Genomic DNA, 288,358 nt, shown 5'->3' on the forward strand with positions numbered 1-288,358 from the left:
AAGCCAGCTTTTCACACAGGGATTGGACTGGACAATGGGATGGAGAGGGACGCTGGTGAGGAGTGAGCTTCTTGGATCAGGTGGACACTTGAGACTATGTTGGTATCTCCTCCCTGGAGGGGAGATGAGAGCTTAGAGGGGGTTAGAGGCTGGCGAAATGGACATGAAAAGAGAGAGTGGAGGGAGGGAACGGGCTGTCTCATTAGGGGGAGAGCAATTGGGAGTACGCAGCAAGGTGTATATAAGTTTTTGTGTGAGAGACTGACTTGATTTGTAAACTTTCACTTAAAGCACAATAAAAAAAAAAAAAAAAAATAGGCCCGTAACTATCGGTCTCTACCATCGGAGCAAAAGAGAAAGAAAGAAACGAAAGACTCAGAGATGAAACTAGTCTACAAAACTAAGAGCCTACACAAGCCATGGCCTCATCTACCCTGAGGCCAGAAGAACTAGATGGTGCCTGTCTACCAATACAGACTGTTCTGATTAGGGACACAGTGGATGGACCCTGATAGAATTCGAAAAAAATGGAGAGCAAAGCTCAAATTCATAAAACCTCCAGACTTACTGGACCAATTGAGACTAGAGGAACCCCCTACACTATCATTCTGACCTACCATTTAAACTTTGAACTAAAAGTATTCCTGGAGGTCACATTTCAGCTACATAACAGATTGGCTCATAAAGTAAACAATATCATCTGTGAGTACTGTGCTCCTTTAAAAAATCATCTATATGAGACCACAGGGTCAATATTTACTCTAAAGCAAAGATGAGAAGGTAATGGGGGGCTGGGAAACTAGGTTAATGGAAACGGAACATCCAAGATGGAAATAATGAGAATGTTGAAACATTGTGGAGTATAACCTGTGTCACTGAACAATGTGTATAGAAATTGCTAAAGGGGAACTTAATTTGCTGTGTAAAATTTCACTGAAAACACAATAAAATATTAAAAAATAATATAGGGTCATGGTAAAAAATAACAACAACAAATGAAAAAACCAAAAGTTACAAAAAATGTAAAGTGGAAATAGATGTCTCCTTAGTCCTCTGTTCCATTATCCTCTAAGCTCTATGCTCCCCCACTTCCCAAAATTCTAGTTTCTATTTCCCAGGGAAAACTTTTTTAAAATTTACATACACTTAGGGATACGTTATATACATGAACTGCATCTGTTTCTCCCTGTATCAGTCTTTGTCTCTCTTTGCATGGATAAGACCATACTCCATATACTCTCCTTCAAATGCTTTTTTTTCCCACCTAAAAATATATCTTGTAGAGTTTTCTTTATTAGCCCATATGCACCTACTTTTTTTTTGTTTTAAACTGACTGCATGGTAGGTGATTATAGGATATATTACATCATCTATTCATAGAAATTTAAGATATTTCCAGCTTGTTGTTTTTGCAAAGCATGGTGCAGTGAGTATCCTTGCCCGTAAATCTGTGGGTACTTGTGAGTAAGCAAGTCTGTCAGATAAATTATAAAGGTGGAATTGTTGAGCCAAAAGGCATGTGTATTTTATATTTTGATAGATATTTCCAAATAGCCCTCCAAAGGTTGAATCAACTATTTCCTGATAAACTATATGGTATAGGAAAGTACCTGATTTCCCAATATCTTCAACACTATGAAATTATAAAATTTCTAATTATGGCTGTCTAGTGATTTTTTTTTTTAGTAAGTGAAAATCATAAAGATATTTTAATTTACATAATTCAATTTTGAGTGAGGTTAAGTATAGATTGTTATATGTCTAGCTACTATTTGTATTTATTTACAGTTCATGGATTGTTCATTTCCATGATCATTTTTAATGGTGTTAATTTCTGAGGAAAAAAGTACCCAATGCTGGAAAGCCCTGAATTATATGTAATTCTTGCCTTATCCACTTGTCCTAAATTTTCAAAATTACCTTTGATTCATTTCTCCATTGTTAGGGCTTTAATGTTATTTTAAAATGATATCAGTCTTCCTCCACATTGATTAGCCTTTTATCATACCCCCCATCCCAAAGAGAAAAACAAAAACCTTCCCTTACCTTTTACCTTGCTTTAGTTGGGAAGATTCTAGCATAGATGACATTAAAACAACCATGTAAACTAACACTTTCTCAGGGGATGTGGTCTGTCACAGCAAAGAAACTCACATCTTTGAACTTAGACATGAATTTGACTATCACCTAGTAGCTATGCAAACCTTAGCCAAGCAAGGTAATACCTCCAAGCCTTGATTTTCTCATCTGAGAAATGGACATGGTGATACATTAGGGTAAACACAGGTTATAAGAAGACTTAAAAAATGGTGTCTATTGTCATTGCTGTTAAGTAATTTGGGAGCTATAACATATTTTGTGTAATTTACCTAATTTGAAATAAGTAACATAATGTACCTAGTCTTTTTTTTAGGTTAAAGTGTCTGTTTCTTTTAAGATACTCATTTATCTTTCAAACTTTTGACCAGATTCTCCATATTAATCATTTGGATTAACAATACAAAGATTCCAGTTAGAGTGAGGAGGGTTAATAGTACTGCCAGAAGTCTCTGATGGTCTTTGTTCAGAGATAAATTTAATGTTGCTTAGCATATTTTATTCTATCATCTTACTGCCACCTTGTTTAATTTTTGAATAATTTCTTCACATGGTTTAAAAGTCAAAAAGTATAAAAGGTGTTATGGAAATCAACTCAATGGCAATGGGTTTGGTTTGGTATGCCCATGGATATAATCCCATTTGGGAGTGGGATGTCTTTGTTATGTTAATGAGGCAGGATTAGTGTAGGTTGTGTTTTAAATCAATCTTTTTTGGGACAAGAAAGAGATTAAAGAAGAAATTGAGCGAGCAGAGATGGGGTAAGATAGATGCCAAGATACATGGATATATCCAAGGAACCAGGAAGCAGAAGCTGGAGAGACAAGGACATTCCTCCAGAGCTGACAGAGACAAAAAGCCTTCCCCTAGAGCCGGCTCTCTGATTTTAGAATTCTAGCCTTCTAAACTGTGAGAAAATAAATTGTTTAAGCCACTCACTTGTGGTATGTCTGCTACAGCCCATTGAAACCTATTGCCATCAAGTTGATTCTGACTCATAGCAACCCTATAAGACAGACTAGAATTCCCCCATAGAGTTTCCAAGGAGTGCCCGGTGGATTTGAATTGCCAACCTTTTGGGGTTAGCACCTGTAGCTCTTAAGCACTACGCCACCAGGGTTTTCTTCTGTTATAGCAGCACTAGATAACCAAGCCAAAGGTAACAAACTGCAAAGAATTCCTTCTTGGTTATCTAGTGCTGCTATAACAGAAATACCACAAGTGGGCGCTTGGAGAAACAGATGTTTATTCTCTTACTGTCTAGTACACTAGAAGTCCGAATTCAGGGCGTCAGCTCCAGGGGAAGTTTTTCTCTCCCTGTCCTCTCTGGGGTAAGGTCCTTGTGATCAATCTTCTCCTGCTCTAGGAGCTTCTTATGCACAGGGATCCCAGGTGCAAAGGACCCGCTCTGCTTCCCCACCCGCGGCATTCTTGGTGGTATGAGGTCCCCCTGTCTCTCTGATCACTTGGCTTAAAACACAATCTCATTTTGTAGACTGAGTCCATCTCATTAACATAACTGCCACTAATCTCATCTCATTAACATCATAAAGGCAGGATTCACAACACATAGGAAAATTGCATCAGATGACAAAATGGTGGGTAATCACAATACTGGGAATCATGGCCTAGCCAAGTTGATACACACATTTTTGGGGGACACAATTCAATTCATAACATCTTCCTTTCACCACCATCCACCATCTTGGAGTTTTCCCCACCCCACCACCGCTGTCAGGGAGTTTACGGTGTAAAAAGGAGTTTACGGTGTATTGGAGAGAAATTCCAACCTGCTAGTGCACCCGGTCTTATGATCAGTTGTTCTCAGTGGGATTGCAGGGGGAAGGGAGTTTCAGAATCCTGGGCTGTGAAGTTTCAACCACGAGATTTTAATTTTTTTTTTTTTTTTAAAAAGAGGGAGGTTCAGAAGATTGAGAAAAATCCAGTTAAAAGAATAAACTGCCATAGATAAATGTTTCCTTGGCCTACTGCTTGGAATCTCTGTTGCAATGACCACGTGTGTGGCAACCTACCTAGAGGTTACTTACATACAAATGTATCTTGAAGTAGTTCAAATTTGGTATGCTCTGGCCACTCCTAATTACATTTTTTGAATTAAAACTAACAATAATACTTCCGTCTATGTACAGATTTCACTCCAGGATTATATCCTGGGGGAAGGAGGGAAACTTGGCATCAATTTATACATGCTTACTCTTTACTGAATCCAGCTAACTAGAAATTACCCATTTCCAAGTTGTAATATACTCATTCCCTATATGAATAAAACTTTTATTTGCATGATGGCATTCTTATGAATACTAACAGAATGAATAAATTCTTTTTTTTTGTAATAAGTATTCCACAGCCAATAAATACTTAAAGATTTGTACCTAAAGTTTCTCTTTAGTGCTTTAGATGTTTTTCCCTAGTTAAACAAAGAACTGTCTTTTTATTTTCACGAAATCATTTTTCTATTTTAGCATACATTCCCTTCCCATTTTAGAGCCTGCAATCTTCATTATATAACCTGCAGCCTATATGAGTGAGGTCATCCACTCCCTCTCTGCTGGAGGGGGGATGTTTCCCTGTGCCACCATGTAATTTGCTTTGCAACAATTATTGCTATTTGTAACCATATCTTGTGATCACAAGACACATGTAACTGAATTTAGAATCTGTTAAGAACACAGAAGGCAGCATTGCTGTTTCTAAATGTCATTGACTTAATGATTTTAACTCATAAATTTTTTAAAAGTTCAAATGCATCAATCCAGATCATTCATTTCTGAAATGTACTTTAGATAAATACCTCAGAGCGTTCTGTTGTTGGAAATGGTTGCCTTTGTGAGCTATTTTATTTCCCAAAGTCCATGCAGTTTTCTAATCTCTTTTCCGATGAGATAATTTATCAGATGACTTATCTCTAGATCCTATTTTTAAAAATTATAGAAGCCAGACTTCACGTACTCCAGATTGTTTAGGGAGTCATACCTAGAAGCATATGGTGCTTTATAATCCTTTCCAGCCCTTTGATTAAGGAATTGCAAATGTATCTGTAACTGGTGCTTTTTACCAATTATTTAAAATGAAATTTACAAATACATCTTGGCCTTTTATGGCCTATGTTCCTTTTTAAAAAGTACTAATTAAACAGGGAGGCATTATTTTTGTTTAAACCAGTTATTTTTGGGTTAGTTACTAAGTACATATATACTGATGATACATTTTCCTCGTAGTGCTTAAAATGCATTCTTAAATAGGTTTAGGCTATAAGATAAAAAAATAAAGGAAGAAAAGCCACATAGTGTGTATTTATCTTGGAATGTTATTTTTATTTTCCTTAAAAGGAGGTAAAGCACGATATTGGTGCTGATTTTAGCAGATGAGTGTTTCTGTGACAAATGACAGTCATCAATCAACTGTCCCATTCCACCTCCACTAGTAACTTGTGTTTACATTTGGGAAGGTCACTTTATATGAATTTATGATGAGAAAACAAGGAAAGGATAGAAGCTTTTGCAGCTGTCTTAAATTCTTAAATTTGTTTTTGGAAATAAGTGGAGGTAGAAATAAATAAATATCATACCTCTTCCTGAGTTATTTTCATGAGTTGATCAGACTGCTGAGAGTGAAGGAAATTGCCCAATGGGTCAATTCCTCTAGGTCACTGAGATCCAATAGAAAATGAAGTCTTCAAATTCCCCTAGTTTGGAAGTAGTGATTTCTAATTCCAGTTCCTCTCCAGGTCTGTCTGCAGTATGTTCATCTGGAAAACATTTAGTCATTTCTGAGGGGATTCCAAAATGAGGCAACCCTCGGTCCACTGTCTGCCTCTCATAAAAGGTCAAATACACGACCAACTAAAACATAACATTTTCTGAGTCCATGTGGAAGAAATAATTGACCAAATAGGACCCTGAGCTCTTAAAAGAAGAGACAAATCTCTTAAATTATGAAACCTTGGGCCTGATGAGATAATACACTTATTTATCTCATCAGGCCCAAGGTTTCATAATACTCAAAGATTTTCAAAAGCCAAAGGAGAGTATTAAAACTTTTAAGTAAAACATGGTTCTGTTTCTGGTTTCCTATTGGGTATGCTAAATAATTTGTTTGACTTTAAATGATCACTGCGTGTGTTAAGCAGAATTGAATTAATAAAAATAAATATTAAGGTCTAAATAATATTTGTTTCCTAAATAAATATTTGGTATAATAGTATTAAATTATCTAACTTCTAATTCAGAATTATTCAATAGAAGAATTTCCCCGTACTGGTTATCTTTCAAGATTCAGGGTGACAAGAGACAAAAATCTTTCAATGAAACTGTTCATTTAAACCAATTATTAAATAAACATTATTACCTTAATATGAAGACATTTCATGGTGAGAGATTCTCATTAATCAAAATAATTGGCTTATTTTCCTGGGTAATATTTCAATCTCCCGTGAGGAAAAAAAAAGTTCTTTGAAGAAGGGGTAAATTAAGTCACAGTATCATCATCTATGGTATTGCCCAAAATGATGACGCTGCTTGTGTGTGTATATGTATAGATATATATGTATGTGTATATATATATATTTTTTTCCTCTTCCAAGTAATGGCACTCACTGTTTTGAGAGCTGTTTTTGAATTTTCTGAGTTTTGGATCTTGACTGCTGCATTATATAAGGGCCACAAAGATTGTTGCTCTTTATCTGCCCACCTACACAAGTAATTATGTTGGAAAAGCATTTGTATATCCAAAACCCACTATATTTCAGTCCAAACCTTAAAAAAAGATGAGAAGATACAGAGAACATGGTGCCTGCTGACATTCTGTGATATGTCAAGAAGAAACAATGGCATGCGAAGAACAATTTTATCCTTGAAATCACGATGGATGTATTACACTATAAATTGTTCATAGACTACACCTCTGGTCTTGATTAGCCTTCTCAAAACCCCATGCTGTAGGTCAAATGGGGTCATAAGAAACATAAATGGCTTACCTCAAACCAAAATCACTATTAGAAAGTAACTTAAAACACATGCTTTATTAGCACTGTAGATTTAGCCTCATCTCATAGAAAAGATAATCTGTGCTACTAGGATTATTTATTTTCTTTCAGGAACAGGTCAGAATCAAATTCCATGTGACTTAAATAAAGGGAGAAACTAAACTGGAGTTTCAGTGAATAAAGCCCATAGAACTTGGCTATTCTTCATCACCCTTAAACCAGCTAAATATTAAAAAGTTAGCAAGATTTGAGAAATCTTTAGATTATGCTAAACTGTCATAGATTGAGATTTCAGAGTCTAGGGACTATGTTTATATGCACCTCTGAGAAATTAGCCAGGGACTTGACACAAAATGTTTGCTGAATGACTTAATGCATAATTAAATTAATACCTTAAAAAGACAATCTCTCCCTCAATGAAAGAATGGATAAACAAACTGGGGTTTATACATACAATGGAATATTATTCAGCCAAAAAAGGAATGAAATACTGATACATGCTAAACTTGGATGAACCTTGAACATATTATGCTAAGTGAAAGAAACCAGACTCAAAAGGTCACGTAGTGTATGATTCCTTTTATACGATGTATCATGCAGGCAAATCCATAGAGACAAAGCGGATTCACAGTCACTAGGGGGTGAAGGGAGTGGGGAATGGAGAATGATTACTTAATTGGTATGGGGTGTTTTTCTGGGGTCATGAAAAAGCTTTGAAAAGTTTAGAAAGGTGGCATTTGCACAACAGTGGGAATACATTAAGTGCCACTGGACTGTACACTTTAAAATGATTAATTATATGCTATGTGAATTCCACCTCTATTAAAAAAAAAGATAACCTCAAATTTCTATAAATTTAGTAATCATACTAGTTTATTACTCAGCATTTAACTAACCCTGTGAAGAAATGCTTTCAGAGTGTTTTAATTTTGTCTTTGTGAAATGAAAATAAAAATGATCACTTGAAGAACATATTACTGAACACAACCACACAGTTCATTATCCCCCATGTTAGTTTCTCTGGGTTATCCTTCTAGAATTTCACATCAGAAAAAAGTCTGATTGTCCTAATGGGTTTAAGGGTATTAATAGCTTGTTCCTTCCTTTTTCTAGCTTCTTAGGAAGGCCTGAAGCTAAATTTAGCACTTAACTTGGTGATTTGATAGTTTTCAGCTACTTTTTTTCAATAGATTTCTTTTTATCTTTGTAGCCCAATCCTTTTTATAATATGCAATAAATTATAGGTCAATGAGATCAGTGTGTTATCCCTAAGCTCATCTTCTTCAGTTCTTCAACCTTTCAACATTGTTGACTACTTCTTGAAACTTTTTCCTTGCTTTTCATGATATTCTTTCTGTAAACAAATATTTATTTAGCGCTTACTAGGTGCTAAGCACTTGTGATTCTTCTGACTCAGTGATTCGTCTTCCTCATCCCATTCACTTTCTCCTATTCCTCCCCATACAAACCAACCCCACCGAGGTTCTGTCATTGGTTCTATGGTTTTCTCACTCTGTATGCTCTCTCTTGATTCAGGAACACAATCTCTAACTTGAAACTGTTGGGGCCAGATATGATCCAGACTTTAGAATTTGGGGATTTTAGTAAAGTTATAGGGCATATCTAACATATATTATGTAACAACTCCCACCCTCAGAGAGAGGAGCAGCACCCTGTAATCAAATATTAATACTTCTGCGGTGAAACAAATACACTAATTGGAAAAATAAAGACTATGAATAACCTCATACCAGTTCTTATTAGGTTTTGCTGAAATAAGTTTTGCTGCAAATTTAGAAAAAAGCTTTTGATTTTCATCTTAGATTTTGAAATTGCAGAAAAATGATGGCAGATTTCTTAAACTCTAAATATCTCTTTTAAGTAGGTGGCTCTCTCAAATTTGTCTGGTCCTACATTTCCAAATGCATTCTGGACATCTTTATCAAAGAGCCTATCAACTACTTAAATTTGTATTGAAGCAATTTATTGCCTCCTAAATTTAACCATCAGTTGACCTTACCCTTGGTTCTTACTGTCTAGCTTCTAGCATCATTAATTACTCCTGTGGCACTCATTACAGTATGTCCTGAGCTCCTTGCCTCTTAAACATTGCCACTGTCCCCATTATGGTTCAGGTCTCCATTAGCTCTCTCCTTCCAGCTTTATGGGTTTTAAAAAAGGCTGGATGGACTACTTAATTCATGTACTATTCCAGGCACTGGGAATACCAGTGAGACAGATTTCTACAGATTGCTCCTGTTTAAGGATCTTCAGCTTAGTGGGGAAGACTAATCAGAGGACTGGTTAAATAAATTAGGGAACATTTGTACAATGGATTATTTTGGAACCTTTCGAAGGGATGAGATAGCTCTACATGTCAATTGTCAAGACATAACAAAGGACAATATATTAAATTATATTAAAGTCCTAGAGTTAGATAATCTATGTAGACAAAGTTCTAGAAACCACAGCAGTGTCTCTGGGGAGACATTGGGACCTTTACTTTCTGATTTTTGAAGTGTTTGAATTAAAAAAAAAATTTTTTTTTAAATCCAAAAGAAAAAGATTATCAGCAAGTGTGATGAGAGGTATGAAGAAAGAAATGTGAGAACATAAAGTGACTAAGTAACTTTGCCTGCCTAACTACGGGGAAGCTTTCCTTTGGCAGAGGCAGACATTCCAATCAGAGCAAACAGCAAGTTCAATGACACCCAGTTCTTAAATGGTATAGTGTGTTCTGGGAATGACAGATCAGATGGCTGGAGGGTAGCTTCAAGGGGAGGGCAAGATTTGAGACTGAGGTGAGACACTGTAAGGTTGTGAAGGGCTTCAAATACTGGTTAGAAATATGGACCCGATCTAGTCAGTGGGGAGCCTCTAGAAGTTGCTGGGTTTTTTTTTTAGATTGAAAAAAAAAATTGGAATAATTTTAAGTTTGCATAAAAGTTGCAAAGACAGTACAAATTCTTATACTTTTCACCCAGTTTCTGTCCCCACTAATACTATAATCTTACATTAAAACAAAAAACTCCAAAACTGTTGCCGTTGATTCCAACTCATAGTGACCCTGTAAGACAGAGTAGAGCTGCCTCATAGAGTTTCCAAGGAGTGCCTTGTGGATTCAAACTGCTGACCTTTTGGTTAGCAGCCATAGCACTTAACCACTACACCACCAGGCACATTTTTCAAAACTAAAAAGCCCACATTGGTACATTAGTATTAGCTAAACTCTAGACTTTTTCCAGATTTCACCAATTTTTTCATGAATGTCCTTTTTGTTCCAGGAGCCAACCCAGAATCCCACATCACATTGTCATGTCTCCTTCATCTGCTCTACAAATTTCTCTGCCTTTGTTTTTCATGACCTTGACAGTTTGAGGGGTGCTAGTCAGGTAGCTTACAGTATGTCCCTCAGTTTGGGTTTGTCCTATGTTTTCTCAAGATTAGACTGAAGCTAGGGGTTTGAATAAGAGGTGAAGTGCCCTTCCTATCATGTTATAGATGTGGCCTACTGGAGATGTTAACCTTGATCATTTGGTCATTTGGTTAAAGTGTTTGCCAGGTTTCTTCACTGTAAACATCTCAGGAAGTTTTTCCCTTTACATACCTCTCAGAGAGTTTTTAAACTTCACAGTATGATGATTACAATTGTTGAATGTGACTATTGGCTGGGAGATGGGTACAGGCTGGGAACAGGAAGGTATTAGATAGCTAGGGCTGTTGCAATAGTTCAAGTGAGAGATGGCAATGGCCTGAATTTAGGATGGCATTGGCAGTGAAAAGGACTGGAAGAATTCAAATGTTTCTAGGAAACTGGATGGATTAGGGTAGCTTTGAGGGAAACGTGTCAACTCAAAACTATAATGAGATACATTTTCACATCCAGTAAGATGGCTACAATCAAAAAGTCAGAAAATATGTGTTGGCAAGGAAGTGGAGAATTAGAATCCTCTGCTGATGGGAATGTAAAATGGTACAGCCACTTTGGAAAATAGCCTGGCAGTTCCTCAAAATGTTAAACCCAGAGCTACCAGTTGACCAAGCATTGCCACTCCTAGGTATATACCCAAGAGAAATGTCCACACAAAAAATTATATCTGAATGTTCATAGCAGAATTATTCATAATAGCCAAAAGGTAAAAACCCAAATGTTCATCAATGCATGAACGGGTAAACAAAATGTGATATATCTACACGATGAATTATTCAGCCACAAAAAGGAATGAAGTACTGATCCGTGCTACAACACTGACGAACCATGAAAACAAGCTAAGAAGCCAGTCACAGAAAAACACGTTACATACTTTCATTTATATGAAATGTTCAGAATAGGCAAATCTATAGGTTCCTAGGTGGTACAAATGGTTTGCACTTGACTGCTGACCAAAAGGTTGGCAGTTCAAACCTACCCAGCAGTGTCATGGAAGAAAAGGCCTGGCAATCTGCTTCCACTAAGATTACAGTCAGAATTCTACGGAGCAGTTCTGTAATACATGGCGTTACCATGAGTCAGAATTGACTGGGCAGCAACTGACAACAGGGCTAGGGGGATGGGGACATTGGGGTAGTGACAGCTGAAGGGAATGGGGTTTATCTTTGAGGTGATGAAAATGTTCTAAAATTGATTGTGGAGGTGGCTGCACAATTGTTTGTATTAAAATACACGGAACTGTAACACACTTTAAATAGGTAAACTGTATGATATGTAAATTATCTCAATAAAGCTGTTACAATAAAAAAGAGAAAACAACCCAGTGAATATATGGCAGGTGAGCTAACTACACTCCAGGTGCTGATGTCCAGTAGCACAGCAGTGAGATTGGGACTAGATATTGGCACTGTAAATCATAAGCATAAAAGATTCATTCAACAGAAAACAAGATACAATACTCATTTATTCCCAACTTGCTAAACATAGGTAGCTCAAGGAAAGGTTTCAGGCACGGCACTTACAATATTTAACCTCTATGTTAACACTGTGTTATTAGACTGGCTGGTGTTCCTCCTGTACTTACTTGCCTTCACTTTCTACCAGATGTTTTACCCTAAGTGGAGCCTTGGTGGCACAGTGCTTAATAAGAGTTCGGCTGCTAACTAAGAGGTCTGCAGTTCGCATCTAACAGCTGCTCCTTGGAAACCCTATGGGACAGTTCTACTCTGTCCCATAGGACTGCCATGAGTCAGCACTAACTTGACAGCAACTGGTTTTACCATAAGTGGCTACGGCAATGCTCCTTGAGTAAACTGCAGAGCATTTGGGGGGTAAAGGTTGCAAATTAAGATTTTACCAATTTAAAACATTTTCGGTAACTTACAATCGCAATTAATTTGGAATTAGCTTTTTATCCTTCCTGACCAGAATGGGAAACCCTGGTGGTGTAGTGGTTAAGTGCTACGGCTGCTAACCAAAGGGCTGGCAGTTCGAATCCGCCAGGAGCTCCTTGGAAACTCTATGGGGCAGTTCTACTCTGTCCTATAGGGTCGCTACGAGTTGGAATCGACTTGACGGCACTGGGTTTGGTTTTGGTTTTTTGACCAGAATGGGTCAAACCATAAAACCTAACAGGTCACATGGTTATTCTGCATCACCCTCTATCCTACTTGCCACATTCCTCCCTGTGCACCCCCAACATTATGGGTACTTGGTGGTGAACAAGAATTCCGTAAGGATATTGACAGCTGGAAAAAAAAAAAATTCTACCAACTCTTTTAATGATCATGTATCCCTTGTTTGGCATTAATTAAAGCTCAATTTTAAAATCCTGAAACAGATGTATTTCAAAATTACAGATGATGTAGGGTTCTGTTTGTTCTTTCTAACTGCCAAGGAAGTAGTTAACAAAGTACGGCATGTGAGGCAGGGAGTAAATCCTTAACGGAGTTGACCCAGCATTTCACATTGGTAGGTCTAAACCCTGACCTTCCAACTATGAAATTCTAGGTTTGTGCTTGAATACATGAATAAACAAAAAAGAATGAAATGTCCAACACCATATGTCATTTTAATATTTATTAATAAAACAGAAAACTAAATTCAAGACAACCACTACTTTGCTCTGGAGAAGAGAGCCTTTATATGAGGCCAATCCTCAGGTGAGAAACGTAAGCATGCCAGTTTTATTAAGAATTGCAGATTAAAATATCTGGTTAGGTAAATGAGATTAAAAAAAAAAAAGAGCAAATTTAATATTAGCAATCACAGGAATCTCTCCCTCAAACATCAGAGGCCGCCTTTAATAATCTTCAACACCACATTCATGATCATAAAAAGTTCATCAAAGTCAATCATACTGCACAACCCCCAGAGGAAAAAACTGAGGAAATTCCTGGATAATTTTTATAGCTTCATTGTAGAGTCCAAGATCTGAAAGAAACATTTTAGCAAATATTTAATCTACAGTGGCAAGCTATAATATCAATTATCATCTCAAAGAGTTCTACCTCTCTTTCCTCTCTCTTTTAGAGGTCAACTTGTTTTCAAGACCCAATTTCTAAAACTAAGATGTAGACAATCATATTCATTTAATTGTGGCTTTTTTTTTTTTTTTATAAAAAAGGAAAAGGTCTGGGGACAGGAGACCATCCATTTTGACATCCATTATGCCGGCACAGTTCCTGCCTGGTAATGTTTAGGTGTTGATGCACTACTTGATGACTTCAGTTGATACATTAAAAAAAAAAAAAAAAAAATTAACATTATTTTTGTTTGCCATTTTTTTAAAAATTCTCTTTCCAATATCAATGAATCTTTACTGAGTTTTCTACATATACAAGCAGTACTTAGATCAGAAAAGTGTATAGAAATTCAAAATGTGGCAGGACTGAGACTCAAGACTGACACATATCTAGTTAAGAATGAAACTGTTTTCCTCCTATTATATAAAACCACTAAATATTGGAATGCTTTATTTACCAAAAGGACGGTTATCTTCTCTAAACTGCACATAAGATGAGCACATGATGGTTGCCTTGGCTGTTACTCTTCCAACTACTTCCACAATTCCAGAGATTTCTTCCTCAAGCTAACACAGAGACCAAAATGTGTTATGACACTTTTCATTTGGCAATTAACTTGGAAAATTATTATACAGTTCATTAATCTTTCAGTTTACAAAACAAGAAAATTAAAAAATTTACCAATGCAAAAACTGAATTATAACTTGCTAAAAAATGTTTCTAATCTCATTACCTTCAGGAGTTGCTTCAAGTTCAAAGGTAAGGTTAAATGTTTTAATTTGAAGGCAAAATCACTCAAAGATAAAGATTCTAAGAATTTCCAGCATTTCTATGAGTAGCAATTTGTTTAAAAGGGACAACTGGGTGGAACCACTCTATTGTCTATGATATTTAACACAGTATGTTCTGTATACGTTAATCAAACAGTAAATGCACCTGTCTTGAAGAAAAAAAATTGAGACAAAGAAATGCTTTTAAACATATTTAAGATAAAACCTAAAAATAAATAAGTAGCAACTGAAAATATATACAAACAAACATAGAAAATGGAACTAAAAAACTTGAAACTCTGAAGGAAAGAGTGAGTAAACATGGAAGATTTTTCTCAGGCGATTTTATGATCTTTCATAAAGAATGAGAATTGTTACCCAGCATTAAAGGGATATACTCAAGAATCTGGGAGACCAAAGAATCACTGGATGGAAACTTAAAAAGAAATATAATGTGAAATAAACATATAAAGTGAAAGGGGACAAGAATTTCGAAGCCAGGTTTTACAAACTTGTCCTTTATACATCCACTCCAAGAATCAGTAACAAAGCAAACCAAGATGAAAAATGAAGTATAATATACACAGAATAAATACTTAAACATACAGGCTCCATCAACTCGATGGTTCCATTTTTTCCTTCTCCATCTGAAAGAACAAACATTTTTCCGGAGGGATGAATCTAAAACAGAAACACAATTTTAATAAAAAGTACATAAAAACAAAACCTTTAAAATCTCATTAATGTTAAAAGTTTCACAAAAGGTGAGCAGACTGACCCTAACTTAGTTGATTTGAACAAAACAACTGTTTTCTGATCAGGTTTATTTTGTTCAAATTATACTTTGTCTTTACCAGATCTGGCTGCAGGACACCCAGTTAAATTTGAATTTCAGATAAACAGTGAATACCCTGGTGGTGCAGCGGTTAAAGTGCTTGGCTACTAACCAAAAGGTTGGAGGTTGGAACCTACCAGCTGCTCCTTGGGAGAAAGATGTGGCAGTCCGCTCTCATAAAAGATTACACCCTTGGAAACTTTATGGGGCAGTACTACTCTGTCTATAGGGCCGCTATGAGTCAGAATTGACTGGAGGACAATGGGTATGTCCAGTATTCTTGTTAAACCTGGTAACTCTATACTAAGAACAAATCACAAAGCACTCACAGTATCAAAAAGTGAGATCTGTTTGCGCCTCTGAATTAGTATATATATTACAAGTGGGGTATGCTTTAAAAATTAGGTAGGATGAAGTAAAGAGAGAACTGGTTGCCAGATCTGGGTCCTACTCCTAGAGGCGGCTGGGAAAAGTGCAGACAGATCTAGTTTGAACCGCAGCTTTCCACTTGGTGTGGCCCCTAACAATTTAATTAAACAACCATCACTCTACAGTTTCCCTATTTGTGAAGTAAGAATAACACCTATTTCACTAAGTTCATTAAATGAGCTACTAAATAAACTTTTACATAATAGTTTTCTTTCCCTTAGCTTTCCTGGGTCACTGATCCTGAGATTTTGGGCCTGTTTCTCACCTGCTGGTAAAGAGAGCTGCACCCTCTGAACTCTTTCCAACCTTTAGGATTTTATGGATTACACGGTAACAATGGGGTGAGATAACAAGGCTGCTATGGGATCTGAAAAGGATAATCAAGAAACATTTTATGGAGAAGCAACTTCAATGAGAAAAAGAGATTTGTGAAAAAAAACTCCAGAAAGGAAACAAGCAACTCAGCCAAGTTGGAATCACAGTCAAGTTTGGCTAAAATAAAAATTCAGAAGGTAGGAGTGGTAGTCATGCCTACAGTTTCTTTATGTAAATACTCAGAGAAGGGGGGGTGGGGTGCTGGAATTTGGAACTGAGCGGATTCAAAAACACATCGTTTCCGCGCCATGAAAAAGGCGACCAAAAGAAAGAAAGAAAGAAAAAAAAAACAGGCTTCAAAGGCTAAAAACTTCCCTTCTGCAAAATAAAGCCAGAGGGCACGTGATGTCCTGAGCTTTCCGTCCTCCACCCTCTGTTACCCCCCCTTGACGGTCACAGGGCCTTTCCCTCTAGCTGCGGACCCGGTATCCCGAAGTGGCGAGCCCGCGCACCTTCTCCAGCTTCCCTACGAAGCAAACAGGCCGGTCGATGAACTGAGCCAGCATGCTGGCGTTGATGCGCGACTTCGGCAACTCCATCAAGTCCACCACGATTGCGACGCAAAACTTCCACCTGGCGGGAAACAGGCGGCAACTGAAACGGTGAGCCCGCGGGCGTCTATGGGGAAGATTTCCTCTGCACCAATCAGCGAAGACCAGCCCTCCAGGTCCACCAATCAAACGCGCGGAAACATCCACCGAACGCGTGCTGTCTCCTGAACGGGTGGGTAAAGAGAAGGATGCGTCCGGAAGTGGAGATCGGCTGCTTAGTGACGTGCGGCGTCCCGGAAGTTGGCCTGGTCTAGACAGTGGGGCGGAGCTTGGATGGGGCGGGGTTTGAGGCTTCCCTGCCGCGATTCCCTGGCTTCCCCGGTGCGACTTGACCCCGGAAGTGGGGTGTCGGGCAACGGTGCCAGTACGGCGGGGGACTGCGGCGAAAGCCACAGGTACCTCTTCTCGCGGGAGGCGCCGGTGCCTTCCCACATTTTCATCTCCCCGCGGGCACAGAGGCGGAAGAACGAGGCGGGGGTTCGGCGCCGGCTTCCGCCGCGGCGTTGTCGGTGCTGTGCACCGTCAATTCCAGTTACTCCGTCTCCCGTTTTCCCTATTACGTGTGGGTGTGCCGGATTCTTACTGAATAAAATTTGGAGATATCGGGGCTTTTTGACACTGTCCTCTTGAAAACGGGGAGCGGGAGTCGCCAGCGACCTTCGTCACCTTTAGGCTCTTCCTGCGCGGAGGCAGGCTTGGTGATTTACCTCCCCCCCCCCCGCCCGCCGCAGCTACGTCACTTTCAAGTCTCAGTTTTCCCCATCTGTAAGGAGACGGACTGATCTAATTACCTCTATAACCCTTTTTCCCAGTCCTGACATTCGGGCCACAGGTGTCGGTTGTCTCACCTCATCCGTGTTAGCAGCGAGTGGAACATTTTTTGGGGGAGACCAGTCAGTGGGCAAGGAGAGGGGAGAAAAGCCTAAATAGCTGTTTGTCCCTGAGCAAGTGTTTTTCTTTCTGAGGCGTAATTTCTGATCCGAAAAATGAGGGGGTTAGACCGAATGTTTTGCAAGGAAGGTCCCATCTGACTAATTTTTGCCTATATGGTTAACGAATTCTTATCTACCAGCACCCTTTTTACCATTATTCACCACACCCCTGGACTCTGGAGGTCTAGATCTGCAGGTCTAGGACACAGCTTATTCCGACAAGATGTGGGTGGTAATCGTGAATCTGTCGCTGGCTCACCGTGTGGCGCAAGAAGCCAGTGGCTACTTATTTGATCTACTGGGATTGGTACCAACCTTCCCAGGGATTTTCCACAATGAGTACCTATAAAAATACCTGCAAACGGTGCAGCAGAAATTGCGAAAATTTTTTAAAAATGTGAATTATTATTTGTGATTGGGGATACTGAGTCTGTGAATTTGCCAGAGTCTCAGGGGCGTCATCGTTCAAATTTGGGTTGCTAGCTGGAGTCTCCCAATTTCGTCCTGCAGTTTTTACCTTTAGCAAAGAAGTTTGTCTTTGAGGCCTAAAGTAGCAATTTAAGATTGAAATCTGATGTACTATAATTAAATTATACTTAACCTCCTTCAGTGTTTACTTAGCACTTAATATGTTTGTCTTTTGATTTTACTGTCACTAAAACAGGTTTATTAAAAAAAAAAAAAACAGGTTTATTAGGTTTCATTAAACAGCCTCTGAGTGAATTTCAGTTGATGTATAAAAACTGGTAGTTGTGTTGGTTCGATTGCTAACTGGTTCAAAAAAGTATCCGATGTAAATATTGTTTTATTAAAGTTAAAAGACTCACTTTTAAGCAAAGGCTTTTTTTTTTTTTTTTAACAGTTGAGCAAGAACAAAATTTTAAGACAGCTTTTTGGATATTTTTTGGGATCCTTAAAATGTGGTGTTATGAAATATAGCATACACAGAGAAGAGTATATATAGCTGATAATGTACAGTTTTGAGAGAAATGAACCCATGTGGCCTTCTCATTCAGTTTGGGAAATGGAACTTTATCAATTAGTAGTTTGCACATCCCAAATCAAATCTTCCTTCCTACCAGCTAGAGGAGTCCCTGGGTGGTGCAAACTGGAGTGCTTGGGTTTGCAAAGGGTTAAGACGCTCAGCTGCTAACTGAAAGGCTAGAGGTTTGAGTCCACCCAGAGGTGCCTAAGAAGAAAGGCCTGGAGATCTACTTCCAAAAAATTAGTTATTGAAAACCCTATGGAACACAATTCTACTTTGACACACATGGGGTCGCCATGAGTTAGAATCTACTCCACTGCAAAGTAACCCTATCTTGACTGTTTTGTTAAGCTTCCTAAGCTTTTCTATGTAGTATTTATTACACATGTTGGCATTTCTAAATGACATGTTGTTTAATTTTGCCAATTTCTGACCTTTATGTAAGTGGAACCACACCGTATGTATCTTGCTTCTTTTGCTTGTTTTTGAGATGAATTCCTGTTGACACATGTAGGTGGAGTTCATACTTTTCATTCTGCTGTTTCACTCTTGGTATCGACTGACATTTTGATTGCAGTTTTTTTCTATTGTGTACATGACTGCAAGAATATTCTTGTACTTACTTCCTGGTGCAAAGATTTATCAGTAGAATCATATATGTCCTGTAGCATAGAGTGTGCATTTTCAGCTTTACTAGTAAAACCAAATGTTTTCCCGAAAGGTGGTACCAGTTTACCCTCCTATCAGGAGTGCGAGGAGCCCTGATAGTGCAGCGGTTAACCTGGTAGCACAGCGGTTAAGTGCTCACTGCTAACCAAGAAGTTGTTGGTTCAAACCCACTCGAGGATCTGCAGAAGAAAAGACTTGGTGATCTGCTCCCATAAAAATTACAGCCTAGGAAACCCTGTGGGGCAGTTCTTCTCTTTCCTATAGGGTTGTTAAGCGTTGGAATCAACTCGACAGCACACAACACACACATCAGGGAGTGTAGGCAAGTTTCAGTTGATCTGCATTCTTGACAACCCTTGGAAGTTTTTCTTCCCCTCAATCTAGTGAATATGAAATAGCTTCTTGTGTGGTCTTAATTTGCATTTCCCTGAATACTACTAATTTTGAAATTCTTTTCAAATGTTTATTCGCTATTTGTGTACCTTTTTTTTGTTTTTGTTGATTTTTCTACGGAGTTGTCTTACTGATTTGTGAGAGCTTTATTTTTTTTTTTATGTTAGAGTGGATAGTAATACTACATAAGTGTTCTCAATTTTTTACTTATCTTTTCATTTTCTTAGTTTTAGTTTGCTTTATTAGAAAGAGCTGAATTCTAATAGTTAAAATGCAGTTTTTTCTTAATTTTGATGTACTTGAAAAAGTCAATTAAAAATCTCATTTAAGAATATTGTCTTACATCAAACCTTTAAAGTTATTCTATATTTTTCTAAAATTTTTATAGTTTTTCCTTTCATATTTAATATTCTATCATCTATAATTGATTTTTTATGTATATTATCTGATAGGTATCCAATTTCTTTGTTTTCATTTCAGTTGTCACAGCATCATTTGTTGACCAATTTTATATAATAATAAAAAAAATTATTGTATATGGTATATATATTCCTGAATTTGACTTGCTATTGTTTTGTTCAGGATTTTTGCACCTATGTTCATGAGTGAGAGTTGCCTGTGATTTTCCATTCTTGTATAGTTCTTGTTAGAGACTCCTATGAGGGTGTATTAGTCTCATTAAATGATTTGAGAAATGTTCTCCCTCTTAGATTTCCTTGGACTCAGTGTACAATTAGAATTATCTGGTCATTGACCATTAGATAGAATTCACCTGTAAAGCCTGGGTTCGGTATACCTGAAAAACCAAACTAACGGCTATCGAGTCAATTCCAACTCATAGCAATGCAATAAGGACAGAGTAGAACTGCCCTGTAAGGTTTCCAAGGTTGTAAATCTTTATGGAAGCAGACTGCCAGATCTCCCTCGTGGGGCAGTTGGTGGGTTCGATTTGCTGACCTTTCGGTTAGCAGCCAAGTGCTTTAACCACTGTGCCACCAAGACCCCCCTGGGTTTAGTATAAAAAACTAAAACCAAAGCCACTGCCATTGAGTCAGTTCCAACTCATAGCAACCTTATAGGACAGAGGGTTTCCAGAGAGCAGTGGGTAGATGCGAACTGTTGACTTTTTGGTTAGTAACCCAGCTCTTAACACTGTACCACCAGGACTTAACACGGTTACCTGCTAACTACTGCTTTAGAATGCATCTCACAAGTTTTTATGAGTAGGTGTTCATTATCATTCAGTTCTAAATATTTTATAGTTGCTCACATGTTTCTTCTTTGACTCATGGGTTTTTTTGTTTTTGTTTCCAAATGTATAGGTTTAATTGAAGTTATTTTTGTTACTCATTTCTAATGTAATTGCATTATGGTTAGAGGGTGTGGTCTGTCTTATACTAATTCTTTGAAAATATATGAGACTTGTTTTAAGGCATATCAAACACATGGAGAGGTTTTATAAATGTTTCATGTGTACTTGTAGAAAAATCTTATTTTCCAGTTGCTGGTTCAAGCTTGTTAATTGCAGTATTCAAATATTTCTATTTTTTCCCTTACCTTTTGTCTCAGTTATTGAGATATTTGTGTCAAAATAATCTATAGATGGTCACACTGGCAGTTTCTCTTTAAATTCTGATTTGTGCTATATATTTTACGATGCCTTGATATTGGGCATATGTAAAATGAGAATTGTGAAGTAAAATGGTGAAATGAAGTAATGACTATCTCTAATCATGGTTTTTGCCTTTAAGTTAATTTTGTCTGCTACTGTGGAAACCCTGGTGGCGTAGTGGTTAAGTGCCACGGCTGCTAACCAAGAGGTCAGCGGTTAGAATCCACCAGGAGCTCCTTGGAAACTCTGTGGGGCAGTTCTACTCTGTCCTATAGGGTCACTGTGAGTCGGAATTGACTCGACGGCAGTGGGTTTGGTTTTTGGTTTGGTATTAGAAATACATCAGCTTTCTTTTGATTAGAATTTGCTTATTGTATCTTTTTCCATCCTGCATTCACCCAGGAAGACAAGACCCATGGCCCTGGAGGCTCATTTTCCTTATGTGTTTGGTGGCTTAGCAGAGAACCAGTTTTACAGGTCTCAGCTCAAAGGAAGAACAGGCTGATGGGGGGAGGGGGGCGCTCCAGTGGCTCCCCTTTTCTTAACAAGGCCACTTCTTTAACCAGAAAGCTTCCATTGTGACATAATTGCCTAGATGCATGGAGACCAGGTTCTGCTTTATGAGAACACTGGTGCTTGGCAGATCATGAGTGTTCTGCTGCTACCCTGCTTGAAAGAGTAATAATAATACTAATAAATCTTACTTGATATTTATACTGTGTAGTCCTTGTGGTATTTGTGTCTTTGTTGATCTGACAGTTGTCAACATTTCAGTGTGCTTATGTTTTAGATGGAAGAGCCTTGGTGGTGCAGTGGTTAAGCACTCAGCTACCAAAAACCTCAGTGCCGTCGAGTCGATTCCGACTCATAGTGACCCTACAGGACAGAGTAGAACTGCCCCATAGAGTTTCCAAGGAGCACCTGGTGGATTTGAACTGCCGACCCTTTGGTTAGCAGCCGTAGCACTTGGCTACTAACCGAAAGTCTGAGTTTGAACCCACCAGCTGCCCAGCGGGAGAAAGATATGGCAGTCTGCTTCAGTAAAGACAGCCTTGGAAACTCTACAAGGCGGTTCTGCTCTGTCCTCTGCAGTCTCTATGAGTCTGAATCGACTTGATGGCAATGGCTTTTTTTTTTTTTTAAATGTGTTTTAGGTGTGTCCTTGTAAATAATGCATGTAGCTGGAGGTTTAGCTTTTCTGACTCTTTTGTCTTTTAATAAAGAAGACGTAGCTCGTGTACATCGATTGTGATTACTGGTGTTTTTGTATTCATTTTTACTGTCATTTTGTGCTTCCTTACCTTCTTTTTGTTGTTGTTGTTGCTGTTTGTTTTTTCCTCCTTTCTTGCCTTTTTTTTTGTATTGACTTTTTACTTTTTTCTTCCTTCGTTCCATTTTATTCCCTCTATTGGTTTGAGTGTCATATATTCTATTTGCAATTTTTTGTGGTTATCCTGTAAGTTTTAACATGCGTATTAAGCTTACAAAGCCCAAAGTTACTTTACTCTGGGTCAAGACAAGAACCTGTAATGCCATTTCCTTTTCCCAATTTGTATGCTCTTGTTCAGAAATTTAGTTCTATCTTGATTTCTGATAACTCCACAAATTAGGGTTTTGCGTAGTTACTGTTCGCTTACTGTGTTGTTGTTATTATTTGCCATCGAGTCGATTTTTGACTTATCACTTACATCACTACTCTGCGTTGCAGAGTAGAACTGCCCCATAGGGTTTCCTAGGCTGTAATCTTTACAGAAGCAGATTTCCAGGCCTTTATCCCACAGAGTGGCTGGGAGGGTTCGATGCCAAACTTTTGGTTAGTAGACGAATGCTTAACCACTGGGCCATCTGGGCTCCTTAATATTTGCTTAGAATTATCCAAATATTAATCATTTTCTTTGCTTATTATTCATTTTTATATCTCAACCTTCTTTCTGGAATTATTTTCCTTCTTTTCTAAGGTACCTTCTTTAGAACTTTAGAAGTTCCATTAGTGAGAATCTGTGGTAGTAGACTGTCTTGGTTTGTGTTTTTCTGAATATATTTCATTCTAGTTCTCAAAAGATAGTTTTGTAACCGAACGCTGCTCGGGTTCTTGTCCTGTCTTATTAGCCGATTGAAATAAGACGGACACTAATTGTAAGGGAAACAGAAAGTGTCAAGTTTATTAGAAAATGGCGCATACAAGGAGCGTGTGGGGTCTAGTAACCATAAGGCCACATGCTTACCATCTAAGGGGGCCGGGGAGCTTTTTGTTTCCAACGGCGTCGGGGGTTGGGTTTGGTACCGGGAACTTTCTGCCCTTAGCCCCCTCCTTGCCCATATTTGGGGGTCTGGATATTAAATCATCTTCTGTAGGATGTACATGTAGTGGGACCCTTCGCTTCTAAAATGAAATTGAGTAAAATCATGGGCTGGGAAATATCGTTCCTTCTGGTGACAATCAGGTCCGGGAGTCGGTTGAAGGATGTGATTTCTTCAATCTAAGCATGCTTCAAGGTGTAGCTTGGGCTAGCTCAGTGCATGGAGCCACTACCTGCTGCAACTTCCTGAAAAATGTTGCTTAAAACAGGCTTGTGGTTAGCAAGACAAAGAAAGGGGGGAAGGGGTGTTGATTGAGATTTTCAGTTTCACTATCTTTTTAGGTTTATCTTTCTGTGGTATACAGTTCTAAAGGGACAGTTGATTTATTGTAAAACTATTTTGATGATATTTACTCCTCTTGTGATGTTATTCCGTTGTAAACTTTTGTGTCTCATTGCTTGATTGTCAGTTTGTCTTTGGTGTTCTTCAGTTTTACTGTGTGTGTCCTGTTGTGGACCTCATTTATTTAGCTTGCTTGTGAATTTATGTGTGTAGTTACCTAGTGCTGTTGTAACAAAAAATGCCACAAGTAGGTGGCTTTAAAGAATGGAGATTTATTGTCTCACAGTTTGGGAGGCTAGGACTGTGAATTCAAAGCATTTAGCAGGGCTAGGCTTTCTCTCTCTGGGAACTCTAGGGAAAGATCCTTGTCTCTTTCAGCTTCGGTAGCTCTGTGTTTTTCTTGGCGTTCTTTGGCTGTTTGTAGATGAATCTTCACCTGGCGTCTGTCTTCACTAATGTGTGTCTATTCTGCTTTTTATAATACACCACTCAGAATGGGCCCCTGGGTGATACAAATGGTTAAACACTCGGCTGCTAACTGAAATGTTGGAGATTGCAGTCCACTCAGAGGTGCCTCAGAAGAAAGGCCTGGTAATCTACATCTGAAAAACCAGCCACTGAAAATCCTGTGGCGCACAGTTCTACTCTGACACACATGAGGTCACCATGAGATAGAATCCGCTCGACTGTAACTGTTTTTTTTTTTTTCCCCTACTCCGGTGTGGCTTTGTTTTTACCTGTGTTTTATTGACTATGAAAAGGCATTCAACTGTGTGGATCGTAACACATTATGGATAACATTGCAAAGAATGGGAATTGCAGAACACTTAATTGTGGTCATGAGGAACCTGTACATAGATCAAGAGGAAGCTGTTCAAACAGAACCAGGGGATACTGCATGATTTAAAGTCAGGGAAGATATGTGTTGGGGTTGTATCCCTTCATCTACTTTTTAATCTGTATGCTGAGCAAATAGTCTGAGAATCTGGACTATATGAAGAACGCGGCATCAGGATTGGAGAAAGACTCATTAACAACCTGCAATATGCAGAAGACACAACCTTGCTTGCTGAAAGTGAGGAGGACTTGACACACTTACTCATGGAGGTCAAAGACTATAGCCTTCAGTATGGATTAAACCTTAACATAAAACAAAAATCCTCACAACTGGACCAATAAGCAACATCATGATAAACGGAGAAAAGATTGAAGTTGTCAAAGATTTCATTTTACTTGGATGCACGATCAATGTCCATGGAAGCAGCAGTCAAGAAATCAAATGACGCATTGCATTGGGCAAATCTGCTGCAAAAGATCTCTTTAAAGTGCTAAAAAGCAAAGATTTAGGTGTTGATGACTAAGGGGCACCTGACCCAAACCTTGGTGTTTCAGTCTCCTCATATACATGTGAAAGGTGGACGATGAATAAGGAAGACTGAAGAAGAAGAATCGATGCCTTTGAATTGTCGTGTTGGTGAAGGATATTGAATATACCATGGACTGCCAGAAGAACGAGCAAGTCTGTCTTGGAAGAAGTACAGCCAGAATGCTCACTGGAGGCGAGGATGCTGAGATTTCATCTCACATGCTTTGGACATATTATCCATAATAATTTGGATATATTATCGTTCTCAGTCCCTGGAGAATGACATCATGCTTGGTAAAATAGAGGGTAAGTGAAAAAGAGGAAAATCCTCAACAAGATGGATTGACACAGTGGCTGTAAAAATGGGCTCAAGTGTAACAACCGTGGTGAGGATGGGGCAGTACCAGGTAGTGTTTCATTCTGTTGTACGTAGGGTTGCTATGAGTCGGAACCAACTCGAAGACATCTAACAACAGCAACAATAGGAAAAAAAAAAGTAGATAAAGGATTTAAGACTCCTAGAAGCACAAAGTGGAGATTTCCCTCAAAGAGACCTAAGTAGATGATATGGGCTGATTTCTAGGGAGGCAAACCTGGGTGGAATAAGATCTACATGGGGTCGCTATGAGTAGGTACTGACTCAATAGCACCTAACAACAAAAACATCCTAGGTGTAAGACTGCTTCTGAAGGCCTAATCCAGTTTGTAGACGATGTGTTCAGTCTGAACAGTGTTGTAAAAAATTTTGAATTTGTTACTAGGACATTTTTGAATAATAATTAGATTTCTAGTTTGTCTTGGAAAATCAGATTGGTTACACCGAGCCCATATTCCTGAATGGCAGAGTGGTTGGAGCTGCCTAGAGGAACCCTCTTTAAATGAGGCCTGCACTCTCCCATCCACTCCCTTTTTCTTATACTTGGCCTATTTCATTCACACAGTTTATCTGCCTGGCATTTGAATTGACTACCTTTGGATTACACTGAAGGAGTCAGTTGCTTCTGCAATTTTGAAATGTGAAACAATGTAGTAGAGTTAACATTTTAGTCCTGATGTGGCAGCCAAGTATCAAGTGTTTGTGCAATTTAGAAAAAATGGTGGCATTATACATCAATTTGGTGATAATTAAGAGACTGTATTTTCATAATATAATTTGAGATTTTATGATTGTAGTCTCTACCTCTGAACTTTTATATTTTCCATTTGATGTTCATGATTTCAGCTATCACTTGTGTGCTAACAACTCCTGAACTCCATCTTATTCCTTTCACTGGAGCACTAATCCTATTTTTCCAACTGCATTTTACTTATTTCCATTTAAACCAATCATTGTTTCCCCATACCCAACCTGTCTGAATTGGAATTCACTGTTTTTTTCTTCTTTTAAACAAACTTCCCATTCCCTCTTTACTGTCCTTATTCATAATATCATTTTCTCAGGCTTGAAATTTCAGTCACCTTTTAAAAATGCCTTTCCATCAATATTTTGTGCAGTTGAGAGTCACTATGTCCTATTACATGTTATTTTGGTATATCCCTTCTTTTCTATTCCAAATTTTCCCATCTTAATCCAATCCCTTATTGCTATAATTTTACTTTCTTTTCTTGATTCCATGCTCTCTTCAATCAGCGTCTCCAGCATATACTACTGTTTTAAATTTAATCTTAAACACTGTTGTTGTTAGGTGCTGTCCAGTCAGTTCCAACTCATAGTGACCCTATGTACAACAGTACAAAACACTGCCAGATCCTGTGCCATCCTCAAAATTGTTGCTATGTTTGCCTGTTTTTGCAGACACTGTGTCACTCCATCTCCTGAGGGTTGTCTTCTTTTTTGCTGATCCTCTAAACACTACTTTGCTCAAAATCTTAGACTATACAGTAATACTCAATAAATCCTGAGATGCCCCTCTGAATATTCTAACATTTTCCTGACTTTTCGAATCATTGACTAATTTGTCTCTACCTTCCTTGTAGTCTTAATTTCTGTTGCTTGTCTACGTGGCTCTAGTGAGGGTAATCCCCGGTGTTGTCCTTTGAGTACACTGTGCTCTTTGTTTGTATCCATCCTTCTTACAGCCTCCCTGGCTGGCTTCTTTCTCACCTCTGTTTATATCTACACCCTCCCCATTTGATGAAGCTAAACTCAAGGCTACCTAAGCCTGCCCAGGCTCTTAATTCTCATTGATTTTTCCAGAATGTTTTTTACTATTTAATGCTGTTTTATGCAGTATAATCTTATCATTCAAGATTAAAGCTACCAAAAACAAGGACCACTATCTTATATTTTTTTTAGTATCTCTCAGAAGACTTCAGTAAACTTGTTATCTAAATTTGTATCAATTTTGTAGAATCATGCAAGTCACAACTCAGCGTGTAGAAGAGGAGAAAAATTAAATGTTGTTCAGGATTTTAATCTTTTGACAGTGAAATTTACATATTTATTGGATTTTTGGTACAAATGTGGAAGGAAAAATGTGTGTATGGAGATATATATACATATATATACAAACATATAATTCTCATTGTAGTAACTTCTGCTTATCAATCATATAGAGGAATTTTAGTCTGATGTATTTACATTCAGTAGTAGTCTTTTAAAATTGAAAGATGATCAAATTGAGAACACTAGATTGCGTTAATCCTTTTGTCATGAATAATATTACTTAAAAGGTAAGTCTTAGAATAATAGAAAAAACTAAATATATCACTTATTCACCACCCCTTTCAGAGCAATAGAATCTGCCCATTCAGGCTAGCCCTTTGATATACAGTCTGTATATGCCATTAAAAGTAAATAAACTGTCTTTTTCTTTTTTCAGTTTCACGTGAATGCATAGAGAAAAAGAGCATTTTGTTTTTTACACAAAGACTAACACACACAAAGTGGTTTAGGAGATTTAAGACAATTTTTTGAATAATCGTGAACTAAAACTTTTATATGACTTCTAGAATATTATTCTAGTAATGAATTTTAATAGCTTTGTTGTATAATCAACGTACAGTTAATTGCACATATTGAAAATATAGTTTGGTGAGTTTTTTTTTTTTTTTTAATTTGGTGAGTTTTGCTATGTTTACATCCATAAAACTATCATCAAAATCAAGATAGTGAACATATCCATCACCTCCAAAAGTTTCCTCGTTTCCCTTTTTAATTCCTTTCTTCTGTCCTCCCTTTCCCGCCTCAGCTTTCTCCCTCCCCAGGTAACAATGTCTAATCTGCTTTATGTCACTATGCATTCGTTAGCTTTTTCTAGAAGTTTATATGTGTAACTGAAACTGTACAGTATAAGCTCTTTTGTCTGGCTTCTTTGACTCAATTTAATTTTTCTGAGATCCATCCACGTTGTAGCATATCACAGTACTTTGATCCTTTTTATTGCTGAGTAGTATTAAACCCTCGTGGCGTAGTGGATAAGTGCTACGGCTGCTAACCAAAGGGTCGGCAGTTCAGATCCTCCGGGTGCTCCTTGGAAACGCTATGGAGCAATTCCAGTCTGTCCTATAGGGTCGCTATGAGTCGGAATCGACTCGACAGCACTGGGTTTAGTATTACGATATGCCACAGTTTGTTTATTCTTTTTCCTGTTGTTGGACATTTGAGTTGTTTTCTAGTTTTTAACTATTGCAGGTAAAGCTGTTAAGAACATTTGTGTACAAGTTTGGCATATACTTTTTATATTACTTGAGTAAACATCTAGAAGTAAAAGGGTTGGGTCATATGGTAGCTATATGTTTATGCTTTAAAAAAAACTACCAATCTGTTGTCCAAAGTGTTTATACTAGTTTATACTCCTACTAGCAATATACAAGTGTTACAGTTGCTATACATCTTTGCCAACACTTGGTATGGTCAGTCTTTTTAACTTAAAAAATTCTAATACGTATGTAATGGTAACTTATTGAGGTTTTAATTTATTTCCCTATTGACTGATGATGTTGGGCATCTTTTCATATGGTTGTTTCCCACCCATATATGTTCTTTGGTGAAGGATCTGTTCAGATCTTTTGCCCAGTTTTTGAGTTGTTTCTTCATTATTGAGTTTTAAGAATTCTTTATGTATTCTGGTTACACATCCTGTCTTAGCTATATCTAGTGCTGCTATAACAGAAATACCACAAGTGGATGCCCTTAACAAAGAAAAGTTTATTCTCACAGCCTAGGAGGCTAGAAGTCTGAAATCAGGGCTTCAGCTCCAGGGGAAGGTTTTCTTGCTCTATAGGCTGTGGGGGAAGGTCCTTGTCATCAGTCTTCCCCTAGTCTAGGAGCTTCTCAAGTGCAGGGACCCTGGGTCCAAAGGGCACACTTCCCTCCTGGTTCTTCATTCTTGGTGACATGAGGTCCCTCTCCTCTATGTTTAATTCTTTTAAAAAGAATTGACTCAAGATACAACCTAATCCTGTTGATTGAGTCCTGCGTCTTTAACATAACTGCCTCTAACTCTGCTTCATTAACGTTATAAAGGTAGGATTTACAACTCATAGGAAGATCACATCAGATGACAAAATGGTGGACAACCACACAATACCGGGAATCATGGCCTAGCCAAGTTGACACACATTTTGGGAGAGGCATGATAATTTGCAAGTACTTTCTCCTAGCCTATGGCTTGGTCAGGTGAATTTTTCATCCCCCATCTATCTTGAGGCAGCTCTAGGATGCCTGTGTTTGAGAATTAAAAGTCATTCTGGTTTGGGTCCCAGCCTAGCCAAGCAAGAGTGATGCTGCTAGCTAATAATTTTTTAAGGGTAAATTTTGGTATTTTTTTCTCTTTGTAAATGTATGATTTGCTCATTGTAGACAATTTAAAAAACACTTGAAAAATTATAAAGGAAATGAGAGCGGAGTATTCTCAAGAACTCTAGGGAAATGCAGCCCAGTTATAACGGCAATGTATATCACAAGCATGAGGGTGCTTAGTGCTCACATATACTATGCTTAGGATAAAACCCAGTGCCGTCGAGTCCCACTTTGAAGATAGGGCTCTTAAATTACACTTAGGTTTGCTAAGGATTGCCTCAGAAATATGGTAGGTAGAGATTGTAATTTGTTTAGCACTGATGCAGTGGGTAAGAGTTTGGCTGCTAACCAAAAGGTTGGCAGTTTGAATCCACCGGCAACTCCTTGGAAACCCTAATGGGGCAGTTGTACTCTGTCCTTTAGGGTCACTGTCATGGATTGAATTGTGTCCACCCAAAGTACATGTCAACTTTGTTAGGCCATGGTTACGAGTACTGTGTGATTGTCCTCCGTTTTGTGATCGATGTAATTTTCCTTTGTGTTTTAAATCTTAATCTCTGCCCATGATTAATGAGGCAAGATTTCATTATGTTAAAGAGGGTTACGATGGGATGTAACACTCTTACTCAGGTCACATCCCTGATCCAATGTAAAGGGAATTTATCTTACAAGAGATAAAAGGAAATTGAAGTGAGCAGAGAGTTGGGAACCACATTCCACCAAGAATGTAGAGCCAGGGAGTGCACATCCTTTGGATTTGAGTTCTCTGCGCTGAGAAGCTCCTAGTTCAGGAAAAGACTGATGACAAGGACCTTCCTCCAGAGCTGACACAGAGAGAAAAACTTTCCCTGAAACTGACCTGATTTTGGACTTCTAGCCTACTAGACTGAGAAAATAAACTTCTGTTGTTAAAGCCATCCATTTGTGGTATTTCTGTTATAGCAGCACTGGATGACTAATACAGTTGCTGTGAGGTGGAATTGACTCGAGGGCAACAGATTTTGTCTTTTTTTGGTATCTGGCCTAAGCAGTTGTTTATAAAATATAAAGTAAGTTATCTTGAACATAGATGTTGTGAAATAAGTAAATGTCTTGAGAACATAGAGCTGAGCAAGGCTTGGCAAAGTAGGGATTAACAAAGGCAAAAATGGAATTAGTCAAATGGGTAGCTTTGAGAAGTATTATGTAAAACAATATCTGACACCCATGTCATAATAAGTGCTCAGGGCTCCTTGTCTCTGGTGCTTTATTGATGAAAAGTGTTTAGTGTTGGTGCTGAAAGAACTTGGTTTATGATGCCAGCTCTGCTACTTACTAGTCATATAACTTGAAAAGCATTCAGTTTTAGTGCTGAAAGACCTTGGTTTAAAATCCCAGCTCTGCTGTGCACTGGTCACATTATTTGGACCAGTACTTAACCTGTCCATTACCTGTTCTAGAATGTTGCTTGTCCCCGTGGCAAAGGAAAATAGAGTGCGGGGTAAATCATACACTGACTCTTAAAAGCTTCCACATGGAAGTATCACATGTCATATTTCATGGGCCAAAGCATGTACCTGTACCTAACTCCTTGGTGTTCACACATTCCTGGATGGTGGAAAAGGAAATATTTGGTGAACAGCACTGGTAACTACCACAGTAGCTATTCAGAAAGCAGATTATGTTTTCAAATATAATATTTAAAATAAATATAATAAAGTATAAATGTTGTTGTGTGCCGCCAAGTTGATTCCGACTCATAGCAACCCTGTGTTTTAAATTATAACGATTATATTTTCAAAATGGTAATTGGGGACATATAGGAAAGCTTTCGAATTTTTATTTCTTTCTGTTATAACCAGTAACCTTATCAAACTTTTTAATGAGGTTAGTCATTTTTCAGCTTTTTTTCTTGGAGTTTTTAGCTTAATGGCACATTATTTATAAAATTTTGTCTCCTTTGCATCATTTATGCCTCTTTTTTCTTGAATTTTCGCATTGGCTAGGACTGGGTTTCTTACCTAGGGCTCAATAGACTCTGTTCTGAGCATTGCAAATCCTTTGAAGTTGACAGCATATAATTGTGCTTTTTCTTAGGGAGTTGGTTTCTTGCTTTCATCCGTTTATCAAAGGTGCCTGTGCCCCAAAAAGGTTAAAAATGACTGAACTAGAACTTCCAGAATTTTGGCTATTTACAGCAATAGTAGTGGTCATCCTTGTCTTGCTCATTAAAAAAAAAATAATAATAATAATCCCTAGAGTTTTTCATTTCTAAGCCAAAAGTATACATCTTCTCTCAGGTAATCTGTCAGTTCTGTTTTTCTGCTCCCCACCTTTGAGCTAGCAGTAAGCCTTCTTTCCTCAGGCTCCAACCTGAACTGGTTGCTCTCTGGGGCTGTTGTACAACTATATTTCTTTCACCCATCATTTGAGAAATCCCCTTGTCTCTGTCCTTTGTTGGTTGGCTTTCCAGTTGTCTGTACCACATGTCTTCTGTCTTAGATTATCCGTAATTTTGGTGGTACACACATCCAGTACCTTTCTGAGAAATGGTACACAGGAAGTAAATATTTTGAGACTATATTTGAAAATTCCTTTATTAATACTAAATTGATAGTTTGGTTGGGAATAGAAATAATTCTTTCATAATTTTGAAGACGTTACTCCATTAGCTTCCAGTGTTGTAGTTGAGAAGTTCAGTATACTTCTTAGTCTTTTTGACTTTAGGATCTTCTCATTATTCCCAAGTGTTATACATTTTTGCCATGTACCCTGGAGTGTTTTGTGTTGTGTGATCCATTGTGCTGTATCTCCAGTGGACCTTTTCAATCTGGACATGCGTATACTTTAACGCTGAGATGTTTTCTTGACTTATTTTATTGATGGTTTTCTCCACTTAAATTTCCATTATTTCTCTTTCCGGAACATAGTTTTCAGAATCAGGCCGTTTGGAATGATCCTTTAATTCCCTTATCTTCTCCTATTTTTATTTGTTTCTTCTTTAGTTTATTCTGACCTTTTTTTTTTAATAATTTTTATTGTGCTTTAAGTGAAAGTTTACAAATCAAGTCAGTCTCTCACACAAAAACCCATATATACCTTGCTATACACTCCCAATTACTCTCCCCCTAATGAGACAACCCACTCTCCCCCTCCACTCTCTTTCGTGTCCATTTCGCCAGCTTCTAACCCCCTCCACTCTCTCATCTCCCCTCAAGGCAGGAGATGCCAACACAGTCTCAAGTGTCCACCTGATCCAAGAAGCTCACTCCTCGCCAGCATCCCTCTCCAACCCATTGTCCAGTCCAACCCATGTCTGAAGAGCTGGCTTCAGGAATGGTTCCTGTCCTGGGCCAGCAGAAGGTCTGAGGGCCATGACCACCGGAGTCCTTCTAGTCTCAGTCAGACCATTAAGTCTGGTCTTATGAGAATTTGGGGTCTGCATCCCCCGCTCTCCTGCTCGCTCAGGGGTTCTCTGTTGTGTTCCCTGTCAGGGCAGTCCTCGGTTGTAGCCGGGCACCATCTACTTCTTCTGGTCTCAGGATGATGCAGTCTTTGGTTCATGTGGCCCTTTCTGTCTCTTGGGGTCATAATTGCCTTGTGTCCTTGGTGTTCTTCATTCTCCTTTGATCCAGGTGGGTTGAGACCAATTGTTGGATCTTAGATGGCTGCTTGCTAGCATTTAAGACCCCAGACGCCACTCTTCAAAGTGGGATGCAGAATGTTTTGTTAATAGATTTTATTATGCCAGTTGACTTAGATGTCCCCTGAAACCATGGTCCCCAGACCCCTGCCCCTGCTATGCTGGCCTTGGAAGCATTCAGTTTATTCAGGAAACTTCTTTGCTTTTGGTTTAGTCCAGTTGTGCTGACCTCCCTGTATTGTGTGCTGTAATCTGACATTTTTTGGTTGATTAAAAATAATAATTCCCTTATGCTCAATTTCCAACCGTTTTTAAAACAACCTCTGAGGCTATTAATCATATAGTTATTAAAAATAATTTATTTTACTTTTTGTTGTTGAGAATATACACAGCAGAACATACACAAATTTAGCAATTTCTGCATGTACAATTCAGTGACATTGATTACATTCTTCAAGTTGTGTAACCATTCTCACCCTCCTTTTCTGAAGTGTTCCTCCCACATTAACACACATTCACTGCCCCCTAAGTTTCCTGTCTAATCTTTTGAGTTGCTGTTGTCATTTTGATCCTGTATGGATAGTTCTTAAAAGAACTCAAGGCAGACTCCTTTACTAGTCAAGCTAAACTGTTGTTTGGTTTAAAGAAGACTTCAGGGGCTATTTTTTGTTTAAGGTTTAAAGATTACCTCAGGGCAGGAGTTTCAGGGGTTCATCTAGCCTCCATGGTGCCAGAAAATATAGATTCCATGATAATTTGAAATTCTGGTCTGCGTTTTCTCCCTTTTGATCAAGATTCTTTTTATGAAATCTTTGATCAAAATGTTCGGTAATGGTATCTGGTCACCATGCAATTCTGGTCTCATGGCAAAGTTAATGATATAGTTTTGAGGTGTTCTAGGAGCGGGTTGGAGGAAAAGGCCAGGGAAGGGTTCATCACCATTCTTCATCTCCAGTAAACTTTCACTAAACCCAACCAAAACCAAACCCATTACTGTCGAGTCAATTCCGACTCATAGCAACCCTAAAGGACAGAGGAGAACTGCCCCATAGGGTTTCCAGGGAGTGCCTGATGGATTTGAACTGCTGACCTTTTGGTTGGCAGCTATAGCTCTTAATCACTACGCCACCAGGGTTTCCAAACTTTCACTACATCTCCTAATTTTTAGTATGGCATCTCTGCCCTTAGGTGTTCCTGGTTTCCTAAGTCTGGCATTCCTCTTGTTTGATATCTCCAGAAAGTACACATCTAGGCACCTCCTGAGTTGGGGAGGACCAGGCGACTGTGTAAACTGGGGAAAGAGAGTTGGGATCTTATTATTTCTTTTATATATTGTACATATTTTAAACCAATCTTCCTCTTTTTAGACTCACCTGTACTCTGACTTTGGACTAGAACATACCAGCGATCATAAAGATCATTGGTATGTTCTGTCATACATAAGATGGAACCAACTCTACAGCAACTAACAACAACAGTATATGCCCACTTTATGGGGTTCCTGGTACCTCCACCTCTTGACGGTTTCTGGCGTTCTCCCGTGTGATTCTGCCAGCTTTCTGTGCTCTCATAACTGTCAAAGATTCCCACCCTTTCTGAACTCTTTCGTCAGTTACAATTCATCTGTTTTCTAGTTACCATTTTTTTTCCTGGTCATTTTCTTCCTTATTTTCTTGTTCATGGGAACTTAGGTCTTCTGTTCTGTAATCCCTTTTCTGTCACTTGTGATGTTTTGAGAGGAATCAGAAGTAAATATATATTGCATGGGTTTCTCTTTAGTCACATCCAGTTACTTTTTTCACCTGGTGCCTTGTCTGCTCATCCTTCCCTTTTCCTTTTTAATCTAATCTTGTTTTGCACCAGTTTCGTGGAGACAAATCCTCTTGTGCGCTATTGTGAACGCCAAACTATGTTCAGCCTTTTCTTCTGGATCCATCACTATATTCAATTAGTCTTTTTCTGAGGCGTGGAAGGGCTGTTCCTTTTTCTTCACTGGAAAATTTTATTTTTCACATGACTTGTGGATGTGTTTTTTTTTTTTTCTCTCCATGTTTTATTCTTATTCAAAGTGAGATCTGCCAGGTTATTCTTATTCAAAGTGGTTACCTATCATCAAATAGGCTCCTTTTACCGTCCACTTATGTTGGGGGTTGATACCATTCTCATATCTATAGCCGAGGGCAGATTGACCTATACAAATCCTGAAGAATATTGAATATACCATGCCAGAAGAATGAACAAATCTGACTTGGAAGAAATACAGCCAGGATGCTGCTTAGAAGTCCAGACGGCAAGACTTTATCTTATGTACTTTGGACACCTTATCAGGAGGGACTAGTCCCTGGAGGAGGACGAAATGGTTGGTAAAGTAGAGGGTCAGCAAAAAGAGGGTCAGCAATGAGATGAATTGACACAGTAGCTGCAACAATGAGCTCAAACATAGCAACGATTGTGAGGCTGGCACAGGTCTGGGCAGTGTTTCGTTCTGTTGTACGTAGGATCGCTATGAGTTGGAACCAACTTGATGGCACCTGACAACAACAGCAGCAACCGAAGACTTTTGCTCAGCTTAAATCTTTACCTACCCTCTGTGCCTGATTTTTCTGGTACTGGTGGAACACATGAAAACTAAATTTGGAGAAACTGCTGCAACCACATTCTTCTTTTCTTTGTTGTCACTTTGATTGCATTGTTTCTAAGGGGCTATCGACCCAACGGCAGTGGGTGTTCTCAGAATGTACTAGTCAGTGTTCTTCTCACCTCTTTTCTAGGAGTTGTTGCCCTGCCTAAATGTACAATAAGAGGTGTGTTGGGTGGTGCAGGGCACCAGAATCTCACTAACACAGGATCTGCACTGATGGAACATTAAGGTTGGCTGCCATTTTATAATGGGTACAGTCTTTGAGTGTTTTGAATGAGGTGACCAACTGTAGAGGAGGTGTCTTCTCTTTTTTTTTTCAGGTGGCCTCGGTTTTTTGAGGCTTCAGCTAGTGATGTCATGGCAATAATGCTGGAGGGGTTTTTAAAAATTTCTTTCCTCAAACTAGTGTTTGATTTATGTTAGTGGATATCCTTTCAGTTTATAAGTTTCTATGTCAATTTTGGAAACCCTGGTGGTGTAGTGGTTAAGTTCTATGGCTGCTAACCAAGAGGTCAGCAGTTCGAATCTGCCAGGTGCTCCTTGGAAACTCTATGGGGCAGTTCTACCCTTAGGGTCGCTACGAGCCGGAATTGACTTGATGGCAGTGGGTGGGTTATGTCAATTTTAGTTTTATGTGTAGTGATTTCTTAGGTTATTTTTTAAATCTTCAGAAATTAAGAGGTTGTATTGTTGACTTCAAGGCCCAAATGATTTTAAACTGGAAGTTCATGCACCGTAACTTAAATCTCCAAGTTACCCTTGAAACAGATGGGACTGGTGGCCTAACAGGAGCTCTGGTGGTACGGTGGTTAAAGCGATTGACTGCTAACCAAAAAGTCGGTGGTTCTAAACCACCAGTGGTTCAGCAGTAGAAGAGATGTGGCAGTGTGCTTCCGTGGAGATTTACAGCCTTGGAAACCCTGTGGGGTCACTGTGTGTTGGAACCAACTGGACAGCAGTGGGAGGTGGTATAACAGGAGCCCTGGTGATGCAGTGGTTTAGCGCTCAGCTGCTAACTGAAAGGTTGATGGTTTGAACCCACCAGCTACTGCATGAGAGAAAGATGTAGCAGTCTGCTTCCAGAAAGATTACAGCCTTGGAAACCCTATGGGGCAGTTCTACTCAGTCCTATAGGGTTGCTATGAGTTGGAGTTAAGTTGATGGCAGCAAGATTGGTTCTTTGGTTTTGGTGGCATAACTCTAAATTTGAAGAAGCAGAAAATGAGGCTCCCAGTGCCATTCACCTAATACTTATGGGAACATTACCTTTTTTTTTTTTTTTTTTAATAACTTTTATTAAGCTTCAAGTGAACGTTTACAAATCCAATCAGTCTGTCACATATAAGTTTACATACATCTCACTCCCTACTCCCACTTGCTCTCCCCCTCTTGAGTCAGCCCTTTCAGTCTCTCCTTTCTTGACAATTTTGCCGGCTTCCCTCTCTCTCTACCCTCCCATCCCCCCTCCAGACAAGAGTTGCCAACACAATCTCAAGTGTCCACCTGATATAATTAGCTCACTCTTTATCAGCGTCTCTCTCCCACCCGCTGACCAGTCCCTTTCATGTCTGATGAGTTGTCTTCGGGGATGGTTCCTGTCCTGTGCCAACAGAAGGTCTGGGGAGCATGGCCGCCGGGATTCCTCTAGTCTCAGTCAGACCATTAAGTTTGGTCTTTTTATGAGAATTTGGGGTCTGTATCCCACTGATCTCCTGCTCCCTCAGGGGGAACATTACCTTTTTATTGGGAATTTCTGGGTTTGTTTTCTGATACTTAGAGAAGGCTCATGTTTTTAAGTTTGGTAGCAGAATTCCTAAAAGTTGTTGTTAATTGCTGCCAAGTGGATTCTGACTCGTGGTGACCCCATATGTGCAGAGTAGAACTGCACGCTATAGGGTTTTCAAGGCTGTAACCTTTTGGAAGGATTTTGCCAGGCCTTACTTCTGAGGTGCCTCTGGGTGGGTTCCACTTGCCAACCTTACTTACCAAGTTGTGCCACCTGGTGATATCATTATGTCTGAGTTTCTACTAGAAGAGTAAGATTGTTACAGTTTCATCTGAATTTGACATTATTTGGTGTTTCTATTTCAGATATAAACAGCGTCGGTAGCAGCAGTAGCAACAGCAGCAATGTTTCATTTCTTCAGAAAACCTCCAGAATCTAAAAAGTCCCCTGTATCAGAGAGAGAAGCAGATGGATTTGTCTTTTTAGGTGAGTCTTTTTAAGAAACAAAATCATAATTAGATGAATTATTTTTCCTTTAAAAAATTACTTGACAATTATATAATTGATTTTTAAATTATTTCTTGCCAATTTAAGAATTGATTTATATGTATAATTAGAAAAAGGAAAATCTATAAAGGTAAAGGTCATTGATCATGTAGAAGATTGTTGTCAAGTCAGGCTCTTCTTATATCTTAATGGTTTGGCTGTGTATTCCAAATTAAATTTGCAGAATCACCCTGTTTTTTCTAGCTGATAAAACTAATGATTCTTTTTAACTGTGGAAAAGCAAAAAAAACTAAAAAGAATTCTTGAAAAGTTCAAGTTCTGTTTATAAATAACACAGATCCTGCTTCTTAAATTAGCATTTGAAATTAAAGTAGGCATCTAGTAAATATTTGTTTAATTAAGTACACTTTTAAATCTAAATGTGTTAAATTATGTCTCCTAAATGTTTGACTAGTTTATTTTCTATTACAAAATCAATGCCTGTAAATTATAAAAAAAAAATTTAGTGACTTAGATTTTTTTTTTTTAGCTAAATACGGTCTTCTTCCCAAGGGGAATTCTGAAAAATAAAATTTCCTCCATGTCATTGTATCTTTTCCCTGAGGAAGATATTTGCAATCTTCGTATGGTTCATTCCAGAAGTTCTCTCCCTGCGTGTGGTGAGGAGAAACTAAAACCCAGTGTTCCCTGTGGCACTTATCCTTTCCCTGTGCCATCCCTTCTCCTCTGAGAGGATTTGAGGTAACTCATAGATTTACTCCCTGGGAATATTTCCCAGGTTTCTCCCTTTCCATGTAATTGTTTCCTACTTCTTATTTCCTTTATCTTGGCCCAGTCAGACTGGGGTCCCCCTGTGTCAACAAATGCTCCATGTGCTTTGGGAAGGAGGGGATGTCTCCGCTGGAATTTAAGGGTGATCCTGAATTTTGTCACTCTTTCTCGCCTCTGAGAGCCAGGGCTCACCCAGTGCCTCAGACGTCCACAAGTTGAGAAGTATGGTTCGGTGGGTCTCTACTTCTTCAACTTTTCTTTTTAGGATGTGATTTCTTAAAACTACTAGGGGTTTTACCTCTTTGGCCTTCTTCCATTTCTCTGGGAGACCAGAACAGAGTTTTTCTCATGGCTAACATGTACCATAGAATGTCCCGTCTTTTCTCTAAAAAAGATCTGGCAGTCCTGTGTTTTTTCTGAATTTGCCTTATAAGGCCTGGGACAGGAGCAGTAGGTGGGGTGGTCAGTTTTCTTTCTGACCAGGCTCCCTACGCAGTCTTCGACCAGGGCCAGTAGGTCTTCGGGGGTAAGGTGGGATGCTGCGGACACGACTGCTTATTTGACCCTTCTTACTGTGTCAGGAATTTGTGCCTTGGTTTCTATGTTAGAACTGGCTCTGGAAGCCCAAAATTTTGTTCCCTATGGGCTTTTTTTTTTTTTTTTTATGGGCTTAGAGTGTTGCTTCCCACTCACTTCCTGATTAGCCTTGCTAACAGAAATACTTTTGAGGTGCCTCAGGTCTCCTGTGAAGTTTCTGCTTCCTCAGGAGTTTCACTATAAATTTTTCTCTGAGAAATTCATTGCAATAAAGCCTGGGTTTTGAAACTTTGTTCTACATTCTTTATTTTAAAACACCTCTGTGGTCTTCACACATAAGCACCCGACTTTGTGCTCTCGTATTATTCCACGGTCGGAAATGGGCATTCTCCTTCTTGTTATCAAATAGCCACTTAATCTTGTGAGTTGGGTGCATGCACTGGCATCGTGAGAGCCCACATAATTTCTGATGGTCGACCTGGAAACTTTTTATCTTCTTCACCTCTCTACTTCTGCGGGCTGCCACCTTGCCGCATTTTAGAGACAGGGTTTAGCCACAAAGGAAATGGCCCCTGGTGCTGCTCCTTCTAACAAAAAAACTCACTGCCATCGAGTCGATTACCGACTCATAGCGACCCTATAGAACAGAGTAGAACTGCCCCATAGAGTTTCCAAGGAGCGCCTGGTGGATTTGAACTGCTGACCTTTTGGTTAACAGCTGTCGCTCTTAACCACTACGCCACCAGGGTTTCCTACATCTCCTCTAATATTTGTTAGCATGTAGCCGTGACAAGAGGTTCTAGTTCCTGTCTCATGGGTAGTCTAGTGGGGGCACAGTTTCTAGGGCATTCTGACTCAGCAGGTGAAGCTTATCTTCTGTGGACCCCCATTTTTCTTCCAGGGAAGACTCTAGTTTAGGAAGTAGTGTTTAACTTCACCTGAGAAGACACACAAACTTCTAAACTTGTTATTTCGTGAAGGAATTTCTAGGACTTAATTATTCTAATATGCTCTCATGCCCTAGCTGCTACATTTAATATACCTAAGTCCTAATGGTATATTTTCCTGAAGGCTGACATGCTGTATTTTGAAGTTTTCCCGGGACTGTTCTGGAATGAATGGGGTCAGTGCTGTCTCCTGCACCATATGTCCAGCAGTTGGGCAGTCATGGTGAGGAATCCCTTCCATCATATTCCAGGATGGTGATTTAATATGAAGTGCAGCTGGTGCTACACCCTTATTCAAATGATCCAAGACAGGCCCCCCAAATGTCAACTGAGGCCTCATTGTCTCTTAGCTCCTCCATCTGCTGATTCTTATTTCTGTTTAGCCCCATTTCTCTCCAGGTGCAAAACTCCACCCTTTCACCATTTTTTATGAAAAATCCATGCACACCTAGTGTTCTGTGTTTAGTAACTCAGCTGAAGTGTCGATGATGTCAGTCAGCATCATCTCCTGGCTCTCATTTCCTCTTTCCTCTGTGTCTTTTCATCCTGCCTGTTTCCCGTCTTCCTCAGAAGCACCTTCGCAGTCCCAGGGTGAAGTGCAGATAAGAAAAAGTGCTATCTCTGGAGCCAGACTGCTTCAGTTTGCTTCCTGGCTTCCCAACCTTCTAGCTTTTCCGCCTTGGACAAGTTACTTAACTTCCCTGGGTGTCAGTTAGCTCACCTATAAAGTGAGGATGACTAGAACAACCCTCTGAGTGAGGTAGTGGTATTGTATCCCCATTTACAGACATTTCTAAGTTCCTCTGATAACATATAGCTGATCAGGAATTAGCCTGGGCAACCTGATTTCAGAGCTTATCCTCTACACCATGAAGCTGTCCATCTTTTTTTTTTTTTTTTAATGTCATATCATTTTTAATTTTAAAATATTAGTGATAGTTCAGGCTGTTTTTATTTTATTTTTTTCTAATTTAAATTGTGTTTCTTATTGGTTAAAAAAGGAGCCCTGGTGGCCTAGTGGTTAAAGAGCTCGGCCACTGAGCTGCCAACCAAAAAGTTGTTGGTTCTAAGCTGCCAGCTGCTTCAAGGGAGAAGGATGTGGCAGTCTGTTTCTGTACAGATCACAGCCTTGGAAGCCCTATGGGGCATTTCTACTCTGCCCTACAGTGTTACTGTGCATTGGGATCCACTTGATGGCGATGGGTTTGGTTTTTTTGTTTTTTATTGTTTAAAAGAGAAGGTGCTGTGTAACTTGATAGAACAGTTGGTTGTTGCATTAATTTTAAGAAATCATGGGGACACTCCAAACTTTTCACCGTCTACTAAAATATTTAAAAATATTGCTGAAAACTGCAATCTCCTTGATGAAGTTAAGATTGGAAGATGGTATATACAGTGTTTAGTTAGTAAAAAAAAAAAAATGCTTAAACAGTTGAGGACTTAACTGACTTGACAAAGAAAGGTCATAACAGATTATTAGGGATGTAGTTAATTGTCTTTAAAAATAGGATAGCAACCCCCCCCTTTTTTTTTTTGCTGATTTGTTAAGAGTTCTTGTTATCATTTTATTCTGTACTTACTTATATATATATATACTTTAGTCCCAGAATTTAGATGTCATTTATCTACTTTAGTCTCATTTGGAAAATGTCAAATAGGTCAAATGGTAGATATGAAATGATTTTAATGCCTTTATTAGCATGACCTCATACTTGCCCATATGTATTTTGGTTAGCAGAGAACCCGCATAAATTTTTTTTATTTTGTCCCCATGTACAATAGGTATGTTAGAGGTATATATAATTTTTTTTTTTTTACTTGCCTAAGGAACCCTGATGGCTGCTAACCAAACTGTTAGCGGTTCAAACCCACCAGCTGCTCCACCAGCTGGCGATCTGCTTCCATAAAGATTTACGGCCTAGGAAACCCAATGATGCAGTTCTACTCTGTCCTATAGGGTTGCTATGATTCGGAATCCGTTTGACGGCACACAACAACAATATTGATTTCTTACTGATACAACTAAATAAAGGCTTAGAAACATGATTATATTTGTAATAACAACTTCTTATCAATACAGACTCTACAGAATTTGGTAGATTTTCACCCTATGTGGCCTTTATAACCTGTTTCTAAAAAAGTCAGAGTTAATTATGTTGTTCACAGTATAAATTACCTATTTTTTTTTCCACTTGAGAATACCTTTTCCCTAAGTCAAGCTTTCCTACTTAACACAAATAGGTTTTAGGTCAGAATTATGAGATGGCATGGCTGACTTGATGAAGTGAACCTACTAGTAGTTGGACTTCAGGGTCCAGGCAGAGCCTAGACACTTTTGTTGACAATAGGCATATCTGGACTGTTCGGATACAGTAAGCTAACATTTGGATGGAAAGCCTTTCCCCATTAAGGTTTCCAAAGCTTTTAGCCTTTGTAACATGTCAAGTGTTCTGAATAAGATTAAGGTTAAAAAAAAAAAAGACCTACTAGAAAAACATCCTTTTGCTTGTAACTAGTTCCTGTTCACGTAAGAAGGTAATAGCTATTCCTTCATTCAGTAATCAAGTTGAAGTAATCCTCCAGGGTACTCATTTTACACAAAAACAAATTGCAGTTTTCATTTGCATCACTGGGTGGCGATTTTTCTTAGTCTTAACGCTACTGTTTAAAAACTCAGCAAGCATGGTACTATTTGTAATTACCAGGGTTTTCTTCTGTTATGACATGTTTAATTGTACATTTAAGACATTATCCTTAAGTTGATTACAAATTTACTACTGTAGTGTGCAACCTCATAGTTATTTTAAATTAGGAAAAAGGGCCTCTATTGCCTACATGTTGGCTTATAATCCCTTCCAATACTAAAAGAAAGGCATGATTAGCTTATTATTTTATAGCAGAAGGAAGGAAAAAATAACAACAAAAAGGCCATAGGATGTAAAATGAAAAAGAATAATTTAGGTTACTGTTACTCTGTGTGCACTAATGCGGTTGACGAGATAGTGAGTATAAGTTTGGAGTTGACAGGATGAGATTGGGCAAGCACTATTACAGAGATTACGTAAAGGAGTTGGGTTACAGTACAACTGAAATTCATCATGTTTTTCAGAATATGCAGGTGCTGCTTAAAAGTAGGGCACAAGATTGTCGTTTCCATTAACTTAATTATTTTGTAAAACACACTGAATTTGGAATCAGAGTTTAGCAATTCACAGCAGCTTGGATTTCACCTTTTAAGTGTTGATGTTGAAATATTCAAAATATTCAATTTAGTCTCACCTATTTTCTACTGTCAATAATAAACCACATTTTGAAAAGTGGTTGGTTATTTTAAAGATAGTCACCTACTGAATTCCTCATTCTGGGAATCAATCAAACCATGACACTTCAGTTAAACTTTTGTATTTTTCTGTAGAACTTTTAGGTAATCTTTTCATCTCTGTATTCTTTACTGAGGAGTGGAAACTTAACTGTGTACAACAAAAATTCACATTTCAAGGAATGGGGAGCAATAAGTCACTTTGATTCTGTCTGAGGTTAAAGGCTTTAAAACAACAACCACAAGAACTAAATAGGTCTTCAGCATGAGCTTGCTATCTTTACTCCCCGTTCCTACAACAGAAGTGTACCAAATCTTTTAAAAAATAGAGTGCTTATGGATTAAAAAAGCAGTTTACCCTATTAATATCTTTTTGCCCATGTATTGTGAGATGCAGAAAAATTCAAATTACATTTACTTAGCATTTTTCTGTGCTTTTACTCTTGACCTTTCAAATTTAATGCAAGTGTGCCAGGATTTTTCAACTGGCTTCATTATGCAGTTGTTTATTTTCCCCTAAGAAATGTGGAGTTGTATGTTTAACAGAATTAACAGAATTTTCACATTCGTTGGTAGCTAATTCTGGTTTACCCATTAATGTAGCAGGGCTTTAGTTTCCTGGAAATGACTATCAGGTAAGACAGTTCTGTGTGGCATGTACCACCCTCCCTTATCCCCTTGAATGTGTGGAGTGAGAAGGATTTGTGTGGTGCTGGGGAGAGGGATTAAGGGGCAGAACCTGAGCCCTCTGTTGCACACTATTAATTGTGTGCTCAATTAATCTGGGGCTCAGTGGACCAGATGGACTTGTATTTAAATTAGGGGTTCTGTCTCCCTAACTCCAGGGTTCTAACTCTTTTGTTCATTAGAGGAAATTTCGACAAAATACTGGTGCTGGGGCTCCATCCTTAGATTCTGATTAAACTGGCATGAGGTTTGGCCGAGGCATTGGTATTTTTTCAGTGTTTCCAGATGATTCTAATGTGTGTCCAGGGCTGAGAACCACTGCATTCACTGTAATTTAACAATTGTACACCACCAGATAATGTGTTCAGATACTTTGAAGAAGACCTCATTAAAAATACAAAGTTACATTTTCTCTTCTACTTTAGTTAAGCCATAAACAAATAAACAAACAAATAAAACCACAAATTTCTGGGTAAACATGCTTTCACGAAAACACTAAGTTGATAAAAAGTAGAAAGCTTCAAAATTCTTAGAAATGAAATCTGTTTTTAAAAGTAACAGATTTGGAATCTTAAATGTTTTTTAAAATCAGGAGAACAATTGGGAAGCATTTTGTTAAATTTATTACACAAAAGTGAATTCCAAGTGGCCTGTGACTCTTTTTGTCTTGAGCCATAGTACATCCAGATTGACTTCAGGTAAAATTATCTGACAGTTTTACACTTGTAAACTTCTAAAAGTAACATCTGAGGTGTACTATTTTTTTTGGACTACAACCTTCAGGCAGTCATCTTGTTAGTGTAGTTATTTGGGGGTAGTAATCTGGTTTATTGTGGTACTCATTCCTTCAGGGCATTGGTTCTGTACAGTATCAGTAAGGAAAAAATTTTAGGTATGCCCACCATAATAAGTAGACAGAGGGTCCCCTTGTATTTTCTTAATAAAGGCTCTCATAACACTGTAACTTCCACATCTGAGACTATTTAGCTTCAAAATTGTGATGAGTAGCTTTTATATTATATATTTTACTTAAAGTTTAATTTTACTTGATTCTGTTGAGGAAGTAAATAAATGAGGATGAAAATCTAAGTAAAATAAACCCAAAACCAAACCAAACCAAACCCACTGCCATTGAATTGATTCTGACTCATAAGTAAAATATATTGTATAATTGTACTCTGTAACTGGGTAGCACAAGCGGTTTGCAGTGTACTATTAACCTAAAGGCTGACGGTTGGATCCTACCCAGTGGTGCGAAAGGCCTCATGGTCTGCTTCCATAAAGATTACAGCCAAGAAAACCCTATGGAGCAGTTCTACTCTGTAACACATGGGGTTGCCATGAGTCAGAATCAACCTGGCAGCAGCGGGTTGGTTTTTTTTTTTTTTGGTACTGCTAATTCAGATAGGCTTGGAAGATCTAAATATTGTCTTTCTGGTGATCTTCATAATACTACAATATTCTTTTATATTTAAGTATTATCTGATTCAATCTTTTTTTTTACTGAAAGGAGTCAAAGCATATTATGGAGGGAAGTATTGTTATTGAGGTTATATGCTAACCTCTACAAATGTGAATTCCTAAAAAAAATTGTGTTTGCTTCTTTTCATTATATCGTGATAGATTAATGGTGTTATACAATGACATTTTCCGATAAACTCATCCAGAAGAAAAACATCTTACATTAGTGTGATTTATCCTGTTCTTCTTGCAGTAAGCATTAAGTGAACATTCTTGAGCACCTTCACTGTCCCAGGTGTTCTGCTGCTTATTAAGGATGCAGCTCACATCTCATGAAACAGGCGTGGAGCACTAATCTGAGAATCGGCACGGTGAACAAGCAATACAGTGAATGTTATTAGACTCATTAGAATAATTATTTTATAAGAAGTTGTGGACAGACTATGTAAAGAAATGTAGAGTCAAAAGAATCGGGTGTGTTTAGGCCCCCTAAAAAGTTCTCCTTGGCTGATTAGAGAGGGTGTATCAAGGTCAGTGACCAGAAGTAAGTCTAGAAAGGTGGTTGGTGAAGAGCCTTCTGTGCCATTTTGAGATGTTAGAATTTTATCTCATTGGCAGCATGGAGCTATCAGACCCTTTAAAAGCAGTGAAATAGCAGTTTTTTTTTTTTTTAATCCAGAAATGTATTGGAGGTAATTTTTATAGTTCATCAAGATTGAAAATTATTTTTAATAAAAAAACTAATTGTAGCATCATGTCCTGAATGCATCATTCATAAAATATGCAAATATGCTTGTACCAGGTTGACATGATAAGCCAGAAAAACATCAACAGAAAACTGATAAACCTTACTAGACCATCAGGCGGCATATTGTTCTATCAAACATCTTAAGTTTAACCTTTTTCCAGATCCTTTAGCTTCAACATGATGTCAAAAAAAAAAAAACCAAAAAACTAAACCCAGTGCTGTCAAGTTGATTTTGACTCATGATATAAAAAAAAAAAAATTTTTTTTTTTTTTGAAATTGCCCTCGATATTCGCTTCTTCCTCCTTTTTCAGTAGTAGCATTTTGGTCTTGACACGTTGCCATTTTGCAGTTAGTAATAGCAATTTTATGGAATTTTGATGAAGTTTCTGGCCAGTGGGATAGAAGAGGAGACGTTGTGTTGCACCTCCTAGCAAACCTTGTAGAAACACAAATGGTGTGTGCCTTTCCCTCCTCTCTTCACCACCTCCCTCATCCTGGAATTTGAATGTGAGGATTTGGTAGAGTTCTAGCCACCATTTTAGACCATGAGAACGAGGGCACACTGTGTGAGCATAGCAGAGAAGTAAGCCGGGGAGAGCCTGGGCCCTTGAAGACTGCTGCTGCCATACCAGCCCTGTAATTCTTTCCTTTGAATTTCCTTTAGGTGATACTGGGATAAACTTCCATTCTGTTTCAGCCACTACTTTGTCACTTTCAGATGAATCAAACCCTTACTAATACAGGTACTGAACTGGAAATCATTCATTTCCTTGCTGTGCGATTTTGAGCAAGCACTTTTTATTTCAGCCTTGTTTTCCTCACATATGAAATGTTAATAGTATCATGGTTTCCTCATTACACGAGGAGATGAAGCAAGAGGGCGCTATACACAGACTTCTTCATTGAGAAAAGTGAGTACAAAGAAGTTTTAATTCACTTGCTAATTCTGATCAGTTTGGCAGAGGCCCTGTGAAATGCTTAGGAGAAGGATTCTGAGACAGCTTGTGGGCTCAGCTGGAAAGAATGTAGTCATCATTCTTGATACATACTGCAGGCAAGGAAATGGGGAAGGCGCCCTACTGATGCCACCTATAGGCCATCCCTGATCTAAGTCCGGAAGGCCGCCACATGCTTGTACTATGAGTCTGCCAGAAAGCCCGTTAGCACCCACTAAAAGCTGAAATGTTTAAATTGTGCACTAACTAGTGGAACATTACTAAAGAATTGAGAGTTGCCACCGCACCCTGCTTATCAGTTAAATTTGAAGCTGATTCATTTCCTACAACTGGTGTTTCCGTCAAAAATGGTATACTTTTCTGGCGTCATATGTATGCACTAGTAATATTCTTAATAAGTATTAAGTATATTATACTAAAACCTTGCATTATAATACCTTATATACTTATATATATTATATAGTACATTATATACTTAATTAAAGGAGTCATTGTTCTGAAACTTTTTAGTATTCTAAGTCAAATAGCTCAGCTTTAAACTTATGGAACAACTTATTTTTATTTCTGGCACCCCTCATTTCCTGATGCACCCGCCGAAAATATGCTTGGCAGTACCAAAGGAAAACTGCAACCCTTAAAATAGTTTGTTGATGGATTGCTTGAAGGAGTCGATAACTCCGATAACCAGCAATTGTCCCTGTTGCTATTGCCATATTAGGAGTTCTTAGCTCATGATGAGTTTAGGGGGCTGGGTGGAGTGGTCTGTAAACCTCCTGAAATTATATTGCACATGCATTTTTCTGGAGTGAAGGGCCTCTGCATTTCATCCGATTCTTAAAGGTCTGTGACCCTAGACAGGTTAAGATCCACTTTTCTAGATGTTGCATTGGTTTACTAGCTGCTTGGGCTGTGGTATCTTAGGAATTTTGTAATTTTAACGTAAAGGTGGAATTGTCATTTTTCAGAGGCAGGATAGATCTCATTGGCCACTATTACTGGTTTAGCTTCAGAAAATGGGATGACTTTTGAGCAACCAAATAAAAATTGTTGTTATTAGGTAGTTGAGTCGATTTTGGCTCATAGTGATTCCAAGTGACAGACTAGAACCGCTCCATAGGGGTTTTTTTTTTGGCTGTAATCTTTATGGAAGCAGGTCACCAGGACTTTCTCCCATGGAACTGCTGGGTGGGTTCGAATTGCCAACCTTTCAATTAGCAGTTAAGTGCTTAACTGCTTGCACCAAAATAGGCCAATGATAATGGAGACGCACATATCCCATACTGTGATTGGGGAACTTTTTAACTTGTTAATATACAAAAAAGTAACCCACTGCCATCAAGTCAATTCTGACTCATAGCGACTCTGTAAGTTATTGCCTCTGTACTGATCTCTCAGTGTACTAAGACAGAGTGTTTTTCTGCTCACAGGGCCTCAGCCCGGCAGATTGCTGGGCCAGTTTCTATCTTGTCTACGTTCTACTCAGTCTTCAGATCCTAGACGAAACTCTCTCTGCCTCTAGGCCTTTTTGGTTTCTACACAGCTCTCTCTTTGAACTCCTAGTGTACGTGTTCTCATATCATTTATTTGCCTTTTAATCACATATTACCTTGTAGAAACTTCTACATTATTTTGTAATATTATTTAAACTTTTATTTTCTATGTCTTGCCACTTATAGTGTAACCTCCTTAAGCGCATCTCATCTGCCATAATCATAAGCTCAATGACTTCTGTGAGGTAGATCCTTAATCCGTATCTCGTTAACCCGTGTTGCAATCACTTCTAAAATCTTTTCGTATTTGGTTAGAAAGCTTGTTAGTGTCTTCTGTTAAGGCATTTTTCCAGTGAAAATACTTGCCAGTGGAAATAAGTCTTTAACTATGTTATCTGTCCTTATTCTTATTTTAGTTATTATATTGATGCAGTTATTATATTAAGCATTCAGAGCAGGGATACCTACCCAAAATTTATTTCCCCTTCCTCCACACTTCAAACTATTCACCTTCCTCTGCGTGGCCATGTGTTTCAGGAGAGGCTGGCCTGAGTCCCAGCCCCAGGAGGTCAGTGCTGATTTGTCAGAACCGATTATGGTGGCCCAATCTACCTTGCCAGCAATCAGTTTAGGAATGGGCACCTGTCACAGTTCTCACTACTTGGATATGAAGGCTGGTTGGCTGAGGGGCTCATAGGCAGGTAGATAAGGAGATAGCCACATCTTCCCCTGGAAGCTGTTTTATTTATTTATTTATTTTGCTTGAAGATTTTGGGGCCCTTGTTGCCATCTTTGCTTAGGGGAGGTAGCCCGAGTCAGAGGTGAGATGCTGAAGATGGCAGAGTACAGTGAGGAAGCAACCTGGCCCAAGATGACAGTGTGAACTGATACATTAGCTAACCCAGGAGTTACCTACCTCTGGACTTCCTGTTAGGTGATTTCGTAAATTCCCTGATTGCTTACACCACTTTTAGTTAGGTTTCTTACTTGTAGCTCAAAATGTCTGGACTGGTGTTGGACAGGTATGTCTGTAATGCTACATCTCCCTGGATAATCTTTTCTTGGTAAAGCCCCTTTTAGTTTCTCATATCCAAACTTCATCGAATGTGTGCATATCTCAGTGAAGTTCTTCAGTGCTTATATAGGAAAAGTTTATATTTATACCCTCCCCCCACCGTAACTTAATTTTTAACAAAAGAGTGTGTGGAAATGGTCTCGAATTACATTTCCAGTAAAATTAATATTTTGTCAGAGTCCTGTGGAAACATGAAATGTATGCCAAGTGTCTCAAAAGGCATGCGGATCTTGGATGGGGATGTGGATCTGGGATGTGGCTGGTGCTATAAAGCAGCTGATCATGAACAACCATATTAATTGCTGATCAGGAAGCAAGTTTAAGATACTAATAGTTGGTTACTTATAAGCATTGTAATGTGTCTTGTGGAGCCTGGGTGGCACAATTGCTTTGCAGTTGTCTGCTAGTTGAAGGGTTGGCAGTTGAAACCCACCTAGCAGCTCTGTGGAAGAAAGGCCTGGTGATCTGCTTTGGTAAAGATTAAAAAAAAAAACAGCCAAGAAAACCCTATGGAAAGGTTCTACTCGCTAACACACGAGGCCACCATGAGTTGGGCCGACTCAATGGCAGCTAACAACCATAACAACAACACACTGTGTTCTAATTAAGAAATTGGTTGATGGCTTTGGATTGATGTGTAACACATTGTATTTTTTTCATTTAAAGTAATGGGAAATAGGCTCCTGGTTGCATTTTCCCAAGTAACATCTAATTTTCAGGAATAGATTACTGACTTTAAACAGTACTAATCTGGACCACCTATTTTATTAAGTCAGCAATTCTGCTCATGATAATGTAGTCTTAAACTAGCAAGATGTTAATCACCTACATGACTCGCATATTTTTATGTGTTGCATATTTTAAAACGTACTATTTCAAAAAATACTAAAATCAATAAATAAAACCATAATCCTCTATTTCAACATGGAAATTTGAGAGAAAAACTGAAACGTATGTGTTTCCTTTGATCATTTTAAATTACTTGAATTGTACATTAATCGTGTTCAATATGTCAACTTTTAAAGAATTTTTAAAGACAATGATAAGAATTTTATTAATATTTTTAAATGTTTAGTTTTGTATTATACATAGAGCTACAACTTACAGCGCTTTGTTACTAAAAGGCAGGACAGTTGCAGCATGTAATTTTTAGGGCTGGAAGGAGATTTTAGGAATAATTCTAAACAGCATCATATGTAAATACTTCTGTTTGATAGCTGTTTATTCAGAATACTTTATATAAATTCTTCTGTTTGCCGAAGAGAAAGTAAGGTAAATATTGGATGGCCAAAAACCAGACCTAATTCATTGCGTTGTTGATTTTGACTCATAGGGACCTCATGGGATAGGGTAGAACTGCCCCCGGTGTTTCCAAGGCTATGTTCTTTATGGAAGCAGACTGTTGCATCTGCCTGCCTCCAAGCAGCTGGTGGTTTCTAACTGCTGACCTCTTGATTAGCAGCCAAGTGCTTAAACCCCTGTGCCATCGGAGCTCCTAAATATCGGGTATAGGCTACCTTATAGAAAAATCTGAAATAAAGTGTGAACAAATCATAGCAAAATCATTTCCTTCACAGTAAAATATAAATGCCTTTCTAGCCTGTGGGCATCTTTTTATTGCTAAAGTTGAGTTAAATTTACCCCCACAGAAATTCAGTTATCATTTATACCTGTTATAAAAATACGCTAATGTATCCAAATATATTATCAATTCAGGTATATTTAAATGTTTCCATTCCCAAAAGGAGTGCAGTTTCTATCAGCTCCTTTTATGTCTCCAAGGTTACAGGACCTTGAAGCATGTAGCGCTCAGCGTGGTACAAACCTGTATTTCTCAAGTTGTGTTCCATGTGCCGCTTCCTGGAACTGGACAGAAGTGTTATGCTGCCAATATTGAGTAATAGGGGTCTTTTCACAGTCTGTAGGAAAAAGCAAGTTGAAGGAATTTCAGGTTTTTCTCACCAAAATTTTCCTTAAATCCTAGAGGGAGCTAACATTAACTTTACAAGCAAGTATGAAGTAGATAAAATGTGTAAATAAGGAGCAAACAGTTATTAAAGACTTGCAAACAGCCAATCGTATTTACTTCCATAGCTGTTTTGTTCTTTGGACATTTGTTGTCACAGTCCTGGTTTTGTATTCTGTATGGTAGCATGTAAATTAAAATAAATTGAACATTAATAGCAATTTAAACTTAGAATAACCACTAAATGTATAATTTTGTTATACAGTTTATATAACGAAAGTATAATCTAAACTATAGTTCGTGTGATAGAGTTTAAAATATCATTGTTTCATATTGTTTTGGAAACCCGGATGGTGTAGTGGTTAAGTGCTATGGCTGCTAACCAAAGGGTCGGCAGTTCGAATCCACCAGGCGCTCCTTGGAAACTCTATGGGGCAGTTGTACTCTGCCTATAGAGTTGCCGTGAGTCGGAATCGACTCGAAGGCACTGGGTCTGGGTCATATTGTTTTGCAAAGAGCATTTTGGCTTCTGGGCATTTCATGACATTCAATGTGTGGAGATTGCATTTAGAAGGAAAACATGGAAACTCTGTTTCTTATTTTCTTTCTCACCTTATGCAGTTCAGGTAATTTTATTGGGGCACAGATTCTTCATCTGGTGAATGAGGGAGTAAGTTAGATTTTTATCTCTAAAGATTTTTTTACTAGTTTAACATTTTAGTGCTACCTTTATTTGCTCTGTGTATTGAAAGAATCTGACAAATACCTCAATTTATCCTCATCGCTGCCGAGATAAATTGATGGTACTAAAGTGTTTTATGATATATAGTGTTCTTTTTCATAAGAATTGGTCTACTAGCTGTGAAAGTCATTATGAAGATTCTTCAGTTAAAGTTTTATCTGGGAGTAGTGCTCAATTTAGCCTTAAAACCCAACCAAACCCACTGCCATTGAGTCAATTGTGACGCATAGCGACTGCCTTCATTACCTAGTGCTTTTATAACAGAAATACCACAAATCGATGGCTTTAACAAAGAGAAATTTATTCTCTCACAGTCTAGGAGGCTAAAGGTCCAGATTTAGGGTGCCAGCTCCAGGGGAAGGCATTCTGTCTCTGTTGGCTCTGGAAGAAGGTCCTTGTCATCAATCTTCCCCTGGCCTAGGAGCTTCTCAGCACACGCTCCCCTCCTGGTTCTTCATTCTTGGTAGTATGAGGTCCACCCGTCTCTGCTCATTTCTCTCTTTTATATCTCAAAAGAGATTGACTCAAAATACAACCTAATCTTGTAGATTGAGTCCTGCCTCACTAACTAACTGCCTCTAATTCTGCCTCTTTAACATCATAGGGTTAGGATTTACAGCACATAGGGAAATCATATCAGATGACAAAATGGTAGATAATCACACAATACTGGGAATCATGGCCTACCCAAGTTGACACACATTTTTGGGGGACACAATTCAATCCATAACAGCGACTCTATAGGACAGAGTAGAACTGTGGCATAGGGTTTCGAAGGCTGTAATCTTTATGGAAGCAGACGGCCACATCTTCCTCCTGTGGAGTGGCTGGTGGTTTTGAACCACCGACCTTCTTGTTAGCAGCTGAGCACTTTAACCACTGTGCCACCAGGGCTCATTTTAATTTAGCCTTAACTAATCTTTTATTAAAATACCCATGAAAACATAGAGGCAAACATTTCATAAACATACCAAAATTTAAGCATGACTATGGTGGGTTGAATTGTGTGCCCCAGAAAGATACGTTGACATCCTGGTCCCCTGTACCTGTGAACGTGACCTAATTTGGAAGTAGGGTTTTTGCAGAGAGCCCCTGGTGGTGCAGTGGTTAAAAGCTCGGCTGCTGACCAAAAGGTTGGCAATTTGAATCCATCAGCTGCTCTTAGAAAACAAAATGGGACAGATCCACTCCAACCTATAGGGTCGCTATGAGTTGGAACCAACTCTATGGTAACAGGTGATCAATAAGCTGAGGTCAGACTGGATGGAGGGAGCCTTAATCCATTATGACTGGTGTTCTCATAAGAAGAAGGAGATACAGAGCAGACACTCAGGGAGAGTGCTTTGTGACGATGGAGGCAGAGATTGGAGTGATGTTTCTATAAGCCAAGGGATGCTAGGGATTGCTAGTAACCACCAGAAGCTAGAAGAGGCAAGGAAGGATCCTCTCCTAGAACCTTTAGAGAGTGCACGGTCCTGCCGACAGCTTGATTTCAGACTTCTAGCCTACTGAACTGTGGGAACACTGAGTATATTTCTGTTGTTTTAAGCCACCCAGTTTGTGGACCTTTGTTATGGCAGTGCTAGGAAACTAATACAGTGACAGACAGTCACGTGCCAGAATCTGGGATGGAGTTAGATTGAAAAAAAAAGCAGCTACACTTCTGCACGTGATGTATTGAGACCTACATTAAAAAAAAAAAAAGAACTTGGGAATTATCCTTCTCTGTCCTTGGGGTTTTAAAGAAAGCAGGGTTATTTGTTTCCCATTCATGTATTTCTTTACACACATCACCATCTTTCTTCATGCTGAAATACAGCTGGTCAGCAGGTAGAGGAGGGGCTGGTGGTGATGCAGACCCTTGGGGTGGTATAGTCCCCACTGGTAAAACAATAAAATTGGTACTGATAGCATTGATGATGGGAATTGTAATTTTTTCATGTACTTCTGAAGGCCAGGTGGTGGAAATAAGAGGAAAAGTCATCCCAAGAGAGCAGAGTTATACTGGGTGAAAGGCTAGGAAAATCAAGCAAATGAATTGAGTGCTACACGCACCAGCCTGCCTCCAGCTTGTGGGAATTTACGTTTGTACAATCTTTTTGGAAGACATTTTGGCAAAATGTACCAGAAACCTTAAAAGTGGATTCCCTTTGCATTAGCAATTCTGCTTTTAGTAATTTATCCTCAAAATGTAATAAAACAAATTCAGTTTATAAAATGGTAAGTTTAGCGTGAACCTTTTTGTTGTATTTTATGTGCCTACAGATCTCTGGAAGGAAGAACATTTATTTACCTCTGGACTTTATGATTACAAGTGATTTAGTTTTTTCCTTCCTCTTGATTACTTACATTTACCTAATTATTCTGTAATGAGCATCTATTACTTGTAGAACTCCAAAGGGAAAAGGAGCCCCAAAGACACATGTCCCTGAATGCTTGACTTTCCCTTGAGAATTAGAGTTCTCCCAAAAGCAGAAATACATTTTACTCTTACTTCTAAAATTGCATTGTGCTGGTGGTGATGGTTGTACAACGTTGTGAAATATTTACTACTTCAGAATAGTACATTTTAAAATGATTAAAATGATAAATTTTATATTATATATATTTAGCCACAATTTAAAGAAAATTACATTGTGTGTCATATTCCAAGGATGCAGTTCACCAAACATTTATTGAGTAAATATAAATATGTTAATTTCTCTGAAAACATTTCTACTGAGAATTATACTGTTATGGTAGAGTTAAGGCCAGATTATAACATAGGAAAATCTCATTTTAAACTTTTCATCCACCTTTCAATAATGTAATGATTTATAACATTTCCAAGAGGAAAACATGTCTGGAGGAAAGAAGTTAACCAGCTTTTTTTATCTGGGTTTCTCTTAACATGTTTTCCTAAAAAGATGTTGACAATTCTTTTATTCTCTAAATATATTTGTGGAACCAAAACTTCCGATGTATCAGAGTTGTAAAAAGCATCCTTTAAATGGTGAGATCATTTTTAAGGTGACATTTCACTGTGTTTTAAAAATTGTTTATGTAACCTGTATCATTTTTAATAGATTGTACAAACTTGTATCCTGTTCTGTTTATTCCATAATAGTCCACTTCTTGGTGAGTTTAGTAATATGAATGTGAAGTTTTGTATTCCTATGGTTTTTTATTGCTAAATTATTTTGCAAAATGTTTCTCTGAAATTTTAAGTTTAAACATTATATCCTAATCAGGCTAGCACAAGCTGCCATGAATACATATATAGTAATTTTTCCTCTGTTGTAGGTTTTTGTATTGTTTGTTTAGCTAATAAAATTAAAGTCACGGTTTATTTTTAAGTGGCGATTATAAAATGAAGATCTTCCTGTCTGAGGAATAAGATCTCTTGTTTTATTGCCATTATTGTTTGTTGATCTGGAATGTCTTGTTAGTGCTTTGTTGACTGAAGAAAGTTGCTTTTTTATTTCAGTTCTCATTAGACACCTGTAGCAAATACATCAGAAACTTCAATTAAAAAAAAAAAACTTACCCCACACCTGTAACTGGTAAATCAGTTGCGGCAGAGTCGACTCTGACTCATGGCAACCTCACGTGTTTCAGAGTAGAACTGTGCGTTCCATGGTGTTGTCAACGGCTGATTTTTTGAATGTAGATTGCCAGGCTTTTCTTCCAACTCACCTCAAGGTGGACTCAAATTGCCAACCTTTTGGTTAGCAGCTGAAATGTGTTAATGACTGATACCACCAAGGGACTCCATCCATATCTATAGCGGAGCATTATTATGTAGTTGAAAGTTTATCTGTACACATGATATTTGAATGTTCTGAGGTAGAAACTAGGCACGTTCTTTTCCAAGTAGAGGAAAGCAACCTTACTCCCCCGTCACATCGGCTTATAATAGTTTATTTACTTGCCATCAACATTTTCCTCACCACAGTTTGTCTCATTCCAAGTTCTCAAGCCAAGACAACTTTACGAGTTAATTAATAATACCAGATGATTATGCTTTGTCAGATAAGAAAGGATGTGGAGAGATAAAAGTCTGCTAACTTTGTCCCTTCCATCTTTTTCTAGACATGGTAAGTTAATTTTTACTCTGATTCTGACCACTTAATTTTTGTTACATGCTGCTTAACCGTGCTTGGGCTTTGCTCTTTCCTTCTTACTCTTAGGCATAGAACTTCCTAAATGTTTAGTTTCAGAGCGAGAACACTCAGGCTTTTCATGTTCTTTGGCATTAGTGGCTGTAACACATTGAATTTCTGGCAGTGGGATTTCTACTGACAGAATCTGACCCCTTGCGCCATGTCCCGGAATAAAGAAACCTTGCTTTCTGAGTATGTGCAACTCAGCAAGGGTCCTCAGCAACTCTCCTTTTAAGTAGACCCAGCATCTTTTGTATCTATTTGTGTTGGGAAATATGTCAAAGTGGCAGCTTTTTTGTTTTTCTATATCTGTCTTCTCTCATGATGATAAATGTTGATTATAAGTTAAGCAGCATTATTCTTACTAAATTTTATGTACATGGTTGGATTTAGTAGAGCAAGGGATTTAGTAGTGAAAGAGTAAGATGGATTGATGACCTTTATCTATTCGAGGCTTTCTTCAGGTCTACTGCATCTCCATGTGTTTCTGATAAACAGCTACCAGTATAATTTGTTTTCTGCTTGAGCTAATATGAAACTCACCCTTTCAGAGCTGAATTTGATAAGGATTATAAGGTAGAATTAAAAAACAAACAAACAAAAATGTCTCTTGTGTGAAGTAGAATGATGACGACAATTCGTGAGAACTACGTGGGATCTTATATGTCTTAGCATAAAATTCTAACTTTCTAGAAAAAATTCAGATAAAATACTTCTTAGAAGACCTGAGCGTAGTCACTGGAACTGGCATTGAGGCCTGATTTGGGAATGAATTTGTGGTATGAATTTGGTAAATGCAATTGTAGAAAGTCGGATTGTGGGGAAGCTTATTTCTCCAGCTATTAACCAATGTCAAGAGCCTGAAATTTATCGATCTCAGTGCTATTCTTCATTTGTTGCCAGTAACTCTCTCTCATACAGAACAAATGACTCACACGCTCAAGCTAAAGAAAGCACTCTGTAAAGATTTTCTGCCCCTACAACTGCTCAAAGGCAGCTCTGAATAGTGGGCACTGATCCTTGCCAACTGGCTTACCCTTATTAACTCTATTGGTTGGACCCTGTCAGACAGACTCAGATGTAGACGCTCTTTTTTTTTTTTTTCTTAAAGACTGCCCTTTTCAGACGTTCCATGTGAAATCTGTTAAGAACAACATAAGACTGGTCACAGATTTATTGATTTTTCCTGGGCATTTGACTGTGTGAAATGGAACCAGCTATGACCTCAGCTTTATGAGCTCAGTAAACACCCTCTTCTTGCTCTGAACAAGTGATACCTCTATAGAACTTCTATCTTAGTACACCTTCCAGGCACAGTCAGGAGGCATAGTCTTGTGGTAGATCAGATAGCTTTCAGGGAGGGTAATCAGATTGTTTTATTCTTTTCCTTATTTTTAAAAATTCTTTTTTTTTTTTTTACCCTTTAAGATCTTGATGAACAATACTACTTCTCAGTAAACTGTGTGACTGACTCTTTGCAGGAGTTAAGGGAGAGATTAATCTTCTACAACAATACTAATTATGTAGCTTTTTTGACAGATCCCTCACTACCCAGTACTTCTGTTATCTAGTTATTATCCAAAAGAACAGCTTAATATTTATTGCTAATACTGGAACTTGCCAGAGATGTTGCAGCATTTAATTTGCTTATTTCCAGAAGACCTAAGAGGGTAGCTTCTCTATTTCATCTTGAAGGGTTTTCCTTACAGTTATTTGCTTAAAGTAGATACGCTACCTTTTGGAGACTTTTTAAAAAATGGCTAATGTAAAATCCTATTTGAAAAGTTATTGGACCCTCTTTCTGTGGCAGTGCTGCTCAGACATTTCTTCCAAAGTCTCCCGATGAAAAAGAATGAATATGTACCCTCTGGCTCTTGAGATCTACCGGCTGCTCCTTGGAAGCCCTTGAGATCTACCGGCTGCTCCTTGGAAGCCCATTGGGTCAGTTCTACTCTGTCCTTTAGGATGGCTGTGAGTTGGAATCAGCTTGATGGCAATGGGTTTTAGGCCTTTGGAGCCCAGGTGGTGCAGTGATTAAGAGCTCAGGCTGGTAGCCAAAAGGTTGGCAGTTTGATTCCACCAGGTGCTCCTTGGAAACCCTGTGGGGCAGTTCTGCTCTGTCCTATAGGTTCGCTGTGAGTCAGAATCAACTCGACGGCAACGGATTTTTTTGTTTGTTTAAGGCCTTGAAAGGAGCCCTAGTAGTACAGTGGTTAAGTACTTAGCCACTAACCAAAACGTCAGTGGTTCGGACTCACCAGCTGCTCCACAGGAGGAAGATGTGGCAGACTGCTTTCATAAAGATTACATATTTGGAAATCCTATGGGGCAGCTCTCGTCTGTCCTACACGGTCACCATGATTTGGAATTGATTTCATGACTGCTGGGTTGGGGAAAGTCTTTGGAAGGAGCCCTGGTGACGCAGTGGCTAAGTGCTTGGCTGCTAACCAAAAGCTCCATATTTCGAACCCACCAGCCACTCCATGGGAGAAAAGACCTGGCAATTTACTCCCACAAAGATTACAGCTTAGGCAACCTTTTTGAGACTGTTCTGCTCTGTCCTATAGGGTTGCTATGAGTTGGAATTGACTGAATAACATACAACAGCAAGACCCTTGGGCACCTGATTTCAAGGAGATACATAGATTTCAAGGATATTTCAGTTTTACCTTGAATTTATGTAAATTTTTCACTTAGTGCATAACATAGCTGCAGTTTTTTTTTATGGCATAAAATTCTTTGAATTATGTGGCATCAAATAGTAAATTGGATGCTAGGAAGATTTGCTGTTTTACCTTCAATATCATGTATTTTATGTGCTGCTTTTTTGTACACTTGGGGACCTGTCCTCAATTTTGGAAAGTATAAATTAGAGTTCTTCAGTTGCTTATATGACTTTGTGTTGAATGAGACCAGATGTGTTTTCAGAGGAAAATTTTGGTATCCTTTCAGCCTGCTTTCATGGGGGCTGTTAAAGGGTCTTCTCTTTGAGCCTGATTGGATTTCTTATCAGGCTGACCCTCTGCTGATTTGGCTGTCAGAGTGTACAGTTCTGCTTGGAAATAGAAAATTTCTATTAGAAATAATAGAAAACACTTCAAGTTCTATATTATCTGGATATTTTTGTCATCGATATGTTATCAAAATCTCAGTAAAAAGCAATAACATAATAGTGGACTGCCTGAAAGACAAACAGTTCAGCCATTACTCAAAATAAATTTTATCCTTTTTTGGATATGGACTGTATGAGAATCTGATGAAAAATGCCACACACCCTTGGTCCCAGTATTTTGCTTACAATTTCAGGATATTCGTTAAATTCCTGTAAGCCACTCATGTATAGCCCGTAAATAAATGTTTATTCGATAAATGCTTATTGCATACCTACTCAGATACTTATTGAGTGCTCATTTATTAGGTACTGTGTTGGCAAGCACTAGGAATAAACAGATATAAATGATTTTATATATTTATGAATTGCTTGCAACTTCAGATCTTTTTTGGTGAAATGAATGAATTAGGTATAAATAGGTTAAATTTACTTTCGGTGGAATGTTACAAAACATAATAATTCTCATTTTTTGAGTAACTATAGGGAACTATTTCTTTAGTTTTTTTTTTTAAATGTAGCATGTGATAATGCATTTACGCCTCCATCTCTGCCATAAATTTTAACATAATTGGTAGAAATTTTGATAAATTCAGAAATGGCTACAAGTTGACTACCAGTGTCTTTAGAACTTAGCCTTTTCCTTAGAAATCACTTCTTAAGCGAGACCCACTTGACTCCTTAACAAAAAGTGTTTGAGATTGAATCATTGCAAGCCTTGTTTTGTTTGAATATTTGTCTTTTTTTGTATATTATATAACTGGAGATCCTGTTCGAGCAGTTCAGTACATGCTGTTGATGATCAAGTAGCCCAGTTTTGCTGTGGGTGCTGCCTCGGTGTCTGAAGTGTTGTTTGCAGTGATTATCTTTCAACTTTCTTCTGCTAGCTTTCTTTATTTTTACCTACCCCACTTTCTTAGTGATTATTTAATGTTATGGCAAACGGGAATCTTGTCTTAAAATGAACTCATCTCAAAGTGTTTTGGAGCTTGAAACTAGACCCTGATTTTTCTTACAGCATATAAATGATGAGTTTCATAGAAATGGATTTCCCCAACTCTAAAAAAACAAAAAAAACCTTTCTGTTGAGTCGATTCCGACTCATAGTGACCCTGTAGAGACCCTACAGATCCCTGATTATGGGAAACGTTAGACCTTTCTTAGAATAAATTTGTGTTTTTCTTTCCTATCAGAATTATTTTTTTAAAAGATAACAGAGTGAATTCTGTTTGGTGAAATTAATGAGTTAAGGTATAAATAGGTTCGATTTACTTCTGGAGGAAGGTTTTTATTTATTTATTTATTTATTTTTCAGTGTATCAAGTGATAATACATGTACTTCTTCACCTCTAAATTTCTTTTTCCAACTGATAATTTGAAAATTAAATATGTTTATGCTGTCATCAGTCATAAATTTGGGCCAAGTTAAAGTTCTGATTTCCTTAGAATTTTAAAAAAGAATTTATGAATTAGAAGTACAGATTTGTTCTGTTTTCACTTACATTAAAATAGAAAAATCATTAGACAGTTTAAAAATAGTGGCACCAGACTGATCTAAACAGTAGTGCTAGAAAGTTTCACTTTAGAAACTCTGCTAGAGAAGTGAATCCCCAGGGTGGCCCATGCATGTGATGTTCCAATCTGTAAGGTCATCTTGGAAATGGATTTAGTTCTAAGTTTAGGACCAGAAAAGACTACTTCCTTCCTCCAGGCTTTTCACATTTAGCCCCGAAGCTATATTGAGTCGGGGCAGATATATTTTTCAATTCCATGAGAGCCAAGGAACCACAACTTACAAAGCTCTGTAGTCTTAGTGTCTCACATAGTGCCTTACAAATATTAGATGTTCAGTAAATATTTGTTGAGTGAGAGTGAATGGGTGATTATGCATGGAAAGAACCAAACTGAGCTCTGGGTTATAAATAATACTATTTACATAAGTGGAAATAAGTGTTTGTACTCAGATTATATTCAGAAAATTACCTTTAAAAATAGTGAAAGCCCTCCTCGGTGTCCCAGACCTTGCCAGCCTCAGGCTCTGGCTGTGTCCCCAGCTTGGTTTCAGGAGCCTTTGTCACCTGCTACAAAGAGAAGGCCACCAATGAGATTGCCAGGGCTGTGATGGAGAAGCACCTAGTAGCCTGCATCAGTCTCATCCCTCAGGTTACATCCATCTGTGAGTGGAAGTGGACGATTCAGGAAGATAGTGAGGTGCCGATGATGATTAATGCCCAGAGTTCCTTGGTTTCATATATGACCTGATTTGTTCGTTCAGGCACCCTGATGGGTTTGAACCACTGACCTTTCAGATAGGAAATCAGAAACCCAAAACTGTTGCCATAGGGTCGATTCCGACTCCTAGTGACCCTATAGTACAGAGTAGAACTGCCCCATAGGGCTTGCAGGGAGCGCCTGGTGGATTCAAACTGCCGACCTTTTGGTTAGCAGCCATAGCTCTTAACCATTCCACCACACCAAATGCTTAATCATTGTGCCACCATGGCTCCTTTTGTGGGGCTTGAGGCCCTGAAAACTCATGCACAGATGAATTTGGGGCTGAGGAACTTAAGACCTTAAGAGGAAACCTAGGTTAAGGGGCCTTAAGTTGGAGGTGTATCCATGACAGGTTTTGCATTTGCTAAGATAATAAAACACACTAAAGACAATCTGCATGTCATTTTACACATCTAAAATGAATGCTACAATACTGGAAACTGCTTGATTCCATTTACCACCCCTCGTTTGCTGGAGACTTTCCCAGATCCTCTCTCTCCCATGCTTGTAAATTTGTGTTGCTTTGTTGAAGATAAAATGTTCATAAAAATAGCGTTTTTACTGAGCCTCCCCCTCTATTAAATGTTCCCTCTCTTTCTGCTTTTCTGATTCAGAGTTGACCTTGGTCTCCTGCCTTATAGGTCCTGCCTGGTCGTGGCCTTGGAGAAGTGTGATTAGGAGGCCGATTAGGATGATTTAAGATGAAACAAGCTTAGGTGCTTACCTCCCCATCTGTTTATCAGCTCCTTACCACTATAAACAGGTTTCTGCAGTTGTAGGTCTTCCTATGATTATTTCATGGCGAGCCCTGCTCATCTTTTACACGTCTTGGCTCCCTCCTGCTCACTGAGGGTACCTAGGTGTGTTTACTTTCTTCCATATCTCTTTATCTTTCCTAAGATTTCACTACAGACATTTCTGCTATTTCTTTGCCATCAGTTGTACTTCCTTTTCTATTTCTGTCTTCTCATAATTTTTTATGAATTTTACCCAATGAGAGGGGATCAGGATTTGTAAAAAAGTAGAATCGAAATTCAAGCAGAAAAGGTATACAGGAGTACGCATAGGGCTGAATTTTATGTAAGGGATCTCAAAGTAAGGATCCTTTCATTTGGATGCCTAGTGCTCTCCCTTTTCATTATTTCTGTGATTGAAAGCTCTGTTTTGTAGTACAAATTGTTCATAGTTTGGCTTTATAAATATGGCATTTGATACTAACAGCACAGTGATAGCAGGCTGTTTCACATTTTTTAGCTCTAAATCTCTATTAACTAGCTCTTTCACAAGTTAGTAGTAATTGATATTCTTTGGAGCCTGGCGTTCCTATGCTTCCTAAAAAAACTATACTCAGTACAGTTTCAATGTTACATATTTTGTTTTTTAAATTGATGTTTTATGTGGGAGACTATGGAATGTAATGGGGAGAGTTCTGGTCTGGAAGATAGGACACCTGGATTTCTGTCACACTCAACTGACTTTTTTTTTTTTTTAATTTTATTGTGCTTTAAGTGAAAGTTTACAAATCAAGTCAGCCTCTCACATATAAACTTATATACACCTTACTACATACTCTCACTTCCCCTCCCCCTAATGAGTCAGCCCGCTCCCTCCTTCCAGTCTCTCCTTTCATGACCGCTTTGCCAGTTTCTAACCCCCTGTACCCTCCCATCTCCGCTCCAGACAGGAGATGCCAACATAGTCTCAAGTGTCCACCTGATGCAAGTAGCTCACTCCTCATCAGCATCTCTCTCCAGCCCATTGTCCAGTCCAATCCACGTCTGATGAGTTGGCTTCGGGAATGGTTCCTGTCCTGGGCCAACAGAAGGTTTGGGGACCATGACCCCTAGGATTCTTCTAGTCTTAGTCAGACCATTAAGTCTGATCTTTTTATGAGAATTTGGGGTCTGCATCCCACTGCCCTCCTGCTCCCTCAGGGATTCTCTGTTGTGTTCCCTGTCAGGGCAGTCATCGGTTGTGGCCAAGCACCATCTAGTTCTTCTGGTCTCAGGATGATGTAGCCTCTAGTTCATGTAGTCCTTCCTGTCTCTTGGGCTCATAATTACCTTGTGATCTTGGTGTTCTTCATTCTCCTTTGATCCAAGTGGGTTGAGACTCATTGATGCATTCAACTGACTTTTATATAAAACTCAGGTGTTCTCGAATACCTTAAATAGGCATCCTGTTAAACCCTTATTCCCTGTAATTTGCCTGACGATTTTAAACCCTTTTTTTTTTTAATTTCTGAATGAATAGCCCTCAAGGATGAAAATAAAATACAAGTTTCTTAATTTATTAGACATCTACTTTTAAATAAATTAATTTTAAATGCTTTTCTTTAAATTTAAACTTACGTATCCAGTGACCTCAATTATAATCTCTGAGCTGTGTTCCCGTGAGTAAAATTTGATCTCAGTCACCTTATCTGCCCATAGGTACCCCTGTGTTCTTTTTAGTAAAGATGCTGAGAGACAAGCAGCCAATTTATATTTTGATGAACAGTTACTGACATATCCATCTGTACAACTTCATTGGCCTAGGTACAGGGGGAAAAGTGGTTGATTTTTACTTGTATCATTCTTCAATCTTAGCGTTTATTATTTATTACATGTTCTTTGAAGCCATAGGATTGGCCACAGCAGAATTTCAGGAGAAAGCCATTCGTCATTCTTCTAGCTACACCACTCTGAATTTACTGCCTGCTTTTTAAATTCCAGTTTGCCATACTTTAACTGAATGTAATCGAGTACAACTGTAGTTCCCTTGTTTCCCCAAAATAATTACTGTTGCCCACCAAAGTGGGGATTAAAATTCACTCCATGAGATGGTTGAAATGGCAAATGTTTTGTTATATTTACTTTACCATAATTAAAAAACTAATGATCTCTTCAATGTTTTGTAACTCTTTTTACTGAGATTTTGAAAATGTGCTCCTGACTTCTGCAGTAAGAATCATGTTAGTTCTTTGAATTATTGAATTTGTGTGATCTTGTTTAAGGTGCTATTTAAACCAACCTTTTATCAAAGTTTAGAATAAAAAATAATCAGCCCAACATGTTTGACCTGTTTTTGACTTTTTAATGGGAAGTACCATTTTATTATAATGCTCTAATCTCTCATGTATTAAAAAGAAAAATAAACTTTGTCCGTTGTGTGGCTGCAAAAGCACACATGGCAAAATATATTCTATTAATAAAAGAAACATCTTTTCTAACCTATGTTGAATCCCAACGGTCCTGACCCAGATTTTAAACAACCTCAGAATGCAGGTGCCTACAACAGAGGTGATGCCGGCAATGTGTGCTAATCGGGGCTGAGGTTCAATTCCTGAGTAGTTCATTAGTACTTCTTTCTTTGTTTGGCCAGTAAGATGGCTTAACTATGAAAGACAGACATATCATAGAGCGGCACTTCTCAAAGAGATACTTTTTGGGGTCCTCCGAGTCCCGCCTTTTCCAACTACAAATATGTGTGAGACTGGCTTTCTTCAATGTATCACAGCAGCCTGAATGGAGAAGCAGATGGGAGAATCCAGCCATCCTCTGCTAAGCCAGATATTAAAGGAGATTTGCAAAAGTGTAAAATAACACCACTCTTCACTACATTGGGTGCAGTTTGTGTAGAGCGTATGACCCAATTCAGTTATATTTACTTAATCCTACATATTGTCCTATGCTTACATCATCACTTGATTGGGTACCTTCTTATAACATGTGAAATTTAGAAACACTTCAAGGCACTGTGATAAGTGGCTGTTACGGTTATTAAAAACAGAATATTCTAATTTTTATAAGCCAGTTATTTTTCTAAAACACAATCTGAATAAAGACGAAAACTCTGTCATAGTGCATTATTTATATGAACAAGTATGTTCGGTGTCCTATCTGATGTTACTTTTGAGCAGACTATCTTGACTTACTTAAATTATAAAAAATATTAATTATAATATCAAAAACATTTGCAATGGTGCCTAAGATCCTAACAGCAGCCCCGGCAGATGACGGCGAATCTTTCTTAATGCCTTACTTATGTTCTTGTCTCCTTCTTTGAAATCAAAATATTTTCAGTCAGTCTGTAGAAATGGTAACAAGACTATGTCAGGATGTCAGTTAATATCAAGGAGGTGTTTTCTAATTATAAATACATAAATATTGCACCAGCATTCTTTGGTTAGGAGGATTGCTGTTTGTGCACAAATTTGAGCAGTGGGGACACCATAGGTGACATCAGTTTCTACAACGCTGTATGAATCCTGCTCTGGAGAGCAATGATTGTTTGAATTAATGGTAGTAAACTGCTTGGCTTGTCTAAATTATTAATATGGTGTGAATGTTACTGCCACATACAAATTATTGTAACATAGAAAACTTGAGAAAATAGCCTATGGGTACCAAATGAACTTTGTAACTACGGCACTTTTTCCTTGGCTTGAATAACTTCCTTGGAAGCCAGACTATTGTGTTCAGTTTCTAGCACCATCATCAATGTTACCTTGGGCAAATCATTTAAACATGTTAAACATATGTTCCATTTGGCAGTGGGAATGCCATCTGCTCTCAAATTGCCTCAGTGAGATTTTGCAGAAAGTGAAATTGATTTTAAAATACGGGTAAATAAAGTGATTCCATCATTTATTAGGTAGTATACATAGTATGCCTCATAAATCCAACCAAATTCTAAAATATTAGATACTATTTGGAATTAAAAAAAAATAGTTTTCTCTAATTCAGACTTTGTGAAGAATTTCATTTTACTTGAATTTACAATCACTGTCCATGGAACCAGCAGTCAAGAAATCAGATGATGTATTGCATCAGGCAAATCTGCTGCGAAAGACCTCTTTAACATGTTAAGAAGCAAAGATGTCACTTTGAGGACTAAGGTGCACCTGACCCAAGCCATGGTATTTTCAGTCACCTCATATACATGCGAAAGCTGGACAATGAATAAGGAAGACTGAAGAAGAATTGATGCCTTTTAATTATGGTGTTGGTGAAGAATATTGAATATACCATGGATTGCCAGAAGAATGAACAAACCTGTCTTGGAAGAAGTACAGCCAGAATGTGCCTTTGAAATGAGGATGGCAAGACTTTGTCTCACATACATTGGACATGTTATCAGGAGGACCAGTCCCTGGAGGAAGACATCATGCTTGGTAAAGTAGAAGGTTAGTGAAAAAGAGGTAGACCCTCAACGAGATGGATAGCCACAGTGGCTGCAACAGTGGGCTCAAACACAGCAGCGTTTGTGAGGATGGGGCAGGGCTGGGCGGTGTTTCATTCTGTTGTAGATAGGGTTGCTATGAGTTGGAACCGACTTGACAGCACCTAACAACAACAACAATTCAGAATCTATAATTTTAAAACTGTTCTTAGTGCTAACATCTTATGCTTTTTAAAAATCAGCCAAGATATCTTTGGGCATTTAAATTCCTTTCTGTTCAGAAATGTCATTAACTTGAAATCTAACGATGCTTTCTAAGGAAACTGGTTTGGAAAGCCAGATCTTTTAATGTAGTTATTTTGTGATGTGAGCTGTAAAACCCAAACATTGAGGCTGCTTTCCACAATGCCTTGTTGCCCAGACAGTGATGTCATGTTTTAAGCATGTTTAGTTTGCAAAGGTCCTGCTTTTGATCCTTTAGTTGTCACTTTTTTTATGCAGCTCCTCCTGAATTACAAAGGTACTGAAAGTAATTTGCTTCATTAAGGTCTGTTGCTGACACTGTTGTATTTCATTCGTCATTCTTCTGTTAGCCTCCTTCATTAAGACCTTATTCAAACTTGGATCATGGTTCTAACTGTGACATCCATGCCATTATCATCTAAATAGCAATTACATATTCAAAACAACAGCTTCTCCTTAACTGTCTGTAACTTAACATTTTACATAAATTCAAGTGGGAATTAAGAATAAAGTGAATCTTTGTGATTTACATCCCTTTTACCCTTGATTTACTAGTTGATGTTGAATAAGCTACTTGCACACGAAGATAAAATTGATTGCTCAGCTTTAGTTTTGTAGATATATCTATATATAAACACTTTAATATGTATATATATATATTAAACTATTTCTGTTTATGTGTTAAACAGTTACCCAAGTGACAGTGACCCTGATTCAATCACCCATATTTTTATTAGACAATGTTTACCCTTTTGGATATAATGAAACAGAACCAATTTAATAGTCTGTTAAGAAATTAACAGGCTCATTTACGAAAGCGGTAGTGCTTTATAACTTCAAATATTTAAAGGAGACTTTTTAAAATGAGTCTATATATTTGTCATTTGTAGAACAGACCTGAAAAATAGAAGCAAATTCTACTATTAAAGTAGTACTTTTGTTTCAGCAGTCTTAAAATTATATTTTATAATCTAAATACTAATCTGGTTTGGCTGGAATGAGTGACAACGGTTTCTGGAGACAGAGAGTTTCAAAAGATTACAATGGATGTAACTATTAGAACTTCTCTCCCCGTTAATATATGGTTTAAAGGAAAGTTAGTTCAAGATACCAAATACAAATGTATATGTACAAATATGAGTAGTTAAATGGAATGGATCTCTTCAGAATTTCTTAATCAGTAGTGTGTGTGAGAGAGAGAGAGAGACAGAGACAGAGAGAAAGACCCAACCTTCAAAAATGCTAATTAACTATTCAATACCCAGTCTTTCTGGTGCCTTGCATAATAGCTTCTTAACATATTTTACAAATTTCTGGTCATGGTCAAAGGATTTTATTTCCTCTTTGCTTGAAATGAATTTTCATTTTTTTGTTTTTCTACCTATGTTCTCAGAATTATCTGGATTATGTATGTGTGAATAATCATATAACACAGGGTAACTTCCAATATGGATTTGTTAAGTGTCATTTTATAAAACTATGTATACTCCATTTGCACAGTGAGATGGCAGACTATAGTATTTGTAGATATGAATGTTAGAAACATGTTCAATTGTGGATCTTCACCAACTAGAGGCAGGGAAGACTCAGCCTTTGTCATCTCACCATCCCTTACGAAGGTGAGTCCTGAGGTTGCTGGCACCCATTTCCAGCAATGCTACCTGAGGAGGGCAGAAGGAACTGTCTGGAGGCCAGGTGGACTTATTGGAGACTGGGAGTAGAAAGAAACGTCAGGTGCTGAGCCTGAAAGATAAAGAGAGGCTTGAGGATGAAGCAGGGTTTTCTCAGAAGAAATCTGTCCCAAACAAGAGTGTTTAATGTGTCCCCGTCTTACTAGTTGCTTTGAGACCATCTGGGCTAAGGACCTTAAAGTGGTAGATCTTACTGGGCATTATTTTTAGCTCTTGCTTATACAAATCTGAAATGTTAAAATCACCTTTAAAGTTGTTTTGATTAAATAACTAGAAGGTGTTCAGAATGATGATGTGGTACGTACCCGTGTACCCACCATTCAGTTTGAAAAATATAATTTATCGTTACTCATGAAGACCCCCAGTGCCACCCCCCTTACTCCCATCTCAGAGGTGCATTCTAGTCACTAAATGTTTTGTTCCTCCTTCTCTTTTTAAAAGTATTACCACATTTGTTTATATCCCTAGTTTAGTTTTATAGATTTTAAACCCATATATAGATAGAATCAATTTGTCTTTTTCATTCAGCGTCAGGTACCTGGGATTTGTCCATATTGCTGCATGTATCTGTAGCTTTTTCATTTTTATTGGGCATTCTAAGTAAAATATATACCACAATTTATGTATCTGTTCTGATGACGAGCATTTTCACTATTAAAAAGTTCTTGGATATCCATAGGCCAAAAAAAAAAAAAGTATATAAAAATTAATTCAAAACAGACCTTGGACTTAAACGTAAAACATAAAGCTAATTTATTCTAGCTTCTTAAGTTGAATGCTTACCCTTGGCTCATCAATTTTTAGTTTTTTAAAAAAAATATTCTAATGTATTTATTAACAACCTTTGAGTCCCTGGGTGGTGCAAATGATGTCGGCACTTGGCTACTAACCAAAAGGTTGGAGGTTTGAGTCCACCCTGTGATGCTTCGGAAGAAAGTCCTGATAATCTACTTCCAAAAAATAGCCATTGAAAACCTGTAGAGCACAGTTCTTCTCTGACACACATGAGGTTTCCATGAATTGAAATCAAATTATGATAACTAAAACTGGCGACAATTCCCTTTAAGTGCTGTTTTAGTTGCATCTAAGTTTGTAGTTGATTATTTCTGTTAGTTTGCAGTTTTATATAATTCCCAATTTTTTGGAAGATGCAGGTACTTTTTTTGCCTTTTTGTGGATGAATTATATCTCGATGGATACCTAATCCCACTTAGTGTATGAGCAGCTTGGTAGAAAATCCACTGCGACAGAAATGGAGTTTTCACCAGCTCCAGCTTTATAGTCCATTGCCGTAGCCTTGTTTGTGGCCTTTTATACTTCCAACTCAAGATTAGAGTTATTATTATTTTTTAAACAAGGCCTGGGTAGTTCTGTATTGTTCTGTCTCAGTTTCATAACCTTCTTAACATACATGATAGACCTTAAGTATTTATCGTTTTTTTAGGAAAACTGTTCTTTGCTTTATCGTTATGAAGTTCATTGATTGACATGCTTTATTTTTATTCTTTCATGCACTTGATGTTTGTCTTATTGTATTTATTTACTGGCTTTTAGATGACTCCAGTATGTCTTAATTCAGTTTTACTTAGAACTGGTAGTGAGAGTATGTTGCATGTGGCATAGTGGATAATAAAAGGTGGTGAACCAAAAAACCCAAACCCAGTGCCATTGAGTCGATTCTGACTCATTGCAACCCCATAGGACAGAGTAGAACTGCCCCATAGAGTTTCCAAGGAGCGCCTGGCGGATTCGAACTGCCGACCCTTTGGCTAGCAGCCGTAGCACTTAACCACTACGCCACCAGGGTTTCCATAAAAGGTAGTAGGTCAAAAAAATGTAAAGTTGATTTTAAATCTTTCACATTAGAACAGAATAAGAGAGGACTTGGTGACATTTGAGTTAAATTGGAAACATGAACATTTACTAGTTTCTTGGGGTGGTAGTAGGTGAAAAAGGAGAAACTTGTTTAAATAAGTTTGAGAAATGCTTGGTTTAAAATGACTAAAGACTTCAGAAGAATTTTTCAGAATCTTTAATATATTTTCTAAGTAGGTTTTCTAGTACTCAGCGTTTTTCAAGCTAGCTTAAAAACTTGTTTTTTCATGGAATATCTTGCAAAGCTATGTCTATTGAATCCGTTTTTATTAAAATACCACCTAGAATAACTTTGAGAAAATTATCATTAATTGTTAAAATTGTCAAAAAAATCTTTGATCTACTAACATTTTGAGATACCCAATTAAAAACTTTCATATTATTAAACATTAATATGTATTAGTTTAATAAGGATGCCTGGTATTTCCCCAGGACTTTAAAGATTTCGGAGCACTCTGACATACCTGATTTCATACCATCTTTGTAATAGTCCTTTAGCGTTGTGGTCTGGCTGCTTGAGTCTTTCTGGAATCATTAAAACTTCATGTTAAGTGTGTCTGCTCTGTAAATGCTGCTAGTAATCCTGTTCAGGAACTCTAATTTTTCTTGCTAAAATTCTTTCCACCTTCGTTGAAGTAATATATCAGATGAAGCGCTCCGTGCCTTTTTTGTCAAAGAAAGGACGGCAAAGCAATTAAATTGAAATGGAGAGATTTTACCAGTTTGTATTACCATTTTGAAGCTCTCTTATGCTGTTCATAGCTTTATGGATGGTCAACTTCAGTTATTTTGGTTTGATTGTTAGTGTTCTGTCAGAGTTCATTATTAATGAAAATGCAATCCGTATCAAGACAAAAAAATGTGTTCATAGTATCTTATTTGTAAGATGAGTTTCGTTTCATTAAATAAAAAATGTGAAACATAACATGTACATCAAATTTCTTTGGAAACAGTTACAAAGAAATATAATATTAGTATATTTTTGAAATAGCAAAGAAAAGTATATAAGAGAAGTCTTAACTGACCTCCACTTAAGTGACTTTGCAGATTGAGCGACATTGTCCAACTTTTCTGTAAAGCCCCGAATGTTGGCAGCATATAGGCCTTTCCCTGGTGAGCCTGCATGCTTCCTCTCCCTCCAGCCAAGAGGTGTCCTTTGCAAGAGTCACTCTGCTGTGAACATTTGTGCTTGTTACTATAATTGCACAATTTAATTAAAAAAATGTGAAGTGTGATAATTCTTCCTATGAAAGCTTAGTTAAATGCTTTGGAAATAATAGATACAGGTTAATTGCTATAAAAAAAAGCTGTCAACAGGCATGGGTGAGATGACGTATAAAACAGTCTAGGATTCTGCATCAGATTGATTTGCAAATGTCTTCAAGTTCTCATTCTGCTTAAAAACAATTGGAGATTGTGTACAATGTGTTATATGTTGGACTTACATAAGAAAGGCTCAGAACTCTAATCAGGCATCCCAACTTCAAAAAAAGGTCTTGACCCAGCATCTTCCCCATGTGGGAAGTAATCAATGAGTCGGAAGTTGGGGAAATGTCTGCGTTTGACTGTTAACCTAGAGGTTGGCAGTTTGAGCCCACCCAGCAGTGCCATGGAAGAAAGGTCTGGTGCTTCTGTAAACATTACAGGCAAGAAAACCTTTCGGGGCATTTCTACTCTGTAACACATGGGTCGCCGTAAGTCAGAATCGCCTTGACAGCAAAGGGTTTGGCTTTTTTGGTGGGGGCGTGAGGAGGGTAGCGGACATTTGTAGGGAGAAATCATCTCCTGATCAACCTGTTCAAAAATTTACAAATGACATAGAAAAGCAGCACATGTGGAAATATATATTTAAAAAATCTAAAGGAATTACAGTAGTCACAGGCAGCAGTGCAACTAGAACTAAAAAACTATAGCTTTTTGCTTTAGGCCAATTCACAAATCTTTGGACTTTAACAAATCTACATTATATATCTTTTAGTTTATTACCAGAACCCAAACCTATTGCTGTCAAGTTGATTCCCACCCGTAGTGACCCTAGAGGACAGAGTAGAACTTCCCCATAGGGTTTTCGAGGAGCAGCTGGTGGATTTGAACTGCTGGCCTTTTGGTTAGCAGCCATGTCATTGAACCACTATGCCACCAGGGCTCCTTATTACCAGATGGAGTCTGAATTATTTATGGAATTTTTTCCCATTTATGTATATACCTTAAGTATATAAACACTTGAAGAAAATAAACTACCTGAAATGTTTGTGGTCCCTGTAAGATCAGATTTTTTCACATCTTCTTGTGAGGACCTTAGCCAACTCTTCAGACAGGGATTGGACTGGACTATGGGATAGAAAATGATACTTGTGAAGAGTGAGCTTCTTGGATCACGTAGACACATGAGACTATGTGGGCAGATCCTGTCTGGAGGGGAGATGAGAGGGCAGACGGGGTCAGAAGCTGGCCAGATGGACACGAAAATAGAGAGTGGCAGGAAGGAGTGTGCTGTCTCATTAGGGGGAGAGCAACTAGGAGTATATAACAAGGTGTATATAATTTTTTTTTTTTATGAGAGACTGACTTGTAAACTTTCACTTAAAGCACAATAAAAATTAAAAAACAAAACAAAACATAGTTTTGCCATTGAACGTAATATCCTTGCTAAGACCTGCAAATTAGGAGATTCTGGAGTGTTTAAGGAGGCACTATGCATAAAGGGTTTTAAGTGTTATTTTGAAAAAAAAAAAAATGTATAAGATATAACTAGTAGTCGTATAAAATAGGTAACATTTATCAAGACTTTAAAAAATAATATGTCATTAGCCTAGAGCAAAATTCCAATTTCAGCCCTGGTGGCACAGTGGTTAAGAGCTCAGCTACTAACCAAATTGTCTGCAGTTCGAATTCATCAGCAGTGCTGCTCTGTTCTCTAGGGTTGCCATGAATCGAAATCAACTCAGTGGCAGTGAGTTTGGTGTTTGGTTTTAGTTTTGGAAGCTATAAAGTTAGAAGATTATGAATTACAAGGACATAAGAACATAGTTTATTTTTAACAGATCTAATTCAAGTTGAAAATTTTTACCAATTTATAAGGAACTAATGCATGATCGGAAACCCTGGTGGTGTAGTGGTTAAGAGCTACAGCTGCTAACCAAAAGGTTAGCAGTTCGATCCACCAGTGCTCCTTGGAAACCCTATGGGGCAGCTTTACTCTGTCCTTTAGGGTTGCTATGAGTTGGAATGGACACAGTTATTTTGGAAATGAGATTATGAATAATGGAGAAACCATGTAGGTCATAACAAAAAGGATGTATCTAAATTAGAAGAGGAGGAGGAAATAAGAGCAAGCCCATATGCAAAAATTATGCCATAATTTCAGATGCCCTAAAAATAATTTCATGTTGCAGTGAATAATAGTCTGACTCAACATAATAGCATATGAAAGAAAAATGGTCGGAAAAATTGAACTTCTTCTAAACGGCATGAAATTATTTACTTTATTAAACAAATATAATTTATTTTGAGTAAAATAAAGTGTTTAAGGTATGTATATATAATTTTTATGATTTCCTGCTTCAAGCTAATTTTTTTAATTAAATGAAGAGCTGGTTCCAATCACATTGGATAAGATGTCCTCTGCTGTATTTGATTAATCAACTTTTCCCACTTTAAGGTATGAACAACATGGAGTGTTTGTATTTAAAACAGATTATATTGTATTTTTAACAAATACATTTTAAATATGTAAATTAATTTGAAATTGTGCAGTTCAGGAACTGTGGCCTAGGTGAGAGAGTGTGAGTTTGAAATCTTGACTTCAGGATTTTATTTGAACCTCACCATTGCTGTTTCCCTTTAGGTTTAAAACTAACCAAAATTACCAGATTAAAATAGTCTGTCATAGGAAAGTTGCCTACTAATTAAACCTGATGTTTACTGGTTGTTCTAGAATATTTAGCAGAGTGACTGAAAGTACTGTAGATTCTATTTATCATAGTCATGTAGCTTTCAGTTTCTAGAACTGACACGAGTCTTTATTTTAGCAGTATGTTGAATAACCTGCTGTAGTAAAAAGGTTATTTATTAACTTCACATTTTTGTATAATAAGTAAATTAGGACATATACATCAGATAATAATATAAAACTGTTTTCACTCATTTGGGAAGGAGGAATATTGCAGAATTTGGAAGTGATTTTTCAAAATAATGTGTTAGCTATAACTTGAATGTGTTATGTCTGTCCTCAGAAATATTTTGAAATATGTTGATGTTAATTTCTTAGAAGAGTCTTTATTTTAATCATAGCTCTATTTAAAATTTTTTATGATGTCATACATGATACTGTATGCATGGTGAGCACATGTGTTGTCAGTTCTTGCATGCTACCATATTCCTAGCAGCTAAAAAAAAAAAATCCAGTCAATTCCAACTCAGCGACCCTACACGACAGAGTAGACCTGCCCCATAGAGTTTCCAAAGAGCACCTGGTAGATTCAAACTGTCCACCTTTTGGTTAGCAGCCGTAGCACTTAACCACTACGCCATCAGGGTGTCCACCTAGCAACTAGCATGGGATAAGTAAATTATTAAGAAACGGGAGTAGAAATGTATAGTCTGAATTTTAAAATATATGCTTTCAAAATCATACTTCTAACTTATTTCAGAGGAAAACTATATATATCCAACAAATTGAAACAGGAGCCTAAAAAATTGAAGATTGTGTTATAGGCTTTGTCGTTGTTAATGCCCAGAAATCTCCTCTAGAGCCTCTGTGGATATGTTAATGCTAAAATTTTATTTCCTCTTTTGTCTTAAAAGTTCTTCTGATTTACCTCATCTCTTCTCATAGACATCATTCTGGACACAAATCATTTATTAAATATAGATGATAACAATAGTCCAAAGACCTGCCTGAGGTAGGCGGAAATCTGTTTTTCCATCCTCTCTTTTTTTTCCTTATTTCTGACTTTTGGAAAAAATACTAGCATAAGCTTTATTTAATTTCTAGATTAATTTTAAAAGAAACTTGTTTAAATTATGACTGTAAAGCTGTGGGAATCTGTTTTTTTAAAGCCTCCCAGGTGATTTTGATGATCAGCAAAGTTTGGAAACCACTGATGAAGATTAATTTCGCTCGGATTTGCTAGTATGTTTAAGTCCAAAGAGGGAGAAAGTGGAAGATTTTTAAATATAAAACAGAATTTTGGGAGATGACATAACTTCTTTTATGTTTTGCTAATTTTTTTTTTAAAGAACAATTTTTTCTTTTTGTCAACAAGGTTAAATGAAGGCTTAGAGAGTAAAATTACTTTCAGTGTGGATCCACAAGATCCAAAAGATACAGTGGTGAAATATGATCAGCACACTGTACTGGAGGATCACAAATGTGTGATTTTGAAGTCTCTTCTATTTGAAACCAATCCAGGGTCTTGAATTTGATCCAGTATATAGTATGCTACAAATGGAAAGATTAAACTGGAGCAATATAATTAGGGTAAGCCATTGCATCTGCACTTGTATTGCAGCAACTGAATTTGAAGCCAGCTGCAAAATGGTGACTAATCTCTCTGGCAAGCCCACATGAGAGTGTAGTACAATAAGCCAGCTTCAGCCTCCTAAGCACATGCTTCTTCAACTCGCCTTTGAGCAGGTGATGGTGATGAGGCAATCTGATTATACTCCGAATGCATGCTAACCACAGTCAACAGTTGAACCTCGCAAGGAACTTCACAAAAGGCTTCAAAATTGACTGTATACTTTTTCAGATAGTTTCTACTACAGAAAGCCGTGAAAACTAGGATTTTATTATTCACCTTAGTAACTATAATGCTTTAGAGTGCATTATCATCTTAAATTGGAGGATGTTAAATTAGTTTCCATGTGTGAAGCAAAGGTAATAACGTGGAAAGAAGTACTTGTACTTGTGATCTCTTATTCACAGTTGTTCACAGCTGCTTAAACAGATTAATTTTTAAAAAGTTAAACTGTCTAGACTGTTTAATTCTGTACAAACAAGAGAGGGTGGATTGGTGTGCTGTGAAGTGTTTTCAGTAGCGCACTATCCTTTCACTATTCAGAGATGTGCCTCGTTGACATTTTACCTGTGATATTTAACAGTGTCTTGAACACTGATGGTGTTTAATAAATACTGTTTGACTTGGACTTGAGCCTTCATTTTTTTATCTTTGAAGGAAATAATTTCTTCTTCCAGTGTACCACAGTGAGATATGGTGAGGATGAATAAAGTCATATGTTTGGGAATGTATGTCACCTTTGGAGAAAAAGTACTACCAAACCAACCAAACCCATCGCTGACGAGTCAATTCTGACTCATAACGACCCTATTGGACAGAAAAGAACTGTCCCATAGAGTTTCCAAGGAGCTCCTGGTGGATTCGAACTGCCAACCTTTTGGTTAGCAGCCGTAGCCCTTAACCACTACTCCACCAGGGTTTCCAAAAATATAGGGCAAGTATTATTTCAGATGGGTAACTCTGAAGTAGAATACTTAGAAATTACTCGTTAACCTTAAATTTATACTTTGCTAGCTTCCAAAAAAAATATGGTGTAACTTTCATTAATGTACATGCACTCCACAAGACCATTAAAATATCAAATGCAAATCATAGACCACTGAGAAGAAAGGGGGAAAGGAAGTATAAACCAACTCATGCCTAGTGGAACTCAGGAAACCCTGGGGGCATAGTGGTTAAGTGCTATCGCTGCTAACCAAAAGGTCGGCAGCTCGAATCCACCAGGCGTTCCTTGGAAACTCTATGGGAGCGGTTCTACTCTGTCCTGTAGGGTCGCTATGAGTCAGAATCAACTCGATGGCAGCAGGTTTGGTTTGGCTAGTGGAATTCAAAGTTGGTGGGCATCAGGATCGCTTTGGATGCTTGTCAGAAGTATGCGTGCCTAGGCCTCATCCCCGCCAATTCTGATTCTGTAGGTTTGGAGTGGATCCCAGGCACCTGTGTTTTTAATAATCCTGCTCCTTACCCTGCCTTTGGTTGATTTGCATACACACCAAAATTGAAGAAACAGTGACCCAAACTACTGTAGTTTTTGTGGTTAACTCTAAGCTTCTTGGTTACTAAACCAAAAAGAAAATTTTTTTTCATCAGAAGAAATAAATTTTCTTGTGATAATTATAAAGACATGAAAAAGCATAATGGGTTAGTGTTTCCAGTAGTGATTTTGTAGAGGAAGCCAATATGATGTTTTCATTTATTTTTATTTAAGCCTTAAATAAAAATAAAGGGCATTTTACTTAAGAACTAAAAGCCTTCAGTGAGGCCTAAGTGAATTGAGTGCAGGTATACTGCCTTCGGAGCCGTGGTAGGGCAGTGGTTAAGAGCTTGGCTGCTAACCAAAAGGCTGGCAGTTTGAATCCACTAGCTGCTCCTCAGAAATCCTATGGGGCAGTTCTGCTGTGTCTTATAGGGTCGATATGAGTTAGAATCAACTGGACGGCAACAGGTTTGGTTTTCGGTTTTAGGTACTGCTTTCGGGTAATCTGAATTTATAGAAAAGTAGCATTTACAATACAAAACAAATGAATGGTTAGCATGTGAATGTCTCTTCTCTCATTTGGATTTTTGATCAAAACTAGATAGAAAATAAAATATAAAAGTTTCTTCTTTTCTCACGTACTCTGTAGCACATAGAGGTCCATGTGCTTTGGGCCTGTCATTGTGGGCAGGTTTGAATTGTTTCGAATGTCAAGGAGCCTCTTCATGATGGTGAATCATAGCTTTCCTGCCATTAGGACCCAGCTTTTCCTGAAACAGAAGCTCTTATATGTCCACAGGTACTAAATGGTGATGTCAGAGTTTTGCCTCATAGAATGTGGGAGAGACTTTTACCAGCAGCAAGAACTGGTCACTTCCCATGATCTCCCCCATGGAACAAGTGGATCTTTCTTCCACCTCAGGAAAGATCACTACAGAGTCAGTGAATTGACCTTTTGTACCACCTTCTCATCCTTCCAGATCTTTTGTGACTGCCCATGAGGATTTTGGCCACGTCTTTTTCCTTTGATTTTATTGAGCTCCCCATCCAAACCTGTTCCTCTCCACTGACTCAAATGGCTATTAATGGGGCCCACTCCCCCTTGGGTTCTCCATTCGGTTGTAAAATGTTTTAGTGAAAAGCATCAGTTTGAAGCCAGTCAAAATGCTACATGTTCAGATATGTATGCTTCTCTGGAGTTACTTTTTGAGGAAAAAATTTGGCTCTAACTGTAGGTATCCCCTGTGGCCAGCTTTACATAGAGTAGGGTAATCTCTACCTGGGCAAATCCTGGCTTCAGCACTTCTCAGGTGGGGCACAATAGGCATTTAGCTTTTTTGAGGGTCAGTTTCCTTATTTATAAAATTGGGATAAAACCTGTCTCAGAGGTTGATTTATGAATTAAATGAGATAGCCATGTATGGCACATAAGAAGCTCTTAAGAAATGATATCTATGGGTGCTATGAGAAAATCTAAGGCTTCCTCAGCCTTTCACTTTGCTTTTTCTCATCTGTTCTTGCATTCATTCATTCAGCAGCATTTATGGTGGGCCTAACCATATGCCAGTCACTTTGCTAGGCACTGGGAATAAGAGGTAAACACAATACAGTCTGTGCCTTCATGGAACTGCAGTCCAGTTTGAGAGATGGACATTAATTATGTGATCATCCAAATAAGTTTAAAACTACAACATTAATACGTGCTATTACATTTTTGGATAAGAGGACATTCCCAAGTATGGAAGAGCTGAAACCTTAAGAGTTAACTGGATGAAGAGAGGAGGGAGGGGAGACTGTTCCAGACTGAGCAACAACAATGTGTAATAGCCCTCTGGTGGAAGGCAACTTTTGGTGACTTGGAAATAGGTGAGTAGGCTGGTATGCAGCTAGCAAGGCTGTTACATGATCAGGCTGGGAATTAGGCAGACCCAGATCATGCTAGATTTTGTGGGCCGTGGTAACGTCTATAACTTAAGAGCAGTGGAAGCCACTGATGAACATTAAGCTGGGGGTAGAGGTGACCTGAACAAATATGGGTTTGTAAAGACGCTCCATTTTCTCCCTTTAATTTGGAGGACTCAGCTTTTTCAGACAGATGCTGCTCATTCTCTTCCATGTTTGGGACTTGGCGTTTGTGGTGAGGCTTGTCAGTCTGCCAGTTCAGTCCTTTGCTCTTTCACCTCGTTCATAAGGCCTCCATCTTTTGAGCTTCATACGCCTGACTTCGTCCACTGCTGTCCTCTGCTTTCTCCACATTGTGCCCCGGATTTCACAGGGCCCCTTGGCTCAGGCTTCCTCCCCTTCTACCTCTTATGATCAGCCTGAGCGACCCTAACATCCATGGCGATGTCCCAGCTAACATCCTAACTTCAATTCATTGTTTTCTGAAGACTTTCTGTGTCAGTGACTTTTGCCTTTTTACTCTAGCAATTCTTTTCTGTCGCCTTGCTCTAGATTATATAATCGTTCAGAATGGGGCCACCTCTGACATCATACATTCAGAAACCCTACTCTCTGATGCTAAGTTGTCACTGTTTCACCCTACTTGTTTACCCAACTCAGTGACAACTCTAGCAGAGGAATAACTAAGGTATGGCAGGTAGGGTGTGTGCCCTGGCTGCCCCTTGAGGAGGGTGCTAACGAGCAGTTTCTATTGGCCATCACAGTTTCCATCACCAGCTGTGAGAGAGATGGTTCAGCAATTTAAAACTAATTGCCATAGGCATCATTTTCCATGGATAGGCCCCTGATACTCTAGTCCCTGTTTGCCCAGTCTTATACCACTTGCAGGGATCAGTCCCTGGAGAAGGACATCACACTTGGTAAAGTAGAGGGTCAACGAAAAAGAGGAAGACCCTCAACGAGATAGATTGACACAGTGGCTGCAACCATGGCAACAATTGTGAGGATGGCACAGGCTCAGGCAGTGTTTCGTTCTGTTGTGCATAGGGTCGCTATGAGTCGGAACTGACTCAACAGCACCTAACAACAACAATATACCACTTTCTGATTTCTCATTCATCCTGGAGCCTGTGATCAATCATTGCAGTGCAGTGAGAATCAGGTCTGTCAGTTATTTTGATCTGTACCAGTTTACAACTCTGGATAAACCCTAACTTTCCCTTTATCTGCCTCTGCTCCTAAGCTACTAAACATTCTTGAAGAAAATCCTAACTGTGCTTATGGGCACTGTACAGAACTGTTGCTTTCCAGTTATCTGGGTTTTCAACACTCCTCTGTGGTCCCTTTTCTTCAGCCTTGTCTTACCAGGGTGGTTCTCACGTTGGAATCACCTGGGGGGAGCTCTGAAAAATACCAATGCCTGGATTCCACCCCTGGAGATTCTGAGGTAATTGGCCTGGAGTACAGCCTGCCAGGGACTTTCAGAAGCTCCCCAGGTGATTCTAATGTATTGCTAAGGTTGAGAACCACTGTGATAATGTGCCCTCAGGGCTGACTGATCCGGTCCTTTCTACTCAAGCTTTCTGATAGCTGTCATTGTAAGTAGATGATCTTAGCTCATCCAATTCTCTTTTCCTTTTACCTTTATAATTAACTTTAATTGCATTCATACTTGCCCAACCCTTTGCCATCGGAGAGTCAATTCCGACTCCTAGTGACCCCATAGGACAGAGTAGAAGAACTACGTCACAGAAGTTTCCAAGGAGTGCCTGGTGGATTCAAACTGCTGACCTTTTGGTTAGCAGCCGTAGCTCTTAACCACTACACCACTATACTTGCCTTGTTCATTCCTTTTTTCGAGAATAAAATTGCCTACATAAGTAGTATTAAGCAGAATATTGAAAGATGATAATGTTAAAGCAAATAATATTTTATGAAATATAGTGAGAGGTAATATCCAAAAGATGGTTGGATTGGATAGAGGTATCACTGGTAGTGGTGGTAGTGGGGGCTTCTCATACTATCCCTAAGGCCCTTGGACTTTAATTTTTTTTTTTTTATAATTAATTTTTATTAAGCTTCAAGTGAACATTTACAATTCCAATCAGTCTGTCACATGTAGGTTTACATACATCTTACTCCCTTCTCCCACTTGCTTTCCCCCTATTGAGTCAGCCCTTACAGTCTCTCGTTTCGTGCCAATTTTGCCATCTTCCCTCTCTCTCTATCTTCCTATCCCCCCTCCAGTCAAGAGTTGCCAACACACTCTCCAGTGTCCACCTGATTTAATTAGCTCACTCTTCATCAGCATCTCTCTCCCCCCCACTGACCAGTCCTTTCCATGCCTGATGATTTGTCTTCGGGGATGGTTCCTGTCCTGTGCCATCAGAAGTTCTGGGGAGCATTGTCTCTGGAATTCCTCTAGTCGCAATCATACCATTAGGTATGGTCTTTTCATGAGAATTTGGGGTCTGTATCTCATTTGGACTTTAATTTTTAAGTACTTAAAAGTTTTTTCCTTCCAGGTAGAGGTAAAAAAAAAAAAAAGAAAAAAAAAGATCAAACGTGTTTTAAGGAACAGAACTATGGTAGCAGTGTGGGTCCTGTCTGTAGAGGAAATAGAGATAGGAAGGATATTTGCAAGGGTAGAGGCAAGAAATGGTGAAGTTCTGGAGTAGTGAGTGGCAATGGGGAGTAAAAGGGGAAAACAGCTTTTAGAGATACTGTTAGGTAGAATCAAGAGGTTTGAATCATTTGCATTCTGGAGAATTATATAAAAGGCATATATGTTTAATTTGTTCACAGTCAAACCAGCAGACTCTTTACTAAATTGCTGGTTTATTTATAAGCTGGCCCAATAAGACTTTTCAGAAACTTTTTTTAAAGAATATAAATCTCTTCCTCAGAGTGTAATGTTAGAACTGAGTTTGAAATAGACTATTTGATTAATGATTCAAATGGCCTGTTAAAATGTATAAGAAGCCTTAAGTATAAAGTATACGTAAAAAAATTATATATACACATAAGATAAATTGTACATAAGAATCACTGGGGGAGCTTGTTATACATAAGAATCACCTGGGGATCTTGTTATTATACATAAGAATCATGATAATATGTAGATTGTGTTGCAGTGTATCTCAAGTAGAAAGGCAGATTTTCAGCTGGGGTTGAACTGGAATGAGCTGGTTCAAAGCCCTGTCTCTCAACTAACCTGGCGACCTTGGATAGTTGTTTAAGGTTACTAAGCCTCATTTTCCTTATGTGTAAAATAGCGATAGTATGTGGACCTCTCTCATAGGACTCAGTGACATCATTAGGGTGCTGTGGGGGGTGCGGACTGCACCAGTTGACACTGTCAGAGGGGGTGACACTGAAATAACTGTATAAAATTTTTGTGAACTGCTTCAGTATAGATTTATTATTTTTGATAAAAATATCCCTGTACAGGCGTTCCCTGGTTACAAGTGAGATCTGTTCCTGTCTTTAAGTTGAATTTGTAGGTAAGTTGAATAGGTGCATATGGTTCTTATTTAGCCTTACATTAGTGCAAGAAAAGCGTGGAAGTCTTTTCAATGATTTAAAAGCTGCACCTGCAGCAAGTGGAGGTGATTTTGATGAAGAATTTGTTGAGTAGGGGTTGGTTCAGTCATTTTAAAGCGAGGGCAGATTTACCTAACATTTTTTTTTTTTAAAGGGTAAGAGTTTTCTGTAAGGTGGGTGTTCATAACCTGGGGACTGCCTGTAGTTAGTTGTAACAATAACAACAAAAAAATTCGTAATTCATAAGCCCAACTTACATGTGTCAGTGTACTTACAAGGCCAAAACTCTATGTTAATTTACTTTTTGAATCTTCTAATGCACTCTGGTCAGAGTTATTACTACCCAATTACAATGACGCTTTGAATCACTTCTATTCATTTGCAGGTGCTACAAGCACGGGCTGTTGTTTTTGTTGCTGCCGGGGGGTTTTATAGTTGCTGATTGTGTCAGATTTTCTGATCTTTTAGCTACAATATTGTGGTAATGAACATGGTGGGGGCGGTGACACGATGAGTTATTGTACTTAGTGACACCTAGTGATAGGACTGTGAGGATTATCTGAGGCAAATACCAGCTATTATTATTTTGTATTATACAGTCAATTTTAGATAATATTCTTAGAGCTTCTTCTTGGGTTAATTTCTCTAGCCATTGTGAGTCACTAAAGTGTTCTTGTTATTTTGGGAAAGCAAATGCAATAAGTAATTCATGTCCCCTTTAAGAAAATATTTATTGCCTGAGCATTGTTTTTAGGTGCTGTGGAGTTGGTTCTGACTCACAGCAACCCTATAGGAAGAGTAGAGCTGCCCCATAGAGTTTCCAGGGAGGGGCTGGTGGATTTGAACTGCCAGCCTTTTGGTTAGCAGCTGAGCTCTTAACCACTACGCCACCAGAACTCCGGCCTGAGCATTAGTGAACTGGTGTGTTTCATTCTTGATAAACCTAAAAAAGTTAACCCTCCTATGAAGTTCGACTTAAGTCCTGAAATTTACTCATTGTCTCCAACTGCTACAGTTAATAAATTTTGTGATGAGAAATAAATAGGTAGAACATGAATGTTATTTTTTTCCAGATCTATTTTCTAGACCTCCTATTTCTATATCTTCTATGAATACATCTAGTCAGTAGCTTTTTATTGATTTCCAATGTTCCAGTTATCTTTTGTTCCAAACTTAGTGGCATAAAACAGTATTTTTTTTTTTATTTTCTCTCATGGTTCTGTAACGAGCTTAGCTGGGCATTTCTTGCTTAAGCTCTTTCATGTGGTTGCAGTCAGGTGTTGCCTGGGGTAAAGTTATCAGAAAACTCACATGACTGGCAGGTGATGCTGGCTGTTGGCTGGAAGCCCAAACTAAGGCTGTCAGTAAGCATATGTATACGTAAGACATAGGCTCTTCATACCGCTTGAGTTTCTCATAAAATGGCGGTTGCATTCCAAGAGGGAGCGTGTCAGGAATGAACATTTATAGAGGCAGGAAGTAGAAGCTGCCAGGTCATTTAAGACCTATATTCAGAACTGGCATAGCATCACTTCCACTATACTCTGTTGATCAGAGTTGTCACAGGGTGTGCCCAGATTCAAAGGTGTGGAGAAATAAATACCAGCTTTTAATGGAGAAAGTGAGAGTCCCTGGGTGGCGCAAACGGTTAACTGCTCAAGTAATAGACAAAAAGTCAGTGGTTCAAACCCACCCAGAGATACCTCAGAAAACAGCCTTGCAAACCCCATGGAACAGTTCTACTCTGCACATGTGGGGTCACCGTGAGTCAGAATCAACTCGACGACAGCTAACAGCAGCAACAGCAATGGAGGAAGTATTGGTAAAGAATATGTGGGATGGGAGATGTTGTGGCCAACTTTGGAAACTACAATCTGTCACAATCAGTGAGTATAGGAAAGGTAGAGAAGAAAATGATTAGAGAAGCTACCAATATTCTCATCCCATTAAAAAAATTTTGTAAGCTTTTTTATTTTGGAATTTGATTTGTGAAGTTTCAAAGATACTACAAAACTTTCTTTATACCCTTCAGCCAACTTCCTCTAACATTAACAGCTGTAGCCATTGTAGATTTATCAGAATTTAGAAATTAACATTGGTACAATACTATTAACTAAACCACAAACTTTATTTGGGTTTCACCAGTTTTTCCACCAATGTCCCTTTTCTGTCCCAGGATCCAGCATTGTATCTAGCCATGTTCTATTTTAACATGTAAACCAATCTCTTCTTTCTCATACTGGTAATTTCTCTCCTTCTTTCACAACCAATTGGGAAATCATTTGCTTTCAAATATGTGTCTTTATAAATAGTGAAATTAAAAAAAAAAAATGATCCAAGTCAATTGGGGAGCCAGTATCTCTAAAATGTATTTTAGCCTTTTTAGGATGCTATAAAACATTTTTCTTAGGAGTTGCTATTAGCCTTTTAACAAGAGAAAAATAGTAAAGTTTCTAATAGAAATATATAACATTATAGCCATTCTGGGTGTTTTTAAAAGTTTCCATGTTAACTTTAAACCTTAATCTTTGTTGTACTTGTGACAGAAAAAAAAAAATGACTTAAATCAGTGTGCATAAGACTTTAACATTGCGGTTTAAATTTATAGACTTCAACATAACCACCATTTTCTGGTGATTCAACATTCAGTCTGATTTTCCACCTCATTGAAAACATTCTCCAGCTGCTGCCGAGTGATTTCATAAATTGCATTCATGATCCTGGCTCGAAGTTCCTTTAAAGAATGTGGTCTGGATGAATACACAGCAGTTTTAACACAGTCCTATAAAATATAGTTCAGTGGGATAGGTCAAGTTTAAAGTTGCACAAGGATTTCATAAACACCCTGAGTAGATGGGCACTAAAACTTTGAATGTGTTATGTGGAAAAACCTTATAAAAGATGGCAACGTTCCAAAGGTAGATTAAGTTGGTCATCTATGAAACAATTCCTACTACTGATGGTTCTCAATAGTACCACCTGCTAGTTCTTTCATATTAAATTGTGTGAAATAACACATTCTGTAAACTGATGAACTACTTATTTATTTAATAAATCCATCAGTGAAAGAAACCTCTGTCATAAGAAATGGAGTTATTTATTAGGCTCAAAAGGTCTTAAGCCAGAAATGTCAGGCACTTTCTTTTGTGAACAAAGAATGTTGCAATCTGCCACAAAAACAGCAGCAAGTAGCACCCCATACCCAGTTGGGTTGTTTGTCCTTTATTTGGCAGGAAACTGCAGAATCTCTGGGTAGTCAGCTGAATGCCAAGTTAAACCTCAGAAAGACATCAAGGGCCTTGATGTATAGTTCAGAAGGTACTACTAGCTATGGGGTATGCACTGAAGGCCTGTATTTTGGATACTTTAATGGTACATTTCCTTCACTGATTTTATTTATTAGTTTAGTGGGAATATCTTTCATCCAGCCATGGCAATTGCTATCCTAAGAAACAAAGCAAACCAATATGAGCTTCACATTTCTAAATTAGGATTGTGGCTCCCTTGTTAGAATAGATATTGCACACGCTTTGAAATTAATAGGATCAGATGAAATGGATGATACACAGAAAACGTTAGTGGGATGTGGTAAATATGTCTACACAGACTGATTTATCACCAGGCATTGTGCAGAATTAATCCCAGGACAGTTTTTAATACTAGCAGGATAGTTAGATATTCTGCTAAAATACCATATGAATTTTGAACTGTCACTGAAACTTTCTTTAACTGTTTATAATAATATATGAGTTGTTTGTAATTATATGTTTTATATGTCTAACATACTCCATTTATATTAGTAGTTTGGAACTATCTTGAATCTAGATACCATATGCCAAGATGGATTTCCTACTTATTGATAAAATTTTTTTTTAATAGATTTGTATCATACAAGACTATCTTACTTTAGAGAAGAAAATATAAGTATAATTTTTGGTTCTTTTAGATAATTCTGAAGTTTTAATTTCCTTGGATTTTCAATGAAATGTAGTTTCTTTTTTCTTTTCTTATTTATTTATTTAAATTTAAATAGTTAAGAATTACCACTGTATGCTTTAATTTCAAGGCATGGGGTTATCCACCCCCATTTTTAAAAACTTTTGATAACTTTGATCAAAGTTATTATTCTAACGTTAATATAGGGTCTACAGTTTAGAGCGTTGCTTTTGAGGCCTAGTTGCTTGTTCTGTAGTTCTGAGAAGACTGTATTAGCTCATGGAGTCTCAGAGCGTTGAGTCCACTATAATGTGATTTGGGGAGTGTGAGATCAAATTAAATCTTTGGATTTGTCTTAGTGTGGATGTGACTTTTCTCTTAGTTCCTAGAAATTCTCTGGCTCCTGTACCTTGAGGTCATAGCTTGTTGTTGTTGTTAGTTACCATCAAGTCTCTTCTGACTCATGGTGACCCCATGTGTGCAGAGTGGAGCTGCTCCATAGGGTTTTTCATGGCTATAACCTTTTGGAAGGAGATCTCCAGGCCTGTCTTCTGAGGTACCTCTGGATGGGTTAGAACTGCCAACCTTTCGGCCAGTAGTCGCATGCTTAACCATTTTCATTACCCAGGGACTCCTGGAGGTTGTAGCTAACCTTTATTTATTATTAAGATTTAAAAAAATTAGGGCCTATTTATTTGAGCCCTTAAATTCATGAACACATGAAGCTTATGCTTTTGAAATTATTTTCTCTATTCAATTTAAGCTATATTTTGGTGCTTTTACTTTTCAAGGTTAAATATCTCTCCTTAATCAGCTTTCACCCGTATTTGAAGGATATGTTATACTTCATTATATGGGAGAATGTATTAACACTATTAGACATTTGAAGTTTCATCATAAATACTCAAGATCATGAGGGATATGGTTAAAATGAAGCCCTTCCCCATGGATTGCTGAAACCAAATGCCTAGCCTCTTGCTTTTCATTCTCCCCCTTAAAATATAGTTACCTATCATTTCCATTAATTTGCATGTTACCTTATTGTATATCTTTTGGTCTTTAAAGCAAAATTATATGTCATTATACTCTGAAAGCATGCTTAAGGACACAGGTGATAAGGTGTTGTTTTAATGGTTTCTATCATGGAACACTGGGTTTAACAAAACAATGATGTGAAAAAAACTTCCCAGGAACCCATCTAGTAAATTACTGTTAATAGATGATGATTTGTCTGTGAAGAGTGGTTATGCCTTAAATAATTGTTTTGAGGTCAAAGAGATAAGTTGACATTGGGTGATTGACAGCCCACCACTCTTGAGAACACAGATACCAGAGATGAAGGAAATACAGTATAATTTAAAGGTAATTTTTAAGGTATAGTATATGCTTTTTTTTACACACACAGTAAAGAACTCTACAAACTTTTAATCTAACTCCACTTTTAGTTTGTTACACACATTTCTTGGGGAACCACTGGGGGAGTCCCATGTCCTTATCTGCAGATATGAATCTTTTCCAAATTAATTCCTATAAAGGCAGTTTTGATTATGCTGATCCAAATAACGCAGAGACAAAAGCAAAGTTTTACTCCTAGTTTCCCCCCAGGCTACCTCACTTGGTTAGGAGGACTTGGGAACATTCACAGATTGTCTTCCATAGAATTTTTGCCATAGAAGTTGTGTTCCTGAAAGTGTGTGCCATCTTTAGGAATGGACCTCTCATTTGTCCATGATTGCAGAATTGCTTTCTATCATAAAGTGTTTATATTTCCTGGTAGAGGGGAAGCTGTGGTATTTATTACAAACAGGTTTGTATTTGGTGAGAGAGGAGGAATGTCTTGAATATTGCACGCAGTAAAATGCATCACGTGCCGTTTTGTACTGTCCTTCCCCAGGTCTTCAACGCATTCTGTTGGGGCAGAGGCTTTTTTGATTGCAGTTGGGGTTATTAGTGTTCTCATAGTTCAGCCTGCACTAAAGTTACATATGTAAATTAGTCATTTCTCTCTTCAGTTTCCTGTATGAATGTTGCATATTATCACTTGAAAAACTTGATCTTTGGAGATATCTGCCGTTCAGATCCTCTTCCTGAGACTGATGCCTTTGTTTGGATTTTTGTAGCTGTATTTTGAGATTGCTTCATTGCTTCCTCCTAAGTTCCAGCTCTTGTTCCAAACCACGTATCTTCAGATCACAGCGCGACTTTCCCACCTCCCAGTTTGATGAAGCTGGATTTAAATTCCTCTTCACCTGCTGAATTTCCACCTTTGTCCTTAAATGGAGCTCTGCTTATTTAGATTGCAGCTGTTCACTCCATACTTTCAAAGATTCAGAGTTGTCTTTATTCATCGTATTCCAATATGCTTTTCAGATGATCTCTATCAATGTAGACCTCCTGATGTGTGTGATAGCTTTTGTTGATTTGTTTTCATTTCACAGAACTTGTTTCTCCATCTAATTGAAATCCCATAAACATTTCTTCAAAACATCTTTTTCTTTTCTGTAAGAAAGTGTTCTCTCTCTGAATCCTACAGTTGTTTCTTGTTGTGTTCGTGAACAGTGACTAGAGCAAACTATAAACTGACAAGTCTCCTCAGTGTGTTTAGATGAGAGTCACCATATTGCCTCTGAGCCTTTTTCATGATACAGAAGCCAGATGTCATCCTCTGCCTGTGCATCCGTGATGGTCAGAGCCTGGCTACAAGTTCCCATTCCCCAGTGGTAGCAAACAAATGAGAAACAACCCAGGTCGCCAGAGGTCACCCAGGCCTCTGGTGTCCCCCACAGGCCCTACTGCCTCCCCAGTTACAGTAGCTGCCTGGCTCTGTGAGGGGTTTCCCTTTCTTGGCCTGGGCTGTGCCCCTGCCTAGAAAGTTCTCTAAAGCTAAATTTCCTGTGGTCTCTTTTTTTAAATTGTGGTAAAATACATGTATAACAAAACTTTTGCCAATTCAACAATTTTTGTGTTATAATTCAGTGACTGTGGTTATGTTCATCATATGCAACCTTTACCTTTCCTGTGGTCTTTTGAAGAGAAAGGAGTTAAGCTTAAAAAATTGTGTAATTTCATACATTAATTTAGGGGAAAACATGATGCCTAGGAAGTCAGACAAATCTGGATGGGTCTTAGCTCTGCTCCTTACTTAAGTGAGTTAATTAACCTCCCTGGGCTTCAGTTTCCTCAGCTACGGAAGGAAGGTGATGACATTGTCTAAGATAGGGCTGGTATGAAGTTTAGATCCAATAATGTATGCAAAATACCCAGCTCAGCGCTGGGCGTATAATAGGTGCTCAGGTGCAACTGCGGTTAAGTGCTTTATTGATAACCTAAAGGCTAATGGTTTGAACCCACCCAGTGGCTTCTTGGGAGAAAGACCTGACTGTCTGCTCCAGTAAAGACTATAGCCTAAGAAGCCCTACTGGGCAGTTCTCTTCTGTCACGTGAGGTCACTATGAGTGGAGATTGACTCGATGGCACCTAATAGCAACAGCAGTCAACAACAGTTTCTCCTCTTGGGCAGGAAGCTGAGGTTTCTGAACAAACCCATCACCAATTCTTAAATTTTGGATTTTGTTTTGTGTGTTATTTAACCTATGAAGTAAATACTGTTTAGTCATGTTGTTGGATCAAAAGCCTGGAGAAGCCAAACAACCACAACAGTGTGGTTGAAGAACAAATTGGTAGGAAAAACTCAATATTATTTGATTCATTCCACCTATGACAGTTTTGTTTATTTTTGTGACACAACAATGGCTGTGCTATTATTTTACTGTGTACACTGAGATTTATAAAGTTTTAATTACCCTTATATTTTCATCTATCAGAAAATGATTGTTTTTTCCTTTATTTACCAATAAGTTTTTGCTAAATTTGTCTCTTCGGAAGCTCGGTATTCTTTTTATAACTTAAAGACTGGAATGTAGGCAAGGTGGCATAATAAGTGCTCGACTGCTAAGTGAGAGGTCGGCAGTTCAAACCCACCAGCCACTCCGTGGGAGAAAAGACCTGGCAATCTGCTCCCATTTCAGCCTAGGAAACCCTACAGGGCAGAGTCAAGGTGGAGGCACACAACAACAAATTTTAAAATAAAATCTAGACATACCTCAATATAATGTTGGTACATTTGCTTGTTAATTAACCCTGAATATTTTGTTTTTCTTGAAATGAAGTCTGTTCCCTTGGCCATTTGATTATGGAATACATCTTGGAGTTTAATCTAGTGTTCCTTACCTATTCGTACTTCATGCTTGGAAGGGGGCTAGCCTGAGTAATCCTTGTGCCTATTTGGACCAAATCATTTCCTGCAAGTTATCTGCGTTGAATTGCAGTGGAAGAATGAAGTGAAAGCAGTTTACCCAAGTGGCCAGTGGTTTGACCTCTGAAGCCCATTAAACCTGAGTTCAAACATGGTTCCAATGATGTAATTAGCTGTGAGTCTTTGGTAAAATGGGGTAATAATAACGCCTAATTTCAGATTGTTGTAAAGATTAAGGGACATAATGCATGCCAAAGCTTTATTCCAGCATTTGCATACACTAAGTCCTCAGTACTTGTTAGCCGTTTTTATATAACGGGAAAATCCAATGTTAATAAGACTTTGTTTTAGTATTTGCCTTTCAACAAAGCAACAACGTAATTTTTCATGTTATCACTTGAGAAAATGGATTCTAAAACTGAGCTAATACAAAAATGTTATTTTGATACATATAGGGATAAAATTATTTTGAATTGATAAAAGGATCTTTAGACTATTAAACAGTAATATCTTAGTTTTTGAAAGAATTAATCCAGTTTCTTAAAGGTAGTTAATGTATGACTGAGGACTAGTGTAGATAATGGAAGAATTTAATGTGTTTTATGAAATTTTCCAGTATTAGATCTGACTCACTGAACCTGAAACGGAACAAACAATAGGGAGGCTTGTCCTCTCTGTGCCATTAGTGCCAAAAAGTAAATTCACCAAGTCATAACATTTAAATAATCTCTATTTGAGTTGAATTACCTCACTGTGATATTTGACGCTGACTACTGGAAACCTGGAAACCCTGGTTGCATAGTGAGTAAGAGCTATGGCTGCTAACCAGAAGGTTTGCAGTTTGAATCCACCAGGTGCTCCTTGGTAACTGTATGGGGCAGTTCTACTCCGTCTTTTGGGTCACTATGAGTTGGAATCTACTCGACAGCATCGAGTTTGTTTTTTGGTTTACTGGAAACACTGGTGGCATAGTGATTAAGTGCTACAGCTGCTAACCAAAAGGTTGACAGTTCAGATCCACCAGGCGCTCCTTGGAAATTCTATGGGGCAATTCTACTCTGTCTCATAGGATCACTATGGGTCAGAATCGATTCGATGGAAATGGTTTGGTGTTTTTTTTTTTTTTACTGGTTCAAGCAGGACCTGGTGATCTTTAATGGGCTCTTGTTCAAGGTCAGTTGATACTAGGTTGTTGCATCAATATTCAAGTATTACAAAAAATAATATGGATGTAGAAAAACATTGCCATTGAGCAATGAACGTAAATGAACTTTGTCTTTGTAACCAAATGCTATAAAAACTAATGCATCAAGAAAATTTCCTTGCTTTAGCTTTACTAGTAATTTGCTTTTTCTGACCTATTCTTAGGGCTGTAGCTACCTAGACAGGGTTGGATTATCCAATAAGCAAGGTAATCACTGTGCTTTTCACCACATTAAAGATTCTGCTTCTATGTATAGCTGCCATCTGTCTGTCTCCCAACCCCACAGCACCTTCCTATAGAATCAGAACCCCCTTTCAAATCACAATCCCTGAGAGGGACAGATGACCCAGCAAACAGGTAAACACAGGCTTACTTACTTATCTGTAGTGAAATTATTCACTGTAGATTATAACTAAGCCTGTGCTTACCTTGCTTATTGAATAAACCATCCCTGCCTAGCAGCATTACATGCAGGGGTGGCTTATCCAATAGGCAAGTTAAGGGTGGTACTTACCAGATCATCTTACCAGGTCTAATGTGGTGAAACCCATGTGAAATTGTTCACTGCAGATTAGTAAGTAAGCACAAATAAGCCCATACTTACCTTGCTAGCTGGGTCATCCACCAGTCAGGGGTTGTAAATTTTGGAAAGAGCTTTTGATTCTGTAGGAAGGTGCTGTGGGGTTGGGAGAGGGACAGGTGCCAGCCATACCTAGAAAGCAGACTCTTCGATATAGTGAAAAATTACAAAATTCTTCACTATAGATCATCTAGTAAGCAAGGTAAGCACTGTGCTTACCTTACCTATTGGCTAATCCACCCCTGATCACATTAATGTGTGTCATTGTGTGTTTCTCCTGCTTTCCTGTTTCCTGCAGGCTGGAACCTCCAGCCCTCATCCTCTCTGGGATGGTGCTAATGCGCAAAGATGGCACTGCCCCTACTGTCATCAGTAAAGTGTCAGTGTTTCTGCTGCAGCTGCCATGTGCAGATGCTAACTAGAGAAGGTCGAACCATTAGCTGAAAGATTGACATTATAAGTTCCCAAGTGAGACAGAGAATGGGGAAAAGGAAACTAAAACAAGGAGACAAGGTATAGGGAATGAATTTGCATTTGGACCCCTGAAAGAACAGGCAGAAATTATTTTTACTTCTAAGCAGCATTATTCAGGCATAATACTTTAACAAGTTATAAACATCTTTAAAATAAAGATGTTTCAGACGTTGTTTAACTGTTATATAAGTATACCTTAAATAGCTTAATTAATATACCTTAATACATATTTAAAGTAAGAAATTGGCACAGTTGGTTAAAGTATCAAATTTTTTTAATTTATCAGTCCATAGATGAGAACAACGTTCAGTAGTGAGCTGCGGCATCAGCAGGCATTTGCGTTTTAATTATACAGTCAATTTATATCTCACTGTCATTACCTTAGGGAGCCTTGATGGTGCAGTGGTTAAAGTGCTCAGCTACTAACCAAAAATGTCAGCAGTTCAAACACAGCAGCCACTCTTGGGGAGAAAGATGTGACAATCTGCTTCAATAAAGATTTACAGCCTTAGGAACACTATGGGGCAGTTCTGCTCTGTCCTTACAAGGGTCACTATGAGTTGGAATCGACTCGACGGGCAGTGGGTTTGGTTTTGGTTTTGTCATTATCTGGCTAGGTCCCTGTAAAATTTTGTCAGTAAGTCGCTGCAACCTGTAACCTCAGGTGTGATTTGGGACCCCCTTCCCTGTTTTTAACACCTGCCCTTTTCCTGTAGAGTTCAGCAAAAGTAGCATCAGTAGCTCAACCGATGTCTCTTTGAAGTAATTGTTTACTCTTGTGCAGTCTGATTTAACCTCAGCACCTTTGCTGTCTAAAACTGATCTGAAATATTTTCAAACCTTAGAATAGATTCTTCATGATCTACTCTTTCTCAGGAAAATTAATCGGTAATCCTGTGACATAGCAAGTCAAACAAGCAATAACTTTATTCGAGACACTTAGAAAACCTGAGTATTCGTTAGGGTCAAAGGTACTTAGTATTTCTTTAAATATATATATAAATAAAGAATTTTTAAACTTCCACATTGGAATGAAATGAATTTGTGAGGAGTAGAAGAAACTACCCAGCTTGCCACTTTAGAGAAGTTGTGAAGATGTTCAGATTCTGCTTATTTGTCTATACAAAAGAGAGCACAGAAAGCTTAACCAGGACACGCATGAAGAGAAATCTGCGTAAGCCTCACAGCTACCTGTGGCAGTGGGGAAAATAGAAAGGCAGGTTAAATAAGTCAAGACTCTTAAGTATCTAATTACTGTGCCCCCTCAAACAGAAGCATAATTGTTAAAAGCTCCCCAAACTTGGAAATTGCTACTACTTTAAGGACACAAGGCCGGTTTGAATTCTGAGCAGCAGACTCACTTTAATTTGAAAAGTAGACTGCCTCTCGGGCTCTCTTCTGCTGCTGCTGCAGCTGCTGCTTTTCTTTCTTTTTATTCTACTTCTTCTAACCAAAATCCTTTTTCTCAGCAGATTATAATGTGAGCTCTATATTTCCCATGTTAGGTTCAAACCTATGTTTTTAAACCACCTCAAAGAATGCTTCCTGAGAATTTATTACTATCCTTTGTAATACCTTAAAAAGTTTGCTGTTTTCTATCCCCTCCCAAAAATCACCAGATTACTTTTTTAAGTCCAAAAAAATCTGTAAAAATCATCCAGATTCTTCTTCAGGCTGTCATACTTTGAGTTTTGTACTGCTTTTTATAGTAAGATTGGCAAGTTTTCTACCTATTCCTTAAAATATTTTGTTTTTCCTAAATTACTTTATATTTAAGTTGGTGTTCTCTTTGTTCTAGAATTCTGAAATTTGGGGGACAAGTTCAAGTAGGATATACCTTTCATAATAAAATCTATCTTTTGTATTACCCTTTCTATACTGAAGAATTATAACCCTCAGTTATAGTTTACCACATACCGCAATCAATAGATTCCTTAATCATTTTAGTTTCTTAGGACTTTACCCATCCATCCATTTATGTCTTGACATGTGGCTATCAGAATTCAAGACAATTTGAGAGTAGGAATAAATTTATTGTCTTCCTCTGTTAATATCGAAATCAAGAATTCATCATTTCTTTAAATGCTGACTTTTAGTGTTTTTTTTTTTTTTTCTTCACTCCATTCATTTGGTGAAGCATTAATTAAGGTAATAGCATGGCAGAGTTTACCAGTGCCACTGTGAGTCTTTGAGCAATAGTGCATGTTGTATCAACTTCCTCAGGTTATACAGCCTGTGTTTTATACCATGAAGCAGTAATTTGGGGAATAGTTCTTAAGAGGTTTCCCCAGATGTTGACCTTACTAGGGGAACTTTAAATTTCTTTTAGGTGCATGGAAAAAATGAAGAAGTGGTTTTACTTGTATGTGTGTTTTAAAAAGTTTTTAATGCAGTGAATTAAAATATGATTAAAATAATAGTTGAGGTCCCGTATGTTTTATATTGAGCCAGCATTAACTTGAATAAACATGAAACTATCAGCTTGCTGAAAAAAAATTGCAGACTTTTCAGTTAACTACAATTAATATTATAAATACTGAGCAAAACCTGCATTTCTTCGTCATTTGAAAATGGGACTATTAAATTTTTAGTAAGATGATTTAAAACTTGTACTTAACACCTACGTAAATGACAAAGTACAGTTATTTTAGTACTTCTAAAGAAAATATTTCTATTTTTTGATGTAATAAAAATTAACCAATTTATAGTTATTTGAGAGACCCTGAAACTTGATTTTGAACACAGAATAGCTAAAGCAAAGGAGAGAAATGAAATAAAAGAGCTGAACAGAAGATTTCAAAGGGCAGCTTAAAAAAAAAGTATGATAATGACATGTGCAAAGACCTGGATTAGGAAACCAAAAGGGAAGACATTTCTCAAGCTGAAAGAACTGAAGAAAAAATTCAAGGCTTGAATTGCAATACTGAAGGATTGTATAGGCAAAAAATTGAACCACGCGGGAACCATCAAAAGAAGGTGGAAGGAATACACGGAGTCACTATACTAAAAAGAATTGGTCAATGTTCAACCATTTCAAGAGGTAGCATATGAGCAAGAACCAATGGTATTGAAGGAAGAAGTCCAAGCTGCACTAAAGGCACTGGTGAAAAACAAGGCTTCAGGAATTGATGGAACACCAGTTGAGATGTTTCAGTAAAGTGATGCAGTGCCGGAAGCATTTACTCATCTATGCCAAGAAATTTGGAAGACAGCTACTTGGCCAACCGACTGGAAGAGATCCATATTTGTGCCCATTCCAACGAAAGGCAATCCAATGGAATGTGGAAATTATTGAACAATATCTTTAATATCCCACGCAAGTACAATTATGCTGACGATAATTCAGAAATGGTTGCAGCAGAACATCAAGAGGGAACTGTCAGAAACTCCAGCTGGATTCAGAAGAGGACATGGAACCAGGGATATCATTGCTGATGTCAGATGGATTTTGGCCGAAAGTAGAGAATACAAGAAAAATGTTTACGTGTGTTTTATTGACTGTGCAAAGGCATTTGACTGTGTGGATCATAACAAATTATGGATAAAATTGTGAAGAATGGGTATTCAAGAACACTTAATTGTGCTCACGTGGAACCTGTTGATAGACCAAGAGGCAGTCATTCAAATGGTACAAGGGAATACTGCATGTTTTAAAATCAGGAAAGGTGTGCATCAGGGTTGTATGTTTTCACCATACCTACTCAATCTGTATACTGATCAGATACTCCAAGAAACTGGACTATATGAAGAAGAATGGGGCATCAGGATTGAAGAAAGACTCATTAACAGCCTGAGGTACGTATATGACACAACCTTGCTTGCTGAAAGTGAAAAGGACTTAGAGCACTTACTGATGAAGATCAAAGACCACAGCCTTCAGTATGGATTACACCTCAACCATAAAGAAAACAGAAATCCTCACAACTGGACCAATAAGCAATATCATGATAAATGGAGAGGAGGTTGAGGTTGTCAAGGATTTCATTTTACTGGGATCCACAGTCAACGCCCATGGAAACAGTAATCAAAAAATTTAACGATGTATTGCATTGGGCAGTTCTCCTGCATAAGACTTTTTTAAAGTGTTGAAAAGCAAAGTTGTCACCTTGAGAACTAAGGTGTGCCTGACCGAAGCCACGGTATTTTTAGTCACCTCCTATGCATGTGAAAGCTGGGCAATGAATAAGGAAGACCCAAGAAGAATTGATGCCTTTGAATTATGGTATTGGGGAAGGAAGAATATTCATTATACTGTGGACTGCCAGAAGAACGAACAAGTCTGTTTTGGAAGAAGTACAGCCAGAATGCTCCTTCAAAGCAAGGATAGGGAGACTTTGTCACGTGTACTTTGGACATGTTATCAGGAGGGACTGTTCCTGGAGAAGGACATTATGCTTGGTAAAGTAGAAGGTCAGTGAAATAGAGGAAGACCCACGACACGATAGATTGATATGATGGCTGCGACAATGGGCTCAAACACAGTAACATTTGTGAGAATGGCACAGGACCGGGCAGTGTTTCGTCCTGTTGTATGTAGAGTTACTATGAGTAGGAACCAACTCGGGGGCACCTAACAAGAAAAGCAACATAGTTACAGTGTTGTTGGAGAGATCTTTCCTATCAACTGCCTCTTAAACCTTATCATAAATTGTGAAAAAATGCTGTTGTTAAATCTGTACTGAAATGAGCCAACTCCATCATGAAGCACAGAAATCTGGTGCATAATAGATGCTCATTTGATGAAGTGTTGAAGGTTTTCGTATTAATGGCCTCATTCTGTAATATTTACTTTTCTAGTCAAATTCTCAACAATCTTCAGTATATTTTAATTATTAAGGCCCTTTTTCTGCTTCTGCTTTTTAAAACTATTTTTGATTTATTGAAATGTAACAATGTATAGTGGAAAAATATGCTAAAATATGTTCATGTCTGCACTCTTTTATCTGGAAAGATAAAAAAGAAACTGTTACAGTGGTTGCTTCCAGGGCCTGGGAATGTGGTCTTGGTGGTGAAGTGGACTATTTACTAATTAATTAATTCAGCAAATATTTATAGAGCATCTATTATGTGCTATAGGATCTCTGTAGTGTCACTATGAGTTGGAGTATTTATAGAGCACCTATTAAAAGGTGTAGGATTGCTGTAGGGTTACTGTGAGTCAGAATTGACTCGATGGCAATGGGTTTTGTTTTGTTTTGTTGGTATTATGTGCCAGATACTATGCAAAATGTTGGCTATGCTGTGGTGACAAAGACAGACATGGTCCCTCTCTTCGTGGATCTTACCGTTTAGTTAAAGAGCCAGACATTGATACACACACACAGAATTACTTACAAATAGTTGTTGTTGCTGTTAAGATGATTCCTACTCATGGTGACCCCATGTGTGCAGAATAGAACTGCTTTCCATAGGATTTTTAGGTCTGTAACCTTTCAGAATGACCTTTCAGAAGTAAACTGCCAGGCCTGTCCTCCAAGGCACTTCTGGGTGGGTTTGAACTGCCAACCTTTTGTTTAGTAGTTGAGCGCTTAACCATTTGCGCCATCCAGGGACTCCTATAAATAGTAATGAGTGATAGAAGAAAAGGAAAGGATGTTCTGGGAGACGATTATACGAGGGAACTATTTTAATTTGGGAAGTTAGGGGTGGCCTTTCTGAGGAAGAGATATTTGTACTGGGGCCTGAAGGATGGGTTAGGGTTAGTTAGGCAAGGAAAATGAGAGACTAGCATGTGCAAAAGCAGTGAAGATCTTGGTTTACTGGAAGAACTGAAGGCAGATCAGTATGGCCTAGTGCAGAAAGGAGAGCAAGTGACATGGGATGAAGATGGAGAGGCACAGATAGAACATACAAGGCTTAATAGTTTGAATTTTATTCTAAAGTACAATGGGAAATCATTGGTTTTTAATCAAAGTTGTGATAGGGCTTGGTTTTGTTTTAAATGACCTCACTGATTGTTGGAGAGGAGAATGGGAAGGATGTGCCCTATAGCAATAATAGTGCTGGTGAGACATGGTGGTGACATGGATCAAGAGATATCAGTAGCAAGAGAGAATTGGACATATTCAGTGCATAATTGGGGATTTAGTGATAGATTAAATATAGGAAGGAGGTACCCCAGGATTAATCTCAAATGTCTGGAATAAGTCACAGGGTGCAAGATGTAGAAGTCTAGAGAAAAGGTTTTATGTAGTGGTGGAGCTACAGAAAAGAAAGCAGAGGTTTGGGCTTGTAGTATAAATGTAGGTATTGTTAGAGTATAGATTGTGTTTACATCTTTGTGCATGGATAGGAACACCTTCAGAGGGAATAGTGAATGATAAGGCAAGATGGGAGATTATAATGTGAGCCATAAAGCGACCTATTGTTGTTGTTAGGTGCCTTTGAGTCAGTTCCAACTCTTAGTGACCCTGTGCACAACAGAACAAAACACTACCTGGTCCTGTGCCATCCTCACAATTGTTGCTATGCTTGAACCCATTGTTGTAGCCACTGTGCCAATCCATCTTGTTGAGAGTTTTCTTCTTTTTCACTGACCTTCTACTTTACCTTTTCCAGGGACTGATTCCTCCTGATAACATGTCCAAAGTATGTGAGACATAGTCCCAGCATCCCTGCCTCCAAGGAGCATTCTGGCTATGCTTCTTCCAAGACAGATTTGTTTGTTCTTTTGGCAGTCCATGGTATATTCGATAATCTTCGCCAACACCACAATTCAAAAGCGTCAATTTTTCTTCATTTTCCTTATTCATTGTCAGCTTTCGCATGCATATGAGGCGATTGAAAACACCATGGCTTGGGTCCGGCCCACCTTAGTTCTCAAGGTGAGATTCTTGCTTTTCAACACTTTAAAGAGATTTTTTGTAGCTGATTTGCCTAACGCAGTGCATCTGTTGATTTCTTGACTGCTGCTTCCTTGGGTGTTGATTGTGGATCCAAGTAAGATGAAATCCTCGACAACCTCTGTCCCCTCTCCATTCATCATGATGTTGCTTATTGGTCCAGTTGTGAGAATTTTTCTTTATCTTGAGGTGTAATCCATACCGAGGACTATGGTCTTTGATCTTAATCAGTAAGTACTTTAAGTCCTCTTCATTTTCAGCAAACAAGGTTGTGTAATCTGCATAATGCAAGTTGTTAGTGAGTCTTCCTCCAATCCTGATGCCGTGTTCTTCTTCATATAGTCCAGCTTCTTGGATTATTTGCTCAACATACAAATTGAATAGGTATGGTGAAAGGATACAATCCTGACATACACCTTTCCTAACTTTAAACTGTGCAGTATCCCCTTGTTCTGTTCAAACGACTGCCTCTTAATCCATGTAGAGATTCCTCATGAGCACGATTAAGTATTCTGGAATTCCCATACTTTGCAGTGTTATCCATAGTTATGATCCACACAGTTGAATGCCTTAGCATAGTCAATAAAACACAGGTAAACATCTTTCTGGTATTCTGTGCTTTCAGCCAGGGTCCATCTCACATGAGGAGTGATATCCCTGGTTCCACATCCTGTTCTAAATCTGGCTTGAATTTCTGTCAGTTCCCTGTTGATACACTGCTGCAGTCAGTTTTGAATGCTCTTCAGTAAAATTTTGCTTGCATATGATATTAATGATATTGTTTGATAATTTCCACATTCAATTGGATCACCTTTCTTGGGAATAGGCGTAAATATGGATCTCTTCCAGTCGGTTGGCCAGGTGTCTGTCTTCCAAATTTCTTGGCATAGATGAGTGAGCACTTCAGTGCTGCATCCATTTGTTGAAACATCTCAATTGGTATTCCATCAATTCCCAGAGCCTTGTTTTTTGCCAGTGTCTTCAGTGTAGCTTGGACTTCTTCCTTCAGTACCATCAGTTCCTGATCATATGTTACCTCCTGAAATGGTTGGGTATCAACCAATTCTTTTTGGTATACTGACTCTGTATTCCTTCCATCTTCTTTTGATGCTTCCTGTGTTGTTTAATATTTTCCCTATAGAATCCTCAGTATTGCAACTCGAGGCTTAATTTTTTTCTTAAGTTCTTTCAGCTTGAGAAATACTGACCATGTTCTTCCCTTTTGGTTTTCTATCTCCAGGTCTTTGCACATGTCATCATAATACTTTACTTTGTCTTCTTGAGCCACCCTTTGAAATCTTCTGTTCAGCTCTTTTACTTTATCATTTTTTCCTTTTGCTTTAGGTACTCCATGTTCAAGAGCAAGTTTCAGAGTCTCTTCTGACATCCATTTAGGTCTTTCTGTCTTGTCTTTTTAAAGACCTCTTGCTTCATGTATGGTGTCCTTGATGCCATTCCACAACTCGTCTGGTCTTTGGTCATTAGTGTTCAACATATCAAATCTGTTCTTGAGATGGTCTCTAAATACAGGTGGGATGGACTTGTTCTAATTTTCTTTAGTTTCAACTTGAACTTGCATATGAATAATTGATGGTCTGATCCGCATTTGGCTCCTGGCCTTGTTCTGACTGATGATATTGAGCTTTTCTAACGTCTCTTGCCACAGATGTAGTCTGTTTGATTCCTGTGTATACCATCTGGTGAGGTCCATGTGTATAGTTGCCGTTTATGTTGGTGACAAAAGGTATTTGCAATGAAGAAGTCTTTGGTCTTGCAAAATTCAGTCATGCCATCTCTGGTATTGTTTCTGTCAACAAGGACATATTTTCCAACTACTGATCCTCCTTCTTAGTTTCCAACTTCTGCATTCCAATCACCAGTAATTATCAGTGCATCCTGATTGCATGTTTGATTAATTTCAAACTGCAGAAGTTGGTGAAAATATTTAGTTTCTTCATCTTTGGCCTTAGTGATTGATGTGTAAATTTGAATGATAGTCATATTAATTGGTCTTCCTTATAGGTGTATGGATATTATCCTATCACTGCCAGTGTTGCATTTCAGGATAGATCTTGAAATGTTCTTTTTGATGATGAATGCAACGCCATTCCTCTTCAATTGTCATTCCTGGCATAGTAGACCATATGATTGTCCCACTGAAAATGACCAATACCAGTCCATTTCAGCTCACTAATGCCTAGCATATTGATATTTATACATTCCATTTGATTTTTGATGATTTCCAATTCCTAGATTCATACTTTGTACATTCCAGGTTCTGATTATTAATGGATGTTTGCAGCTGTGGCTTCTCATTTTGAGTCATGCCACATCAGCACATGAAGGCCCCAAAAGCTTGACTCCATCCACGTCATTAAGGTTGACCTGGAGAACTCCAGTTTTAAGAGCTTGAACAGAGTAGGAGAAACCCATAAAAGAGACTGAGAAAGAACAGCCGGAGAGTTATCAGGAAAATACTGAGGGAAGTAGGTGTTATGAAAGCTGAGGAAAAAGTGTTTCAGTAAGAATGGAGTTCATCCCTAAGGGATCCTCCAGAAAACTACTGAAACTAACAGAAGAGTTTGGCAGAGTCTCATGTTACAAGATAAACATACAAAAACCACTTGAATTCCTCTACATCAACAAAAAGAACATCGAAGAGGAAATCACAAATCAATACCATTCACAGTAGCCCTCAAGAAGATAAAATACTTAGGAATAAATCTTACCAAAGATGTAAAAGACCTATACAAAGAAAACTACAAAGTACTAGTGCAAGAAACTAAAAGGGACCTACATAAGTGGAAAAACATACCTTGCTCATGGATAGGAAGACTTAACATAGTAAAAATGTCTATTCTACCACAAGCCATCTATATATACAATGCACTTCCTATCCAAATTCCAATGACATTTTTTAATGTGATGGAGAAACAAATCACCAACTTCATATGGAAGGGAAAGAAGCCCCAGATAAGTAAAGCATTACTGAAAAAGAAGAAGAAAGTGGGAGGCCTCACTCTACCTGATTTTAGAACCTACTATACAGCCACAGTAGTCAAAACAGCCTGGTACTGGTACAACAACAGGCACATAGACCAGTGGAACAGAATTGAGAACCCAGATATAAATCCATCCACATATGAGCAGCTGATATTTGACAAAGGCCTGGCATCAGTTAATTGGGGAAAAGATAGTCTTTTTAACAAATGGTGCTGGCATAACTGGATATCCATTTGCAAAAAAATGAAACAGGACCCATACCTCATACCATGCACATAAACTAACTCCAAGTGGATCAAAAATCTAAACATGAAGACTAAAACAATAAAGATCATGGAAGAAAAAATAGGGACAACCTTAGGAGCCCTAATACAAGGCATAAACAGAATACAAAACATTACTAGAACTGACGAAAAGAAACCAGATAACTGGGAGCTCCTAAAAATCAAACACCTATGCCCATCTAAAGACTTCACCAAAAGAGTAAAAAGACCACCTACAGATTTGGAAAAAATTTTCGGCTATGACATCTCTGACCAGCGCTTGATCTCTAAAATCTATATAATTCTGTTAAAACTTAACCACAAAATGACAAGCAACCCAATCAAAAAGTGGGCAAAGGATATGAACATGCACTTCACTAAAGAAGATATTCAGGCAGCTAACAGACACATGAGAAAATGCTCTTGATCGTTAGCCATTACAGAAATGCAAATTAAAACTACGATGAGATTCCATCTCACTCCAACAAGGCTGGCATTAATCCAAAAAACACAAAATAATAAATGTTGCAGGGGCTGTGGAGAGATTGGAACCCTTATACACTGCTGGTGGGAATGTAAAATGGTACAACCACTTTGGAAATCCATCTGGCGTTTTCTTAAAAAGTTAGAAGTAGAACTACCATACAACCCAGAAATCCCACTCCTCAGAATATACCCTAGAGAAATAAGAGCCTTTACAGGAACAGATATATGCACACCCATGTTTACTGCAGCACTGTTTACAATAGCAAAAAGCTGGAAGCAACCAAGGTGTCCATCAACAGATGAATGGGTAAATAAATTATGGTATATTCACACAATGGAATACTACGCATAGATAAAGAACAGTGAGGAATCTGTGAAACATTTCATAACATGGAGGAACCTGGAAGGCATTATGCTGAGTGAAATTAGTCAGATGCAAAAGGACAAATACTGTATAAAACCCCTATTATAAGTTCTTGAGAAATAGTATAAACTGAGAACACATTCTTTTGTGGTTACGAGAGGGGGGAGGGAGGGAGGAGGGAAGGGTGGGAGAGGGTTATTTACTGATTAATTAGTAGATAAGAACTACTTTAGGTGAAGGGAAGGTCATCTCAACTGGACTGGACCAAAAGCAAAGAAGTTTCCGGGATAAACTGAATGCTTCGAAGTTCAGCGAAGCAAGGGCAGGGGTTTGGGACTATGGCTTAAGGGGACTTCTAACTCAATTGGCATAATAAATTCTATTTATGAAAACATTCTGCATCCCACTTTGAAATGTGGCGTCTGGGGTCTTAAATGCTAACAAGCAGCCATCTAAGATGCATCAATTGGTCTCAATCCACCTGGATCAAAGGAGAATGAGAAACAACAAGGTCACAGGATAACTATGAGCCCAAGAGACAGAAAGGGCCACATGAACTAGAGACATCATCCTGAGATCAGAAGAACTAGATGGTGCCCGCCCACAACTGATGACTGCCCTGACAGGGAACACAACCTGAGGGAGCAGGAGAACAGTGGGATGCAGACCCCAAATTCTCATAAAAAGACCAGACTTAATGGTCTGACTGAGACTAGAAGAATCCCAGTGGTCATGATCCCCAAACCTTCTGTTGGCCCAGGACAGGAACCATTCCTGAAGACAACTCATCAGATATGGAAGGGACTGGACAATGGGTTGGAGAGAGATGCTGATGAAGAGTGAGCTACTTGTATCAGGTGGACACTTGAGACTGTGTTGGCATCTTCTGTCTGGAGGGGAGATGGGAGGGTAGAGAGGGTTAGAAACTGGCAAAACAGTCACGAAAGGAGAGACTGGAAAGAGGGAGCAGGCTGACTCATTAGGGGGAGAGTAAATGGGAGTATGTAGTAAGGTGTATATAAGCTTATATGTGAGAGACTGACTTGATTTGTAAACTTTCACTTAAAGCACAATAAAAATTATTTAAAAAAAAAAGAATGGGGTTCATCCTTCTGTAGTTTGAGCATTGGCTTGTATTACCTTTATAACTATGTATTTTTTCCCAGCGTATACTTTTTTTTTGTTATTGGTATCCAAAAAACCACTGTAATTAATAAGTTAACTAGTAAGATGACTTTAGTTAAACTCTTTTATAATAATAATTTCTTACAACAATAAAAGACATGTTTAAACAGATATATACATAGTGTGAAAGATACAACACGCAGGATCCAAGTAGATATTTTTATGAAACCAGCAACCTGTATTTCCATGTATTAACATGCAGTTAGACAATTAACATTAAGTTACCTCTACTAAGTGATATTGTTGTTAGGTGCCGTCCAGTCGGTTCCGACTCATAGAGACCCTATAGGACAGAATAGAACTGCCCCGTAGAGTTTCCAAGGAGCGACTGGTGCATTTGACTAGCAGCCGAGCTCTTCACTATGATGCCACCAGGGTTCCAGTGATATTAGTGAAACTTGAGGGTTGAATTTAATTTAATTTTGAGTGCTTATTTGTTTTGGTATGCCAAAGTTTTGAAAAGCAGGGATTGATATATGTAAGTGTTTGGTTCCCCACTTTTCTAGCAGGATGATATAGCTGCTGAACCAATCAGATTTCAGGAATATGTCTGGTATCCCCTTGGCCTTTCTTACAGTTGCAATGGCTAATGCTACTGAAGTCTCTTGGCAGATGACAGAATGTTACTAAATAGTATTAATACAAAGCTCATGGTCTTTGGAGTCAGACTTATATTCAGACTTCTGCAGGTTTGAACAAACTACTTAATATCTTGATCCTCAGTTTTGTATCAGGTGGCCATAAATAACGAATACCTACCTCACAAAGTTTTTGCGAGCATTAAATGAAATTAAGTATATAAAATGCTTAAGAAAATGTCTTTTAAAAGCACAATCAATATTTTACCTTTCTTGTTTTATAATAAAATAATTTCTGATCTCTCCTACTTGCATCTAATGTTCATCAATCATTTTTCTCACCTAAGAAAGTTAACATTTTCTCTTTTCACCACAGAAACTGTGATTTTTTTTTTTAGTGTTGTGGTTTAGGTGAGAGTTTACAGGGTAAATTAGTTTCTTATTCAACAATTAATACACAAATTGTTTTGTGACACTGGTTGCCAGCCCTGGGATGTGTCAGTGCTCTCCCCTCCTCCACCCCGGTGCCCTATTCTCATTTGTCCAGTTTTCCTGACCCTCCCTGCCTTCTCATCTTTGCCTTTGGGCTGGTGTGCCCATTTAGTATACACGATTGATCTACAAAATGTATTTCTCGCATGTGTTATTGTTTGCCCTTTTAAAAAAAAACCAAACCCACTGCTGTCAAGTCGATTCCGACTCCTAGCGACCCTATAGCGACAAAGTAGAACTGCCCCATAGGGTTTCCAAGGAGCGCCTGGTGGATTCAAATTGCGATCCTTTGGTTAGCAGCCGTAGCACTTAACCACTACACCACCAGGGTTTCTGTTTGCTCTATAGACCTGTCTAACCTTTGACTGAAGGGTGAACTTCAGGAATGACTTCAGTATGGAGTTAAAAGGATGTCTGGGGGCCATACTTTTGGGGTTTTTCCAGTCTTTGTCACACTGGCAAGTCTGATCTTTTTTTAGTGTGTGTGAATTTGAATTTTGTTCTACATTTTTCTCCTGCTCATGTGTGTTGTTGTCCAGATACTCGGTTGTGATCCCTGTCAGAGCAATTGGTGGTGGTAGCCAGGTACCATCTAGTTGTTCTGGGCTCAGTGTGGTAGAGGTTGTGGTAGTTGTGGCCCATTAGTGCTTTGGACTAATTTTTCACTTGTGTCTTTGGTTTTCTTCATTCTCCTTTGCTCTATCTGGGATGTGACCAGTAGATGTATCTTAGATGGCTGCTCGCAGGCTTTTAAGACCCCAGATGCTACTCACCACAGCTGGATGTAGAATTTTTTGTTTATAAACTATGTCATGCCATTTGTGCTACATGTCCCCCGAGACCATGATTCCCAGTTCTCAGTACAGTAATTCGGTCCCCCTGGGAGTTTGAATGTGTCTGTGAAGCTTCCATGGCCTTGCCTTGTTCAAGTTGTACTGACTTCCCCAGTATTGTATACTCTTGCCCTTCGCCAAAGCTACCACTTATCTGTTGCCTGTTTAGCATTTTTCTTTCCCCAGTCCTCCCCTCACTTGTAACCATCAAAGGTTGTTTCTTTCTGTGTGTAAACCTTTTCATGAGTTTTTATAAGTGATCTCATACAGTATTTGTCCTTTGGTGATTGACTTATTTCACTTCCAGATTCATCCATGTTGTGAGATGTAGAAACTGGAATTTTTACCATATGTTAAGATGATATTGTTTATGTGTTTGTATTTTATGAAGGCATAGTTTATGCCATTATTTGTTGCTCTGTTTCTCATGGTGCTGTTCTCATCTTACAGCTTCTTAGAAGGATTATTTCTGTTTATTAATGAACACTTAGAACCAAATTTTCCAGGTAAAACAATTTTTCAGCATTGCAGTTGAAAGGAAAATAAATATAAATAATCACAGATTTGAAATTCTGTATTAGTCTGTCTCAAATAAGCTTGATTGATGAGAAGGTTACTGTTTTTCGACATTTTTATTTTCCTGACTTCTGATATTGATGTTTTATTTTGTAGAAAATAGCAGTATAGTAAAGCATTTACTCTTCTTTCTATCATAATAGTCTTGCTTTAAACTAAAACCACCAGGGTCTATACAGTCAGTATATAAGTTTTTTTTAAGGTAATGATTCTCATTGTATTTGAAAAGATTGGTAGGGAAATATTTATCGTAAAGCTCATGGGTTTTACACGACATGTGCTCAGTTGTTTTAGTTTTTATCCGTATGTTTATACGCATGTTTGCATTCCTGTTTAAACCTGAAAGAGGTAGTGTATCTTTAAATATCTTATTTTCAGTTCACTCACAGGCACATGCATTTCTGTTAAAGTATCTGTCTGGAATTGACTTAGGAACAATGCAATCAGATTTGGTCAGTTGGGTCAAGATGAAATGTAGATAAACTCAAATTCTAGGACATGTGTCCTTAGTTTGTACAACAGAATTTTCCAGATCTTTAAGTTCTGTTTTCATTTTACAAAGTTCATTTTTAAGTATTTCTCCTTCCTCTCATATTTTACTGAGCAGCAAGGAGAACCACATGGTCCCTTTAAGATCTAGCTGAGAACTCTCATCAGCCAGATAGCCAGGTTCATCATTTACAAGTTCTATCTTCCACCAAACATTTGAACGTAATTCAGACAAGTTCTCTGGTACTGCATAAAAAGCCTTGCCCTTCCTCCTTTGTCCAATCCCATGTTCATCATGTTCTTTTAAAACCTTACCAAAAGCACATTTAACGTCCACGTTTCTGGCAGCATTCTCTTTGCTGGCACCATATGAGTTCTCTAAGATGACAGAGGCTTTCTCTATAAATTTTTTCATTTCCTTCTGAACCCTGACCAGAATTGCCTTTGACATCCATAATTCTACCAAGAGTCTCTTCAAGGCAACCTAGGCTTTACCATTAGGCACCTAAAAACTCTTCCAGCCTCCACTGATTACCCAATTCCAAAACCACTTCCTCATTGTAGGTGCTTGTTAGAGCCACGCCCCACTCTTCTGGTACCAAATTCTTTCTTAGTTATCTAGTGCTGCTGTAACAGAGATTTCTTTTTTCACAGTTTAGGAGGCTCGCAGTCCAAATTCAGGGTCCCGTCTCAGCGGGGGAAGGTGTTTTCTCTCTTTGGACTCTGGAGGAAGGTCCCTGTCGCTTCTGAGCTTCTGCTTCTCAGTCTTCACGTGGCTTGGCATTTCTTTTTCCCCGTCTCCGCTTCTATTACTTGCTTGTTTAATCTCTTTTATATCTTGAAAAGAGATTGACTCAAGACAGCCCTATGCTAATCCTGCCTCATTACCATAACAAAGACAACCCATTCCCAAATGGGATTATAAACACAGCCATAGAGGTTAGGATTTATAACACATACTTCTGGGGGACACAATTTGATCCGTAACAAGATATGTGTGTGTGTGTAGTCTTTTAAAAAATTTTAGATGTGGGCAAGAAACCAAAAGAGACCTATGTAACTGGAAAAACATACCTTGCTCATGGGTAGGAAGACTTAACATTATAAAAATATCTATTCTACCAAAAGGAATCTATACATTTAATGCAATTCTGATCCAAATTCCAGTGACATTCTTTAATGAGATGGAGCAACAAATCACCAACTTCATACGGAAGGGAAAGAGGCCCCAGATAAATAAAGCATTACTGAAAAAGAACAACAAAGTTGGAGGCCTTACTCTACCTGATTTTAGAACCTATTATACCACCACAGTAGTCAAAACACCCTGGTACAACAACAGATACATAGACCAATGGAACAGAATTGAGAATCCAGACATAAACCCATCCACATATGAGCAGTTGATATTTAACAAAGGCCCCAAAACAGTTAAATGGGAAAAAGACAGTCTTTTTAACAAATGGTGCTGGCATAATTGGATATCTGTCTGCAAAAAAAATGAAACAAGACCCATACCTTACTCCATGCACGAAACGAGCTCAAAATGGATCAAAGACCTAAATATAAAATCTAAAATGATAAAGATCATGGAAGAAAAAATAGGGACAACGTTAGGAGCCGTAATACGTGGCATAAATGGTATACAAAACATAACTAACAATGCAGAAGAAAAACTAGATAACTGGGAGCTCCTAAAAATCAAACACCTATACTCATCCAAAGACTTCACCAAAAGAGTAAAACTATTACCTACAGACTGAAAAAATGTTTTTAGCTGTGACATTTCCCCACCTGATCTCTAAAATCTACATGATAACTGCAAAAACTCAACTACAAAAAGACAAATAACCGAATTTAAAAAAAGGGTGAAAGATATGAACAGACACTTCACTAAAGAAGACATTCAGGTAGCTAACAGATACATGAGGAAATGCTCATGATCATTAGCCATTAGAGAAATGCAAATCAAATCTACAATGAGATTTCATCTCATTCCAACAAGGCTGTCATTAATCCAAAAAACACAAAACAATAAATGTTGGAGAGGCTATGGAGAGATTGGAACACTTCTACACTGCTGGTGGGAATGTCAGATGGTACAACCACTTTGGAAATCGATTTGGCACTTCATTAAAAAGCTAGCAATAGAACTACCATACGATCCAGCAATCCCAATCCTTGGAATATATCCTAGAGAAATAAGAGCCTTCACACAAACAGATATATGCACACCCATGTTTATTGCAGCTCTGTTTACAATAGCAAAAAGATGGAAGCAACCAAGGTGCCCATCAATGGATGAATGGATAAATAAATTATGGTATATTCACACAATGGAATACTATGCATCGATGAGGAATCTGTGAAACATTTCATAACATGGAGGAATCTGGAAGGCATTATGCTGAGTGAAATTAGTCAGTTGCAAAAGGACAAATATTGAATCAGACCACTATTATAAGATCTCAAGAAATAGTTTAAACAGAGAAGAAAATATTCTTTGATGGGTACGAGAAGGGGAAGGGAGGGAGGGAGGGTGGGAGAGGGGTACTCACTAATTAGATAGTAGATAAGAACTACTTTAGGTGATGGGAAAGATAACACACAATACAGGCGAGGTTGCCACAACTGGACTAAACCAAAAGCAAAGAAGTTTCCTGAATAAACTGAATGCTTTGAAGGCCAGTGTAGCAGGGGCGGGGGTTTGGGGACCATGGTTTCAGGGGACATCTAAGTCAATTGGCATACTAAAACCTATTAAGAAAACATTCTGCGTCCCACCTTGGAGAGAGGCATCTGGGGTCTTAAATGCTAACAAGCAGCCATCTAAGATGCATCAATTGGTCTCAACTCACCTGGATCAAAGGAGAATGAAGAACACCAAGGACACAAGGTAATTACAAGCCCAAGAGACAGAAAGGGCCACATAAACCAGAGACTACATCATCCTGAGACCAGAAGAAGTAGATGGTGCCCAGCTACAACCGACTGCCCTGACAGGGAACACAACAGAGAACCCCTGAGAGAGCAGGAGAGCAGTGGGATGCAGACCCCAAATTCTCATAAAAAGACAAGACTTAATGGTCTTACTGAGACTAGAAGGACCCCAGTGGTCATGGCCCCCAGACCTTCTGTTGGCCCAGGACAGGAACCGTTCCCGAAGCCAACTCTTCAGACATGGATTGGACTCCAATGGGATGGAGAGGGATGCTGGTGAGGAGTGAGCTTCTTGGATCAGGTGGACACTTGAGACTATGTTGGCATCTCCTCCCAGGAGGGGTGATGAGAGGGTAGAGGGGGGTTAGAAGCTGGCAAAATGGACAGGAAAAGAGAGTGGAGGGAGGGAGTGGGCTGTCTGCTTAGGGAGAGAGCAATTGGGATTATGTAGCAAGGTGTATATAAGTTTTTGTGTGAGAGACTGACTTGATTTGTAAACTTTCACTTAAAGCACAATAAAATTAAAAAAAAAAATTTAGATGTGGGTTTTTCCTACTTTGGGCAAAGTGATTCTGTCTGAGAAAGAATCTACTCACAATTAAAGCTAGGGAAAGTAAACTAATACTCAAAAAAAATAACTTTACTCAGATGTAATTTATATACCATAAAATTAACATATTTGAAGCTTACCATTCAGTAATTTCAAAATATTCATCAAGTTGTGCAGTCATCACCACAATTAGTTTTAGAATGTTTATCACTCTAAAAAGAAATTCTGACCCATTAGTAGTAACTCCCAATTTTCCTCAGCCCTAGACAACAACTAACCTACTTTTTGCCACTGTAGATTTGCCTGTTCTGAACATTTCATATAAGTGGGATCATGCAATATGTGGTCTTTTTTTGATTGTCTTCTTTCACTTAACAATAATGTTTTCAAGTTTCATCCATCATGGATCAGTACTTCATTCTTTTCTACAGCTGAATAATATTCCATGTATGGACGTGCCACATTTTATTTATCTATTCATCAGTTGATGGACATTTAGGGTCGCTTCTACTTCGACTCGATGGCAGTGGGTCTGCTTTTGGGCTGTTTTGATTAATGCTGTTGTGATCATTTGTATACAAGTTTTTGTGTGGGCATATGTGTTCATTTCCATTAGGTGTATATCTAAGTATGGAATTTTTTTTTTTTTATGGTAAGTCTGTGTTTAACTGTTTAAAGAATTGCCTGTTTTCCAAAGCAGCCGAATCATTTTGTATTCCCACCAGCAATGTCTGAGGGTTCCAATTTCTCCATATTCTGGCCAACACTTGTTATTGACTGTCATTTTGAGTGTAGCCATCCTAGTGGGTGTAAAGTGGTATCTTGTGGTTTTAGTTTGCATTTCCTTGATGGCCAATGACATTTTGCATCTTCTCGTATGCCTATTGGCCATTTGTATATCTTCTTTAGATAGATGTCTATTCACATATTTTGCTCATTTTTTAGTTGAGTTATTTGTCTTATTATTGAGTTCTAAGAGGTTTTTTTAAAATATATTCTGGATAAAAGTCCCTTATCAGATATATGATTTACAAATATTTACTCCCATTTCATGAGTTGTTTTTTTGCTTTGTTTTTGAAATTCTGCTACTTCCTCTCTGATTGCTAATTACATCATGACTTTATTTCAGGATAGTCTGAATTCCCTATGGGGTGTGCATGCCAGTGACAAACTGAGAAAGGTTATACTTCCACTTCTCTGTGCCAGGAAAGTCCATATCCTACCCATTTGTTCTCTGCTTACTCAGCATTCGGGAAGCATTTGGAAGCATTTATTCAGGTGCCTTTGAGTGTGCCAGACACTATGAACAGCTTCTGGGAATAGATGATGAAACTCTTCTCAATAAGCTTATATTCTAGGGACAGGTCAGAAAAGGTTATGTTGTCAGGAAAAGCAGTGCCTCTTTACAAACCAGGGAACGTTTATTTTACTAGAATTACAATCTAAACTTGAGAGTAGTTGAATAAGCCTTGAGCATCACTGAGTATATTTCACTTCATGGTGTGTAACTACTACAGTGGCTTCCAACAAATAGCCTGTTTCCCTACATTTTCTACTGCACCTCAGTAGAACTTATTGCTCATTTGGCTTGCCTCTCTGGAAACTGGAAACTTACTATGTTGGCTCGTTATTCTTACTCCTCAGGTTGTTTTTTCTTTGCACTTAAGTCTTATCTGGCATCCAAGGCCCACTGTAAGCCACCTCATGATGATGCCTTTCTGATACTAAATGATCTTTTCTTTCTCCAATTAGTATAGTACTTTTGAACCTTTTTTTTTTTTTTTTTAATCGTGTCTTAATAGTCTCATATTTGAATGTGTAGTTGCCCTCATAACTTGCATGTACCATAGAGTTCAGACTAGTTACTTTTGACTGGGTAGTACATGTGGGATTGAACTGAAGAAGCATGGTAAAAGCAAGGCTTTCTGTTCTAACTTTACAGTCATTTGGAAAAAAAGGATAGGGAGAAAAATGTTAGCTGCAGCCAAGTCAATTCCTACTCATGGTGACCCCAGGTGTGCAGAGTAGAACTACTCCATAGCCTTTTCCAGGCTGGGACTTTTCAGAAGCAGATCACCAGGGCTGTCTTCTGAGATGCCTTTGGATAGGTTCAAACCTCCAGCCTTGCAACTAGTAGTGAGAGCTTAACCGTTTGCACCACTCAGGGACCTTAGAGAGAAAAATACCCTGGGCAAAATCAGAGAGCAATGGATTAACAGATGGCAGAGGTTGATAGTTAATTAAACAAGTTGATATGTTGGTTTGAAGGCAAAGAAAATAAAAATTCATAATTATATTTTAGGTACTTTAAAATGTTCCTCCCTCCTTCCCCCAGTTTATTCACGGGATATGCAATTTTGATGTGCCTACTAGGATCTCAAATATGTTTAAAGTTTTCCATTTCACACATGTTGCCTAAATATGTGCGTGTAGTTTTTGCCTTAGCTACCAGCCTAATAAAAGCCTCTTGTGAGTGCTTATCACCTTGTAAAGTAGTTACCAGAGCTACAGTAAAATTGGACTGCAAGTGAAAGGCTTTAGCTTCCCTAGAGGGAGAATAAAAAACATATGAGACAAACAGCAGCAGACAAAATTATCTGGTGTAGAAAGTGGCAGAACGCCAACAAAGTGCCCTGTCCCTAAAGTGTTTTACACCCTTATCTCAACTTGCTAAAAAGGCCACCTCATTTAAAGAACTTCCAACTCGAACTTGGAAATATCTCCTTATTTTTGTACAATTTATACAAGTAACACCCTGTTTTTATTGCTACCTTCAGGTATTGAGGTTCCACACATGTAAAATAATTAGTCTTTTAATCTTTATTTTTCTTTTAAGTGGGATACATGTTAAAGTGTTTGTGTGCACGCAAATTGTTGTCAAAAGTTGTTGTTCTGTTTATTTTTAGCACCTCATATATTTTTTTATGTATAATTATAAACAATGCTGATTGTTAAGGAGACAAAGTGGCCTTCAAGTGCATGATGAAAAATAGTAATGAAATTCTTTTATTAACTGTTAGGCCAGGAGGACTTGTTCCTAAATAATAAAAAAAAAAAAAAAATTTTTTTTAATAGAGATGGAAGGGGTTAAGTAAGTCCTCTTATTGTTTTAGGGTTGCTCTTGAGAACAGACCATATTATATGGTGATGTTTTCATTTCTGTCCTAGAGCGGGGGAAAACTTTAGCTCTGTTTAGCTCAGAATTTCATTGGTATTAAAAAAAAAATTTTTAACGTTAAATTACATTCTGGAAAACTTATGCACCACTTTTTCCTTTGTAATTCTTAAAATCCTGAAAACCAGAGAGTCCTAGAAGGCTCAATTACAGTTAAATATCTGGCTTTTGGTTTATTATTTCTGCTGCTGTTATTAACATTTCTCCATTTCTTTAGCACTTTCTATGTGTAGAGAGCATTTCATACACAATTCTTCATTTGGTCCTTTCAGAAATGTCTAGAACAAGGCACGGCAATTGTTTTTATCCTGACTTACATGTGAGGAAAACTAAGGCTCAAAGATGTTCAGGACTTCATAAGGTTATGTGGTAGCAAAACAGAGGATGGGTTTCCTTTCTTCTACTCTGCAGTGCCACTCAGAAAGCTTGAAATCTTAGGTTATTGTGACACGTAGCAATTTTGAAATATATTTTCACCAAGAAATGATTAAACCTTTTAAACAATAGAAACTGGCAGAAAAGCTGCCAGCATAGTAACTCAAAACAGAACAGAGATGGAGGTTTGGTTCTTTCATCTCTAGCACTGAGCCCACTAGGTAGAGGTTTTGGGAAATGGAAAATCTTCATTGTTGCTTACTGAGTTGCCCTTTTTCTCCATATAACGGGAAACTCTGCCTTCATTATTTTCAGTTTAACAAATAATTTTCCTTAATAATTAAAGGAAATGAAAAGTTTTCTTGTGTTTTTTTGGAAGAAAATACAAAAAGTAAATCTAAACTATGAAATTATTAGAGAATATGTTGTTTCTGGGCCAAAAAGATAGAAAAATAATGCATAATCATCTAATAAAGCATTCAGTCAAGTTACAAGACACTTAATTCTTTAAACCACTCTAGTCCATGGATTAGACCATATCCCATAGTTATCAATTTAGTACCCATTTGTAAAATAAAGATTTATAAATATAACAGACTAACAATGGCATTTTATAGCTATAGATCCAGACAACCAATCCCAGAATTAAAAATAAATTAATCAGACAATCTTATTGTTAGAGCGGAAACCCAGGTGGCATAGTAACTAAGCGCTACAGCTACTGACCAAAAGGTCGGCAGTTCGAATCCCCAGGCACTCCTTGGAAACTCTATGGGGCAGCTCCACTCTGTCCCGTAGGGTTGCTGTGAGTTGGAATCGACTCAACGGCAGTGGGTTTGGTGTCCTTTTTGGCTATTGTTAGAGCTGAAGTAATTTTTTGGTGGGAGGACATAAGGTAGGACTTACCTATGTCTTGCATTTGTATTTACAGCCAGGTAATTAACAATGTGCTATGGTGGTGCAGTAATAATATAATCATGCTGATTCACCAGCTATCAAATTGTATGAAATGTCTATTACCTGCACCCAACAACAACAATAACTATTACTTTTTTATACCTGTTAAAATACTATGTATATTATGTTATGATTTGGGGAATAGTCATACATTTTAATATATAAATGGAAAAATTTTACTTCTATTTTTAGAAGCAAAAAATGTGGGGAAAGAATGTAATACTTGTCCGAAGGATACTTTGGGATTTAGCTCTATCAGCCTAGAGCCAAGCATCGTCATTAGTACGTTCAGAAACGACCAAAACTTCCTACACTCATAATGCCCCTTTTATTGTGCCAGAGACATCGCATCACACGTGATCATCTCCTTTCCCTATAGCGGTGTGATTGCTTTGATTTTTATATTTGTTTTTTGTTTTGTTTTTTTCTTCAGAAATTTCCCTTCATACTTCCCTTTTAAAGTTCTAGCCTGTAACCTTTCCATACGTGGTGCTGGTATTTTACAGTAGACTTGAAGAAAAATTGTGTATGATTCCAAGACAAATTCAATTTAGAAGTTACTTATTTTTAAAGTTAAAATGAAAGCTGTAAAATTTCCACAATAAATAAAGTGAAATTTGATGTAGTATATTAATTTAGCCAATTCTGACACTTTTTCCTTGATGGAATCTTTTCTCGGTTTTTATAATGTCACTTAAGTGAGGATATAGAAAAAATGTGGTTTAATTACTTTACAGGGGTGCCCACTCTAACAGCCAGCATTCCAAATTAAAGCTTGTGTCTCCTTTGGGTTTGAACTGTTTTCCACTTACTTCAAGGAAGAATATTTGAGGGACATTAGTTAATGCATTTTCCAGGAATGGGAGTAGGTAAGCATCTTCCCCCCTACCCCCGCCCCGTGACATATAGAATATTTAGCAATGTGAGCTTCTAATATTTAATTTTATAGCCTTTTCAGTACTAATGGCAATGTTCTCCTCTAGAAACAGTGAGAAATTATGTGAATTTGTTCTTGGTATATTTAGGAGGGCAAGTCGTAATCTTCAGTCTCATTCTTCTAAAATAAAACTGGGCGTTGATGTTTGCTGTGATCGAAAATGCAGATATGATGAAAAGATTCATACCATAGTATATTTTCTAAAGTTCCCAGGAAAGGTGGTATAAAACTGAAACTTATTCTTCAGGAATCATCTAATGTAAAATTGTTCTTTTCTATGATAGTTTATATATATGTTCTTTAAAAAATGTAACAACATAAGTATTAGTGAAATGAGGTTAAGTGTCACATTTGCATTCACGAAGGATCTCTTTCACCAGTGTTATTCAGTCTTAGTCAAGGATGAGCTCAGGTATTGATTTTGTTTGACAGTCATAACAAAGGTGAATAGGGAAGATAGATTTTCTTAACTATACTGCTAGAATTGTGAGGGGCAGTGAACCATAGTATACAACAAATATATAGAGGGGAATATGAACCAAATAGTCAATTGCAATTATGATACAACTGTTATTTATTGAGCTAGATGCCAAGCCATATACTAACTCTTTATGCATGTTATATGATGTAATTTTAGCATCTATCTTAAGAAGTTTAGGTAGTATTATACCCATTTGCACATACTTGGAAACTGAAGTTCCAAGAAATTAAATGACTTGACTAGAGCTGCCTGGCTAGAGTCCATTTCATACCCACCCAACTCCTCTAGACCAAGCTGCTTGTTACTATTTGACTTCCTCATTATCAGAGACAAATATGGTATTGATAATATACAAATTGTTTATTTGACTAGGAAATGTGTTTGTGTTTTAAAATTTAGATTAACTGTCTTTGGCAGTTCGGAATTTACAGTACTTAACAGAAAATAGGAAGGCTCCACGCAAATTAGTGTGAATACCTGATTTCTCCATTTTAGTTTTTCTGTTAGCTTCTTGTTCCATATTGGACATGACTACATAGTTTTCTTATATTTAACAAACACATGGATAGTCCTAGTGTGTGTCACAGATTGTTTTAAGTAAATTAAGAACATAAATTCATTTAATCCTCACAGCATCCTATAATGTAGATATAATTTTAATCCCCATTTTACAGATACAGTAAATGAGGCACAGAGGTTAAGTGACTTGTTCAAGATCACTAGAAAGTGACGTAACTGGGATTTGAATCCAGTCTTTTTAACTGTAGAATCTGTGCCATTAATTGTATTTTTCAGGTTTTACAGAATTTGGTGAAAGCAGTAATTGTTTGAAACTTACTGCTGGACTTAAAAGTGTGAGAGGGTAAATGGAGATAGTAAATAATGTCAATAAAGTAATAAGAAATCATGACCTCTAGTAAGACCTTGAAATTCTCTATGTCAAAATAAAAGGTAAATTACCAAGAGAAACTGAAAACCAGCTGTAACTGTGTTAAAAGCCAGTTGAGACTCCCACTTTATAGACCTATTTGATGTTGTGCAGGCTTCCCTTTGTGTACATAGCGGAGCAATGTGAATATAATATTGTCGTTATTGTTTCCTACGTTGTACTACCAGAGTTACATTATTTCCACCATGAAATATTGAGCTCCTGATGAATATTTTCCTTGCCAATTATATCTATCATGGCTGTAACCCATATACTATAAATGAGAGATTTTTTTTATGGATGTGTGGAGCGAAGAAGGCTTTTAGAGTTGTTATACTGAAGTAAAAAAAAGTAGGGCTGAAGTTTTCAGAGCTTTAGAGAGAAAGAGAACAGTGGCTTGGTGAATGTGAAACTGAAGAAGTTTATAAAAAAAAGCCAGATTTTTTTGGTTAATCAAGATACCAACTGGTGTGACTCTCAATTTTGGCAACAACAGAGTTTAAGTGATTTTAGCTGTGCAATTTGGGAAAGTAACAAAGTTTGCACATAAGAGTTCCTGGAAATGTACTTCAGCCTAATATTGAATATCCAGTGGGGATGGGAGGACAGTGAGGAGAATCACCTATCTTCTCAGAGGGTGGTAGAGCTGCAGACTCTTGGCTTAAGTTAGATTTTTAACTGTTCTGTTTACCTTTTATCAGAGGAGAGTTTGTTGTTGTGTGCTGCCTAGTTGATTGCGACTCATAGTGACCCTGTAGGATACAGTAGAACTGCCTCGTAGGGTTTGCTAGGCTGTAATCTTTATGGGATCAGATTGCTAGGTGTTTTCTCCCGAGGAGCAGCTGCTGAGTTTGAACTGTCCACCGTTCTGTTAGCAGCTGAGTGTCTATCCATTGTGCCACCAGGGCACATTTACAGGGGAGGAGCCCTGGTGGCACAGTGGTTAAGTGCTCAGCTGCTAACCAAAAAGTTGGCAGTTGCAACCCATCTATCACTCTGCTCAAGAAAGATGTGGTAGTCTGTTTTCGTGAAGATTACAGCCTTGGAAACCCTTTGGGGCAGTTCTGTCGTATAGGTTTGCTATGATTTGGAATTGAGTCGGCAGCAATGGGTTTGGTTTTAATTTACTGGGACTTGGGTTTCAGAAAGGTGATCCAACTGAACGTGGAAATTATTGAACAGTATCATTAATACCGCACGCAAGTAAAATTTTGCTGAAAATCATTTAAAACGACTACAACAGTACCTCGACGGGGAACTGCCAGAAATTCAAGCTGGATTCAAAAGAGGATGTGGAACTAGGGATATCATTGCTGACCTCAAATGGATCTTGGCTGGAAGAAGAGAACACCAGAAAGATGTTTACCTGTGTTTATTGACTATGCAAAGGCATTTGACTGTGTGGATCATAACAAATTATGGATAACATTGAGAAGAATGGGAATTCCAGAACACTTAATTGTGCTCATGAGGACCCTGTACATAAATGATGAGGCAGTCAGTTCATACAGAACAAGGGGATACTGCGAAGTTTAAAGTCAGTAAAGGTGTGCATCAGAGTTGTATCCTTTCACCATACTTATTAAATATTCATGCTGAGCAAATAATCTGAGAAGCCAGACTATGTGAAGAAAGCGGCATGAGGATTGGAGGAAGACTCATTGACAACCTGCATTATGCAGTTGACACAACCTTGCTTGCTGAAAGTGAAGAGGACTTGAATCACTAACTGAGGAAGATCAAAGACCATAGCCTTCAGTATGGATCACACCTCAACATAGAGAAAACAAGAATCCTCACAACTGGACCAATAAGCAACATCATGATAAATGGAAAAAAAATTGAAGTTGTCAAGTATTTCATCTTACTTGGGTCCACGATCAACACCCATGGAAGCAGCAGTCAAGATATCAAAAGATGAATTGCATTGGGCAAATCTGCTGCAAAAGTCCCCTTTAAAGTGTTGAAAAACAAAGATGTCACCTTGAAGACTAGGGTGCATCTGACCCAAGCCATGGCATTTTCAGTTGTCTCATATGCATACAAAAGCTGGATGATGAATAAGAAAGACTGAAGAAGAATTGACACCTTTGGATTGTGGAGTTGGCGAAGAATGTTGAATATACCATGGGCTGCAAAAGAACAAACAAATCTGTCTTGGAATAAGTACAGACAGAATGTTCCTTAGAAGCAAGGATAGCGAGGCTATGTCTCACATACTTTGGACATGTTATCAGGACGGACCAGTCCCTGGAGAAGGACATCATGCTTGGTAAAGTAGAAGGTCAGTGAAAAGAGGAAGACCCTCAATGAGATGGACTGACACAGTGGCTGCAACAGTGGGCTCAAGTATAACAATGATTGTGAGGATGGCATAGGACTGGGCAGTGTTTCAGTCATTGTGCATAGGGTGGCTATGAGTCAGAACCGACTTGATGACACCTAACAATGACAACCTTGCACAGGCCCTTCCAAGGACCTGGGAGGAGCTCTGGCTATGTATTTACACATTTTTGCAAAATTTGAAAAATTTTAAGATATTTAAACCACAATTGGTTAAGACTGTGGTCTTTTTCTCCTCTGACCTTCCTTCTATCACATCTCCTCACATGTCGGATTGCTTTGGAGTGACTTTAAGCATTTTTGGGATCCAGCTAAGGGAAAACAGAGCTGGGATACACAACTTTAACTGCAGTTTGAAAGATCGTTTGCAGCATTTCAATAAGACATGTGAGAAATTATAGATTTCTAATTTAGATGTATATGATGGCTTCCTTCTTTTGTCACCTTTACATGTATTTGTTAAAGAATGACAAAATTTAGATAAAACATTAATGAAATAGAAAACTAAAGCAATAAAGATGAATGATGAAATAAATAGAAATTATTCTGATATCAAAAAGTATATATTGTAAAAAAATTTAAATTGTATCAAAAAGAGTAATTCATTAAAAAGAATAGATACTATTATTTTGAACAGAAATAATACATAGGCTTATAGATTGTTTGAAAATCTAGTTAGTGAAAAGGAGTAAAATCATATGAGTACACTAGGAAAAGACTTAAGTTTCTTGCTATCTTACCACAAAATACTAACACGGCAAAAAATAACGTAATAGTTATTTTTTTATAGTTAGTGAATATCTTCAATTCAAAATGTGTTTAAGGTAAGCCACTCTGATATTTTGCAGCTCATATATGAGAGAAACTGGATAGAAGTTTTCATGTCCTAAATATTGACAAAATGAGTTGTGAAGTCAAAATAAGCTTTTCTGATCATATATTTCTAAGCAATTATATTTCTGTACCATAATCAGAAGACACACTGAATTATCCTCCTATTTTGTATCTATAAAATGATACTATAAAACTGTGATTTGTTAAAATGTACGTAGTCAAAATTTTAGGAAAAAAAGTAAAGAGGCTTTCCAGGTGATTGATAAGAACAGGATGATATTTTTCTGGATTTTGTGGTATTTTTCAGCTGTTTAAAATTTGTAATTTTTGGCTGTTTTTCTTATTCTAAATATGTATTCACTTTCTTACCTAATTTTGTATTCACAGTTTTATATTCTTTTTCTTTAAAAGAGGTCTAAAGTTGCATAAGCTCCAGGTCCCAAATAACCTGGGTCCACTTCTGCTTGTAGTTAATAATTTGTAATGTAAAAAATACACATATCATATGGCACAAATATTCTAAAAGGCATACAATGAGAAGTAGAAAATCCCTGCCCTCATTTCTAATCCCCAGAAGAAAACAGGTTTAACCTTATTTGTGCATTTTCTACAGTTGTTTAGATCTGCTCTGCCCAATAAGGTAGGCATCAGCCGCGTGTGGCTATGGAGCACTTGAAATGTGAATAGTGTGACTAAGGAACTGAATTTTTAATTTCATTCAATTTTAAATTTAAAAACTGATACTTGATTCAGTTAGTTTTAAGTATGTGTAGAACAACTTGGGTATGTGAATTTACTCTTTCAACAGTAAATTTTGTGAAATCTGAAGTACAGCACCTGGTTCTGTGTGTGTGTGTGTGTACACGCACATTTTTTTTCCATAAAGAGGATCATACTTTGCATATACTGTTCTACATCTTAGCTCTCTAACTTACTGTATGTTTTGCACATCTTTCCACAGAAGCTTATCATTTTGTGAGCTGAGATTATTCCAGTCTCTTTCACTCAGCAGCTGATGTTTTCTGTTTGTTTGTTTATTAAATATAAGTGAGATCATGTCACTCATGTTGAAAGCCCTCCAGTGGCTTCAGCCTATCTCAGAGTAAAATCCAGAGCCTTTTGCATGCTTCTAAAATCCTGTGGACAGTTACCACCCTCTGTCACTTGAGGTTTGGGTGTTGCTATGCTGCTGACCAGGTTCCAGCAGAGCTTCCAGACTAAGATGGACTAGGATGAAAGGCCTAACAATTTACTTTCGAAAATCAGCCAGTGAAAACCCTATGGATTGCACCAGTCTGGGCCTGATCCATATACTCGCATGCAGATGGCGTAAGACTGGGCAGCGTTTTGTTTCATTGTGCACGGGTTACCAGGAGTTCGATGATCTGTACCCTCACTGCTGTTCCTGCTCAGTTCAGGGTTGTTGCTGTGTGCTGTTGAATCGATTACAACTCAAAGTGACCCTATAGGATAGAATAGAACTGCCCCTAGGATTTCCTAGGCTGAAATCTTTATGGGAGCAAATCGCTGGGTCTTTTCTCCCACAGAGTGGTGGGTGGTTCAAACCTGCAGCCTTTCAGTTAGACCCTGAGTGCTTAACCACTATGCTACCAGGGCTCTGTCAGTTCAGGCTAGGGTGAGCATTTATTAATGTATAATGTGGGGTCTAGTGGAGCATTAAACCGTAAGCACAGGTACTGTATGTTTTTTTTTAATCAGTCAGAAATATTACTAGTAAAACAAAGTCTCTCCATCTACAAAATTTAAAGTCTATTTTATTTCTCACCACTAGCTCCTTATAAAGCAAAAGGAGTCTTATTTTTCCCTACCATAGCGCTCACTGAAGTAATACAAACCTTGTTACCAAAGTAAAAATTGTTGAAGGCCCTCTCTAATCAAGTGCACATTTAAAGGAAGAAGTAGTATTATGGCAGATAGCTGAAGTTTACTAGATCTGAAGAATCCATGCTTCTTTAGTGCTGGATTAAATTTTACAATTTAAAGGCTACATTTTCCTTTCACATCTGGTGACCCTTTTTTTTTTTTTTGTCAGTGTGCAAAAAGGAGAAAAATCTGCCTACTCTGTGGCCCTTGCCACAGTCCAGCCTGTGCCAGGTTTAGGAAAAGCCTTTTGCACTGGCAAGGAAATCCTAAATGGTTTCCAAGCATGTTAAAAGCAAAGGAGAATTTTGCAGAAAAATTTTAAGAATCTTTTTAAAAAATTGGAGTGGTGTAAGATATAATTTTTAAAAACTAAACAATGAAAAGTAAAAACATATTGGCTAAATATGTGTGTAATTTTAGTGGCCCAGTGCCACAAGTATAAAGTAGACTCCTGTGATCTATTTAAACTTATACTTTAAGGATTTAGGATTTTGGAGGATTCGTGATTATTTGATAGCTAAAGGGATTATCTCCTACCCATCTGTCAGTTTGTCTTGCATGTTGCTATGATGCTGGAAGCTATGCCACCAGTGTTTCAAATACCAGCAGGGTTACCCATGGTGGACAGGTTTCAGTGGCACTTCTACATTAAGACAGACTGGGAAGAAAGGGCTGGCGATCTACTTCTGAAAATTTACTAAATGAAAACCCAGTGGATCACAGAATATTGAGACTTCCATTATCATACTTTGAACTTGTGATCAGGAGGGACTGATTATTGGAGAAGGACATCGTGTTTGTTAAAGTTGAGGGCCAGCGAAGGCTAGGGAGATCCTCAATGAGATGGCTTGGTACAATAGCCACAACAATGGACTCAGACGTACCAACAATTATGACGATAGCACAGCGTTTTGTTCTGCTGTACTTGAGGTTGCCGTGAAATGGCTCCAACTTGACTACACCTAACAACAACGGGAAGAAATGCCTGGCAACCATCTAAAAATTAACCAGTGAAATCCCTATGGATCACAACAAAAAATAATTTCCAATGTAGTACTGGAAGATGAGCTCCCTAGGTTGGAAAAAAAAAAAAAAAAATTTTTTTTTTTTTTTAAAGGCACTTAAAATACACAGTGGCTGCAACACTAGACTCGAGCATACAAGTGATGGTGAAGATGATATAGTACCATGCAATATTTCCTTCTTTTATGTGCCATGAGTAGGTGCCATCTCAATGGCAACTAACAACAAAGCGATTATGATGCAAGGGTGTGGTGATTGTTCTAAATACAGGACGGGCACACATTTCTCCCTGAAGGAATGTGTTGCATAAACAAATGAATAAACACAAGAATCATGTTGTTTTCAATAAGCAGTGTTTGTTAGAGCTTTGTGCCCTGGGGGCAGGGGGCTAAAGAAATCAGGGAGGAATTAAGCAGAAAGAAAGGAATATTACCTGATGGTGGGGAAGGTGGAAACTCAGAAACTGAAAATGGTGTGAATTAGGACCCCAAAGAGTGAGTCAATTATTGGAAAATGAAAAGACAGCCTTTGATGTATGAGACCAGGGTAGTAGCAACCCCAGTTTAGAGTTACTGGGATTTTAAAACGAGGTTTTAATGAAGTCAGGATTGAGGACATGTGGCGGACTTATACCTGCTTCTGTGGCTGTCCAGTCAATTTCGACTGAGAGCTACCCTGTGAGAAACAGTAGAACTGCCCCACAGGGTTTCCAAGGAGCAGCCGGTGGATTTGAACTGCCGACCTTTTGGTTAACAGCTGAACGCTTAACCACTGCACCAGCTAGACCTACCAAAAAAGAGCTTGCCAATGTGTTCAGAGAAGTTGAGAATTAAAGTGTAAGTGGGTTGAACTGGATATCATTTTAGATTATTTATGAAGAAAGTGACAGAAAATCCAATTAATCCTGGTTTAAATGAAAAGGAGCTCATATAACCAAACAGTCATGGGTTAGGTTGACTTTAGGTATGCCCTGAGGAAAGGGCCAGTTTGATAGAATACCTGCATGTTGATCTGTTTCGTCGCATATTAATATAATATAGACCTTTTTATTTTAAATGAACAGGATTTTGCCTTTCTTTGTGAAATGGGTTACTGGTAGTGTGGTAGTTAAGCGGTATGGCTGTTAACCAAAAGGTCAGCAGTTTGAATCCACTAGCTGCTCCTTGGAAACTCTATGGGACAGTTCTACTCTGTCCTATAGGGTCGCCATGGGTCCTGATCTACTTGACAGCAACAGGTTTTGGTAAGTGAGTTACTGTTTTTATTAAGAGATAAAGTCTTTAGCTATAAAGAATATACCCTGCGCTCAATTGCTAACCTAAAGATTGGTGTTTCAAACCCACCCAATGGTACCATGGAAGAAAAGACTGTCCATCCGCCTCCATTAAGATTATAGCCAAGAAAACCCTATGGAGCAGTTCTGCTCTGTAACACAAGGAGTCAGCGTGAGTCGGAATTGACGCAGTAGCAACGGGTTTTTTTAAGCTGGTTAAAAAAAAAAAAAGAGAGAGAGAGGAAGAGAGATGAGTGATATAAATGTATTGTTGTTGTTGTTGTTAGATGCCGTAGAGCCAGTTCTGATTCATAGCGACTCAGTGTACAAAAGAACGAAACGCTTCCTTCCTGGTCCTGTGCCATCCTCACAATCGTTGTTATGCTTGAGCCCATTTGTCAGTTCATTGCGTTGAGGGTCTTCCTCTTTTTCGCTAAGTGTATTAGTGGTTAGTAAAGGGAGAAAAGTCCAGAGAGGGTATCTCTCCATGAGCAACCACTAATTATATATTCACTGTGTCATCTTGGATTCTGACATCCTGAGGGTCTTCAGGTTCAGGACTCTCTGATCCTTATTTTTCACAGTATCGCAAAATGTGAGAAAACAAAATTATTCCAGATGTTCTACCTTTTTCATTTTTCAGAATGTTTTCATCCAATCCTCTCCCACAAAATAAAAATTCCCCTTGGAATTGCTTCTGTTATTATTTGTATTTGTTTTTCAACCTTGACAACCATGTGGACATAGTACAGGTGATTTTTAAGAGACTGGTCTATAATATAAAATTTTTTATGCTTCGTTGCAGAAGGAGAAGTACTTAAAAGCGAAGTAAAGCTGCTTTAAACTAATGAAACATGTTTTGGAGCCAGATATAAATGAGATAACTTTTATGAACATGAATTAATTCACAGATATGTGGTGATTGTAATTTGGATAGACAGAAAGGCAATAATAATAATGACAACATTGATTACATGTTGGGCTCCGGCTTTGGAATCCTGGCCTGGGCAAGTCTCTTGGTCTACTGCTGTCGAGTCGATTCATAATGACCCTGTAGGACAGAGTAGAACTGCCCCATAGGGTTTCCAAGGCTGTAAATCTTTTATAGAAGCAGACTGCCACGTCTTTCTGCCACGAAGCAGCTGGTGGGTTCTAATAGCTGACCTTTCCGTTCGCAGCCAAATGAACCACCAGGGCTGCTTTGACAAGTCCCTTAAACTGAAAGCCTATTGCTGTTGAGTTGACTCTGGCTCATAGCAACCCTATACAACAGAGTAGAACTGCCCCATTGGGTTCCCACGGAGCACCTGGTGGATTCAAACTGCTGACCTTTTGGTTAGTAGCTGAACTCTTAACCACTATACCACCAGGGCTCCTCTCTGAGATGAACATGATAGTAATTCCCACCTCCTGGAATCGACTCAACTGCAATGTGTTTTTTTGGTTTGGGGCATTGCGTGGGTTAAGTAAATAATTCAAAGCAGGCAAATAAAACCCAAGGCTGTCAATGCCTAGCCCATAGTATTTGCTCACTAAATCTTAGTGATGCTGTTGGTTCTCCTGCTACCCCCATTCCAGAAGCTGCAGCAGGGTTCAGTGTTGTGTTCGATCCTGTCTCCTCATGGTTCACCCAGAGTAAAGGCCGTGGGGGTGGGGAGGTGACTCTTAATATAGAAATGCAGAAGTTGAGGGAAGGATCTGGAGTGTGACGTATGTAATTTTTTAAAAATAAAATGTCGAGGTTGGTGGGTTTTTTTTTTTTTTGGTTTGTTTGTTTCCTTTTTGTTACCTTATTTTGAGAACCAGGGACTTCTTTGCTTTATTCGTCTGACATAGTGGTCTTTCCCAGTGGTCTTGAGCCTGTTTGCCTGGCAGACTGCTTTCCTTTTTTTTCCCTCCGTTTATGCTCCATTATTATTTTTGTAATAGTGAATATCTGAGAAGACAAAAGTGTTTCTATGGATCTTTTTTTTAACTTGTAATTTTATTATAGAATAATTAAGCTTTACAAAAGTTATATAATACAACAAGCGTTCATGTGCCTAGTAGCTTTAGGGAAAACAAAAAACTATGGATGTGTACTATGGAAGCCACCTGTGCACCCCATCTGCCCCATATAAATAACCACTCATTTCCATGCCATTTTAATACTTTTACAACACAGAGTATATAATTCTAAGACATACATGGTATTGTTTTGCTTGTTTTAAATTTTTATATAAATGTTGTCATTTTCTAGTATCCTGCAGTTTGCTTTCTGTATTCAACGTTGTTTGTCAGATTTATCCATGTCGATATTTGTAGTTCATGCCTTTTAACTGCTGTGTCGATTCCTTTGCATGAAAAACTCCGTTGCTGTTGATTCTGACTCATAGCGACCCTGCAGGACAGAGTGGAACTGCCCCATAGGGTTTCCAAGGAGTGGATGGATTTAAACCTCTGACCTTCTGTTTAGCAGCCGAGCTCTTTACCACTGTGCCACCAGGATTCCTTTTGAATGAAGATACCTGAATTTCTTTATCTCTTCTCCTGGTAGTGGTTATTTATGTTTTGTTTTTTATTATTGTAGACAACACTGCCGCAAACATTTCTGTACATGTCTTACTTCACACATCTTTGTAGCTTTGTTTTTGTTTTGTTTATTCTTATAAGAAAATTAATCCCTTTTGGTCTAGTCACATTCTGTGGGCCTCAATTTTCTCGTTGATAAAATTAAACTAGATCTTTTATAGCTTAACATTGAACTTCTTATATGGTTATTTAAACTGGATAGTTGGCATTATTGGATTTTGTTATTAACATAACTTCACAGACTCCTTAATATAGGTATTCAGCATATTATGTAGGATGTGTGTTTTAATTTTATAAGGGAAAGTTCGATTTCAAGAATTTTTGAGGAAAAAATATATGTAACATTAGAAATGACTAAACAATGACATAAGACAGTAACCCTTTTAAAAACTTTTTTAGATTCTGTAGTAATTACAAATTCTAATAATTTAGAATAAATCTCATTTTGTAAATATTTATAGTTTGATGTGCACATGAACTGGACCAACTTGGACATAGAACTCAGTTCCTCTGCTTGGTTCCATAAGAGTTCTAGTCACATCGAGCATTTCGTGTCTTCTTTAAGCCTTAATGACAATACCCAGGGTCACAGGAAGGAATGACCATGTGGCTCACAACATTCAACCGCTTTCTTTGTCCTTCTCTTTCTTTTGCTTCTTATGTAATGCAAATCTAATGTAAGATTATGACTAGGAAAATGCTGCAATGAAGAACAAAGTACTAGGGAATCTGAAGCAATTAGAGATTAAACCTGACTGGAAGGACCTGGAAAGAATTCTTGGAGGAAGGGGAATTTAAGCTCAGCCTTAAAGGATGAAGACCTTAAAGGTCTGTGACAATCAGATATGCTTGTGGGGAAGGAGGAGGAATGGGGAAACTTTACAGGCAGGGTGAACAAATTGAGCTAAGATATAGGAATAGGAAAAGTATGAGAGATTGACATATTCTGGAAACAGCGAATTGTAGAAGTGACTCAGACCTTTTTAGGTGAAAATCTCCCCTACTCTCCCCCTTCTACATTGTATCTTAACTGGGGAAGTTTTAAAACATGGATGCATGTTCTTTGGCACACGATCTTTGAAAAGTGGTGTCTATACTCTTTCCTTTGAGACTGGGCAGGCTTATGACTACTTCAGCCAATACAATATGGCAGAAGAGACACTGTGAAATTTACAAGGGTAGGCCATAAAAGGGCATGCACCTTCTGTTTTGTTTGCTGGAATATTCAGTGTTGGAGCCCTAAGTTGCCGTGTAAGAAGTCCAACCACCTTGAGGCCATCATGCTCTTAGAGGCCATGTGTGTAGGTAATCTAGTGGACAGTCCCAGATGAGCCCAAACTTCTAGTCATTCTGTCAAGGCACCAGATATACATGTGAGGTTGTCTTGGGCCCTCCAGACCAGCCACTCTGTCAGCTGAATACCAATACCACAGAGCGACCTCTAGCGACACCATGCAGAACAGAAGGAGCACCCAGCTGAGCTCTGCCCAAATTTCTAACCCACAAATATGTGGGATATAATAAAAATAGTCATGGTTTTAAGTAATAAGTTTGGGGTAATTTGTTATGCAGCAATAGATAACTGGAACACCAACCAAAGCTAAGGGGGTGGGATTTGTTTATTTATTTATTTTTGGATATTTACTGAAGATAGGATTCAGTCATCCAAAACCTCTCCCCCAAATATACTGCTGAACGTAAGACTTCCAGCGGGAAGACTCAGTTTGGAGAGCATTGCAGCCAGAAGGAATGATGTGAACAAAGTCAGCAAGGTAAGAAAGGACAGGGCATGTTTAAGGCAGAGAGCACTTAGGTTTGACTGGGGTAGGGCACCTACTGGGGAATAATGAAAAACCAGATTAGAAGAGAAGGTTAAGGACATGGTATGAAGGACCTTGAATGTGAGGCTGAAGAAACTACAACACAGAGCCCCTGATGACTTCTTAGAGAAGTTGTACTAATAGAACTCTTCTGAGGAAATTTGATCAGATGCTTGTGGGATGGACTGAAGTGTGGAGAAATTAAGGCATCAGTTAGAAGCTATTGCCAGATGCTATATGAGTCTGATTTGTGGATGCTGGATCCAGAAGGAAGACTAGGAAATAGATGGGAGGCACTGTGGATAAGGCCCCCACTAACCTCTTTAGTGCATTTTGTGAGTTGAAAAAGGTACCCTTCTTGAAAACGATTTACTTCCATCTGTTTGGAAGTTGTTGTGATATATTTATTTTATTACACTAGGACCCTTGACTGCCACCTGCTGGGAAATTGGTAAAATAAGTAATTAAGATGTATTATGTTAACGCTGGCCTTTCCTCCCCCTGTCCCTCTCGGCCCCCCATATGGCACCGTTGTGCAATACACAACCTGTACTACCACGCCTGTGACCCTAATTGTATGGGTATGACTAATGGAACTTGGTAACCCGTTACATTTGTCATCAGAGGAAAAAGGAAAAAATTTCAAGTCTGGGTGGATGGGAAATTGGTGCTAACATTAATAGAGCTGTAACCTATTCTTAGGGATTAGGTTCACAAAACATAATTATTCTAAACACGGAAAATTCAAGAAGGTCATCATTTTATTGATTGATCTTAGCACTTTGCATTTACTCAAATAATTTTGTTGTCTTTTCTTTTGGAGTCTCGCTTTCTACCCTCTGTGACACCTGAGACTATTGACCAATCCGTCTTCCCACTTGAATCCCTATTGTCCTCGTTCCTCTATCTTTTCCTTCTTCCCCCAATCCATCCTTGCTTCTTTTCAATCTCCTTTTCAGACTCTTCCTTCTCAGGTTTCCATTCTTGTGCCTTTGTATACAGTGGGTGCACAATAAATATTTGTTGAATTGGATTGCATTGCTTTTGAAAGATCAGTTTCAGATTTTCCAGGGGACTGACTCAGAGGCAGCCAAGGACTGAGGATGTGCCAGAATTCAGAAAGTAGAAACCTATTCTAAATACAGTTCCTTGTTGTAGGATATTATTTTCTACACAATGGGTCACTCTTTATTGGGGAATTCCTGTACTGTTCATCATTGTTCACAGTAGTGACAACACCAGGAGAACAAATTATTTACACTGGCTGTGTCACATGGGTGTGTCTCATCCAGAAAATACTTTCAAATAAAATAACAAAGCTTTGTAGCTTCTAACTTAGGGAGAATGAAAATTTACTTAAAAAAAAAAAAGTTTTGTTCAAGTACATTAGAGACTGGCTAAGTAAGATCATACTTAAACATTTTCATTTGAGATGACTTGATCACATTCTTACCAATTCCCCCTACCCCCACTCCCACCCCAGTTCACTTTGGTTGCTTTTCCTTTCATTTTTCATGGGGCATGGGTATTAAGGCAAATTCAAGAGTTCAGCTCTTATAATTTGGCAAGCATTTATTGTATTCCTGCTTTGTGCAAAGAGCTATGATAGGCCCATGGAACAGAGAAAAATGAGTCACATGGCTTCTTCTCTTCAGGAGAGAATTGCTTAGTGAGAGAAGTAGACACATATGTAACTGCTCCAGGGCAGGCGATGACAAGGATCATAATATAGTGCAGACAGAGCCAGGATTCCATGTGTAAACATCCCTCTAAGACTGAGGCACATACGTGGAATTGCCCGTATTTCTTTTCTAAACTGAAAGTGTTTAACTCTTAACTATCCTGGGTTGAATTAGAAAATGTTTTTTTCTTCAAAGACTTCTTGCGTCAAAAGCACACTATTATGTAATGCAAATCTAATGTAAATAAATTGAGATTTAACAGAATTTAATTAAAAATGCATTTAATAACAGTAATTTTGGCAGATTTAGTTTTTAAAATGCTTTTAAGCTGGCATTATCTAAAGAAGTTAGGAAAAACTAGAGTTATATTAAATGAATAAGGATATAAAACAGGATTTTTTTGTTTATGTAAGCCCGGTATGTAGAAAAATAAATATCCTGAAATTCCCTAGCGAAATTATATTTTAAAATATGTTTCGAACACAGGAAACAAAGTATATAAACAGCTTAATGGGAAAAAATATATATACATCTCAGGTACAATGAGGTAGTACTTAAAATATTGAATGTGGCTCAATTAAAATTTAATATTTTAATTAAAGCCTGTGATACTTTTACAGTCATTGGAGAACTAAAGACATTTGAATTTTTCAAAGTTTAAATGTTTTTAAGATTTGAAATTTAAATAAAAGTGCTACTTTTGCTTCTTTTTAGATAACTGTTAACTTTATATTAACTCATTCTCAATAAGTGAGTAGTAAGAGTGAAATTAAGCCAAGTATACAGATTATATAAAAATAAATGCTACCGAAAAACCATTCTAACTTTTGTTTAAAGCAGATCACAAAATTAACAGAGGGTATGATTTGTGTAATAAGTAAACAATTCAAGTTTAATAAGGTGATAATTCACAACTTTAAAATGAATTCTTACTAGGATCAAATAGAGCTTCTTGATAAAGGCATTTTACATGGTTTTCCTTTGAATTTTCATTAAAAATCTAAAATTGGAAATGAAAAGTGCATCAAGCAGTTTTACAAATGATAGTAAATTGGGAAGCATCTCAGATAGTGAAATAAGAGCAGTATCACAAAGACAGCTAAAAAGGTTTGAAAGTATCCACAGGAAATAATAAACGAGATTCAGCCTAAGAAAATGCAAGCTAATACATATAAGAGCAAATCATCTGAAATAGATATTCAATGGGAGAAAATGCTTAGTAATGCTGAAAGGGAGCCAAGGTGATATCAGACAGCAAAGTAGATACGAGGTTGCAATGGGATATGGCAGGCACAGAGCCTTTGCCATTTAGGGCATCGTCTTGCAAACTCATTACTATAAAGAAGGGAAGCTGAAATCTCTTACAGTTTGCCAGCTTTAAGACCACATTTGTCTTACACCAACCCAAGGACTTCCAAACGAGTAGCTATCAATATTTGGAGTAATTTGGAAAATAGAAATGATAATACTTAGAATAGGGAAAAATTGACCTAATAAAAAAGATTGTTAAAAATTCTTCTCTTTGGTTTAGTAATAAAACAATATGAAGGTATATGGCAGATATAAGCAAATTGTAGGATGACAGATTTGTTGAGAATGAAGCTGAGACCACGGAAGGTGGGAGTAGTGTAAGTTCTTTCACTGGCAATTCTCAGTATCTAGGCCAATTATGCAGATTGTGAAGTAACATCTCAAGGCAGTGATGGGGGCTGGATCACTTGAGTAAGTTTGAACTTAATGAAGAACTTTGTTAGGTCACAGTGCCAGAATTGATTGGAAACAGCATGTTTTAACAATGAGGTCATATTTCTACTGTTGTCTACACTGATTGGATTACTCTGCCTCATTGTTTACAATATGTGGTTCAGCATTTACACTCTAGGACCGTTCTTATGCCTTTGCTAGGGTGCCCTGCCCTTTCTCTTAACACTCTTTTTAATCTCAGCTTCAAGAATTTCTTTGACTGCTTTACCTCTTATCTCTGCAACTGACCTTCTGTTCCTTTGAAAGCGCTTCCTTCCCTGTACTTACCTGCCACCCTGTCTTAGCACCAGTTGTATGTGTCCTTCAGTTCTCACTGTCTATTACTGTTGACACCTGTGGCATTTGTTCTAATTCTTCATATACTTTTTTTTTTAAGAACAGATAAAATCAGATGATGTCTTGGCTTTGTCCACTTAATATATTGAAGCCCTCTTTCTAGTCTTTCCTTCCTAAATCCAACAAATATACAGCTTTCCACTTATAACAGTGAGGACAACATCTCACTCATCAAAAAGGCTGAATTCCTTTTAACTTTCATCTGTATCCTGTTTCTCACCACTTCACTCTTTATATATCTGTCCTATCTGTATCTATCCCTCTTTCTCCAGTAGCCAAATTCTAAATCTAGTCTTAAATCTCTCTCAAAATATTCCTTTTGTTTCTAGCACAGGACCCCAATGTTTAATACTACTACTGAATAAAATCATACCGTTGTCTCAGAAACCATTGGTGACTTACAAAAACTTAGATTGATTTTCTATTTTTTTAATGTAAAATCTTATGAAAAGGGAATTGATTATATTAAACAAATTTAATAATTTTATACCTTAGTATTAAAGCCCTAAAATTTGCTTTTTAAAAATGAAAATTGTCATTGAATTTGTTTTCTTTTCTTCATCCGTCAGTCATTTATTGAGTTCCATCTCTTTGTTAGGTATTGAGCTAGACGTGCACTGAAGATTATGAATGAGGTGCAGTCTTTGGTCTTAACAAGTTCACGTTCTTGTTATGGGGCAGTAATTTTGGCTGGTTGACTGAGAGAATCATTCATAAGTTCAGTAAATATTTAATGAGCCCTAAAAAAAAAAACAAAAAAAAAACTGTGCTAGGGCCTGGGGATACAACATGGTAAGTGAAACAGATAAGGTCCCTACCTACATGTCTTTCAGTCAGCTAAGTTAACAGGTTATTAAAAAGTTAATAAAATGGGAAGACGAGTGGTGCTATACACTCTGGGGCACTTCACCTAACAGATGAGTGAGCAAGACTGGGGGAAGTTGGGAGTCTGGGTGACATTTGGGATGAATGCTGCAGAGCACAACGTACTCATAGAACCAAAAAAAGCTTCCTGTGAATTCACTGTAGATTCGCTTGGGCAATGGTGTGTTTAGCTGTGAAAGAAAGGGGAGAGAGCTCGTAGGTAGAGGGGGGCGTGAGATTCTTACAGGCCCATTTAGCAAGTGTGTATGTACCTGAAGTTTTAGAAATAAAATTTTCTACCTAAAATTTTAGTAATAATTTTTTTCCTCTTATTTAATATCATAGCGATGTTTTCCTGAGTATTTATTAAATTCTTACCCAAGGAAGTAGTCCTCATATAAATATACTAAATGATAAAACAGTTCTCCTCTATTACATATCATTCTAACAATGAAATAATAATTTCAACTAGAATTTGCTTTCTCATTATTTGAGCCTTATGTCTTAGAATCCAAATATAGCGTTTAGAACTCAAAATATGGCAGTTTTTTAATTTAAAAGAATTTTTTTAATTGTAATTTAGGTGAAAGCTTACAACTCAAATTAGTTTCTCATAAAACACTTAATATACAAATTGTTTTGTGACATTGGTTGCCAACCCCATGATGATGTGTCAACACTCTCCCCTTCTCTACCTCAGGTTCCCTGTTTCTATTCATCCAGTTTTCCTGTCCCTTCCTGCCTTCTTGTCTTTGCTTTGGGGCTGGCGTGCCCATTTGTCTCATATACATGATTGAGCAGTGAAGCACATCCTGCATGTATGTTATTGTAGGCCCTAAAAAAAAAAAAAAAAAAAATTTTTTTTTTTTTTATAGACCTGTCTAATCTTTGGCTGAAGGGTGAACCTCAGGAATGACTTCAGTATTGAGTTAAAAGGGTATCCAGGGACCAAACTCTCAGGATTTCACTGGTCTCTGTCAGACCAGCAAGCCTGGTCTTTTTTTTTTTTGCGCGTTTGAATTTTGTTCTACACTTTTGCTCTGCCTGGGACCCTTTATTGTGATCCCTGCCAGAGCAGTTGATGGTGGTAACCAGGCACCATCTAGTTGTTCTGGGCTCAATTGGTGGAGGTTGTGGTAGTTGTGGTCCATTAGTCCTTTGGACTAACCTTTCCCCTGTGTCTTTGGTCTTCTTCGTTCTCCTTTGCTGCGATGGAGATCAGTCTTATATGGCTGCTTTCAGGCTTTTAAGACCCCAGTCACTACTCACCACAGTCAGATGTGGAACATTTTCTTTATGGACTGTGTTATTCCATTTGAGCTAGATGTCCCCAGAGACCATGATCCCCAGCCCTCAGCCCAGTAGCTCAGACTCTCAGGGCATTTAGATATGTGTGAAGCTTCTATAACTTTGCCCTGGTCAAGTTGTGCTGACTTCCCCAGTATTGTATACTGTCTTACCCTTCACCAGAGTTATCACTTATCTACTATCTAATTAGGGTTTTCCCCTAAAATTGTGACAGTGATTGTGCTAGGACATGAGATTATGATAGACCAACCTTGCCAATAAATAGTAAACTTTGTTTTCCTCCAGGGGTACATATACAGTTAAATTCAATCAGTTTTTTAAAAATGTTTTACTACAAGTTATTGCTTATTTCAGGCATGCTCAATGACATACTATTTATTACTTGTATCTGCAGTCCAACAATTTATATTAAGAAGTAAAACTTTTACTATTTAACATTAAAGTTCCTTTGATTAATAAATTGACATTGCCTTAGGTATTCTGTTTTGTCGTTTATAAAATAGGTCTTCGCATAGTTTAGAAATAGTGCACCAGCTGTGAGTCCAGAAAACATTTGGTGTTATTCACATAATAAAACCCCAAAGCCTTATAATTTATATATTCATAACTGCTTCTTGTTGAATTTATTCTTCTAAATGGTGCAGGTGCTGCTTTGGTTTAAAACATACAGTCCTCTGTAGACAACGTACAAGTACCCCAAGGTGCTCAATTTTCCCCCTTTTTATTTTGTTAGCTATGGATAAACTCAGCACTTTATGTAAAGCTCACAGGTTTGATTTTTTTAAAAATTTACTGAATATCGCTTTTTTCAGCATTTAAATGTATGTTTGATTTCCTAAAAATGTATAATAGATCTTTTATCTAAGATTTGGGCCCTTCATTTTAAGTCGTATTTTACATATATTCAAAAATATTGAAATCCTGCCATGTTCCAGCCACAGGTCTAGATGTTGGGGATACACTGGTGAACACAGCAAAAGTCCTTAGTCTCTGCAAGAACTTATATTCTAATGGATTTTATGGGCATTCTTGCCTATTCTTCCTTCACAGGACTTCCAATCTGGTGAAATCCAAGCAACCCTTGCAAGTCATGCCTTTTAAAATCCTTTGACACTAAAACAGTGGTATGACTGTGTTGCTTCAGAGATGGTAGTCACTATCTATTGCGAGTCGAGTAGTGAATATTGGAGTACATTAAGCTCTTAACCAAAAATAAGATTAAACAGCCTGAATTGTTAAGCATGAATGTTTTAGATTTCAACTCTAGAGTATTAGTAGATGGAATTGTTTCATTAATAAAGCAGCATTTTCACACAACTTAAGAAGAAGATAAACAATTGTCCAGGAAATCATCAGAGTCTAATATGAATTCTATTGGAAAATACCCAGCTCTCGATCATAATAACAGTAATAACCACCACTATCCATATATACCATGGACCAACAAACAAATCTGTCTTAGAAGAAGTCAACCAGAATGCTCCTTCAAAGCATCCAATGTCCTGGAGAAGGACACCATTCTTGGTAACACAGAGGGTCAGTGAAAAAGAGGAAGACACTTAACGAGATGAATTGACACAGTGGCTGCAACAATGGGCTCAAGCATAGCAACAATTGTGAGGATGGTGCAGGACTGGGCAGTGTTTAGTTCTGTTGTATATAGGGTTGCTATGAGTTGGAACAGACTCCATGACAACTAACAACATAATAGCAACATCCTGCAACAATAGAAATAGTTTATACTTAGGTGCCAAGTTCTATTTTTAGGAGCTTTACATATATTAACTAGTTCAAAATAATTACCTTTTCGTTAATAGCCATAGCACTTAACCACTATCCCACCAGGGTTTCCAATTCTATGAAGTAGATACTATTATTATACCTCTATATTGCATATGAAGAAACTGCGGCTGTGTAACTTGCCCAAAGTTACAAAGCTGGTAAGAGGCGAAACTGAGATGAGATCCCAGGACTCTGGCTCTCAGCTTGTATGCTCCACTGCCTTTCCTACTTAAATATATAATTTTTTTTAATATCCTCCTTGCCTTTTCATATTCTAGTAATTTCCTTTCTTCTACATATATAAATATTAATTTATGTAGCACACATTGTTTACTCAATGTGAATGTGAACATGCTGGCATTTTTATTATGGTTTTTTTTTCCCTGTTCATAACTATCCCATCTTATCGTTGTTGTTATTGTTAGGTGTTGTCGAATCGGTTCTGACTCATAGTGACCCTAGGTACAACAGAACGAAGCACTGCCCAGTCCTGTGCCATCCTGGTGGTCATTGTTATGCTTGAGCCCATTGTTGAAATCACTGTGTCAATCCAGCTTGTTGACAGTCTTCCTTTTTTTTTGCTGACCCTCTACTTTACCAAGCATGATCTCCTCCTACAGGGACTGATCCCTCCTGATAACATGTCCAAAGTATGTGAGACAAAGTCTCGTCATCCTTGCTTCTAAGGAGCATTTTGCCTGTACTTCCAAGACAGATTTGTTTTTTTTTTTTTGGTAGTCCATGGTATATTCAATATTCTTCGCCAACACAATAATTCAAGGGCGTCAGTTCTGCCTTGGTCTTCCTTATTCATTGCCCCGTTTTTGCATGTGTATGAGGTGATTGAAAACACCATGGCTTGGGCCAGACACACCTTAGCCTTTAAAGCGACATCTTCGCTTTTTAATACTTGAAAGAGGTCTTTTGCAGCATATTTGCCCAATATTCATCCTCTGATTTCTTGATTGCTGCTTCCATGGGCCTTGACTGTGGACCCAAGTAAAACGAAGTCCTTGACAACTTCAGTCTTTTCTCTGTTTATCATGATGGTGCTTATTGGTCCAGTTGTGATGTTTTTGTTTTCTTTATGTTGAGGTGTAATCCGTACTGAAGGCTATGATCTTTGATCTTCATCAGTTAGTGCTTCACTTCCTCCTCACTTTCAGCAAGCAACGTTGTGTCATCTGCATATTGCAGGTTGTTAATGAGCCTTCCTCCAGTCCTGAAGCTCCATTCTTCATACAGTCCAGTTTCTTGGATTATTTGCTCAGCATGTAGATTAATAAAAATAAGTATGATAAAAGGATACAGTCCTGACGCACACCTTTCTTGACTTTAAACCATGTAGTTCCCCTTGCTCTGTTCGAACGACTGCCTCTTGGTCTATGTACAGGTTCCTCATGAGCAGAATTAAATGTTCTGGATTTCCCATTGTTCACAATGTTAACCATAATTTGTTATGATCCACACAGTTGAATGCTTTTGCATAGTCAATAAAACACAGGTAAACACCTTTCTGGTATTCTCTGCTTTCAGCCAGGATCCATCTCATGTCAGCAATGATAGCCCTTGTTCCACATCCTCTTCTGAGTCTGGCTTGAATTTCTGGCAGCTCTTGTTGATGTACTGCTGCAGCCGCTTTTGAATAATCTTCAGCAAAATTTTATTGGCATGTGATATTAATGATATTGTTCAGTAATTTCTACATTCTGTTGGATCACCTTTCTTGGGAATAGGCATAAACATGGATCTCTTCCAGTTGGTTGGCCAGGTAGCTGTCTTACAAATTTCTTGGCATAGACGAGTGAGCACTTCCAGCATTGCATCTGTTTGTTGAAACATCTCAGTCGATAGTCCATCAGTTCCCGGAGCCTTGTTTTTTGGCACTGTGTTCAGTGCAGTTTGGACTTCTTCTTTCAGTACTATCGGTTCTTAATCATATACTACCTCCTGAAATGGTTGAATGATCCCATCTTAGAAAGATTTTTTCCTCCTCACTCGTGACCCTGGAAACCCTGGTGGCATCGTGGTTAAGTGCTATGGCAGCTAACCAAAAGGTCAGCAGTTCTAATCCACCAGGTGTTCCTTATGGGGCAGTTCTGCTCTGTCCTATAGGGTCGCTATGAGTCAGAATTGCCTCAACTGCAGTGGATTTGGCTTTGTATAGCAAGTAGTAACCTAGAAATCCATTTGCTTTGGTTCTTAATTTTGTTTTCTTACTTGTTTATGAATTAATTAGTACACTGGCAGATTTGTCAAATTTAAAATGAAAATTTAGTTAAATCATTGCTCGCAAAATTTTGTTATTTTTCTATGCCTCTGAAAAGCAATGGAAACAGAAAAGGAGCCTTCGGTTTTCCCATAAAGTGAAAAAGCACCCTTTTGCCAACCATGCATTTTGAGTGTGATTTCCTCAGCTCTCTCTGCAGCCTTAACAAGGAGGGCATTTCAGGTTGCTTCCTCTCTTCCCCTTGGGCTTCTTACTGGCAAGTGTTTCTGCCACTCAGAGCTCCATGCATGTTCTCTCACCTCTGGGCTGTTTACTTCCTGGGCCTGCGTTCCGGACTAACCTCGTCTTCTTACCCACGTGTTCCTGGTCATCCTCCAAGCTTCCACTGCAATATCAGCTTCTCTCACAAGGCTTGCTGACTCCTTCCAGTCTGGAGGAGTTGCTGCCTTTAGGCTGTCATCTTCATTTTGTTTATTTATTAATTAAACGACTTGAGGACAGGGTTTTGTTTCTGTTCTTTACTTTTTATTGTTCCCTATGTCTTTCACTGCTAAATCCTCAACACCTAAAACAGTGCCTGGTGTTTATTGTTGTTGCTTTCAGGTGGCTTCAAGTTGATTTCAACTCATAGTGACCCCATGTGACTTACAGTAGAACTGCCCCCATAGGGTTTTCTTGGCTGTAATCTTCACAGAAGCAAATTGCCAGATTTTTCTCCTGAGGAGCTCCTGGGTGGGTTTGAACTGCCAGCCTTTCAGTTAGCAGCAAAGTACTTAACCGTTGTACCACCAGGCCTCCTTATGGTGTTCAGTAGGCATTCAGTATTTGATGAATGAATGGATGAATGTACTTACTGTATTGTATTTAGTAATTTTATACATGTTTTCCCCCTTCCCCAGACTGGAAGCTTCTCATTTTATTCATCTTTGTATTTTTTCTAGTGTGTGTAACATATTAAGTACTCAGTAAATGTTTATTGAATTAAAGAATGAGTGACCATTTAGTACCTGTACATCTCTGGTACTGGGATGGGGATGTTTAGAAGGAGGAGGCAAGAATGATAGTGACTGTAAAGGACCAGTGCATTGTCAATCTCTGAACCAAAAAAGTGGAGCAGAAACACCAAGACCAGATGTCATCTTTTATTCATCTGCCCAGAACAGGGGCGGATTAACCAGTAAGCAAGGCATGCATGGGTTTAATTGTGCTTACTTATTAATCTGGAGTGAACAGTTTCACATGGGTTTCACCACATCTTTGATCCTGGAAAAATAAATTTATTTTGGAGTGATCTTTTTTGTTTCCATAAAGAGTGAAGGGAAGCTCACCTATGTCTAGGAAGCAGCATGTGCTAAGACAGCGTGGCGTGTTCTGGAAGTGGTACAGCATGTTCATTATGGTTGGAACATAGATTCTAGGGGAGCGAGAGGAACTAAATTGCATTGACCTGAGGAAACTGAGTTAAATGGATAAAGTTGGATGTTGAGAGCTGTTAGTGATTTAAAACCCATCAGCACCGTAATCATACTCTTCCCCCTCCTCCTGCCCACCACCTTTGCAACCAGCTCCTCTCACTGTGCTGATGGACGCTGTTACAGATTTATGATTTCCAGCCCTACCTCAGCACTCAGGATGGCTTTCATCTCCCCCCGCCCAACCCCAGCTTATTCCTAATCAGCTGCTTTTCTCATTACCCATAGTGAATGTTCCAAGTTGGAACCATTTTTCACAAGAGCTCAGCCTTCCTAACCCCCTCATTTTTAAGTAATGATCTACCTCCCTTGTCACTTTTCCAGGGAAGTAGTTAATATATGGCATATGCTCCCTCAGCTTGTCTCGTCTCCACATCCAAATTTACCTCCACTTCTACCCATCCTCATAGTCTTTCTGCCTCAGAAGCAAGTGTGTCTTCATCTTTATTTTTTTTTTCAGCACTCACTTCTCCAGGGCTCTTGGGCCTACCTTATGCTCTAGGATCTTGTTCTCTTTCTCATCTTTCTTATTTCTCCCTTCCCATAGGCTCTTTCCTTTCAGCTTATAAACCACCTCAAATCTCCTCCAACCTAAAAAAAAAATCCATTCTTTACCCTTTTTCCCCCTCAAGATAGCCCTCCTTCTTAATTAAGCAAGGCAAATGGTCAGAGTATTTTGAAAGATGACTCCAGCATGGTGTGGAGAAAGTCAAGGAAGGCAGAAATTAGAGGAAAAGACCTTAGAGCCAGGAGGTATTGAACTAAGGTGGTAGAAATGAAGAGGAGGTGACAAATCTGAGAGCTATCGACAAGGCAGAATTGAGCAGCCTTTGAAACTGAATGGAAATGAGAGTTGAGAGGGAGAAATCCTTGATGCCACACATGATTTGAGAGAATTAATATGGAAAAAGGAGCAAGGTTTGTGGAGAAGATAATGAGTTCACTTTTGGATGTGTTGAGGTGAACTGCTTTTGGTGGCCTCTGGTTGAGATACCTTATAAAAAAAAAAATAGGCATTTGAAAATATGGAAGGTATGGGACTGTAGTTAAAGGAAAGTACCTGTTCTTTAGAAATACGTTTGGCAGTCAAAGACATATTGGTGTATCTGAGTTATTGATTTACATAAGATCCCTAGACATGGAGTGAGAAGAGAATAACCTTGGATAGTAATAGGTAGGTAGAAGGAGAGGAACCTGTGACAGAGTCTGAGAACAAATGGCTAGATAGAAGGCAAGTTAGAGGGGTGTGTGTGTATGTGCATGTAAATTTTTGTGAGATTTTTAAAAAATTTTATTGAGCTGTAAGTGAAAGTTTACAAATCAAGTCAGTCTCACATATAAACTTATTATATACACCTTACTACATACTCCCAATTACTCTCCCCCTAATGAGACAGCCCGCTCCCTCCTTCCAGTCTCTCTTTTCATCACCATTTTGCCAGCTTCTAACCCCCTCTACCCTCCCACGTCCCCTCCAGACAGGAGATGCCAACATAGTCTCAAGTGTCCACCTGATGCAAGTAGCTCACTCTTCCTCAGCAGTGAGATGTTTTTTGAGCTCCATGAGAACAAGGATAATTGTATCTTCAGCTTCTAGCAAAACCTGGCAAAATTGTATATATACTAAATTAATATATATTAAGTTGCATTACTGATAACCAAAAACCGAACCCACTGCTGCTGTCGAGTCAATTCTGACTCATAGTGAGTGACCCCATAGGGTTTCCAAGGCTGTAAATCTCTACAGAAGCAAACTGCCACATCTTTCTCCCATGGAGCCCCTGGTGGTTTCAAACTGCTGACCTTTCTGTTAGCAGTCAATCACTTTAACCACTGTGCCACCAGGGCTCCTTATTGATAGGGCTGAATAAAAACAAGAGCCATCACTTGGTGATAACTTCCTTTGCCTGAGATCACATATAGCTAGGGTTTCTGGGAACAATGAATGGGTTTGTAAACGAAACAGTTTGGACAGGTAAAGTGTCAACAGATACCTGGGAGGCTGGGTGACCAGCATGGTTAGGGGATGTGGTCGTTGCAGCAGCCACAGGATGTTATTTTCAGTAGAAACCTGTTTGCTTTCTTGTGTTGAAGAGGAATCATTGCTAGCTTTGTGCCAGCAGTTTTGCCATTGAAGTGGAGATTCACAAATACGAACATTTTCCTATGTTTTATTTCCATAATGTTTGATCACATTTAAGTTTCATTGCAACGTTCCAGTTATGAGTCAGAATTAAAAGCTGTTCTAAACTAGATTATATCCTTATGTTTCTGCAAACAATCTTGGGGGCAGGAGAAGAAATTGAAAGCAACCAAAGAATTCATTCAAAGCCACTAATGACTTAGGCTGGCCTCTTGTTAGCTCTGGCTTACTTAGGTCAGTGTCTGCGTAGCTGGGGAGAGGGGGTGCCCCTGTAGGTGGGCAAGAGGATCCATTGGAGGTGTGCAAAGAAAATCTTAAAAGGCCTATTTATAAATTATTCTTAATCCCGTCCTTTACAGTTGCCTATTTTTGTGTATTTTTTTAGTGTGCATTGGATACTAGTACAGTACTAAAAAAAAAAGTTTATAAATAAGTAGTGTGTATATGATTTATATAAACATGGAAGGGGTATGTGCAGAAATTTTTTAATTGATAGCCATTTGTATGATTTAAAAAAAAAAAAAAAAAACTTCAGAGACCTTAAGTTTAAATCATAGTTACTATTTGAGCATTTCGAGTAAATTGGGAACATTTAGATGTTTTTTTTTGTTTAAACAAATCTGTTAATCATTTTCATTATTATCAAATTTCAAGTGTTTTAGTTGCAAAATGCAGATGTGTGACTTGACCTTAATTCCTTACTGTAGGTTTTAACCAAGAGGGTTAAAACAGTTTAAGACCGTTTGTTGCACTTTTTGTGAACATGCTGCAGTTTTCTCATGGACTAACTCATGCCTCTCCACATACGGTATGTCCTTTACAGTCATCCTTTAGTCACAGACAGTTTAAGCTGTTAAATAGTATCTTGCTTTAAACGGTAGGCTGATGGCATTTCTATCTTTTGGTGCATCTGCTAAGTTAATATATACGGTCTCTGTGAGTACCCTGCAGGGACCTGTTTTTACATGCATACAGGGACGTTTATGTAGAAATCAAAGGCCCTGAATCAGAAGAACACAACTCTTGTTTCCAGTGTACTGGAGGCTTTAAAAAAATGGCTTTGAAAAATTGAAAGTAGTGTGGTTTGTTTTTATTGTGGAGCCGATCAGGAAGAACAATTTACAGTCATCGCCATTCTCCACAGCTGAATGGAGTAGAGGTGTCTGTCTCTTGAAATGGAGCAGCTGCACCCGTTTTCTCTGGGCTCACAAAAACATTTGCTTTTTAATCGAGAACCTTAGATGGTGGGGTACAGTTTGTTTTCATGATGGAAGTGGTCAGTTGTGCCTTACCAGACAGCTGTAGTGTAATTAAGAGAAAGTGTGTGAAAGTGGATTAAATTTAACAGAAGCCTTTAAGAAAGAAAAAAAGAGTTTTTCACCTTAAATTTATTCATTTTTTCTTTAGTGCTTAAAAGAAGAAATATCACTGTAATTCTGCTCTGCAAGATTAGCCATTTCACATCAGTTTGCTGAGAAACATGGGAAGTTCTGCTACAGAATAACTGCTTGTTTTTGTAACAAGTGCAAACTGAAAAGTACGGATGTAAAGATGATTTAGCTTGGGAGAGATCTGCTTTCAAAATAACATTTAAAATAGAAATTGCACAACTACATTTATGTTAACTTTACTGTATGAAAAAAAGTTAGGTGATTTACTTTTGTGGATAAAAATTTTTTGAGGCTTAATTCAACCCATTTTGTACACATTTTGCAAGATTATGGGAACTTTTATGCATGCTTGGGTATTATCAGTTATTTAAGACCAGAAACTATGAAAATTACATTTTTCTTGATAAATTTTAAAATGAATTAGTCAAATGATAGTGAAATAAGCTGGGGAAGTGTTGATTTGTTGTAGTTAAATGTGGAAAATTAAGCTGTCAATTGACTTTGAAAAGCATATACTTATTTTAAGCAGCAGCCTTGGAAATAAGAATAGAAATGCGTTAATTTGCATCACAGACTACAGTAGCAAAATAACTGTTACAAGGTCAGAGGGAGCTGAATTTTTTTAAAAACCCTTTGTGTTCACAAAAACCAAAGTTTTCATTCTGGGCAAAATGAAAATGCCAGGCTCAGGTTTACTCTAGGACTCTGTAGTATACTGATGATTTTCTAGGGGAGATTCTTGGGCTTTATTTCTGTGAGGGGAATTGTGAAAGATGGAGGGAGTGGGGATTTACAGCCGAAATGCTCTGTTCCCAATCTTGCAGCCCTTGTTGTTGGTGGCCCTGAGTTGGCCCTGACTCCTGGCGACCCCATGTACAACAGAACAAAGTGCTACCCAGTTCTGTGCCATACTCACAATCCTTGGTATGCCTGAGTCCGTTGTTACAGCCACTGCATATTTTGAGTGCCTTCCAACCTAGGGGGTTCATTTTCAAGCACTATGCTTCTTGTGAGCCATAGGGTTTTTGTTGGCCATTTTTTGGAAGGTAGATCACCAGGCCTTTCTTCCTAGTCTTTCTTAGTCTGGAAACTCTGCTGACTCCTGTCCACCATGGGTGACCCTGCTGGTATTTGAAATACCAGTGGTATAGTTTTCAGCATTACAGCCACATGTAAACCAGTACAAAAAGCTGACAGACAGGTGGTTGTTGCAGCCCTTACCCTGGGTACTATCATAGGAAAAGTGACTCTACACTGGATGTTTTAGAGGAAAACCCTGGCTGCCATATCACTCTGGCTCTCTGGTGGCTCCTCTCTGTTGATTCCTTTTATGTCTTTCTTTACATGAAGCCTTAAAAAAGCAATAAAAAATCAGGCCTGAGCCCTTTATGAATGACAAACTATGGCTGCAACTTAATAGTTGGTTCTTTTTCAGTTTGCAAACTGAGTGTTCATGTGCACCAAATTCTTCTTCTGTTTTCTCTGATGAGCTCCACGGGTTTCAGCACCACTTCTGCGACTTCTCTGCAGAAGACTTCCATCTGTGGAACATCAGCAAAGGAAAGTGTTTTAGAAAAGTAAAATGTGGAAGAGTGTGGGTAGATTGCAAAGGTAGAATAACAGTTAAACCACCTAAGGCCAGGTTTTCAGGTAAGAATGACAGTGCTTTTGAAAGTAGCATGATGTAGTGGGGAAACTACTGGAAATTCTAATTATTGGAATTAGAATCAAAAGATCTGAGTTCAAGTTCCAGCTGGTCAAGCATTTTGGGAAAGTCCTCTCTCTGCTTCTGTTTCTTCATGTATAGAGTAGAACTGTAATACTCGTTCTGGTTCTGTATACCAAACAGGTTGTGAGGTTAAAAGAAAACAAAACAAAACAGAGTATTAAAGTGCTATGAGGTATCAGAGGTAGTAAAGTCCTGCCATGTAGTTATGGAACCACTTGACTCATTTGTCTTTAGGGAACTCTTGCAGCCAAGGAAAGGGAACGGAGCACGTATTAAATTTTACAAACATAAGACCTCTTTTCTACATGAGTGCCCTCAGAGCTTCTTGGTAATCCCATTATTTACCACTGTTTGGTTCCCTGTCTCTTTCATTACCACCACAATACCAAACCCATTCACCCTTCTCAAGCCCCATCCTAGTCTCTCACTCCTTTTTTAGTCTCAGTAGGAGATCTCCTCCCCACTTTGCCAGGAAGCTTGAGCAAGATCCCAGAGCTTCCTTGGCCACCATCTCAAAATTTCTCTGTCTTAACCCAATTTCCCTCTCATTTTCTGTCACCTCCTTAAAAAAGGTAAACAATGTCATTGACACCTTCTCATCCTACCTCATCTCAATCCTTGCTTTATCAACTATTTCATATTTTTATCTTGCTTCTTTAATCTCTGTCTACCTGGTCCTTCTCCCATCATCGGGAAATCCATTTTGAGTTCACTATCATATATGTTTCTTTCATTTTCATAGCTGAAATGATCAAAAGTGTGATTTGAGCTCTTATTTTTTAGAGCAATTTTAGGTTCATAGAAAAACTATGCAGAACGTATGGAGTTCCCATGTAGTGCCTCCTCCTGTACACTATTTCTTCTATTAACATTTCTGTGGTATATTTGTTACAATTGAGGAACCAATATGGATACGTTATTAACTAAAGTCCATGGTTTACAACTGGGGTTCACTCTTCTGTTGTAAAATCCTATGGGTTTTTTTTCAAATGCATAATGTCATGTGTTTGCCATTACAGTATCATACAGAAAATTTTCACTGCCCTAAAAATTCCATGTGCTCCACCTATTCATGCCTCCCCTGATCCCCCCTGGCCCCATGGCCACCACCAATCTTTTCACCGTCTCTACATATAGTTTTGCCTTTTTTAGAATGTCATATAGCTGGAATCATATAGTATATAGCTTTTTTGGACTAGCTTCGTTCACATAGAAGTATGCATTTAAGGTTTCTCCATGTCTTTTTCATGGCTTGATAGCTCATGTATTTTTATGAATGATACTCAGTTGTATAGCTATACCACACAGTTTGTTAATCTATTCACCTAATAAAGAACATCGTAGTTGCGTTAATTTTGGGCAGTTATGAGTAAAGCTACTATAAACATTCATGTGCAGGCTTTTATGTGGACATATGTTTTCATTGCATTTGGGTAAATACCTAGGAGCTTGATTGCTGGATCAAATGGTAAGCCTACGTTTAGCTTTTAAGAAACTGTCAGAACTGCCTTCCAAGGTACCTGTCCCATTTTGCATTCCTTCCAGCAAATGAGAGTTCTCGGTCCTCCACATCTTCACCAGCATTTGGTACGGTCAGTATTTTGGGTTTTAGTTATTCTAATAGGTGTATAGTAGTATCTCATTGTTGTTTTAGTTTGTAATTCCCTAATGGGATAAGGTGTTGACCATGTTTTAATATGCTCATTTGCCATCTGTGTACTTTGATGACGTTTCTGCTCAAATTTTGCTCATTGGTTGTTTGGTTTTGTTTGTTCGTTGATTGTTGAGCTATAAGAGGTCTTTATATACTTGGATACAAGTCCTTTATCAGATACATGTTTTGCAGATATTTTCTCCTGGTCTGTGGCTTCTCGTATTCTCTTAACAGTTTCTTTCACAGAGCACAAATTTTTAATTTTAGTTTTAATTAAATTAATTTTATTTTAACTAAGTCCAACTTATATATATTTTTATGGATCGTTCTGCTTTTGGTGTTGTACATTATTGTTTACATTAATTTAGATTTGAAAGTTTTTAATAGTGTATAGGGAAAGGGTTCCCGCTTGCTCTTATTAAAAAATTACCAGGTTGTTCTTTGTCTGCTTTTCCAGTAGAACTTTAAAATACTTTTCCAAGTTCAGAAAAACAGCACATTAGAGACTTTTTTTACTATTGCATTACTGGTATTTCTGTATGTTAATGCAGGAAGAAAATGACATATTTATAAGTTTAATCCTATCCAGGAATGATTCTCTATTTAAGTATTTTTATTAAATGCCCCTCAGTAAAGCTTTATAGTTTTATTCATAAAGGTCCTGTATGTTTCCTTTAATTTTTCTTTCTGGGTATTTCATATTTTGTGGCTATTGGGAATTGAATAATTTCATCCAATTATATTTTATAATAACTGGTTAGATGACAATTATTGATTTTTAGGTATTAATTTTGTATTCATCCTTCTTACTGAGCTCGTTTTAATACTAACAGTTTTTACCATAAAGCTTTTGGGTTTGGGACCATTTTATTTCTAATTTTAGAAAAGGCAAACTTGATATCCAGAATACAGAAATAGAAAAACGGTAACCTGGAAAAAATATATGTATAAAAAGGAACAGAGCCCTGATATGTGTGCAAAACTCCATTTTTTTCATGCACTGTTGTACTCAATCCTTGTCAAATCCTAACCACTTTCTCTGGCCTTATATTTTGAATGAAGAAGTACATCACAAAGTTAAGCATAAAATTACAGTAACAAAGAAATTTTAAAATGTGAAAATAATTGTTACATTAGGCAAATTGGTAGTTTTGCCATGCAACGCAAACATTTACCATTTGCATTACTCTAAATTAATTTTTTTTCCACTCTCATTTTTTTAAACTTCCTTTATCTGTTCTCCATTTGCTTCTCTATTTTTTAAAAAATATGATAGTTTGGGAAGAAAATTTTTTTTAAGATACCAGTGGGAAAATAAACTTCAGCATAAATAAGGAAAAAAATGAAAATTCTTCAGTTTTCCTTTCAGATCCCACCCCCCCCCCCGTATTTTTTATTCTCATATACCTTTCTAGTCTCTGATGGATCATTCTAATGTCTCTCAATCTCCCCTTACCCATCTGAATACTTTTACATGTGTATGCATGTGTCATATATTCTTTTATATATCCCTTTTCTTCTCAGAGATAAGAAAATATGTCTAAGTAGTGTATGTACATGCTACTGCTCTCAGTAAAACAGTTTAATTTTTTTGTATTTGTTTTTTGCTTTTTTACTTGTAGGGCTCCTTTAAAATCTTAAGGACAGTTTTAAGTACATGGAATGTGAACCACAAAAGTAATCAGAAAATAATACTTTAATCCTAGTTAATCCACATTATTGACCTTCTGTGCCTACAGCGGCAACAATAGCAACCTGCCTAGTGCTTAATCTCTTGTGTGGGCCCATCTACTCACTGCAAAGTCTGATCCAGAGATTATCTGTTTGGTTTTAGATGGTAGTTTTGCTGATCTTTAGGAAGAAGGCCTACTAGGGTCTCATTTAATCCTTATAAGAGACAGGCTGGATGTAGTCGTCTTGTCTAATTTGTAAAATGAAACTAGGTCAGATCAATTACAGATAGTTATAATTTGCTGTAAGTGATCTGGAAACCAAGGCTGGTGGTTATTAAAATACATTTTTCCTTGGTCAAATGAAAACATTCACTGTTTCTAAAATGACAGTAGAATTGAAGTGTGAGAACTTGGGAGCCTCATATTTTGTGGAACAGTAGTTTTATTAAACAACAGCAACAACAAAACAAAAAAGTCAGATGCTGTAGAATTTGTTTCTGCAGGTGTTTGGAAAGCTTTGGCCTGGGAGATGAGAATGAGAACAGATAAAAAAAAATTATGGTACCATGTTCTAAATCTCACTTATAAAATGGATTTGGAAGCGAGGACTGAGGACAGTGGCCAAAATAAGCTCAAAGATTGCTTCCATGTCTTAACTACCGAGATTTTTAGCTTAAAAATGAACTACTGGGAATTGTAGGGGTAAAGTAATGTGCTTTCATTTTAGAAATGTAAAACTGATTCCAAACTACTTACGAGTAAATAGAAAGAAATGAAACACCAGAGCCAGAAATAACTACATCAATGATGCTTAACAACAACAACAAAACTGCCTCAACAGGCACCCTGTTACATGTGGAATTTGATTTGTTTTGTCCAGTTTTATAAAACAATCAGTGTAGTTCTGGTTAAGAGAAATGAAACAAGAAATAGACGCTGTACTCTGTCTACTCTAATTCAGTACGTTCACAAATAAGAGGTGGAATAAAGAAGAAATTTAAGACCATAAATGGATCCAGTTTGCCTATGATGTATGCCATTCTGAAGGTGGATATTGTTCATGAAGAGAATTCTGAGTGAACTGTTTCCGTTTGTAATTATGTTGGAAAGAATGTGGATCTTAAACCCAGAGAGACTTTAGTTTGAATGCTGGTTCTACCGCTTAAGAGTTTGTGATGCTGGGAACATTTTTAAACATTTCTTGCATTATCCTGTTCACCTTTTAAATGAGTAAAATGATTTCTACTTCATAAAGAGCTCACTAATTGTTCCCTTTTACCAAGTTGTTAAAATTTTCTTGAAAAGTAGAAAAAAATGTGCTTAAAATTTTTTGAGGAAAAGTGTGTATAAGAAAATAAGACTAACCTGATTATACATCATCATGTCATCTGAATATATTTTTCAATCAGTTTCTATCCTTCTTTCTTAAATAAACAAAAACAAAACAAAAAACAAAATCCCCTTTGCTCTCCACTCGATTCTGACTTATAGCGACCCTATAGGACAGAGTAGAGCTGCCCCATAGGGATTCCAAGGAGTGGCTGGTGGATTTGAACTGCCGACCTTTTGGTTAGCAGCTGAGCTCTTAACCACTTACCCCAATAGGGCTTCTCCTTCTCAGAAGGCATTCCTAATTATTTGAATCGTGTTGGAATTTTTGTTGCATCTGAAACATCCCTGGATAATTGAACATGATGATTCCCTGTACAGAGCCATTTACCTATGTCTGAAGAATCTGATTTCAGTCTTCAAGTTTTAGTAATAAGTGAAGAGAAAAAGAAATGAAGAATAAAATAATCATAGGATTTTTTTTTTTTCCTACCCAAGTTACCACTCATCTATTGTCTATGTAGTGTTCAGGATATAAGAATTGAATCTGGGCGTGGTACAGAGTTGTGACAGAAAGAAACTTTGCAAACAATGATTTGGGTAATGCAGTAAAACACTTTCAAGCATTCATTCATTCACTTGTTAAATTGAATATTTCTTGGACGTTTATTATGTGCTCAGTGCAAAAGGAATTAGATAGAGTGGGGAAACGTCTTCAAGGCAAAGAGAACCAGCATACCTGAGAGGCAGCAAGTTTGAGGATTTGAAAGTAGTTGTTGCCTAGCTGGAGTGTAGAGTTGGAGGGCAAGGCGTGGGAAGGAATGACAGAGTTAATTAGGGGTCAGATCATCCTGGACTGGTAAAGGAGTTTGACTTTTATCCTGAGCACACCAGGTGGCCATAATATAGCTGCGAGTGGGGGAATGACATGACCAGATTTGTGCTTTAGAAAGATCAGGAGAACGGATTGAAGGAAAGAGCACAAGACAAAGGAAGGGAGAATGTTTGGGTGGCCTGTTGTGGAAATCACAATAAGAGATGGTGGTGGCCTAAACTCAAATAGAGCCAATGGCGATGAAAAGCTGAGAGTGGAGCCTCAGACACAGAATGACTCTCCAGGTGACTTATGGGCTGGGAAGGGGGGGGAGGTGAGGGAGCAAGACTACCAGTTGTTTGGTGGTACTTTTCCTTGAGATTATTGTTGTTGTTAGGTACCGTCGAGTCGATTCCAACTCACAGTGACCCTATGCACAACAGAACGAAACACTGCCCGGTCCTGCACCATCTTTACAATCATTATGCTTGAGCTCATTGTTGCAGCCACTGTGTCAATCCACCTCGTTGAGGGTCTTCCTCTTTTCCGCTGACCCTGACTCTGCCAAGCATGATATCCTTCTCCAGGGACTGATCCCTCCTGACAACATATCCAAAGTATGTAAGATGCAGTCTCGCCATCCTTGCCTCTAAGGAGCATCCTGGCCGCACTTCTTCCAAGACAGATTTGTTGGTTCTTTTGGCAGTCCATGGTATAGTCAATATTCTTCGCCAGCACCACAATTCAAAGGCGTCAACTTTTCTTTGGTCTTCCTTATTCATATTCATTGTCCAGCTTTCACACGCATATGATGCGATTGAAAATACCATGGCTTGGGTCAGGCACACCTTAGTCTTCAGGGTGACATCTTTGCTCTTCAACACTTTGAAGAGGTCCTTTGCAGCAGATTTGCCCAATACAGTGCATCTTTTGATTTCTTGACTGCTGCTTCCATGGCTGTTGATTGTGGATCCAAGTAAAATGAAATCCTTGACAACTTCAATCTTTTCTCCATTTATCATGATGTTGCTCATTGGTCCAGTTGTGAGGATTTTTGTTTTCCTTATGTTGAGGTGTAATCCATACTGAAGGCTGTGGTCTTTGATCTTCATTAGTAAGTGCTTCAAGCCCTCTTCACTTTCAGCAAGCAAGGTTGTGTCATCTGCATAACGCAGGTTGTTAATGAGTCTTCCTCCAATCCTGATGCGCCGTTCTTCTTCATATAGTCCAGCTTCTTGTATTATTTGTTCAGCATACAGATTAAATAGTTATGGTGAAAGAATACAACCCTGACACACACCTTTCCTGACTTTAAACCAATCAGTATCCCCTGTTCTGTCCAAACAATTGCCTCTTGATCTATGTAACGGTTCCTCGTGAGCATAATTAAGTGTTCTGGGATTCCCATACTTTGCAGTGTTATCCATAGTTATGATCCATGCAGCCGAATGCCTTTACATAGTCAATAAAACACAGGTAAACATCCTTCTGGTATTCTCTGCTTTCAGCCAGGATCCATCTGACATCAGCAGTGATATCCCTGGTTCCAAGTCCTCTTCTGAAACCAGCCTGAATTTCTGGCAGTTCCTTGTCGATACACTGCTGCAGCCGTTTTTGAATGATCTTCAGCAAAATTTTGCTTGCATATGATATTAATTATATTGTTCTATAATTTCCACATTCAGTTGGATCACCTCTCTTGGGAATAGGCATAAATATGGATCTCTTCAGTCAGTTGGCCAGGAAACTGTCTTCCATATTTCTTGGCATAGACGAGTGAGCACCTCCAGCGTTGTATCTGTTTGTTGAAACATCTCAATTGATATTCCATCAATTCTTGGAGCCTTGTTTTTCGCCAGTGCCTTCAGAGCAGCTTGGACTTCTTCCTTCAGTACCATCGGTTCCTGGTCATATGCCACCTCTTGAAATGGTTGAATATCGACTAATTCTTCTTGGTATAATGACTCTGTGTATTCCTTCCATCTTCGTTTGATGCTTCCTGCATCGTTTAATATTTTCCCCATGGAATCCTTCACTGTTGCAACTTGAGGTTTGAATTTTTTCTTTAGTTCTTTCAGCTTAAGAAACGCCAAGCGTGTTCTTCCCTTTTGGTTTTCCTTGAGATTAGGAGCACTAAAGGAGGAGCAGGTAAAGGGGATCAGAGATGAGTTCAGTTTTGATTAGTGAGTTGGACGAGCCTATGAGATATACCTGTATTTCCATGTATTTGTGTATGTATGTATTCTAACCATCCTACCTGTTCTTCTCTTATTTATTTTCTTTTTATTTAGAAGTAAGTTCACACAGAGTTGCAAAAATAATAAAGTACTTTTTGTTTTTTCTCAATCCGTGTAGAGTCATTTGGCAATATGACGTGTCATTACTTCTGAATACTTTAGTGTGTATTTCCTAAAAGCCAGAGCATTCTTCTGCATCAGCCATCAAACCATCAAAATCAGGAAGTTAACCAACAAAGCCATCGACCATTGTTTTGCCTCAGTAATGTCCTTTATAGCAAAAGGATCCAATTCAGAATCACGAATTGTATTTAGTTTTCATGTCTGTTAATCTCCTTTAATCTTGAACAATTCTTCAGTCTTTCCTTGACCTTCAAGATTTAGACACTTTTGAAGATTATAGACCAGTTATTTTGTTAAACGTCCCTCAATGTGGGTTTCTCTGACACATCCTTGCAGTTAGATTCAGGTTATGCATCTTTGTTAGGAAATTACAAAAGCAATGTGTTTTTATTGCATCCTACCAAGTTGTTCAGTTTCCAGAGATGTTAGTCATGAATACTTAAGGTGATGTCTGACAGTTTTCCACTGTAGAGTCACTCATTCGCTCTCTTTATTCAGTATTTTGTGGGATACTACTTTGAAACTATGTAATATCTGGTTGGTTCCTCATCAATTATTCACTCGTTATTTTTAGCATCCACTGATGTGTTTTGGCTAGATTAATTATTACTGCGATGGCTGCCAAATGGTCCTTCATGTACTCCCCATTCATTATTTGACATTCCACTGCAAGGAAAAGCTTCATTCTCTTCTCATGCATTTATTCATTTATGTAACTATGGGTGCACGGTTTCTTATTTTTTTAATGGCTTGTAGTCTGTAATCATCATTATTTATTTATTTATAGCCCAGCCTTGGCTAGTGGGAGCCCCCTCACATGGTCCCCATCATTCATTGAGCACTTTCGGGTACAATGAGATACTCCAGGCTCACATTTATCCCGGTTGGACTTCAAAAGCTGCCACTGCCTTCCTGTCATGACCTCCTCAACCCACTTGGTCTCCAACATCCTGTCACTGCGTACCTTTTTGGCACTGAATTGTTTAAGAGGAGAGGGAAGGAATAAGAAAGACATAGATGGCAGGTAGGTAGGTAGGTAGGTAGGCAGGCAGGCAGGCTGGCTGACTTTTTTAATGTTCTTCCCACAGAAATTGAGAAATAAAAAAGCCAGTCTTTTGAGGAAGCAGCTATTTGAATAATCATAAACAGTGAATAGACCCAAAATAATTCACTTATTTTAATATTTGGAATGTTTTTGTTTTCTACTGGTATTTGAATATGGATCCATTTATTGTTTGAGAACTCAGAACCCATTCATTCCAGTACTACTATTTACTGTGTCTGAATCTAAAACTTTTTTCTCTTCTTTTTTGCTAATCAGCACTATTTGCTATAATCTTAGAATCAAAAGCCTAACAAGGAATCTTATTCTTTTTCCTTTTCTCCTTAATTTTTTTTGCTATGCGATGGGTAGGTAGGTACGCGGTCTGCAGATCAGTTCACACTGTACAGAGAAGTAAACATTCAGTCTTTCCCTCTCTGGAACCCTTGTTGGGCGAGGTACATTTTGCTCTTTGTTTTGATGGAGAGGCTGTCCCATTTGCCTCTCTGTTTTACTGGTGCCTTGATCTCACCAGGGTTGATGTGTTTTCTCACAGAAGGAAGAGAGAGAACCTGACAGCTGTAGGCGGGAAATTTGCTTCATTTTTTAAGTCTGAATGTGGTTAAAGTGCACGAGTGGGAGAAGAGGAGGAATTTGATTGAGACAGGTTGCTTTGACTGACACAACTGTTCTAGGCAGCTCTGCATAAAAGAGTTTCTGGTTGGTAATGCTTTTCTTTTGCCATCCTAGTCCTCTAAGTCTTAAAAAAGTTATTGGAGATAGGAATTTTTCATGTGTTTTATAATTAGGCATGTGTCCAGATAATTATTTCACTGAACCTGCCCCCAGAAGACTATTGAATTTATTTTAAATCACTGAGCCATGATGATATAAACATCTAATGGTGATTTGATTGAACCCTAATTTCAAGAATACATAATTTATGAAACTGAGCAATACTGTGGAATTTGCCGGCAATGAGTTAGAAATACAGATAGATTTGAACTATTTAAACCATTTGTGGTTTTTATAACTTTAAAATGGCTAATGATTTTACTGTTCAACTGGCCTTCAACTTAGTGATACTTTTTTGATTGTTGTTGTTGTTGTTAGGTGCTGTCGAGTCGGTTCCGACTCATAGCAACCCTGTGCACAACAGAATGAAACACTGCCCGGTCCTGCGCCATCCTTACAGTCGTTGTTATGCTTGAGCTCATTGTTGCAGCCACTGTGTCAATCTACCTTGTTGAGGGTCTTTTTTGATAGACTGAAATAATTGCAGATTTCTTTTGAACAATACAACTATTTTTAAAACAATTTAAAAAATATTGCAGATTTGTTGGTGTGTTTTTTTTTTTTTTTTTTCTAATGTAGTACTATGGTTTTGTTTTACTGGATATTTTAAAATTAGTCAAATACGTATCAGTAGCAAACTAAAAAATAAAGCGTGGAACACAGTAAGATAAATTTAAACACTTTATCAGAATTCTCTTGGAGTGACAGCTACCACTTAATGTTTTATATAATTACACCAAACTCCTTATAGCTACATAGAACCTGGTAAAATCTCTCCTGTCCCATTTCTCCCACACATTTAGAGCCCTGTCATTTTCCTAATGCAGTTTCAAAGTCACTGTTGACTCTTTGCCCTTTTCCTCTACACCTAAAAACTGCTGGGAAGTGTTTCCACCTTCTCAAGTATCTTACAGCTGGTCTACCTTTTCTTTCCTTATTTTGCAGAAATCCTGTCCAAATGTTACATTAGAGCTGTGATTATTGATTTCTCTTTATGCTTTTTGTTCAGCCTCTGCCTTTCCCCCAGTTCAAAGTGCTATTAATAAACTTATTTCCTTTTACCCGTCATAGTGCATCCTCTTTGGCTTTCTTTATTTAACCCATAGTTTTGTCAGAAATTTATTTTTCAGAGATCATCTGCCACCCTTCTCTTGCCCGTGCCACGGTTTGCAATAGTGTGTCAGTCAGAAAACAGCCATTTTATAAGAATCTACCTGGTGCTTACTTGGTACCAGCCACTGTACCAGATGCTGGGAATATTGTGACAAATAAACAGGTCATTGCCCTTGTGATAGCGTAATAGACAAATTAAACAATGACTGCAAATGCATGAAGTGCTTTGAAGAAGAAAATATGGGAACATGTAAAGAAGGATGGTCTTTACATGGGGGAGCCTTAAGGAAGTGGTGTTGAGGCTGAGACCTGAAGATTGAGTATACATTAGCCACTGAGGTCTGGGTTGAGGAACATTTCAGGCAAGAAGTGGGCCTTCCTCTTTCCATCATCACTTTTTACTCTGTAATTAAGCAAATTCTCATACTTTTTAGCCATGTTCCCTGCTCACTTTCATCAGAGCACTTCTTACTTGTTTGTGGATTTTTGCCTATTTTATACCTTTCCATAATTCTGATTTTATAGTATCAACCTAGGTCAAGGTTCTCCTGAGGGCAGGGTTCCCCAGTCGTTAGATTAAGATCTACCATCTGCAGGCTAAGTCTTAATTTATCCATCGCCTCTTATTTGTTACTCTCCTTTTCTTTCCTCCTTCCTCACATATGCTGAGATTTCCGTGGGAAAGGATCACAAGCCGGCAGTGGGACCTTAGAATTTATTCGTTGATATTGCATCCCCCCAAACACCTGGATTTCATTGTCAACACCCCCAGCGCTAGTGAAATCAAGACATAAGAGGATCGAAAAATGGCCCTTCCTCAGAGGAAGGGTAGGCATTTAGATCATTAAAAGAGTCTTGTGTTTACTCTGAAGCTTTTCATAATCTATACTTGTGCTTTTTCTGTTTATTCAGTATCTTATGTTTTAGGTTTCTTGATTTATTTAACTGATTCAAAAATACCATTTTTTTTTTTTTTTAAAGAGCAGCATATTAATACTTAGTAGCACTAACACCATGTTTTCACCCGGTATTGTAAATGCAAGTAAGGTTGCAGATACAGGTCAAGAGAAACATTATTGTACTCACACAGAGTGATCCAAGTATGCTCTCCTGATATTAGGTATCATTTTTTTATTGCAATTCAAAATAACTGGGCAGGTAGTCAAGCTATTTGTTATAGCCATGTGGTAAGCCCCTTCATCAAGCCATAATCAATTTTGTAGCAGAGAAAAAGAAAACACACGTTTTTCCTCACATGATTTGTGCCTTTCTTTTTAAAAATACCCTTTAAGATAACAATGTGAATATAGATTAAAAACAAGTTGTAACATGTATATCTAAATAATTATTAGAAAAAAACTAAAATTGAAAATCGTAAGTGCTAACAGGTAGTAGACATATCTTTAACTTCGACCATTTTATTGTTTTAAATAGAGGAAAACATTTATCTTATTGAGCCCTAAAATTAGTACAAAGACAGGCACTCTCTACGTATTTGAACAATGAGGATGAGAGAAGGAATAATCCTTCTAAAAGTTAGGCCAGTGTTAATGTGTCTGGCATGCTAGGCCATCTCACCCTACTTAACTGTTTTTCACTGTGTTGCCCATGAACACCCTGCATTAGAATCTCCTGGAGTGCTAGCTAAAAATGCATATTCTTAGGCCCTTCACCAAACCTCTCAAATCAGAATCTCTATGGGACTCCAGAATCTGCACTCCAGGTGATTTTTCTGCACACTAAAGTTTGAGATGCTCTACCTCACTGGCAACTAGATATCTCAGGATTTACTTCTGTTTATAGCCAAGCAATCCCTGTGGAGCTGTTCTACTCTGTCACATGGGGTCACTAGGAGTCAGAAAGTACTGCAAGGCAGCCAACAACAACATGCATATGAAGGTCCTGATCCTCTGCTACCTTTAGCTTCCTGCTTTCCTTTGGGCCAAACTCATCCTCATTTTACTTTTTGACTCTTTCTCTGTATTCTAGCCTAACTGAAAGTTCTGTAAGTACAGCAAAAGGTGGCCAAGCCTAAGTGTGCAACCTTAAACATTGATTAGGGGCCGTTCAGTGTCTTTTCTCCCACAGGCTGCTAACTGGTGATTCATTTTTGCTGTCGAAGTGCTTTGGATCAACCGGCCTTTGAACAGTTTAGAGCTTCCTTTCTCAAGGTTCTTGGTTTTTAGGCTTACCAGAGCCCTGATGGCACAGTGGTTAGCAGCTATAGCAGCTAACCAGAAAGTTGGCAGTTCTAATCCACCAGCTGCTCCTTGGAAACCATGTAGGGCAGTTCTGCTCTGTCCTATAGGGTCATTATGAGTCAGAATCGACTTGATGGCAAAGGGTTGAATTCTTAAGGGACCAGATCTCATTTCTTGTATGAATATTTAAAATATGACCCTCAGAACAATACTCTCCCACATTCATATTTTGAAACAATAACAAGTATGACATCTTCAGTAAGATCAATTAGCTTCTCTTGCATTTTTAGATTGAAATCTTTGTCATCATAAAGTTATCACATCATGACATCTCATATCTTCCACGTGTGGCATTGCTTCTCTTTGTGATCAGTGATTTGCAAGTCTTTTTTTTTTTTTTTTAACGTCAGCTTTTCTTCAAAGAATATTGCTGTGTTTTTAGGAAATATCCTCTCTAAACTTTTGTGTAAGCTATGCAACAAGAACATGTTTAAGATCTGATTTCCTTTAAAAGTAATGATACTGACTAACAATATACATTCTTTCTCTTTTTTAAATGAAAGGAGCTCAAAAGAAGATGCCTAATAAGAAAAACATGTTTGTGTTATAGCTGACCACCTTTTTCCACAGTGTACTCCATACATATTTCCTTTTTTTTTTTTTTTCACCTATTTGGTGGTGGTTGTTGTTAAGTGTCATCAAGTCAATTCCAACTCAGGGACCCTGTGTACTACAGAATGAAACACTGCTCCATCCTGAGCCATCCTCACAGTCATTACTATGCTTGAGCCCATCATTGCAACCACTGTGTCAGTCCATCTTGTTGAGGGTCCTCATCTCTTTCGTTGACCCTCTACTTTACCAGGCATGATGTCCTTCTTCATGGACTTGTCCCTTCTGATAACATGTCCAAAGTACGTGAGACAGAGTCTCGCCATCTTTGCTTCTAAGAAGCATTTTGGATGTACTTCTTCCAAGACAGATTTGTTTGTTCTTCTGGCAGTCTATGGTATATTCAGTATTCTTCGCCAACACCATAATTCAAAAACATCAGTTCTTCTTTGGTCTTCCATATTCATTGTCCAGCTTTTGCATACAGATGAGGCGATTGAAAATACCATGGCTTCGATCAGACGCACCGTAGTTCTCAAGATGACATCTTTGCTTTTTAACACTTTAAAGAGATCTTTTGTAGCAGATTTGCCCAGTGCAGTAAGGCATTTGATTTCTTGACTGCAGCTTCCATGAGTGTTGATTGTGGATACAAGTAAAATTTGGTACTCCTATACTTTTCAGTATTTGGCTCACTTTTACGACCAGTTTCTGTGGTTTCCCATTTACTTGATTGAAATTCCCTCTCGAATACACAGTCTGTGAGGGCAGGGACAGTGTCCCTCTAGTTTACATGGTGCTAGCATGGTATATGGTGCATAGTAGATGTTCAGTATTCATTTGTTGAATGAATAAAACTTACAACATGATTGTAATACAGATCATATATTGCCTTTTGTTTTTTGCTTGAAATTTTCTTTGCGATTTCTGTTACACTACAACTCTTTATCAGTCTAAGAGGTCGGTTTTAAAAATATTGAGAAGTTTAGCTCAGTACAATCTCTGACTGGACCAATTGATGCCAAAGGTCAGAGCACACATTTGATCTCATGGGATCATTACTTTTTCTGTGATGGAAAACTCTGTCAGAGCAGAACTCCTGACACTTATTAGTCATTTCACCAGCTTATTCTGCTGGTTGGAAAGGAGAGTTGAACACTGTTGAGTGTGAGTAACTCGATGGCAACATATCTCTAACCTGAAATTTGCATTACTGGTGATGGATCAATGCTACATCTTCACCCCAACTGACCCCGTAGAGATGAATGAGTCTGTTTTTTTCTTTGAGGCTTCATATTATATACACTGTGAGAATCCTTTTTGTCTCAGTTTTCTTTGTTCTCAAGAGAGACTAATAGAACCTGTTCTCAGTAGACTGTTCAGAGCAGCCCTTTGAAGAACTTTCTTTCAGTAGCGTTTGGGTTCCAGAATCAGGCACAGTCAGCCCAATGTGCTCTCTCAGTATATAAATGGACTCTGATTTAGGAAAGATATTAACAAAAAACTTTTGAAGGTAGATTTATACAACATGATACAACTTGCATAAAAATATTAATTTGGCTCTTGAGTTTCTGGTCTTCCACCCTAAAAGCAAGAATGCCGAGGCTTAACTATTATAACATAGTGTTAAATGGCTGGATATTTTTGGATTGCTTCAGAATTTTCCTGGAGAATTATTACGCATGTCTACAAAGTAACAAGGCTCAGACCAAAAAACATCCATGGAGTCCCAGGCCGTGTTACTTAAGAGTAGGCTTCTGGGACCAGTTAATGAGTTTGACCTCAGTTGAATTTGCTGGTATTCTTCTATTCCTGAGTAAATGCCCTCAAGTATTCAGTGTGACTGTAAGCCTATAAGATAGTAAGCCAGATATTAGCTGTGTCTTTTGATAGCAGTTACAAGGTTAAAATCAACACACTGTCTAAAAATTGTATAGAAATATGTATCAAAATTAAGATTTACATGAATATCTTATAAAACTGGTTGCCTGCTCTGTTAGAACCTTAATTTAAAATTTTCTTCATATTTTAGCAAGCATTTATAACTCTTTTCATAAGCCCTTAGGGAGCGTGTGTGTCGAATTATCTGCCTTACTGCCGTCTGCCACATACAGTCAAATCAACAGATGTTTATTGAGCATTCACTTCGTTACCAGAGTGATGTCAGTGTGCTGGTTTTATTTCATCCTTAGCAACATTTGAGTGTAATAATATAAAAAAAAATATATAGATATGCATATATTATTGCAGCAGTTCAAATCTGCCAGGCGCTCCTCGGAAACTCTCTGGGGCAGTTCTACTATGTCCTATAGGGTCGCCATGAGTCGGAATCGACTCGACGGCACTGGTGGTTAATATAGATATGCTAATTTAATATGTTCTCAGTGCCATTTTAATTTTCTTTTCTTTAATTCCTAGACAACTTAAGCCTTTCCCATATTTGTTTGCTCCTTGCATGCCTCCCTGTATGGCTTAGCTGTTCCTATCCTTACCTCGTTTTCCTTTGGGGGTTATAACAGTTGTCAAGAAAATCTTGACCCTACAGCAGCAGGCTCCTAGGCAGGTCATATCTTCAGTTGTTGTATATTTACTATCTGTCCATTCCTCCTTTTTCTTCACTTTGGTGAATAATAGACAGGTAAAAATAGATGTAGTGGTTAAGAGTTTGGCTGCTAACCAAAAGGTTGGCAGTTCGAATCTACCAGATGCTCCTTGGAAGCCCTGTGGGGAAGTTCTGTTCTATCCTATAAGGTCGCTATGAGTTGGAATCGACTGACTGGCAATGGGTTTTGTTTTTTGTTTTATTTTGTTTTATTGGTTACTAAATAGGCAGAATTAGAAAAAGGAAAAGGAAAACTAAACTGAACTGGAGGAAACAAATATAATGTGTATTAAATTGAGCTGGATAACTTAACGCAAGCTTTGATAAGTAACGGGAGGCAACATGAAATTATGCAGTGGTTTCTCACTGTCGGAAGACTTGGTCCAGTGGCAGGCCTGCCTCTGTAAAATGAACATAGTAAAGCCTACCTCACAGCACTGTCATGGGCATTAAATGAGATGACGTGTATGGCCATCGCCTTCTCCCCTGCCGAATATATGGCAGCAGCTATGTAACAAAGGCATAACCACACTTGACACCAACACTTATGGCAAAGCATTTATCTTGCTCCAGCTCCTCTCCCCTTTCTTTGTAATTTTCTCATTTAATCTTTATAATGGCCTTATAACGTATCACTATCCCCGTTTTTCAGATGAAGGCATAGAGGTTCTTGAGAAGTTAAGTAACTTGCCCAAGGTTATAGATTTGGTAAAGGATTTGGGTGGAGCCCTGTCAGACTCCAAAACCAACCTCTTTCCACTATGCCAGGCTGCCTTGTGTAATGAGTGTGTGATTGAGAATGAAAAGGCATTAATGGTGTGGCCATTCCGCTGTTCTTTCCACTACTTCACTTGGTGAATGACTAATAGGCAAACACTCCCAGAGGGTATTTGCATTTTAAAAGAGTAGCTCATTAACCCTAATGAATCTCCAATTAGTAGAATTTGTGGGGGAGATATTTTTGAGCACTGGGGCTCTCTCCTGTGTCTTCAAGGTACCTGGCTATCGTTTCTACTCTGTAGATTATCAGCTATTCTGAAATTGGAATTACATAGTAGAATACAGTCACATACTGCTAAAAGACTGTTGCCGTCGAATTGATTCCGACTCGTAGGGATCCTATAGGACAGGGTAGAACTGCCCCACAAGGTTTCCAAGGCTGTAACCTTTATGGGAACAGACTGCCACATCTTTCTCCTGTAGAGCAGCTGACCTTTCAGTTAACAGCGAAGTGCATAACCACTGTACCACCAGGGCTCCCACATACTGCCAGTTAGCCCCAAATGCAATTGAATGAATTAACAGTGAGTTGTGAAAAGAATCATCAGTAGAAAAAGAGTGTGGATTAGCAGTGTGTAAAATGAATATTCAAAAGCTGAATAACAAGTACACTGCTGATGGTTGTCTGGAGATTCAAGTAAAAGCTATATATTTTATAAAATCAGTTTTAACTTGAGATGTTATATCAAAAAAAAAGGAAAGAAATGTTATGTCAGCACTTTCCATAATGTGTTCATGGACCACTGCAAGACATCTAGTAGATACCAGGTTAAAAAAAATGATTCCATCATAGTCAAATACATTATGAATAAACTAATAAGTTTCTTTACTACAGAATTTCTCACAAAGGGAATTGGGAGTCAACTCGAGGGGAATGCAGGTACCCTGTAGTTTTTCTCATACTTTTGACCTTAAAATATTTTTTCATTGTGAACCTCTTAGAACTAGTGTTTTGCAGGTCATATTATCAGAAATGGGGTTCTAGATAAATCTTCTCTAATTAAAGAAAAGAAAAAGAAAACTGTTGTGTCTGTGTTCACAGATTTTCTGTATGCAGGCAGGTCCTAACCCAGCCCACACCAGCCCATTCCCAATCCTCTTGGTCTCAAGGACATGGCAATAATAATACCTCTCTTTCCCAGATGAGAGCTGGCCAACTGAGGAAAAAATGAAAATTAGAAAGAACAGATGGAGATGAAATTCTCCCCTTTATTGCCCATAAAGCTGGTGTTGAGGAATGTGGCTTATATTAGGGAGCAAGTGGGCTTCCTAATCTGAACCCCAGAATTAGATTGAGCTCCATTCAGTCATGGGATCTTCTGGTCTAGGGCAGGTTTTCTCCAGTGGAAAGAGGTTCCTGTGGAGGATCAGAGCTGAATATGTGCTCCCGGTGGTCCTCTAGCTCCTAAGAGAAAGGGAAGAAGAAGGGGCAGAACCACGTGCTCCCAAGTCCTGGTCCCAAACCCACCAACCTATGGAAAGCAGTGTGGGAGAATGGAGAGAGGCCTGAATGTTAATAGAGCTTCTTCCACGTGGAAGGAGGCATAAGGAGTGGGAACAAATTGTCTTACCCTCTCCCTTGTCGCCCCTCATCACACCTCCTCTGGGTGACCCAAATAGACATTCAGATTCCTTTTGGGATTTCTCTGCTTTCCACCTTTCCTCATACATAGTGTTCTTTCTTCACTGCCATTTCTCTTCTCCTTAACCCACCTTTAGTATATCATCATAATCTCAGTAGAATGGGGTCATTATGATACACTGAAAATCACCCCTTTCACATCTCTTTATATAGCTCAGATACCATTCATCTTTTTATCCCAGAAAAGCTGGAGTATGTATATTCCTCTGCAATAGGGATCAGGAAACTAAGGCCTGCCACCTGTTTTTTCAAATAAAGTTTTATTGGAATACACTCATACTCATTAGTTTATACATTGTCTGTGGCTGCATTTGGCTACAATGACAGAATTAAGAAGTTTTGGCAGAGACCATATGGCCTGTAAAGCCTAAAATATTTACTGTCTAGCCCTTTGGAGAAAACCATTTGCTGACTCCTACTCTAAAATATATAAATGAACTTCAGTCTCAGTTCTAAAAGACCTTCATTGGTGTGTATACACAGCCTTACCATTTACTGACTCTAAATAGAAACCACATTTTTAACAAAGAAAATTGCGCGATTGTGGTATAGAGAGCTTTTTCCTCTTTTAAAATTGTTTCTAGCCTTATAGCCTTACAAACTCCTGGAAGAATATCAAGTGGACTCTGTATTTGCTTTACGGAGGAGAGAGGCTTGCTTTGATCTGAAGTACTTGGTGTCATGAGTGGAAAGAGAAGAAAGCAGATGATCCATGGGAACTGTGGAAGAAAAAAAGTGGATTGAAGTGTTTGGGGGCCTATGGAACTGGACTAGCACAAGGTCCTGCCTCTTCCATTCACACCCTGTTCCCTAACTCAGAGACTTGATTCTTCCTGCCTCAGCCCCGTGAGTCCCCAGAGGTGTTAGGAGACCATGTTCTCCTCCTGCTGCAACCACCTTCTACCTGTGGGACCTTGGGCAAGTCACTGAGTACCTCTGCCCTTCACGAGTCACTCACCTGGGGTAAAATATCTTACTGTGCCTTCGTGAGAATCAAATGTTATGTTGTAAAAATGTAGGTTGTTTTTGTTTGCTTTTTAAACAGTTGACTTGCAAGTGAAAGTTTTGAATATTTTCAGCCTATAAATTAGAGTTACATGCTGTTTGAAAACTAAAGTACACCTACTCATCACTTATTGACTGTCTTGTTATCTGACGTTTCACATATATGACAATAGTGAAAAATCTACTCTCCTTCTTTTTTGTGCATTAACGGCATACATCTGGCAGGAATGAACACCGAGGTGCGAGGCGAGAGTAATGTTGGCTGTGATTGTTAAGATTATGTGTCAACTTGTCTGGGCCGTGATTCTCAATGGTTTGGTAGTTATGTAATGATGTAGTTATTCACCATTTTGTGATCTGATGTGGTCATCCTCCATTTTCGCAGCAACACTGATTTTCACATAACATCCTGGCCTTTGAAACCTAACATGTCGGTGCGTGAGGAGCGGATGTACCTTAGTTCACATTCGTCACATCCATCTTTGTTCATTTGTTGTTAAAGTATGTAAGGTTTATGTGAATTTCGGAAAATGTAGAAAATAGCCAAATTCTCTCATGATAAAATCATTCTTCAGTGGAAAGAAAATAAACTTCAAAAATTATATTTCATTGTGACCTATTTTTTTTCTGTTTGTTATTTGTTTAATTTTCATTTTGTGCCTTTGTTTATAGAGAAATAATCTTACAGATGGCATTTTCCCTTGTAATCACTTATTGTTCTGAGTCATCACCAGACATGGCATTTCAGTAAATGGTGATTCTACAATTGCTTCCAGGCAGGTGTGTTATATGATGTTAAGAGCACTGGCTGATAACCTTTCTGGTTATTCAAGCAGGAAGGAGAAATGGAGAAAGTTTTGTATAGATAAACATCATGAAATCAGAAAATAGCAGAGAAAACAGACTTTGTGCTGGATGATTCCAGCAAAATATATAGTGTTTGTGTGGCTATGGTTAGGGCAGTAATCGTTTGAAAAGGTTAACAATGGTTCTTAGAATAAAAGACCCTTCGTATTGAGTTATGCATACTTTCTTTCTTTTTTTTTTTTATTAAAACAGCCTTGACCTAATTGTCTGGAGATTTGCATTAAGTTGATTACTCATGCTGTGTGGCGTCAGGCCTTTAGCCAAGGAAACTAAACCTTCTGTGTGTTTGCTTCTTCACCTGTAAACTGGGGTGGAAGAATGACTATCTTACCCCAGGCTTCTGAAAGAAGGGGAATTTGTTCTTGATGTACAAATAAATGGTCATTTTAAGCAATTACTTAAAAAAAAAAATCAATCAAAATAGGTAGTTGTTTGACATCCTAGGTCACAAAAGTAGATTGATTTAATTTTCCACTTCACAACAGTTTATTTTACAGACAACACTCAAAAGTTCTAATGCTTTTGGTTTCAATCTGATTTTTTAAACTATCACTAATCGTTAGCTATTTTTTAAATCTAATAAATTATGGTTCATTAGCAACAACGTGAATCGACTGGATGGCACTGGGTTTGGTTGATTTTTAGTAACAATACATCAAAGTGGTATTTAATAAATTTGCCTTTGAAGTTTCACAAATATGTTTTAGAAGAACAACTGTATGTTCAAATATAGGTTTCATTAAATGTTATTAAATATCATTTTTGTCACAGTTTTATAGAAGAGAAACTACGAAGAGAACTTCATTAAGTTATTCAACAAATATTTATTTTAACACCTAACCTGGTGGCATAGTGGTTAAGAGTTCGGCTGCTAACCAAAAGGTTAGCAGTTCAGATACACCAGGCACTCCTTGGAAACCCTATGGGGCAGTTCTGCTCTGACCTATAGGGTTGCTATGAGTCGGAATCAACTCGACAGCAATGGGTTTTTTTTTTTTTTTTTTTTATTATTACGTAGTAGGCCCTGCCCAACAATAACAATGTACACAGCTGAGAACAAAGCTGATGGGCTGGAATATGCATTGGTGTGCTTGGATTGTAAACATTTTGAGGAGTTAATTTATCTTAGGTAGATAACCTACTAATTTAATTCCTATGTCATTATTTTGGAATTTTAACAAGATTATATTTAATCCTTAAAATGTTCCTGGGGCTCTTCCTTGATTATTGGTATTAGTAAAATAAACTTTTGCATTTTGTATGGAGGAGTTAAGCTCAGCCAAGACTTTCATATTTTGCCATCTTCCTTATATTAACAAATTCCTCACCTTTAGTGTCAGCCAAGCCATCATCCATGAATTTGGTAATCATCCCTGTTGTGAACATTCCTGAGCTGGCTAAATTTTATGGGATTAGCAATTTACAAATTAATAAATTGGCCTCTCTGCACGCCTCAGAAAAGTAGGGTGATTGTTTCTCTACATAAAAAAAAAAAAACTAAACCTATTGCCATTGAGTCGATTCTGACTCATAGTGACCCTACAGGACAGAGTAGAACTGCCCCATAGAGTTTCCAAGAGCACCTGCTGGACTTGAACTGCCAACCTTTAGGTTAGCAGCTGCAGCATTTAACCTCTACGTCACCAGGGTTTCCTTTCTCTACATACCTACCACGTGTTAATTATAGACCACAGGTGACAATAAGTTAAAATAGACCATTAGTAAATTAAATTATGCTAGTACTTACCAAACTATGTTTGTGGCTGTCCTTTGTCCTTGATTATAAATCATACGGCCAAGCCTAGTCACCAGTTTCATTTACTAATATCACCCACCCACACCGCAACCTTAGGAATCAAAAATATTAACCAAGGCTAATTGATGAATTTGTTCGTTGTTCTTTCCTGTTGTAAAGATTGTCTAGCATTTGGTTTAGTTGTTATATACAAATGTGTCTACTCCAAGGGAAACCCACAGAAATACAAATAAACACTTATAAAGAGTTGACATTATTGGAAAAACTAATTAACAGAGCAGTTATTCATAATGTAAAGTTTTTACTTAAAAAGAATTTGCTTTATCTTTATTATGTCATAAGCTTTCCCAATTTATTTGAAGTAAGACTTGATTTACAAAATATGAATTTACTTGATTTTTCAAGATTAAACCTTTATGTAAAGCATGGTACATTTCTGGTTTAGGGTATGTGTGTATGTATTTTATGGATGATTTATGAGACCCCTGTAAAATTACAGTTCTTAAAACTTAACTTGTTAACTTTGTAACAAAGGAAATAGTGGTTGCTTCCACAATGTGAAACATATAATTTAATAACAAAAGTGTTTCAAACAAATAGGAGACAATTTCATGTCAATAGTATGGTTAAGTTTTTATTTTTTTGTTTATTTTTTCTTTTCCTTCATAGGAGATACAGCAGATGAGCAGACATCTGCAACAAGAGGTAAAAGTTCAGAAGTAGAAGGCAACCAGCCTTTGGAGGTAAGTGATATATGACAAGAGCCTCTTAAAAGTGAAACTGAACACATCAGTATGATTGCATATTCCTCTGAGGATAAAAGTAACGCCTACTCCTGCTATGGAGATAAGCGCCTAGATACCAGAGTTTCTTCTAAAGGAGTAGGCGATCTGCTGAAAGCCAAGGGATAGGCATATAGGCAGTGACTTCGCAAGGGCTAAGCATTTCCTAGCTGGAATGAAAGCTTTCTGTTGAAGTAGAAGGAATAGAGCACCTAAGTTAAATATTTGAACTATTTTTAATTGACAGAATATTTTATAATATATTTGAATAAATAGGTAATATTTCTAAAAAAAATAAGTAGAAGAATTGTAGAATTTATGTGAACCCATAGGGAAAGGTTTGAAAATAAGCTATTCAGAACTACATTGCCCTGCTGTTGCCAGCATCAGAGTGAATTCTCGGACAGCGCTCAGTACAACAACAAGCATTCCTTTGTTCTTTTCGACGTGGGGAAACTCTTTATTCTTTAAGGATGGCAGTCTCGCCATCCTTGCTTCTAAGGACCATTCTGGTTGTACATCTTCTAAGACATATTTGTTCCTTCTTTTGGCAGTCCACAGTATATCCAATATTCTTCGCCAACACCACAATTCAAAGGCTTCAGTTCTTCTTCGGTCTTCCTTATTCATTGTCCAGCTTTCACATGCATATGATGTGATTGAAGATACTATGGCTTGGGTCAGGTGCACCTTAGTCTTCAAGGTGACATCTTTGCTCTTCAACACTTTAAAGACATCTTTTGCAGCAGAGTTGCCCAGTGCAATGCGTCTTTTGATTTCTTGACTGCTGCTTCCATGGATGTTGATTTTGGATCCAAGTAAAATGAAATCCTTGACAACTTCAGTCTTTTCTGTTTATCGTGATGTTGCTCATTGGTCCAGTTGTGAGGATAGCACAGAGTAGGCAGTCAAAAAGATTTGTTGAATGAATGAATACAATCATAAGCTGTAAGCTGAGGGTAATATTTATTTTTAAGAAGGAAGATCATTTCTTTGTATTTCTTATATTCAGATTTTGCACAATGAGCACATATAATCAAGAAAAATATATTTAAATAAGTGAGATATGTAAATTATGAAGAGGAAGGAAAAAAAATCTTTGCCATAAAATTGTGCATTCATTCTTTCCTTCATGCATGCAGCAAATATTTATTAAGCACTGACTGCATTCGAGGTGTTGTACAAGAAGCTGAGAGTATAATGGGGAAAGAAAAATGCCCAGCCTGTATGCTTCAGCAACTTGACCTCTTTTATTTATTCACCAGACATTTAGTGAGTGCTGACCATGAGTAGTATCTTTGATAGGAAATAAAGGTTGGTGTATTTGGGGCTTGAGAAAGAACCATCAGCCTGGTTCAGAAATCATCCATGATTACTTGAGTTTAATGAGTTGTATGATTCATTGGACATGTCTTCAGAACTCAATTATTTTTCAAAGTTGATTCACTGATAGGAAGAATTCCAAGACTAGTTCTGAAGAAAGAAGCTTTTGAGACTATGATCCTCAGAAACTTGAAACTAGCTCATTATTGTGCTACTTTCTACCATCTCCAATAATCATTAAAGCTGGATTTATAAACTCATAATGAATATTTCAAAAGTGCCTTCTATATGAATAGCTGCTAGGCACTGGGAGGAGAGTGTTAGCTATCAGAGAGCTCACAGATGTAGTAAAACGAAATAATGAGATTATACGGTGAAATCATGATGCATGAGAATAATAATAAACTGCTTTTAGAGGCTATATATGATTCACCACAGCCAGGCCAAATAATCACTTACTTCAACCTTAAGTGTCTAAAATGGAATTCATTATTCTCCTCCTGTAAAAATACGAAAACAAAAAACATAGTTGAATGGTCCCCACCCCCAGTACTCTGTCTTGATGATCTTATCCAGTGTCATGGCTTTAAATTCCATGTACAGATTGATGACTCCCAAAGTGTATCTCCACTAAACCTCTCTCCTGAGCTTAATATCCAACTGCCTACATGCCATTTCACTTACAAGTTTCTAGACAGTTCAGCCTTCGCTTGGCCAAAGCAGAACTACTGATTCCTGGCCTCACCACCCTGAAGCTTCTCTCTCCCCAAGTTTTCACCATCTCTCTAAATATCACCACCTCTGTGTAGTGGTTTAAGGAGCCCTGATGGCTCAGTGGTTAAGTACTCGGCTGCTAACTGAAAGGTCAGTGGTTTGAACCCACCAGCTACTCCGTGGGAGAAAGATGTGACAGTCTGCTTCGGTAAAGATTACAGCTTTGGAAGCCCTTTGGGGCAGTTCTACTCTGCCCTAGAGGGTCACTATGAAATCAGAATCAGCTGGATGGCAACGGGAATGTAGTGGTTTAGAATCAAATCCCCTCAGGTGCCCTTGGGTTCTCTGTTTCCCTCATACTCCACGTTTAGTCTGTCACCAAGCCTTCACCTCTACCGCTGTATCCAGCATCTGACAGACCTCATGTTAGCACCGTAAGAACCCTAGTCTAAGCTACCACTTTTATTTTTTTTTATCTGGACTCTACCTCCATTCTCCTCCTTTAAGTCCATTTTCCATACAGGAGACAGAGGTATAAATCATATCACATCACTCCTTGTCTTAAAGTCTTCTGTTAGCTACCCACTATTACTAGAACAAACTCTAAGCTCCTTACAGCAGGCTGTAAGGAGCTCCATGCTGCCCTGATCTTGTTTCCCTCCATTGCCCACCTCCCCATCGCCACACAGAAGCCACCTTTCTGTCCCCTGATCACATTAAGCTCTTGCCTGTTTCAGCCTTTGCCTTTGCTACCCTGTTCTTACCAGATCTTCACTTGGCTGCCTCTTTATCATTTAAGTCTTAGTTCTAGTGTCACTTTTCCTTACTACTTCAGCTAAAGTGTTGCTGCCTCCATCCACTATCACACACCCTGTTTTATTTTCTTCATCACGTTTATCATTGTCTCAGTTGATTCCTTTGTTTACTGTTCCTCCCCTGACTAGAATGACAGCAGACTTTATCTGTCTGGTTTAATGCTGTGCGCCTAGAACAGTGTCTTGTGCACAGAAGATGCTCAGTTAGTACCTGTTTCCTGATAATCTAGATTTCATTTAATGTCATCATCCAGTTGGCCAAGCCTAAAGCCTAAATGTCATTCTGACTCATTTTTCTCAAACCCCATCAAATCTATCCTCAAGTCCCGTTGATTCTGTGTTACATATATCTTCCAAATCTGGTTCCTTATACTCCAGCCAGGCCCTCATTTTTTGGCTAGATTGTTGTTAGATGAGCAGGTTCTTTCCCCAGTCCCTTTCTAAAGACAAACAGCAGGTTTGGTTGCTTTCACACCCCCAAAATGCCTTGAAATCTGCAGAATAGAGCTTAAACCTAAAACCCTGTTCAAATGTTACCTCTGAGTTGTGAAACCTTTCCCTCCTCCTCCAGTCAATGATGACCCCAATGTCCTCTTACTACTTAGGTTGTCTTTCATGACTTTACTGTAGTATGAGCTCCTGGAAGACAGGAACTACATCTTATTTATCTTTATGGCTTCAGCAGCTAACATACTGTGAGGCATGTGGGTGCAGTGTAGATGTCCTGCTAATGTTTTATGGATAAATGCGTAAGTGGTCCTCTGCAAATAATGTGTTGAGAATAAATTTCTTACTAAATTCTGTTTTCCACCTTATATTGTAAACACAGAGTTATTTTTTTGTTACCGAAAAAAATATTCTTGCATTTCCTAGGAATTAAACCTGTACAAAATCTGTTAATTTACACTATATATGGGCTCTTATTGCTTTAGCAAGTAAAAGTTTAATGGTTTCAGGTAATTTAAAATATAATCATATATCTGAGTAAGAAGTTGCAACTATTGTACCTAGCAGCAGAGATTGTCATCATTTGAATTTTTGATGGATGTGCAAGAAATGTTGAAATATTATTTATAATGAGAAAATATTTGGTCAATTAGTATGATTTTCATAAAGTTTAAATATAACATTCTTAGGTGCCAAAACATAACTCGCTTCCTGAGGACCTTTTGGAGAAGGTGGCTTTTAGTATACCAAAATAGGTTTTTGGGTGAATTCAGATCAACATATACATTGCCTACTATTTTCAAGGAATTGGGTGGCACACTGAGGATGGGAATGATACAAAGATACATAAGACTCAGTAACTCTGACTTATAGAAACAGCAATTCTCAATGTATTCATGGAAAATCAGAAAGCTCTGTAAGTTATTATAAGGTGGAATAAAATAAGTTTGTTAAGCACCATAACGTCAACAGAAGCTATGGAGTTTCAGCAGAGGAAGAAAGACCATTAGGGGGGTCAAGAGAGGCATCATGTATCATGTGAGCTTGTTGTTATTGTTGAGTGCCGTCGAGTCATATCCTACTCCCAGTGAGCCCATGTGACAGAGTAGAGCTGCCCCGAGGATTTTCTTGCCTATAATCTTTACTGAAGCAAATCACCAGCCCTTTCTCCTGGGGAGCCAATGGGCAGATTCAAACAGCCAACCTTTCGGTTAGCAGCTAAGCACTTAGCCATTGCGCCACCAGGGCTCCTTAGGTGAGCTTAGAACCATGAATAATTTTTTTTCTTACTATTTATATAATTAATTGTTTTATGATTAAGGTAAATTCCTGAAAAATGAAATCCTTCATTAAGAATGTTTCAGAGATACAGAAGCATATCATGGTATGAAACTACTCTACACACCTGAATTTCATTGGCAGATAATGGTGGGTTATAAAGTGAATATCACTTGTCCTATACTACAATGTAATTTTAGTGGCCGTTAAAATATTTTGTTGTCTGTGATATTTTCCCTTACGTTGTGTAGCTCAAGTGTACTTTAAAGGCGTGTTTCTTCTCTAAGTATAGTTCATCTGCTGACATCATGGAAATTCTAATGTCTAGAGGGAATAGAATTTGAAGAAAGAGATCTTGTTTAGGCATCAATTTTTCCAGAGTTGGATTATGATATATTTTAATATGTTTACACAAAAGAATTGTCTGTGAACAACAGCATCTTTATTTGTATTAATTAACTAGTGGGACTTTTTATTTTGTGAAACTGAAAATAATATAATGTTTATTCTAGAAAATCTCACTTTCTTTGTACTTCCTGAAGTGTTAATTGTTTGTCCCTTCCTCAGTCTCCCTCCCTGAATATTTTAGGATTTCTCTCAATGATGACTTAAACTAGTTACTGCTGTTTCTACCTTATAGTTTCTTATGTGTGATCCTAAGGTATCACCATCTAAATTAGTGTGACTCAAGGTAGCATCCTTGAACTATCTAATTATGAAATGAGGTTTTTCTGAAGTTGTGCTTTAGTTCACATTTAGGAGCTATCAGTAACTTTTAACAGAATTCACATTGTTTTGGTGTGTAGAGTATGAATCCTAAAAATCCATGTTGGGGGCTTATGAAAATTAAAGTCTTTAGATTACAGAAAAACCCAGTGCCGTCGAGTCGATTCCAACTCATAGCGACCCTATAGGACAGAGCAGAACTGCCCCATAGAGTTTCCAAGGAGCACCTGGCGGATTTGAACTGCTCTCCTTTTGGTTAGCAGCCGTAGCACTTAACGACTAAGCCATCAGGGTTTCCCGTTAGATTATAGTACATGTGGAAAAAGTTATACTTTGGAACTTACTCAATTGGAGGATTATACTTATCTATCTGTTCCTTCTTTTCTTCTGGTTACCCTTTTGGATAAATTTTGATAGTGAGTTGAAATGATATTTCAATTGTTATTGCCTTCAGCTAGTCACTGAACCTGTGACTTACAGCTCAGGGGAGTAAACCCACAGATTTGTGAGGGACCTGGTGTTGAGATTTTGCCTTTATGACCCATCTCTTAAGGGACTAAACATTATAAACTAGTAAGTAATTAGTCATTATTTTCTAATCTTCAGTCTTGGAAAGTGTTTTATGCTGTGAAAACTGGGACCATATTAGCTACTAATTTATGAGTGGATGTGCTATTTTTAGTTTTGTAGGATTATTTTGGGATCTATAAACATGTAAGTTTGAGTTTTCAAATAATTATATCCAATTTTGATAACTATTAATTTTAACCTACTTTTAGCAGATATTTTTAGATTGTTTAAGTGATTATGGGACTTAAGTTTGTCTTATATTTGTAACTGCAAAAATTATTTTTAAAACTTTCATTTATTTTTGGTCTCCATGACAAAGGAATGTTTTTATTTGTTTAGTTCACTGTCCTAAAGATAACAAAATACAAGAACAAGCCAACAAAAAACTCCCCACAAAACCGTAATTCCAATTGTGTATTTGTCTTGAGTAACAACTATATGGAGATACATATAAAATATCTAACAGATGGTATAGCTGCAAAGTAGGATTTATAAAGATTATTGTCAGCTAGTGGTATTGAGATACTCCTATGACAGAAGACACAAAAATTACTTATAATAAACCGTGGCACTAATACTCTCCAGCTTCTGTTAACCAAACTCATTTATTGTATATTTAATATAAATTTTTCTTAATGAAGACCTAAAACAATCTCATGGCCAAGTTGTACTTTGAAATTTAATAGACAGCAGTTGCAAAAACAGTAACTAAGGTAGTGGCAACAACATAAAAAGCGCTTTACTAAAATTGTTCAGTGAATGTGAGGATCCCTGAAGCTAAAGTAAGGGTTCGGGGACTTTGCTTTGCTTATTCAGGTCATTTTAAGCATGCCTCTGAATCTCATATATATTGATACTTTTGAATACAGTTGTAAACAGAATCTTGAGTTGTTTTGAAGTAGGTATGAAAGCTGTGTTGTGTATTTGTGCATAGCTTGGTTATATGTGGAATCCATGGTTCAGTAATTTAGGGAACAAAGATTTTTGAAAATGGTCTGGAATGCATATGTTATGATGCATATTCACTGTCACTTTGTTTCTGATGTGTTTTTATATTTCCCTTACATCTTCTAACAGAATAACAGGAAAAATACTGGTTCTCCTTAGAACTAAATATAGCCATAGGAGCTTTCAGATTGTGCAGGAACTAATTTACTCGTTGCCTTTATTTCAGATAGTCATTACAACGAATGAAGATATCCTTGACCTTTGTGAATTCCATATGATGCAGACTTTAGTTACCACTCCTGAAAGAGGGGAGTAAGACTAGTCCATTAAAACTTGGGTTCTGTATGGAAAAGAATTGGGTTGGTTGGCCTGGGAAAAGGAATCTTAGGGGCTAGATTCACAGGAATAGTTTTAAGGATACCAGGCATTCATGGAACATCTACTGGGTGCCAGGATATTGGTTTAAATACAACAAGATATAACCCGTTGCCTTTTAGTCGATTCCGACTCATAGTGACCCTGTAAGACAGAGTAGAACTACCCCATAGGGTTTCCAAGGAGTGGCTGGTGGATTCGAACTGCCGATCCTTCAGTTAACAGACGAGTTCTTAACCACTACCACCAGAGCTCCTGAATAATATGATATATAAGTATATAAATTAAAAGTGTTGGGGGTACAAAGATCCCAAAATAGTTTGTTTTTACAAGATACTCATAGTCCAAATACAGGTATGTATCATGATTATTGATATTGAGGACAGTTTAAATTGGCGCAACTAATTTTGGAAAGCATTTTGGTAGTCAGTATCAAGGACCATAAAGATGTTAATATACTTTGACAATAATTCTCCTTAAAGATTCTATTCTAAGGAAATAATCTTTGTATAAAAGTTTTATGTGCAAAGAGATAGCATATATACTTAGTGGAATATTTTTCAGTTTCTATAAATGACATTTATGATTGAGTTTGAATAAAATATAAAGACACTTGGTTTTATAATTTCAGTTAAAAATATTAGATTCAAAATTGTAGATACAGTTTTGCTGCTAAATAAAAATGATCTGGGAAAAGATGATGTACAATACAAAAAAACATTGGGAGTGGTTGTGTTTGCTATGATAGATACATGGGCTAAATCATTCTTTCCAGTTTTCTGATTTTTCAATTTGGCTATGATGTCTTATATTTTAATATTTTAAATGATAGTAGGTGTTGTTGGTGGCGGAGAAATGATAAATTCACTCAATGACAGTTTTTACTTAATCAGAAAACTATTTTGTATGGTAAGAAAACAGAACAATCTATTGAGGATGACCTTTAGGAGATATGTTGGCACTTTCCTGCCTTGGCTCAATTAGATTTAAGATCTCTAATTCGTTGATCACAGAATACCACAGCTGATCATTATTTGTCAAAACATCTATTCCCTGTAACCCAAGGGCACTTCCAACAGAGAGAAGGGCAAGGTGCACTTACTTGCATTACCCACTGTATGTGAGGAGAGACCCTTATGTAATGACTCGAAGGTAATTTTTCATATCTGATTGGAAATTTAATGGCCCAAACCTTTATCATAGATCAACCTGACTGCCCATATCATTGTATCAGTTAAAAGTCCTATTCTCCCATGCCCCTAAAAAAGTTTGTGCGCTACTGGTTTGAACATGTATTTGTCTAAAAACCTTGCTTCTTCCTTTTTATCTGTGATGCTGACACTCTTAATTTCAAGATATTAATTTGTAACTTTATAAATAATTAGCTTCTGAGGTCTGATTTTATCAGAGAAGTGCCAGGAGCTTTGTTCCTTTTTTGTTTCTCCTAGTATAAAACCCTTTCAAATTTCTGAATTCACTGGGCAGTGAAGCATAGATTATTGCATTGTTTACGTCAGTCAATCAGTAATTAAAATTCGTTGATGAGCTTATTTTCTCATACAGGACACCTTTTGGGAAAAAGGTTTTGTACAAAGCATTTCTCCACTAACCTTTATTTTCATTTGAATTGCTGGGTCATATGATATAGTAATCAATAATATAATAATAATATAGCATAACAACAATTGTGAGGATGGTGCGGGACTGGGCAGTGTTTCTTTCTGTGATACATAGGGTCACTATGAGTTGGAACCAACTTGATGGCACCTAACAACAACAACATAATATAGTAAAAAAAAGTATACTTTTTTCCGACTCCTCTGCTCACTAAGCATATACCTAGGAGAAGTTGTTAAGCTTCTCCTCAGCTTTAATTCTTAGTCTATGAAATAGGTAGATTAGATGTCTGAGATCTTTTCCCATGCCAGAAGTCATGGCTCTTTACTTCTTTGGAAAGTGAATTGGGATTTTGCCACCAAATGTCAACCTTTATACTACTGCTTTGACGGGGAGGCGGGAGTCTGGTGCATAAAGAAGAGATTTTAGGCATTGATTAATCAAGTTTTCATGCTTGTTAGGAAGGACTAGTTCAACAGTCTTTGTAGGTAAATTGTCATACTTTACAAACCGCTTCAAAGATCCTTGCTTTGCTAACAAAGTTTGCCTTGGGAAATGATAAATTTGATCACTGGTAAAAAACATTTAAAACATTTTACTATTATTTCTTTAAATCTATAATTCTGATGTTTATATTTAACAGTCAGATTAGCATAGTTTTTTCCTAAATTTTATTTTGCTGTTGCTCTTGTTGAGAAAATGTGTTGTAGCCTTTTGCTTACAAAATCCGGTTTTCTAGCTCTGGTTTAGAAATTATTATTTGTTTTGGTAGTGGCCTTATTGTCATTGTTTCCATTTTCCACCGTTTCCAGTTTTCACACAGCGAAACATACACCAATCCCACAGTTCGTACATGCGGAATTCAGTGACATTGATCACATTCTTAGAGTTGTGCAAACATTCTACCCCTCCTTTTCTGAGCTGTTCCTCCCACGTTAACATAAAGTCAGCGCCCGCCTAAGATTCCTGTCTAATCTTTTGAGTTGCTGTTGTCAATTTGATCCTATAATATATATAGGTCTTAAAAGCACATAATGCTCAAGGCAGACCTTTTTTACTACTTAAGCTAAAGTATTGTTCAGTTTTAGAAGACTTCAGGGGATATTTTTGGTTTAAGGTTTAAAGATTATCTTAGGGCAGTAGTTTCTGGGATTCATCCACCCTCCGTAACTCCAGAAAGTCTGGAGTCCCTAACAATTTGAAATTCTGTTCTGCATTTTCCCACTTTTGATCAGGATTTTGATTGCCCTTAATATTGCCAAGATGAATGAACCTAAGGCCTGCTTCTCAAAGTTTGTAAAGATCTTTTCTGTAACTTCAGATTTGAATATTTTTGTTAACTACTACATTTGTGTCCTATTTTCAGTTTTGCTGGAAAAATTATAATTGAAAGGACCTAATTCTGGTACTTGTCTTCTGGCTCCCATTTCTGGTACTTTCTTCTGGCTCCCATTGGGGTTAACTAGCACAGTGAAACATAATATTCATTCATTCTAGCCAGTAAGGCCAAACCATGTATGAGAGGTGAATGAGAGCGGCCCGTATTTCCATCCAAAAACGCACATATGGTGTGGGTAAGCCAGTAATGTGAGTTTTACACAATGTTTCTGCTCATGTACACAATCTGTTGCCCAGCACCAATTATTCCCTGCCAGAAACCCAGCTAACCTGCTGCTTTTGTTGCTGTGCCTGGTGAAGCTAGGTAACTTGAAATGACCACAATAATATTTATTTAACTTTAGCCATCTTAGTTTTTTAAAGTTATATTGCAAGTAGAATCAAAGAACTGGAGCCTTATCCCTAAACTGCACGGAGCCACATTAGATCCAATAGATGTGTTTATTATATATGTTTAAAAGGAACCAAAATGTGGAAATACTAGCCTTTTGCTTACAAAATCTAGTTTTCTGTCTCCAATTTAGAAATTATTATTTTAAAAACTATATAAAATATTTTGCTTACATTTTGATAGTGCCCGTTGTCATTGTTTCTATTTTTTTTTACTTTCATAGGTTTTAAAACCACAAAATCAGCAGGGTGAGTGGTCCATGTTGGGAGAACAACTGTTCCCTATTTACCATAACCATTCTTTTTCTAATTCCCTATTTTTTTAATTAGTAGCAAATGGTCCTTATTTTTTCTCCTTTGGTTCATGTTACAGTCATATTTCTTGAGACTATATAAAGACTTAAAGCACAACCGTATCTAGTTGTCTTCACACAACTGGAGATTCTTGAAGGATAAATTTCACCTGAATCTTTAGGTAATGGAAAAGTACTGTGCAGGTATGTACTTGGTCTAATTAGCACAATCTGAATATTCCACTTTGTACTTTACTGAGGATTTGTGTGTGTGTGAATATGCTCATAAGAGTGCACCAGCATGAATACATAGAAAAAAAAAATTACACTTCAGCTAAGCTCAACGAAATTTACGTAGATTTTATGTTTCTTGGTAAAGCAAAGATGTCACCTTGAAGACTAAGGTGTGCCTGACCTAAACTATCGTGTTTTCAGTCGCCTCATATGCATGCGAAAGCTAGACAATGACTGAGGAAGACCAAAGAAGAACTGACGCCTTTGAATTGTGGTGTTGACGAAGAATATTGGATATACCATGGACTGCCAAAAGAAAGAACAAATCCGTCTTGGAAGAAGTACAACCAGAATACTCCTTAGAAGCAAGGATGGTGACACTGCATCTCATATACTTCGGACATGTTATCAGGAGGGATCAGTCCTGGAGAAAGACATCATGCTCAGTAGAGTAGAGGGTCAGCAAAAAAGAGGAAGACCCTCAAAAAGATGGATTGACACAATGGCTGCAACAGTGGGCTCAAGCATAGCAACAATTGTGAGGTGGTGCAGGACCAGGCAGTGTTTCATTCTGTTTGTTCTAGGGTCACCATGAATCAGAATCAACTCGATAGCACCTAACAACAACAATATTTTACATTGATTACATGTTGACATGATGATATTTTGACTGTATTGGGTTAAATAAAATATTAAACCTGTTAAGATTATTAAAACATTACATACAATTTATTAAATGATAAATTCACCGTTTTAACTTCATTAATGTGACTAGCAGAAAATTTTAAATTATGTATGTGGCTCACATTATAGTTTTATTGGACAGTGATAGTCTAATAGGTCAAGAAAATCCTGAATGTGCATAGTAAATTTTAGTTATTAACAGCATATTTGATTCAGTTTTTAGCAATCCATTTGGAAGTCTGAGAAGCCCAATTTTTCTTTTGCCCTCTTCAAGGGCTCCAAGTTGAAACAGCTGTGCTTTGAAATTGCCAACCCTGTTTCAGTTGTCTGGTAGGAATCATTGGATAGTTAGGAACGGCATAAGTGCTGCTTTGTTGTCATGCAATCCAAAGGTATGAGCTCTTTCTACTGCTGCTTTACTTCCCACCTCTCTCCCTGATGGCTTTTACATGGTTGTTAATAATTGGTTGATGTTTATGGTAACATAAATCTAAATTAATGCAGGTTTTCAAGGACCCAATTCATGTACTACTATATATCATAAGCGATGATATATCATAAATTATCATGGCTCACATGTCTTATTTACAACCCTTGCATAAAATTCTGTCACTTACTATATTATTATATAATATTACTACTAATAATATCAGCAACCAAAAATGAGGTTTTTTTTTTTTTCTTCTTTAATGTTACACTTCTGTAAGAAACCAGCCAAAGCAGAATCTACATGTTGTCAGTACCAGGACACGAGCTTTTATTAATAATCAGCTCCTCTTCCCAGTTGGGTTTAACTGTTTCCTTTTTAAAAATTAAAGTCAGAATACTTATGTGCTTCATTTTAAGTTCTTTTATTAACGAACTGTTTGACACGAGAGCACTGAGATTAGTAAAATGAAGTCATATTATGTGAGGCAATTGGACAGACGTTGATAATAATGAAATCTATAAAGGAAAATTGTAGTATTTGAATCAGTCATCTACTGTATTTTTACGCTAATAACGTGCATGTTATGCCAGAACTGTTTTACTTAATTTCATTATTTGTGCACATTATATGTGTGGGTATGTTATTTATGTGGGCAAGTTATTTGCAAAAAAATACTGTACTCTCTCTTAAAAAAGTAATATAATAAGTTAATCTTGTTCCAAAAAATGAGACTGGTAGTGCCTTTTTAATGCCTTTCATGTAAGGCAATCTTTTGTTTATCATGTAAAGGACCATACAATTAGCATGAAATGAGAGAGCGCCTTTTAAATTTGATGAATAAGGGCTCTTTTTTATTCAGCTGATATGCATGCAAGGTGGAGGTCTGTATCCCACCAGCAGCCAGACTGTTTGGTATCTACCCTAAAAGTAGCTCCCAGTTTATATTTGTGCTTTAATGAGGAAGGGGGCCTGGAAGTAATAAAAGTGAGAATAAAGTACAGAAAAAATAGCTACAATGCTTTAGTGTAACTGCTTCAAGATTTGGATAGTTGGGCTTACCACCTTGCCCTGGATTCCAAAGATGAGGACACTGCCCCTACCACCCTCTTTTTCTGGCAGCCAATTGAGGACATATTAGTAAGACCTCCGTGAACATGAAAAAAACATTTTTTGGTTGTCTTTTCTGTCATTTGTCATGAAAGTATGCTTTGTTAAAATAAAAAAAAAAGTTTTTAAACTGACCTCTTTTTAGAAACGTTTTTATTCCGCTGTATTCTTGTGGACTCTTTTCTTTTAAGAAACTCTTGTCTGTGAGGTTGTAGCACTTAAAATATGTCTGTGAACATTTATGCTTGCTAAATCCCATGTTTTCCATTAGGTATAATCCTTCTTTCCTCACTTTTTTAAATGGAACAGTTTTGAAGATAAGATCTCAGTATTGTTGGGAAAGTTTTTATAACTTACAAGTCATTTATGCGTACACTTTTGTATTTTGCTGTGCTTCATAATTCCCTTGTATATAGCAGATAACATTCCCTATTGCATAAAAGAAGCCAAAATAACCACAAACAAGATAAATAGGTCATTTATTTAGCCTACTTCCCTCCTCCCACCCCCCAAGGTACCACGATAACTAGTATTATCAGATTTTGCAACTAAAAATAGTGGGCACCAATTAAATTTGCATTTCAGATAAACAACAGGTAATTTGTTAGTATAGGTGTGTCTCATGCAACATATTTATACTAAAAAATAATCTATTTTATCTGGCAACTGTAACCATAATTCAGCTTTCTTACTAACTCAAAGAGTTTCTGAGACTGGTAAGTTCTACCATTGGTCCTTTCACACAGTGCTATTTGCTTATCCTATATAGCCCAGTATATATAGCCCAGTGGAAACCGTGATGGTGTAGTGGTTAAGTGCTATGGCTGCTAACCAAGAGGTCGGCAGTTCGAATCTGCCAGGCGCTCCTTGGAAACTCTATGGTACAATTCTGCTCTGTCTTGTAGGGTCGCTATGAGTTGGAATCGACTCGACGGCAGTGGGTTTTGGGTGGATATAGCCCAGTACTTAATGTCAGAGATGATGATATAATACACGTACAATTTTTTGAAGCCCAAAGTGCTTTAAATATGGGTTGTTGTGGGGTCTCTATGAATTGAAATTGACTCGATGGCAGTGGACTTTTTTTTTAACCAAGGAAAAAAGGAGCCCTTGTGATGCAGTGATCAAAGTGCTTGGCTGCTAACCAAAAGGTTGGGGGTTTGAACCCATCAGCCACTCTTTGGAAGAAAGATATGGCAATCTGCTTCCGAAAAGATTTACAGCCTTGGAAACTCTGTGGGGCACTTCTACTTTGTGTTTAGTGTCGCTATGAGATGGAATTGACTTGATGACAATAGATTTAGTTTTAGATCAGGGAAAAAGGTGTTTTTAAAAAAACTCAGAAGTTTAATCACCCATCAAATAGTATTACGTAGCTGCTGCTTGGGATACATGAATCTGGAGTTGCTTTTGACTGTCAGTAATGGACACCCCTAAACTGGTAGCTTAACAAATTAGGGATTTATGTTTCTTCATCAAAAAACATCCCAAGTTAGGCAATTGAGGGCTGGTGAAATGACTCCATGATATCATCAATGTCCCAGATCATCTGGGCCTTGAAGATCAAATTTAATTTTGAAATCTATTTTATATGTGACCAGGAGATCACTGACAATAATATCAGTAATATTTAAATTCAGATAGATAAAAATCAGTTTGCCTTTATAAATACAAAATTTTAAACACAAAGGTGAAGCACTATTATAAGGGGTACAGTTTCTAATTATGCAATGATGCAACACTGACCATAGAGTCATGTCACTTTCTAAGGAAATTTTGGAAGTGTGTTGCATTATCTTCTAGGCATTTTCTTGTCCATGTTCTTGCTGTAGCAGTTCTTGGCACTAGCACTGAAGAGGACTTGGCCTTTGATAGGGTATCTAGCAGTCTTTCATAACAATGAATTTGGTGATAAGGATAAATTATTTAGGAAATCTTCCCTAATGAAAATTTTTAAATCGTTGTTTAATGAATGACAGCAATCACTTACACACCTGAATTCAACAAATATTCTAATGCTGACAGCAGTAACTTTGTACAAGTTTGGTGAACAGGCGATTTCTGTTTGATTTAAATTTTTTTTTAATTGTGCTTTAAGTCAAAGTTTATAGCTCAAGTTAATTTCTCATGCAAAAATTTATACACATATTGTTATGTGACATTAGTTGAATCCCTGTAATGTGACACACACTCCCCCTTTCCACCCTGGTTTCCCATGTCCATTCAACCAGATACCCTTCTTACTTTCTCATCCTGCCTCTGGACAGGAACTGCCCATTTGGTCTTGTGTATCTGCTTGAACTAAGAAGCACGCTCTGCACGAATTTTTAATCCAGTCTAATCTTTGCCTCAGGAGTGGGCTTTGGGAATGGTTTTAGTTCTGGGTTAACAGAGTGACCGGTGGCCATGGCTTCAGGGGTTCCTCCAGTCTCAGTCAGACCATTAATTTTGGTCTTTTTACATGAATTTGAATTCTGCTCCACACTTTTCTCCCACTCTGTCAGGGACTTTCTGTTGTGTTCCCTCTCAGGGTAGTCATTGGTGGTAGCTGGCCACCATCTAGTATGAATCCCACTTGGTCGTGGTGTATTATGTTTTTGGTATGATGCTGAATTCTCTTGGCTAGAATTTTGTTGAGAATTTTTACATCTATATTCATGAGAGATACTGGTCTGTAATTTTCTTTTTTTGTGGTATCTTTGCTTGGTTTTGGTATCCAGGTTATGCTGGCTTTATACAATGAATTCGGAAGTATCCCTTCCTTTTCTGTGTTCTGGAATAGTTTGAGTAGTACTGGTGTAAGCTCTTCTCTGAATGTTTGGTAGAATTCTCCAGTGAAGCTATCTGGGCCAGGGCTTTTATTTTTTTGATTACCTTTTCCATCTCTTCTGTTGTTATGGGTCTGTTCAGATTTTCAGCATCATTTTGTGTTGATTTGGGTAGGTAGTGTGTTTCTAGTAATTTGTCCATTTCCTTTAGGTTTTCAAATTTGTTAGAGTATAGTTTTTCTTAGTACTCTGTTATGATACTTTTTATTTCAGTTGGGTCTGTTATAATGTCCCCCATTTCATTTCTTATTTGAGTTATTTGTGTTCTTTCCTGTTTTTCTTTTGTCAGTCTGGCCAGTGGTTTGTCAATTTTGTTGATCCTTTCAAAGAACCAACTTTTGGTTTTGTTGATTCTTTCTAGTGTTTTTCTATTCTCTGTTTCGTTTATTTCTGCTCTGATCTTTATTATTTCCTTTCTTCCAGTGGCTGTGGGCTTCTTTTGCTGTTCTCTTTCTATTTGTTCGAGTTGTGTAGCTAATGTTTTGATTTTGGCCCTTTTTTCATGTGTGCATCTATTGCTATAAATTGACCTCTGAGCACTACCTTTCCTGTGTCCCAAAGGTTTTGGATATGATGTATTTTCATTCTCGTTTGATTCTAGGAATTTTTTAATTCTACCTTTGATTTTTTCTATTACCCAGTGATTTTTAAGCAGGGTGTTATTCAGTTTCCATGTAATTGATTTTTTTCCTTGTCCTTCCTGCTGTTAATTTCTACTTTGATGGTGTTGTGATCAGAGAAGATACTTTGTATTATCTCAGTGTCTTGGATTTTGTTGACTGTTGCTTTTTGGCCTAAGATGTGGTCTATTCTGGAGAACGTTCCATGTGCATTGGAAAAGAATGTGTGCTTTGCAGCTGTTGGGTGGAGTGTTTTATGTATGTTTATAAGGTCAAATTGGATGATTGTGGCTTTTAGATCTTCTATATCTTTGTTGAGTTTCTTGCTAGATGTTTTGTCCTTTTCTGAAAGTGGTGTGTTAAAGTCTCTTACTGTTATCGTGGAAGTGTCAGTTCATTTTTCAGTGCAGTTAGAGTTTGTTTTGTGTATTTTAGGGCCCTGTCATTGGGTATGTAGATATTTATTATGGTTATGTGTTCATGACGGATTGTCCCTTTAATCATTATATAATGCCCTTCTATGTCTTTTATGGTGGGTTTTGTTTTAAAGTCTATTTTATCTGAGATTAGTATTGCCACTCCAGCTCTTTTTTGGTAGCTATTTCCTTGATATATTTTTTCCGTCCTTTGATTTTTAATAAATGTACGTCCTTGTTTCTAAGGTATTTCTCTTGTAGATTGCGTATTGATGGATCCTGTTTTTTAATCCATTCTGTCACTCTCTGTCTCTTTATGTGTGCATTTAGGCCATTTACGTTCAGTGTAATTATTGGTGGGTGTGAGTTTATCGCTGTCATGTTGTAGTACTTTTTTTTGCGGTGCAGACGTTTTTGTTCCTTTTACTCTCCTGTGCTGAATTCCTTTTGTTTGTGGATTATTTCTTCATTTCTTTTGTTTTTGCAGATTTTTTGTTTACTGCGACTTTATGTTTTTTATCTTTATTTTGGTGAATAGGTTTGTTAACTTTCTTTGTGGTTACCTTGAAATTTACCCTTATCTTCCTAAGTTTGAACCAGTCTTTTATTACTTGGTATCACCTTGCCTCCCCCTTCATTTGAAAGTTATATGCCTACACCATTTATTCCCTCTTTTATTGTTCTGACGTAGTTGTCATTTATAGATTAATCTTTCTGGTTCCCTGTTGTAAATTTTTTAGTTTTGATTAATCCTTGAGAGTTCGTTACTTAGCTTGGTATCTGGCTTATGTGGTCTTCCGTCCTAGATGCAGGCTGTTGTCTGATGTTGTTTATTCTCAAACAGAAGGACTCTGCTTAGTAATTCTTATAAGCTTGGTTTGGTTTTTACATATTCCCTTAATTTCTGTTTATCTGGAAATGTCCTAATTTCACCAACATGTTTTGAGTGAGAGTTTTGCAGGGTATATTATTATTGGTTGGCAATTTTTTTTCTTTCAAGGTTTTACATATGTTATCCCATTGCCTTCTTGCCTGCATGGTTTCTGCTGAGTAATCAGAGCTTAGTCTTTAGTCTTATTGTTTCCCCTCTGTATGTGATTTTTTTATTTTCTGGAGCTGCTCTCAGGATTCTTTCTTTGTCTTTGGGTTTAGTGAGTGTGATTATGATATACCTTGGTGATTTTCTTTTGGGATCTATCCTATATGGTGTTCATTGAGCTTCTTGGATGGTTAGCTTTTCATCTTTCATGATATTAGGGAGCTTTCTGTCAGTGATTCTTCAATGAGCCTCTCTGTGTTTTCTGTTTTCTCTCCCTGCTCTGAAACTCCTATCACTCACATATTTTTGCTATTGATTGTATTCCACATAATTCTCAGGGTTTCTTCATTCTTTTTTCTGATTTTTCCTCAAACAAGGTGGAATCCAAGTATTTGTCTTCAATTTTGCTGATCCCTGTCTTCTATTGTTTCACACGTGCTTCTCAGACTTTCTATGACACTGTCCATTTCTGAAATCTTTTTTATCTTTTGGATTTCTAATTGCCATTTTTGTGTGATAACTAGTTGTGAATTTATTTTGACATTTTGTACCCGTGTTATTTTTCTGAATTCTTCCATTGTTTCGTCTGTCTTTTCCATGATTTTGTCTATTTTTACCTCACTTTTGTCAGCTTTTTCCTTCAACTCTTGGATAGCTCTGAGTATTAGAGATTTGAATTCCCTATCAGGTAGTTCTGGTGCCTTTTCTTCTACTGGAAGGTCATCTGGTTTTTTATTTTGGATGCCTATTGGAACCATCCTGTCCTTTTTTTTTGTTTTGATATCATATGCTGTCTTTGGGACATTCAGTAGTTATTTTGTTTATTGACTGTAGATTTGTTTGTTTCATCTTTTTGTTTTATTTGGTTATGTCTGAGCAGAGGGGCTGTGTGTTCTTTGTTGTTCGCTTGTCTGTGGGCATCATACTTCTCACCACCTGGTCCAATGGGCAGAGCCAGTTGCTCAGCCATGGTGCAGCAGGGCAGGTCCAGCAGAAGGGGAGGGGCTGGGATGGGTTGTTTGTGGCACGTCCTGGGGCCAACAGGGCAGGGCCTGGGGTCAGTGCAGGGCAGGTTCCAATAGATCATGCCTGTGCTGCTCAGGGTTACAATGTTCAGTGCACAGTGCAGATAGGCAGGAGGAGGGGGGATGTTGTGATGTGTGGAGCTAAGTGGGTGTGGGAAAGAAGAAAAAGAGGAGAGAGAAACAGGAACCAATAAAAAAAAAAAGTGCTGAAGGAGCCTGCTGTTGAAGTGGTACTCTGAGGAAGCCATTTGCTGGTGGCTTTCTAGCCAGACAGTGAGGCACAGCCCGTCAAGAAGAGACAGCTAGCTGCACATGCAGCTAGATGGGTGGGAAAATGGAAAGGGAGGAAGGGAAAGAGAAATAAGAAATTAGATTTTTTTAAAAAAGGAGAGAGAAAGGCACACACAGCTAGGTGATCGGGAGAAAGGAGTGGAAGGAATGTAGAGACAGACAGGAAATTGAGAAAAAAAAAAAAAAAAGATGCCAGGTTGGGAGAAGGGAAGGGAGATAGAGACAAGAAAGCGAGAAATGAATAGTACAAAGAAGAAAGAAAAAAAATGCCCCAAGGGAGTACACCAGAAGTGGGTCCCCAGCCAAGCAGCACTGCATAGCCCGTCCAGGAGAGCAGAGATGGCACACAACACCAGGTGTTCAGGAGAAGGGTAAGGAAGGGAGGTAGAGAGAGACAAGAAACCGAGGGGAAAAAAAGAAGAAAAAGACAAAAGAAAAATGCCCCATGGGAGCCCACCGAGAGCAGGTCCCCAGCTGAGCAGCACTGCATGTCCTGTCAAGAACGTGCAGAGATGGCTTATGGCACCTGCTGTTCAGGAGAAGGGTATGGAAGGAAGGTAAAGAAAGACAAGAAACTGAGATAAAACAAGCAAATAAAGAAAAAAAAATTTCCCAAGGAAGCCCACTGGAAGTGGGTCCCCAGCTGAGTGGCACTGCATGGCCTGTCAAGAAAGAGCAGAGATGGTACACAGTGCCAGGTGTTCAGGAGAAGGGTGAGGAAGGAAGGAGAAGGAGACAAGAAATCAAGAAAAGAAGAGATAAAGAAAAAAAAATCCCTAAGGGAGCCCAGCTGGTTTGGTGGCATGGACCGGGGAAGTGACTCTCAAGTTGCCAGGCACTACACAGCCCATCTAGAAGGGGCAGAGATGGCACACAGTGCCAGGTATTTGGGAGACAGGAAAAGAAGGAAGATAGAGAGATACGAGAAACTGAGAAATGAAGAAAAAAAGGAAAAAGAAGAAAAAATCATCCCCAGGGATCCCACTAGCGTGGTGGCGCAGACAGGGGAATTGGTTCCCCAGCCAAGTGGCACTTTATAGCCTGTCAAGAAGAAGCAGAGATGGCACACAGAGCCAGGTGTTTGAGAGAAAGGAAGGGAAGGAGGTGTGAGAGAGAGAAGAAGCCGAAAGAAATGGAAAAAAGCAACACAGTAACAAACAAATGGCACTGAAGGAGCCAGCACCTCCCCAGCCAAGTGACCTCGGCGTGCTGGAAAGCAATGGAGGCTGAGCAGGGGGAAGAAGGGTGGGGAGTGGGAAAGTGTGTATCACTAGTTGATACACACTCTCCTGCCGGGAGCTCCTTGAAGCTGTCTCTCTGTACTCCCTGCCCATTAATCTCTGTGGCTGAGGAGTCCGTGCCATGTTGGCTGTTAGGGGACCTGCACTCTATATCTCTCCTCGTTCTCTGGCCTCTGTCAGTTTCTTATTCTGTTTGGTGCTTGGTTGAGTTCTTTATCTCTTCATTTGACACTTAGGGTTCCAGGATTGACGTTTGTCTCATTTTACTTAGTTTTTGGGGTCTTTGCTGTGGAGGGACAGCATGGTGCTTCTGTCTGTAGTGTCGTGTTGCCCCCACCTCTTGATTTCAATTTCGAATTAATTCATCACACAAATAATTTTTAAGCATCTACTTTGATCATAATTTTGTGTTATCCCTGGCAACAAGGGAGGGATACTAAGATACCTAGTGAGTACATGGTCCGTCCTTGCAAATAAATTAAGTTTCTGAAAATAAATAAATAAATAAAGCTCATTTTATTTTTTATAAATATAAATGAACATAAAAAGGAAAGTGCTGAAACCTGAGCTAGAAATATAACCAAGGTGCTTTAGAGCTTATATCTTGGGTCTGGTTGAAATAGCACATTGAATTTTTATTTTAAAGAAAGATACATCTCATATTCTGATATTTTAAATGCATAAGCATTTAAAAAAATAAATTTGTATTCTTCTCATTGATTAAAAATATTTATGCTGCAAAAGTATGTGTTAATTTTATTAACACCAGTCCTAGCTAAGCATCAGATACAACCTTTAGTATCAACCTTCTGGATCTCTTTGGTCACATAGGATTTAGAGGCAAGGCAACTTTGAGTCATGTGTGACTCCTCCTTTTCCTCAGATTTAATTATTCACTAAGTCCTGTCAGTTCTGCCTTTACAGAGTATCTTTTATTTGTGCTCTTCATTTACCTCTCCTCTGCCAGTACCAGAGGGCAGGCCCTTATCATCTCTCACCTGATTTACTACAGACTCCTGACTGATCTTTCTCCTACTGACTTTTGCCTTCCTAATCTATTCTTTATGTAGGTGCCAGAATTTTCTACATTAAAAAACAAAGTGAAAAAGTTGTAGTACTGACCCCCCCCCCATATCTACAGTTAACTATGAAGCGTCCCATTGCCTTTGCGTGACATTTGCAAGTGGGCCTTTGGTTCTTGCTAGGCCCTCGAGGACTGAATTCCACCTCGCACTCTGTGCTAATATCTACTTGCCGCTTCTTAGGCATGCCCCATACTTGCACAGCTCCTTGCCTTTGCTCCTGCTGCGTATTGAATCTGGAATGCCCTTTCTGCAGTAGCCCTTATCAGGTCAGCCCTGCCCTTCAAGCCCAGCCCATAATGTGCCTGTTTTCTCTGGAGCTTTACCAGGTTTCCCAAAATGGAAGCCAGTTCTTCATTTTAGGCACTTCTTTATTATATTGATTTTTACTCCTATTGAGCATTTAAAAAAAATTCAGTTATATGCTCTAGTGTCTTTTCATTTTATTCCTTTCTCTTTTTTGAACATGCATGCCTGTCTTTTTTGCCCTGAGTGCCTGGTAACTTAGAGCCAACTTCGAAGCATAAATACCACAGTCATAGTGATCATTATCTTCAGCATGTTTTGATTCTGTTTTTCTTGTCCCTGAATTTATTTCAATGTTTTCTTTATTCTTTCTTCTATCTTATATTGCCTCAAAACTTTTGTAAGAAGAGATATAGTAGGGTTTGAATGAATATGAGTAAGTACATAGACCATAAATTCCATGAAAACAGGAACTTTGTCTTGCTCATCATTGTATCTTCCAGTACAGAGTTTTTACCACCTAGGTGAACTGAACTGAATTGAACTGCATGATGTTTTAATCTCCACGTTTTCATAAGTATCTGCACGGAGAGTTTAGCTAGTTTTGATTAATAAGTTAATCATCGAAACATTTTTTATGTGATTACAAAAGTAGTTTTTTTTAATTATAAAATATAAATCAGTTCTTAAAGTGTATAGTTTGTGGTTAAAAATGAGCCTTCATGTCTTTCTGATTATTAAAGAAGATATTAAGGTTACAAGAAGTATTAATAATATATGTATGAATTTATAGGGAAATTTATTTTTATTAAATTAGATATTCTTGGCTAGTGTTACAGATTCGATGCCCCTGACTAGTAATTTGATTTAAATCCACACCAGTTAGAATTAAGGTAACATTTATTTTTTTTTTTTGAGTCCTTCACCTTGTGATTTATGTGGGACATGTCCTCACCTCATAACTTCTGCAGCCAGATGAAGTCCAAGAGAACATTATAAGCATCCATTGCTTGCAAAAAAAATGATTCTTCTTACATTTTTTTGAGAATACTATTCATTAGGGCTGTGTCATATGATCCTCTGTATTTTTTGGTGATTCAAAATATTCGATAATAAAATCAAAGCAAAGAACAAAAATGTTCTGCTTGTTAGCTCCATTTTTGATACATTGCTTTCAGGTTTATTTTCACTGATTATGTGAGCCAAGCCTCCCATTGAACCTCCCAGGGGATGGGGCCAGTGTTCAGTGCCAGGGCCTGGGAGCTTGGATTCTCTTTGTAGCTTTTTGACAATTACCTAAGTTTGCTCTGTTTCCTCATTGACACCGTTGGGATAATAGCCTTTCATACCTCATAGGAGTATTGTGAGATTAATTAATGTTTGTAAAGTGTTTTCAGGACCACGATGAAAGGTATTAATTTGTAAGCATGTGGTATTATTATAATTATTAGTAGTAATAGGGACGGTTGTGTTTAATGCAAATTTTCTTCTAAGTGTAGTGTCATATTTTCAAAGAACAACCTCTTTCTTTGTGGCCAGATGTGGATACAATTAACCCTTTACCCTTTATTTTGAAGATACAATTAGCCAATTGTGTGTGCAATTAGACATATATGCAGTTTTTGCCAGAACAACTAATTACAGCCTTGGTAAAAGTCCTTTTGAAAACGTTGGCCCTTTGAATCTTGACTGTCCCTATCTTTGTAATAAGCAATTTGTGCTAAGCATATTTCAGGGCTTCGAAGGCTCCTGAATATTGAAGAATGGCTTTCACGGTTACTTGAGAAAAGATTTTACTTTCTTGAATCCATAGTTTTGTATTTTGCCATCAAGCCTAAAAAGCCTTTCTCATGGTTCGGGTTTCAAAGATTTTATTGATTTTTCTTAATCTTGACATTCAGCTGAAAGGTTTTCCACAGACTGCATTTTGTGAAATAGCATTTTCTTTTGTAAATTTTTTTCTTGTGAAAACTCTGTTTCCTTTCTGTCTCTAATTCAGACATCTCATCTCATATTCCCCTTACTTACTAAGTACAGTAGTGAGTAAGGAACATATTTGCACTGATTCTCTCTTCCCAGATATGGCTCGTTGACGCTGTTTTTAGAGGAGCCTTTAAGTCACTATAATGTACGTTCTATTTATACAAAGGGTAGGAAAAATATTGAAAGTACAGGAGGATGTTGTTATATACATCTCTTTCCACTGATATCCTATTATTTAGTGAAAGGGGAAAGTTCATGGCTTTTTATGGTAAGTTTAGAGACAGCCTTCTTTTTGAAGACATTCACTCTTTTTAACAGATCTCGTTACTGATAATCATTGAGCTCTACTTTGTGTAAGGTGCTATGCGACCACCATGGGGGGTTCAGAGTTAAGCAAAGCACAGTCGTTACCATCTAGGAGCTTAGAATAAAGTATTGAAGTTCAGAAAGGCGGCCATGTCGGCAGATTGCAGTAGTACTGCACAAAGTGCTAGAGGGATTCAGTTGGAATCCCAGCTGGGAGTAGTGAGCATGCTGATTGGGCCATCAGGAGAAGCTTCTTAGAAGTTATATTTGAGATAAGACCTGAAGGGTGGGTCAATTTTTTGATAAACAAGACTGGAAGGTTTGATAGATGAGAAGAAATGTTTTTGTGTGAACAAAGGCATTTGATATGCCAAAACATAAGAAGGTGCTGAGAAGAGTAATTGGTTTTGCTAGAGTGCAGGGTGGATTATCCAATATGCAAGATAAGCACAGTGCTTACCTTGCTTACCAGATCATCTGTAGGGAGCAATTGCACATTTTTTCACCACATCAAAGATTCTGCTTCGAGGTATAGCTGGCATCTGTCTCTCTCCCAACCCTGCAGCACCTTCCTACAGAATCAAAGCCTCTTTTCAAATTTACAACCCCTCACAGGGGTGGATGACCCAGTTAGCAAGGTTAGCGTGGGTTTATTTGTGCTTACTTACTAATCTGTAGTGAACAATTTCACATGAGTTTCACCACATCAAAGAAATTGTTCACTACTGATGATCTGGTAAGTACTGTGGTTACTTTGCCTATTGGATAATGAGCCCCTGCTAGAGTATAAGTTACCTTGTAAAGGAAGTGGTAGGAGATAAGACTGGAAAGGCAGCTTGGAGCAACGTTGAGGAGGGCACTGAAAGTTAGGTGGAAAATTTTATACTAATTTAGCTGTTAACAAGAAGGCATTGTATGGTGTGTGGAGAGAGTGACGTGATCAGAATGATGTCGTAAAAGCAGACCACAGCGTGTCAGATGAACCACAGTGGACCGGACTAGAGGAGAGGAGATGCGTTCTGAGGTATTGTGGATTTCAGAACCAGCGTTGTCTCCTGACGTTAACATTGGGAGTGAAAAAGAGTTACTGTACACATGAGGCATACTGCAGAGTTAGTATTTCTTGATATTGGCAACTATTCTGACGTAGAAGTGAAGGACAGGAAGGAGGTGGGTCAAGATGACAGTGAAGAAAGAGAGAAGTACCTTTAAACTGAAGTGGGGCTGTCGGGGCAAGCGGGGAGAGAACTAACCTTGAGTATATACCACCTAAATTTAGAGACCATCTCTAGAACAGATTTGATGTGTTGAACACTAAAGACCAAAGACCAGACGAGTTGTGGAATGACATCAAGGACATCATACATGAAGAAAGCAAAAGGTCATTAAAAGACAGGAGAGAAAGAAAAGACCAAAGTGGACATCAGAAGAGACTTTGAAACTTGTTCTTGAACACAGAGTAGCTAAAGCACATGGAAGAAATGATGAGGTAAAAAGCTGAACAGAGTACTTCAAAGGGCATCTCGAGAAGACAAAGTATTATAATGAAATGTGCAAAGATCTGAAGACAGAAAACCAAAAGGGAAGAACATGTTCAGCATTTCTCAAGAGGAAAGAACTGAAGAAAAAAATTCAAACCACGAGTTGCAGTAGTGAAGGATTCTATGGGCAAAATATTAAATGATGCAGGATGCATCAAAAGAAGATGGAAGGAATACACAGAGCCCCGGTACCAAAAAGAATTGGTTGATGTTCAGCCATTTCAGGAGGTGGTAGCATATGATCAAGGTATTGAAGGAAGAAGTCCAAGCTGCACTGAAGCCTTTGGAGAAAAACAAGGCTCCAGGAATTGGTGGAATACCAACTGAAATATTTCAACAAATGGATGCAACACTGAAAACGCTCACTTGTCTATGCCAAGAAATTTGGAAGACAGCCTCCTGGCCAGCCGGCTGGAAGAGATCCATTATTTGTGCTCATTCCAAATAAAGATGTTTGCAGCAATTATTGAACAATATCATTAATATCACATGAAAGTAAAATTATCTGAGGATAATTCAAAAATAGTTGCAGCAGTATATCAACAGAGAACTGCTAGAAATTCAGGCTGGATTCAGAATAGGACATGGAACAAAGGATATCAAGCAGACTGCCACAAGTGCTTGGCTGCTAACCAAAAGGTCAGCAGTTTGAACCCACCAGCCACTCTGGGAGAAGAAGATGTGGCAGCCTGCTTCTGTAAAGATTACAGCCTTGGAAACCCTATAGGGTAGTTCTACTCTGTCCTATAGGGTCCCTATGAGTCAGAAATGACTCAATGGCAATGGGTATTTTTTGTTTTGTTTTGCTTATTCTGTTTTTACTTGGATAAATGGTTAGTTTTATGCTTACTAAAAACATTGTGTAGTCTAAAGTTCTAAGTATCAATTCCAAGAATTATCTTTTGCATTCCTCTTTGTAACATGTGAAATTTAATTATTCACATTCCTTATTTATAGTCTTTATTATTTATAATCTCAATTAATTATATTAAATTGTTTTTAATCTGGTTTTATATCTACAACAATTATACTTACCTCTGTATTTAACTCCTTTTAATGCTTACCATCAACAAATATAAATTTATCAAAGTGGTTTGTAAAATAAAAATCTTTTAAAGTTTACTATTATTTACTTTATGACCTGTTTTCATAAATGTTCCGTGCTTCCTTGAAGAAAATGTCTATTCTGTATGTCTGTAATCTGTTTCGAGCATGTTAGTTCTGTTGCTTAAATCATCTACATCCTTTCTGATTTTTATTGTCTACTTCGGGGTCAGCAAATTATAGCATATGGGCCAATTCTGGCCCACATCCTGTTGTTGTACAGCCCAGTGAGCTAAGAATGGTGCAAAGAAGAATATACAACAGAGACTATATGGCCCACAAAGCCTAAAGTATTTACAGTCTGGCCGTTTACAGTACAAGTTTACTGAACTCTAGAGTATTTGATAGTTACTAAAGGAAGTGTATTCAAATCTCCAACTCTGATGATAGATTTTTCCTTTTATCTTTGTATTTCTGTCAGTTTTTACTTTGTATAATTTCAGTCTAGGTTATTAGAGGCATAAAAGCTTAACTACTACAAAGTGATAAAATGTTTAATTTTCCAGGAAAATATAACAAGAATGATCTAGTGGACAGGGGGAAAATCATAATAAGAGAAAAAAAGAAGAGGTAGTTTCAAGAACAGTGTTCTTGAGAAGAGATGCAGTGTACAAATGAATGGCTTGGCCTTAGATGGGAGCAGGGATGGCTCATGGAATTTAATGGGGGTGGGGTGGAAAGGAAAAAGTATATGGTACTGTTGCAAGTAGGCTGGTAGATTTGATGGTGGGAAGATAAGGAAGATCTCTAGAGATTTGTGGCCATAAATGTAAAATGAAACTAATCAGCATGAGCTGTACTTTCCTCCGGCCCACATTCAGCTGCTCAAGTGCATGCAGGTTTGGATTTGGCAGAAGATTGGTTTTAACTGGGGATGAGGCTTTGCTAGGTGAAACAAGGTAGGAACAAACAAGGCAATGGAATTGAAGGGATGTGTGCGATGAAGTAATTACAGTGATGAAACAGAGTTCAAGCTGGATATAAATAAGAGAGTGAAGACATGAGATGTCTTGGGCAACACAAAAGTGAATCTGTGGTATCACAGAATTGCTGGAGTGCAGCTTCTAGAGTGTATGAGGTAGATTGTTAGGAGGTGATAGTCTGCGTTTGTGATCATGAAATCAAGTTATGGGAGTTAGTACAGTTATAATTAATGTCAGGGTCTGAGATGACCATGAAAGTACATAGCTGTTGTGGGTTGAAGGAAAAGAATTTTTGGTAAGTGAAGAGGACATAGAACTGTGAGGATGGAACGTTGGGTGGATTATGTGTACTTGTGGTTTTAACCCTGGGTGCACATCAGAGTAACCTGGGAGCTTTCAGAGAATATCGATGCCTAGGCCCCACCCCAGACTGATTAAATCAGAATCTCTGTGTATGGGGCCTGGGGAACTGCTATTTTTTAAGACCTCCCCATGTGATTATAATGTGCAGTCAGGGTTAAGAACTGCAAGTCTACATGAATATTGGCATTGCCAAGAATGCTAATAGGAGAAGTGGTGGAGAAAAGTACAGTGAGCTGGGAGAGCACGAGAGGAAGGAGGGGTGGGCCAGAGGATCAATGACTCCTTGAAAGGCACTTAGCATGATGCATTGCATATAGCATGTGCACTCAATAAATGGTAGCTGACATTATTTTTGCTGTTATTATTACTGACAGTGGCAACAGTAGCAGCAGCATTCTGGGAAAAGAGTCCAGACCTTTTATCAGATTTTCAAATGGTCTTCACAAAAGATTAAGAACAATTCATTTTAGATGATCATCAAGGATGGTTCCTAACAATTGGGCAAAAAACTAGAAGTTGGCAGTATTCATAATTGACCTTCCAGGGTAGTTCTAAAGCAGGGAGGAGGCCCATCCCATCATAGCCTGATGTAGCAGTCTGCAGCAGGGCTTCTAATTGATTTGTTCCAGTTCATACCTCTGCTGAGATTTTGTATTCCCAAGAAGCTCCCTGCTGAGAATTTGCATTTCCAACAAGTTCCCAGGAAGTTATACATAAGAATGATCTGGGGATCTTCTTAAAATGTAGATTCTGATTCAGTATATCTGAGGTGGCAATGCAAATTCTCAGCCAGGAACTTGTTAGAAATGTAACAAGTCTGCAGTCATCAGAAGCTACCTGGTCCAGAGTTGGATGCATCTCCTTGTCCTTGGGAGCCAAACAGGCACGTAACAGACCTTATTTTCTCTTGCCAGAGCCTAAAGGCTAAGACGGCTGATGAGTATTTTCTGACTAATGGGAGCCTAAAAGCCTTTTAGTTGTTCTTCAACTTTACTCTTTAGCAGTGGGTTTGGGGGTGGGGAGAGGAGACAAACATATAACATTCTAATATTTTGTTTTACATTCCCAAATTATTTTGTGTGCATCTTTTACACTCTTGCCCCTCCCCGACATCCCCTCCAAAAAGGTTTTAATCAAAGTAAACAGTTATATTTAAAGCTAATGTATAATTGTAGGTACTTTAGTGATTCCTCAAGATGTAGCCACAGTAAAGGAATGCAAGAGATTCAACTAGGTACAAACTGTTAACATAAAAAATCTTAATTTAGTGTACTTACATACAAAAGCACATTTTTATATAGGTTCACTAGATCACTATGAAGCTGGTAGGTAAGCAGCTTAGAAAAGACAATGTCAAATACAGAGTTGGGAAATGTTCTCATGTGGAACATTCCAGAATAGTTGTATTCTAGTTTGAAGAGGAATGAAATGCAGCTCTCTCTATCCAACCGGACTTTAGTTTGCTATAAAGAGACATGAACTCCTATGTTTTATTCCCAATTCTGTCCTCCATAATAGTTCTTGTCAGGTTGTATTATAAATGAAAAAAAGAGCTAATTTTAAAACCTACTATCTGATACCGGAAGGCATACACTTTTCTCCATGGACCTTTATAAAATAAAAAATAATGATGACAAAGCTGGATAATGGTACATTAAAGAGTGGAATTTCTGTTCAGTTTCTTCATTGGGTACACTGTAGGTAAGCAGAAACAATAAATTAAGCAAAAGTTTATGTTTTATGAACAGGTTGTTTTTGAAATACCTTCAGCTGTGTCTTTTTCCTCATTTTACACTTGAAACCCCCAACTATTCATTTACTAATTGCTGTGAAGGTTAAATTATCACTCTAGCACTCTAGCTGATAAGTTTTGATTTCTTTTGTTTATACTTCCTTTTGGGGGAGCCTAGGTGCATTTTAGAACAGCAACTGGTGGTGTTAGTGCCTTCTCCATCACTCTGTCAAACTGTCATTAGTTGACCTTCAGGTCAAAATGACAGACCTTCTTTTCGAGTGACTTGATCTAACATGTTACTGTCTTTCCTTTTTTTTTCTTTTCCCATGAACATTGTAGTTCAAAGTTACATTATAGTAATGTAAGGGTAAATCATGAAACAGGTAATTTTTTTTCCTTTGGTATCTACCTTCCACAGGATTCTGATCCCACCCCCAAATAAGATGCTAGTGATCAACAAATGTGATAAACTCAAATGCATTCACACCAATTATTAACCAACCCCCCGAAAAAAAACTAAGTCTATTGTCATTAATCCTGACTCATGATGACCCCATGTGTTTCAGAGTAAAACTGGTTCACAGGGTTTTCTTGGCTGTATCTTTACAGAAGCAGATCATCAGGTCTTTATTCTGCGGCACCACTGGGTGGGTTTGAACTGCTAAACATTTAGGCCAGTAGCCAAGCACAAACCATTTGTATCACCCAGAAACTTTCTCTAGTAGGAGCCCTTTAGTTTACTATTTATAGCCAATATGCTTTAAAAAAGATTTTCAGTTTGAGTAAGAAGTTAATTTGTCAATTTCTTGTCTTTCTATGATTTATATTTGAAAATACTGGTGACTAGCATTTAATACAAAGGAATGTCCATCAAAGGTGGAATTTCAGACTTACATAGTTGAGGTCCTTCACAGTGTTGCTGTTAAAACCACACTGGGGACAACTGGTTTATTAAGCCTAACTCCTGATGGTGTGCCTCAACTTCAGTAACAGAGTGTTCCTGAAACATTTCATATCAGTTGTTGGAGAACAGACTTCTAGATCCATGCTGTCCAGCATGGTAGCTACTAGACCCATGTGGCTGTGGAGCACTTGAAACGTGGCTAGTGTAAATTCAAATGTGCCGTAAGTGTAAAATACACACTGAATTTTGAAGACTTACTATGAAAAAGAAGAATGTAAAATATCTCAGTAATTATTTTTTTGTATTGATTACTTTTGAACTGACCTTTTAGATACATTGGGTTAAGTAAAATATATTAAAATTAATTTCAGCTATTTTCTTTTTTTTTTTACTGTGGCTACTGGAAAATTTAAAATTACATACGTGGCTCTCATTGATTTTTATCTAATAGGTCTGCTATATAGGGTTAAATATCCTCCAGTCCAACCCATTCATTTTAGAGATAAGGAAACCAAATAGAGTTGGGAGAGATTAAGTGACTTGCTTTAGGTCACACAGCATGTTAGCGTAGTAATAAATCTTGAGACTAATTCTCCTGAAGTCCTAAGACCAGAGCCCTTCTCAATGATACCAGCTTTTTGTGACTCTGACATTTTTTATTATACAAGGAAATGTCTGTCCTTCAGAATTCTTCCCTGAATCCTTTAGTTAAAGCAGAGAGTCTCTGGATAATGCAAGTAAACATTCCTTTTAGCTTGTTTTATAAATTTGAAGTTTCAGTTATTAGCTTTTCTTCAAAGATGTTTTTCCCTGTTTTCCCTCTTGTACATAGAACCCTTATGGCAGTGGAAATATTTTTAAAACAGATCCAATGACTACAGAACTAAAGTTTTCAATCTCATTGTACTCTTGTAAGACAGATATGTCATAAGCTACAAATCTTTATTGAGTATGTTCTAGTTGTAACAGTCATGCTATCATGTAACTAGGAAATGATACTAGGAAGAGTGAGATCTCTAGGGTATATATTTCCTTGGTACATTACTAGAAACTAGTCACATTCTCTTGCTAAGCTTTAACGCTCTTTGTGTTAGTATTGTGAGAACAGCATATATTGGAGCTAAAGAATTGCTCATGCATAGAAAAGTAATCCAGAGTTCAGTTCTTAAGAGCAGTACAGCAATGTTCTGTTCATGGAGCAGTGTTCTTTTCATGTGACAAACTGACTTTGACCAGTCGTTTAATGTCTCTGTGGCTTACTTTTCTTATGTAAAAATTGGGGATGACTTATCTCTAGGGTTTTTGTACAGATTAAGTGTAAAGCATATACGTATTACATGATATTCCGTGACATCTCATAGTACCTATTTCATTAGCATTCAAAGAAAAGGGAAAAGATCTAGCGATTGTCCTGTCTTTAAAATATTTTTAGCCTTCTCTTTAAATTCCCAGAAATCTTCCATCATTGAAGTAAAAGTTCTTGGTTAAATTTAGTATTAAATATATCTCATTTTTTATAGGTATATAAATATTCCTAATTATTATCTTGGAGATATACAACATCCATACAACACTCATAGCTGGAAATACTGTATTACAAATATAACATTCACAAAATATCACATTTATGAAATAAAATGTAAGCAAATAAGACGTGTTACAAAGCTCACCTGAGAGTGTATTTCAATTTGCTTTTTGAAATCACGGTGAAATTTTAATTTTACTTTGAGGGTTATACCAAATACTATTTTTATGACACTGAGCTGGATTTTAGAACTTGATATACATTAAGAGTTAGATAATTAAAAAATAATTTTTAATAATAACTGTTCTCAGGTTTCAAATATGGTAACATTTACGTATGGAAATTGAGTCACATAAGTTTATTTAAAAGATTTTTCATTTTGTTTTTTAAATATATTTGATCATAATAATTGCTTTAATGTGATGCAGCTTGGGATGACCAGCCATTCTGGTTTCTAGGGACTATCCCAGTTTTAGCACCAAAAGTCTTGCATCCTGGGAACCCTTAGTTCCAAGCAAACCAAAAGCGTTGTCAGTCCAGCTGATGCCTCACAGTTTATACAGCATTTTTTACATCTCTGCTGTCACTGGATCTCACAACATCTCTGAGATAAGAATGACAGTGTTGTCATCACTGTGTCATTGGCCACATGCTCAGGGAGCCAAGTGAGTGACTTACCCGGGTCACACAGTTAGTGTCAGGAACACAGGTTCCATTCTTTCCGACAGTGTCTCCTCCTTTCTTCCAGATCTGAGTTGAAACCTTACATCCCCAGTAAGGCCTTCTCTGAACATAAAGTCAAAATGACTTGTTTTTCTCCTCATTATCCCCATCACCCATCCCATTTCACCTCATTGTATGCTGCTCCTTCCTTGTAACACGATCCACAGTCAGTTTCCTTTTTTTTTTTGCCCTTTTTCCCCACTAGACCATAATCTTCAACAAAGCAGCACCATGACTATTTATTTTCCACTCTCTCTGGCACTAAGCATTGTGCCAGGCACATTGAAGGGACTCAAATGTTTTTTTAATAAATAAATGCAATGTGATTTCTAATGCATTTCTTCCTTCGCATTATACTGCCTTCTACATTTTATAATAAGATGCAGATTTTTTGATTGCCAAAAATTAACCCCATTGTTTATACCCATTTGATCTAATTGCAGAAAACCATTTGATCTCTTTGCATGTAGTTAGAAAATTCTTAAAATATTTTCAGTTGACATTTTATTGTGGTAAAAATATATATAACAAAGCATTTGCCATTTCAATGTTTTTTACATGTACAATTCAGTGACATTAATTACTTTCATCATGTTTTGCAACCTATTACCACAATTCATTTCCAAATTTTTCTGTCAGCTTTTACAGAAACTCAGTGACCCCTAAGCAGTGACTCCTGTTTTCCTTCTTCCTCCCACCACTAATAAACCTTGGTCTCCATACATTTGCCTACACTAGATATTTCATATAAGTGGAATCAGACAACAGTCATCTTGTGATGTACTTGGGCTAATATGAATTAGGCCAGTGAGGAATTTTTACACTTATTACTAAATAAAGGAACTCTTGGATGTTTCAGATACCACTGGAAGCTCTTTAGAACCAATGACATTGAATTAATTAATTGACCAAATTGAAGTCTCCTTGAACTTGACTAGTCTCTGTGTTAATTTTCCCCAATAACTTTAACTGATTTTAACAGAATATATTATGCTATTAATGTATCAGGTTACACATTATGATCAATCTATGCTTAAGTTTGTCATCTCAAAATAAAATGACATACGATTAAAGTTTTAAAAAACGGACTACATTTTAGCAATTTTTACTGCATTGCAGAAACATTTGGTAATTGGGTTGAAGTTCTACAAATGTGTGGTTTCACTGCAGGAAGTTTCTAGTTCCTATACCAACAGTTTGGTCTGGTATCTGAAATGTTCACAGTTTGGTTAAAATTATACTCCGTGCCAAATGTAGTAGTTCCATCAAGGAGTGTAGAGTCAAGTGATACTTCCGGTGCTCTCAAAAATGACAACAGAGGGTGTACTGAGTAAAGCTTATTGTTACTGAAATGCTTGTTAGAAGAAAATGATCTTTCTGAGCATTGTTAAAGGAAGAAAAAGATTGATGAAATACTAGCTGGAATGCTATCCTGAACCATGCCTCCTGAGTTTGGAAGCCAGGAAATCATTCCAAAAAGTGTGATTGGCTTTCTTATTACTCAGTCATCAAACTTAAGGAAAAGACAGCTAGAAAATGAAGACTACTTTTAGAATTATTATTAGGTTAATTATCAGTATTTCTAGAGAAAAAGTTTTTTGTTTTTTTTTAATTTATATGTACTTTGGCAATTCTGTCATGTTTTACTGCCAGCTTTATTTCAAACTGCTTTCTCTGTTTGCAAGAATAATAATAAAATAACTTCTCTTATTCTTTGAAAAGCTATATATGCCAAATTCTTTCGGTGATATCAATATATGTGTTATTTGAGTTATGATTAGATTTTATATTACTTGGAGTTCTTAAGATAAACTATTTCCTTTATGCTGAAATTTGGGATAATATTAAATGTGGTAGACTGGGCTGATATTTTTAAAGTTCATTATAGTGGGCAAAGAAATAATAAATAACATTTATGAGCTCTTACTGCGTTTTAGAAGCTGAATTAAGAAGGCTTACTAGCATTCTAAGGAGCCTGGTGAGCAGTGGTTAAAGTGATCAGCTGCTAATTGGAAGGTCAGTGGTTTGAGACCACCAGTGGCTCCAAGGGAGAAAGATGTGGCAACCTGCCTCCTTAGAGATTCACAGCCTTGGAAACCCTATGAGGTCACCATGAGTCGGAATTGACTCGATGGCAGTGGGTTTCAGGGTTTTTTTTTTTCTTCTTTTTTTTCCACCAGCATTATTCAATCCTCAAAACACCTTATGGAGTAGGTTTTCTCATTCTGATTTTACAGATGAGAAAACTGAGGCACGTGAGAATTAAGTAGCCAGTTTGAGAAATTTAGGTCACACAGTTGGGGAGCCCTTAACCGGTATATTTATATTGTCTTCCCTACAGTCTGATAGTATACTGCAAAAGTATTTGTGGGGAGTGTACACATAGAAATTTACCCAAAATAAAGGAGTATGGCCAAAAGTAAGACTATGAGCTGGGTGCTGTGGTCTGCAGTGGATTATGGGAAGTCTTCTGAAGGAAGAGTAGATAAGGATATTACTCCATTCCTCAACCCTGCAACATTCATTCAGTCAACAAGTGTTTGTTGAGTGTCTGCAGTGTGCCAGGTACTCTGCTACATATTATACATACAGTGCACTGGGAAGGGTCTCTGCTTCATGGTGCTTACATTTTAGTAAGAGAGACAGACCAAACATTTAAAAATAAAAAGAGACCAACAGATGAAATGACATCTGACTATGGTAAGTATTAAAAAAAAACAAACCTACTGCTGTCGAGTCGATTCTGACTCATAGTGACCCTATAGGACAGAGTAGAGCTGCCCCATAGAGTTTCGAAGGAGCATCTGGTGGATTTGAACTGCCAACTTCTTGGTTAGCAGCTGTAGCAGTTAACCACTACATAACCAGGGTTTCCAGTATAGTGAAGGAAATAACCTATGGAGTGAGATAGAGAACAGGGGGTAGGAGGTTATTTAAAATGGGATAGATGAGAAGGCCTTTCTGAGACAGTGGTTTAAGCTGAGACTTAAGGAGTTAGGACGATATGCTAAGAGTGAGGCAAGAGTTTTAGATAGACTTAGGAAGCAAAGGCAAATGAGAATATACCATTTCCCATTCACACGGGTGGAAATTAAAAAGCCTGAAAACACCAACTTTCAGTGATGTTGTGAGGAAAGGAAAACCCTCATATTCAGGTTAAATCTATACAACTACTATAGAGAGCAATTTGGCAAAATCTAGCAAATGTGGAAATACAATTGTGAGTACATGCATTTGAACAGTTATTCTTAGAAGTCTTAACTATGTATCCCCTCCCACATCTTTAAGATGTCATAAAAATTTTCCCTCGTAGCTTTAATAGTTGCAAAAGATGGAATTTCCTGCATATTGTAAATATTGACATTTTAAAATAAAACTATTACATCATTCTTTCAAAAATATCCAATGGAATTTAAATCCCATAGCAATTTGATGCATGCCATCATCCATTAAAAAAAAAAACATGAACAGACTATCAAATATTTATATCATACCTTTTTCTACTTGAACTCAGATTTCTGTCCACTTATTTCCCTCAAAGGATTTTATCCTTTATCTTGAAAGTCTTAGTTATTGATCACCCTATCGTATTCCTCAGCAACAAAGAAGTATTGGTATAAATTAATCTTTTAAACTATTATCATAACCATAAGGCCAAATGTTAGAAAGTTTCTTCTCAATTATCATTATAATTATTCTACCCCATTGTTGTCAAGTCAGTGCCAACTCATAGAGACCCAATAGGACAGAGTAGAACTGTCCCATTGGGTTTTCAAGGCTGTAAGTCTTTACAGAAGCAGACTGCCACATCTTTCTCTGGTGGGAGCAGCTGGTGCGTTCGAACCACCAATGTTTTACTTAGCAGTCAAGCACTTAACCACTGTGCCACCAGGGCTGCTTTATAATTATTAGTAGTATATAATTGATTAAAGACAATATAAATATACATTTTGATAATTATTAATCATGAAAAGTAAATTTTTTGAAGTGCATCTCAGTGAGATGGAAGAGCTTGACTTTTTTTTTTCCTTCAGATAGTTCATGTGTCTAAGGATGATTATTACTAGAATTAAGTTAACAGTAAAATGAAGAGAAGATATTGGGCCATTAAAAGTAAGGGGTGGAGGACAGCTTACAGAAGGTGTATTAATGACTTTTAAGTGCATCATATATAGTAGAATGTACAATGTTCTGTTTAAGTTCATCTAAATGTTACAGATGGGTAATAACAAATAGAGGCCCGTGGTGGTTCAGTGGTAAAGTACTCGCCTCCCACGCTCTGATTTGACCCCTGACTGGTACACCTCGTGCACAGCTGCTACCTGTCCCTTAGTGGAGGCTTGGGTGTTGCTGTGATACTGAGCAGGTTTTAGTGGAGCTTGCAGACTAAGATGAGCTAGGAAGAAAGGCCTGGTGATCTACTTCTGAAAATCATCCAGTGAAAACCCTGTGGTTCACAACTGGTTATGGAGCTGGTTCAGGACGGGGCAAAATTTTGTTCCATTGTGCTTGGGGTCACCGTGAGTCGGGGGTGTCTCAGCAGTAACAACAAAAACAAGAATGAATAAACAGAAGAGAGGAGTGGTTGGCTTGGCAAGTGAGATGCAGCACAGTAAAAAATGAAGGTGGATTTATGAGATTCAAAAATATTTTGGCAAGACCATGAAAATGTTTCTTTAATAGGTCTGATTAAGTGATGAGAAAGCATAAAACACTAGCTTACGATGAGTATGTGTTGTTTTTACTTGAAGATGTAGCTTTGACCTGTTGGAAGCAAAAGTGAACTTTTCACCCTCTCCTCCTCAAAAAAAAAAGCAAAATACATAACTGATAACTCAGATCAGTGCCTTGATCAAAGGAGACTTCATACACCTCAATATTTTAGGACCTGAGAGGTTTTATACGAGAATAAGATTTAACATGGGAGAGGAGTTATGCCTTTTTATGGTTATGTGGAAGGAGGGTAATTATGAAAAGGAAGTAGGGAAAGAGAAGGCCATCATGTTCTTTGACAGATACATTTATGGAAGTTGAGGCTCTGGAAATAAATTCCCTTAAAGTTGTCTTTGCTTATATATCCCTTGGGTACTGCCTTTAAAAATAATATGGTTCCCCAGTCTGAAGGTTATTGCCCTAGAAATACACATGGAGGCATGAGATTAGGATATTTATTGCAGCATAGATTATAATAGTAAAATATTGGAAATGATCTACTAAATGCCCATGAATACAGAAATGGGTAAATTTTGTATAGTCGTACGGTAGAATATGCTACAGCGCTACAGTTGTTACAGTGGATGAAATGAATACATATGATTCACTGTGGGATAAATCTTGTCAGTGTACTATTGAATGAAAAATGTAGGTTGCCAATTAATATTAGAAAACAAAATAATATCACATTTATATGAGTACATGCATTTGTAGTAAAATATTTTCAGGAGATATACACACCAGATTCAGGGGAGTGGTTACCTCTGAACTGGGAGGTAGGAGGGACTAGATGGGATATGGGTAGGATTTTTACTTTAACACTGCATTTTTTAAAAAGGAAAGGGAGGGGAGGAAAGGGGCCCAGAGAATTGATGGCAAAATGTTAACATTTGGTACATTTGATTAGTTCACCCATGAGTATTTGATGTAGTATTCTCTGTAATCTTCTGTATTGAAATAAATCATAGTTTGAAAAAAAAAAAAAGGCCCTGGCTAAGGGGAGGAGGAGGGAAGCAAGATACTTAATATGCTCAAGTACTGTAAGAATCCACTGTGGCTGGGAACATAGTGATAGGGATTGTGGGGTGGGGGTGAAGGAGAGGATGGGATGGAAAGTCAAGAAATCATGCTAGAGAGATGGCAGGAGCCAGGGTAAGGAGTTTGTGTTTATTCCAGATATTAACAAGAGGCCACACAAGGGTTTTGAGCAGGAGAGGGACCCGATACAATTTATACTATAATAAGATTGTTTTTATGACTATATGAGACTAGATTTGAGAAGACAAGACTGGAAGTGGGAATACCAGTTAGGAGGCTGTCGAAGAAATGCAGTTGAAAGAACATGGTAGCCAGGATTGGGGTGATGGCAGCTGAGATGGAGAAGTGGGCATATTGGGCATATATTTTGAAGTAGATACAGTCGTATCTGGTGATAAAATAGATATGATCGGTGAGCAAAAAAAAAACATGACTTCTGGGTTTCTGATTCGATCTACTAGGTAGATGTTGGTGCCGTGGATTTTTGGACTTGTTACAGAGGCCATTGGTATGTGAGTGTGCAGCTTAGAGGAGCAGTCTAGGCTCAGAAGGTACATTTGGGATTCATCAACATAAAGGTTCGTTTTAAATCCAAGGGAATGAGTTACCTAGGTTACCTAGAGAGAATGTGTAGAGAGAAAACAGAAGGGAACATAGGATGAGGCATGGAATTATAAAATAGAAGTTTAGTAGAAAAAAGGAGTTTGATAAGAATATGGAGGGAAAAACCAGTGAGATATAGGGAAATGCAGGAATGTAGGTGTCTCAAAAACCAAGAGAGAAGATTAAGGAAGAAGGAGGGTATATCAAGTACTGTTGAGAGGGAAAGTAAATTAAAGTCAGAAATATCCATTAGATTTGGCAATATAGTAGTTATTTGCAACCTAACCCATTGCTGTCCAGTCGATTCTGACTCATAGCAACCCAACAGGACAGGACAGAATAGACCTGCCCTGTAGGGCTTCCAAGGAGTGGCTAGTAGATTCTAACTGCCCATCTTTTGGTTAGCAGCCAAGCTCTTAACCACTGCACCACCTGGGCACCTAGATGAGCATTAGTGGTGGTGGAAGCTAGACTGGGATGGGTTGAAAAGTAGGCGAGAAATAAGAATCGGGATTTGAGACATCATGAATTTAGCTGACCTCACTCTTGCCAGGAGAATTAATTACGTAATCTACAGATAAACAAGGGAAAAACAGGCCTCCAGACTTAGTCTCTCTACTGTACCCTTACTAGTAGAAAGTTCACTGTGAATTTTTTCCATTCCTTTCTGTGTTCTGCATTTTCCAATCAATGTCCAGCTTTCTGTTCTGTTGCTTTTTCCTTGGTTTTCATCCCACTTCTCTCTTTTCATCCATTGTTTAATATATAGTGATTTTTCTGGAGCTGTCCCGTGTTTCCTTGTTCATCCTGTTAGCAAAAGCAATAACTGCACATTTAACTTGTGTTAATTCTCTTGCCCTGCTAAACTCATTTAAACCATACAAGGAGACAGTGGCAAAGCTCATTGTACAAAATAGCATATGTTTTACGTGGATCGTCCAGATAACTTTTCAAAAGCAAAGTAATTTTTGTGAAAAGAGTCAGTTGGGTAAATTTTTCCATAAGTGAAAAGAATTTTTGGTGTTTTCTCCTCAGTGATTGTCCACTCAGAATTTTAGAATTGTTTTTCAATTTGTGATTTGCTTTACTTTTTTAGTTAATGATTCCAGATATTTTTTCATAACTTCTTTCTTAACTTTTCTTGTACCTAAATGTTTATGTCTTTTCAAGCAATTACTGTGAAATTTCTGTTTTAACTATATTACTTTAACAAATTTTTTTTAGATTTTACTTCAAAGCACTTAAATGAGAAGTAAAATACACTCGTGGGTCTTCTAAAAATCCATTGCAATTGCACTCTTGGAGCATGAGAGCAGCACCCCTTTTATTTGTGCTACTTTGGGTGTAAATAGTAATGATGCACTTCTCCTTTTTTTCCACACTGAAGGCACCACCCAGAAGTTGGCAACTATATTGAGTTCTGGAAATGTTTTCATTCTTTTCTCTAGCCTGTGATATAACTTCTTACTTAGCATAATTAGCTCAAGAATGATGCTGAGTGGGCCCAGGTCATGTGTTTCAGCCTGTCAAAGGTAAGGTATCATCTCTGTTTCCTGAGAACAGATTGCAGCCTAGCTCCCAGCCATCTGGCACCTTCTTGCCATTGCTCACCGAGTGCTATGGGCTAGAGAACACGAGCAGTTGAAGGCAGCCAGTCCCTGTTACTGGACAATTGTCCACACAGGGCTTGTCTCAGGAAGAGTCTATAATGTCATTTTCATGAGCAAAGGACAGTCTATTTATTGTTACTTTAAGTTCAACTGGAATATATTCAGCTAAGCTAAAGCAGTTATTTCGAAAATATCTTTTTCAGGGACCACAACAGTGCTTTTAGGGATTAAAATAGTCTAAACAGTCTGTAATTTCAGGGTTTCTAAGATCCGCATAGAAAAACAGTATATCCAGCTGGATATAAAAATGACACGTAATACAACTCCCAATTTTCTTTTTTTTCTCTCCCAAAGAACTGGTATCCTTCATGTTCCATGTACTTTTGTTAGTTTGGTTTTTTTTTTTTTTGAGAGAAAAAGAAAATATGATCATTAGAAAAGTATTCTGCTACCCTTTCTGAAGGAGAAAATATTGTCTGGCTTTTGGAAAAATTGCAGAACGTTTTAAAAGGCATGAAGTCAACTTTCCTTAGGCTGTCCCAGATTTAGGAAGCAGCATAGAATAGTGGTTCATGTCTCAGTGCCTATGCCTAAGTATTCTCAATCTGTTAAATGGAGGCAAAAATATTACCTGCCTAATAGAGGAAGGGTTAAATAAGATAACAGAGGTAAAGAGCTAAGAACAGTGACGGCTGAATAAGTGATTGTAAGTGTGAACTGGTAGCTGTAGCAGTAGAAAGAGAGGTACTATTAGAACCTTAAAGGTTACACTTCAAAATGAAACTAGAATCAGTAATAGCTCGTATAATCTACATATGAGTGTTTATCAGGGTTCATGATCTAAACCACCTTGTCCCCACCCTGATTATTTAGTTTCTTCAGAGAATTCTCATCATTATCAACTCACCTGCAGATCCAGTGGCTGCAGAAGGTTATTAGCATGCTTGTCTTTTTTAAAGGAAATAAAACAAATGAACAACAGAAGCTCTCTTGGACTCTTAATTGTAGTTTTATACATTTCAGAACAGTAGAAATTAAAGATACTCATTTTTAGTCCACTTGGACAGTAGAAGACAAAGCAAAGGAAAAGCTGTGCTAGGTTCTAAAAATCAACTGCCTGGAAACTTCAGTGAAAGAGCAGACCTTTGAAAATTAGCACTCAGGTTACCAAGAACCACCATATAAGCACCTGGTCCTGGAGAGCTGCACAATGCCGCGTCTTCCTCCCACCCATCTTAAGACCTCTCTGTTCCCTGGTTCAGCCAACTTCAAAACCAAGCTGACCAATGATGAGGTCACCTGGTAGCCAGAAAGAAACTCTGAGTCTCTTCTTGCTCGCATCCTGTCTTTCATTTCTGTCAGTTAGCAGATGGGTGGTGCACACACTTTCATCTCTGGTAACTAGTCATTTCTGCCTCCAGTGATTTGCTTTCTCTTTTTTTTTCATACATATACATCTTTCTTGATCCCCTTCTCTTGTATTTTACCACTAACCTCTGGAAAATTCTCCCTTATCACCTACCTGTTTATGGGATTGAAAAAAAAAAAAAATCTTGACGACCATAACTGTCCAGACTCTCTAGAGATATTTTTAATGAAAATACCCTTGCAGAGAGTCTAGGCCAGCAATCTTGAAACTTGATCCAAAGTCCCTTTCAGAATTTTTACAGAAGTCCGGCTCTTCCAGCTAAGTCTGCTTTTCTCAAGCTCTAACATTCAAGATAATTTCAATATATTTGATCAATTTACTGTTATTCTTTTTTACTAATATTATTTAAAAAATTTGCATCTGTTTATTGCAAAGGTATAAGATTTCATCTATACAGTGGACTCATTAGTCTAAGAAAATACATTGAGTTTTTAATAATTGTAAAGGAAATTTTTAGGCTACCACTTGTTAGAAGAATGGAATCGGTCGGTGTTTTTCTTATTTGACTCTTGTTTGTATTGTTTATGTGTCTTTTCACAATCAGGAGCAGTGTGGAGTTAGGAAATCTCCCATTATAGGAATTGTTTTAGTAGCCTTTGGAGTATCCTTTTGAGTTAGGAGTATTTTCTCAAGGCGTGTGTGTGTGTATGCCCTTGAGTCGATTACAACTCATAGTCACCCTATAGGACAGAGTACAGCTGCCCCATAGGGTTGCCAAGGCTATAATCTTTACAGAAGTAGGACTGCTATGACTTTCTCCCACAGAGCTGCTGGTGGGTTTGAACTGCCTACCTTTCTGTTAGCAGCCAAGCACTTAAGCATTGTTCTACCAGGTATATATACATACATATGTATGTGTGTGTGTATAGATAGATAGATCTATATAGATATCTATACAGATATATATACACACACACACACACACACACCCCTAGGTGGCTACCTTTTTTCTATAGCTATCACTTATATTGATTTAAGTGCTATTAAGAATTTTTAGTAGCTCAGAAGATTTGGGGTCTGAGTCTACTTGTAGTCATGACACATTAGCGCTGGATCATCTGGTCTAATTGTCTCAGGTTTCGAGGAAGTAAATTGAATCCCAGAAAGGTTAAATGATTTGCTTAAGGTCACACAGTTTAGGTAGGGGTATTGGTACTGGAGACTAGTGCTCTTTCTACTATGTGTTGCAGGTTAGTTTTCAACTTTATGTACAAGCAACAGTATATTTTCTGATAATTACCTTTTTCTCCCTGAAACTTGGGAATCCTGGAAAAGGATGCTTAATCAACTTTTTGTTGTTGATCGGAAAGCTTTTTTTTATGACACCTTGTATTTCCTTTGAGAAATATCAAAGCCATTTATATAATGTTTATTAGTCTCTTGAGACGGTATGGAAACCCTGGTGGTGTAGTGGGTAAGAGCTACAACTGCTAACCAAAGAGTCGACAGTTCGAATCCACCAGGCGCTCCTTGGAAACCCTATGGGGCAGTTCTACTCTGTCCTATGGGGTTGCTATGAGTCAGAATCGACTCAATGGCAACGGATTTGGCTTGGTTTTGGTTTGAGACGTATAACTTTTAATTTATTCAACTATGTAAGCGTTAGATTTTTCTCTCATGATTTTGAGGACTCCATTGTAGTTTTCATCTTTAACCATGTTTTAACATTATTCACTCTCTCTATATATTGGGTAGACTTTTCCCCAAAACAGGTGATGACATCTTGTAACCCTTATAACGACACACACGAACTCCAGCATCGAGTTCCAGTGTGTTCGGAAGGTCTTAGAGATGCTGAAGCTGTTTCAAACAACGTTGAAATAGTATAAAATTATACTTCAGACTTTCATTCTTAAAATATTATTTTGGCAAGCAAAATGTACATTATAAAACTGTTCAAACAAATGTCCTACACCCAAACAAACTTATAATTCAAAATAAGAAAGAACCCTTGTTTATGTTTTCCTCCCTTCGGGCTCTCACTACCTATCTTCCATGTACTTAAATACTCAGTATTCCTATGCTTGGCGAATCCTGACAATCCTGTTAGAATTGTTTCCCAGCTTTTTCACTTCGTTGATTTTACTCTAACTTAAAAATAGTGTCCTGAGTTAGCCATGAAATGAAATAATAGCTCGCTTATTTGGGCCCTGAGTGAGCACCAAGAAGGGACTCAGCCTCCTGCCATGCCAAATGGCCCCTTGCATTCTCACACTGGGGTGGAGAAAACACAGCTGTATTTACTTTTCCTACCCCATCTTCTATTTTGAAATACAACCTTTTGGCAAACCAGAGCCAAGGTCAAGTGACACAGCTTTCTGTTCACCTCTTCAGTTTGCCAGACATTGTTTTTCTAGTGGAATTCTGGGTTAGGTACTGCAAGTGTGGGTAAGACTTATCACTCATATGCCTTGTGAGTGGAAGAGTGGAATTTAATTAGCTCACCTTTGTAATTTCTGTACTTAGTTTGGTGTGATGCATTTCCTTTCACTTTCATCTGTATACGAAAACTCACAGTCCAAGGCATGGCTGGGTGTTCACCAATAACAGTATTTCCATCAAATTCAAATTACAAAGAAAGTAAGACTTTTCTTTCCCAATATTTTCCTATTTCTTTAAGAATTTTTGTTTTGTTTTCTGAAATTAGAGATGTTTTATAGGCAGGGTGAACTGTTGATAATTGTCTCTGAATTAAGTATAAAGTAAAAATTATATGTTTACATTTTTGCATAAATGTAAATGATAAGGTGTAAGCTTTTTAGTATAAATTAAGTACAGCAAAACAGACCAGCTTTCTGTCCTCAAGCAACAGCCTTTGCATGAAATAATTACATTTATTATTGTTTGTAGTAACATCTAAATGTTTGCTCTTAAAAATATATTACACTCAGGTTATAAGTATATCAGATTTTCATGCCATCAAAGTACAGAGCAAAGAAACCAGACTGTAGCTATTAATATTTTTAGATTTCTTTTTGCATTTCTACTAGTATTCATGCTATTTATTCCCACTCAGTCAATATCATGTAACTGATGTCTGTGTTCCTAAATATATAAAAACAAATGAGTATAATTATATTTTTCTTACCAGCTTTAAAAATAGAAATTATTCTGTTTTTTTTCTTATTATAAATGCAGACGGATGAAGTACTTTATTGTTTTACAAAATGAAAATCATTCACTTGAATGAAATTAATATTCAGCTTGCCAAGGAGATGTGCAAGATTGTTCTTCATTGTTTTCCCTTGAAATTGTCTGGGGAAAAAAAAATCTTGTTGCATTGCATTCTGAAGAAGTTGAATATTTAAAATAAATAAGGCTATCTAAATGGGAAGTTAAGTAGAATCCAGTGTGACTAATAACGGATATCAAATTCTTCAGACCTGTGGTATACATAATAAGCGTGAAGAATTCGTGCATAAAACCCCAAGCCATTTTGTAGCCTTGGCTGTGATTAGATGTTATCGTTTTCTAAGCTGCTACATGTTGTAGCCAGCTTCGTGGATTTAACCTAGTAATAAGATGCTTAGTCAAACCGTTAACTTTAAACTATGTTTCTATAGTGGCATAGTCTGTATTCTTGGGCCCCAGGTGACATTTGCCCATAGAGATGTTACTAAGCTTCAGTGCTTAAAAAAAAAAAAAAAGGTAAGTGTTAAAATCATTCCTTTTGATGCTGGCCTTTACTGGAAGGGTTTATTTACCTAGTGCAGCTCACTGAGACCCATAAAAAAAAAATCGTAATTAATAGGTAATTATCATGAAATTGTAGGATAGTGCATAAAATTGAAATATGGCTGGTTCAGTGTTTAAAAAAAACTATCGCTGCAGCCAGGTTGGACTGATATTGTTATAGGTTGCTTATGTAGGTTGCATTGATGTTGTTATAATCTGGATGCAGGGGATACATGCCGTTTGTATACTCTGTATGTGACCTCACTGATGCAGAGCATGGAAGGACGAGCACTGGATTATAAGTCAGGAGTTCCAAAGTACAGGTCTCTGCTGGTTACTAGTTGAGTGACTTTAGTCACTATACCCTGAGCCTGGGAAGATGAGACTAGACACAACATCTTCCCCACCAAGTTTAGTGGGTTGTGAGGCTCAAATGAAGTAACATTTAAGAAAGTACTTTGAAAGTACTATGTAAGGCAATATACAAATATTAGTTTTCAGTTTTCTAAGGTTCTGATTAAAATTTTCCTAATCCCCTAGATGTATGTGAATTGTCCTGAAACTTTGATAAAATCCTAACACCAAGTTGTTTCATAGAGTATTACAGGGCATGTAAGCTTTGAAAACTTTCAGTTTGTTGTATTTTTAATTTCCAGATCATTTAATGTTTGCAATCCTTGTGTGTGTGTCTTTGGTTGATGTGTGTCTTTTTTTGGTGTATACAGAGTTGCTTTGGGAAACTGGTGGAGTCTTGGGACCTAATGAATGGTATCCCTCTTTCTCACCTGCACGTGGAGCCAGTGAAGAAATAAAACCAAAGAGCTGGCAGACGGAGAAATAAGATAGCCCCTTTTGTCTAGCAGTGCAGTTTAGAATGGGGGAGGCAGCTTAGTATAATAGCTAAAATGGTTTTCCACACTTCCAATGCCCCACATCTAGCTCTGGGGGAATGTTAAAATCAGCACAGCAGATGCTGTTATGCCCGCTACTTGTCTCCCTAGGTCCAGGTTGAGAGAAAAGGAGAAAGAGGCTCTCCCCAGGACCCAGGACTTTGGATGGTTTACCTTTCCCCATCTAGAAACATGGACTTTTGGCTGTCACCCATCAACCATGTCCCTCAGTCCATCTCCTTGGGGAGTAACAAGGGGTAGAGGAGAAGACCAGAGCTGCTTGGAGAAAAACCCCTCTTTATGGAAACCTGAGAAGTAGGAAAGAGACTTTTGTCTCTAACAAAAGTGAACAGGAATTAAATAAATGGAATTTACCTACCTATCCTCTCATCTACTCTCCTATACAGCTCTCATCTCTGAGGCTTTCCTTCCCTTTCAGTGCTGACTTAGTCATGTCCCTCATATACCCCACTCCCAAGCATGGGCTACACTGTAGCTATTCTAGACTATACCACATCCAAACCAAAAACCAAACCCAGTGCCATCGAGTCGATTCCGACTGATAGCGACCCTATAGGACAGAGTAGAACTGCCCCATAGAGTTTCCAAGGAGCGCCTGGCAGATTCGAACTGCCGACCCTCTGGCTGGCAGCCGTAGCACTCAACCAGTACGCCACCAGGGTTTCCATACCACATAAAAGACACATAGCTGGGGAGAAATATTGATTCCTGGGAGAGACGCGGTAGATAAAGCAAATTGGCTAAGCGGAATTTGGAGTAGATGAGGCTACCTTCTTCCTCTCCCTCAGTGAGAAGGTGGGTCTACAGTAAAACTATTTCCCAAACTGTTTAATCTCATTGTAGCAGGAGCACATTACACTTTACCTTCGGGAGATAGTTGTGAAGTTGTTCATTTGGCACGTCAAAGAACAACCCATCTTACTCTTCAGGAAATAAATGTAGCTGGAGTCTCAAACCAGTTTAAGTTCTATCTGCATTTTTATACCCTCTCTAGTTCACCATGTTGGTGATAATGTGAAAGACAGTTGGTAAAATCTTGTTAGAAAAAAAAATGTAGGAATCACGACTCAACATAATAATTCCTAGTTTATTCTGAATAAACGTACATGGATTGATCACCTACTATGACTCAGACATTGCCCTGATTGCTAGGAAAATGGAGATGAAAGCCCTGGTCCCAACCCTGAGCTGTCCATAGCTTCCTGGTGTGACAGAGAATTAAAGTCCCATATGGTATGTGCTGTGAGAGAGGTATGCACAGACTTCGTTGGGGGAGTCTTTTCTAAAAGAGGTCTGAAGTCCATCTTGAGGGAAAATTGAAATTGGCAAGATGTATAGAGTATAAGAAGAGAGAAAGATGTTCTAATTTAGGTAAAACTAATCGAATGAGCCAAGGCTCAGAGCTGAAAAGAGAGTCTGTTGTTGTTATTAGGTACCATCGAGTCAGTTCCAACTCATAGTAACCCTGAGTACAACAGAACGAAACACTGCCCGGTCTTGTGCCATCCTCACAATTGTTTCTATGCTTGAGCCCATTGTTGCAGCAGCTATGTCAGTCCATCTCATTGAGGGTCTTCCTCTTTTTCGCTGACCCTCCACTTTACCAAGCATGATGTCCTTCTCCAGGGACTGATCCCTCCTGAGAACATGTCCAAAGTACATGTGATGAAGTCTCAACATTCTTGCTTCTCGGGAGCATTTTGGTTGTACTTCTTCCAAGACAGATTTGTTCATTCTTCCTGTAGTCCATGGTGTATTGAATATTCTTCACCAATACCATAATTCAGAGGTGTCTTAAAAAAAATTCTTCTTAGATCTTACTTATTCATTGTCCAGCTCTTGCATGCGTATGAGGCAATTGAAAACACCATGGCTTGGATCAGGTGCACCTTAGTCCTCAAAGTGACATCTTTGCTTTTTAACACTTTGAAGAAGTCTTTTGCAGCAGGTTTACTGAATGCAATACATTGTTTGATTTCTTGACTGCTACTTCCATGGGCATTGATTGTGGATCCAAGCAGAATGAAATCCGTGGCAACTTCAATATTGTCTCCATTTATCATGGATTTTGCTTATTGGTCCATTTGTGAGGATTTTTGTTCTCTTTGTATTGAGGTACAATCCTTACTCAAGGCTGTAGTGTTTCATCTTCATCAGTAAATGCTTCAAGTCCTGTTCACTTTCAGCAAGCAAAGTTGTGTCATCTGCGTGTCTCAGGTTATTAATGAGACTGCCTCCAATCCTGATGCTGTCTTCTTCATAGAGTCCATCTTCTCAAATTATTTGCTCAGCATTCAGATTGAATAAATATGGTGAGATGATACAACCCTGATGCACACCTTTCCTGACTTTAAACCATGTAGTAGCTTGTTTAAATAACAGCAGGCAGTTCGGTATGGGTGGAGTAAAGAGTTTGGGCAATAGTAATAAAAGAAATTGGAGAGGTAATTAAGGCCAGGTCATGCCTTTTATGTCATGATAAGGAGTTTGGTCTTTTCTCAAAGGCACTGAGAAGGGTTAAGCAAGGAAGGGAATGTTTTTAGATACCACCATGGCACTGATAGGGAGAGTGGAGTATAGGGAGAGCAATGCTACCTTCAGGAAACTCTTGTAATGTTCAAGGTAGAAGACCATAATGTCTTGAATTAGAGAATGACAGTGGACCTGAAAAGAATGGATGGATTTTGGGAGATATTAGAAACATCAAAATCAGTAGGGCTTGGTTCTTCACTGGGTGGAGGAAGTCAGAAGAAAGAGAATTCAAGGATAATGCAGATTTCTGTATTGGACAACAATGTAGATACAGAAAGTAGTGGAAGATTGTTAAGTTTGGGGTAGAGTTGAGGGTATAGAAGGAGATGAGAGCCTAGTTTTAAACATATTGAGTTTAAGATGCCTGTGGAACATTCAAAAGAAGGTGTATGATAGGGTATATATGGGTCAGAATGCTCTCATGTACATACGTATCTACTTTTGGGGCAATGAAGGAGTAGGGCAGCAGGCACCATGGATATGGATAAGATCATCCAGAGGAGCATGTTGAGATTAAGAAGAGTAACCATAGAGAGCACCACCATTTCAGAAATAAGCCAAAGAGTGTATCCATAACTAGTTAGACCAGTTGTTGTTGTGGTTGTTAGGTGCTGTCGAGCTGCTTCTGACCCATAGAAACCCTGTGCACAACAGAACGAAACACTGCCCAGTCCTGCACCATCCTCACAATTGTTGCTATGCTTGAGCCCATTGTAGTAGCCACTGTGTCAGTCCATCTTGTTGAGGGTCTTCCTCTTTTTCACTGACCCTCCATTTTACCAAGCATGATGTCCTTCTTCAGGGAATGATCCTTCCTGATAACATGTCCAAAGTATGTGAGACGTAATCTAACGTCCTTGCTTCTAAGGAGCATTCTGGTTGTACTTCTTCCAAGACAGATTTGTTCATTCTTTTGGCAGTCCATGGTATCAATATTCTTTGCCAACACCACAACCACAATTCAAAGGCATCAGTTCTTCAGTCATCCTTATTCACTGTCCGGCTTTCGCATACATATGAGGTGATTGAAAACACCATGGGTTGGGTCAGGTGCACTTTAGTCCTCTAGGTGACATCTTTGTGTTCAACACTTTAACGAGGTCTTTTGCAGCTAGACAGGTAGGAGACAGAATTAAGAAGTGGCACAGAAGCCAAGAAATAAAAACTCAAAGAGGGAGTCAACAGTCTTAAGTGGTGCAAAGAGGTCTTATAAGATTAGCACTTCAAAACATCTTCTGGGCGTTGCAAAAAAGTAATCATTAGCAACCTTTGTGAAAGCAGGCCAGTGGAGGGGTAGAGACAGAAGGCAGATCACAGTGGGTGAGGAGTGCATGGCAGACAGCGAGTGTCAACAGCGGTCCCTGAAAGCCTGGCTGTGAAGAAAGTAGATAGTGTGGGAGTTACGTGAGTGATATGCCAGTGGGTGATAGAGGTTTGTGGAGAATTTTTTTTTTCAATGGTTAATTGCTGTATTAGTTTCCAAGGGTTGTCATAACAAAATACCACAAAGTGGGTGGCTTAAAGAACAGAAATTTATTGTGTTACAGTTCTGGAGGCTAGAAGCTTGAATTCAGGGAGTCAGCTCTAGGGAAGGTCCTTTCTTGTCTCTTTCTGTCTCCTGTAGCCCCCAGCATTTCTTGGTTTTCCTTGGCTTGTAGATGAATTTTCACATGGTGTTTTCCCCATGTGACCGTGTTTCCATATCTCTTCTCCCCTTTATAAGACACCACACAGAAAGGATCAGGATTAGGACCTGCCCTACTCCAGTATGACCTCATTAGTTTAGAGATAACATCTGCAAAGAAAAACCCTATTTCCCCAAACAAGGTCATATTCACAGGTACGAGGGTTTGGACTTAAGCATATCTTTTTGGGGGACACAGTTCAATCTAAAATAACTGCTTATAGGGAAGAGCCAGTAGCAGAGGAGAAAGTGGACAGAGAGATACCTCATAATTGATGAAACCATGTCCTTGAAGAGTGGGGGAGAATGGCCCTGGAGCATCAGTAGAGAAATGAGCTTTGCTTCTGAGGAGGACGATTTGCCTGTTGTGGCAGGAGGGAAGCACAGATGGGTACAAATGCAGATACGTTTTTTGGGTGGTACAGGCAAGCTACTGTTAAGTAGGAGGCTAGCCCACCTGCCTACAGTGAGGAGAAAGATGGTGATGTCAGACTAAAGGAGAGACGTTGTTGTTGTTAGAGGCTATAGAGTCTGTTCTGATTTATAGTAACCCCATGTGACAAAGTAGAACTGCCCCATAGTTGTTTTCTAGTCTGTAATTTCTACAGAGGCAGATCGCCAGGTCTTTTATCTTGTGGAGCTGCTGGGTGGGTTTGAACTGCCAACCTCGGTTAGAAGCCAAGTTCTTAACTGTTACGCCGCCAGGGCTCCTCAAAGAGAAAGGGTGAGATGTATGCTGTAAAAAAAATGGGAATGGGGGACCTGCCTTGAAAATATGAGATGCCTGGATAGCTGAAGGTTAAAGACCATGAATTTCTATAAACCAACATTAAAAATATATATTTAAAAAAACTACTGGAATAGCGTTTTGTGTTGTCAAAACTGGTATTAAACAGGATTCCACAGTGAACACACTGTTTCTTGCCTGGTTCCTTTCCTAAAATGCTTCTCCTTCCTCTTTCCATTGCACCCCCACTCAACTTGGCTAGTAAGGAAGATTTTCCGAGTTCAGACAAGCCGCTTTTCCAAGAATACATGGAACAGATTATAGAAGCAAGTGACAGCCTGCTTACTTCCCTTCTGCACTTGCATACATTCAGCTGATGTTCTGAAAAGAGGAAGTCAGGAGAACTTTTTTCCTTTTTAAAAGAAAAAGAGGAGATGCAAGAAGACAAGCCCAAGCAGGTGGTGGAAATACTGAAGGAAAAAGAAAAGGGAATGAATGCTGAAAAAAATCGTGAGCCAAAATGGAAACCGAAATGATGTCCGAGATTGGAACAGGAAAGAGACTGAAGAAAATATCAACTTTCTAACCTCACCTCTTAGTTTGCTACTCAAAGGCAGTATCCTCAAACTAGGAGCCCTCACTTCTGGGGAAGACTAGTACCCAAGGCATGCTAGCTGCCACCACAAGGTCACATGGAAAACATGGGTTTTCAGTGATGTCTGTTGAATACCAAATAATTTATCTATATAAGTGGTAAGGTGTTCTGGGTTTTTGTTTGTTTCTTTGGCCTCATCTCTCAATTTTAAAATCAAGTCTGGGGTGCTTAGGATGTCTGGGCCCTAAGGGAGGAAGTGTCTGAGAGAACAAAGAGACCAGATGCAGTGCCATTCAAAAATACTTAATGGGCCCTTACTATGTGCGGGCACTGTTCTAGGTAGTGGGCATTTATAGAAAAACAGGAAATAATCTCTGTCTCTGACATGTAATTTCTCCCAAGTGAAAGGAGATTGTTGCATAGGACTTACGTGGTTTTTAACAGCCAGCCAGAAATTTATTAGCCACCAACTTCTTAGGAGAACTACCAGAGTAACAGCAAAGGATGCTTGAGTCCTGCCTTAACTGTGCCACTGCTTGTATCACCTTCTAGCCTCTGTCTCCTGACGCTTCTGACTCAGATTTGCCCCCCAACCCCACCTCCTATCAAGCGGCTGATGTAATCCAAGCAGATACCAGCTAAAGCCAGAATAGAATGGATAGCTAGCAGGGGAGATAAAGTGACAGTGTTGCTTATTCAGGCTGTTGTTCAAAGGAACATGTCTTTTATTTATAGACAGAATTTAAAAGCATAGACAGCCAGAGGTTGATATTACCTCTTCTTAGTATAACTCATTTTCTTGAAATATGCTTGATATAGCTACCTTCTTTACATGTAAATTGAATGTGTTAGATGGGTGTTTTATATCTGGTTTCAGGTTCTTTTGCTGTTTTGGTTTAGGCTGGTTTCTAAATTTTAATGCATCAATATTTTGCTTTTATAGGACACTATTTTATCTCTACTTATCTGAGGCACAGGTTGTAGAAAAAAGAAGGAGGTTTTTGTAAAAAAAAAAAGATGTCAAATATAGGTGATTTTCACATTAATAAAATATTCATAATTTAGTCTGGTGTGACTAAGTAGATGAGATCTCCAGTTGTTACCGCGTTTGCAAAATTGGCACCTCCTAATAGATTTCATGGTGGTTGCTGGGCCTTTGTGCCAGGAGAAATGTATTTGTCTGCTTTTAAACCTGTATTTTCTTGCTTTCAAACACCCAAGAGTGAGGTTCACAGGGATGCCACTAACCTTCTGTTGCTCTGGGAAAGTGCCTTCATTTTTCTGATCCTTTACTAAAAAGTGTTTTCCACGTGTATTCTTGGAGTGTGCTTTTTCCTAAGCTCTTACAAGATTTTACATATTGAACCTTATGAATCTTTACCACCCCTCTGCAAGAAAGGGCAGCATAGTGCCCATAAACCTTTTCGAACTATTTGAATGAAAGACACTAGCAGGTAAGGAATAAAAGATAAACTTGGCCAATCCGTTTTTTAACAGGCTAACTGGTGGACAAGAAATAATTTTTGTTTGTACATTTGAAAATAATTAATTATAAACTTTATTTGTTATAAGGATATTTACTTTCTCAAGATTAGAAGAAAAAATCTGACATGGTATGCTTATATTTAAACCTTATGAGGCCAAACACTGCTTTGAAAAAGAAGTGTTAAAACTAGATTATATGAAGAAACTTATACTCAGGAGCATTACCAAGCATTATCAAAGCAGTAGCATTTCTGTGAATAGGCTTAAGCATGAAAATAATGAATATGCTTTATGAACATTATATTTGAAGAAACTTTTTTAAATTTGGCTATTAACCAAAAGCCTAATTAATTCATTTCTTCTTGCTCCATTGGGGTTAACGCACTAATTCTTCCCTTTAAAGACTCATTTTATTATGCAAATGAAAAATCTTAAGACTTTGTGTCTAAGAGAGAGGGCTGCTTTTTGCAGGGGAATTCATGCACCTGTTTCAGCTCTCAGCCCCCACCCCTGCTTCCCTTGGCTGCCAAGCTAGAGACTTAGCAATCAGGTTATTGGGTGTGGGGTCCTTGGATTTTGACTCACATTTTCTTTATGACTTTCTCTTGTTTTGCCTTATAATTTCCCCCTTCCAACTCTCAGCATGCCAACAGCAGCTGCATCATGGCACTCACCCTGCTGCCAAGAGGGCAGACAGCCTCCTTAGAGACTGTGACATTGCACTGTAGCCAACTGTTAAGAGATAGATCCTGGAGCAACACATACAGTACATCTCAAATTCAGATCATTGTAGGAGGTATTTGGTTGAACGCTTTGTCCATGGTATTTTTTAAGTTAAATTATTCTTTGAACTTTTTATTATGAAAAGCTTTAAACATAAGGTAGACAAAATAGTACAGTACTTTCCCATGCACCTACCTATTTCCCAGTTTCAACTATTATCAGCTAATAGGTAGTCTTCTTTCACTGTCCATGGTGTTTTTTTCTGCGGCTTTATCCAGACTTTTGGTAGGTTCATTTCCAGGGATAAATGTATCATAATTACAGTCTTCCTTCCATCCCTCTTTAGCTTAAGATCTGTCACTTTGATTTTCTCAGCCCTTTCTTCCTAAAGGTAAAGGATCTTAGAGTTTGGGGTTTTTTTTATTTTCCTTCTAAATTAAGCTACCATATATAACTTCAGTAACTATCATATTTTCTAATACTTTTCCCTAAGTTTTCAAGATTTTGTCCATTTAGTAAGGCAGTCTACCTACCCAAAGCATATCTGAAATGTGCAGGATCTTAGAATGTAGGGTGTAAGAGTCTTTGGAGAACAGTAAAGATCATTGGGTTTTAGTCTCAGTTCTGCTGCTCACTTGCTGTGTGGCCTGGGACAACTTACTTAACCTTTCTGTGTGTGCCTCAGTATCCCCTTGTCTGTAAAATAGAACCAATACTATTAGTACACACCCCACAGGCCTGTTGTAAACATTAAATGAGTGAATACATTTAAACAGCTTAGGTAGTGCCTGGCACAAAGTAAGTGTTCAGTATATACTAGTTGCAGTCATCGTCATTGTTATCATCATCATCATCATCGTCATTTTTGTCCCTCACCACTCATTTTACTAATAGAGAACTGAGGCCAAGATGAACAGAGCATCCCCCTTTAGGTCATACAGCAGTTTTGTCAGGAGAACTTGAACTAGAAACCACGTCTCAATTCCTTTATTATACTAAATGTAGTTTGACACAGTCTTGTCCTTAAGGAGTGTATACTCTGAGAGATGAGAGTGATTTGTAAAAGAACAGAAAGAAGATTAATAAATGCATAAGCAAGGGAGTAAATATTGCTCCAGGAGAGTTAAGCTTTAGAAGCTGTGTGTCTGGAAAGCCAAGTATTAGAGGTAACATACTTCCTCTTAAGTAGAGAAGGTGAGATTTCAGGAATATTTTCACTTGGCAAAAGAGATGATTTGGCACTGGAAGAACATTCCATTCCATGCATAAGGAAGTTCTTGTATGAGATGAGACCAACTGATCTGGGGAACATTTACAAATGAGATTGAGAGAAGGCAAGATATAAGAGAAAGTGAATGGCAAAAACAAAAGGGATGTCTGGATCCTGAACTTCATCTAAAGCCAGGTGGGATCTTACATTCCTAAATTTCTCATTTATCCACTTATTTTAGTTAAAATGTATTAAGCATTGTTCTAATTACTTATAAACATTACTTCATTTAATCTTTATAGCAATCCTATAAGATAAATACTATGTTTATCTCATAATACAGCTGAGGAAACTGGCAGATTGGAATTGCCGACCTTTTGATTAACAGCTGAGCTCTTAACCGCTGTACCACCAGGGCTCCATACCCTAAAAATCTATCCAGAATCCAACCATTTCTTCTCACTTCCACTGTCACCACCCAAATCCACATCAAATCATCTCTCACTCCCAGCTAGTCTTTATTTCCTTCCCTGCCCACTCACCCCCAATGCCTACTCTCAACACACCAACCATAGTGATCCTTTTAAGACGGCAGTCAGAATATGTCTTTTCTGCAACACTGTTTTTCAAGATTTTTTTAATCTGATGTACAACAACATGGATGAATCTCATACATATAATGTTGAAAGAAACTATAAACAAAGAGTTCATACTGTGTATTACATTCATTTAAAATACAAAAACAGGTAAAAACCAGTTTATGCTGTTATAAGTCAGGATGGTCATAGTATTTTGAGGGGGGCAGAGAGTTGATTGTGACTGGGAGAGAACACTAGGAGGGCTACTGGGCGTGTCGGTCATTTCCGTTTCTTGATCTGGGTGCTGGTTGTTCACGTGTTCAGTTTGTGGAAATGTGGAAATTTAGCAAGTTGTGCACTCATAACATACTTTTTTGTGTTTGTTTTTTATTTTACGCTTCAATAAAAATGCTTACAGTATTGGTATTTCTCACACAGAAAATCATTCTCTTCTAGACTTTGAGACAAATAATTTATCAGCATTCATAAGCATTAGAATATAAGCTCCATGCAGGCAACAGTCTTGGATGCTTTTATTAATTCAACAAATATTTATTGAGCACTAGGCACCATTTGGAGCCCTGGTGGCACAGTGCTTAAGAGCTCGGCTGCTAAACAAAAAGTTAACAGTTTGAATCCACCAGTCACTCCTTGGAAGCCCTACGGGCCAGTTCCACTCTGTCCTATAGAGTGGCTATGAGTCAGAATCGATGGCAACAGGTTTGATTTGGTTTTTAGGTACCAATTTGGGGGCAGTGGTAGTTCCTTGGTAGAGTTCTCCCCTCCATGTGGGAGACCCGTGTTCCATTCCTAGCCAGTGCATCTCATGTGCAGCCACCACCTGCCCTTCAGTAGAGACTTGCATGTTGCTATGATGCTGAACAGGTTTCAGTGAAGCTTCCAGACTGAGATGGACTAAGAAGAAAGGCCTGACAATCTTCTTCCAAAAATCAGCCATTGAAACCCTATGGAGTACAGTTCTATTTTGACACATATGGATTCACCATGAGTCAGAAGCAACTTGATGCAACTAGTTTTAGGCATTCAATCTCGGCATTCGAGATATAGCAGTGAACATGAGAGACAAAAGCTGCTTAAGCTTTTGGGTCAACACTTAGAAAGGTGTGAGGGAGGGGGCCCTGTGTATATCTATGGGAAGAATCTTCTGGGCAGAGGAAATGGAAACTGCAAAGGGCCTGAGGCAGAAGCAGGTGGGGTGTGCACTAGCAACAGCGGGGAGACCAGTGGAACTGGAGAGCAGCAAGTGAGGGCAAATATGGCCCAAGAGGTAAGGGGCCAGATCATGAAGGGCCTTGCGGGCATATGTAAGAGCTCAGGAGTTTTATTCTGCATGAGATGGGGAGTCATTTTTTGTCTAAGCTGATTTGAGTTAGATTTCAGCTGCTCGTAGTGACAGATCATTAGGGTATGTAGTGACATACCCTAATTTATTACCCATTGTACTATCAATGGATTTTTCCAGTGTTTAGTTTGTGATGAGGGTGGCTATGAATATCCTAGTGCAGGTCTTTTGGCAAACTAGGGTAGGCAAGAAATAACAATTTTGAAGAAGTTGAACCAAACTGTAAACCAAACCCACAGCTGTCGAGTTGTTTCTGACTCATGGTGATCCTATAGGACAGAGTAGAACTGCCCCATAGGGTTTCCAAGCAGCGGCTGGTGCATTCGAACACAGACCTTTTGATCAGCAGTGGAACACTTAATCACTGCGCCAGATGTATTAATTCTTCCTATTTGAATAATTTATACAAAAAAACATGTTAGTTCCTGTGAATGTCAGGCAGTTTGTCCCTACTTGTAGTACACATTAGAGGTAAAATCTCGGATTTTATTAGGGTAAAGCAGTAAGGTACACAGGGTAGGAAATAAAAGATATGTCAGAGCAATTCCTTGCCTTTAAGGACAGCAGGGTCTTATTGGAAATGTGACATATACATGTAAAACAACTAGCTGGGACACTTCTAGGAAACACCAAATAATATCCTAGCAACTTGTCTGATAAGTGTTCTGAGCTGGGCAAGATCACCTTGAACTCTGCAGATATAAGATATCATGGAAAAGCTGGGGGAATTCAGTAGAACCTCATGGCATACATCGGGTTTGGAAGAGCAGAGGTGGACCTGGTAGGCAGTATCTGGGCTAGGGAAATAGCAAGAATTTCTGAGGTAAGGTCAATAGGTGCATTTTAATCTGGGAATATGTGTATATTCCACATGTCTCAATCATTTTGATGTATTAATCCCACACTAACCGTTAGTGAAAACCCTGGTGGCTAGTGGTTAAGTGCTACGGCTGCTAACCAAGAGGTCAGCAGTTTGAATCTGCCAGGCGCTCCTTGGAAACTCTGTGGGGCAGTTCTACTCTGTCCTATAGGGTCACTATGAGTCGGAATCGACTCAACGGCAGTGGGTTTTAACCATTAGTGAACCTCAAAGTTCATGAAGTCTAAATGTTTTAAATGTATATGTATTTGTAGACCGGCAAGGAAAACTCATCCAGTGTGACTGTAGCAGACTCTGAGAGAGGAAATAAGGCAGGCCAGACCCTGGAAAACAGCTCGTTCATGGCCGAGCTCCTGAGCGACATCCCCTTCACCTTGGCCCCGCACGTGCTGGCGGTGCAGGGCCCCATCAGTGACCTTCCGGACCACTTACTCTCCTATGATGTCAGCGAAAACTTATCACGGTTTTGGTATGATTTTAGTCTTGAAAATTCAGTACTCTGTGATTCATAATTTTTGTGTCAATTTGTACCTCAACAGCTTTAAAAAAAACACTTGCCTATTTTATTTAACCTGTTGATGTTCTTTCCCATTTCACTGTTTAAAATTCCCTCAGAAACGCAGGGATCACAAAGCAAAGGAAATAACGTTATGTTCATCGTAATTTTTTTTAAGAATAAAGCGCATTTGTATAAAAATTAAATTATAGTTCCTTTCCCCCAAGTAATAAATATAAAAACTAGGTTATCAAAGTTTTATGAAAGGAGTAGATTCCTTGACCATTCTCTCAAAATTTAACACCTCAAATTTATCTTGGAAGAACTGTGAAAAAGAACTGTGGTGTTTTTCTTAGTTACCACAACTCTGAAGTCCACGCTTAGAGGGAGTGTGAATTCTCTTCTCTGGTTTGGAGAAGGCTTGAATTAATGTTACTCTTCCTTTTTCCACGGTACTTATGAATGAATTTAGAAAGAAAGTTGCTGGTTAGCTGAATTTCGTCAGTCCTGATTTGGACAGACTGATGTGGAAATTTAGCACGTTTCCTAAAAAGCAGTGGTACTTTGCCAATGTAAGAATTCCGTAACTGCTCTGGATGCTTTTTCATTTGAGTGAGAAATTTCAGTTTTCTTAAGCCCGTGGCCGTCCTTTCCACCTGTAATGAGTTCTCTGTTCCCGCCTTTATTCTCTGCCTTCATGCTACTTCAGAGTGTGCTCTCTCACCAGCTTTCCAAAGACCTTTCCCTGCCTTGGTCTCAGTTGGCATTTGCTCTCCGTGCCACATATGTTCCCAGTTTAGGATGAGGTCCACATTTCCTCTTCAACCTTGCTGGCTCCTGAAGAAAAACATCTCGCAATGATACATATTATTGCTGATATTTAGAAATTTGTTGGCCACAATACAGATGGAAATGTTTTACTGTTAGAAGAACTGCAGTCGACTCATTTCCAATTAGAGTGTAGGCAAAACACCTAGATGTGACTTTTAGTACTTGGATATCCATTATTTATTCCAACTAGAACAGAAGAGAACTGCCATTGGTCAATAAGCTGCAAAGGGGAGAGAGGTAAATTATGATAGAGAATTTTCTGTGCCATGGAAAACTTAAATCACACTTGGCTTGATTAACAGCAATATGGTTTATTAATCCTGTGCCAAATTTTAAGTATGTTTTTCTCAAAAATAGAGTGCCATAGCAAAACTAAGCACTGTACATAAAGGTACGTGAATTATTCAAGTTTTAATATGTTATGCATGTTTGTTTAAGAAATAAATGTGGTGTGATCTTGGTAAAAATGCTTGACAAAAATGCTATGTTATTTAAAAGTTAAAGCAACATTTTTATTGACAAAAATATGCTTCATTTACAAATAATATTACCAGATAAGCTTAATGACTAGATTCTTACAATTTTCATAAAACATCAGTCTAGAAAGGATGACTACTGATGCAAATGTGAACATTTTAAAGAAGTTTTTGTGAAAGCACATCCTTTTCAAATGTTTGTTACTGTGCCCTTAAAGTTAAATGTAAGCACTTGTCAACTTGTCTAATACATGTGCTAAATTTTATCTAAAATACATTTCATTTATATTTATGTCTACCATGTTACAAATAGGCTTACAAGTACCTCCATTTGTCTTAAAAATTGTTGTATTTAAATAAATACAAATTAAAATAAAGTATTTTGATTATTTTTACATCCATAAAAATGTGGGGTTTTTTGCATTATTCATATCTCAATGACAGTTATTGATTCTTTGGGCGGCAAAGAGTTAAATATATCCTTTTTATAGCACAGAGGAAAAAAGTGTGAAATTTCTTCATATATGTACATTTTAAAGGAGTAACAATTGAAAATGGTAAGATCACTAGTCCTGGCTTAGTGGGACTGGAGAGATTTGAAGGAAATCAACTGAACATATCTAGATTGAGCCCCATCATCACAAAACTTAGTAAGGGCCAATGTTAACAAACCTATTTCTAACAAAAATATGAAGATGACCATTTAAATTTTCTTTTCCTGTATGTTAATCAGGAAACCCTGGTGGCGTAGTGGTTAAGTGCTACGGCTGCAAACCAAAGGGTCGGCAGTTCGAATCCACCAGGTGCTCCTTGGAAACTCTATGGGGCAGTTTTGCTCTGCCCTGTAGGGTCCTTATGAGTAGGAATCGACTTGACGGCACTGGGTTTTTTTGTTGTTGCTTTTTTGTTTTTTTTGTATGTTACTCAATCTTCCCATGTTAAAACTTACAGAGACATTAGAAATCAACCAGCCAACTCCTTCATTTTACCTAAGAGAAAGGTGAGGCCTAGAAAGGTTAAATGACTCAAATTACCTCTAGCGATAAATAAACTTTTATTTAATAGTATTAATGATAACTAATATGAATTATAACAGAACTACATGATATGATGGGAAAGAGTTAAGGCATTGGAGGCAGCCAGGCAGTGTAATGGCTGCCTCACTGACCAGCTGCAGGGCTCTTCATCAGTGCCCTAACTTCCCATGTTCTTAATTTCCTGGCTTGTTAAATAGTAATTGTAAGAACTTTGCAGGGTTGTGTTCAGGTTATAGGAGGTGTATGTCAAATGCCTGGCTGCATGGAGCCCGACACACCATAGGTGTTCAGGAAAGGGAGCTGTTACAATTCTCATTACTAACTACACAAGCACAATAGGCTAATGAAATGCAAACTACGTATTAACTGAACTGCTTAAAGGGTATTATAAAAATAGCTACCTGCATTTATTGTAGATCCCCCTGAGTATATTTTTCCAAGTCATTCTAGCTCACTATGGAAAACATTCCTAAAATATGTTAGCTGACTCTTCTGCCTTAGTTAATTTAAGCATCCCATAGGGAACACTTTTTTCTCTTGTTACTGAGGATCATGGTGCTTTCCTTAATATGAATTAGTAATGCAGGTATAGAATATGCAACTGATTTTACTGGACCTCATTTTTAACCCTAAAATATATCCAGGAAGTTGCATGTATTTTTTATTTTCAACCTTAAGCATTTTTATCCTTTCCTAAAAATAGAATTACAGAGGCAGTTCTGCTCAATTATATTAGTTAATTAAATCTTGATTAACTGGATTTTTAAAATTGTACCATTAAAATGTTAACAATAGCACAATTATTGTTAAGAATTCTAGAAACTCACAATGGTTTAAGTAAACATTTATTAACACCAACACTTTTTTTTTCCTTTTCAAAGTAAAATGATAAATTGGAAATGATATGAAAGAAACCTCTTGTAAAATTCCCAGAGACCTCATTTCTTATACAGTAAAACTTGCAAAAGCCAGAACCTGTGTGAGGCGAAAACTGTCAGAGAAGGAAAACTCAAATATTTTCCACTAATAGAGAGTGATAGAAAAGTGGTAAGACTGTACCCTCTCAAAGACAGAAAACTTGTGAGACTCGGAAAAACAAGACAGCCCCGCTTAGTTCCGGCTCTCACGGGTTTCACTGTTTTTCTAAAGTACCGATGTGGAATAGTAAGGAAGCAATTTCATGCATGTTCTAACACGGTGGTGCATCAGATCTTACCTTCCGTGATAAGAATTGATTAATAAATGAACATTGCTCTCAGTAATCTAGCAAAGAATATGTTAGTTTCAGAGATTAATACATTGTCTTATAGTGTCATTAATAACATTCACATGAAATACAAGTGTAGTGGATAGGTGGTTTAAAGGTGTTCTATCTTTTAAAGCCTTTGAGAAATATTAGGGTTTATGGGCCTTATCTTGTGAGCATCTGTGCCGCATTAGCGGGGCATGACCTAAATATTACTGGGAAATCTAAAACTCTCAGAATAGTACTGTCTCCATTCATACTTTATTGGCTTGAAAGATGAAGCATTCCTACACGTCAGGAGAACTACTCTTTATGCCATAAGGTTTGGTGTATCGTTGAGTGTTAGAGGGAGAGGACGATGAGATGTATTGATTGATGCATAGGAATTCTGTTACAGTCAGTATAGCAAGGTGGTAACCATTTTTTAAGTTAAATAAACTTTCAATTTTATGGTAGTTGTAGATTTACAGAAAAGTTGCAGAGATAATGCAGAGAAATTCTCATATACTTCTCACCCAGTTTCTTATATTCTTTTGCCATCAAGTCAATTCTGACTCATAGCAGCCCTATAGGACAGATTAGAACTGCCTTGTGACGTTTCTAAAACTATAATCCTTATGGAAGCAGATTGTCACATCTTTCTCTGGCAACCTTGCCATTAGCAGCCAAGCATTTTAATCACTGTGCCACCAGGGCTCCTTGGTTTCTTCTATTACTGTGGTAATTTGTCATAACTAAGGAATCAACACTGGTGTATTACTATTAGTTAAACTTCACACTTTATATGGATTTCACTGGTTTTTCCCTGATGTCCTTTTTTCTGTTCCAGGATCCCATTCAGCAATACCACATCACATTTAATTGTCATGTCTCCTTAGGCTTCTCTCAGCCCTGACAGTTTCTCAGACTTCCTATTTTTGATGACCTTGACAGATTTGAGGAGTACTGGTGGCAGTCTGCTTCTGTAAAGATCACAGCCTTGGAAACTTTATGGGGCAGTTCTACTCTGTCCTATAAGGACTCGACAAGAGTGAGTTCGGTTTTTTTGTTCGTCTGTTTTCATCTGATATTTTGTAGCATGTCCCTTAGCTGGAGTTTAATCTAATGTTTTCACATGGTTAGACTGGGGTTCTAGGTTTTTGGAAGAAGACCGCAAGGTAAAGTGCCCATCTGATTAAATCATACCAAGGGTATGTACTCTCAACATGGTACCACTGATGATGTTAACTTTGGTCAACTGGCCATGGTAGTTTTTGCCAGGTGTCTGCACAGGAAAGCTATCCTCCTACCCCTTTCCAGAGTCTACTCTTTGGAATCAAGTCGCTAGTCATAGCCTACACTCAAGGGGTTGGGAATTAAACTCCACCTCCTTAAAAGAAGAGTGGCCATATAGATTATTTGAAATTGTTCTATATGAGAAATTTGTTTCTTCTCTCCAATTTATTTATTCAATTATTTTATTTATATCAGTATGGACTCATAGATACTTAATCATCTCTTTTTTTGATGTCTAAATCTGTGGTGACCAATATAAAAATTAATAAAGAAAATTTGGAACATTTTGCATGTTGCAAATGAATACCACCTTGATGCTGGATGTGACATTAATATATCCTGCAGTTGCCTCAGACATTTTTCTCCTTAACTTGCAGTAACTGTAACTGTATGCGCAATGGATCTTCACTGTCGGGCGGCAAGTGTGGATTGTACGTGGAGCCTCTTAGATCTTCTAATACCTTATTCCCAAAATGGTTGCATCTTACACATAATTTCATTCTTCATCAAGTGATGTGGGAATGAGGTTAGAATGTAATCCTTTTCCTCTTTAATAAACCAAAATAACTCATGATACAAAGAGTTCTTCTCTGCAATAAAGGAGACTTTTTTCGTCATGGCAAAACAAACTTGTAGCTCCTCAAGTTTCTAAAGAGAGAAAGGTTTCATTGTCAAACTTTAAGAATTAGTTTTAAGAAGCAGTACAAGGAAATTTAGAGTCCTTTTTTTGAGGCAAGGGGAGTCCAAAGAAGTCAGTTTTACTCCTGATTAACCAGAATGACTGTATGCTAAAATGTACGGTTGATCTTATCCAATTTCACTTGGGGGGGAAAAAATCAAAGGAAAAAGCATTTTATTTTGTCCTTGAAAGAAACCTGAATATAGTTCTTTGTCAAGAATTTGCCCAGCCCCAATTTTCGCCCCGACAAAGGAAATAAATTCCTTACAATCAAAGGTAAGGCAAAGGATAATTGCATCCAGAACAACCCATCGGTAGGCTAACCCTGAGCCAGCCCCCACAGCAGCTTCTTAGTTACTTCCCAGACCAGAGAGGGAGTCAGACAATAGGCCATTTCAGAGGTCAGTTAAGGAGAGGGCCTGCGACTTAGGACTGCTGCCAGGGACCTACAATCCAGTGTCTGACATCTGGACTCTGCAGCTGCCAAGTCTGCCCCTTGTGTGGCCACAGGTGTTGACTATAACTCTGAGGTGCCTGGAAGAAGGAACAGGGTAATGCCAGGTTCATTATGTGTGTGGTTTTTATTTTAATTTTCCTTTTCAAAAGGTACATAATTTATTTTGTTTTAAAATTAATGTATTTCTGTATAATGACTAGGAACATTTGGGAGGCTGACAAAGAAAAAGCTTTTGTTCAAGAACAAGGGCAAAACAAAGCAGAGTTCTTATACCTACAGGGTACACTGTACCCTAACATGCTGTGTGTGACGTTGGTTGTTAGCTTAGTCATTTTAGCAGGCCTTTTCGCGACCAAAAAGAAAGAAATGAATGCCAAAAAAGCGAACGGGTAGTTGGTCTAAATAAAATACTAAATATTCATCCTCTCCATTCTATCTCCTCCCTCATCCTTGTTTTAGGTCTTCACAGGAATTTGTGTTTATGGATATATAGTTTTGAGCCTAGAACAGACTGTATGTAGTCATCTATCTCACTATACCAGCTTTAGCCATCAATTAAAACAGCTTAAAACAAGAATAGCAACCCCTCCTCTTCCCCTTTCAGAAAAATTACCTCTTTATTTTTTGTGAGGAAAATCTAGAATTTTCTACCTCAGGTAGGTATTTGAATTTCCTGACCCTAAACATATGGGCAGCAGTAAAAGAAATAAAGATGATTAAGAGAAGAGAATGATACTTGTAAAATCTATAAAGGACCAATAGCCTCTGGAATTAAATATATATGTGTATGCTTCCATAATTAACATACAGTTCTTCCTTGTTTTGCCTGCTCTGTAGCCTGAAATTAGAAATAGAACTTAATGGAGGAGACAGGAACCTTAAAAATGCATCTTCTTATTGAATCTTTTCTAAGGAGAAATGCTTAAGCCCTTAGGCCAGTTTCTCTCCACCTTTTTCAACCAGTGAGCCCTACGATGTTTTTTGACTGTGTCTTCTATATATTTGACTAGCCAAGAAAATTTAGAGATGTTTTATTCTTTGCATTTTCTATTACAAAGACAATAGGTAAATTGAATATACTTCCAAAACTACAACCATCACCCCTTTTTCTTTAAGAATCTGTGCACTCTCACTGGTGTTCTACCAAATTCGTACTCAATCAGGATTTGTCGAATGGATGAGGAAATCAATGGAGGGAATCATTAAATTATAAATGGGATTTTCCAAAAGAAAAGGAATAGAATTTCAAAACTTTTGTGGTTTCTCTGACCTCCAATAAGAGTCCCCAAATTATCTTACTGTGTTTTCACAGCTGAAGATAATGCTTCGTTTACCAAGCCTCTACAAATTGTACCTTTTGTCCATTTTGGGAATACTCCATTTAAGAATACTCCCTGTTTTTTGGGTTGTGTTCTCCTCTGCCCGTAATGACTATGTATACCTTCATGATGAGTAAGAACTGATTCTAGACAATATAGCATATTTTGGGGCTGTGGATGAACTCATTTGAGGCTTTTCCCTAGCCGCCAAGTTTCCCTCTGTGTTCTTGGTTATGTTGTGTGTATTCCTGTCCCAGAATTTATTAATTCTATCTGACTTGTCCTTGAAAAATGTGTTCTTTGTTCATATGCTTTCCTCCAGGCACATTTGTATATTTTTAATGACCTTGTTTTAGAAAAATACTTATTTTTCTAGGAGTAATAGTGCACCTTTCTTTTAGTACTCGCCTATACCTCTGTCCTGTGTTTCCTACTCTACCAATTCCATTTCTTTGCCATATAAACATGTTTAGATCTTTCTCATCCAACTGTGACTGTAAATTCTTCTCTTTATAGAGTCAAGCCTCTTGAGAGAGTGATCTGTATTTCTGTCTTCACTTCCTTTCTTTCTGTTCATTCTTCCTCCTTCTGCAATTTGGTTTCCCATTCTACCACTCCATAAAACTGGTTCATACTAGAGCCACCTCCCACCTGCCAAAATCCTTATCTCTACTGCTTTGAGGCAGTTATCACTGTTGTTGAATCCCAGTCTCTTAAAATTGGCTTCGTCCTTGATTTCTATAGCCCTACTTTTCTGGTTTTCCTTCCATCTCTGTGATCATTCTATCTTAGACTGTTGGGGACATCTTTTCCTCATTCCATCCCTAAAATGTTGGTGTTCCCCAGAATTCCATCTTTGGTTCAAATTCCATCTTTGGCTCACATCTCTTCTTTTTCTGTCTTCTCATTGCTTGATCGTATCCATTCCTTATCTACCACTGTTGACACCCAAATCTCTCTTCAGCACAGAGCTCTTTCCTAAATCCTAGATCCATATACATAATTTGTTATCAAGAATCTCGTCTTGACTCTTCCTCTCAGTTTCTATTACAGGACATGGTAGTTATTATTTTTACTTGCTCCATACTCTTTCTCACCCCCTTCCTCTTCCTCTTTTCTTTGGGGAGCTCCTTCCTCATTCCATGTGGTTTGTGGGTGGGAACTGTCATAATTACTTGCTGCCATGACTGTAGCCCATGGGGATAGACACATAACCTGGTCTGGTCCAGTCAGCATCCCTTTATCAACTGATACACAGATGTTAGATATTTTGCTAGGCTTACTGCTGGCTGCCATCTTCTCCTCCATGTTTCAAAGTCCTGACCGTATCATTTGAAGCCCTAAATTTCCTAAATGAAAAATCTAGGAGTCTATCCATTCTTCATTTCTACTCAGCTCCATACTTAATTTACAATAACTTGTTTGGATCTTAAAGATTCATCTTTCAAATGTGTACTGTCTTCTCCATACCCGTTGCCACTGCCTCACTCCAGGTCTTTATAATTTCTCCTAAATGACCTTCCTGCAACCAGTTTTGCTTCCGTCCCATCTGTCTTCCACAATACAGCCAGAAGGAACTGTTTTAAAAAAGTGCAAGGGCTCTCTTTCTGTTATCTTCTGGAGAATTGAAGCACTTAAGGCGAATGGGCCTCCTCACTTGCCTGCCCAGACTTCCTTCATGATATTCCTGCCCGTTTACTCTTTCTTTTTGCCCTAGGGAGCAGTTTTCTGCACTATTTAACATACCATATCTTCTGTCTACATTCTGTTGTCTTTGACTGGAATGCCCTGGCCTCCTTTCATCACCTGGCTAAATCCTATTAACAAGATATTGTACAGGTATCACCTCTTCTGAGACCTTTCCTTGTTCTCCTAAGCTGGGTTGGATGTCCTTCTTCTATGTTCCTTTACTATCCTGTGCTTTCCTCTTGCAAGGGACTTGACCCACAGTATTGTAATTGTGAATGGATCTTTTTTTTTTCATCATGATGAAATGTGTAACAAAACATCTACCATTTTTACATGTACAATTCAGTGACATAAATTACACTCGCCACATTATTCAACCATTATAACTTTTTGTTTCCAAAGTTTTCACCACCCTTAACAGAAATTCAGTGCTCCTAAAGCAATAACCTCCTGTTTTCCCCTCCCCTCCCACTCCTAGTGACCATTAATAACCTTTGGTCTCTACACCTTTGCCTATTATAGATATTTCATGTAAGTGGGGTTATACAATATTTATCCTTCTGTGACTAACTTATTTCACTCAGTGTTTCAAGATTTATCCACGTTGTAGCATTTATCAGAACTTCACTTATCTTAATGGCTGAGTAATATTTCATTGTATGGCAGGGCCGAATTACCTAATAAGCAAGGTACCCCTGGCTTAATTGTGTTTACTTACAAATCTATAGTAAACAATTTCACCTGGGTTGCACTACATCAAACACAGGTGAAATTGTTCACTACAGATTAGTAAATAAACACAATTAAGCCCGTGTGTACCTTGCTTATGTTAAGTCAGTGCATACCCTGCTTGATGGTTAATCCACCCCAGCCCTGGTGGCGTAGTGGTTAAGTGCTGCGGCTGCTAACCAAAGGGTTGGCAGTTCAAATCCGCCAGACACTCCTTGGAAACTCTATGGGGCAGTTCTACTCCGTCCTGTAGGGTTGCTATGAGTCGGAATCTACTCGAGGGCACTGGGTTTTTTTTTGTATGCATATACCACGTTTTGTCTATCCATTCATCTGTTCATGGACACTTGGGTTTTTATAAATGGGTCTCAACCAGGGCTTGGACCAGTTCCTTCCAGTTTGAACCTCTGCTGAGAATTTGCATTTCTAACAAGTTTTCAGGTGATGCTGATACTGCTGGTTAGGGACCAATGCTGAGAACCACTAACAGAGCAGTGGCCCTCAAGTTTATTATACATCAGAGTCACCTGGGAGATCTTGTTAAAATGTAGATTCCGATTCAGTATGTCTGGTGTGGAAATGGAGAGTCTCAGCAGGGGCTCACAGCTCTGGTCTTAACGTACACTTCCGTGCTTAGCATGATGCCTCACATATAGTGCGTGTGCAGTAAATGTTTGCTAAATGAATCACCATTGAACGAGGAAATACATGAGGTCCTTATCCCATCCACGTTAGAATTTGCCCTTGAGTTTGTGTTGAAACCCTTTATGCAACCTTTGAGATTTCCTTACAAAAATAAGAAACATTTCCTTAATGCTCCCAAATATATTTTCTATGCTAAGTAATTTCACCATTTTAATTTTTTGAAAGTAGAAATGTACATTTTGTTTAGTTACCCATATCATTACTAATACAACAAAATATTTTGTACTTATTTTAACTTTCTAGACAGTGCTGATTAAGTCTTTATATTAAATTTTGGGGATATAAGTTACTATGAATCTGTCCTTTGTAATTTGTGTTTTATTTTTTGGTTTTCCTTAATGTTCATAGAAAAGGAGCTGTCTTCAGCCTTCTATTAAATCAACATTGATTAGTGCTAATTAAATTACATGGGCTCTTTTTTAAATCATGGATTTGTATAGATTTAAATATATACCATAAAATGGAATGTCTGATGTTTTAATGGACTGTGGCATTTTGTTTTTATGTAACATTACCTTCCCAAAGGACTTGGAAATATTAACCCTTTTGGTGGTGGTCCAGACTCTTGAAGAATAAGCTCACTTTACTTTTGAGAAAAACAAATAATTATCTGAGGAAGGCAGACCATCATTTTGATTTGTCATGCAATCAAAACTAGTTCTAAAATATTCTTTAGTGCATTCATTTGGTAGCCAGTTTACTGTATGAATTCAATTTTCATATTCCTAAAATGGATTTAAATGATTTTGTATCTTTTTTTAAAAAAAATTAAAAAATTTTTTTTAATGGATTTAAATGATTTTGTATATTAGGCAATCTAATTTCTAGCCAATGTGGCTATTAATTATTGAAATCTCTAAAGTTCCCCATTTTCGCGGGTACTCTATTCCCCCTAGATATAAAAAAAAAAAAGATATAAGGATGTGAATATACATCATTTTCAACAAATGGACAAAACAAAAGTAGCCAATATTTTTAAAATTTTATTTAGTCTATAAAAAGAGAAATCCCTGTTAGATTGGTTAACAAATCTTGCATTTCTGTTGTCCAAATAACAACTTGCAAATACTTCATAACATCAAGAAGTAATAAAATCTTTCATTAGACAAGCTTTTTCATTCAGCAAAAATAGTCTTCAGAACTCAAATTGAAAGCAAGTTCTTAATCTTTATTACGTAACTTCCTATTCTTGATTAAAACATTATGTTAAATGAGTACCAGGGGTCAATAGTTTCTTTTTTTCTAATTGAAAGACTATCTGCTGAAACTATACCTATCTTAGGTTTACCACCTTAGTAATTTTAAGTGACTCTAAGTTTCCACACTTGGCAATGTACACCCATCAGAGAGCGATTGTAGGGATAAAACCTTCGTTATGAAAAGCAATTGTCTTCTGGGCCTAGGTTATTTCTATTCAGGTTTTCTAGTGTGTGTAGAGATACACTTGAGGCACTATTTCTTTTTTAATGTGGATTGTGATAAGGACTTCATTTCCCGGCGCAATCTATCACCACTCTAGAGGTCAGAGACCACTGTGCTTGCTGCTTTTGTTGTTCTGGAGGACAGCAGATGTGATATCCTTCAGCCTGGGCATTCTTTGTTGTGCTTTTTAATACAAAATGCCAGAAATGTACCTGGCACTTGACAAAACATAAAACACAAAAGACAAAGGCTCTATCCTTAGCACTTTTCATTCTAGAGTATAAAATAGCAGGTAAAAGTATCAGGTTGACTGCCTAAGACAGGTTTAATCATCATGAAATGTCAGGTAAGGGAATGAATTTAAATTCAAATCGTGTAAGGAGGTGACCGGGAAGACAAGCAGTGGTTATTAGAAGAAACCCAAGAAAATTTGCCAGGAGCTGGTTAGTTTATTTTAAAAAGATAAGTATAATATTTACCTTGACTAGAGTGCTTGTGATTTTACAGACAAAAAGACAAGAAATGAATGGGTAGGGGTAGGGGTGGCATAACAGGATTAAAAGTAACAGCACCTAGAAATAAAGCCATATTCTCTTGTGATGAGTCTGGAAATAGCGAGCTACTTAGTACCTGCATCTTTTTTGCTACCGCTCTAACTATTGGAGCTTTTTTTCCATTGGTGACTAGTCAGGCCAACCTTTTTGTTGCCTACCTGGCCCCTACCTCCCTTCTGGTGCCATGCCATTCCTCTGCTGGTGGGGCTTTTCCCTCTCGTGGTCTTCTGTTACACCTATACTCATTCTACCCACTGCTCAGTGCAGCTCAGTCTCTAGCTCCCACATGAATGTTCTCCAAGCATGGAGTTCACATAATATCTCAGAACTCTTATGGCATTCAGATTTTCACACTGTTACTTCACTTCTTCTCAGAGGCTATTCTGTGGTGAATTTTTTCTCTCAGTAAATTGTAAGATATATAGGGTAAGCTGATAGTTATTTTATGTTACAAAACAAATTGTACCCAGTAGTTGCTCAGCAAATACCTCGCTTCCAAACATTATTCCAGGTGTTGGCCCTTAAATGATTGACCATTCATACTTGTGGAAAAGGTCTTCACTTCCCAAGGAAGATTGTTATCACCACTATCATCAGAGGGTTATTACCCTCCTTAGCCCCCATCTTTCCCACTCCCTGTTGAAAATGATCTCCAACATATGTATTTTCCCCAACAGCCAATCCTTTCCCAGAGATATACCTCCCACCAGCTAAAAAGTTGCCCTACCGTGCTCCTCTACTAAGGACAGGCATTGTACTCCTCTCTGCCTACTCCCAGTCCGTGGAGGTAGCAGTTTGTTTTTCTCATTAAAAAGTGGCATTCTTCCTGGTACCAGCCACGACAATCACTATATAGACTTTGGTTTTGTACTCTCGTGAATGAAACACTAAGTGCAAAGGATGAAAGTGAATAATATTTACAAATGAATTTACAAAGTACCCAGCAGGAGGAGGAATTGATAAGGCAGGTGCCTGGTTCATTGATAACTTTGTAGAGATAACACAGTCCAGTCCTAGAGAAATTTCTGAAGCTCATAATTGAACTATTTCATCATCTCCAGAAATGTTGACTAAGCCACCTTTTCTTCTTTCTCATTTTCAACGGTTTAATCATGCATCACTTCAGCTTAGGTTTTAAGCATGTTGTTTCTTGCATCCAAAACTCAACTGCCATCAAGTCGATTCTGACTCGCAGCAACCCTATAGGACAGAGTAGAACTGCCCCATAGGATTTTCAAGGCTGTAAATCTTTACAGAAGCAGTCTACCACATCTTTCTCCCACAGAGTGACCGGTGGGTTCAAACTGCTGACCTTTCAGGTAGCCACTGAACACTTTAAGCACTGCACCACCAGGGCTCCTTTTCTTGCATCGGGGGTGCCTAATAAATTCTGGATGGATAGGTGGATTCCTGGCTGGGTAAATAAATGAAAGTGGGCTTGTTGTTCATCATACCTATAGAAAGCTGCAGACCATGAGAAAATTGTTTGCTTTGAACTGTATGGTAGATTCTTATTATAGTTTTATGCCAACCCATCCATATACTGCTTAAGTACCCCTTAGACCAAAAGACAATTGTCCAGGTGGGTGTGTTGGAATGGTATTTAGTGGTAGCCGTAGAGATTTTCACTTATATTTGATGAGCCCTTTCTAGGTACCAAGTACTGTTCTAAGTGCTTAACATATTTTATATTTTAAAACTCTGTCATTAACCTAATTTTAAATTGGTGTACATCGGTAATGCTTACAAATAGAGGTTTATTTTTTCAAACACAACAAGAAGTCTAGAATAAGAGTGTTACTGGTGGTGGTTCAGGGTCTTATCAATATTTAGGCCATCTTCTCTTTGAATTTCCTGGCTTTTCCTTAGTGATGTTGCATCCATGTTCAAGGGAAGAATAGAAGAAGGGGGTGACACCAGCTAACTCCTTTTCTTCTAACAGGAAAAAACCCCAAAAACTTTCCTCAAGCCGCTAATAAATTTCCACTTATATCTTACTGAGCAGAACTCTGCCTCATGGCAGATACAAGCCAAGGAAGGTGGGCAAAATGAGTATTTATCTTTTACAGTGTCTACCATAGAGGCAGCAAGGGAAATGGACAAGGGAATGTCTGTTAAGGAATTTGGCACAATGAAAAAATGAGGAACAGAGAGATTACATCAGAGGTTTTCAACCTTGGCAGTTGGCATTTTGAACCAGATAATTCTTTGTTGTGGGGCTGTCCTGTGCATTGTAGAATGGTTAGCAGCATCCCTGGTCAGTACTTACTATCTCCCACCATCTACCCCCCTTCCCCAGTTGTGACAATATGAAATGTCTCCAGACATTTTATCACCCCTTGTTGAAAACCACTGGGTTAGATGGCTTAACTGAATCCTCATAGCTAAGTGATAGAGCTGAGGTTTGAACCCAGGACTTCTGACTTAGAGCTTTTCCTCTTACTAGGTGTCTTAGTCATGGTTCTCTAGAGAAACAGAACCAGTGACACACACACACACACACACACACACACACACACACACACACGGAGCCCTAGTGGCACAACAGTTAAGCACTCGGCTGACAACCAAAAGGTTGGTGTTTCGAACCCACCCAGTAGCTTCATGGGAGAAAGACCTGGCAAACTGCTTCTGTAAAGATTGCAGCCTAGAAAACCACGTGGGTCAGTTCTGCTCTGTCACATGGGGTCACCATGTGTCCAAATTGACTCAACAGCACCTAACAACAACATATATATGTGATTGTGAGGGCTGGCAAATCCAAAATCCATAGGTCAGGGAGGCAATCCAAAATGTTGCCATAGTGAGACCCTGAATAACATCCTTCTTACAAGAATGACCTGAGGAAAAAAAAGTGAATTGGATATAGGTGACAACTTTGGAACCCTGAGCATCAAAGGCAAGGCTGAAGTGCCAGGTAAAAGGACAGACTGTACAAAAACAGCAGACCTGGAGAATTATGGATTGTCAGCAACCTGCCAGCTGAACCCGCACAGCACAGCCGTACTGAGACAAAGCAAACAGCGTTCCCACCTATAGCCCCCATCACCTGGTGCAGCCAAGTGATGCACCCACGTCCAGAGCCAGGCAGGAGTGCTTCCTGCCCTGTGAAAGTTAAGTACACTCACCTCACCCACTACACACCCCTAAACCCCTGTGTTGGAGGCCCACGGGGCTCCCCCCCACCTACCTCATCCAGCTCCCCCACACTCGATCACGGTCCAGTGGCATCCACCAGTACCCCACCCCCTGAGCCAGGGACCCATGGACTGGTGGCACCTGCCCCTTTGCTCAGCCACTCAGGGTGGGGACCCGTGGACTGGTGGTGTCCGCATCTCCACCTGGCTACCAGCACTGGGGGCCTGCAGAATGGCAGCACCCACTTCTCCACTTGGCCGCCAGGGCCTGGGGACTGGAGGCACCCTCTCTCCCACCCAGCCAACTGTGCAGGGGTCCAAGGACCAGTGGTGATCACTGCTACGCCCAGCCACCTGACCAGGGGCCCACAAACCAGCAACACTCACTGTTCTACCTAGCCACCTGCAGTGGGGGCTCACAGACCAGTGACGCCTCCTACTCCCTCTAGCCACCTGTGCCGGGGCCCAAGGACCAGCAGCATACCTTCCTCCACTTTGCACTCAAGCAGATAGGGTCACTCTCTCCTACTGGGTACCCATGGACTGATGGCAGCCCCCCTCCTTTGTCCCCACACTGCCCCCCAGCCCCCACAACTGGAGGCTTCTGTCTGCTGTAACCCCCGCTGTGTAGCCCTGCCTGCCCAGGAGCTTGAAAAAAAAATTCCAACAAAAAATTATATATCCAGGAAAACCGTCTCTCAAATACAATGGTGACATTAGGACATTCCCAGATAAACAGAAATTAAGGGAATTTGTAAAAACCAGACCAACATTGGGAAACCCTGGTGGCATAGTGGTTAAGTGCTACTACGAGTGCTAACCAAAAGGTTGGCAGTTCAAATTCACCAGGAGCTCATTGGAAATTCTATGGGGCAGTTCTACTCTGTCCTATAGGGTTGCTGTGAGTCAGACCTTACAAGAAATATTAAAGGGGGTCCTTTGGACAGAGAACCAACAACATCAGACAACAACCTGAGATTAGGACACAGGACAGCATCAGCCAGATACCAAGCCAAATAAAATATTCTCAAAAGCTAAAAGACTGAAAACAGGGAACCAGAGACATTAATCTGTAAATGGCAACAGCATCAAAATAAGGAAATCAAGGTAATACGAAGAAATAAGACTGCTTTATACTTAGGAAGATAAAGGTAGATTTCAAGGTAACCACAAAGAAAGTTAATGAACCTACTCATCAAAATAAAAAAGAAGAAAAACACAAAGACTCAGTAAACTCAAAATCAACAATGAAAGAAGTGAAAAAAGAACTCATCACAGAAAATTGAGTAGAACAACGAAACTATCAACACCACAAAAAAAAGCACAACAAAATGACAGCAGTAAACTCATACCTGTTGATAATCACAATGAATTTAAATGGCTTAAATGTACCAGAAAAGAGACAGAGAGTAGCAGAATAGATTAAAAAAACATGACTGGAAGAGATCCATATTTATGCCTATTCCCAAGAAAGGTGATCCAACTGAATGTGGAAATTATAGAACAATATCATTACTATCACACACAAGCAAAATTTTGCTGAAGATCATTCAAAAATGGCTGCAGCAGTATATCAACAGGGAACTGCCAGAAATTCAGGCCAGTTTCAGAAGCGGACATGGAACCAGGGATATCATTGCTGATGTCAGATGGATCCTGGCTGAAAGTAGAGAATACCAGAAGGATGTTTACCTTTGTTTTATTGACTATGCAAAGGCATTCAACTGTGTGGATCATAACACATTATGGATAATGTTGCAAAGAATGGGAATTCCAGAACACTTTATTGTGCTCATGAGGAACCTTTACATAGATCAAGAGGCAGTTGTTCAGACAGAACAAGGGGATACTGATTGGTTTAAAGTCAGGAAAGGTGTGCGTCAGGGTTGTATTCTTTCATCATACCTATTTAGTCTGTATGCTGAGCAAATAATATGAGAAGCTGGACTAGATGAAGAAGAATGGGGCATCAGAATTGGAAGAAGACTCATTAACAACCTGCGTTATGCAGATGACACAACCTTGCTTGCTGAAAGTGAAGAGGACTTGAAGCACTTGCTAATGAAGATCACAGACCACAGCCTGCAGTATGGATTGCACCTCAACATAAAGAAAACAAAAATCCTTACAACTGGACCAATGAGCAACATCATGATAAATGGAGAAAAGACTGAAGTTGTCAAGGATTTCTTTTTACTTGGATCCACAATCAACAGTCGTGGAAGCAGCAGTCAAGAAATCAAGAGATGCATTGTGTTGGTTAAATCTGCTGCAAAGGACCTCTTTAAAGTGTTGAAGAGCAAAGATGTCACCTTGAAGACTAAGGTGCGCCTGACCCAAGCCCTGGTATTTTCAATCACATCATGCATGTGAAAGCTGGACAATGAATAAGGAAAGACCGAAGAAGGGTGGACCCCTTTGAATTGTGGTGTTGGCAAAGAATATTGAATATACCATGGACTGCCAAAAGACCAAAGTTTTTTTTTTTTTGCCAAAAGAACGGACAAGTCTGTTTTGGAAGAAGTACAACGAGAATGCTCCTTAGAAGCAAGGATGGCAAGACCGTGTCTTACATACTTTGGACATGTTGTCAGGAGGGATCAGTCACTGGAGAAGGACATCATGCTTGCCAGAGTACAGGGTCAGCGGAAAAGAGGAAGACCCTCAACGAGGTGGATTGACACAGTGGCTACAACAGTGAGCTCAAGCATAACAATGATTGTAGGGACGGCTCAGGACCAGGCAGTGTTTCATTCTGTTGTGCATAGGGTTGTTAAGAGTTGGAACCGACTCGATGGCAGCTAACAACAACAACAACAACCCATCAATGTGCTGTCTGTAAGAGACACCTTAGTCACAAAGACATAAACTAAAATTCAAAGGATGGGAAAAAAAAAAAATCAAGCAAACAATAACCAAAAAAGAGCAGGAGTGGCAATGTTAAGCTCTCACAAAATAGAGTTTAAGGTAAAATCCATCATAAATGACAAGGAAGGACATTATATAATGATTAAAGGGTCAGTCCACCAAGAGGACACAACCATAATAAATATACACGTACCCAATGACAGGGCTTCAAAATACAAAAAGTAAACTCTAACACCACTGAAAAGAGAAACAGTTCCATGTTAACAGTAGGAGACTTTAACACATCACTCTCAGTGAAAGACAGAACAGCTAGAAAGAAACTCAACAAAGATACAGAAGACCTAAGTGCCACAATCAACCAACTTGACCTCGCAGACATATAAAGATCACACCACTCAAAAACAGTAAAGTATATGTTCTTTCTCAATGCATATGGATCATCCTCCAGAACAGACCATGTTAGACCTTAAATCTTCTCAATAAAATCCAAAACATGGAAATAATACAAAGCATTTTCTCTGATCACAATGCTATAAGAGTAGAAATTAATAACAGGAAGAACAAGGGAAAAAATACATGGAAACTGAATAACACCTTGCTTTAAAAACCACTAGGTAATAGAAGAAGTTAAAGATGAAATTAAAAACTCCTAGAATCCAACAAGAATGAAAATACAACATACCAAAACCTTTGGGACCCAGCAAAAGCAGTGCTAAGAGGTCAACTTATAGCAATAAATGCACACATTGAAAAAGAAGAGAGGGCCAAAATCAAAACATTAACCTTACAACTCAAACAAATAGAAAGAGAGCAGCAAAAGAAGCCCACATTCACCAGAAGAAAGGAAATTATAAATATTAGAGCAGAAATAAATGAAACAGAGAACAGAAAAACAATAGAAAGACTCACCAAGATCAGAAACTGGTTCTTTGAAAGGGTCATTAAAATTGACAAACCATTGGGCAAATTGACAAAAGAAAAGTAGAAGAAGCAAATAACCCAAATAAGAAATGACATGGGTGACATTACAACAGAACCAACTGAAATAAAAAGGATAACAGAATACTATGAAAAACTATACTCCAACAAATTTGAAAACCTAGAGAAAATGGACAAATTTCTAGAAACACACTACCTACCTAAACTAACACAAGCTGAGGTTAGAAAAACTGAACAGACCCCTAGCAAAAGAGGAGATTGAAGAAGTACTTAGAAAAAAAAAAAAAAAGTTCGCAACAACAAAAAAAGCCCTTGCCCAAATAGCTTCACTGGAGATTTCTACCAAACATTCAGAGAAGATCTCACACAAGACTACCCAAACTATTTCAGAGCGTAGAAAAAGAAGGAATATTTCTGAATCCATTCTATGAAGCCAGCATAACTGTGATACCAAAGCCAGGCAAAGACAACACAAAAAAAGAAAATTACAGACCAATATCCCTCATGAATATAGAAACAAAAATTCTCAACAAAATTCTAGCCAATAGAATTCAACAGCATATCAAAAAAATTATACATCATGACCAGGTATGCAAGGATAGTTCAACATTAGAAAATCAATCACCATAATCTACCACATAAATAAAACAAAAAATCACACGATCATCTCAATTGACAAAAAGCATTTGATAAAGTTCAACACCCATTCCTGCTAAAAACTCTCAGCAAAATAGGAATAGAAAGGAAGTTCTTCAACATAATAAAAGGCATTTATACCAAACCAACAGCCAACATTATTATCAATGGAGAAAGATTGAAAGTATTCCCCTTGAGAACGGGAACCAGGCAAGGATGCCCGTTATTCAGCATTGTGCTGGAAGGCCTATCTAGAGTAATAAGGCAAGAAACGGAAATGAAGAGCATTTAAATTGGTAAGGAGGAACTAAAACTATCCCTATTTGCAGATGATATGATCTTAAACATAGAAAATCCCAAAGATTGCACAAGAAAGCTACTGAAACTAATAGAAGAATTCAGCAAAGTAGCAGGATACAAGATCAACAAACAAAAATCAGGTGAATTCTTCCAAACCAACAAAAAGAACTTTGAGAAGGAAATCAGGAAAACAATATTATTTACAATAGCCCCCAAAAGATAAAATACTTAGGAATAAATCTAATCATGATGTAAAAGACCTAGAAAACTGCAAAACACTACTGCAAGAAACCAAAAGAGGCCTACATAAATGGAAAAACATACCATGCTCATAGATAGGAAGACTTAACATTGTGAAATGTCCATGCTACCCAAAACAATCTATAGATACAATGCAATTCTGATCCAAATCCCAATAGCATTCTTTAACAAGATGGAAAAACAAATCACCAACTTTTATGGAAAGGAAAGAGGCCCTGGATATATAAAGCATTGTCGAAGAAGAAGAAAAAAGTAGGAGGCCTCACATTCCCTGATCTCAGAACCTACTATAAAGCCACAGTAGTCAAAACAGCCTGGTACTGGTACCATGACAGATGCAGAAACCAATGGAACAAAATTGAGAACCCAAACATAAATCCATCCACCTATGGACAACTGATCTTTGACAAAAGGCCAAAGTCCATTATATGGGGCACAGACAGTATGTTTAACAAATGGTACTGGCAAAACTGGATGTCTCCCTGTAGAAAAATGAAACAGGACTCATACCTCACACCATACACAAAAACTAAGTTAAAATGGATCAAAGACCTAAATATAAAACCTAAAACTATAAAGATCATGGAAGAAAAAATAAGGACAATACTAGGGTCCCTAATATATGGCATAAATAGAATATCAAACAAAACTAAAAATAAACAGAAGATGAACTTGATAAATGGGACCTTCTAAAAATTAAACATTTAATGCTCATCAAAAGACTTATTAAAAAGAGAACCTACAGACGGGGAAAAAATTTTGGTTATGACATACTGACAAGGGTCTAATCTCTAATATTTATAGAAAACTTCAACGCCTCAACAACAATCTGCTTAAACAGACACTTCACCAAAGACGACATTCAGGCAGCTAACAAACACATGAAGAAATGCTCAAGATCATTAGCGTTAAAGACATGCAAATGAAAGCTGCAATGAGATACCATCTCTCCCTGACAATTATGGCACTAATCAAAAAAAAGAAAAAAATCCAGAAAATAACAAATGTTAGTGATGTTGTGGGGAGATTGGAACTCTTATACACTGTGGATGGGAACATAAACTGGTGCAACCAAAATGGAAAATGGTATGGCGCTTCCTTAAAAAGCTGGAAATAGAAATACCATATCACTTAGCAAACCCACTCCTAGGTATATACCCTAAAGAAATAAGAACCATGACACAAATAGATGTGTGCATATCCATGTTCATTGTAGCATTATTCACAATAGCAAAAAATGGAAATAACCTAAGTGCCCATCAACGGATGAGTGGATAAACTACTGTGGTACCTACACACAATGGAATACTATGCAATGATAAAGAATAATGATGAATCTGTGAAACATCTCACAACATAGGTGAATTTGGAGGGTATTATGCTGAGTAAAGTAAGTCAAACACAAAAAGAAAAATATTGTATGAGACCACAATTATAAAAACCCAAGAAAAGTTTTACACACAGAAAAAAACAATCTTTGATGGTTATGAGAGAGAGGAGGGGAAATCACTAACTAGATAGTAAGTAAGTTAACTTTGGTGAAGGGAAAGACAACACACAATATAGGGGAAGTCGGCACAGCTTGACCAAGGTAAAGCCACAGAAGCTTCCTAGACACATCCAAACACCCTGAAGGACCGAGCTACTAGGGCTGAGGGCTGGGGACCATGGTCTCAGGGGATATCTAGGTCAATTGGCATACCATAGTTTATAAAGAAAATGTTCTACATTTTACTTTGGTGAGTACCATTCTGGGGTCTTAAAAGCTTGCAAGCAGCCATCTAAGATGCAATGATTGGCCTCTTCCCATCTGGAGCAAAGGAGAGTGAAGAAAACCAAAGACTTAAGGGAACAATTAGTTCAAAAGACTAATGGACTACATGAACCACAGCTTACAAGACCCTGAGACCAGAAGAACTAGATGGTGCCTGGCTAGTACTACTAATCACTCTGACCAGGATCACAACAGAGGGTCCCAGACAGAGCCAGAGAAAAATGTATAACAAAAAATCAAATTCACAAAAAAAAAACCAGACTACTGGTCTGACAGAGAGTGGAGAAACCCCCAAGAACGTAGCCTTAAGACACCCTTCTGACCTGAAACTGAAGCCATTCTCAAGGAGCGCCTTTCAGCTACACAAGACAGGCCCATAAAATAAACAGTAACATCTGAGAGGAACATGTTCCTTAGAACAATCAAGTATACCAAATCGAAAGGACAACATTTGCCCAAAAGCAAAGATGAGAAGGCACAAAGGGGTAGAAATCTGGACCAAAGGAAATGGGTAACCCAGGGCGGAAATGGGGAGAGTGCTGACATATTGTGGGGAATGCAACCAATGTCATGGAACACTTTATGTACAAACTATAGAATGGGAAACGAATCTGCTCTGTCAACTTTCACCTAAAGCACAATAAAAAACTAAAAAAAAAAATCCATAGGTTAGGTGGCAGGCTAGAGACTTCTGCGGTCTTGAAGCCCAAGATCTGTAGGTTAGGCAAGGAAAGAGTGCAGAGTGGAGAGAGACAGCAAGTTCTGCCACAATATCTATTTATAGTCCAGAGGCAGAACATACCCTAAGGAAGATCACTTTTCAACTGATTGATTATATTATATTACATTATGAAGGTTATTACATTATATTGCATTGTGGCACAGCAACTAGGCTAGTATTTGGCCAAACCACTGGGAACCATGTTGTTGCTGGTGCGGTCAAGTCAGTTCCAACTCACAGAGATCCTATAGGGCAGAGTAGAACTGCCTCATAGAGTTTCCAAGGAGAAGCTGGTGGACTTGAACTCCCAAACTTTTTGGTTACCAGCTGAGCTCTTAACCACTATGCCACCAGGGCTCCATAAAAAAAAAAAAAAAAATAGCCTACCGAAATGGACATATAGAATTAGGCATCACACCAGTCTTTCTTCTGACCAACCTGTGCCATTGAATTAATGGCCTTGTTGTTAACAGGAGGAACTAACTTTGCATAGAATGAGTGAATGAGGCATCCATGAAATGCTGATGCCAGGTATCTACATGCTTTTCCTGAGTCCTCATTATTTATTCCTAACAATTTTCAGTTTAGAAGGAACAGGGGTATATGCTCAAAGAGGAGGGTTCAAGTAGCTGTAAACCAGCATTCTCAACAGGGTAAATTGGTTCTTGGGAGATGAAAAATATCTTAGATATTACATGGTTTATGGTCCTTCAAAGCTCAACTCTACCCAACAAATCTTAACCCTTAGTGTTTAATTTCTCTCATAGGGTAGAATTTAAGTTAAATTAATTTTTGCTCCCTAAGGGGACAAACGAAACCCTGGTGGTGTAGTGGTTAAGTGCTACGGCTGCGCACCAAAGGCTCGGCTGTTCAAATCCGCTAGGCACTCCTTGGAAACTCTGTGGGGCATTCTACTCTGTCCTGTAGGGTCACTATGAGTCAGAATCAACTCAACGGCACTGGGTTTGGTTTGGTTTTGGTTAAAGGGACAAAAAAAAAAAAAAAGTTGAGAACTACTGCTGTAGCCTAAGGAACTAGGTGGAATAAGGAGTATGTTTCAGAAGGTGAGAAATGTTTCCTAAAATTAGATGATGTAGGATGTCTAGAAGGTGAATGAAAAATGAATTTTAGGAGTTCTTCCGGATGTTTTCATTAGATGCATCCCTTCAGCTATTGTTCCAGTCACTTGTCATCCCAGCTAATTCACTTTTATGTTTCTCTGCTCATAGGTGGAATACATTTTCTGTCTGTTTATATCAGTTCATTAGTTTCACTGGAATATGCCTTTCCAAAAAGTGAATTTCCCATCTCTTCTTCATGTCTACATTATTCAAAGAGGCATACTTTGTAAGGTTTTCTTTAAGAAATTAAAGTGTCTAGAAAAACATTCATAGTATTTAAATGTCTTTGGCTCAACACCTGAATACTTGCAACATAGAGTAATTAAGTAAATACAATGAGGCAAACAAGTTTAGGAGCCGTAAAATTCAGTAGATCTTGGTGTCATTTCTTGACTTTGGACAAACTATATAACCTCATGGAGCCTCGGTTTTCTTGTTTTGGGGGATAACGTTTACTTTATAACGTTGAGATGAGAATTAAACTAAGTATTATACGTCAACTGCACAGCAAAGAGCGTACCACATAGTAAGTGGTCAATGTGTGGCAGCTATCAGCAAAAGTGTCTGTAGTAAGACTATTAGTAAATAATATTAGTAAAGCAATCCTGTTCTGATCTAGAACAGGAGTGTGAGAATTGATTGGTCCAAATCAAAGTGATCAAAATATTCCTAATCAGTCAGTGGTTTTGGGCTCAGGAGAGTAGGTTTGACTGTATGTGTTCTGAACCAAACTGTGCTTCTTGCCAAACACAAAGACAAGGGGCCTAAAGCCCATCTAGGAGAGAGACAGCACTGGACGCTGTCTCCCTGATATTCTCCCCTCAGGCTAGTGCTGGCCACTACTTCCGGCAAATCGCTTAATATCTGTTTATCAACATCTACGTTTAACAAGGTGGTGCAGTGGTTAAGAGCTTGGCTGCCAACCAAAAGTTCAGCAGCTCAAATCCACCAGCCGCTCCTTGGAAACCCTATGGGGCAACTCTTCTCTGTCCTACAGGGTCGCTGTGAGTCGGAACTAACGGGGCGGCACCTAACAACATCATCTAACAAATTGGGAAAATAAAATGTCTTTCCTCATGAGATTGGGGATATTGAAATGAATTCATTCATTTATGCCTATTCCATGCAAACCAGAATAAGACACAGTCTTTTTACATCCAGGTCTATTTAATCCACCAGCCATAAAGTCTTTCTTTTTTAAACCTTTTGCTTTGTGCTTAGCACACAGTAAACACTGAAAGAAATAGCAATTATTTGTTTTTATTCTCCAAAATGTATCTGTTTAAAATGTGCCTTAAAAATGTAAAGCTGATTGATGACCTTAAAAAAAGTCGAGTTCCCATTGTTGCCTCGGTATCTTGAAGTGGGTAGTTTGAATGAAGAACTAGCTATGCTCCTGGGTACAAGATTATTTATTGATTTCAGGTAAGAAAGTGTTCAGAGAATTACCTGCTTTTCATAGTGGATCAGGTAGGTATGGATACTAGATCAGTTTTGAGAATAACTGTTGTGTTTTAATTTTTAAATCTCTTATCTAAAAATAACTTTATTATTTAGTTAGGATTTCTTCTTTGAGTTACTAAAGCTGTAGTTGGGGTTTGAGGGGAGGGAATACGTAATTCTTTCCGGATCCTTTTCTTCTGACGCTTTTTTCAGCTGTTAAATTATATGTGTGATATTAACATTAAGGAGATAGAAGAAATTAATCCATAGCTTTGTTGTATATTTATGGCTTCATCTGGCTGTGAAGCAAATGGTTCATGGAATGTAGCAGTCACTTTTATCTTGATGGCACTAATTTAAAATCACCATAACAACTACTTTATTTGCTAGAAAAGCACATATTCTACACTAAATTTTGGCCTAGGGAGCTGCTATTAATTCAAATATGTGAAGAATCACAGAATAATCTTACAGAATGTTCATAGCTCAGCCTGGGTTTTGTCTTTCTGACACTGTACTTGATTCCTTAAAGAATTCCCTCTTGCTTAGAGGTAGTTGGTACAAATTCCACCAGTATTTGATGCGAAATTGTTGCTGCTCACAACTATTTAACTTGGAAATCTTCTGGCTGTCATCTCAAAACCATAGTTAATTATGTACATTCCTCTCTTCTGCAACATCATTTTCCTTAAAATCAACTAAATTCACCTCTCCTCCCTTTCCCTTATTTTCTTAAATCATACATGAGCTTTTTTCTTTTTAATGTAGGTAGGACTGGAATTGTCTAACTATAAAGTTGAAAGCACAAAGTCATGAACTCCTGGGCTAAGCCTTTCCCCAAAACCCAGAAAACCCAGTGCCATCGAGTCGATTCTATAGGACAGAGTAGAACTGCCCCATAGAGTCCGAGGAGCGCCTGGTGGATTCCAACTGCCGACCCTTTGGTTAGCAGCCGTGGCACTTAACCACTACACCATGAGGGTTTCCAAGGCTCTCCCAGTAACAGTAAATCACCCTTTTGGCTCTTTCTGCATACCCTAGTACTCATTTAATAGCTCAACTCTCATCTTCCATCCTTTATAGGAAATTTAATTTTTGGGTTCTTGGCCTTCACATGTTTGTGTTCAAGTATTCCTTTTACTTTGGAATTTCTCACTCTTTTTTTTTTTTTTTTTCCCTCTTTCCACCTTATCCCCTTTATTCTAAGGCAGAGAGGGATTGGAGATGAAGTGTATTAAGGAGGAAAAACTAAAAAAAAAAAAAATTTAACCCCAAACTCAAATTCCCTGGATTAAAGTAGGTTCCTTTAGACCCTGGGATGAAACTCTCCATCTAAATTTTTCCATCCCTTTGGTTCCTCTCAGGAAGGTTCTAAGGTGCCTAACAATGATCTTTGCTGGCTTTCAATTTTAACAGGTGAAGAAACCTATTTGCCATACCAAAAATCAAGATCCATTTGGTTTCCTAAAGTCACTACTCCCTAGTGTAACCTAAAACGTAAAGAAAGAGAAAACCCAGAAAGGTGATACTAAACCCAATCCAAAAAGAGTTTCGCTGTCACTTCTGAAATCTCTCCAGCTTCACCATATCTGCTCTTCATTCAGTTTGCCTTATATTTAAGGACTCATCTCTTTCCTCAGAGCCTAGTTTAAAAACAAAACGAAAGCTCATTTATTAAGTAGAAATATGAGATGTTTTCTCCACCCTTTACTGCTCTGCTTAGGGTACATTTTTTCCACCAGAGTAATTTAATATCTGACTAATATCTTAAACAGTTCATTTTAAAGACATTAAAAACCTATCCCAGTAAAGAAATGACAGTGAAAGTCCCCAAAGCGTTGCTGCTTGGAAAGTCACCTAAGAGTTTAGTGCTGAGGAAGTTGACGTTGAATGTTTGGCCCTTTGGAATGTGCTCCTGTCGACAGGCTGCCCCATGTGTGGAGTTGGCAGAGGGAGTGGGACAGGCATTGGATGCTTCTCCAGCCACCCAGAATGAAGTCCTTCATTAGGAATGGTGGGGAGTGGTGACAGGAGGAAGCTGAAACTGTGGCTGATTTCATGCTCCTCCGACTTGCCTCTTGTACCCTGAGCAAGATCCAGAGATGCTCTGGCAGGGGTGGGAGACAGCTGGATAGATTAGGAAGGGCCTTTTGTCCCTGCCATTCTCTAAGAGACCTGATTTGGGGTGACAGATGCAAAGGGACAGGCAGGACTGCAGATAGGATCAGAATGATCTTAATATTCTGAAGCTTATTCTTGGTTAACAAGCTTTCGGTTTAATTGTTTGAAATTTTTTAGGTAGAACTAGGTGGGTTTTCATCCTTTGGATGTTTTGAGGAGAGCTTTCTCCCTACCAATGAAACACTTAACTTTTTTTTTTTTTTTTAATTGAGCTTTAGGTGAAAGTTTACAGCTCAAGTTAAGGTCTCATTCAAAAACTCATACACAGTGTTTTGTGACATTGGTTGCAATCCCCACCATCTGACAGTATGCTCCCCTTTTCCATCCTGGGTTCCCTGTGTCCATTTGTCCAGTTCCTGTCCCTATCTGCCTTTTTGTCCTGCTTTTGGACAAGAGCTGCTTATTTGGTCTTGTATATTTGATTGAACTAAGAAGCATATTCCTGAAGTGTGTTGTTTTTTGTTTCATAGGCCTGCCAAATCTTTGTCTGAAAAGTGGGCTTCAAGAATGGTTTCAGTTCTGGGTTAAGAGAGTCCAGAGGCCATAATTTTGGGGGTTCCTTTTTTTTTTTTTTCCGTCTCTGTCAGACTAATAAGTCTGGTCTTTTTATGAAAACACTTAACTTTCATTTTAATTGTTGTTGTTATTGGGTGCTGTCAAGTCGATTCCGACTCATAGTGACCCCATGTGACAAAGTAGAACTACCCAATAGGGTTTCTTTGGGTGTAATCTTTACTAAAGCAGATTGCCAGGTCTTTCTCTCATGGGGCTACTGGGTAGATTCAAACCTCCAACCTTCGGTTAGCACCAGAGCCATTAACCATTAATACTGAATGCTTTTGTCTCATTTACTTTTCTTTAAAAAAAGATTTAATCAAGAATGTCTACAAGAAAATCATAGGAAACATCAAAATCTCTCAAAAGCTGTTTTTGGCTGTGTGTGTGCTGTTAGAAACAACTACGTGATTTTTTTTTTACTCATTCTGAAAAAAAAAAAATTTGTGAGCAAGGATGATGTGGAAAACTTCAGCATTAAAAATAATATTCTAAGTAATCCAAAAGGGAAATTAATTTTTACTTTGAAGGTGTTCACTAGCGCAAACACAAAAATAATGAGTAAACTGGCTCTCCTGAGAGAATGCCAACTGTTGCCTGCTGCTTCCCCCTGGGCTCCAGGTGTAACAAGCCTCTCTTCCTACCCTAACTTCTGACTCTGTCAGGAGACTTTTAAGAAGGCTGTCTCTTCTAGCAATTAGAAACAATCCAGTGCCTTATTAGACACCGACTTCTCCCACTGTTTAGTCACTTGTAATTGGCTGGTTTCCATAATAAGTGAAACTGGCATTGCACCTAAAAAAAGGTAATACAAGCAATTTAATGTACAAAGAATGTTTAAGTTGATGGTAGTGCGTTTTACAGCACATGTGATGGCGTCTCCATTCACACCCAGACCCCAGACACAGAGACCAGTCCTCTTGGGGAGGGGTTTGTTGGAAATTTCAGATCTCACCCGGGGGCTATGGATTATATCAATAATTTAATTTTTAAACTTTTTATCAGATTTGACAGTACTGTGAGAGAGTTAAATAATTTAAATTTACCTTTTATAGTGTTCCATGTTATTACATGAAAGTTTGCTAGACAACCCATTAAATCTAGGATGTTACTGAAAAATTGGCAGTTGACTCCGGGAATGCCATTTTACATACTTGGCTTGTTGAAAACACCTTTTGTGTCAGACTCCAACACTCCCTCCCCAAATTGACTTATGTTAGTGTCTTCTACATTTCAGGGTGATACAGGGCTCTGCCACTCCCCTCCACAGCTCAGCCCTCACCCATGGGAATTTGGAAATAGCTTCACCTGTTAGTGTTTGTCAAGAGTGGTAGCAGATGTTGCTGTGAACAATCTTATCAATACAGATTTCTAATTCACAGTTCCCCCAAAAGAAAATGACTACGCATAACTGTATTCAAACTAGTGTCATGTTTGACTAAAATAATACCTGGTTTTGAGAAGTGGACTCTACATCTCTTGGGGGGATGAGGGTGGAGAATCAAAAGCTGAACAGAAAGGAAAGTCAAAAGAGGAAAAACATGTAAGGACATCATCTCACCTTGAATGTTAAGATGGAAAAAAGGATCAAGAAGTTACTGAAATGCTGCTGAAAAATTTCCTGAGGGGAAAAAATACTGAAAACTAAAAGGAATGTATCTAAAAAGAACTTTAACAAACGTACCTCTCCATAGTCCACCAAATAAAGAAGATTATGCAATGAAGTTTAGGATATTAGGCCAATTATTTTAACTTTAAAAATACATTACCAAACAAAGCTAATAAAATAGAAATTATCTGATAGGATTTAAGAAATTCTAAGGTTGCTTCTAGCAGCTGTCCGCAGCTTTGTTGAGATGCTAGTATTTATTTCAGGGGCTGTATTGCTAATTACTTCTCTCAGGCTCTCTAAGTTGTTAATTTTGTGCTATATGTTAATCGCTGTGCATTTTGACAGATTTCCTAGAGGACTGTTGATGAATACTGCCCACAAGGGATCTCACTTTTTCTCTTACATTAGCATATTCATTTAGTTTATCATTTTAACCTATGAGTTAACTCAATGAAGAGATTATGTAAAAGGCTACTAGAGACATTGTATATACCTAATCCAGGTCATTATCATCTTTACCAGAAAACATTTGCTTTGTGCATAAACCAAAAAAAAAAAAAAAAACCAACTGCCAACTCATACCAACTCCATAGGGTTTCCAAGGCTGTTAATCTCTACCGAAGCAGACTGCCACATCTTTCTCCCACAGAGCCACTGGTGGTTTTAAACTGCCGACCTTTCAGTTAGCAGTCGATTGCTTTAACCACTGCTCCCCAGGGCCCCTATAGTTTTGTGCATAAGTAAAAACAAACTGTGCTTTTGTGCATCACTAAAAACAAATGTTCCTTGTGTACAATTATTTTGATCTTAAAGGTCATGGTTATTAGAGAAAGACATGGTTAGGATTCTGTAGTTCCCCTTAGTGCTCTCAAGGCGTCTTCCTTAGAGTCATGCTTATCTATATATTAAATTGTACTTCTAGTTTCTTTATAGACATGGATTTATTTATGCTTGTATGTGATTATACATAGACATATGTATTTAGACTTGGATATGCATAGAAATAAAAATAAAAGTCTAGACCTTGTAATAATATAAATAATTACAGGTGGAATTTAACATCATGTATCTTTTTAAAATCTGGTCTAAAGAGTTTTGTGAAATTATCCGAAGGGTGTATTGAAAAGACTACCACATGGACATAAGACGTGATTTGTAGTCCCCCTCTGTCATGAATTGGGTGAGCCTTTTAACCTTTCTGGGCCTTAGTATCCCTGTTTGTAAATTGAAAATACAAAAATAATTATAGGCATTAGACTCTTCAAATGGTAAGAGGGTACTGTATGCTAGGAAGCTGAGGCAGAATGGGAAGCGTATATGTTCTATTTATTGAACTTCACAGATTAAGAATAGAACATCCACTTGCAGCTGCAACGGTAGACAAGACATTCTCTGCTGGAAACTAATTAGATCCTGAATAAAGCATTTTGGTTCATTGCTGGACTCTCTGGAAGTGGGGGAAAAAAATCTTTGAGTACCCCCAAAAAATAATAAAAATGAACAAGCTGTGAGTCAACCCTGGAGCTTGGAGCAAGAGGCAAGGGAGAGAAGCTGTGTTGTAATGAGGGAAAAGTGCCAGCAAGAGTACTGTGAGTTCAATCTGGATGTTAAGCCTTGGGTCAGCAGCAAGGAAAGGGAACTGAACCCGAGGTTCTGCATTAGTTACGACCCTCAAGGAGAGCAAAACTGGCCCCAGGTTAGTATCCTCCCAGCTTCTAGCAGAAGCAAACCAGATCTCCAGAGGAAAGCATTGCCAGTTTAAACCCCATAGAATTCCCACAATTTATAGTCAGGCAAATATTAGTCTACAGTCAGAGACCACCAAGAAGTCAAGAAAGTAAGCCACCAAGATTAGAATTGTCAGATGCAGAATAACTACTTATGAAATACTTAAAGAAATACACTATAGGATAAAATATCAGACTATCAAGAGTGATCTGTAGTTCTGGAAAACAAGTAAATGAAACTTCTGGATATGAAATATGTAAATGTTGAAAGAAAAAAAGTGTTTACAAGCAAATTAACCAAATCTAAAAGTGAGTTAATGAACTTGAAAATAGAAGTGACTAAATTATCCAGAATACAATCCAGAAATAAAAAGGACAGGAGAATATAAGAATAGCTTGAAATATTTAGACTAAAATGAGAAGATCTAACATACATCACATCAGAGTCACAGGAGAGACTAAAGCTAATCAAGGAGAAATATTAGTGGACAGATTTCCAGAAGTTCTGAATCCTATGAATCTACAGTTTCAGGAAGTACTATATTCCCAAGTAGGAAAAATAAAAAGAAAATCCGTGCCTAGACATCATGTAGTAGTGACACTATAGAGCAATAACCACACCAAAATGCTGCGCGCTGCAAGATGCTTGGCATCCCTGGAGCCCAGACACTACATACCAGGATCCCTCAAGTCATTGTGACCCCAAAATATATTCATTCATATTTAAATGCACCCTAAGATAAGAAACTGGCACTGGCTTAGATTGAGAATCACTGCTCTAACCTCTTAAAGTTTTAAAAAATATTTTCCTCTTAAATTTAGAGCAATGTTAGAGAATTAAAATCTCTTCATTTAAAATCTCAGGAGGAATTATTTACCTGAAATTCATCAGCTAATTCAGTTTCGTGTCGGTTTCCTTTTCCTCTATTAAATTAAAATAAAAATAAATTTAATTCAAAAGAAGCCATCTTATATAATCAAACTATTTGTAAGTTAATAAAAAATATTTATTAAACCAAGGACTGACTTTTCATATCTTATTTTAACATAAATCATGTATAAATATAGTCATTTACCCTTTCCCAGTCTGTTGATTTTGAACCAAGATCTTTTCTTTGAGAGTGGTCCCCTGATTGAAATTCCCCAGGCCATCTTTTATGCATGAACCGCACTAGTAATATACTCTTTAGGATTTCCAGTTTCAAGTTTTCAAAAATGAAACAAGAACTGGAAAACACTTGGGAAGGGATCTGAGTGGAGAAACCTTCTAGAACTCATACCCCTCCACCTCCAGTATTTTACCATGGTCATGCTCTTACCTAATTGGAAAGCAAATTTTGAACTACCTTTTATTAATCCATTCTTTCTAACACACTCAAGCTAGTCCTTATGGAAACAGTTTTATCTTTTTGCACTCACGTTCTATCAGTTTTTATAACATTTAATTAGGTTATATTTGGTATAAATATAGCTGACTTGTGGCAGGTGTCTGGCTGGACCGATGGGGACCGTGATGGTTAAGATTGTGTGTCAGCTTGGCTGGGCCGTGATTCTCAGTATTTTGGCTGTCGTATAATGTTGTGGTCACTTCCCTGTTTAGATCTGATATTTGATCACCCCCATGATGGGATCTGTTGTGAGTAGCCAATCAGTTGAAAGGGAGTTGCCTTGGGTGTGTGGCCTGTATCCGAATATAAGCAGATGTTCTGGCTTTTGTCTGCTCTGGATCCTGCAGCTGGCTCCTCTTTGTCTGACCTCCAGTTCCTGGGACGTGAGCTAGCAACTTACCTGGGGTCTTCCCTGCTGATTTTGGGATTCATCCATCTTCACGGACTGTGAACAAGAGCCCTGCTCTCTGATCTGCCTATCTTGGGTTCACCAACCCCTGCGGCTATATGAATCAGGAGCCTCTATCCTGATCCACGGACTTGGGACGTTCCAGCTCTACAACTGTGTGAGCCATTTCCTTGATATAAATCTCTCTGTATAGAGAGAGCCTAAGACAGGGACAAAAGTGTGGAGGCATCTAGAGAGCTGTCTGCTTGCTGTGAGCATTTAAAGCAAAGTGTATCACTTCAAAAGTGATCTGGCAAATCGGTCAAATTGAGGTTCGTTAAGAGAGTTTCCACTTACATTAAATTGTGGATTAAAAATAGCATGTATACCTGACAACTAAATACAATGTGGATCTTGGAATGGAAATAGGGCATTAGTGGAAAAGCCAGTGAAATTAAAATAAAGTCTGGAATGTAGTTAATAGCAGCGTACCAATGTTGCTTTCATAGTTGTGACAAATGTACTATAGTAAGATGTTAACAATAGGAGAAGCTGTGTAAGGGGTAGACTAGAACACTGTGTACTATCTTTGCCGTTTTTCCGTAAATCTAAAATTAGTACAAATAAAAAGTTTATTTAAAAAAAAATTACATGTACCATGTGACCCCCTTTCTGAAACCAATTCTATCCTTCTATTTTTATTTATATATTGATGTAAAGAAAATTGCTAGTAATATTTATTATGGGAAATTACTTCCTTCTTTCTTCGTAGCTTTCTGTATTGCATGGATTAAAAAAAATGAACATACATATCATTTTATAAAAACGATAAATATTTACTCTCTTTAAAACACTTAAGGCTATTTGATGAGGTGAGTTCTAAAGATCCTGCAAATTCTAAAAGCCCTATGGTGTTTGTTTTAGTTTGTCATAACATGGTCTCATCTATTGCACTCTTCTTATGGGCTATATGATGATTTTGTGATGAAGCTCCAAAATTAACACTATGCCACAGGATTAGAAAAAAGATCATGTTACTGACTCACACATACATAAATGTTGCTCCTGATCCATAGATAGCTTAACGGTTTATGTCTTTGTGTTACCTTTGCTTTTTGCCAGCTACAAGCATCATACGTGAAGGAAAGGCTTTTCGTTACAGTTCCCATGTGGTTTTGCCCAGCGTAGGGGTGAGGGAATAAAGAACGGTCGGGGATCTTCTCTATCTCGAAATCAAAGCACAACTTGCTATTGAGTAATCAGAGGAATTAAAAGGACTGATTCCTAAATGTTCTAGTACCAACAGTACTTTTTTTTTTTTTATAATTTTTATTGAGCTTTAAGTGAACGTTTACAAATCAAGTCAGTCTGTCACATATAAGCTTATATACACCTTACTCCATACTCCCACTTACTCTCCCCCTAATGAGTCAGCTCTTCCAGTCTCTCCTTTCATGACAATTTTGCCAGCTTCCAACCCTCTCTACCCTCCTATCTCCCCTCCAGACAGGAGATGCCAACACAGTCTCAAGTGTCCACCTGATACAAATAGCTCACTCTTCATCAGCATCTGTCTGCAACCCATTGTCCAGTCCCTTCCATGTCTGATGAGTTGTCTTCAGGAATGGTTCCTGTCCTGGGCCAACAGAAGGTTTGGGGACCATGACCGCCGGGATTCCTCTAGTCTCAGTCAGACCATTAAGTCTGGTCTTTTTATGAGAATTTGGGGTCTGTATCCCACTGATTTCCTGCTCCCTCAGGGGTTCTCTGTTGTGCTCCCTGTCAGGGCAGTCATCAGTTGTGGCCGGGCACCATCTAGTTCTTCTGGTCTCAGGATGATGTAAGTCTCTGGTTCATGTGGCCCTTTCTGTCTCTTGGGCTCATAGTTGTCGTGTGACCTTGGTGTTCTTCATTCTGCTTTGATCCAGGTGGGTTGAGACCAATTGATGCATCTTAGATGGCCGCTTGTTAGCATTTAAGACCCCAGACTCCACATTTCAAAGCGGGATGCAGAATGTTTTCATAATAGAATTATTTTGCCAATTGACTTAGAAGTCCCCTTAAGCCATAGTCCCCAAACCCCCGCCCTTGCTCTGCTGACCTTTGAAGCATTCATTTTATCCCGGAAACTTCTTTACTTTTGGTCCAGTCCAGTTGAGCTGACCTTCCGTGTATTGAGAATTGTCCTTCCTTCACCTAAAGTAGTTCTTATCTACTAACTAATCAGTAAATAACCTTCTCCCACCCTCCCTCCCTCCCCCCCTCGTAACCACAAAAGTGTGTGTTCTTCTCAATTTATACTATTTCTCAAGATCTTATAATAGTGGTCTTATACAATATTTGTCCTTTTGCCTCTGACTAATTTCACTCAGCATAATGCCTTCCAGGTTCCTTCGTGTTGTGAAATGTTTCACAGATTCGTCACTGGTCTTTATCGATGCGTAGTATTCCATTGTGTGAATATACCACAATTTATTTAACCATTCATCCGTTGATGGACACCTTGGTTGCTTCCAGCTTTTTGCTATTGTAAACAGAGCTGCAGTAAACATGGGTGTGCATATATCTGTTCGTGTGAAGGCTCTTATTTCTCTAGGGTATATTCCGAGGAGTGGGATTTCTGGGTTGTATGGTAGTTCTATTTCTAACTTTTTAAGAAAATGCCAGATAGATTTCCAAAGTGGTTGTACCATTTTACATTCCCACCAGCAGTGTATAAGAGTTCCAATCTCTCCGCAGCCTCTCCAACATTTATTATTTTGTGTTTTTTGGATTAATGCCAGCCTTGTTGGAGTGAGATGGAATCTCATCGTAGTTTTAATTTGCATTTCTCTAATGGCTAATGATCGAGAGCATTTTCTCATGTATCTGTTAGCTGCCTGAATATCTTCTTTAGTGAAGTGTGTGTTCATATCCTTTGCCGACTTCTTGATTGGGTTGTTTGTCTTTTTGTGGTTGAGTTTTAACAGAATCATATAGATTTTAGAGATCAGGCGCTGGTCGGAGATGTCATAGCTGAAAATTCTTTCCCAGTCTGTAGGTGGTCTTTTTACTCTTTTGGTGAAGTCTTTAGATGAGCATAGGTGTTTGATTTTCAGGAGCTCCCAGTTACCTGGTTTCTCTTCGTCGTTTTTGGTAATGTTTTGTATTCTGTTTATGCCTTGTATTAGGGCTCCTAATGTTGTCCCTATTTTTCTTCCATGATCTTTATCATTTTAGTCTTTATGTTTAGGTCTTTGATCCACTTGGAGTTAGTTTTTGTGCGTGGTGTGAGGTATGGGTCCTGTTTCATTTTTTTGCAAATGGATATCCAGTTATGCCAGCACCATTTGTGAAAAAGACTATCTTTTCCCCAATTAACTGATGCCAGGCCTTTGTCAAATATCAGCTGCTCATATGTGGATGGATTTATATCTGGGTTCTCAATTCTGTTCCATTGGTCTATGTGCCTGTTGTTGTTAGTACCAACAGTACTTTTTAATGTTCACTCTTTTTATCCTTTATTTTCTTGTCTTCTTCATTCTCTTCATCTTGTCTCTCTCCTGCTGTCCCTTTTGACATTGACTATTAGGTACTCACTGTAAATTCTCAAGGGAGCCATATTTGTTGTTTTTTAATTCTAAGACTGTGAACTCTTTGTAGGCCAGGAGGGAACCTTTTCCATTTCCATATCCCCGTCACCTAGCACAGTCGTCACCCACATTGATCACAGTGAGGGTTTGTCTTTGAGACTGGGGGTGGTGGTGATAGCCAGAAGCTTAGCCACAGCTGCAAATGGAACTGCTGGGATTTTCTAGTTCTGCCTGCTCATTTAAGTTCTGTGTCTCTTTTTTTTCTCTATTGTGTATCCTTCTCAGCCCTTTTTTCTTCTTGTTATATATTTAGAGGCTTATTGCCTTTATTCTGCTCCTTCTTAGGGACTTTCTGCTCTTCACGTGAGGCCAGGTCTGCTCTTTAACTGGTGTTTTTAGAAAGCAATAATCTATGCCAGTGCTTCCCAAACTTTAGTGGGCATTAGAATCGCCTGGAAGGCCTGTTAAAACACAGGTTGCTGGGCCGCATCTCCAGTGGTTCTGGTTCAGTAGGTCTGGAGTAGAGCTAGAAAGTTTGCATTCCCAAAGCTCCCAGGTGATGCTGATACTGCAAGTCCAGGGACCACACTTTGAACAATGGATCTATACAATACAGAAGCATTAGCCAGTTGCCTGATTCCCTCTGACAGGGGGAAGGAACATGGACACGGTCATCATCTAGAACTTAACCATGAAATAAAAATAACAGGAAGAGTATGCATGTTTTATACTAATGTTTTTTTCCCCTTATGGTCATCATTCTTTAATTCAAATCAATTCCATAAGCCATAAGTAAAGTTAAAACTGTTAAAGGAGAAAAGACTATTGATATTTCTATTAGAGTATATAAAAAGGTTAATTATGGTGTGCACATCTTAAAGATCTCCTTGCTGTGTGAGCCATCTCCAGAAATACATGCCATAGAACTGAAATAGAAATGATTATGTGAGTAAATTATCACCCACACTCCTTGCTTGCATCATTTCATACTGCAAGCCTTTTCTCTTTTCAAGGAATAATGGTTTCACATTTTACTTTGTGATGGCACTCTAATTGCTAAATATAATAGGAACATTATGCTACAAAGTTAAAAGATTCCAAGTGAAAAGATAAGTCAAATATAGTAATCCCATCCAGCCAGTGGTTCTGTAAAGTATGATCCTCTTTCTTTCCAGCTGTCCTTCAATCCAGAACTCTCAAAGTCACTGAAACTGAATACCAGGGCAGACAAAAGCCAAAAGGGATCCTAAAATCCATCTAGTCTTGGGGTCTGTGAAATACAGTTTGCTGGTTAAATCTGACCCACTACCTGTTTTTATAAATAAAGGTTTATTGGAACATAGCCATGTCCATTCATATATGCATTGTGTAAGGCTGCTTTCCCATTACAACAACAAGAGTTAAGTAGTTGGAACAGAGACAGCATCACCTGCAAATCTGAAAATGATTGCTCTCTGGCCCTTTAAAAAAAGTTTGCTGACCTCTGCTCTAGTCCACCCTCCTCATTTGATAGGTGAGGAGACCTAACCCAGTAGAGAGAAAGGGGAACTCAGGTTTATACATTTCAGATAGAAACAAGAGTAGGTATTCAGATCTGCTCAATGCCAGGCATCGCCCTCAGCAGTCCCTGTAAGAGCTTTGTTGTTATTGTTGTTAGCTGCCTTTGAGTTGGCTCCCATGCAAAACTTGACAAAATGCTGGCCAGACCTGTGCCAGCCCCATGATTGGTTGTGGACTAGAATGTTGTGATCCAGAGGAGCTTCACTGGTTGACTTTTAGAAGTGGATCACCAGGCCTTTCTTCCTGTTGTTAGCTGCCATCGAGCCAGCTCCTGACTCATGACGACCAGAAGCTCCCTAGTCCCCCCCAAAAGAGTCAGAGCCATCTTTCATATATTAGTAGAGAAGGAGACTGGACCAAGTCTGCATCTCGTTACAATTTTCAAAGAGCCCCTTCATATCATAAATCCAAAAAGATCAGTAGTGAAACAAAGGTATGCTTTGATGTTAGTCCAAAATGTACAGATGGCATCATTTTCCCTCACAGGTGTACAAAACACATTATCAGCCTAATATTTGCTCATTTCAATAATGAAAAAGCCCTTTTCACTGATAAGGGAACCATTGGAAACATCTTATCTTTCAGCAAGTGTACTAACATTCTGTAGTTATTAGCGCTCTCCCGAGTGGCCTGGAGCTTTCAGGAGAATGTGTCGGTGGTGTGTATTCTTATTTTCTTAAGTTATTAGAGTCACTACGTTGACAGAAGCATCTGGATGAGTGTGTATGTTTACGTAAGTGCTTTTACGTAATTTATACATCCACATCTAAAATAAAATGGTAAGGCTAAATGTCAGTGGTCCCCAATCTTTCTTATTTGTATATTAAGGAAAAAACATCTATTCTGTAACTGAATAGGAACCCAAATTGTGTGGTTTCAGGTAAGTACACGGAGATGTACAATGATTTGAAGAGGAGTGTTTTCACAGAAAGAGCCGTTATTTTATTTGTTCGTTCATCAGCTCTTTATTGGCTATCTCTCCTGTGCCAGGCACTCAACTGTGAGTAGGAGGATCTCACAGTCCGACTGGGAAGGTAGTCATCTACACTTGTGTAGGACAGTGTTGTGGAGAGAGCACTGGCCCAGTGCTGGAAGAGATGTTTCAGCTGAGCCCCGAGAGATGAATAGGTGTTTGCCATGCAAATACGCACGTTCCAGGGAAATGAAAACTCAATTTTAGTGCTACATCTCTTGGGGGACCCTCTTGACCCCCCCTCAGTTTTATTTAGCTATCCCTCTTCTGTGTTTTTGTAGCATACATCTATATCAGACTTTTCTCTCTGCTTAGCATTTAGTAGGTATTCAGTAAGCAAATGAACATACAGAGGGCAGAGGTATGAACCACTACAGCCTACTCAAGGAGCTGTTGATATGGGCAGAAGATAGTGCATGGAGAGAAGTGGACAGGCCTACTGGGAGATGAGGCTGGAGAGTTAGGTGAGGGTAAGATTATGAAGGGCCCCGTATACCATAGCAATTTGAATTGTGTTATTTCAGCAGTCCATTGTTGGCAGTCCTGTGTTAGGCTCTGGGGATAAAACAAGATATGGCCCCTGCCCTTGTAGAGCTCATTACCTTCAATATTGCCCTGTGTCTATGGCATAGGCTCTGGATACAGACTACTTGGATTCCAGTTTCAATTTTAGCACACAGTGGATGTGGCCTTCCATTTCTAAGTGCTTCGTTTTCCTCATCTATAAAACTAGAGTAATAATAGAACTTACCTCATAGTTGTTGTGGTGATTAAAATGAGATTACGTGTGCCAAACTACATCCCATATAGGAAGTACTTAAAAAAAATATTACCAGTTACTAGTTGCTGCCAAGTCAGCTTTAACTCATGGTGACATTTTGTGTTTCAGAGTAGAACTGTACCTCTGGAACCTCCAACCTTTTGATTAGCAGTTGAGCGCATTAACCCTTTGCAGCACCCAGGGACTCCCAATAAATATTAGACACTTTTATTATTGGGGAAGACAGACATCGAAAAAATAATTAAAAGTGTGATGGAGAGCTATAAAAGGTGAGGCCAGAGCGCAGGGAGAGTGTGATGGTAGCAAGCGGAAGGAATCCAAAACACAAACAGGGTTCACCTTCTTCAAAGTCTCTTTTCCTCTGAGAAAGGACAGGTGGGCATACAGAGACTCCAAAGGACTATAGGTATTCATGCCTTAAAGCTATTATTTATAATAAAACATTAGAAACAAACCCCTATCAAGTAACTCCAACACTACCAGTCTGCATTGTTCTTTTAAAGATCAGAGAACACAATAATAGCCCTGGGAGGTTACAACTCTGCATTTAATTAATAATCCCAAAGGACTATGATTGCAGAGTGCTGTGTAAATGCCTGCTGGGGCTTGGACCCTGGTTCTTTCGTAAGTCAAGAAGAGGTAAGTACTTTCTGGGAGTAAAACGCCCACCTGTGTCAGGCAAATTGACTTGTCAAAGACACCATGTGATAGATGATTTACACAGAGAAAGCAGGAGATATATGGAAAGTGCATTAACTCTTTGGGGCCATGAGGGCAACATTAGTAAATTATTGTTACAGTACTAAATGGTTCCTCTAATAGCCCCAAAGAGTAAATGCATCCCCCGAACAGTCTCAGATGGCCCCAGGTGGTCATTTGCCCCTCTGAGATTCAGGCTGATTACAAGTGCTTTTCAGGAGCTGGGTCAGTGGCCCAATTCCCACTTATAGAAAAGGAAACAGAAGTTTATTCTAGGCCACTAGGCCCATTAATGACAGAACTTGATTAGATATTAGCCAGCTTAAGTGGCTGGCTAATAATTAACATGGCTTTTCTGATACCAGGAGCCCTGGTGGTACAGTGGTTAGAGCACTTGGCTGCTAACCAAAAGGTTGGCAGTTGTGGCAGTCTGCTTCCGTAAAGATTTAAAACCTTGGAAACCCTATGGGCACTTCTACCCTGTCCTATAGGATTGCTATGAGTCGGAATCAACTCATTGGCAGTGGGCTTGGTTTTGGGTTTGCTCTGATACCAAATAGCTATTCTAATGATCATCTCAGTAAATGTTTGTCATTCAAAATTTAATTGTTCACAATGAAATATTCCATATAAATTCCCATGGAGTAAACATGTTTCATTAAAATTGACTTGAATGGCCTTTTGCAAAAAAAAACGTTAACTTTAGTTGTGGCCTTTTGCTGTTGTTACATGGTTGTCAGTGTACAATTAGAAATGAAAACTCAAGTAAATAAAGGAGATGGGAGGTCTTTTCATAACAGATGCTGCCTGTAGTTCCTAAATTTTGTGTGTGTTTATCTGGCTCATGCACTGAGTAAATTGGATCATCTTTGGAGCCAATGAATGCTTCAGAGCCCTTAATTCAAAAATGAAAATAATTGGCTAAAGTCTTACCCAGCCATACCTTTTACTTTAAGTTTATTAACTGAGAAAACCCAGTTACCTGAAAGCAACAAGATGAAGGGATCAAGGACTACCAGGACTTTAAGTCTAGAATCGGGAACTACTAGGACTTCAAATCTAGAGGCCACCTCCTGATGGATGGAGAAAGATAGCATTGTGCATGGGCATTATTATAAATCAGGTTTGTTATAAAAAGGTCACCAAGCCATTGCAAAACATACTGTCAATCACTAGGACCTCTCCTTCTTCAGAGGAAAAAACAAAGGACGTAGTAAAGAGAGGAAGGGAGAAAGGGAGGGAAGAAGGAAAATTAGTTAGCAGATGCTCAGAATGTAAAACTTGAGGAAAAGAAGTTCCATTCCAGGGCTTATCCACCTCTGAGTTTCCGAATTCACTTGCATGGCCAAGGGCTTCTAGTAATTCCATGACCAGATGTCCAATTATGAATTTCACTAGAAAGAGAAAGACACTGGGTGACTACTAGCCAAAAGGTTGGCAGTTCAAACTCACCCGGAAGTACGTGGGAAGACAGGCCTGGCAATCTGCTTCTGAAAGGCCACAGCCTTGGGAACCCTGTGGAATAGTTCTACTCTGGGTCACCATTAATGAGAATAGACTCGACGGAAACTAAAAACAACATATATCTTGATTATTTATGATGATGCTTCATAGTATATTATGTGTTATTATGAAGTTTACATAGAAGAGCAGTGGTCTGTGATAGTCTTGCCTAAAATGGTAATGTTTTGGTCAGGGGACCAAGAATGAGGGCAGCTCAAGGTCCTGGGATTGCATGGAATGGGACATTGGATTTGTTTTTGTTTTGTCTTGTCTTGGGTGGTTAGATTTAGCACATAAGTGGCAAAATAGCCCATTTTAATCAACACTTGGACTTTGCTGTTGTAGCCTTGGCTGATTTCAGTGAGTTTTGCAAATACAGAAAGATCAGACTCGAATACAGACAGGTGACCTCAAAAGGAAATACAACTTTCTTGCCTAAATAAGACATGCATGTGATTGTTAATCAAAATAAATATAAGGGTCAAATAATTATACCTGCATTCATCTCTTTGAGGATTTAGGACTTTGTCAATATCAATAAATTAAGGATAGCTGCTGTCTTGGAAGAAATACAGCCAGAATGTTCCTTAGAAGGAAGGATGGCAAGGCTTTGTCTTAACATACTTTGGACATTTATCAGGAAGGACCAGTCCCTGGAGAGGGTCAGTGAAAAAGAGGAAGACCCTCAACGAGATGGCCTGACACAGTGGCTGCAACAGTGGTTCAAGCATAACAAAGATTGTGAGGATGGTGCAAGACCTGGCAGTGTTTTGGTCTGTTGTACATAGGGTCACTACGAGTCAGAGCCAACTCGACGGAACCTAACAACAACAACATTAGCAAATTCATTCATTAATAATAATCCCTTACACTGACACTGTCATTCACTTTACAAAGCACTTTCACCTATTATGACCTTCACAAGTTTGAGTACGCATGGAAGGTTTTATTATCCCACTTAACAGATGAGAAAGTTGAAGCTGAGAACAGCTCAGGGTTCTTTCTACTGAAAACACTGCCTCCGAGGACCTGTTGGAGGTTCCTTCGTGTGATGAATAATCACTTCTTTGACAAAGTGAGGGCTGGCGTTCAAGGGAAGGGCTATCATTTAATAGAAATACTGACTGAAGATGTGCCCATTCTTCCATGAAAATGGTAAGTGTTCTAATGACACAACTTTATGAAATTCAAACAGTATATCTTTTTCTAGCAATAGAGATTGAAATAAATTCAGAGCATAGATTAAACCTGTTTTCAGTTGATGGTAAGAATATAGACAGAACCCTAATTAATGAATTTGTTAATGGCTCTTCCTACTTTGCTGGAGGCCCAGTTGTCAATGCCAATGACTTTTGGACTTTGGCCATAACATTTATCTGTTTCTCTGAAAGCCTTTTTTATCATACTCGAGCTAAGGTTATCCAAGTTGCACACTGCATTTTGGCAGCCTAATGGAGGGTCTGAATGCCTCTGGACCAGAGTTTCCTACGAATCTATAAATTATTCTTTGCATGCCAGCTGTTGTGTTCCTTTGATCCCCCAATTTGCATGTGGCACATTACTGAAGAAGAGTTTTTCTTTCAGTTTCACCAGATGCAGGTGTGCAGTCATTCCATGAGAGCTCTTATAAATTGGCCATGTAAATCCCCCCCAGGTCCAAGGTCCACAGAAATTAGTTTTTCGTAAAGACAGTAAAAGCCACAATTTTTGTACTTTAGTTTTTTAGTCTTTTGAAAAAGTCTTCCTCTTGCCAGTAGCGACCTCATAAATGGCACCAGCCATTGTGGGAAGGGTTAGCAATTATTTTCCTAGCGGGTGTATGTTTGAAGAACAAAATTTTCCAAAACCATAAATAAGTAATGAAATGTTTTGGCTCACTTTGCTTTCTGTAAAAACCCAGCAAATTTCCTTCTAATATTTACTTTAATAATCTTCCCAGACACTTCAGAATTCTTAGACTCTGTATCTTCTCAAGCATCACTTTTTTCTCCTATAGCCATTTTCTGTAAAATGTGCTTGACTCACACCAAGAACACCAAACTGAAATACTCCAGTAGAAAGAAAACTTTTATTTTTCCCTCGTTTACATTTATGTGCACAGATACCGACTGGAATAAAATAGAATGAGCAGCTAAAGGAACTGTGAGCCTTCTTCAGATATTGTAGTAAATCTCTCCTTGTTAAAAGATGGAGTGTCTTTAGCTTCAATTCAGTATTGCTATAACCAGAAGTGCTAAGGTTATATAAAAGATCAAATATTTATCCTATGTGCAAATCACGCCCCAGTAATAATAGGTTGTTTATCCTATAGCTATTTTAAAATGTCAAAAATCTTACCACATCTCAGATAAAGAAAAATGTGTGATTTTCGTGCAAACCAAGAATTTCATTACTTATTCAATTTATTCAAATTTCTCAATAAATATAAAATAAAACAAAATTTTAATGAGATGAATTATGGCTTTGCTACGTATTTTTTTTAATCATTAAATAAAAATATAAAGAAGGAACACGAATATTTTCTCCAAATGATTCCTTTTATTCTTAAGCTTTGTTCAAATCTTTGGCAACTACTGTGATAGACCAAAAACCTTTTTTTTAAAACCTAGTTTCCAAGTCAAATTTTATAATCACACTTAAGGGTTACTGACCTTTTAATGTTTACCTTTTACTCAAAGAGAAGAGAGTATTAGAGTTGTTTCTTTTAGTCTCCAAATGAGGCATAGTATAATCTTAATCACTTGCAATAATGCTTAGATCAGAAGGAAGTGCCTCCTATGTTATATAGTATTCCCTTGGCCAAGCTCAGACTGCCAACCTCCCTTCAGCCCTCTTGAGTTAACTGGATACATCACTGCTCTGGGTGCTACATAAGTAGCTCGTGCTAGTACAGTAGGGGACTCTGAGAAAAAGAACTCAGAGTGTTCTGATACCAATGGACTTTGAAGAAAAAAAAAAAATCATTGTGTTCCATAGACAGGGACAGTTTTTCCGAATTCCTTTATCTTAAATGTGCCTCCACTATTTTTCGGACCATTGGGAGAAATAAAAGGATTTTTACAAAGTATGTGTCCTTCCAGGAGACTACATTCCAGGCTATGATAAGTTAGAAACCCCCAGGTTGTCGTTGTGTGCTACTAAGTCGATTCTGACTCATAGCGACCCTATAGGATGGAGTAGAACTTCTCCATAGGGCTTCCTAGGCTGTGATCTTTATGGGAGCAGATCTCCAGGTCTTTTCTCCTGTGGAGTGCCCGGTCGTTTTGAACCAATGACCTTTAGGTTAGCAACCAAGCGTTTAACCATTGTGCCACCAGGGTTCCTTATATCTTTTCCTAAAAGCCTACTGGTGATCTTCCCTCACCTATCCTTGCTTGAACTCATTTCTCACACTCCTGTAATGCGTGCGGCCCATTTCTCATCCACTTTAGGTTGTGCCAATCTGTTTTCTTCAGCAGTTTGTTAGTGTTAAATAAATGGTGCAATTTGTAGTAATAATGATGACAATATTGAATCTCAAAACACCTAACTAATCCCCGTGCACTCTCTGTGATGTTAAGGCTGTGGAACACCGGTGGACTAACAGTGATAATGACTGAGAACAAGGTGATAAATTACTATGCAGATTGTCGATGGCTTGTAATTATCTCAAAAGCAGACATTTCATAACGGGACCAATTTCATTTAAACAACTATATGAGTAGCATTACAGACATACAGAACTGTATATTTTTCACAATAATCTGCTCCATAAAATACAGGGACACCTAACAACTTGGACAAACACCCCTGAGGTCAAGGGCCACGGGAGGTAAGAATTAAGGTCGTGTTTGCTCTTTCTTGAATGTGGCATTGTTCCTGGGTCTGTAAGCATAACTTTAGAGGCTCCACCAATATAAACACAAGACTACCTAGTTATGAGCCTGTGTTTACATGGCCTGCGTCAAAAGCACAGACACTTACTTGGGTTCATTTGCATTTGCTGCCAAAAGTGTCCTGATTTTTCTTCGGACAAGGAGCAATAATTCATATTTGATGCAATTTACTCTCAAGGTTAATTTATATTTACAAGTTTTATGAAAGGCCTCATATTCTTTACCATGTTGCCAGTACTTTCTTTTCTTTTGAATTGCATTGTTCTTTTCTAAGGAACTGATTGTGTGGCAGATCGTCGGATCATTGCAGGGAGCACAGATGAAAAGCCTGTTATTCCAAAGGATTAAATTACAATTCTTAGTGAACCATTGCCAAGCTATTTTTTTCAAAACCAGAGAGGATTGGAAATAGGAAATGTTATGCCTTGAGAAGGGGTGGGAACGGTTGAGTGGATGAGGGAGAATAACCATCCTAGTAAATGTTATTAAAGTCTCTTCTATTAAAATCATGAAGTAAATAAAAGATGACAAAGTCTATAAATATCCAAATGATTAGGAATAGTAAAGACCTGGATTTGTAAAGAAATAATATTATCGTGGAATAGCTTTGTATTGAATTATAAAAATAAGTAAGGAAAAGGAAGCAATGGTTATAGCACATTAATACACAAAAACAAGATCCCACCTTCATTCACTTCAGTGTCTCAAGGGCTCAGGGGATGTGGAGATGAAGACCTAAGATTTGCAAATCACCAAGAGCTTGAATATGAGCTGTCTTGGGAAGGGCTATGAAATGTAGTGAGAAAACAAAATGAAAGGGAGTCTCTACTAAGGGTACATGGAGCAGGATAAATGAGTACTTTCTCCAAAGTCTGACATTCTAAAACTAGGAGGACAAATCACTTCTGTTTGAGGTGACTGAATTCCAAACGCCAGGGAAGTATCGTATAACCCAGAAGGGGACAGGATAAGTAAATTTGGGAAAGAAAACACCATAGAGAAGAGGTGTTTTTTTCTTGAAATTCAATTCTGAAACATATGTTAATGCATTTGGAGGAAGATAAAGGATTTGGGTGCCCAGTGGCGTGGAGAAACTGGAATAAGGAGAGAAGAGACTGACAATTAGCTGAGTGCTATCACTGCAACAGGGTGTCTACAGGACCCCGTCATTGTTTCTGCTTGTGTATCACTGTAAGAATCAGGAATAAATGCTATAATAAAACCTCAACAATATCCATTGAGGCTTCCCATGTTTCAGTCAAACATTAAGCGTAATGGTAGGTGACTGGGATAAAAAGATGTCTGAGATGCAATCTCTGCTGTCTAAGAAGTCACAGTCTTTTAGAGAAAAGAAAGACATATAAGCAGATAATTATAATAAAACAATGGAACAAAGGATAATTAGTACAAAGGAGTGCTGAAGAGCTGGAACTAGCTTTGCCTTTGAAAAGGGGGTAGTATTTGAGTTGGGTCTTGGAGGATGAGTAAGAATTCTCCAGGCACAAAGAAAACAATAAGTACAAAGAATAAGGCTCGTGCAATGTGACAGGCTTAGGGTGCATGGGCTGGGGAGTCAGCAAGAGATGAGGTTGGAGAGTGGTGGGGTCAGAATGTGAAGGGCCTTCTGTACTGTGCTGAGGAGTTTGGCCTTAACCAGTTAAGTGAAAGCAGGCTTTAAAGCAAGGGAATGAACTGATCAAATTAATATCTCAGAACGAAAGCTCTGGCTACGAGGGGTAGGGTGAGGCTCAAGGCAGCAGGTAGCTAGTCAAGAGGCCGTCACAATGGGGACAGAAAGGGGAAATGAGAGAGTGGATTCCATAGATATTTTGGAGATAGTAGTAATAGACTTTCATGATCTAGTAAATGGTGAGGAAGTGGGAAAAAATTACAGGCAACTCTAGCTCCTAAGATGGTAGATGCCATTTACTAAGATAGGGAATATTGCAAAAGGAATACCATTTATGCATGTAGGAGGAGGGCAATGGAGCAGGGGTGGAGATACTCCATCTACACATCAATCTATGAGGTTGGCAAATCCATTGTTAAAATCCTCCTTGTTATAGTGGAGGAGACTGCAACTCAGACAGAACCAGCCAGAGAAAGCATCTTCACATTGCCCCACCCTGCTGGTTTCTTGGGGAGATTAAAGGGCTACGGAAACATTCAACTGGAATTTTACTTTTATAATTTTAACTATCACAAAACTATATTTTTAAATACAGGCTCATTCAAATGTGTCACATACCAAATGTTATTAAAATAGAAGCCAGTGACGTGCTAACTTGTCTTACCAGGTTAACTCTTTAGGTATAACACACAAAACAAATGAAGTTCCCTCTTATTACTTACAAATGGAATTGTCTTCTGAGAGTACATGGCACCTTGTTTCAAAACTATATTTTTACCATTTCCTACCACTTGTCTTCATAATCAGGAAAATCTTGATAATATGTAACCAATAAATAGGAAAATATAAAAATAAATTGGCTGCTGAGGTTCAAGTAAGATGATCATTGTCATCTAGGTCCCTAATTTTAATTTTTGGTATTCATCAGAACAGCCTTATTTTTCTAACTCATTGAATTTGAGTAAATGAGATCAACTTGAACTAATGAAATGTATAAAAAGTATTCTCTATTTTATGTATTTTTTTAATATATATTGTGATTCTTCTGTAACATTTCATAAATTTATTTCAAGCCAGTGATCTTCTTTTAAAAGGGTCTACTTCTAAAAAAAGATGATAATAATTAAAAAATTAAAAAACAATGAGTGTGGAATGTATGATACTACATTTACTTCTATCAAATTTTATTTTCTAGATTGTTAAGCAAGTCTTTAATTTACTGGACTCATTTGAAATTCTAAAACTATTCTTTCACTCTCTTCATCAACATTCATATTCTCCTCCCTCCTCCCCACCTCTCCCTCTTAGCTTGGCATCTGTGTAAGACAATAACAGGAACAATCTGATTTGGCAGGATAATAATCAACCAAAATGTGTCTCTTCTGTTTTTAATTTTGCTTGACCACGACAACATCAAAATGCAAGAATGGGTGAACTGTTTTGAAGTCTGAGTTTTGGAAACACCTGTTTAGTGGTGCGGCTGCATGTGAATTTTCATACGTAACAACAATAGCAGCTTACTCTGTCATTTTCACACTTTTATTGCAATAACCGTGGCCTGGACAGATCCTGGCAAAACACATTCAAAGGGTACAGTAGCAGTAACAATACAAGTTTCCTGGAAGAATAAAAATGTACATTGGTACAGTTTACACTTATTAGTTTATATAATTTTATACAAGCAATGATCAACTCTTCTGTGACACATAAGTTTCTTGTGTTATTTGAGCTTCATCAACAGCTTCTTGATCGGGTCTCAAGTGCTAATCAGGCCTGTCACAAGTGCTATCGAAGGCTTAAACATCTTGCATCCATCATGAAGAGTAAGTAGAATCATAATGACTAATCACATTAGCATAATTTAAAAATGCAGAGCGTGAATAGCTTTTTTTTCCTCATGATTTGTAGTAAAAACATACGCACAATGAGACTGAAATGATTCATTACACCATTGGCTTGTTTATGTTATAACATATTTATGTGCCCCGTAGAATGAAACCATGAAACTGCCATTAATGAGTAGATGAAAGAAGTTCTTCTTTTAACAGAAATACATGAATTCAGGATGAATATGTAAAAATTTATTTTGAGGAAGGAACACTGCTATCCTGTTATGTCATCTTAGGACATTACAAAACCCAGTCTCACTATAGAGATTTTTAGTAATCTACGCCTTACACTTCCCACTTAAGCTGTAGGTAAATTTAGCAACTTATGAACCAGTTTCAGCCCTCAAAGCCAAACAGTGAGTTGCAAGTGGAGTCACTGCACATCACACAAGCATATCACTAAGGGAAAATTTACTCCTAGAAAAAACAAATGAACAAACAAAAAAGCCGTTTTTGGAAGATAGACTATTTACAAATAGTATCTTATCACCAAAAGGGATATGAGTTAACTTGCTCTCTCAGGGCTTTGGCTTGTCTGCTTTAGGATTGAATTAGTTTGCTAAATATTAGTTATTGAGTACCTCTTTTTTTTTTTCCCCCTCAACCCAGACATTGAGTAAGATGCTTGGAACGAAACTATGACAAATAACAGACACAGTCCCTGCCTTCATAGCTGACCATTTAGTGATGAAAGCAGAGAGGGAAACAGACATTTAAATTATAGTACAAAGAGTTCTGTCCTGGGGGAGCTAAGAGGCAAGGCTTCATGGAGGGTGTGATAACTATGCTAAGACCTGGAAAGGAAGCAGGATTTTACCAGGTGAAAAGGCATGAGGGTGCAGACAGTAGTGTTCCAGGCAAATGGTAGTAGTTCATGGAAATGTTTAAGGAACCAAGAATCATTTATTATCAAATAATTATTGAATAAATGTTGCCTGCATAGAGCTAAACCATGAACTGCAGAGGAGAAAGTGATGAGATGAAGCTAGAAGGTAGCCCGGGGGCCAAATTTATTCACTTAACAAATATTCAAGGGCTAGGGATATCTCAGAGTCCCTGGGTAGTGCAAACAGTTAATGTGCTCAGCTGCTTTGTGTAAGACTGGAGGTATGAGTCCACTTGAATGCAGGAGTCCACTTGAAGGCACCTCAGAAGAAAGGCCTGGCAAACTACTTCTAAAAAATCAGCCATTGGACACCCTTTGACGCACAGCTCTCTGATACACATGGGTTGCCATGAGTCATAATTGACTCAATGACAACTGAAAAAAAAAGGCGGGGGGGGAATATGTCAGTGTTTAAGACAGACATGGTACCTGCTTTCAGGGACCTTATAGTTTAGGAGGGAAAACAGATAAAAATAACAATAATCAACATAATAAAGACAAATTGTAGTAAGTCCAATGAAGAAAACAAATAGGATGCTAGGAGAGAATAATAGGAAGAACCTACTTTAGGTGGAATCAGGGATGACTCTGAGGAGATGAGATTTGAAGACCACGCACGAAGGGGTCAGATCATGAAGACCCTGGTGAACTTCATTAGGGAGTTTGGGTTATACCATGAGGGATGTCGATGTTTAAAGGTTTCAAGCAGGGGAGAGAAGTGGTCAACTTGCATTTTTGGAAAATCACTCTGGCTGCTATGCCGAGTCTGGAGTTGAACAAGGCAGGAGGTAGGGAGGCCAGTTGAATGGCTTTTCCAGTAATCTGGGTGAGAGATAATTTCCTAGTGCTCAAATATCTTGTTATTGTTGTTGTTAGGTTTCATTGAGTTGTTCCAACTCATAACAGCCGTATAGGACACAGTAGAAGTGCCCCATAGGGTTTCCAAGGAATGGCTGATGGATTTGAACTACCGACTTTTTGGTTAACAGGCAAGCTCTTAACCACTATGCCACCAGGGCTCCTTAAATACCTTAGGCAGCATGCCACCAGGGCTCCTTAAATACCTTAGGCAGCAATGGTATTAAAATGCTTAATGAGCAGTTTAGCATGAACACTGAGCAATCAGAATGGATACCAACCTCAGCCTTGGTACAGGGTCTTGGATTCCTCTGCTGGGCCAAACTGGGTGGGGCAGGTGGATCACAGAGGAGGGTCCAGCAGGAAGAGGGCATAGGCCAGCAGCGTTTTACAACCAATATGGAAGTATTTCAATATTTCAGCAATAGTTGCAGCTGTTTCAGCCTGGGAATTTGATATAGAGAGCCAGGGAAAGATTCAGGAGATGATTAGGAAAGAGAAGGCTTACATTTTGGTAATACATGAAGTGAGCAAAAGGGAGGAGTTGGCGACTAAGCTCTGGTTTCTGCTTGGGCAACCAGGTAAACTCATTTATTTATTCAATGTTCACTCAGCACTTTAGGTTAAGATGCTTGAGAGACTTGAAATGTCAGATGGGCAGTTGGGTATATGAGCAAGGCACTGGGGGAGAGATCTGGGATGTAGAAATAAATCTGGGAGTTTTCAACATAAGGATGTCATTTAAAGCTACAGAATGGTGAGGCCCCTAGGGAGAGAATCCATAGAACCCAGGATGGAGTCCTGAGCAACTCCAACATTTAGAGCTTGTGAAGAGAACTTGAGGACTAAGAAGGAACAGCTACTGATATAGAAGGAAAGCCAATTGTGTGAGGCTTCAGAAGCTAAGAGTGGAGAGGGTTTCCAGAAGGAAGAGAGAGTGGTTGGCTGTGTTGAAGGCTGTTGAGAGATTGAGTGAAAAAGAGAAGACTAGAGTCTCTAAGGGATTTAGCAACGTGAAGATTGTTGGTGACCTTGATAAGGGCAATTTCAGCAGAGTGGTGAGAATAGAGATCGGATTGTCTAGCACTGAGGGTAAATGAGAAGTGAGGAAGTAGAAATAGTAAATACAAGACAACTTTTTGCAGCCATGTGTTGTTTCTTTGATTCTTTTAGGGAAGAAACTAGAGCAAGTTTAATTGCCAGTAGAGGAGCCAGCAAGGTATTTTCATAGATTCCAGGGGTCGGCAAACTAAGGCTCCTGCCTGGTTTTGTTAATGAAATTTTACTGGAACACAGCCACTCCCATTCATTTACGTATTGTTTATGGCTGCCTTTGCACTACAACAGCAGAGTTTAATATTTGTGACACAGACCGTATAGCCTACAAAACCAAAAATATTTACTTGCTGGCCCTTTATAAGAAAAATTTTCCAACCCCTGGATTAAGCTAAAGTATTACAAGCCCTAACCCCTTTAATGTCCCCAGGAGCCCAAATATATACATACATAATGCATGCGTAAGTCCATAAACCAGTCAACAAATAGTGTGATCCAATTCCCAAGGCAAAATGCTGTGGAAAATATCCCTAGTCCATTGACCAATTTATCAGCAAAAAAGACAAAAACTTAGGTATCGCTCTTGTGCTGATAATATCTTTTGATGACAATACAAATAAGCACATTTTATTCACCTCTGCATACCTATTAAGGAGCCCCGATGGTACAGTGGTTGAAGTGCTGGTGCTAAGCAAAATGTCAGCAGTTTGAACCTACCAGCACCTCTGCCTGAGAAAGATATGGCAGTGTGCTTCCATAAAGATTACAGCCTTGGAAACCCTATGGGGCAGCTCTACTCTGTCTTATAGGGTTGCTGTGAGTCAGAATCGACTTGACGGCAACAGGTTTCGTTTTCTTTGCCTACCCATTACCTGGTGCTGAGCCTGACACGTGGTGGGCATTCAGTAAATATTGGCTGAAGCAAGGAAGAAAAGGAGCCAGGTGCTGTATAAGAGAATGGAATAGGGCAAGGGGTTGTTGTTGTTAAGTGCCAAGTGCTGTCCAGTCAGTTCTGACTCATAGCCACTCACACTTTTATTAAGACTTTATGAAGCTTTTGACTTGTTTTCATAGAAACGGCTCCTTTCTTTGTCCTCATATTGCATCTATTTACATAATATTTCATGAAACCACATCATTATGATAACAAAATACAACTGTCCTAAACAGATTTAGGAAGCAATGGCTTCTCAGGGAGCATACAATTCCTGTCTGAGAATAGCCTCCTAGCTTTGACTGTTGTGTGTTTGGGAGTGTGTCAGTATATTACAACAAAAATGGAATAGAGTCAGTGATTCTGGTGAGTCCAGTGAAGGGAGGCAGGTTGAGAATGTTTCTTGGCAAGGTGGTATAAGCATGTTACAGAGCCCCAGCTGGTGCTCCCTGAATCCCTGACAGGCTGCCAGCTCGGCTGTGTCTCCTGAATATTGACTCGGGACAGCTGTCCCAAGGCATCATACTCTAGGAACCATGCAGTATTGTGTGTGGCAAAGCACACATTAAGCACTTTCTTTCGCTTCTTCTGGAATGTAGTATGCAGAATAATAGATGACTCCTCCTAACAATGCAACTCCCAGAGAATTACAACTGATGAGAAACTGGCCTTACATATCTCATGGCAGATTTAGTTTTGTCAAGCATACTTAAAATTCTCAAACTGTGAATCTACACAGAGCCAGTAAAATCTCAGTAAGCATATTTTGGCAGCATGTCACCTGGTAACTAACAAAGAACACCTAAAATAGTAGTCAGAGATCACTGAACAATATAAAAGCTGGGAATCAAAGCAATGGTTAATACGTTACTGTGAGCAGAGATTGGGGAGCCCTCTGTTCTGCAGCCAATGCCTAGCCAGCTTTTTAATTTATCTTATGCTAAAATTGAGTTGATAAAAGTTATCGTATTCTTTATTGTCAATACATGGGAAAAAGGTTCTTCTTGAAAATTTAAAAATTAGGGGAATAATATTGCACAAGGAGAGTTAATGATAAAATCAAGAATATCAAAAATAGATATGAAGTATCTCAAGAAAAGAGACAATATTTCCAATATGAAACCTTTGATAATACTTGATTTTCTAAATGAAGACTCTAATGGTAGAACTGGAAGGGGCCTAAACAGTCATTGATCCAAATACTTCATATAACAAATGTGGTTATTATGCATACATACATACATACCTGTTGCCGTCAAGTCGATTCTGACTCATAGCGACCCTACAGGGCAGAGGAGAACTGCCCCATAGGGTTTCCAAGGAGTGGCTGGTAGATCTGAACTACCAACTTTTTTTGGTTAGCAGCTGAGCACTTAACCACTGTGCCACCAGGACTCCATGTGGATATTAAGGACTCCCCCAAAACCAAAAGAAACCAAACCCATTGCCTTGAGTTGGTTCCAGCTCATAGTGACACTATAGGACAAAGTAGAGTGGCCCTATAAGGTTTTCAAGGCTGTAAATCTTTATGGAAGCAGACCGCCACATATTTCTCCTGCAGAGTGGCTGATGGGTTTGAACCGCCAACCTTTCAGTTAGCAGCTGACTGTGCCACCAGGGTTTTATTAAAGCCCAGAAGGGTTAAATGATGTGCTCGAGGACCCAAGACCAGTTATGAGCTAATACAGCTTACAGCCCAAGTCTCTCAGGTCCTATACTAATGTTTTTTTCAATATATCAACTCTCTACATGGAATCTTCTGATTAGTTGGGGTCACTTCATCTTAGTGTTTTGGTTACTATCACTGTGTAACAAATTACCCACATAACTCAATGATATAAAGCAACAATTTATTATGCTCACTGAGTCTATGGGTCCCAGATTCAGACAGGAAACCATGGAGATGACTTGCCTCTGGTCTTTGCTTCTTGCTAACTGGGGCCTTAATTGGGAGATTCGAAGTCTGGGGGCTGAGATTACCTGAAAGCTTCCTACTCACGTGTCTGCTGGTTAATGCTGGCTATCGATGGCGCTTCACCTGGGGCCAGAACACCTACAGGTAGGTAGCCTCTCCATATGGCTTGAGCTTCCTCACAACATGGTGACCGGCTTCCAAGCATGAGCATCACAAGAAAGAAAGCCAGACAGAGGTCATACTGCCATTTATGACCCAGCCTTGAAAGTCACACAACACTACTTTCAGCCATTCCTTTTGTGTTGAAGCAGTCATAAAGTTTAAACCCAGTTCAAGGTGAGGGGAATAGATTTCACTTCTTAATGGGAAACAGCAAGGTCCTATAAAAGCATAAGGGGCCAGAAATATTGACTGGCCACTTTTGGAAATTTTCATCTGTTATGATAAGAATTAAAAGCATTCTTTACAAGAAGAAAGCTGGAGGAGTAAAGAGGAATCGCAAGAACAACTAACAAATCACACCTGAAGGCTGAGTATGCCCACTCCCATTTCTCTCTCTCTGGGGAACTTTGCAATCTGTGCTTACTGCAAATTGAATGGGAATAAAGCATTTTAACTCAACATGACTGAAGCTTTTATTTCATTTAACTGTCTAGTTTGGTGTTGGAAAGTATGTTTGTAGGATGTATCCCTAGCATAAAAGCATTTGCAACGAGGAAAAGGGGAGAAATTATTTTAATTGAAGAGATTATTTTTTAAAATAGATTATGTACTAGGCTATAAAGAAAACAACAATAAATATCCTAAAGCGCAAAGTGCACAGACATATTCTCTGACCACAGGATGATAAAACTACAAAGTAGGAACAAATATTTAAACAAACATTCCTACCCATAGGGAGATTTGAAAACGCTTCGAAATATCTAGTGGGCATAAGGGGGAAACATGATTATAATTACAGAATATTTTGAAAATAAAAATAATGAAAGCAGTACAAATTAAAACCCATGGGATATGGCTAAACCAATATTTAAGAAGCATATAAATCAGTAAGGAATGAATAATGACAACAGCAGCAGCAATGGCTAATACATATTAAGTGCCTATCGTTTGCCAGGCACTGTTCAATGAGCTTTACATGTATCTACTCATTTCATCCTCACAACAACCAAGAGGTATATACTGCTATTATCAGTATTGTTTTACAGAAGAGGAAACTGAGGCACAGAAGGGATGAGTGATTTGACCAAGACCATACAACTAGGGAATGGGGGAGCCAAGATTAGAACCCAGGAAGTCTGGTTTCAGAGTCTGTGCTCTCAACCACTGTGCTCCTCCAAGTATTTGACTTAAAATTAGAAAAACTGTCTCTAGATTGTGAGACCCTGGAAGGTAGGAATGTGTCTTTTTATTCCCCAATGCCTAGAACCTTTACTGGCACATTAAAAAAAAAAAAAAAAAAGTCTTAAAAATGTGTAACCACTGTTGATGAGGGTAGGAAAAATTGGTACAGTCTTTCTGGAGATCAGATTGGAAGCACGTATGTAAAACTTCTAATTCTTCTAGGCATTTATTTATTAATTCAATCATCGTTTTTTAAGCCCCTATCATATGCCTAGCAATGTTCCAGGCCATTGGGCCTCCCCCACTGACCAAGGCTGGAATTTGCAAAGGGAAGAAGGTATGAATTAGTTATTTTGAAGGGTGGGAAAGTAAACCTATTAGAGAAATATAGTAGGATTGCTGAGCATATTGAAGCCACATAGATTTAGAAGGAAACCAGTCAGCATAGTTGCTTGTTTTCTGCCAGGCACCAGGTACAGAGTGAGCAGATGTGGGTTTAATCAATAATTATTGCCAGATCAGATGTTCAAGGGGAAAA

General features: G+C 38.2%; 2 protein-coding genes and 1 pseudogene across 2 annotated transcripts; 1 reads left to right on the plus strand and 2 right to left on the minus strand.

Moving 5' to 3' along the window:
- Nucleotides 1-13,097: 13,097 nt before the first annotated feature.
- Nucleotides 13,098-17,912, minus strand: RPA3 (replication protein A3). The gene is made up of 5 exons (XM_049893549.1): nt 17,876-17,912; nt 16,420-17,030; nt 14,935-15,009; nt 14,016-14,124; nt 13,098-13,466 (listed from the first exon to the last, which is right to left on the minus strand). The coding sequence occupies exons 1-5, from the start codon at nt 17,910-17,912 to the stop codon at nt 13,384-13,386; spliced, it is 915 nt and encodes a 304-aa protein (XP_049749506.1). The 3' UTR covers nt 13,098-13,383.
- Nucleotides 16,764-233,904, plus strand: UMAD1 (UBAP1-MVB12-associated (UMA) domain containing 1). The gene is made up of 4 exons (XM_049893323.1): nt 16,764-16,913; nt 38,217-38,337; nt 171,267-171,340; nt 230,634-233,904. Exons 2-4 carry the CDS (start codon nt 38,256-38,258, stop codon nt 230,889-230,891), a joined length of 414 nt encoding a protein of 137 aa, XP_049749280.1. The 5' UTR covers nt 16,764-16,913; nt 38,217-38,255; the 3' UTR covers nt 230,892-233,904.
- On the minus strand, nt 89,456-90,646 carry LOC126082085 (5-azacytidine-induced protein 2-like; annotated as a pseudogene).
- Nucleotides 233,905-288,358: the final 54,454 nt, after the last annotated feature.

This window comes from Elephas maximus, chromosome 8, assembly GCF_024166365.1.
Source record: "Elephas maximus indicus isolate mEleMax1 chromosome 8, mEleMax1 primary haplotype, whole genome shotgun sequence".
In the NCBI taxonomy this organism is placed as follows: domain Eukaryota; kingdom Metazoa; phylum Chordata; class Mammalia; order Proboscidea; family Elephantidae; genus Elephas; species Elephas maximus.

Bases quoted from the DNA above. Each gene is read 5' to 3' on its own strand.
- RPA3 (XM_049893549.1), bottom strand. From the start codon at position 17,912: ATGACGCCCCTGAGACTCTGGCAAATTCACAGACTCA. The intron at 14,125-14,934 runs GTATGTTTAAGT...TCTCTGTGTTAG, and splicing joins CCATCGAGTTGATGGAGCCT to CTTGAGGAAGAAATCTCTGG. The intron at 13,467-14,015 runs GTAAATAAAGCA...TGTTTCTTTCAG, and splicing joins AGAAGATAACCGTCCTTTTG to ATCTTGGACTCTACAATGAA.
- UMAD1 (XM_049893323.1), top strand. From the start codon at position 38,256: ATGTTTCATTTCTTCAGAAAACCTCCAGAATCTAAAAAGTCCCCTGTA. The intron at 38,338-171,266 runs GTGAGTCTTTTT...TTTCCTTCATAG, and splicing joins AGATGGATTTGTCTTTTTAG to GAGATACAGCAGATGAGCAG. The intron at 171,341-230,633 runs GTAAGTGATATA...ATGTATTTGTAG, and splicing joins AAGGCAACCAGCCTTTGGAG to ACCGGCAAGGAAAACTCATC.